Source organism: Aotus nancymaae, unplaced genomic scaffold (genome assembly GCF_030222135.1).
Source record: "Aotus nancymaae isolate 86718 unplaced genomic scaffold, 86718_ANA_hifiasm-v0.15.2.pri h1tg000079l, whole genome shotgun sequence".
In the NCBI taxonomy this organism is placed as follows: Eukaryota; Metazoa; Chordata; class Mammalia; order Primates; family Aotidae; genus Aotus; species Aotus nancymaae.
Window position 1 is genome coordinate 16339527 of NW_026988494.1, and position 288358 is coordinate 16627884.

The 288358-nt window shown below is 38.4% G+C and overlaps 2 protein-coding genes and 1 long non-coding RNA gene across 22 annotated transcripts; 1 reads left to right on the plus strand and 2 right to left on the minus strand.

Moving 5' to 3' along the window:
• The first annotated feature begins 702 nt into the window (after positions 1-702).
• PCM1 (pericentriolar material 1) lies at positions 703-113524 on the plus strand. 20 transcript variants are annotated; one of them, XM_064368613.1, is made up of 43 exons: positions 709-804; positions 2338-2405; positions 14445-14503; positions 17021-17198; positions 17464-17581; positions 19041-19286; positions 21257-21526; positions 22233-22403; positions 22589-22705; positions 29392-29569; positions 32483-32589; positions 35057-35273; positions 43249-43432; positions 44379-44552; positions 45036-45190; positions 45307-45545; positions 48153-48304; positions 48454-48583; positions 49533-49673; positions 50328-50518; positions 51911-52111; positions 53327-53546; positions 53653-53798; positions 54289-54479; positions 56745-56916; positions 59531-59889; positions 68024-68188; positions 70730-70786; positions 72722-72894; positions 73232-73360; positions 77151-77271; positions 78791-78949; positions 80691-80827; positions 92843-92989; positions 96287-96484; positions 97295-97354; positions 97688-97817; positions 98106-98266; positions 100310-100382; positions 100911-101167; positions 109958-110050; positions 110141-110255; positions 111589-113524. In XM_064368613.1, the coding sequence occupies exons 4-43, from the start codon at positions 17194-17196 to the stop codon at positions 111612-111614; spliced, it is 6285 nt and encodes a 2094-aa protein (XP_064224683.1). In that variant the 5' UTR covers positions 709-804; positions 2338-2405; positions 14445-14503; positions 17021-17193; the 3' UTR covers positions 111615-113524. The 20 variants fall into 20 exon arrangements, with proteins under 20 accessions (XP_064224695.1, XP_064224694.1, XP_064224701.1 ...); XM_064368615.1 differs by having other exon boundaries at positions 710-804; positions 92855-92989; XM_064368614.1 differs by having other exon boundaries at positions 710-804; positions 45310-45545.
• LOC105705358 (uncharacterized) lies at positions 81266-137433 on the minus strand. Its single transcript, XR_001104656.3, has 6 exons — positions 137349-137433; positions 103582-103699; positions 99929-100049; positions 86700-86828; positions 85899-86112; positions 81266-85785 (listed from the first exon to the last, which is right to left on the minus strand). It is a non-coding gene; the product is annotated as an uncharacterized LOC105705358 (long non-coding RNA).
• A 5394-nt stretch (positions 137434-142827) lies between these two features.
• On the minus strand, positions 142828-173139 carry ASAH1 (N-acylsphingosine amidohydrolase 1). The gene is made up of 14 exons (XM_021665116.2): positions 173010-173139; positions 163438-163484; positions 158690-158780; positions 157409-157495; positions 154743-154821; positions 151253-151327; positions 149756-149801; positions 149166-149310; positions 148574-148628; positions 148086-148167; positions 146281-146412; positions 146053-146176; positions 145555-145611; positions 142828-144308 (listed from the first exon to the last, which is right to left on the minus strand). The coding sequence occupies exons 1-14, from the start codon at positions 173085-173087 to the stop codon at positions 144219-144221; spliced, it is 1188 nt and encodes a 395-aa protein (XP_021520791.2). The 5' UTR covers positions 173088-173139; the 3' UTR covers positions 142828-144218.
• Positions 173140-288358: the final 115219 nt, after the last annotated feature.

Below are 288358 nucleotides of genomic sequence, written 5' to 3' on the forward strand. Positions count from 1 at the left end.
TGGCAAACTGTTTAATTTCCTTGGATAAACTCCCTCATACGTAAAATTAGGGAGTTGGACTAGATTATAATGGTCCTTTTGTTCCCATCTCTTCGTGACCGCGATGTGGGTGGGGAAGGAGCAGAGAGCGATCCTGGTCTTGGCTCCTTTTTCCGGCACGGGCCGGAGGTGACACCCCCACGGAAAATAGCATCCCGCCTCTGCTCTTTCTCCTCGGGCTGAGGGGGATCAATCCACTTCCACACAGGCCTAGAGCCCCACGTTCCGCGATCAGCGCTGGAAGCGCAAAAGCATGCTGGGATTTGTAGTCCATCCACCCGTGACGAGCAGGTGTTTAGAACGCGAGGTCGAGTGGGCATTCTGGGATATGTAGTCCCTGGGCGGGGGGATTCGTTCGTGTAGTCCGTTTTCGGTTTAAGGAGCCAGAAGCGAAAATCCGGACTTCGGCGGGTCACATGACTGCAGTCTAGCGCGTAGATCGCACTGCGACTCCCGCCCGGGCGAGTTCTCGCCCCCGCGCGGCCGTTGCCGAGGAGACGGCGCACGTCCCGCCGCGCGTCGCCCCCTCTGCAGTTCCTCCGCCCCTCTTCTCCCACCACAATGAGATTCTAAGATGGCGGTGGCGGCGGCGGCGGCGGTTGGCGCCGAGTAGCTCAGGTCGAAAAGGCGGCCATTGGACCCGAGGCAGCCAGGGAAAGTGTGGGCCTCCCTGCTGCGGTCCCCAAGGGCTGACCGCTGCCGGTGGCGGGTCGTGGGGGCTGACCGCCGCTCCGCCCTTGACGGGAGAGGCTGCTTCGTCTACAGGTAATGCCTGCGCGTCCCCAGCCCCTGGCAACCGAGGGCGGCGCGCCCCAGGGGCGGGAGAGTAACGGCTCTGGGACACTTGACCCTGTTGGGTCTGGCCGCGGGCCCACGCCTCCTCGTCAGGCTCCCAGGTCTTCCTGCCTCTGATTTCCAGTCCCCGAGGCGGACAGTCCACCCCCTCCCCTAGGACCGACCGCCGGGATCCCGGGTGAGCACCTCGGGACGCGTTGGCGACTGCAGGACCCCCTTCTCGCCTCCTCGTTCCTCCTGCTGGCCCTGCCGGGGAGGTCGCCCTGCGTCCCGGTAGCTCCGGGAATGCCCCTTGCGGGCGGAGTAAGCGGAGGGGGGCTCTGGTTTGGGTGCCAGGGTCACGGGGTCGAGTTCTCAGAGAAACAGGCCTTGGTGGCCATAGTCCTCATCCCCACGTTTCCTCACATTTTGTTCTGTGGGGTTCTTGGTGTCTAGAGTTTGGGGTGCAGAAGGGCTGATGAGCGACGCGATTCTGAAGAGTTGCTGTTGGGATTTGAGCTACAGGATTTCCGCCGTCTCTGGTGCTCTGGGAGCCGAAGGGCCGGGGAGGCGTTCCTGGGAATATTAATGGAGTAACTCCCTCACTCCTCTCCTTTCGCCCCTTCTTCCTCCCTTCCTGCAGATCTAGTTAGAATTGGGCCTAGAAGCGAGAAAGACTAAATGCCAAGTGGGGTTGGGGAGACGTTGCTTGCTTTGCAGAAACTGGCGTTTGGGGATTAGGCCCCGCCAGGGAAGCTGGGCGTACAACTTTGCATCCTGCCGCCCACCCCTCAGGAACTCGCCTGGTCTAATTTCTTTCTTTTTTTTTTTTTTTGGCCGGATTGAGGTCTGTATTGTGTGCCCTACGGGTGACGGTTCGTATTTGGGCGCTGGAAGAAGCGGGCTTTCTGGGCGCCCCTACTACCCCCGCCCCATAACCGCTTTCCAGACTCCGCCTGCTGGTGTTCTCTGGTTACCGGAGTGGGTGTTGCAGAGAGCCTCGGGTGCACCTGCTCCTTTCTTTCCCTAGCACCTTCCTGGTGAAGGCCACAGAACACCAGTATAATATAGTTTTTGAACTGAAGGTAAACCCAGTATTTATGTAGTGACGAGGTTATTTTATATTATGAAGTACAGTAGTTCGCTTTTAAATGAACAAACGTTTTTAAATCATCGGATATGCGAGGTTGTTAAATAGTTTGAGTAACAGGAAGCTCTATCAGTCAGAGTAGTAAACTTTGGCATAGACTGTTAAAGGATAATTGGACTAACCATCTTTGTTATACTCATACGAAGTAGATGTCACTTTGCTGTTTGGTAACATTTTAGAAGTTTGGAGGATTTAAGCATTTATGTATATCACATTTTCCATAAGAATTGAGGTAACTTGAATTTAAAATATTGATTATATTTTTTCCCTTCTGCTGATCTTTCTAAACACATTTTAGACCAAACGTAGTATTTTTCCGTATTTCATGGTGTAAGTAATTTACTTAAGTGACACATATTTTTAATCCTAAGCAGGAAACAGCTTTGAAGTGTGGAGCAGGAAAGGAGCAGTTTCTGAGCTGCAAAAACTAGTTTCTAAACAGGTAATTTGACATCATTATCTGTATTGTTACCTTGTGTATTCAGAGTTAAAAAAGACTTTATGGTGGAGACTGCTATCAAAATAACAGTGCATTGCTGAGGACCCTCTCTGCTGAGTAAACAAACATTGTGGGTTCACGACCCTGTTGGCTCTGCTTTTCGGCATGCCGCTTTGGCCTGCCCTTACACCTTTGTTAGGAAAGACCATCCCATTCCTAGTTATTAAATACTAGAATGGTTTATGCAGTACCGTTTGAAATTTGTCTTCACAGAATGGTTTTCAGCCCGTTTTAATTTGTCCTATAACTGGTTAGCATCTCTTTCCAAATCCATTTAATCTCAAGTTCCCTTCTACAGCATTCTTATTAATTGACTGTTCATGAACTCTACTTTTTGAAGTTGTTATATCTTGACCCAAGTTTAGTTGTCTAGAATTACTTTATTATTTTTTGTACTTCAGTCTCCCTTTCCTGGTATAAAGTTACTTTAAACATTAGTTTTAGCGCATAGTGTATTCTCATGTGCAAGTGATGTAAAGGTATTCTGTGTTTAGCAGCAGAATAAAGTCAGTGCTGTAGAATGTAAGTTCACTAGGGAAAGCTAAATAATTGTTTGAGAAGAACAGTTTGGAAAAATGACTAAAAAGTAACAATTAGAAGTTTGTTAAAAACTTTTTAGAAATAATTGCTCTTTAAAAAAACTCAGAAATAATCTGAATTTAATTCTCTTAATATTTTAAGAAAGTTCATTTTGAAAGTTTTGTAGTAATCAGTATGTATTCTTGTTTTCTTCAAAAGCAGACAGATCTTTATAGGTCTCCTCTGAGGATGTGAAATGAGAAAATACAAATAGGTAGTAGATGTATATCTTAATTATAATTCGCAGTGCGTTTCTTTCTTTTAACTGGTAGACTAACAAAACAGGACAAGAAAAATGGAACTCAGGGGAAAGGTCACATGTGAATGTATGTAGTAGGGTTGTTAATACTAGAGTGATTACTGTATGGGAGACGTCAGTAAAATAAAAAATAATTATAAAATTAGTTATAAAATAATTTTCTTTTTAGCACATTGGAGAAAGATGATGGATAAGAGAAATAAAAATATAGGGTAATTGAGTTAACTTACATTGGAAGACCTGGATTTTTCAATAGGAGATTTGACCATTTGTTTCTGAAGGAGGAAAGTGGATTTGAGACTTGGGGAAACTAGTAAGGCTGTAAGATTGACACCACAGAATCCACTAAGAAGCCAATGGGAGATACATAGCAATGCTTTCTTTTTTATGAATTTGGATGCCCTGCAACCTGTTATGCAATGACGAAAGTAGTAGAGATACAACAATGTGCTAAACAGACAAAGTGCCTTACGTCACGGAGTAAACTTATGTTTTTAAAGTATTTATGTGTACGTAGAGTGTAGTATACCTTAATAGTGACCACAGTCAATGCCATTTTTTAATTATTTCCCCACTTTTTGATAGTTTGACCACAGTAGCAGAGAAAAAAGGTTTATCCAGAATTGAGTTGACAGAATGGGCAAGTAGGTGAGGAAGTGAAGGATGCTAGCTAACAAGGCATTTTTGGAATGACTTACTTGGGTTTGGGTTTGAGTAAGGAATTGGGATTGATGGATTTAGGGAGAGAAGAATGATGAAGGGGCTGGTAGTATTCAGGAAGGCTAAGCAGGCTCAGCAGGAATAAAGTGAAAGAAGTAGAATGCAAAACTTAAGATCAGAAAGAAGAACTTTAAAAGTTCAGGATCTTGAACAAATTATCAGTTCAGTATTGGAAGAGAGATGAGACGGATATTGGAATTGAGGCCAGAGTGCTAGAGAAGTCATTGCAAGTGTTCAGGTCATGAAAGCAGAGAATGAAGTAGAGAGTGAAACCGTGTGCCAGTTACTGTCAGGAAAAGTACATGACTATCTTGGATATATATTTTCAGAGATGATTATGAGTAATGCCATTTGAGAAAAAATAAATTTTTTTCTTTACTGATTACTTTGGGGTTTTGGGTTTTTTTTTTTTTGAGACAGTCTCGCTCTGTCACCCAGTCAGGAGTGCAGTGGTACGATCTCGGCTCACTGCAACCCCCGCCTCTGGGGTTCAAGGGATTCTCCTGCCTTAGCCTTCTGAACAGCTGGAATTACAGGCGTGTCCCACCATGCGTGGCTAATATTTCCATTTTTAGTAGGGATGGAGTTTTGCCATGTTGGCCAGGCGAATCAAGTGATCTGCCCACCTTGGCCTCCCAAAGTACTGGGATCACAGGCATGAGCCACTGCACCTGTCCTGATTATTTGATTACTTTGAATTTTTTCTTTCTGTTATATTCTTATTTCAAGGGTAAGCTGTAGTCATAGGTATTTTCGTGGTAATTAATACTGTGATATTCTGTTTAGAGATATGTAATACTTCTCTATAATAAGAATTCTGCAGCAGGATTTTCTTTATTTTTGAGATGGAGTCTCTGTCGCCCACGCTGGAGTGCAGAGATATGATCTCTTGCAACCTCCGCCTCCTGGGTTCAAGGGTTTCTCCTGCCTCACCCTCCTGAATAATTGGGATTATAGGCGAACGCCACCACGCCTAGCCAATTTTTGTATTTTTAGTAGAGATGGGGTTTCATCATGTTGATCAGGCTGGTCTTGAACTCCTGGCCTCGTGATCCTCCCGCCTCAGCCTCCCAAAATGCTGGGATTATAGGCATGAGCCACAGCACCTGGCCTAACAGGATTTTCTTAAACAAATATATTAGTCATTGAAAGTAGCTTAAATTGCCCTAGTATATTTTCATTTTTGTGTCTTTGTAAGAAAGATAAGCCCACTACGGCTGTCAAAAACAGCTGAATGAAACTTGAAAATAATAGTTGCAACCTGGTTAGTAAGGCATAGTATGAGTAGAAGTGTGTGTTTAAAGTAGAAGGATTTTATTTTTATCCAATTCAGCTGCCCATACTGCTGTCAACAATCACTTCTACCAATGGTTTCCTAACAGCTTCAACTTTCTTGTCTTACTGTCTTTCTGTTAAACTTGCCTGGCGAAATTTCAACCTTGGATGGATTCAGTGGAGTGTTCATATTGAGGCTTATGAGCACTACTGGAAAAAAATTCCATTCCCTACTTTTCTGAGATCTCACAGACACTACCATCTCACTCTCACATTTAAAGTGCAGTCCTTCCAACTTCACAACACTTAGGAACGCCTTCGGTTTCCTACCACCACATCTGCTAACCAGCCTCCATCCAGCTCCATCCTTTCTTATTTTTTCAATAAAAGAGGTGTTCCTCTTACTGTCTAAAGCTAATCGTTTGTCTTTTGCTCTGAATCCCAATGGCCCCCACTTTCTCAGACCCACATGCTATTTGCTTATCTCTTTTCTCTTCTGCATTTTTAGTATCTCCCTCTTTACCAACAAATTTTAAACATACTCAAGATCCTTCCATTTTAGTAAAACTTTCTGTATGGCAGTCTCTGCTTGCTTCTCATCGTAGGCTGATTTCCTTAAAAGTTTAGCTAATGACTTCCTTTATTTCTCCCCCTTGCAATAATACATTCCATTCCTGAAATTGACCCTTACCACCTCTGCTGAAATTTCTCCCTAATGTCAACAGTAACTTTGTTGCTAAATCCAAGAGAATACTTCTCAGTACTTCTCTTATCTGGCAAGGTAACTGGTTTCTTATCACATTCTCCTTGATATACTTTCTCCTTTTGGCAGGCTCTCCTGGTTTCCCTCCTATGTTTCTGTACCTTATTAGTGTATTAGTGTGTCCATTTCCTCTGTTGATTTAATATCAGTGTATTTAAAATCTGGCTTTTTCTTACTCTTTATCTTCTCCCTGAGTCCTCTGTCCCACTTTTTGAATGGATGACTCTCCTGCCCAGATTTCTTTCCCTCCCTCCCTCCCTCCCTCCCTTCTCTCGAGATGACTATTTGTCAACTAGACAGTTTAATTGTGTGTTCTGTAGGCATTTCAAACTCAGCATTTCTAAAACTTGAACTCATCATCATCCTCTCTCAAAAATAAAACTTGTTTCTTTTCTAATCAGCTGTGTGTCACATACCCAGTTCCTAGCAACCTAGGGTTTATCTTTTAACTCCTTCACTTCCTTATTGCCCACATCATAATAGAGTAGTCCCCGCTTTTCTGTGTGGGATGCCTTCCAGAGACCCCCAGTGCATACTTGAAACTGTGGATAGTACCAAACTCTATGTGTATGTTTTTTTCCTGTATGTACATAACTGTGATAAAGTTTAATTCATAAATTAGGCACAGTAAGATTAACAGTAATAACTAATAAGTTAGAACAGTCATAACAATATACTGTATTACAAGTTACAAGAATGTGGTCTCTATCTCTCAAAATACCGTATTGTACTGTACTCACCTGTTTTCTGACCATGGTTGACTATAGGTAACCATATCTGTAACACAAAACTACAGATATGGGGAACTACTGTAGTTGCCAAGTTCTTTTGCTTCTGTCACAGAAGTCTTACTTGAATTGGTATTCTGTACATCCTTAGTCTTTTTGTTACTGGAAGTCTTTCTGTACTTCTAAATAATAGTTTATATTAGTGTGTTTACAGAATAAAATTTAGAAGGCTGAGATCCTGGTTTTTTTTTCCTTTGAGACAGAGTCACTCACGCTCTGTTGCCCAGGCTGGAGTGCAGTGGTGTGATACCGGCTCACTACAACCTCTGCTCCTGGGTTAAACCGACTTTCCTTTCTCAGCCTCCCGAGTAGGTGGGACTACAGTTGTGCACCACAATGCCTAGCTTATTTTTTTGTATTTTTAGTAGGGACAAGGTTTCACAATGTCGGCCAAGATGGTCTCGATTTCTTGACCTCGTGATCCACCTGCCTTGGCCTCTCAAAGTGCTGGGATTACAGATGTGCGCCACCATGCCCAGCCAAGATCCTGTATTTTTTTTTTTTTTTTTTGCATTTTAGGTTTTGGGGTACATGTGAAGAACATGCAAGATTGTTGCATAGGAGGTGCATACGTGGCAGTATGATTTGCTGCCTTCCTCCCCTTCACCTATATGTGGCGTTTCTCCCCATGCTATCTCTCCCCAACTCCCCACCCCCCACTGTCCCTCCCCTATTTCCCCCCAACAGACCCCAGTGTATAGTGCTCCCCTCCCTGTGTCCATGTGTTCTCATTGTTCAACACCTGCCTATGAGTGAGAACATGCAGTGTTTGATTTTCTGTTCTTGTGTCAGTTTGCTGAGAATGATGGTTTCCAGGTTCATCCATGTCCCTACAAAGGATGCGAACTCATCGTTTTTGATGGCTGCATAATATTCCATGGTGTATATGTGCCACATTTTCCCTGTCCAGTCTATCATCGATGGGCATTTGGGTTGGTTCCAGGTCTTTGCTATTGTAAACTGTGCTGCAGTGAACATTTGTGTGCATGTGTCCTTATAATAGAACAATTTATAATCCTTTGGGTATATACCCAGTAATGGGATTGCTGGGTCAAATGCTATTTCTATTTCTAGAATAGAAAAAGTTTTTTTGATCTTGCTCCTCTAACTCTTTCAATTTTGACAATAGAGTGTCAATTTTAGATCTCTCCTTTCTTTTCATGTGGGCACTTATTGCTATATATTTTCCTCTAGAGACTGCTTTAAATGTGTCCCAGAGATTCTGGTATGTTATGTGTTCGTTCTCTTTGGTTTCCAAGAACGTCTTTATTTCTGCCTTCATTTCATTGTTTATCCAGTCAACATTCAAGAGCCAGTTGTTCGGTTTCCATGAAGCTGTGCAGTTCTGGGTTGGTTTCTGAGTTCTGAGTTCTAACTTGATTGCACTGTGGTCTGAGAGACTGTTTGTTATGGTTTCTGTTCTTTTGCATTTGCTGAGGAGTGATTTACTTCCAATTATGTGGTCAATTTTAGAGTAGGTGTGATGTGGTGCTGAGAAGAATGTATATTCTGTGAATTTGGGGTGGAGAGTTCTGTAAACGTCTATTAGGTTTGCTCGGTCCAGGTCTGAGTTCAAGTCCTGGATATCCTTGTTAATTTTCTTTCTCATTGATCTGTCTAATATTGACAATGGGGTGTTAAAGTCTCCCACTATTATTGTGTGGAAGTCTAAGTCTCTTTGTAAGTCATTAAGAACTTGTCTTATGTATCTGGGTGCTCCTGTATTAGGTGCATATATATTTAGGATCGTTAGCTCTTCTTGTTGCATTGATCCTTTTACCATTATGTAATGTCCTTCTTTGTCTCTTTTGATCTTTGTTGCTTTAAAGTCTATTTTATCAGAGATGAGAATTGCAACTCCTGCTTTTTTTTTGCTCTCCATTTGCTTGGTAAATCTTCCTCCATCCCTTTATTTTGAGCCTTTGTGTATCCTTGCATGTGAGATGGGTTTCCTGCATACAGCACACTGATGGGTTTTGGCTTTTTATCCAATTTGCCAGTCTGTGTCTTTTGATTGGTGCATTTAGTTCATTTACGTTTAGGGTTAATATTGTTATGTGTGAATTTGATACTGCCATTTTGATGCTAGCCGGCTGTTTTGCCCATTAGTTAGTGTAAATTTTTCATTGTGTGAATGCTCTTTTCTTTTTGATATATTTTTGGAAAGGCTGATATTGGTTGTTCCTTTATATGTATAGTACTTCTTTCAGAAGCTCTTGTAAAGCAGGCCTGGTGGTGGTGAAGTCTCTAAGTACTTGTTTGTTCTCAAAAGATTTAATTTTTCCTTCGATTATAAAGCTTAGTTTGGCTGGATATGAAATTCTGGGTTGAAAGTTCTTTTCTTTAAGGATATTAAATATTGGTCCCCACTCTTTTCTGGCTTGTAGGGTTTCTGCTGAGAGATCTGCTGTAAGTCTGATAGGTTTCCCTTTATGGGTAACCTGACCTTTCTCTCTGGCTGCCCTTAGTATTTTCTCCTTCATTTCAACCCTAATAAATCTGGCAATTATGTGCCTTGGGGTTGGTCTTCTTGAAGAATATCTTTGTGGTGTTCTCTGTATTACCTGGAGTTGAATATTACCCTGCCTTGCCAGGTTGGGAAAGTTTTCCTGAATGATATCCTGAAGAGTATTTTCCAACTTGGATTCCTTCTCTTCGTCACATTCAGGTACACCTATCAAACGTAAATTAGGTCTTTTCACATAGTCCCATATTTCCTGGAGACGTTGCTCATTCCTTTTCATCCTTTTTTCTCCAATCTTGTCTTCTCGTTTCATTTCACTGAGCTGGTTCTCGACTTCTGATGTCCTTTCTTCTGCTTGATCAATTCGACTGTTTAAACTTGTGCATGCTTCGCGAAGTTCTCGTGTTGTGTTTTTCAGCTCCATCAATTCACTTATATTCTTCTCTAAATTGTCCATTCTCGTTGACATTTCGTCCAACCTTTTTTCAGCGTTCTTCGTTTCTTTGCATTGGGTTAGAACAAGTTCTTTTAATTCACAGAAGTTTCTTATCACCCACATTTTGAAACCTGCTTCTGTTATTGGAACACACTCGTAATCTATTAAGCCTTGTTCCGTTACTGATGAGGAATTGCGATTCCCTGTAGAGGGAGAAGCATTCTGATTTTGAGTATTCTCTGCCTTTTTACGCTGGTTTCTTCCCTTCATTATATATTTATCCGTCTGTCGTCCTCGTAATACCGACTTTCTAACTAGGTCTCTGAGCAGAAGTCCAACTTGTTGATTCCTAGCGCCGAAATCTGAGCAATCCACTGCGCCGGCCAAAACAGCGGTGTTAAGATTGATGGTGCTTTTCTGCCCGGGAATCTCTGGACTCTGCACCAAGAACTGGCGCACTAAGGCGCCAGCAAAACCGCCGCGCCGGCCACAAGAGTCGCCCTGGCGACCCGTGGGGCTCCTCTGCTGGGAATCTCCTGGTCCATGAGCAACAAATATTCGTCCGAAAGTGTGGCGTCCTCTCGTTCTCTGCGCTTTCACTGGGAACCATGAACCCGAGCTGCTAGTAATCAGCCATCTTGGATCTCTCCGGAAGTTTCTTATTACTCACCTTCTGAAGCCTGATTCTGTCATTTCATCACACTCATTCTCCAACAAGTCTTGTTCTCTTGCTGGTGAGGAGTTGTGATCCCTTGTAGGAGGAGAGATGTTCTGGTTTTGGGTGCTTTCATCCTTTTTGCGCTGGTTTCTTCCCATCTTTGTGGATTTATCCACCCGTCGTCTTTGTAGTTGCTGACTTTCTGATTGAGTCTCTGAGTGGACGTCCTGTTTGTTGGTGATGAAGTTATTTCTGTTTCTTAGTTTTCCTTCTAACAGTCTGGCCCCTCAGCTGTAGGACTGCTGAGGTCCACTCCAGGCCCTGCTTGCCTGGGGATCACTTGCAGCAGCTGCAGAACAGTAAAGGTTGCAACCAGTTTCTTCTTCTGCTTTGTCCCGAAGGATACCTGCCAAATGTCAGTCTGAGCTCTCCTTTATGAGGTGACTCTTTGGATATATGGTGGTCAGGGAGCTGCTTGAGGAGACAGTCTGTCCTTTATAGTAGCTCAAGTGCTGAGCTGTGAGCTCCATTGTTCATTCAGAGCTGCTGGGCAGGTATGTTTAAGTCTGCTGCAGCAGAACTCATAAACCCCTTTTTTTCCCAGGTGTTCTGTCCCGGGGAGTTAGGGCTTTATTTATGAGTTTCTGCTGTGCTGCTGCCTTTTTTTTTTCTTCAGGGCTGCCCTGCCCAGCAAGGAGGCAGCCTAGTTACTGTCTGCCTGCAGAGGCTTCGCTAAGCTGCTGTGGGCTCCGGCCAGCTGCCGTGTGAACTTCCCTGCAGTCCTGTTTATATGGGTGTAGTTAGAACTGCCTCGGCAATGGTGGCCTGCCTCTGTAATGATGGACTCTCTCTGTAATGGCAGGTTGCCTCGGCAACGGCAGGCTGCCTCAGTGGTGGTGGAGTGCCTCAGTAATGGCAGACGCCCCTCCCCCGCAGAGCTGGACTGTCCCGGGTTCAGCTGTGCTTGCTGTGAAACTCTCAACCCAGAGTGTTTCCAATTGCTGTTTTTTTTGTTTTTGCTTTTGTTTTTGTGGGGGTGGGACCAGCTGGGCCTGATCACCTGCCTCCCTACCTCAGAGCCTTTTGTTTTTTAGTTGAAAGTTTGGCTCTCTCCCAGGAGTTCTGGTCGCCTGTTGAAAAGGCGCCGGGATCTGTGTGGTTTCCCATGCGGCGACCCACTGTGCCGGCTGAAACAGCGGCTCTGAGATTCGTGGCGCTTTTTTGCCCGGGAATCTCCTGGCCTGGCTCCCTGTTTCAGTCCCCCCCCCTTTTTTTTTTTTTAAATCAGATAAATGAGTGACTCTGCCTTCCCGGAGATTTCCGGAGCTCCCCTTGCTGGCTAAGTGGGGACCCAGTCCCGTTTACTCTGCACTGGGAACCATTGCGCCGGGGTGCTGGCAAAACAGCCGCGCTGGCCAAAACAGCCGCCCTGGCGACCCGTGGGGCTCCTCCGCCTGGGAATCTCCTGGTCTGTGGGCAATAAAAATCCGTCTGGAAATGCGGCGTCCACTCACCCTCTGCGCTTTCATTGGGAGCTGCAATCCTGAGCTGCTCCTAACAGGCCATCTTGGATCTTCCTCCAAGATCCTGTATTTTTAATGGTGACATTGAGGTGGTTAAAGAGGTTGGCATGAAGAAGAGAGAAATAACATGCCATTACCTCTTACAAGGGAAATATTTGCTATTTTGGGGAAATGTTATGAATGTTAATATGTTAATAATTGATCCACATGCAATTATTTAGCTTCATACTAATAGTTTTACTTTTTAAAGACATACTAATATTGTGCCTTTTAAACACATTTGGTATCATTATTAAGTTATAAAGTATTGTACCCCTTATGGCAATCAAAGTGTGTAACTGGATGAAATTGTTTATTTTACCAACTTAATAGATGAGACTATTTAGTAAATTGTCTTTTTAAAAATATTGAAAAAATTATCTATTTTTCTCAAACTAATTAAAGTCTACAGTTTTTTTCTTTCTTTTTTCTTTTTTTTTTGCTGGAGTGCAGTGGCACGATCTTGGCTCACTGCAACCCCTGCCTCCCGGGTTCAAGCAATTCTTCTGCCTCAGCCTCCCAAGTAGCTGGAACTACAGGTGTGCGCCACCACGCCCAGCTAATTTTTGTATTTTTTTTTTTAGTAGAGACAGGGTTTCACCATGTTGGCCAGTATGGTCTCGATCTCTTGACCTCGTGATCTGCCCACCTTGACCTCCCAAAGTGTTGGGATTACGGGCGTGAGCCACTGTGCCTGGCCTAGTCTACAGTTTTTTTTTAGAAACTTTTTTTAGTAGTGTTCAAAGTCATTAGCCTATAAATAGGTCTTTGGAACAAGGTCTGCATTTTAGGGGGAATTTATTGTAATATGAAAATAGAATGTAAAACATTCTTTCTCCAGATACTTTCTTTTTTTTAATTTTTATTTTTGAGAAAGAATCTTGCCCTGTTGCCCAGACTGGAGTGCATTGGTGCAATCTTGGCTCCACAGCCTCCACCTCCCGGGTTCAAGTGATTTTCCTGCCTCGGCCTCCCATGTAGCTGGGACTACAGGCGCGTGCCATCATGCCCGGCTAATTTTTGTATTTTTAGTAGAGATGGGGTTTCACTATGTTGGCCAGGCTGGTCTCGAACTCCTGACCTCATGATCCGCCTGCCTTGGCCCGGATATATTCTTAATACATTTATCTTACTTTACTATTACTTTATTATTCTATTGATAGGAAGTATAGCTAACATTTGCTTTTAAGATAAAAATGATATTTAATAATTTTGACTTAAATATCTTAATTTATCCTTCCAATTTATGTTTCAAAACAGTTGCTTTTAGTACTTTTAACTATGGCATCACTTCTATTGCATGTCTGTATTATTCAATATTACAAATTATCTTGGTATATGTAGAAAACAGTAGTTGCAAAATGTTTAAATGAATCATTTCAGTTCACTGGACATACCTCTATGGGTATTAATTTTTTTTGTTTTGAGACTGTGTCTCTCTCTTGTTGCCCTGGCTGGAGCGCAATGGCATGATGTCTGCTTACTGCAACTTCTGTCTCCCGGGTTCAGGCGATTCCCCTGCGTCAGCCTTCCTAGTAGCTGCGATTACAGGCGCTCGCCACTACATCCAGTTAACTTTTTTGTATTTTTAGTAGAGACGAGGTTTCACCATGTTGGCCAGGCTGGTCTGGAACTCCAGACCTCTGGTGATCCGCCCACCTTGGCCTGCCAAAGTGCTGAGAATACAGGTGTGAGCCACCGCGCCTGGCCTAATTATTTTGTAAAGTTTTAAAATATATTTATAGTATAAAAAATTATGTAAACTATTCCTGAAAATATCTGAGGCAGAAAAAAGAAGAAAAATCACCAGTGCCTACCCTGCCTACCCTGCCTACCCTGTAACCAATAATTGCTTTTGTGAAAGCATTTTAATAAAGTTTCTTAGCTTTTGTTCTATATGTAATTTTTCATGCTGCTTTTTTCTTTTTTATATGACTTTTTTCATGATAAAGACCGGTTATATTGCCCAGTCTTCATAATTACATATTTTGAAGGGTACTTAGTATTCTACCCAGCAGGTGTAGGACAGTTTGCCTAATAGCATTGATTTTGTCATTTGACTTTCAGTATTATTTTTCAGTTTATCACAATTATAGCATAATACACAACTTCATTATAGTTCTTTCCATCATATTTAAGGTTGTTTTCTTAGATTACATATGGAAAGGTAGAATTACTGCATTAAAAACTCAGTTTTAGTTCTTGATACAGTATTGCCAAAATACTTTCCAGATATGTTATACTAGTTTACATTCTCAATATAGTGTCTGAGAATTTCATTTTCCCTGATTGGATAATATGTAATTTATATGAAAGTTAGCAAATTAATAGTTTCTTCTTTTAATTTGCAGCTGGACTTTATATATTCGTGTTGTTTTCTTTTGCAAACTACTTGTTTTGCTTATGTTTTCCAGTTTTGTTTTTTCAAACAAATTCTCTATATAATAAACGTATTAACTAACTTTATATTTCTTTCAGATTTTTTTTCTCCCAATTTCTCATTTACTATTCTGAGCACACTTAGGATTTACTTTTATGTGAGTAAAATTTGTTGAACTTTTATTTTTTATTTCTTTGTGTTCTAAATTTAGAAAGATCTCTATTTTAAAAAACCATTCTATTTTCTTATCTTTTTAAAATCTTGCTTGAGTTTTGAAATTCTGTTTTTAATCTATAACTGTTTTGATAGTATGATACAAAGCAGCCTTTCTCAGCTGGGAGAGAATTAAGCTTCGATGCCCTAAGGCATCTGTTGTTTACTGTGAATTAACTTTTTTTCTGTGTGTCTGGGTTTGATGGCACTGGATATGTACCATCCTTGGAAGAATTGAGAAAGTAGTGACTCAAACCATTTTTTCTTTCTTTTGTGATTGAGGTGAAGAATACCACTTAAGAAAGACTGTTAAAGCTCTAAAGGTATCTTTTTCAAATCTGTTAGCAAATTGTTCTGTCAGTTGTTCACTCCTACATCATAGAATTGTTGTGAGGGTTAAATGACATAATGGGCATAAAATATTTTAGCATGATGCTTTGCATATAGTAAGCAAAATAAATTGTGTTAGCTGTTACTAATTTTTCTTACTGCATTTTTCTGATTAGGTGTATTTGAGGATTTTTTTCCTGAGCTAGTACTAATTTAACTATATAGACAACATTGTTGAGACCATATAGACAGCTAACTTGGATTAGCTTTCTAACCTCCTGACCTCTATTGCCATTCTTGCTTTTATTTTACGGCTAGTAAATTTTTTTTCTGTCTTATTTATTCTACCAGATAAATTTTAGAATCATTTTGTCAAGTTCTAAAAAGAATCCCAGGGGGATTTTAATCGAAATTACATTAAGCCTATATACCTTTAGAAAACATGGTTGGTTGTAATATTTAGTTTCCCATCATGGAAGATAGTTTTTCTATTTCTTCAAATTTTTTTCTCCCATACTGTTTTATAGAGTTTAATAGTGCTTCTTGACATTGAGCCAAATTATTATTCCTAGATACTTTATATATTTGTCACTAACATAAGTGGCATCTTTTTTCCCCATTATGTTTTCTAAGTGGTATTGGTGATATTTGAAGTTCTGTAGATTTTTAAAAAAATACATATTCTTTAAGAATACCACCTTTCCTCTTTTCAATATTAATATTCTGTTTCATATATTTCTGTTTAATAGAATTTCTGAAAGAATGCTAAGTAACTGTTATGTGAATTCTTACTTTGGTCTTTATTAGGGATGTCCTTCATGTGTTATTTTAAGCTTAATGTTTACTATTGGTTTAACAAATACTTCTTTTCAACTCTAAAGAATTATGAAAGTAATATATGCTCATAAAAAACACAAGCAATAGAATATAACCGAGATAGGGTCAGCGTATTTGTGATTTTTAAGATTTTAAAAATATTTTGTTGAATTTTTTCATTTTTATTTTGAGATAAAATTTAACTTGCTATATAATTTGTAAATATGTTATCCTAACAGATAGTCTAGCATTAAAACATCTGTGGGATAAATCTTTTTCAGGGCTGATCATCCTTTTGATATTTTTGCTTAGTGAATGGGATGGGCTAGAATCTTAGAATTAAAGCCAAACTTGGATTTGTATCATTATTATTTATTTATGATTAATTTTTATTTTATATTGTTGAGATGGAGTTTCGTTCTTATCACCCAGGCTGGAGTGCAGTGGCGCAATCTCGGCTCATTGCAACCGCTTCCCTGGTTTAAGTGATTCTCCTACTTCAGCCTCTGGAGTAGCTGGGACTACAGGTGCCTGCCACCTCCGGAGTAGCTGGGAGTACAGGTGCCTGCCACCATACCCAGCTAATTTTGTATTTTTAGTTGAGATGGGGTTTTATCATGTTTGCCAGGCTGGCCTTGAACTCCTGACCTCAAGTGATTCCGCCACCCCCCCCCCCCCGCCACCGCCACCCGCCTCGGCCCCTCAAAGTGCCAGTGGTACAGGCATGAATCACTGTGCCCAGCCTATGATTTTTTTTTTGTTGCCGTTTTTAGCTGAATGACCTTGGCCAAACTGTCTCTTTTGAACGTCAGTGATTTGTTTGTAGTTTAATGGCTTTTCCTGCCCCTTGAATTTTAGATAAGATTATCTCAACCTCTCCTCTTTGAACTAGCACCTCTCCAACCTGTACAATCCCGCAGCTAGTGGAAATCCTAAGTCTTCCACAAGATTATGCAGAAATCTTGTTTTCTGATGGTTATCTTTGCTTTTGAACCTCTTTTTCCACCATTGCTGCTTCTGTTCTCATCTCTTTGACCCAGGTATGAAATTCATTCCCTTTCTTGATTTTCACGTGTGCAAGCAATAACACCATTTTTATAGGAGAGGATTTGAGTTTGGTAGTCTTTACCAAGATAGAGAAAGCACTAATAGAAATGAAAGTAGGGTAGTGAGCATCACCGTTCTTAAAATGTCTTCTGGCTCCTGTACTTTTGGATTTTTTGACCCTAGTCCTGCGTCTCTTTGCCTACCTTATCATCATCTTGTTACTGTACCCTCCTTCCTGTTAAAACCAAAACTTTCTTGTTTCTTGCAGAGCAATCCTCTCCTTTTTGAATCTTTGGCACACAACTAATACCCATGTTCAGAATATCACCTTCATTCCAAGTCCATTGTCAGAACAGAGATAGTTTCTTTCCTGAGAGAAGTTCTGGTTCTGTTTATGACATTTTTCCTACATTACTGTTCTACCTTTTGGGACTGTGTTGAATGAAGTAAGTAATCTTCAGGCATGCAGACTCGTGCTTATAGGGTATATTCAGAGGTTTTCCCCTTCTCTATCATTCCAGCTACCTAACTCATGTTAATCATAACACGCCTATTGCAGCTAAATCAGTATGTCTGTAATGTGGTTGACAGTGCCTCTTTTTCGTTCATAAAATCAGTGCTTCAAAACTGTATTGCTGAATTTCATGGCATGATTTTAAAATTTAGTTTGTTTTTATGTGTTAAAAAGCTCAGCTCTTACTTGTTTTGCAGAGAGTTAATTGTTAAAGCCAGTATGGCCACAGGAGGAGGTCCTTTTGAAGATGGCATGAACGACCAGGATTTGCCAAACTGGAGCAATGAGAGTGTTGATGACAGGCTCAACAATATGGTATAGTATCTTACTCTTCATGGTGTGTTGTTGGCTATTAATGTTAAATTTAATGCAGTTTTCCCCTGACCAAATTTCACTTACTGAAGCTCTTTGTAAACACTTGCTGGCCAAGATATTAAGGGACCCTGGGCTGTTTATTATATTAATTGAGGACGTTTTAGCTGCAGGAAACAGAAATAAAATTGAGTTAGCTTTTAAGCCAAAAAGCAGATTTACTATTATATAAAGATGTACAAGTGTTTTTTATGGAAACCACGTTAAAGGAATGCAGCTAGGTTTTAGAAAGGGATTATAAAAAGGAATTGGAAAGTTGTCAAGAATTACATTTTCACCACCCTTACTCTGCTTCTGAGTGCATCTGTCTAACACTACTTTCTTTTCACAGACCAATTTTCTCTCCTCTGGTCCCTGTGGTATACTGTGGCTGTCCCATCGTTCTAAAGTTTTTAGTTATGGGTGCAATTATGTACTGACTAGTTATCTCTTAGTTCCAATTTGAAATTTTAAAGCATGATTATCCTAATTTGGATTAGATATGTGTTTCTTTTTTTAGTCTTCCATGGCCAGGGTGGGGTGAGGTAAGTAGTATAACAGGTTGGCAGGACCGTCCACTCACACTCATAGATTGGGTGGAAGGACAGTTTTTAAAGAAGGGGCTTTTGTTAAAATCAGGAAAATATCCCAAGTGATTTACTATAGTAGTAACTAAAAGAGTCTTCCAGTTGGATAAAGTGGGAATTTATAGACCTTTTTGTTGAATGAATTAGGTTATGTGGGTATAACTAATAAAAAATGTTTTTCACTTTACAAGTACTTTTTATAATTCCATATTAGATATTATCATGTACATTTTTACCTATGAAAATAATAATAGCTGTATTTATTGCTTACTAAATGCTAGGTACTAATTATTTTTAATCCTATGTTGTAGGTGACACTATTTTAGAAATTAGGAAACTGAGACTATGGAAAGTGAAATAAATAGCCTAGGGTCACACAGTGGAGAGTTTTCTCAGAAAACAGTAATAATTTTTAGAACCCAGGTCGACTTGATTTCAGATCTTTTTATGATACATATTTACTTTATAGGAGGAGGTCAATAAAGGTATCTAATTTATTTCACTATTCTGTTTATAGATAGAAAATAATAATTTAAAAAAAATCCTCTTGGAAATATTCAGATTGATTTTGGGGTTAGCATTTGAGGATTTGTGTGTGTTAGTGATCTATGATAAGTAGTCTGTTTTCTGAAGGATGGCCTATAAAATTAGGGTAGATGTAATGAGGGAAAAAATGGGTTAATGGAAGTAAATAATTGTCTCTAGGAGTATAAGTCTATGTCAAAAATTTTTTTATCATTTTTCGTTTTAATACTGACCAAAACTTTTTAATTATGCCAAATTATTTTCCTGGTTTGATGGAGGCCAGGTTAACTTTTACTTTTACTTTTTTAAAGGATTGGGGTGGCCAACAGAAGAAGGCAAATAGATCATCAGAAAAGAACAAGAAAAAGTTTGGTGTAGAAAGTGATAAAAGAGTAACTAATGATATTTCTCCGGAGTCATCACCAGGAGTTGGAAGGCGAAGAACAAAGATGCCACATACGTTTCCACACAGTAGATACATGACTCAGATGTCTGTCCCAGAGCAGGCAGAATTAGAGAAACTGAAACAGCGGATAAACTTCAGTGATTTAGATCAGGTTTGTGAATTATTGTTAAAAATCAAGTTAATTACTGTGAGAAATACTTGAAATGGATTAAATAATTTGTCTTAGGAATAAAAAATTGAGCTGTTTATGTAATTTTTTTTTTTAAGTTTCTGTGCCTATGGACAGAATTTTAATCACAGGGGATAGTCCTGTGTTCTTTAGAGGGAAATGAAGTCTCATTTCTAAATTTGCTGAAGATAACTATTTCTGGACTTGATTACTATGTTATATGACTAAAGTGATTTTACTATGAAACTAAATTTAGCATTTTAGTAACTGAATAAAATTGGTATTAAGTAATGGAAAGTTCCAGTTTAGTATATTTATCATTGGCTAAGTGTGGGATATACTGGGTTACCTCAAGTTTAGAATGAAACTATTTTGTAATTGTAATCACCAAAATAAAGTTTGTATCTAAAAGCAAGTTGAAATAATAAACTCTTGACAAATATTTTACTTTCAGACCTGTATGTTATAGAAATATACACATTTCCAAAAATGTAGAAAGGTAGATCCAAGTCTGATACTATGTTGGTGATGATCATGGATCATTAATATCTATCTATTTTTTACTGAACACTTAACTGTATGTCAGGCACTGAGCTGGACAGTTCTTCATGTAGACACATCTTTAATAATTTACATTGATTCATTGGTTTCAAAGCCTATAAAAATGATATAAGCAAGTAGCAGAAAGCAATGTGAGTTAAAATGTGATTCATGGTTCTAGAACACGTTGAGCATTCTTGTTATGAAAATCTGAAATGCTCCAAAATCCAAAACTCTTTTAGTGCCAACATGAGTAGAAAATTTCACACCTGGTATCATGTGACGAACTATAGTGAAAACGCAGTTAAAACTTTGTTTGATGAACTTTTGTTCATCAATTATTATTATTTTTTTGAGACGGAGTCTTGCTCTCTTGCCCAGGCTAGAGTGCAGTGGGGCAGTCTCGGCTCACTGCAACTTCTGCCTCTCAGGTCCAAGCGATTCTCCTGTCTCAGCCTCCTGAGTAGCTGGGATCATAGGCGCCTGCTACCGCACCTGGCTAATTTTTGTATTTTTCGTAGAGATGAGGTTTCACCATCTTGGCCAGGCTCATCTTGAACTCCTGACCTTGTGATCCGCCCGCCTCAGCCTCCCAAAGTGCTGGGATTACAGGCGTGAGCCACCACGCAGCAAAATTATTAAAAATATTGTATAAAATTGGCCGGATGTGGTGGCTCACGCCTGTAATCCCAGCACTTTGGGAGGCCGAGGTCGGGGGATTCCGAGGTCGGAAGATTGAGACCATGCTGGCTAACATGGTGAAACCTTCTCTCTACTAAAAAAAATACCAAAAACATTAGCCAGGTGTGGTGGTATGTGCCTGTAGTCCCAGCCACTTGGGAGGCTGAGGCAGAAGAATCACTTGAACCTGGGAGGCGGAGGTAGCAGTGAGCCGAGATGGTGCCACTGGACTCCAGCCTGGGCAACAGAGAAAGACTCCGTCTCAGAAAGAAAGAAAAAAAAAAAAAACCTGTGTAAAATTACCTTCAGACTATGTGTATAAGGTACATATGAAATATAAATGAAGTTCATGTTTAAACTTGGGTCCCTTTCCCAGGACATATCTCATGTTTATACATGTGTTCTAAAATTTGAAAAAAAGTGAAATAACACTTCTTGTCCTAAGTATTTTGGATAAGGATACTCAAGCTGTACTTCATTTAGACTAATCTTGTTCATATTCATCAGTTGAATTGCCTCAACAAATTGAGGTCTAGAAAATGCTAATCAAATTTTCATATTTTAGTAACAGACTGTTATAGAGCCAGAGCTCTTTGAGATCTTACTACAAAGCTGTTTGTGCACATCTCCTGAAATCAGTATCTGATGGTGAAACTAAGAACATTGGGATTAAAACAAAATTTTGTCATAAGGTTAATGTTTGTGTCATTTAATTTCTTTTTCATATATAGAGAAGCATTGGAAGTGATTCTCAAGGTAGAGCAACAGCTGCTAACAACAAACGTCAGCTTAGTGAAAACCGAAAGCCCTTCAACTTTTTGCCTATGCAGATTAATACTAACAAGAGCAAAGATGCATCTACAAGTCCCCCAAAGAGAGAAATGATTGGATCAGCACAGTGTAAAGAGTTACTTGCTTCTGCTTTAAGTAATGATCTCTTGCAAAACTGTCAGGTCTCTGAAGAAGATGGGAGGGGAGAGCCTGCGATGGAGAGCAGTCAGGTAATATACATTTCTTTTTCTTGCTCATTTTTTTCATAAACCTCAAAATATGAACATTAAGATTTTAAAAATTATATTAAGTTATGCACACAGCAATTTTAGTTAGGTGGAATTAAAGTACCTCCTTGACCCCTTTTGTTAATCTACCAGATTTACTTAAAATAGAATAAATTTCCGTTTATCCAAAATAATTTTAGAAATGGCATATTCAGGTTAATTAAGACTTCTGCTTATTTGTGAAATACCATATTGCCAGTTTTTAGTAAAGGGGGATTGGAAGCAAAGTGATTAATTGATTTTTGTAAGAATTTTTAAAAATGACAGTATAGTTCTTTTGAAAAGTAGTTGCAAAAGTATTTGTTGTAATACATTTAATTAATTTATAACAGTATGTAAACATTAGGAAAACTTATATAAAAAGTAGTTTGGTGTGCAGTTCTAGAAGTAAAATTTTTCTGATACTGTAAATTAAGATTTTAAAGTTTATTTTTAAATTGACAATGATTGGAGTTGTTAGCATTACCAGTTGTATTTTGATGAAAATCTAAGTTGGATTTAGATTTTTTTGCAAGTATTAATTCTCACAATAATCCAATTATCTTTATTTATCTTCGATATAAAAATTTGTAAAACTGTTACTATTGAACTAATTATGCTCAGTTGTATATATTGTGTACTTTTTTTTTTTTTAATATTTCTCCTGCAGATTGTAAGCAGGCTTGTTCAAATTCGTGATTATATTACTAAAGCTAGTTCCATGCGGGAAGATCTTGTGGAGAAAAATGAGAGGTCTGCTAATGTTGAGCGCCTTACTCATCTAATAGATCACCTTAAAGAACAAGAGAAGTCATATATGAGATTTCTTAAAAAAATCCTTGTAAGTATTAGACTTTTAAAATAATATATGGAGTTATTTTTGTAGTATCTCAGTATATATATACTGATGACATTCTGATGCCACCCTAGAGGAGTTAACATATTTTCAAAAAATCGTGCCATCCATTATAACATTTTATTGCCCATTTTAATAGTTGTATGATTTATACCACTAAAATATTTCAGGCTAGAGAAAATGAGGAGGAGGATGTTCGGACTATAGATTCAGCTGTGGGATCTGGTTCTGTAGCTGAGAGCACATCGCTAAACATAGATGTGCAGTCTGAGGCTTCAGATACCACGGTAAGCGGCTTTTTGGTAATTAAAGGGCTGGAAATTAAGGTTTAAACTTTTTCCCCAGTTTTCAAGATGTTATTTTATAGGTGTTCCCTAATGAAAAGTGTATTCCAGGAAAGAAACCCTCAAATTGTTAATGCTGTGTGTATTATTCTGTGTTTAAACACAGAAGTTAAAAGTTTTATTTATTAATCCTAAAAATACTTTTAATGATTGATTTGAAAATCCGATAATTTTTGAAATTCAGTTTATAGAAACGTTTTTGTAGTTTGTTTTGTTCAGCAAAGCTTCACTAATTTTAAGAAGCATTAAGCAAGTTAAAATTGACTGTGGAATTAAGGCCTATAGGCAGCATTAGTGATTACTTAGCATATAGTCTTTTGGAAATTGCCAAGTTCATTTGCCACTGAGGACTCCTTACGGATATTAGAGTTTTCCATTTCTAGGGCTCTATCCTAGTACTGTAGCAAAACCAGATGACTGAAAAATTGAGATAAAGACTGGTAAGTGGGACAAGACAGCATTTATGTTGTGATTTATTCACAACGAGAAAAGTGCTATAATTTCTGGCTTGTCAAAATGAAATTTGTTAAAGTACTGTTTTTCTGAAAAATGATTAGGAATTTACAGAACTTTGAGGAAACATAAAACAAACTTAGTATGTTTCAATACTAGGGTGTTTTTAGGCATTTTAAACAGATGTGCCTATAATCATGCATTATTAAACTTTAGTATCTATTACAGACTAGTAAAGCTTTTGTTTTGAGAGGATAACTGTGTTTCTCTTCTGGTTTTAAGGTGTTCAAAATGCCATTCAGCATTAGGAGTTTGAAGGTTTATTTCCTATTAGTGTTGACCTGCATAGTTCTTATTTGTCTCCTTTTTCTTCCCTACCCTTCCTAATTTGAAGAGTCAATTTGAATTTCTTTTCTGTACATTATTTTCAACAGGAGATACTTAGAGAGCCTGATCCAAACAGTTGTTGAAGAATGGATTTTACTGTGGGAAAATTGTTTTTCTATTTACAGTGGTCCTAGGAATAATTTCTTTCTTACATTCCAGTAGAAATGGAAGGATTGGGACTATGTGGGCAAAGGAATTCTGTCATGGAGGTGTGGGAACTTGTATAGATTTATTGTAATTTATATAAAGTAGTCCTTGTGATGACAATTTCTTTCATAATATAAAATCATGACGTGAAAGTTAACTAATAACATGTAGCAGAATAAATGTTAAAAATGTGCTTTAATAGTTGTATAGTTTGGAAATTGCGTAGGATGTGATACTTGCTTGTTTATCGTAAGCAACAGTCCAGTCTACAGAAAACTTAAAAGACTAAGTTTACTGCCACTTGGAGGGGGATATGGATTAATTTTAGTTTTTTTAAAAAGGTGGACTGATACTTTTTAAATTGTTTTTACAAGGCTGGTTTATATGTTAAACAAGAGTTTGTGTTAAGACATTAATATGCTACACTATTTAATAAAGGAGGAGGCATCTTTTAGTCTGAGAATTCAGCTGTGCATTGAGGACAAACTAGGGAATTCAGCTTCACAAGAACAGGTTTCAGACATTGACGTTACTACAAGTCGAAAAGGGAAAGGTGACAGACCTCCTCAAAATGACAGGGAACTGAGGCCTAATAGGAAATATAGCCGAAAACATGGATTTCCTTCACAGGTATACTTTACAAGGAAGTCTCTAAATGAGTACTTCTTTTGTTCATATTTCCTCTTTTTTATTTGCTTTTCTGTTCTTGCTATTACTCTTACATATTAATTTTTAATATGGTTGTAATACTGTAATTTGCGTTAGTAAAATTCTAGCCCTTAGTGTTTTTCTTTCTACTTTCTTATATACCTCTCCATGGGTTATATCTGACAGCTGTTTTTAGTTTACGTTAACAAAGGTTTTAAAATGTAATTCCCTTTTTTTTAAATTCCGGGCACAATTAGTAACATGTTCTTAAACCTTAACTCTCAGTCAGTTGTCCTTTGTTTCTGATATTTGTTTTTATAAATTTAAATGGGGCCGGGTGCAGTGGCTCACACCTGTAATCCTAGCATTTTGGGAGGCGGAGGCAGGTGGATCACCTGAGGTCACAGGGCTTCGGAACCAGCCTGGCCAACATGGCAGAACCCCATCTCTACTAAAAATACAAAAATTAGCCGGCATGGTGGCGCACATCTGTAATCCCAGCTACTCAGGAGGCTGAGGCAGGAGAATTGCTTGAACCCAGGAGGAGGAGGTTGCAGTGAGCCAGGATCGTGCCACTGCACTCCAGCATGGGTGACAGAGTGTGATTACGTAAAAAAATAATAAAATAAATACATTTAGATGGTACTTTTTAATACTGGATTTTTTGGTTTATATTTTTGTTGTTTTTGGAAACTCCTTTCATTCGCTTTTTTTAAAAAAAATCCAGTTGACTTGATTGCTACTGTTTTTGCTGGGTTTTTCTGCAGTGTTTCTTTTAAATGGTTTTTAAATTTTCCGTGATTTGCATAATGGCATTCTAGGTAGATTTAAAGACAACTATTTGTAGTTCTACTTAAAAGAGTTTGAATAAAAGTATTTATAAAAGTGCTCGTATCTGTTGGCAAGAGCAAAGTACTATTTTAGTAATTGAGTATAGTTAAGACTAAGTTTGTATGTTTTATTACTGGTTTATTACCTAGGATTACACTTTCCCATTTTGTGGCATTTTATGAGGTTTTTTTTTTGTGGTGGGGGATGTCCGTGGCTGTTTATAAATGATAAAACTTAAGCTCTTCCAGCACTTTGGGAGGCCAAGGCGGGTGGAACACAAGGTCAAGAGATCGAGACCATCCTGGCCAACATGGTGAAACCCCATCTCTACTAAAAAATACAAAAATTAGCTGGGCATGGTGGCGCACACCTGTAGTCCAGCTACTCGGGAGGCTGAGGCAGGAGAATTGCTTGAACCCAGTAGGCAGAGATTGCAGTGAGCTGAGATGGCGTCACTGCACTCCAGCCTGGCGCCTCGCGACAGAGCAAGACTCTGTCTCAAAAAAACTTAACCTCTAGATATTTTGTCAGTTTTTTATTGTTTATTTTTTCTGGTTCCTACAAGAATTTGAGAACACAGTTTGAAATTAGTTACGAGAATCTTATTACATAAAATAGCAAGTAAAAGGTACCCCAGTTCAACAGAAGAGTAAATAAAGTAGCTGATTATTTTAAAAACCAGTAGCATTGGAGAAGAGCAATTAAATAATAGATAACCTTTGGAATTTTGTTATTCTGCTTTAATCCTTCTGAATCGTGTTGAGCAAAATTTAAGAGTTAACAGTTAATATGCTATCCGCCAATTCTTTTTTCCTAAGGCATTACATACAATTTAAAAACCACTTTTCTGTTTTTATGTTTCTTTGCATAATATCCTTATAAATAAATATTATTCTTTCTTGCATTCACTTTTTGGAATTTATTCCAGTTTGACTTTCTTTAATCTCAGTTCTTAAGGCTGTCTCATTATTGTTTTGTTGGTACTCCATTTGCAAAATCATTTTAATTTCTTCAGGAAAAAAATCTTAATTCCCACCACCTGTGTTTATTTTTTCTCTACTATGCAGGAACTGTCATTCTCACCACCCCACCCCCCTTTCCTCCATAGAATCTTTTCAAAATGTAGTATTCTATTAGGATAGTGGAAAACGCAGTTGAGGTCTTATATGAGATTTGGAGTTGAAAGCAACCTTGAGACTTACACATGATATGAAATTATTGATATTCTAGAGCTGCCTACCAAGGACACATTCAACTTTATGAAATATTTCAAGACATGACGATATCTTGCATAATTTTACAAAAGAAAGCCTCTATGAGTAGCCATGCCCTCATTGTTTTCCTATCTTCATGACCTCCTCATTTAATCTCACCTCTTGAAATTTATAAGCTTTCTTTGTACCATGTACCTTTGTTTTACCATTATTTTCATCATTACTGGTTACTTCATTTGAGCTTGCCCTGTCTTCCAAACCAGCTATGCTGCTTCAGACACGGTGTCTTTCACTTTTGTATTTAGAATCCAAGCAGGTAATTTGGAGCAGACAGTATGACGTGAAGAATGCTAGAGCCTAAGAACCTGATTTCTCCTGACTGTGACATTGGATAAGTCACAGCTTTATCGTCTCTGGGCATATAGTTCCTCACCAGTCACATGAAGGAAGTGAAGTACATAAGTATCTGAAGCTGTAAAAATACATTTGGATCCATGAATAATTACTAGGGGATCCTCAGTTGAGTAGAGGAAATGAAGATTGAGTGTTCTCTGAAGTGGGACTATTACATATATGCAACTCAAGATTTGATGCCTAAGTTATTTTTTTAATCTGTAAACTAAAATTCTAGTTGGTGAAAGTGACTCAAAAAAAGTTCAAATAAAAATTCGTGTTTAATTAAAAAAAAAACAAAAGTACGTGTTTGAAGAATGAATATACACCTAGCATCCTTTTTGGATTTCTATTCCAGGTGCCCTCTTCTTGTTATGTTTTTACTTCTACCTCGATATTTTTATTTTCTCATCTTCATTTTGTGTATATTTGATCATAGGCTCTACTCCCATCCATTGGCTCAGTTTTTCTGAGCATCAGTCTGAAATGTTATTTATATGAATGTGAAAGTTATTAAGTAGTAATAATACTTCACTAATTTTGAAAATCGTTGAGAATTCATTTTTGGATTAGTGAAAAATTTGAAGATAATTGTGTTTAATAGCTTAGAATTCTTTATAATAAGGTTATCACAGTTTTGTAACTAATAAGGATTAAGGAACTTAAAAGTATGGTTTTTTTTTATTTGCATGTTTTTTTCTCCTAATTATAATTTATAATATTTTAGAGGAGTATTTAATCAACCTGGAGAGATTTTCTTTAGTCATTCCATTGATATCTATACCTATTTGGTTTGGCTTTACATTTTACCATTGACTTTGATGAAATCATTGTAAAATTATTTTTGCTGCATTCTGAGAGGGCTACCTGTTGATAATTATCCCTACCCTTCAGAATTTTTTTTCCCTAAAAAAGGAAACTGTCTGGAAATAAGCCAGACTAGGATGAATTTCCACGGAAATAGATGTAAATATTTACAAGATAACTTCCCTTACAGGAGAGAATTGAATAAACAGTACTTAATTGTTAAAAGTTTCAGTTTATTAAGAGGTTCAAGACTACAGAAAAACCTCTAATAAATATTGACTTACCAAGATCCAAGTAGGCTATTTCTTTGCCACGCTCATGAAGTCGAGAGACAGTCTAGGATAAATATGGCACTGACCATGTATAGTTTACATGAAATAATCTAATTATATTTTACTTCCTATTTGATCATAACTTTCTTGAATATTTAACTCTCTGCCATGTACTTACTTGTTTACTTATTAATTTTATTGATTTCCAAGTCACAGTGTAAAATATTATCACAATTACTCATGCTTATTCACAATACTGATGAGTTCTATTTGGAGAGATAAAGATATTTTTATATAGTACTGGTAAAGGATGTCGTTCAGAAGGGAGTTTCTCTTGAGCCCATCTGTATGCTCCCTAATTTCTCTAGGAATCAAATGTGCCTAGGAAGGTGTAGACCAGTGCATTTACTATCAAAAGTAATCTTTGAACTTCTTTGCTCTCCTTAGTAATTTATTTAAAATTTACATAAAAGCAATGCAAATTTAAAATTGACCTAGTGAAACAAAGATGGAATATTTTATGTAAATATTAGGTAAAATCATTGAACTTTGAAAACATTTTTTAAACGGTAAATCAGTGATGAAAAATACAGTTAGGGTACACATTTCAATGTATAATTTAGCCTATAATATATTGTTTCCAGGTTGTATTTAAATTTGTCCCTGCTTTGCTTTTCCATTTTCTTATTGGGTTACATTTTGAATAGTTTGAAGATTAACACTTAAAACTTTATCATTTTTGTAAGTGGCACTTATTTAGTTCATCCCTCTACTTTTAGACTAGTTGATAACCTCCTAGCATTTTGGGGGAATTTGGAAGTATTTACTTTCATTTTATGTCATCAGACTCGGCTGAATGTACATAATTTAAGAGGAAAATAATGATGCCTTTGATACAGAATATAAAATTTTTTGTTTTTTTATATGCCTGATAATGTGATGCAGTTAAAATCTTTTTACATAATCAAATAAAAAATATTTTTTAAAATTTCAGTCCTTTGTTAGAAATAGTAGGCTTGCCTGTTTTCTAGGTTTTGTTGTTTATAAATATTACTTCAAGTCTTTTTTAAAAAAGACTTTCAGATCATTAATCCAGCATAATGTGCTCCACTTTAGGGATCTAGATTCTTTAGAGTGTGTGTGTGTGTGTGTGTGTGTGTGTGTGTGTGTGTGTCCATCCCTCTTGGCCTTTCTATTTTATGTTTTATATATCTTTTTCTTTTACTTTTGTTCATTCCTATTTCTGCTAAGACATTGCTTATAGCTTTTTACTATGAAATTGCCTAACTCTTAAGTGGCACGCTATATCTCTGTGTCATCATTCTATTCTTACCCTTTTTTCTTTGTCTACTAAAACTATATCTAGGGTTGTATATTTAATAATTTGTTACTGACGTATGTACTCTGCTATTGATAGTTGAAACAGCAACATGGATTTTAATACTCAGTTACAAGTATTTTTGGTCTAATTTTCCAGGCCAGAGATCCTCAACAGGAGCCTATGGAAGAGATAGAAAATTTGAAGAAACAACATGATTTATTAAAAAGAATGTTACAACAGCAAGAGCAACTGAGAGCTCTACAGGGACGGCAGGCTGCACTACTAGCTCTGCAACATAAAGCAGAGCAAGCTATTGCAGTGATGGATGATTCTGGTATGTCACAGTCTGAGAATATTCTTTTTATAAGGAAGACTCAGACATAATTGTATTGCAGGGTGGATGCTGATTATTATATCATCACATCTTGATTGTTGTCTAGTTTAGAAACCTATATATGAGGCTTATGCTTTCCTGTGCTTTTCTCTGGTTATGTAGAAAAGATTGCAGGGACAACTGCTGGCCATCATATTATATCGTACAGACAGCCAGATCGCTCTCCTTTTCATCAGAAAATACCCTTAAGAGGTAAAAGAGACAGCCTATAGTTCTGTTTTTGTACATCAGACTGATAAGGCTCGTAATGCATTTATTTCCCTTTTTTCGATTTCTTTCAACGAGGATTGTCATTTTTTGCTTGTGTCCCAAGAAAGAGTTAAAACCTTAAATGAGGCAGTGAATAAATTTATAAAGCATCTTTAGCATTAAAGTTAGTAGTAGGTGTTATTTTAATTAGGTATCCAGTTTTATATACTAGCTCCTTTGATCTATATTTATAGTGCATACATTCTTCCTAAGACTCAGAAATTTTCTTCCTCCCTCCTTCATAGCCATGTGTGATCTAGATGAAATTGTATTGAATTTATTAGTATTGAGTCTTTGTAAGTTTATCATCACTTTCAAACATAAGAGTTTTAGTTTCTCATTAAATAGAAAAAAAAAGATGATTACTTATTAACAACAAAACTAAGTTATATTTTCTAGTAGTCTATCCCCACCATCCCCTTCTAATAATAATTTTTCTTCTTTGAGCACTCTGTTTTGTGGGTGAGTTTAGGCTCTCACTGAAGCTACCCTGTTGTGAATCAGTTTATTTTGCTGTCCAAATCTAGCCCACTGGCTCAACTGTTTAATCCCTGTTATACCTAATTTAAGTTTTCGTTTTCATAAAGAATGTTGTCACTTTCAAATAACTTACTCTTTTGGAATAATCATATAGCTGTATATCGTACTGTATATAGTAATAATTACAAAGATTTTTGTTCCTATTTTTCCCTTGTAAAATTTAAAGTACCATTAGCTTTTATATTTATATATAGGAAATAGATAATTTAGGAAAAGATAATTAAAATGTTTTAACATAATGACCAAATACTAGTTTCACTAACCTTTTAAATATTTTCAAGTTTGGAATATCAGATTTAAAAGCTTGTAAGTAATGTAAACTCTGATAGTTATATTACTGTCTATATTTGCATAATCTTCTTTGATCATCAGAGATAGGTTAGTCAGAGCTTTAATTCTTATTTTTATAGAGAAAGAATTCTACAGAGTTTGTGACTTACCTAGATTTATATAGAATTTTAGCAGAATCACATTTCTTGAATTCTAGGTCAGGGATCTTATTTCTGTTTCTGAATATGAACTTTTTAAAGTAAGCAGATAATTTCCTTTTTAAAAATACACTGCATCAGAGAATAGGAGTATAATGCACATGAGTTTGAATTTATTTCGTACTGTTTCAAAAAGAATTTTAGCTTAGTAATTTTAAAACAAATATACTCTTGTGTTTATGAGATTTTGCAGGGAAGTACAATGAAAAGCCACAATTAAAGTATTTAATCTGGTATATGAGAAGATACTACCTTGGGATAATTATGTTACTTCAAAGAGTGTCCCTTTCACCATTTAACTAGCAAGTTATGTATGTTGTCAGTACTGTAATTACTTTCTTTTCAGCATAGAGTTTTGACTAGATACATACGATTCCATATAGCTTTGAAATTCTCAGTGGAAAAAAGCTAGTATTTTCCTTTAAAACAGAAGCAATTTATAACCAATTTCTTTTTTTTTCTTTTTCTTTTTTTTTTTTTTGAGACAGGGTCTTGCCCTGTCACCCAGGCTGGAATACAGTGGCATGATCTTGGCTCACTGCAGCCTCCACCTCTCTGGCTCAAGTACTCCCCTCACCTAAGCCTTCTGAATAGCTGGGACTACAGGTGTGCAGCACCACACCAGGCTAATTTTTGTAGTTTTGTAGAGACGGGGTCTGTGTTGCCCAGGCTGGTCTTGAACCCCTCCTCTCAAGTGATCTGCCTGCCTCACCCTCCCAAAGTGCTGGGATTACAGGTGTGAGACACTGCACCTGGCCCACCAATGTCTTTTTTTTTTTTTTTTAGAGTTGGAGAGTTAGAAGTGAAGGTACGGATGGGTTATTTGTTGGTAGAACAGTAACTCTTATGAAAATTGTCACAAAACTGCTTTACGAATATGGGGGCATGTTTTTTAGTTTAAGAAGATAAAAACCACAGTCTTTTAGTATGACTTGTATCACAAACAGCCACTTTGCTAAATTACCCATTTTACTGTAGGAGTCAGCAAACTGTGGTCAGCTGGCTTTAGTTCAGTGCCTGAAATAAAGTTTTAGGGAACACAGCCATGCCCATTTGTTTACATTGTCTACGGTTGCTTTTTACCCTATGACAGCAGAGTTGGGTGGTTGAAACAAAAACTGTATTTCCCACAGAGCCTAACATATTTACTATTTGAATCTTTAAGAAAAGTATGCCAGCCTCTCTACCAGAGCATTGATTCTATTCGAGCACGTAGAGATTGAAACCTGTCAGAATCAGCTGTGCTTTTTCACACTATCACTTTACCTTCCACTCCCCACTGACCTTAGACCTGCTCCTCTGAGTCACTTATTAATTGGGATGTAATAGTATCCCTCCTGTACGTTGAGACAGAAAAAGATGAGCCACTTTACTAGAGTTTTGTGACCATCCCTTTATTTTTAGGTTAGATGGAAACTTCTAATAAAATGATTATTGGCAGATAGATATGAGTGTTAACTAGTTTCAAGTTACTTAGGTAAGCGTTTTAAATTTTTAAAAATTTTTTAGCTTCTCAGAGATTAAAAAAGATGTTTGATTTATTTATATTAATTAATAGTTACTAATTTCTTTCCAGTTGCAGAAACTGCAGGCAGCTTATCTGGTGTCAGTATCACATCTGAACTAAATGAAGAATTGAATGATTTAATTCAGCGTTTTCACAATCAGCTTCGAGAGTCTCAGGTAACCTAGTTGTTTCAGTATAGTTGAGTTTAAAAATCACATTAAATAAAACAGTGGTTCTGAGACTTGAGTGAGCATATGTATCATCTGGCATGATTGTTGAGCAGTGTAGGTTTCCGGTTGGTGGGGTCCCCCCAACCTCCAAAATTATTCATGGATTTGGGGTGGGCTTCTCCACGTTTGAGTCCAGTGCTGGTGGTCTGGGGACTATACTTTGAGAATCACTAAGTTAGAGGAGAATTTACTTTGAAGTGATGAGTGAAGTTTTTCCTTTGTATGCCCCTGGATGGCATATTTTTTTTCCTCCAAAAGACTTAATGATCACAACCATTAAAAACTTTGATTTAAATCTGTGTCCTTTGACTAGATTTATGAAATTCTATGTAGCCATGGAATTCTCATTTGAAGGAATATTTTGCTAACAATTTTAAGAAAGTTCTTAATTTGTCAGTGAGTGTTGTAATTTGATGAACTTTGTAAGTAATACAAGAGCAAATTTTCAATATGTGGGCCTTTGGTAAGAAAGGATGAATGCCCGTCCACTGGAAGTGAGTGTGATTGAAGATGCAGTGTCTCTTGTCTTCTTGCTGACCAAGTGAAAATGATAGAATATGGCGCAACCACTTTGAAGAATTATATAGCAGTACCTAGTAAATTTTTTCTGGTAGACCCATGGCCTACTTTAGAGAAACTGTCACGTTTGCGAGAAGATGGATATAAGAATATTCATGGCAGCTCTGTGTTAATAGCAAAAAACCAGAAACAGCCCAAATGTCCGTGAACAGAAAAATGGGTTAATGAATTCTGATAGCGACATAGAGTGAAATTCTTTACAGGAGTTATAGTACATAAGCCATGGCTAATGAATGAAAACTTAAAGTTTCAGAAGGACACGACTCAACTTATTTTTTAAAAAGTCTGCGTTTTAAATTTATGTATACATAGTATTAGGAAATAAAAATGTGTGAGAATGGTAGATACCCGATTCCAGGTTGTGGTGACCTTTGAAATGGGTAATAACATTGGAAAGGGTACAAATAGTGCTTTAGTTAAATTTGTAATGTTATATTTGATGCAAATATGGGAAAATGTTGAAATTTGACTAAGCATAATGGGAGGTATTCATTATATGGTTTCCTAAGCCTTAGTGGATTCTTGCAATGTTTCAAATTAAAAAAAAAAAAGAGGGCCGGGAGCAGTGGTTTATGCCTGTAATCCCAGCATTTTGGGAGACCGAGGCAGGAGTTTGAGACCCATCTGGCCAACATGGTGAAACCCCATCTCTATTAAAAATGCAAAAATTAGCTGGGCGTTGTGTTGCACACCTGCAATCTCAGCTGCTCAGGAGTCTGAGGCAGGAGAATTGCTTGAATCCAGGAGGTGGAAGTTGCAGTGAGCTGAGATCGTGCCACTGCACTCCAGCCTGGACCACAGAGTAAGACTTTGTCTCAAAAAAAAGAAAAGGAACATGAGAGAGAAGTGATGGGAAAAATTGCTAGGTTAAGAAGTTAAAGTTTATGTTGGTAGTTCTAGAAAGAAGGCAAGAGAGAGAATGAGATTTTGAAGGTTTATTTTATGTAATGTGGCATTTTATTACTTTTGATTCAAGTGATGATGTTCAGTGAATCCAAGACCACTGTGTGGTTATGTGTTTGTAAAACCACATAGAGTCAGCTCTCAGTATCTGTGGGTTCCACATCTGTAGATTTAACCAACTGTGGATTGACAATATTTTGGGGGGAAAAATAACACTACAACAATTTTTAAATGCAAATTAAAAAATGTAACAACTATTTACATAACGTTACATTGTATTAGGTAGTATACGTAATCTAGAGATGATTTAACATATATGGGAGGATGTGTGTAGATTATATGCAAATACACCATTTTATATAAGAGATTTGGGTATTATCTGCCATTTGTTTTTGGTGTCCTGGGGATCCTTGAACCAATCTCTCAGGGATACTGAAGGATGACTTCATATATTGATAATGACGGCCAGGCATGGTGGCTCATGCCTGTAATCCCAGCACTTTCAGAGGCCAAGCCGGTGGATCACCTGAGGTCAGGAGTTCGAGACCAGCCTGACCAACTTAGTGAAACACCTCTCTACTAAAAATACAAAAATTAGCTGGGCATGGTGGCAGGCTCCTGTAATCTCAGCTACTTGGGAGGCTGAGGCAGGAGAATCGCTTGAACCCAGGAGACGGAGGTTGCATGAGCTGAAATCGCATCATTGCACTCCAGCCTGGGTGACAAGAGCAAGATTCCATCTTAAAAAAAAAAATAGTGGCATATCAGGAAACCATATTTAATTTGGGAATAGTAAGGGTATATGTTTACCTATCAGCACAACCTAGCAAATATTTGTCTCTCTTTATAAAGAATATTTATGCATTTAAGAAATGAGAATGCACTTAATTGCCTTAGTCTTAATTCTTCTCTTTTTTTGTTCTTTAATAAGCCTCCAGCTGTTCCAGACAATAGAAGACAGGCAGAAAGTCTTTCATTAACTAGGGAGGTTTCCCAGAGCAGAAATCCATCAGCTTCAGAACGTTTACCTGATGAGAAAGTTCAACTTTTTAGCAAAATGAGAGTGCTACAGGAAAAGAAACAAAAAATGGACAAATTGCTTGGAGAACTACATACACTTCGAGATCAGCATCTGAACAATTCATCCTGTGAGTAAATCTGGTTCAGCAGTATTAAGTGTAAGACACAGAAGTATATATACTGTCATATAATAGTTAAATTTAGTATTTGATGAGTGCACACATAGTTCCTCAAAAATATTTGTAGAGACTTAAGACTTGCATGTGAAAAATTTTAAGTCACAAGCCAATACATGAGAAAAGCCAAATAGATGATGAATAAGTTTTATAATTCAGAAAAGGGAACGAGTAATTAGACCTTCAAAAATTGGTAGGATTTTAATAAGGGAAAGGTAGGAGAGAGGGTAACTATTTGATACTCAGATATAATAATACTATGTTTTTAAACATATTCAAAATTTTCCCATAAAAAATTTTAATTAGTATTTTGATATAAAAACCCAAAACTATTGAAACAGTGTTTATTTAAAAAAAAAAATCTATGAAAAATTTGTATATATGGTTTAGTATAGAGAGTCCACAACTTCTAACTCCTTGTCTTGTATTCATTATTTTATTTTATTTTATTTTATTTACTTTAGGTTCTGGGGTACATGTGCAGGTCATGCAGGATTGTTGCATGGGTGCATACATAACCAGGTGGTTTGCTACCTCTATTTCCCCTTCATCTATATCTGGCATTTCTCCCCATGTTATCCCTCCCCACCTTCCCCACCCCTAGCTGTCCCTCCCCTACCCACTCCCACCCCACCCCCGGTATGTGATGCTCCTCTCCCAGAGTCCACATGTTCTCATTGTTCAACACTCAACTGTGAGTGAGAACATGTGGTGTTTGGTTTTCTGTTCTTGTGTCAGTTTGCTGAGAATGATGATTTCCAGATTGATCCAAGTCCCTACAAAGGACACGAACTCATCGTTTTTTATGGCTGCATAGTATTCCATGGTGTGTATGTGCCACGTTTTCTTTGTCCAGTCTATCATTGTTGGGCATTTGGGTTGGTTCCAGGTCTTTGCTGTTGTACACAGGGCTGCAATGAACATATGTGTGCATGTGTCTTTATAATAGAACAATTTATAGTCCTTTGGGTATATACCCAGTAATGGGATTGCTGGGCCAAATGGAATTGCTATTTGTAGATCCTTGAGAAATCACCACACTGTCTTCCACGGTGGTTGAATTAATTTACATTCCCACCAACGGTGTAAAAGTGTTCCTGTTTCTCCACATCCTCTCCAGTATCTGTTGGTTCCAGATTTTTTAATGATCACCATTCTAACTGGCGTGAGATGTGGTTTTGATTTGCATTTCTCTAATGACCAGTGATGAACATTTTTTCATATGTTTGTTGGCCTCATATATGTCTTATTTTGAGAAGTGTCTGTTCATATCCTTTGCCCACTTTTGAATAAGTTTGTTTGTTTTTTTCTTGTAAATCTGTTTTAGTTCTTTTTGGATTCTGGATATTAGCCCTTTGTCAGATGGGTAGATTGCAAAATTTTTTTCCCATTCTGTTGGTTGTCAGTTCGCTCTAACGATTGTTTCTTTCCTGTACAGAAGCTCTGAAGTTTAATTAGATCCCATTTGTCTATCTCGGCTTTTGTTGTCATTGCTTTTGTTGTTTTAGTCATGAAGTTGTTGCCCATGCCTATGTTCTGGAGTTTTGCATATGTTTTCTTCTAGAGTTTTTATGGTGTTAGGTTTTATGTTTAAATCTTTAATCCATCTGGAGTTAATTTTAATGTAAGGTGACAAGAAAGGGTCCAGTTTCTGCTTTCTGCACATTGCTAGCCAGTTTTCCCAACACTGTTTATTTAACATGGAATCCTTTCCCCATTGCTTGTTTTTGTCAGATTTGTCCAAGATCAGATGGTTTTAGATGTGTGGTGTTGCTTCCAAGGCCTCTGTTCTGTTCAATTGGTCTATGTCTGTGTTTTGGTACCAGTACCGTACTATTTTGATTACTGTTGGCTTGTAGTATAGTTTGAAGTCTGGCAGTGTAATACCTCTGGCTTTGTTTTTTTTTTTTTGCTTAGGATTGTGTTGGCTATGTGGGCTCTCTTGTGGTTCCATATGAAGTTTAAAGTGTTTTTTTCCAGTTCTGTGAAGAAGGTGATTGATAGCTTGTTGGGGATAGCATTGAATCTCTAAATTACTTTGGGCAGTATGGCCATTTTCACAATATTGATTCTTCCTAACCATGAACATGGAATGTTTCTCCATCTGTTTGTGTCCTCTCTTATTTCGTTGAGCAGTGGTTTGTAGTTCTTCTTGAAGAGGTCCTTTACATCCTTTGTTTGTTGTATTCCTAGGTATTTTATTCTCTTTGTAGTAATTGTGAATGGGAGTTCACTCTTGATTTGGCTCTCTTTAAGTCTGTTATTGGTATATAGGAATGCTTGTGATTTCTGCACATTGATTTTGTATCCCAAGACTTGGCTGAAGTTGCTTCTCAGTTTGAGAAGATTTTGGGCTGAGATGATGGGGTCTTCTAGACATACAGTCAGGTCGTCTGCAAATAGAGACAGTTTGACTTCCTCCTTTCCTAATTGAATATCCTTTATTTCTTTTTCTTGCCTGATTACCCTGGCTAGAACTTCCAGTACTATATTGAATAGGAGTGGTGAGAGAGGGCATCCTTATCTAGTGCCAGATTTCAAAGGGAATGCTTCCAGCTTTTGCCCATTCAGTATGATATTCGCTGTGGGTTTGTCATAAATAGCATTTATTATTTTATGATACGTTCTGTCGGATACCTAGTTTATTGAGTTTTTAGCATGAAGGGCTGTTGAATTTTGTCGAAGGCCTTCTCTGCATCAATTGAGATAATCGTGGTTTTCGTCTTTGGTTCTGTTTATGGACTTGTGTGTGTTGAACCAGCCTTGCATCCCTGGGATGACGCCAACTTGATCGTGATGAATAAGCTTTTTGATATGCTGTTGCAGTCGGTTTGCTAGTATTTTATTGAAGATTTTTGCGTCGATGTTTATCATGGATATTGGCCTGAAGTTTTCTTTTTTAGTTGAGTCTCTGCCTGGTTTTGGTATCAGGATGATGTTGGTCTCATAGAATGAGTTAGGGAGGATTCCCTCTTTTTGTATTGTTTGGTATAGTTTCAGAAGGAATGGAACCAGCTCCTCTTTATATGTCTGGTAGAATTCGGCTGTGAACCCATCTAGACCTGGACTTTTTTTGGTTGGTAGCCTGTTACTGCTTCAACTTCAGCCCTTGTTATTGGTCTTTTAGGGTTTCAACTTCTTCCTGGTTTAGTCTTGGTAGAGTGCAAATGTCCAGGAATTTATCCATTTCTTCCAGGTTTACTGGTTTAAGTGCATAGAGCTGTTTGTAGTAATCTTTGATGGTAGTTTGTATTTCTGTGGAATCTGTGGTGATATCCCCTTTATCGTTTTTTATTGCATCTATTTGATTCTTCTCTCTCTTCTTTTTTATTAATCTGACTAGTAGTCTATTTTGTTGATCTTTTTGAAAAACCACCTCCTGGATTTATTGATTTTTTTGAAGGGTTTTTTTTTTTTTTTGTATCTCTATCTCCTTCAGTTCTGCTCTGATCTTAGTTATTTCTTGTTTTCTGCTAGCTTCTGAGTTTTTAAATCTTGCTCTTCTAGCTCTTTCGATTTTGATGATAGGGTATTGATTTTAGATCATTCCTTGTTTCTCACGTGGTCATTTACTGCTATAAATTTCCCTCTCGACACTGCTTTAAAGGTGTCCCAGAGATACTGGTAAGTTGTGTCTTCATTCTGATTGGTTTCAAAGAGCATCTTTATTTCTGCCTTCATTTCATTGTTTATCCAGTCGACACTCAGAAGCAAGTTGTTCAGTTTCCAAGTTGTTGTGCAGATTTGAGTGAGTCTTTTAATCCTGAGTCCTATCTGATTGCACTGTGGTCTGATAGACTCTTTGTTACAATTTCCGTTCTTCTGCATTTGCTAAGGAGTGGTTTTCTTCCAATTATATGGTCAATTTTAGAGTAAGTGTGATGTGGTGCTGAGAAGAATGTATATTCTATGGATTTTTGGGTGGAGTGTTCTGTATATGTCTGTTAGGTCCCCTTGGTCCAGCTCTGCATTCAAGTCGTGGATGCCCTTGTTAATTTTCTGTCTCATTGATCTAATATTGACATTGTAGTGTTGAGGTCTCCCACTATTATTGTGTGGGAGTCTAAATCCCCTTTTAGGTCATTAAGAACTTGCTTTATGTATCTGGGTGCTCCTGCGTTGGGTGCATATATATTTAGGATAGTTAGCTCTTCTTGTTGGATTGATCCTTTTACTGTTATGTAATGCCCTTCTTTGTCTCTTTTGATCTTTGTTGGTTTGAAGTCTGTTTTATCAGACTAGGATTGAAAACCCTGCTTTTTTTGTTGTCCATTTGCTTGGTAAATCTTCTTCCATCCCTTTATTTTGAGTCTGTGTGTCTTTGTACGTGAGATGGGTTTCCTGAATACAACACACCGATGGGTCTTGACTTTTTATCCTATTTGCCAGTCTGTGTCTTTTGATTGGGGCATTTAGGTTGTTTACATTCAATTATAATACTGTTATGGTTGAATTTGATCCTGCCATTTTGTTACTGGCTGGTTTTCTTACCCGTTAGTTGACTCAGTTTCTTCATTGCATTTTTGGTCTTTGCCATTTGGTGTGCTTTTGCAGTGGCTGGTACTTGTTTCTTTCAATGTTTACTGTTTCATTCAGGAGCTCTTGTAAGGCAGGTCTAATGGCAATGAAAACTCTCAGTAATTGCTTGTCTGTAAAGGATTTTATTTCTCCTTCACTTACGAAGCTTAGTTTGGCTGGATATGAGATTCTGGGTTGAAAGTTCTTTTCTTTAAGGATGTTGAATATTAGTCCTCAATCTCTTCTGGCTTGTAGGGTTTCTGCCGAGAGATCCACTGTGAGTCTGATGGGCTTCTCTTTGTGGTTGACCTGACCTTTCTCTCTTGCTGCGCTTAGCATTTTTTCCTTCATTTCAACCCTGGTGAATCTGACGATTATGTGCCTTGGGGTTACTCTTCTTGAGGAATATTTTTGTGGAGTTCTCTGTATTTCTTGGATTTGAATGTTGGACTGCCTTGCTAGGCTGGGGAAGTTCTCCTGGATAATATCCTGGAGCGTGTTTTCCAGCTTGGATTCATTCTCCCTGTCACATTTAGCTACACTGATCAAGCATAGATTAGGTCTTTTCACATGATCCCATATTTCTTGGAGGTTTTTTTTCATTTGTTTTTACTCTTTTTTTCTCTTGTCTTGCCTTCTCTTTTTATTTCATTGAATTGATCTTTAATCTCTGATATCCTTTCTTCTGCTTGATCAATTTGGCCATTAAAACTTGTGTTTCCTTCACATGGTTCTCGTGCTGTGTTTTTCAACTCCATCAAGTTGTTTATGTTCTTCTCTAAGCTGGTTATTCTAGTTAGCATTTCATCTAACCTTTTTTCAAAGGTTTTCAGTTTCATTGCATTGGGTTAGACCATGTTCCTTTAGCTCAGAAACGTTTGTTATTACCCACCTTCTGAAGCCTGTTTCTGTCGGTTCATTGCACTCCTTCTCAGTCATGTTGTGTTCCCGTGTTGATGAGGAGTTGTGATCCCTTGAAGGAAAAGAGGCGTTCTGGTCTTTGATGGTTTCATCTTTTTTGCACTGGTTTTTCCCCATCTTCGTGGATTTACCTGGCTCTGATCTCAGGGAGCTGCTTGATGAGGTCACTTGTCTGCCTGTCGAGATGCTACAGGGTTTCCAGGAACTTCTTGAGGTTACTAGGTAGGCTTGCTTTGTGTTTTTTGTTTGCACTAGGAGGTTAGGCCCGCCTCTTCCGCTAACCTTGAGGCGCTGCTGGGTGATCAAGAACACTGTCCCATTGCCACGTAGCTTTCCTGTGTTTTTTGTTAAAACATGAAGCCTAGTCCCGCCTCATTAATGGTGGGTTGCACCTTTCCTCCACGGAGCTGGATCAGGCAGCGTTCAGCTGAGACTGAGGCACTGGCTGCGTAACCCACTAGAGTTAGTGCCTCAGCCCTCTGGGGTTTGTGGGAGAGGGTTGGGACCCACTTAGCCGTACCATCTGTCTCCCCACTTTCAGCTCCCTCTCTCTCCGGGCAGGGGGAGGGGGCAATAGTTCAGTCCACAGTCTCTCCCAGCCGGCTTATGGGCTTATGCGTTTGCTTAGTTCTGTGCGACAATCCAGGCCACCATCTTGTGTTATTATTCAGCTCTGTGCTTGTAATTCCAGGTGCTTGACTGGCAAAGATCCCCTGTTCTGTGTATTGCTGAGGCCTTGGGGGAAGCGCTGTATCTGGACCAGGGTGCTGGAGGGGGAGCCTCCAAGAGTCACTGGTCAGATGCACTTTCTGGGTGAAGCAGCACCCCACCCCGCCTCAGTCTGCTCTGCTTGGGCTTTGCTCACTGTCGAAACAGACCTGTTGAAATGCACCTGGTACCTGGTTGAAGCTAGGAGATCTCTCGATTTCTGCATCTCTCTTGCTGGGTGTTGTGCACCGGAGTTGTGTCTATTCAGCCACCTTGTTCCCTCCCCCACACCTCTACTTTTAAACCTTGTCTGTATTAATTTTTAAAAAATACATAAATAATCATCCCAGGTAGCTATAACTACAAAGCTAAATTTTCTGCTCCACAGATATTTCACCTTCTTTGTCTAAATCAGATCTAGTCTTCATTTCCTATCCTAATACCTTTTCAAACATACCTCTGTCTCTTATCCAAGTAGTAGTAGAAGGTCAAGCATTAGAAATTGAAATCAGTAGAGGCAACTTTCAACTGATCTTTACACATTCTAGCTGTTGTCTAATTAAAGAGAAGGGATTTAAAAACAACAAAAACCATTATCTCTGGAGCCTCTGGTCCTTATTCTCCACATATCGCCTTTTTCTTTGTCACCCACAAAAGAACCTTACTATTACTGTCCTAAAACATACTTCTTTCTTTTCCCTGACTTTTGCTAGTCTCTTCCTACTCTAGAGTATAATCCTAGTTCTTATCCTTTACAAACAGATGAACACAACTAAGAAAAAAGTTGAAAGTTGTGCTTACGTCGTTATGGTCAGTTTTGTATGCATACGGTAGCACTCTATATACTGATGACTCTTAAAGGCCATTTTTTCCTTACCGAGGAACAGTGTGAGAGCAGCAGCAAAAGGTGTAGAATGATCAGTGAATAGAATGAGGAGACTACTGGAAACCACCTGCAGGAATTGTACTAAAGTGAGCAACAAATAATGATGGTTCCTGTGAGAAAGATACTGGTAAACGATCGTAGCTTTGAAATGGTAGGAGGTAGAGAAGTACAAAGATTCTTAATCTTCATTAATTGCTCTTGAAAGCATAATTTATATTTGAGAGTAAAAGAAGTTAAATAGAAAGTAACTGAATTTAGTTCAGGGACCATAGAGGGTTAGCCATTATCTAATTAGCAGATTTTTATTGCTGTTTAATATTTCATGGTAGGGAGGTGCCACAGTCACTTTAACACTTTTGCTTTGTCTCCTGGAGCAAGAAAAGTTCCTTCTTGGTGTCCAGATTTAACTCTCTGGTCTGTGGGTATGAAAAACTGATGAAGACCTAATCAGCTAGGGCTATCCTATAAAGATTACAGATTGAGTACTGTGCATCATTCATAGTGGCCCTGTTTAATTTAACCTAGAACCAAGTTTATCAAGTTAGTTACCAAGTTTACTCATTAGTTAAAACTAACTAGAGTACTCCTCTAGTTATTTTTCCAAGGTAAAATATCGTTCTTGTCAATTTCCATCTTTTCTTTTTCTTTCCTTTCTGTTTTAACCCAGTGATTATAATGTAAAGATGATAGAATCTCTAGAAAGAAGAGGTAAACATGTCTTCTCTGTGCATTTTGGTGTGTTTAATTGTGGAGTAAGCTAATAAACAAGTTTCTAAAATTTAAATCTGTAGAAATTGTTAATGATTTTTACTTTCTATTTTTCGGTATCTTAGCCAACTGTCAATGTTTGTTTAACTGGTGATTTTTTTCAATTTTTTGTTGTGCCTTCTTCAGCCTCTCCACAAAGGAGTGTGGATCAAAGAAGTACTTCAGCTCCCTCTGCTCCTGTAGGCTTGGCACCAGTTGTCAACGGAGAATCCAATAGCCTCACATCATCTGTTCCTTATCCTGCTGCTTCTTTAGTCTCTCAGAATGAGAGTGAAAATGAAGGCCATCTCAATCCAACTGAAAAACTCCAGTAAAACATTTTTTACAATCATTGTTTTCGTAGATTAAAATGAAATAATAGGGACAAATTCTGTTTTTTTTCCTTTGTGTTGAAAATTCTGGCAAAACGAGATTTATTGAATACTGTAAACATTCTTAAGTGATAGGTAAAAGAGGTATGTGTGTGTTGTGTGTGCATTGAGTTGTCTAAGACGAGATGTTGTAATGCGGGTAATTTCTGTGAACTGCTGTTATCTTCTTGTTTTTCAAATCACAGATCAGAAATAAAACTACAGTTAAAATATTTCTGTATTCAGATGATTTAGAGACCAGCCTGTAGAATCAGCCCTGAAGTTTTATCACACAAGGCTGTGTCACCGTGTAAAAATAACTTAGCCTTACTAAGTCTGTATTTCCTCATCTGCAAAATAGGAATAATATATCTGTTCATAAATATGTTTTTGTTAAAAAATGTTGGTATTGCTCTTGGCACTTAGTATGAACTCAGCAAACTTAATTGTTATTTTTGCTGAACATAGTATACACTCTTTAGATCTCATGTGCACACAAATCAAGAACCTTCTATACGTGCTCAGTAATGTCTGTATACCTGATTTTCCTGAGATTTAGTATTTGAGTAGTACTTCATATTTTTGATACTAGAGAAACCTAGAAATATTTTTGACATCAAGTTTTCTGCTGTTAACATTTACGCCTGCTTAAAATGAACAATTAAATTGAAATTGGTTTTCTTATGCTTTTATCCCTGACACAGCATAAAAAAATAAGGTGGTGAGATTTCAAGTAAGCCGTACTTGGCTTTAAACTCATTATTTTATAGTCATACCCCCTGTATAGTTCACTAAATGGATATTTCAGTAGGTCTAAATTTTGTTTGTGTTAGCTGCTATTACATGAAAATGATGTCTGCATTATTTTGCTAAAACGGGTGTAAATCTTACACTTTTGTTTATCAGGAAGTTAAATGAAGTTCGAAAGAGATTAAATGAACTAAGAGAGTTAGTTCATTATTATGAACAAACATCAGACATGATGACAGATGCCGTGAATGAAAACAGGAAAGATGAGGAAACTGAAGAGTCAGAATATGATTCTGAGCATGAAAATTCCGAGCCTGTTACTAACATTCGGTAAGAACTTTTTTTTGGATGTTTTTCCAGCATATTCTAACGTGATACTTTTAATGTGGGCACAAAAATACTTCATTAGAGCGTTCATTGTTTGCCTGTTATATAAGCTTTTTTCTTGCAAATCTATTTTGGTCAGTGTAATCATCTTTGCCCTGTGAAGATAAATGATTAGGGAGGTATGGAGTACATTAGTTCAGTAAATTTGTGTTTGTTAGATCGAATTCAATTAAATCATGGGATGTATCTAACTTAGCATTTTCCTGTCTCTTAATTTTTAGGTGTAATTTTCATTTTTTCTAAGTTTCCAAGTAGCACATATGCAGAAGTTACTGAAAAGCAGGAGTCGATTATTCGATTTGAATTTAAATAGCATAGCCAACAATGTTCTTAGTTTGGAGTATTTTATTAGCAGTTCTAAAATTTTGAATCCTTTCTCTTTTTTTGTGTGCCTTAAATAACTTCAGGCTGTTTTCTTTCTTCTAGAAATCCACAAGTAGCTTCCACCTGGAATGAAGTAAATAGTAATAGTAACGCACAATGTGTTTCTAATAATAGAGATGGGAGAGCAGTTAATTCTAATTGTGAAATTAACAACAGATCTGCTGCTAACATAAGGGCTCTAAATGTGCCTCCTTTAGGTATGACTGCATTTAAAGATAATTTTACCATGTTATTCTTACAAAGTGGGTTTTCGTTCATGTGTGCTTTCAAGTTTATTTTAAAAATTACCGATTTTAATTATATGAGTTTTCAGCAGATTGTCGATATAATAGAGAAGGGGAACAGGAGATTCATGTTGCACAAGGTGAAGATGATGAGGAAGAGGAGGAAGAAGCAGAAGACGAGGGAGTCAGTGGAGCTTCATTATCCAGTCACAGGAGCAGTCTGGTTGATGAGCATCCAGAAGATGCCGAATTTGAACAGAAGATAAACAGACTTATGGCTGCAAAACAGAAAATTAGACAGTTACAAGATCTTGTTGCTATGGTACAGGTAAATATTGCTTGGTTTTTTAAAAACCTATTTGTCAAATAGTACAGTCTTAAATAAAATTTGTGTTTGATAATTACTTTGGTATAATTATACTAGTACACATTTATTTATTGTATGTGAGGTTTAAGTTTTTAGCACTTTACGTGCTGTATGTCAGGTCAGCAACCTTTTTAAATTACAAGTGAATTGGTTATATAGTTGAGGCTTTGTGTTCATACAGTCTCTGTCACAACTTCACAATGCAAAAGCAGCCATACTTAAATGAGAATGATTATTTACCAATAAGTTTTATTTTATTATAAGCAATATAGCTGTTTTTATTTACAAAAACAGAAGAGAACACGTTTTGTTGTTTTGCTGATAACTCTGGCCTTATGTAGAACTTGCAGCATCTCAATGAGGTAGATATTAAACAGATGGAAGGGGTCTTAATTGTCAAAGTTTATATGACTATCCAAGCCAGCATTCAGACTTCCTGATACCAGAGCCTGAGATCTTAACCCACTTTACGTAAAAGAAAAACCATATGTTATTGTATTCAGTAAGGTTAAAGGTTAATCATAAATTTTAAAATGCAATTTATATGTGTTAACAGTTACACAATTAACTGTAATTGCATAAATATACAATTGTATATTACAATTGTAAAAATATGTAAAAATATACAATTACAATTATGTAACTATTAACAAAATATAAACTTATAATTGTATAAATATACTGTAATATAGTTAACTATATAACTATTAACACATTTATAAAGGTGTGTATATATATAAATCATATAAAATGGTTTTTGTGAATGAAAGACTAAAGTTTTACTAACAGTTTCTTTTGAAATGCTGTGTACTTTGAATTACTCAAGTACAAGGTGAATGTGCTCTCTCAGTTCAAAAAAAGTACTTATTATTTATTTGTTTATTTATTTGGGACAGGATCTTGCTCTGTCACCCAGGCTGGAGTGCAGTGGCATGATTTTGGCTCACTGAAACCTCCATCTCCTGGGTTCAAGTGATTTTTCTGCCTCAGCCTCCCGAGTAGCTGGGATTACAAGCATACACCACCACACCCGGCTAATTTTTCTATTTTTTTTTTTTTTTTTTTTTTTTTTTTTTTTTTTTTTTTTTTTTTTTTTTTTTTTTTTTTTGGATAAGGCTGTGCTTTATTACATGCATAATTACAAATCTGTAATTTTTCTATTTTTAATACAGATGGGATTTCACCATGTTGGCCAGGCTGGTCTTGGACACCTGGCTTCAGGCAGTCCACCCGCCTTGGCTTCCCAAAGTGCTGAGGTTACAGGCAAACAGAGGATATATTACTAGTAAACTCCCTGTTTACCTCTACTAATAATCCCTTTCTTCTTTACCAAAGTCGCTAGACCTTTTCTGTACATTTATGTACAACACTATGCACTTATTTTTAAAAAACACATGAAGTTTTGTGGTATGTTTCTTTGTTTTTACAAACTGTATAATACAGTAAGTATTATTTTATAACTTTCCTTTTTTCCCCACTCCACAATGTCTCAGAACTTTTTCATGTCACTATATATGGTTCTATATAATTAGAAGTAATTATGAAACACATGGATAGGATAATTATAAAATATAAATAATACTGCACATATATATAAAACACATATAGTGATTTTTAGCTGCAGTATAGTTTTCTGTAGTGTCAGTGGACCTTAATTTAGTTAATGTATAATAGCATTTGGTTAATATATACTCGTTTTCAATCTTTCACTATTTAAGAGTGAATTGGTTATATAGTTTAGTCTTTCTGGTCATACAGTCTCTGTTACAACTTCACAGTGCAAAAGCAGCCATACATAATACATAAATAAGAATGATTGTTTGCCAGTATAGTTTTATTATAAGCTGTATAGCTGTTTTTATTTATGAAATGCACTAAAGAACATACTTGCAGAAACTTCTGTGCATTTATGTTTGTTAAGAAAGATATGGAGAAGAATATATCAGAATTTGTGTACATTTTAATTTTAAAGGACACAACTTAATTGGTCTCTAGAACAATTATTTTCTAGGGAGCAGTTTTCTACATATATTTTTTATATATAATTTGTATTTCTATATGTATTTTTGATATGTATTCATATTTTTCTGAATGTATTTATATTTTAAGCAGTGGTGTATTTTTATATTTTATATTTTTAATTTAAGCAGCATTTCCATCTTTTACTGGCCTGAAATTATATAATAAAACCTTGAAGCCACTTTAAGTTATCCAAGGAAAATAATGTATAGAGTTTAAAGAGTCACTGTATATTGATATACTGTAGCTCGTTTAACCATTATTGGAATTGGCCTTTTCCAAATTTTCCCAATTATAAGAAGAGTTGTTGAGGTGAGATAATTATAGTTAACTACATAACTATTAACACATTTATAAAGGTGTGTATCCAAATACAAGCATGTAAACAAATGTATGTTGAACACATGTAAACGTGCATACAAACATATGCTTTCTTTACTGCTTTAATCTTTTTATGTAAATTTTACAGACTAGTATTATTTACTAAGGTGTGAATTGGATAATGCCTTTAAGTATCAAGATTGTTTTAATGTAGTGATGCTATTTTAGGATGATGATGCAGCTCATGGAGTTATCTCTGCCAATATATCAAATTTGGATGATTTGTACCCAGCAGAAGAAGACACCAAGCAAAACTCAAATAACACTAGAGGAAATGCCAATAAAACACAGAAGGATACTGGAGTAAATGAAAAGGCAAGGTATGTTAAGCTTTTGGTCTTCATTTAATATAATAAAAATTTAGTGTCTGTTACAGAGTAGGTACTCAGTTAAGTACTGTGTTATGTTGTGCTTAATGCATCATCAGATTTTATTGGAGTCCATAACTATAATGTCAATTTAATTGTAGAGAGAAATTTTATGAGGCTAAACTACAGCAGCAACAGAGAGAGCTAAAACAATTGCAAGAAGAAAGAAAGAAACTGATTGACATTCAGGAGAAAATTCAAGCATTGCAAACGGCATGCCCTGACTTACAGGTAATTATGAAATTTATTTCTATTTGAAAAAAGATGTTTAGAAACTGATATCAACTGAAAGTACTCTTTTTCTAGTATTAAGGTGACAGAATCATATCTATTAATTTGGTGATTAATGGAGTGGATAAACTAATGAAGAGTTGGGGATATACATTTACAGTGTGAAAGAGAGCACATAGGAATTTGCTCTGATTATTTTTCTTCTTAGTGGGCTGGCTGGCCATAGAATCAGAACATGAATACGCATAACTATTTATTATATTAAAATACTCTGGTTTGACTTTTGCAATTATGGACCAGAATTTCCATCTTTTACTGGCCTGAAATTATATAATAAAACACTGAAGCCACCATAAGGTATCTAAGGAAAATAATTGTATGTAAAGAGTCACTGTACATACTTTTGCTTATTAGTTAGTACCCTATACATGGGTCTTGAGATTGAACACAAAATAAAACATCTTTGATGGTTTCAGTTAGTCAGATAATAATATGGGAAGGGGATAATTCCTTCTGATATTTTCCCAGAGTTTATTGGCTAGCTTTATCTTCAGTTAGGTTATGTTTTCAAAGAAAGGAAAACACATCAAATGCGTTTATCTTCTAGACCCTTGCCTTTCCTACTTTATCCTTTTTTTTTCCTTATGTCCAATCTAAATAATGTCTAGAGAAATACGTGGGAAAGTTGGGTTGAGTATTCAAAATTTTCCATTGTGTTTTATCCCTATTGTTTCTATTGTTCCTGAGGGCTACTGTTTGTCAACCTCAGCTTGTGTTTTCATCTTTGTCTTCTTATTTCAAGTTATCTTTGGATGATGGCAGTTGGGGTCTGCTTATAACACGTTAAATATGGCACTAGAGCCCTACAGAAGAAATAAAGTAACTGCTTTTATGAAAGTAATGTAATTGCTTTAATTCCTCATAGCTTTTTTTGTAAATTCCTTTTTAGCTGTCAGCTGCTAGTGTGGGTAATTGTCCCACAAAAAAATATATGCCAGCTGTTACTTCAACCCCAGCTATAAATGAACACGAGACCAGTACAATCAAATCTGTTTTTGAGCTCGAAGATTCTTCAATAGTAGATAATGAGGTATTGTAGATTGTACTCTTATTCCTGAGTTAGTCTTTTTTTTCTTTTTTTTTGTTCTTCAATAAGGCACATCTTAAGAAAGGAAATCGAATATCCTTGAAACGTGTTTGTAAATGGTAGTCTGTTTTGTGCCTTTTTAGTAGACACAAAAATCTAGTAAATAGAGATTATAATCTGTAGATAATTTAGTAGATTATAATGTAAAAAAGACAAAACATTTTAATTTTTAAATTTTAACTGAAAATTGTCAGATTTTTAATTTTTTTCTAAAAAGTATATTTTCAAAATATTTATGTTCTTAATATTTGGCAGAAATACATAAGGGGATAGTTGCAGCAAATAATAATCATTTCAGTTAGAAAGAACTATCCTTTGACATTTTATTTCTATGTACTTTGTAGAAAATATAATTTTTCTCAAATAATTTCTGAAGTATATTTGGGTTCTACTTGTTGCTATTAAGAATTAATGATTGCCTAATTTTTTCTTATTCATAACTAAATTATCATTTTAACCTTCATGGACATCTTAGTGTGAAAAGGAGAGAATGAAAATAGAAAGCTTTGTTGATAGTGCCAGTATTATTAGCCTGTTACTCTTTAAGGCTACAGCAAATCCAAATATTTACTCACTTCTGTTTTTTTTCTAAAATAGTTGTGGTCAGAAATGAGAAGACATCAAATGTTGAGGGAAGAGCTGCGACAGAGAAGAAAGCAGCTTGAAGCTCTGATGGCTGAACATCAGAGGAGGCAAGGTGTGGCTGAAACTGCATCTCCAGTGGCTGTGTCATTGAGAAGTGATGGATCTGAGAACCTGTGTACTCCTCAGCAAAGTAGAACGGATAAGTAAGAGAGCTGCATAAATCACCTTTCTAAAAACGTCACCTGCCAAAGACTGACCTTTAGGCTAGGCAGCCACATTTCTCCTCCAGACCACAGCACAAATCTGCTATTTCAGTGAGGCCACAATTAAACTACCACCTTTGTACCTCAGTTTAGCCACTTTCTGTTCTGACTTCTTGTAGCATCAGCTTTCTCTTTTGTCTTAAATTACTATGGCACTTGATCAAATGGTGATACAGATTTTCTTTTTTTTTTTTTGGAGACGGAGTTTCGCTCTTGTTACCCAGGCTGGAGTGCAATGGCACGATCTCGGCTCACTGCAACCTCCGCCTCCTGAGTTCAGGCAATTCTCCTGCCTCAGATACAGATTTTCTTATGTGTATAAGCCTTATTTTCTTATTTAAGTTTTAAGTTTATAAAAAGAAAATGCTTGCTATTTTGTAGGGTTTTCTGTCATGCTGGAAAGAAGCACTTTTTTATACTTAAATTGAGTATCTGCTGTTTGTAAGGTTCTTAAGGATCTTAAAACATTTTATTATAATAACAAATTTAATTTTTAGGATTTCAGTTTAAAATGTCCATATTTAGAATATTTCTAAAGTGTTGGTTGTCTATAAGATCAGTGAATTACTTAGCTATATAGTAATATCCAGATCTAAAATTTTGAAATCCAGATTTGTTTATAACCTTTCATTTTGATATCCTCAGATGGCATTTCTGGAATTTTGCACCAAGCCCTACTATCTTTCTTCTCAGATGAATTTCTATTCCTTGGAGTCTCAGTATGCATTTTATTGATCAGACTGTATCTACAATATTTTATTCTGTACTGGGTACTACACATTTGTTGTTTCATAGAGTTCTTCCGATAGTTTTGATGAGTATCTTGTTTCAGAGCCATTGGTCTTGAGTTTTATTCTCTAGTATGGCAGCCACTGGATATAGGTAGTTATTTAAACTTAAATGAAATAAAAAATTTATTTTTTTTAGTCTTACTAGCTACATTTTAAGTGCTCGGGAGCTGTGTGTACCTAGCATCTACTGTGTTGAGTAACACAGATGTAGATTATTACCATAATTATCGAAAGTTCTGTTGAACAGCACTGATCTTAAAAACTGTCACTCGAGGAAAAATTAAAAGTTAAGGGTAGGTTAGTTTTGGAAAATAGTCCCGGGGGTATGATGATTATTTAAATTTATTTGAAGAATTGTTTTGTGGAAGGCAAACTAAACATATTCTACATAACAGCAATAGGGAGAGTACTACCCATAGCATCATTACTGTGATTAAGTGAAATTTTATATACAGACAGATATATTTATGTTTGAAACGATGTCTGGCACATAGTATTTAGCTTATCTCCAGAATGACATGTGTTTTATGTCTCTTACTAGAACAATGGCAACTTGGGGAGGATCTACCCAATGTGCACTAGATGAAGAAGGAGATGAAGACGGTTACCTTTCTGAAGGAATTGTTCGGACAGATGAAGAGGAGGAAGAAGAGCAAGATGCCAGTTCCAATGATAACTTTTCTTTATATCCTTCTAACAGTGTGAATCATAACTCCTACAACGGAAAGGAAACTAAAAATAGGTTAGTTTCAGTATTTTAATTTTGTGCTTCATTTTAAGAGGTTTAGGTCTTTTTGACTGACAGCAAGCACTTCTGCAATTCTCCAAGTCAACTGAGTGTCCTATTGTTCAATTCAGTTTTTACACTCACTACTCAGAGTTAGTGCAGACCCCACAAGTTAAGGGGCTCAGTTTGGTAAGACTGCTCTTATTTCAGACTTCAATTTCAAGTGCTTAGTCCCCAGGTTACCCACACTTGTATCCAACATGGCTCGAAATTTAGGAGTTCCTACAACCCCCTTCAGGTTTATTTGCTAGAACAACTCACAAAATACAAGAAAACACTTACTTATGTTTACCCATTCCTTACAAAGGATTCTGAACAGCCAAATAGAAGAGGTGCGTTAAGTCAAGGTATGGGTTGGTGAGGTGTGCAGAGTTTCCATGCTTTTCTCTGTGTGCCCCACCCTCTCCAGCACTTGGGTGTGTTCATTGACCTAGAAGCTGCCTGAACCCTGTTTAGGAGTTTTTAGGAAATTTCATTGCTTAGGCATAATTGATGGAATTGCTGACTGTTGGTGACTGGTCCAGCCGGATCCAGGTCTGGTTGAAAGTGGCTTGTTATGCATAACAAAAGACTATCACTCGGAAGATCCCAAGGGTTTTAGGAACTCTGTGTTAGGAACCAGGGACAAAGAACAGATAGATAATTTATTATACTACAAGAATATTGTTGCAGTAGATCCATCTAAACTGGATCAATCTTCACTCCTGCTTTTGAGAATTAAGCAAAAATAACAAATTTTAGATAGTGAAAAAGGCCTGTTAATAAACATTTATTATTACACTGTTAGTAACAGTGAAAATTTTTTCAAATAAACAATGGTAAAGTAGATATAGTAGTTCCCCTTGATGAAATGCTATGTGGTTGAACTTAAAGCATGAAGAATGGAAAAGTACTTGTGACATAATAAATGTTTTTATTTTGCAGAATACTTAATTATATGGACACTTCTGTGTAAAAACTTAAATGAAAAAGTGGAAAGTAATGAAAAGTGATAATTGTACAAAACTAAAGATCTGGACTTTCTCCCCTCTCTATATTTTTTAATACTTTATGTGTTCTTTGAATTTAAAAGCGAACATTGACCCATAGCCAGAGTATCAGAGTTTATTGCTGTATTTTAAAAACCAAATTGTTATGTATGATGACTTAATGCTTTCAATCTTGTGTTAGGTGGAAGAACAATTGCCCTTTTTCAGCAGATGAAAATTATCGTTCTTTAGCCAAGACAAGGCAACAGAATATCAGCATGCAACGGCAAGAAAACCTTCGTTGGGTGTCAGAGCTCTCTTATGTAGAAGAGAAAGAACAATGGCAAGAACAAATCAATCAGCTAAAGAAACAGCTTGATTTTAGTGTCAATATTTGTCAGACTTTGATGCAAGACCAGCAGGTAAAATTTGCTATGAATTACATTTTGCTTCTATTTTTATAACTTTTGAAGCAGCACATATTTTTCTCAAGTCATCCGTAACTTAACAGAAACTTTCTTTCAATAGACTCTGTCTTGTCTGCTACAAACTCTTCTCACGGGTCCTTACAGTGTTATGCCCAGCAATGTTGCATCTCCTCAAGTACACTTGATAATGCACCAGTTGAACCAGTGCTATACTCAGCTAACATGGCAACAGAATAATGTTCAGAGGTAATCTGTTTCTTAGAAGTATTGAGACTGTAGAAGAGCTAACATTGAGCAAAGGTTTTACTATTAGCTTCTGGGAGAAAAGAGCAAGAATCAAATTGCATATTTGGATGTTATCTATCTCTTGAGAATTTTGTAAGTGGTGGTTTGCCTAATGTTCTTTATTAATACCTTGGATTTCTGTTTTTATAAATTTATGTTACTGAATTTTACGTTTACTTGGCAAATTTTATGGTGTGTAAATTGTACCACAGTGAAGCTATAAACAAAACAATGAGTTTCTTACAGTTACACTGACTGTTGGACAGAAGTACTAAGCTCAGTTCTTGTTCAAGAGGCAAAGTTATTGAATTAAGCCTATAGAGCAAGCAAATATTTGCTGTAGTATCAGAGCAGTTTGCATGCTTTTGAATCATTTTTTACATGTATTCTTTCTGAATGTACTTTATAGTGATGTAACTGATTTTTAGATTATTTACTTAAATTTTTGTAGGTTGAAACAAATGCTAAATGAACTTATGCACCAACAAAATCAGCATCCAGAAAAACCTGGAAGCAAGGAAAGAGGCAGTAGTGCATCGCACCCTCCTTCTTCTAGTTTATTTTGTCCTTTTAGCTTTCCAACACAGCCTGTAAATCTCTTCAGTATACCTGGATTTGCTAACTTTTCATCATTTGCACCAGGTAGGTGACTTATCCTAAAGAGAAAATAAATAAAAGCAAAGTGTTTGAGAACATAATTTGTCTATTACATAGATGTTTTAACATTTTCTTTTGGAATGGGGTAGGAAATTTTTGCAAAGAAAGTTACAAAGTCTTTTCTACATTGTTTCTTTTCTCTTTTTTTGTTTTTTTGAGATGGAGTTTCTTTCTTATAGCCCAGGCTGGAGTGCAATGGCACCATCTTGGCTCACCACAACCTCCGCTTCCTGGGTTCAAGTGATTCTCCTGTCTCAGCCTCCCTAGTAGCTGGAATTACAGGCATGCGCCACCATGCCTGGCTAATTTTGTATTTTTTTAGTAGAGACAGTTTTACTATGTTGGTCAGGCTGGTCTTGAACTCCTGACCTCAGGTGATCCGCCCACCTCGGGCTCCCAGAGTGGTGGTTACAGGCATGAGCCTCTGCGCCCAGCCTGCATTGTTTTTTTCTAAACCAAACTTTGGTAATATGGTTGCTAATGAAATTTAGTGAACTACTTAGGAATGATTGCTTCAATTTACTTATTTTTTAAGAGGAGAGAGAATTAACCTGTTCAAAATAGCTGCTGTATACCAGGTACTGTGTACACACTGGAAGAGTAAAGATGAATAAGACAGTGCTTTTCTGGAGGAGTACCATGTCTTCTTAGGGAGATACTGATAGACTAAAGGTGATCACATTTAGCTTAGGCTTTTCTTGGGATGTTTTTTCCTGCACTCATTATGTACCAGACACTATGTAAGTTGCTGGGATCCAAAGAAGAATAGCACTGAACCTTTTAAGGAATTCAGGGTGTAGTGAGGATGCTATTAATGAATGTGCCACGGGTGCCATAACAGGGGTGCAAATGCTGGAGAGTGTCAGCAAATCAGTCTCCCCTGCAAAAAAAAAAGGTGATATTTAAGCTAAAAAATGAATAGAATTTGTTTCCAGAGAGATTAGAAATGGAAGGGCTTTCTAATCAGTAGATCTACTTAGTATAAAGCAATGAAATAGTACATCACTCAGGGAATTTAGAGGTATTTAAGGGTGGCTAGTATATTTAGGGGAAGAGTAATTGATGTGACTGAAGAGTGGCGGAGGCATTTTGTGATGTGCAAAGAAGCTTAGATTTTATATTGGAGACAGGAAGGGGCCATTGAAGGACTTAGAGCAAGGGATAACATGAAATTTATATTTTAGAAAGATTACACTGGTTAAGGTATTCAGGAGAAGTTGGAGGAAAGGAGTGGAGGATCTAGCTGGTGAGTAGAAGGCTGCCATAGTAATATCATGAAAAGAATGATAGCCTGACCTTAGGCCTTATCCCAGTAGGGATCAAGAAAAAGAAGTTACTGAAAGACATTATGAATAGAATGAATAAGTTAAGTGACCTGTTATATGAGGTGAATTATAAAGAGGAGTTAAAGATGTTTGTAAGGAATATAAGAGGAGAAAAAAGGTTGAGAGGACTTTGTGAATATATATGTATTTATATACCACCGTGTTTTTTCTTAGTAGGATTTTCAATACAGGGTGGCATAAAAAATTTAACAGGCTTTTTAGTTCTTGAGCATCAGTTAATATTGGCAGCAAACGTTAGTAATAAGAAATTGCAAATGCTCTTCCTTTTTACTAAAATATACTTCATACCCATACCAACTCTATGTGAAGGCTCTTATATTCTTCATAAACAGTACAATTTTTGTGAAACCTTCCCAATCTCTTTCTCCCCATGTTGTTAGTAGCCTCTTGTAAATAACTCTGATACATAACACTATTTGATATTTAATTATATTCCCCTTTCCCAGTGAAAACAGTGGAAACAACATAAGCTTATGAGCCATACAGACCCGAGATCTAACCAGCTTTTTCATTTATTAGACATTTGATCTCTAACCCTATTTTCTCACTGGTAAAATGAATACAATATCTATTTTATAACATTTTAAGTATTAAACCAAATAACCTGTAAAGTGCCTTCAGTAGAGTGTGGCACCCAGTAACAATTTCATAAATGTCAGATACTATTATTTCTAACTTTTAGCTCTTAAGGGAGTGAGGATTATTAGTTGTCTTTGACCAGTGCCTAAAACATAGTGGGCTGAACTGTAAATAGTGATTGGATAAATGAGTATTAGCTTTTTTTTTTAAATCAGCAATTTTTTGTTTTGGTGGATTTGAATGGCACATTTAATTAAAACTGTTTTAATTTTATTTTAAGGCTAAAAACGTTTCTTTATTTTTCTCTTACTACCTTACTGATTAGGTATGAATTTCAGCCCTTTATTTCCTTCTAACTTTGGAGATTTTTCTCAGAATGTCTCTACACCTACTGAACATCAGCAACCCTTAGCCCAGAATTCTACAGGAAAAACAGAATATATGGCTTTTCCAAAACCTTTTGAAAGCAGTTCCTCTATTGGAGCAGAAAAACCAAGGTACCTGATTGTAAATATAATCTGTTATTGCTTAAACATTCACTTTTGTGATTACATCTAATTATATGTAATTTGAAAACACAACTAGGGAGTATGTTTGTGATTATTTGGCTTGATAATGTTGGAAATAGAAACTTTGACATATGACTAGATGAGATACTGGATTCTTGCTGGTAACCCTGGTATACAAAAAGTTCAGTTTGGAAGGATGTGGCATAACTCATAGAATCTCTTGTCTCTGATTTGATACCTGTCTTTAAGGTTAAACCAGTTTGCTGTTCACTGATTTAGGACTAGAAACTAACATTAACTGCTAGAAGATAGTTGTTAAATGATGGTCCCTTTTTTAGATTCCTAGCCCTTGATTAGAATCGCTTCCTAAAACCTATTCATATATAATGTTGCGTACTATTAGATTATAAAAACAACCTTTGCCTCATAAGTTTTGAGGATGCATGGTATTAATCATAGGATTTCTTTTTCCTCTTTGTTTCTTACAATTATTATTTTTTAATGCTATAATCTTCTGAAACACGATTTTTGACTCAATGTGAAAGATTGCCTCAGTTGAGCCTAATCTGTCAGGTGTGTCTCTCATTGTCTTTCCTACTCCTTAAAAATATCTATAATTCACATTATAGTTCTCTTAGCTATGTGATTAGGAATGTCTCAGGCTCTTATATTAGCATTTTCACACTGTTAAGTCATGAACTGGGATTTTTTTTTTACTTGATTAACCAATAACTCTTGAGAATTACAACTTTGTATTCATCACTAGAAATCCTATGATTAATATCCCTTACTTTGTTGACTCCTTTTTTTTAGTTCTGTTTTTTCCTGTTAAATCTCATGTTGCTTTATAAAAGTATTCTATTGTCATAAGCGTAACACAGTGTTAGTGCACAGGTGCCATTCAGAAATGATGGTTGGATGAATATCCATCACAAGCAGTAAGCATTTATTCAAAGCTTCAGTGAATAGCCCTTTCTACCACAATGAAGTAGGCCTTCCTACTTCATTATTTTCCATGTTTTATATATAATTGATAGTAAAAAATTACTCTGATTTTAAATTAGGTATTTGTGTGATTTTTAGGATGGATCTGAATGTCTAATATTATTTTAGATATTTGGCCTACTTCAGATTAGACCTCATTTCCCCAAATCTCAACTATTGTAATCTCATGGAATTAAATGACTAGAGATAAGAAGTCAGATAAAATCCTGTAGTCTTACTCAGGTGTCAGCAAACTTTTCCTATAAAAGTCTAGATAGTATTTTAGTCCTTGCTGGTGCATAGTGTTTATCATAGCCATTCATCTGTGACAGTTTACACAAAATCCTACCACAGACTACCGGTATGTCAACATGAGTATGGCCGTGTTCTCCAATAACACTTTATTTATGGTCATTGAAATTTTTTTCATATAATTTTCATTTGTCACAAACTTTAAAAATTTTTTTCTTCTAACTAAGAATATAAAAGCCATTCTTAGCTCTCAGGCCATACAAAAACAGGCAGCAGGCTAAATTTGGCTTGTAAGTTATAGGTTTCTAACTCTATAGGTCACTGTCTCCTAGACTATTCTTGGGAGCAGTCTTGTTCCTGCTAAGTTTTGTGATAAAGTTTTGGACTTCTTGCTCACTCTCAAGAGATTATAAAGCACATTGGCAAATTAAAAGTTCTGAGATATTTTACAGACCTGTTTAACTTTGTTTTATGTGTTTTCTTCCCACCCTAGATGACTGATAAGTACCTATTAATAGATGCTAGTGTTCAGCAGATAAATTTTGGGAAATGACAGTAGACTAATAGAACTGTGGACTTGAGTAGAGAAATAAATTGCTAGTTGAGTGACCAGTTGTTTTCACCAAATTCTCATTCTGCTTGAACTGCTTTAGGTGAACACAAATCCATGTATGTTCCCAAGCCTTCTCCTATAGCTCTTTCTGAGCTGTTCTTCCAACATGTGTTCTTCTATCTCCCATCCTCCCTTGATTTTTTTTTTTTGTTGTTTTTTCTAGAGACAGAGTCTCACTTTGTTACCCAAGCAGGAGTCCAGTTGGCACAATCATAGCTCGCTGCCTCCTTGCATTCCTGGGCTCAAGGGATCATCCTGCTTCAATCTCCTGGGTAGCTAGAACTGGAGGCATGTGCCACTGTGCCTGGCTTATTTTAAAAATTTTTTGTTGAGATGGGGTTTTGCCATGTTGCCCAGGCTGGTCTTGAACTCCTGGGCTCAAGCAGTCCTCTCGCCTCGGTCTTCCAAAGTGCCCGAGTTACAGGCATGAGCCACCGCACCTGGCTTGATTTTTGTTTTCCTGCTGTTTTCTATTGCGAATGCTAGATCTTTGATGTGGAACTTTTGCCGGTAAAAGTGGTTTAGTGATATGGGTCCAGAATTAAAACTAATTTAGTACCTTAGCTTATGTGACATTTGCATGTTTAATGTGTGTTTTTATGAAAACATTTTTATAGTCTTTAAATTTTTTATTTGGCAGTTTTATTCACCTAAATCTACTTAAGAGTAGACTATAAATTAAGTATATTTGGAGTTTTCGTAAATAAAGAAATCTGTAATTGTTACTTATAAAAACTTGTTTTCATTGGTAAGGAATAAAAAACTGCCTGAAGAGGAGGTGGATAGCAGTAGGACACCATGGTTATATGACCAAGAAGGTGAAGTACAGAAACCGTTTATCAAGACTGGATTTGCAGTGTCTGTAGATAAAGCTACCAATAGTAACCACAAAAATCAATCAGATACAAACGGGAGAAGATGCCAGTTTGATGAAGAATCATTGGAAAGCTTTAGCAGTATGCCTGATGCAGTAGATCCAACAACAGTGACTAAAACATTCAAGACAAGAAAAGCATCTGCACAGGCCAGCCTGGCATCTAAAGATAAAACTCCCAAGTCAAAAAGTAAGAAGAGGAATTCTTCTCAGCTGAAAAGCAGAGTTAAAAACATAAGTAAGTATTGAAATTTGTTAAATTTCAGCCTAATGTTCGTAATATTACTGATATGTTGACATATATATAGTTAAAATCAGGCTAGATGGGCAGGTGCTGTTTTAGACTTCATTGACAGTCATTTTTAGGTACCTTTATATATTATATATATATATTTACAAAATAATATTTGAAATAGGGTTTAATTTTCTGGATTAATGTTTTTGAATATCATAACTAAAACCAGTTTGTTTTTTTTTTGAGATGGAGTTTCGCTCTTGTTACCCAGGCAGTGCAATGGCGCGATCTCGGCTCACCGCAACCTCCACCTCCTGGGTTCAGGCAATTCTCCTGCCTCAGCCTCCTGAGTAGCTGGGATTACAGGCATGCACCACCATGCCCAGCTAATTTTTTGTATTTTTAGTAGAGACGGGGTTTCACCATGTTGACCAGGATGGTCTCGATCTCTTGACCTCGTGATCCACCCGCCTTAGCCTCCCAAAGTGCTGGGATTACAGGCGTGAGCCACCGCGCCCGGCTGATAAAACCAGTTTTAATGCAGGCTGGCTTTAGTCCTTCTGAAACTAAACTCATATTTTACTCAATCTTGACATTATCATATTAAAGTTCTTTTAAAAAAAATTTTAAGTTTTCTTTATGATGTTAGCTGCATACCTCTTAGAAAAATAGATTTTCTGTGATTTTTGAATTTTTACTGAAGTGTACTAGGTTAAAAAGTTTTATTAACTAAAATCTGCAGTGTTACAGCTGAAAGATACTCTTTTCATGTTTGCAAAGGATGGGCTGTGGCCTTGAAAGGTTGTTCTGAGTTTAAGGAGATAATATTTTGTGCTTAAGGCCAGGCGTGTTGGCTCATGCCTGTGATCCTAGCACATTGGGAGGCTGAGGTGGGTGGATCACCTGAGGTCAGGAGTTTGAGACCAGACTGGCCAACGTGGCGAAACCTCATCTCTACTAAAAATATAAAAATTAGCTCGGCGTGGTGGCATGCACCTGTAATTCCAGCTACTTGGGAAGCTGAGACACAAGAATCGCTTGAATCTGGGAGGCAGAGGTTGCAGTGAGCCAAGATCATGCCACTGTACTCCAGCCTGGGTGACAGAGTGAGACTCTGTCTCAAAAAAAAAAAAAGTGGTGTTTAAGAACAAAGTATTCTAGGCTTATAATCAGGAAAGTTTGAAATAGCATTGCACACTGCTAACTCCCTTTCTTGGAAGTTCACAACACATACAAGTATAGTAAAGGCCCTGAGAAATTCTGCAGTAAAAAATACACTTGTAAACTTTGGCAACATTCATCTTAATAATTTTTGGATAATGAAACCTTTGAAAACTCTAATGAAAACCACAGATACAAAAGAGAATGTTTGCACATTTTTTAAAATTTCAGTAATTTGTCTATCCTTGAAGTCCTTGGCTCCTACCTTGAATCCCATGTGAAGAATCTGACTGATGGTTTAAAAAGCAAATTTGTATAGGAGTGACAGGGGTGACATTTTTCTTAGCAGACACATTATCAGCCTTGAAGTAATATTCTGGTTATAAAGGTTTAGGAGGAACTGATTTATTTAGTAAATTAATTGGTAATTTGAAGTTGTTGAAAGTTACTATGCTTTTCCAAGATTACTCTTGGTGCTACCAGAGTACTCTTGGTGCTACCAGAGAACATTTAAGTAGATAATGGCCATTTTGAGACCGGCCCTTTAGACAACTCAGAACTTTCTATTTCCTAGTGCCTTGCACCGACAAAGATGCTCTTTGTCATATAAATAAATGAAGAAAAGCTAACCTTTTTAAATTTCAGCATTGTCTCATTCAAATAGTTAATTTAAATCTGCCAGGGCAATACTTCTTAAACTTGTAGGAATCCAGTGAAGTGCAGATTCTGATTCATTTGGCTTAGGAGGGACATGAGAGTCTGCCTTCCAATACCGTTAGGTATTGCCAGTATTGGTCTGTGGACTGCACTTCAAGTAGCAGATTTTAGAGGAATCTTATCTAATTTTTGGCTATGTCCACCTAACCATAGAAGTATTGGTATGTTTATAACCCCTTTAAGACAAAGATTGGCCTTCTGATCTTCGTGCTCTCTTCCTTCATATTGAAAGATAAAAATACCTGCTGGAAATGTACGTTCACATTTACTCAACAGGCATTCAAGACCATCTGTTAGTGAGAGCCCCACTTTAAGGCACATACACAAACATAAAAGGCTTGATAGCAGAATCAAACTATACATAGTAGAGCCAAAGTAATATGTGGTAAAATCAAACTAGCTAAATCATTGCTATTCAAAATCTGAACTGTGGACAGGCAGCATTACATCATCTGGGTGCTTATTAGAAATGCAAGCTTTTGGACCTCACCTTATGTCTACTAAATCAGTATGTATTTTTCTTCAGTATGCATTTTAACAAGATTTTTTATATGAAGGAAGTGTTTTGATATGAAGATATGCACATCAAAGTCTGAAAAGTACTGAGCTAGACCACTGGCTTATGTTGTTTTTATTCCTTTTGTGCTATAGGAATAGTCAAGATTTGTTAGAAAAAAGGATTTTTACTATCTTGTTCTTTTGTTGTTTTTGAGACAGAGTTTCGCTCTTGTTGCTCAGGCTGGAGTGCAATGACGCAATCTTGGCGCACTGCAACCTCCACCTCCCGGGTTCAAGCGATTCTCCTGCCTTAGCCTTCTGAGTAGCTGGGATTACAGGCATATGCCACAATGCCCAGCTAATTTTGTATTTTTAGTAGGGGTGAGGTTTCTCCATGTTGGTGAGGCCGATCTCAAACTCCTGACCTCAAGTGATCTCCCCATGTCAGCCTCCCAAAGTGCTGGGATTACAGGTGTGAGCCACCACACTCGGCTGATTTTTTTATTGTATCTTGAAGTGGTAAATAGAGCTGGGTGGGTAAAAGTTTGGAAAGCCTGTCTGATTGTTGTAACGATAAGAAAAGTGTAGTGTTGGGTACAAGCATGATGAGAGGAATTGGTAACAGATATGACAAATATTTCAGCTAGTGGGAATTATATTGCTGTCTTGAGAAATATAGTACAGCCAGTTACACTGTCCCAAACTTAATAGATTGATTTCTATATATGTGTGTGTTTTTTGTGCATGTTGGCAATCTTTCAGAAGTAGCTCGATAAATCTCATTTGTTTCGGTAATGTGTTTTAATCCTTAGAAGGTCTTTATATGAAAGACCTGAAAATACATGTTGCGTGTGAGGTAAGAATTTATAAATTATGTATTATCTTTTAAACTTGAGATCAGAGTTAGACTTTATGAGTTGAAGGTAATTTCCTACCTGAGTTTTTGTGTTATCAACATATAATTTTGTTAAACTATACTAGTTAAATATTATTAGAGAGTAGGAACCTAGATTTTTGTGTCTTTCCTTGGAGAATTGGATAGAACTGTTAAGGTGCTGACTTCTGGGTTCTTACCGTCCTTGCATCTTTTATTTCTTCCTTCCTCCCTTTCCTGTTGCTCACTAATGAACATGGACATGAAATGGATGTCAAACATTAGGCAAGGCAAGACCTGACAGAGTTGTCTGGTAAACAACCAATAAACTTTTTGGATTTAGAGAGTTATTAATTACTTAGGCAGAGAAAAGAAGAGTAGTCCAAGGTGCCATTTCTCTGTTTCCCTTGTCTCACACCTAAAAAGAGGGACACCAAAATAAAAGGGGCTGGCTAACAATTGTTCCTTGAATGGTGAGACACCCTGTTGCTGAAGAATCAATGCTATACTGCAGCTAAGCCTGTTCTTAGACTTCAGATGTACCTTAGAAGGGTGAGGAAGAAAGGTCTCATGTTTCATTAGAATCTGAGAGGAGATGGGAAACTCTCCTGACAGAATCATCCCGGGGTGAGGGGGAAGTGAGTGGAAAATGTCCATCCACATAGCAACTTCTCGCAAGCCTCTCTTGTCCATATTACAGGGTGATTCCATGGCCTTCTGCCAAGACAGCTTCCACTGTGATTTAGACCTTAACCTCTCTGTACTGTTGGGACATGGGCAAGGTCTCTAGGGTGCCAGGGCTGAACTGTTTCCCTTCAGTGGAGGCCCAAGTAGAAGTACTGTTTCTTCTATTCATGTCAGCCTCTCATGCTGAGAAAAACAATGAGAATAAGGGGAAGAGTGGTGAAGTGGCATGGGAGATAACACCCTTAATCTCTTACCACTGTTACCCTCAGTAATGAGCGTCATTGTTATTGTTACAGTTTCTGGCCTAGCCAGTGTTACTCAGAAGTATTCTTCACCTTCATTCATTCTAGTCTTCCTAAATGATTACTGTCAAGATGCTGAAGAGAGAAACAATTCAGTCATACGTTAGTATCTTAACTTTGGAAATCCAGCCTTTGATGCTTTTAATTTGGGACTCATTTGTAACACCATAGTTTTTTTCTCTTCATAGCCTTCTAATAATTATAGCATGCTTCTCTTCACAGTTTCAGCTGTTTTAGAGGGTGACTGTATGTATGCCTTTTTATAGTACCTATTGGGACTCCCCATTGAGAATTTTGTATATGCCATATTGCCAGTATTCTAATTTTGATTAAAATTTATTTAGCACCTTTCATCTGATATAGTAACAGCAGTTAAATGTTTAATTTCACTTATATAAATGTTCATGTTAGAATAACATACTGAAATTTTTTTTCTTTAGATCGTTGTATGTTATTAAATGAGCAACAGTACTACCAGTCATGTCATTTTACATACTACTTTGAGCACTCATACCCTTTATAGCTGGACAGGTTTTATATTGAGATCAGTAACAATCAAGAGGGCTCTTTTTCAGTAAATTTCATGCAGGCTGGGTGGCAGTGGCTAAACTTTAGTCTGAGAGACCAGTGAAAACACCTGGAACCTAAGTTTGAGATGATAAAGTCCTAACTTAGATGATGGCCTTGGAAACAGAGAGGGAGGGTTGACTCCAGATGGGATATCACAGATAATAAATTGATAACATTTTGGGAAATTGTTATTAGTAGAGCAGTTATGGTGATCTGGAAGATGCAAGCAAGCAAGGCTTTAGGAAAGTCTGCTGGCTTTTTCCTAGAGTGTCAGGAGCATGGTCAGAGCTCCGTGATTTTTGGAGAAAGCTATGTTGGAAGAGATCCATTCATTTCCTCTTATTGTTGACCTTGACCCTTCACCTTCACCCCAAGAGTAGCAGTCTTTTGCTACTTCAAGCTACTAGTTGGCAGAAGGGTTATTGAATAAGTAGGTGTCAGTCTTACCCCATATGTGGGAGAGCATTAGTCTTTGCAGCTGAGGAGACTAAGCAGAAGAGAAGCTTCTTCTTCTTGTCTTGATGAGGGACTGGCAATTTCCTAGCGAGAAGGTTGCTTAACCACAGGAATGAACTTCCATGCACTCTTATCTTGCCATCATTAAAGCTATTCAGCATTTGAGTCCAGCCTTAAGAGAAGGTGAGAGTCATGACTAGGCCAGTGAATATAACAGTGCATATAAAAGGGACCTAGTTACCAGACAGAAAACAGAAGCAGACTACTAGAACAGGCAAAACCTAGTGAAAATAGAATTATTGAACAAATACACTTGAAGAAAGAAGGGCACATAAGCAGATTGAATATAACAAAATCTTTAGAGCTAGAGAAAATTGACTTTCATTTTTAATATTTAGATTATTTGAAAAAGAGGACATGTGCTATTAAGTTCCAGATTACTGGCCTAGAACATCAAGGGGAATAATTATGTCATTAAATGGAATGAAAATACTAACAGATAAAATCAAGAGAAAATGATTAGAGGCTTACAAGAAGTTCTAAAGTAGGAAAAAAACAGGTGAATAAGCAATAATTAAATAATAGGTGGGATAAAGAGAGACTTGAGACTGCAGATCAAAACAGCTGACTGTTATCTAGCCAGGAGAGAAGTGAGGGAAACACAAACACCTATCCATAGTCTGGTAAAGTCCCTGAATTCTAAGGAAAAAGTAAAAATCTTCTAAGCTTCCACATGAAGGAACAATTTGTAGACAAAGAAAAAGAACCAAACTGACACAAGGTAATCTTCGCTATCATACAAATAGTAGTCGAAAAAAGTGGGATGATGCTCACACAGTTGACAAAGAACTGCAACTCAAGAATTTTGAACCCAGCCAAGGGATCCTCCACATGTCAGAATGAAAAGGAGATACTAGCTTATCCTATCTGAGGAAAACTAAAGAACAACCTATGACTCAGAATAGAGGCCTTTATACAGGGAAAGATACAGAGAAGAGAGAAGAGTTTAATAAAGAAAACAGTAGATCAGTCTCTCACTGATATAAATTCAAAAGTAAAAATATTAGCAAATTGAATCTGCCAGTGAATCAAAAGAATTTTTGACTATCATCACTAGAGTTTATTTCAGACATGTAATGATTTATTACCAGGAAATCTGTCAACAGAATTTATTCTATCAAAAGGACAAAAGTCACAATCATAGCAGTAGATTAGATAAAATTTGAAGCTATTTTCAAGAAAATTTGAAGTAAAATGGGTATAAGAAGGCAGTTATGCCTGTAATCCTGGCACTTTGGGAGGGCAAGGCAGGCGAATTGCTTGAGCCTAGTAGGCGGAGGTTGCAGTGAGCCAAGATTGTGTCACTGTACTTGAGCTTGGACAACAGAGTGAGACCTAGTCTCAAAAAAAAGAAAAAAAAGGGCAGTTATTTAAGTATAATAAAGACTGTTAGCCAATGTCAGTCACAAACACCTGAAAATACTCCAGAGATATTCCTGTCTAAATTAGGAACTAAACAGGAATTCCTTCTCTACCACCATCATTATTTACCATTATTTTGGAAGCATTATATCAAATAATTGGAATTATAATATTGGAAAAGGAAGGAAACAAATGTTATGTTTTGTCTAATGGCATTTTTGTATACTAAGAGCCCAAGAGACACTGGAAAGTAGCTACTAGAGTTACAAGGTAAACTATTAAAGTGGCTGGTTATGGAATAAGTGTGTCAATATTTTTCTCTATTGTAGTAATATCCAGTAACATGGAAGTGGAGAGGAATGCTCTTAAAGTATTAGTACCCAAAGTGTTTGAGTTGGCAGGGCGGTCAAATGTAAGGAATAAATTTAACAAGGAAAGTACTAGGTCTATAAAAAGCTATAAGGTATTTTTGAAGAACATCAAAAAAGATTGAACAAATATAAAAAGATAACCATGTTCTTAAGATGGAAAAGAAGGAAATGCATAAGATTAGTAAATACCAGTTCTCCTCAGATTAATACTTACTTTTAATTTGATTCCATTTTGAGTCCCCAGGGATTGTTTTTAAAATTGAAAAACAACAATAACAAAAAAACCTCAAAGCTTATATGGAAGGACAGATGCCCAAGAATAGTCAAGAAAAAGGTGAAGCTAGGCAGGACTTGACTTAGCGGATGTTTGATCATACTGTATAATTCTGTTTCTAAACGAATGAAAATGGCATTGGAATAGCTAAATTGAACAGATAAAGTGTCCAAAAATAAAACCCAAAATACTGGGATTTAATATATTGACTGCGTATATTTTAATTCAGTGGAAATAGCTTAGGTATAATCATCTATCCATATAGAAAAAAAAAATGGAATCCCTACCTTGTATCACATATATACCAAAATAAATATTTTTAGAACTTAGGAGGAAAATTTCATAGGATATATGTATAACCTATGGGTTGGTAAGACCTTTTAAACCAAGTCACGTCACATAAAAGATATAATAAGAAAGGCAAACATATTTGACTAATTTCTCTGTATTATGAATATTTGTATATATCAGATATGATTCTTATGTTTCCTAGTATTAAAAATTGCTAACTTGGAATTCTAGTAGAGATTTGAGATCATATCAGGTCCGCCATATAGTTTGAATTGGACTATACTCATTAAGATGAGTATCAAAGGAAGGTTAGAAGTTAATACTGTTACCCCATGCTTCCAAAGGGTATTGCAAAGAGATTTCCAAGACATACTTACTGTTTTGTGTGTAATTTATACTAGGCCTTCCTAGCATTCTAAATTGAGTTACCTGTACTGTTTCACTATGGAAACTGATTTCCCTTTAAGTTTGAGTTAGTTGCAACTAATAACAGTTGTTACTTTTTTTACTCAAGGGTATGAAAGTGCCAGTATGTCTAGCACATGTGAACCTTGCAAAAGTAGGAACAGACATTCAGCCCAGACTGAAGAGCCTGTTCAAGCAAAAGTATTCAGCAGAAAGAATCATGAACAACTGGAAAAAATAATAAAATGTAATAGGTCTACAGAAATATCTTCAGGTATGTTCTTTTTTGGTTTGCATTAATATAAGGAGGTCTTCAGCTTAGATTTGAAGAGCTATAATAAAACAGGTTTTAACATTGGTGTATCACACATTTCTATCACGTGGATGGTTTTATAGTGGAGATTATGGTGTGCATTCCTTGATATTGGGAAATACAAACTGAAAATATTTTTTGTTATACTATTTAATAGTTTTGAACACATTTTAATAAAATTCTTTCTAAACAAAGCATAGTTACAGTTGTGGAACTCCTCATTTCAAATTCTGAAAATCTTATCTGAATAAGTATTAGATATGAAATCATGTCATCCTCTGCTTCGATCCTTTGGCTCACTGTGCCTGCAGGATAAGATCTGAATGCCGTCATGGACTGTACATGGCTATCTGGGATTTGGTTCCTTCCTGCCTCTCCAAACATTTCTCACCACCTTCTGCCTTGAAATTTATTCTTTCTATGGCACTGAACTGAAGTTTTTGCATAGCTGTGACACTCTTTCTCACCTCAGTAGCTATATTTCTACCTCAAATCCTTACTGCCTTTTTTGTAAGCTCATTTCTCTGCTGGACTCTTAATAAAATTTTAATTCTGGAACTCTGAAACTCCATTCTAATCCAAGCTGGATAGTTTCCCCTTCCTACTTTTTGTTTTCCTTGTAGCTTATTTAAACCTATTTTGTAGCCTTAATCACATTAATATAGTATTTACTTGTTTAAGTATCACTTTTTTGAGTCCCTTGGCAGCAGATAATACTTTCTCGTATTTGTATGTTAAATGTCAGCATAATACCCAACACATGGTAGGCGCTCTGTTTATGGAATGAAAGTCATCTGTCTTTGCCACCATTCTAATTTAAATAAGCACCAGTAGTTTCCTGATTGTAAAGAATATCTCAAAGAAATATGGAGAGAGAGAGGCAGTAAATATAAGCTCATAATCTTAGTTGTCAAGGCCCTTGTTTAAAATAATAGAAGATATCATTTGTATCATGCTTCATGATTTTCAAATTTCCAGCAAATCTCATTTGAGCCTCATAATGCAGAGTTGGTTTTATTTCTGTTTTTCAGAGGAAACATGGTCAAAGAGGGTACTTTTTTTTTTTCCAGCACTCATAAAGGCTCAGTAATATAAACTGGTACAACTTTTCTGGAAAGCTTCAAAAGTCATGCCCTTAAGCCAGTAATTGTACTTATAGGAATCCATCTTAAGGAAACCAAAGGGAGAAAAAAAAAAATTAAGATTTAGCATTGTCTCAACAGTATGATTTCAACTATGTAGAAACAAAATTTTGAATGAAAAAAAGCCTGGAAGAAAATGCATCAAAATGTTAATAGTGGTTTTGTCATCTTTAAACTCATTTCTAATAGCATTTATCATTTTGTAATCAGAAAAGAAACCTCACATTTGTTTGCATTTTGAAATGGATTTCTCAAGCTCATATTGCTAGGAAATGGTAAAGCTGAGCTTAGAATCATGGGCTTCTGTTAAGTCTATTTTCCTTTCTGCAAAAACATCAATCCTGTTCTCAACCTAGAATTTTACTAAAATTTTATAATTTTCATCTCCTTTTACTGTCTTTACCAAATAGTGGTATCTTAAAAAAATAAACAGGCAGAGGTTGAAGAAGGACACTAAACTGAAAGTCTTAATACACTTGAGTATCAATTACTTAATAATTGAACATAGTATTTCAGGCCTTATTACTGTTACTTAGAAAAATATGATTGAATTTTGGTGAGTTAAAAATATTTGAATAGTATAAATATACACAGGTTTACATATTTACATTCTGAAAAAATTTTTTTTTATTTTGAGACGGAGTCTGGCTCTGTTGCCCAGGTTGGAATGCAGTGGCGCAATCTAGGTTCATTGCTACCTCCGACTCCCGAGTTCAAGCGATTCTCCTGCCTCAGCTTCCCGAGTAGCTAGGACTACAGGCACGTGCCATGACACCCAGCTAATTTTTTGTATTTTTAGTAGGGACGGGGTTTCACCGTGTTAGCTAGGATAGTCTTGATCTCCTGACCTCTTGATCCACCCGCCTTGGCCTCCTAAAGTGCTGGGATTACAGGTGTGAGCCACTATGCCCGACCCTGAAAATATTTATTTTTAGTTTTAATCATTACTCAAATTCTTTATAGCATGTAAAGCATATTTTTTAAAACTCTATTTATAATATATGATTCCAAGAGTATAGCATATATGACTGCTAGTATTAAATTACGCAGTCCTCTTCTCCCTTCTGTGTTGTGGGAGGTTCACCTTGATGTGATTGCTTCTAAAAATGAATGATAGAAGTTTATTATGATAGTCATCATCAGTTGCATTAATAATATGTTTATAGCAAACCTTTTGAGATTTTTTTTTTCTTGAGATTATTTTTAAGTAGAACATAAACCATACCTTGTGATAACAGTTCAGGCAAACAATTTTAAAGAAATTTGCTTATTTCTTTTTTTTCATTCATTTATTCATAGACCCTGTCTTTACTACTCATACACATTTTATGTTCATCCTTATGTCTGCCCTTTCCTACAGCACATGCTAGGAGAATACTACAGCAGTCTAACAGAAATGCATGCAATGAAGCGCCAGGTAACAATCTGCGTAGTTTTGGTGTCCACTTTCTGTTAATTTTTTTCCCATTGGTCCTAAAATTCTCAGTTTTATTGTTCTGATTTTTTTCTTTTTTATATTTAGCTTGTAGTATACATGTAATGTGACTATTGTTAAAGCTAATTTATATTAATAAAATATGAATATAAATATAAATGTATTCTGAAGCCTTTCATATATAATTCTTGGTAAAATTGGCTGCTTTTGTTTTCATTTTCTGTTAGTGTGTGTAACCTAACCAACACATTCATAAGAATAATAATAAACCTTTTTTATGATTTAATACTTGATTGGAGGTTATTTTTTGCTTCTTAAATGCTTAAAAGCATTAATATTTCTTAGAACTAGAAATATAGTTACTTTTATAGTTTATTTTTTTCCTTTTTAGTCAACATCTTAGAAAAGTCATCAAACAAAACAACTATTAAATGCAAAGACCATAGTAAATAAAGATCATGGAAATTACAAAGATTCCGGAATACTACTTTAGTCTCTAATATAAGTATTCTCATTAAACATGATTCTGTGTGACAGTATATAAGTTGAAAGTTTGCATATCAAATTTTTACCTGGATTTTTCCCATTAGTAGAGATTTCTTTGAGAGAGAGTTTTGCTTTCTGCTTATTATAGTAAGTGTCATTTTTGTAATAGTTCATATTTTAAAACTAAGAAGTTTAGTGTATCACTTCATTTTATACCTGTAACTGAGACACAATAGGGAAGTTGCATATTTATTGTTATATATAATTAATATATTTTTCTATTAATAATCTAATACTAGTAATGTTATTTTATGCTTGTAGAAATTGAGACCGGAAGATATTAAATTATTAGCTAATTAGTGGGAAGTTTTTCTATTACAGCACATTCTTTTTAAATTTTCTTATTCCCCCTCACAAAAATGAGTTAAATCCTTATGATCTTGTATACTTAATTGAAAGCACAATATATTAAAATACTCAACATTTTAAATTTCTTTCTTAGAAACTTATCACTGATTTTTGCAGGACTTGAATATTTTACAAGCCATTTGTGTTTCTACTATTGATCTAGAGTTTACAGAATTTGATAGCTAGAACTAATTGGAGATTTTTATTTCATAGAAAACTCAAAATAGGAACAGTTCCTAATTTGCCTGAATTAAGGGTTTCCTAATGTTCCTAAATTAAGGGTATGACTGTATACCTTTGAGTGTGATAATTTTATGTCATGAACAAGTAAATATAGAGAATTGTAGATAAATAATAGAGTGATGCCTAGATTCTATGAAACTGAACACTTCAGTTGGGTCACTTGCTTGCTCCAGTATACACTGAGTATGTAAATAAGACACTATGGTGAAAGTGACCTATTATTATGTTAGGTTACAAATTCGGTTACTCATCAGCACAGCACTTTACTGTGTGATATATGAGGTTTGAGAATTAGTAGACCAAAATGGATAGACCTTAATCTAGTAGCTGTCCCACTGGCAGCAGTTTATTCTTTTTAACATTAACAAAATATTAAACTTCCTTTTCTGTAATGAAGTTCGTATTTGCAAAAGCAAGCAAGAAAATTATTAACACTTAGCTTATTTCTAAGTGTTGAAAGATTTTCACTCTTTTTTTCCATAAAATGTTTAATATTTTCTGTGTATTTTATATGCTCAGAAATAAACATGGTTCTTTGTAATGCTTGGTAATGTTGCTCATGCATTAAAATTTTATTTTTAGTATAAAATGCATATCTTGATATCTTAAGATTTTCTCTTGGTAATTTTAAGCTTCTTTTCTACTTTAGAAGCCCTGAAATGAATTGTGTAAAATAGAATTTTTAAGTAATTTAAAGCTGAGAGTAATGATGCTAGCTAATAAAAGTTATCGTAAAGATATTTCATCAATATTAACTTTCTGGTCTTTTATGTATTCCAGAAACTGGGAGTGATTTTTCCATGTTTGAAGCTTTGCGCGATACTATTTATTCTGAAGTAGCCACATTAATTTCTCAAAATGAATCTCGTCCACATTTTCTTATTGAACTCTTCCATGAGCTTCAGCTACTTAATACAGACTACTTGAGACAAAGGGCTTTATATGCATTGCAGGTATCTGGTACCTAACATCGTTTTTCCTACCCTGTTATCACCTTCTTCATGATTATGTCTGGTTGCTTTCTTAGACTGATGCACATAGCATATGAATTTGATCTGTCCTCTGTGTGCTTTCTCGACATTTTATTTAAAATTTTTGTATAGCTTAAGTAGCATTAAAGTATTTTTTTGAGTACTTTTTCAGTGTTTTATCTACTTCTTCCTCACACTTAACTTGTGAGGGTAGAAATACTAAATTTGTCCTTCCATCTGATTTTACTTTTAAATTTGTAACATAAATGTATGATTAAGCATATATGTTTTATATAAATAATCTTATTTTCTTATTTAGGATATAGTATCCAGACATATTTCTGAGAGCCATGGAAAAGGAGACAATATAAAATCAGTAAACTCTGGTACTTGGATAGCATCAAACTCAGAACTTACTCCCAGTGAGAGCCTTGCTACTACTGATGATGTAAGCTGATAATGATTAGTGAAATATAGACATAATTTTAGTATGCATTAAATAAAAGTTAAATTGCTTATTGTTAAATTGTAGGTAGACCTAATAGATTTGATTTTTAAGCTTTTTGGAAAGCTAGGTAAAATGTGTTATTTTATTTTGAGGGCAAGATATAGTATGCAATCAAAATATGGTAGCAAGCACCAAAAATTACATATGTATGATAGATTATGAGTGCTAAAATAGCCATATTTATGTCATTATTACCCAGTATAGGGGCTGACTCTTAAAAGACATTTACAAATGTATTTTGTATTTATTTAAGATATTCAATAAACCAGACAGCAGTCAGATTATAGTAAAAGCCCTTGAATGAATAAATACAGGATAAATCAGGTCTTTGGATTAAAATAAAAAAGCATAGACAAAGTCTTCCAGGAAAAAAGAAATGTAATTTACTGTATTCTAATTGATGGAGAAAATTTTGAACAGAGTAAAAAGGACCTGGAAGTGGAGAAGAGTGCTGAGGAGAATGATATAAATTCAGTAAGCTGTGTCCTCCAAATAGCACTTAGCTAACTGTTGATTGAATAACAGTGACAAAACTGCTAGGATACTGAAGAGATAATGTGCTTGCAAGGTGTTTGGGAATCACCTATTTAAAGGTTCAGAACTTGATTTTATTGTAAAATATTATATGTCATCATGGGATATACCCCCAGGACCATGTATAGCAAATACATTCTTTTTTTATCACAACTCGAGCACCTGGAGATCCATAGGTAAGAGTTTCATAAATTAGCAAATATTAAATATTGGCTATAGGTAGAGAGTTGGAAGTTACGCTTTCTCCCTTTTGTTGAAGTGTTAATACCAAGTTTTTTCTGAAGGAAGTTTTCTCAAAGGATTGTCTTGCCTCTTCAGATACAGTAATGGTCTTACAACTACTGAGTTTTTCTGAGTTTCTGCTCTTTAACTTCTACTCATGTTTAAAACAATACTTCCCCAACTCATCTTTTCTGTTTAAAATGTTTTCCCAGTGGACTCTGACTGCTTTAGTACTATAACATAAATCTGTGTCTAAAAATTACATGGTTTAAATTCACTTTCTAATGTGAAATGTAAATTAGTATAACTGTTTGCTCTTTTGGATTGTTACAATTAATTAAAAATTGTGTACTTTTTTTATGGGAAATGAAATGCGATCTGCTTCAATACATAAAAAATAGACGATGTTAAATGATATTAAGGCTTATTGGGCATTGAAATAACTTGAGAAAGAATGAACAGTCGCCATTCCTAGACTTATTTTTCAGTAATTTTATATCCTTAATTCCAGTGCTTTCACTTTGATCCCAGTTTCATACAGGCAGCGTTACTTCCATTTATTTTAAGACATTTGAGCACATTGGTCTGTACCATCGATAGCACATTTTCAAAGTTGAGCTACAATTTAGGATAAAGTTAACCTGAGAAGGTTTTTAAGTTAAATGAAATTTAAAGATGCTGTACTACTTGATAAGTAAGGACTTGGGATAGTAATTGTATTTAATATTACTTTTAATTAAGTAACTGAATCAATTCTTTGATATTTCTTCCAAAACTTAAATTCAGCATTAAGGTCAGCATCTTCCCTTTACTAATGCAGCACCACAACATCCAGTGTTCATACTTACCGATCAGAAGCAGCACTGTCCAGTAGAACTTTCTACAATGATGGAATTGTTTTATGTCTGTATTGTCTAACACAGTCGCCATTAGCCACATGGGGCTAGCTAGTACTTGAAGTATATCTATTGTGACTGAGGAGCTAAGTTTTAAATTTTATTTAATTAGCCATGTGGTTAGTGGTTTTTATATTAGATGGATTTAGAGCCTCATTCTCTAGATGCTTCTAGGCCACGGTCCTTTGAACTCCATTTATGGAGCTTTTACAAATGTGTTTTAAGATATGGAAGAGATATGTCTCTTGCCCAGGGAAGGGAGAAATGAAAATGAAACGAGGCATCTGAGAATTATAAGTCAAAGAGGATGGAATGGAGACATTGAGGTTTAGGAAGAGGAAAAAACACTTTGTGTCTTCTGCTTCTGATAATAATAAAATGGTAAAAGCACATCTGTCTTCAGGTCTTACTTGAAGGAGCAAAAAATGGTTTCCCTATTTCTGAAATATGTTCCCTAATGCCCAGATTTCCTTTAACCAGGGACAACCTTTGATTTTATCACTGAAGATAGAAAACTTAAAAAAAGATCAATAGTTAAGGGAAAGAACACAACTGTAAAATGTCATAATCAAAATATAAGTGAGACGCTTTACCATCATCACACTATACACAAAATTAATTTGAAATAACTTGAAGTCCTGTAAAAGCCAAAACTATTTAAACTTTTAAAAGAAAATGGGAGAAAATTATGACCTTGACATAGGCCAGGTTTTGTTAAGACACACAAAGCACTAACATAAAAGAAAAAATTAATAAATTAGACTTCACAAAAATAGGGGTTTTCTGCTTTTTAAAAGATACTGTTAGGGGAAAATAATCCCAGTATATATATCTGACAGATGTCTAATATCTAGACTATAAAAACAAATCTTACAACTCAGTTGTAAGATAAACAACTCAGTAAAAAATGGGCAAGAGATTTGAACAGGCACTTAAAGAAGATATATGAATGGCTAGTATGCAAGTTAAAGCCACAGAAAATACCACCACGTCGCATCGAGAATGGCTAAAATGAAAAGATTGACAATGAGAAGTGTTGGTGAGAATGTGGAACAGTTGGAGCTCTCTCAGTCCTTATGGGAATGTAAAATTGTACAATCACTTTGGAAAGCAGTTTGGCAGTTTCTTATAAATGTAAACGTGGCATGTGACCCAGCAATTTCTCTTCTAGGTATTCATCCAAGAGAAATGAATGTACGCATCACAAAACACTTGTACTTTAATGTTCATAGCATCTTTAGTCATGGTAGTCCCAAACTGAAGCATCAACAGATAAATGGATAAACAAACTGTGTTATATCCATACAGTGGAATACTATGCAGCCATTGAAAATTAAGGAGCTTCTGAAACACACAACCTGGATTCATTTCAGAAACATGCTAAGTGAAAGAAGCCAGACGATGAAGAGTGTGTACTGGCTGATTCCATTTATATGAAGTTCTGCAACCAGCAGAACTGATCTACAGTGATGGAAATCATGAGTAGGGTGTGGTGGTGATTGACTGTAGAGGGGTGTGAAGAAACATCCTGGGCCAAAGGAAATGGTCTTTATCTTCAGAGAATATGGTTATGTGAGTGTATACATTTGTCAAAACTCAACTGTACATTTAAAATGAGTGTACTTTATATAAATTATATTTTAATAAAGTTTATTTTTTAAAAATGTGAATGATGTGATTTTTTTTCTGATGTAGACGACCATTAAGAGTAAAGTAAGGTACCAGACACTGTCAGTGTTTGGAGATAGGAAAACATCCCTGAGAGTATAGAAATAATTTAAAATGTTAACTTTGCTAAATTAGAATTTTGTCAGTAGCTGGCTCTGTGTATATTTATCTACATAATCACAGATATTCTGCAAGACTACTTATATTAGTGTTCTCTGTGACTCTGTATTCAACCTTTAATGACTTTCGTTATATTATCTTGTTTGCATGGAATACTGAGAAAACTTAGGACTTTCTTTTAGGTGTACAATTTTATGAAACTATTTAGTTATCTCTGTTAGATCCTTAATATGAAATTCTTAGAAGAAGTATTAGTGATTTTTGTGTTTGTTTGTTTTACTGTAACTTAGGAAACTTTTGAGAAGAACTTTGAAAGAGAAACACATAAAATAAGTGAGCATAATGATGCTGATAATGTTAGTGTCCTGTCTGTATCATCAAATTTTGAGCCTTTTGCAACAGATGATCTAGGTAAGCAGGATTTTTTATAATCTTAGAAATGACTTTAAGTTGATCTGGTCCAGTCTTCGACTTGTATTGATAAGGAAACAAACGTCTAGGAAGGCGAAGTGTGTGTGGTTGAAAGAATGTGGACTTAATTTATGAGTCAAAATTCAACAGTCTTCTGACTGTTAACCCTATGGGCAAATTATCTAACATTTTTGACTCTCTTCATATGCTAAAGAAATGGGAATCTTACCTATCTTGCTATGTTTTTGTGAAAATATAATGGAACTTACTTGCATGAGTTCAGAAAATGTTAATTTCCTTTTCCTTAGATGAAAGGTCATCCTTTAAAGTCATTTAGTTAATTAATGGAAACAATTGAGGCCTAATCATATTTTCAATAAAAATGTTAACTGTGTAATTTGAGGTAAGCAGTCAAATTTCTTCGGATAAATAATCTGTAGTGAAAACCTCAAGTAACTCTAAGGCATAGCACATTTTTTTTCCCCCTCCCATCAGCTATAAAAAGCGGTTTAGAGGGTTGCCTAACCCCAAAGGAGCAAAACTCTAGTCCTGGACTTGGAAAGGAAATTTAAGGAAAAGAAATATATATAGATACTTGATAGATTTTCTAGGCTGTGGCCAATCAAAAGATACCTGAGAATTCAGTCATTCTGCCATCCAGGGCAGTTAGTTGATAAAATAATGTAATTTCTGTTACTCTAGTGTTTGTTCACATGATGAGGAGAAGATTTAGATTATTTCAAAGGTTTTTTTTTTTCACTCTAAAGAAAAGGGCCTCGCCTTGCCCTATCATTACATTTCTACTGTTCACCAAAACAGAGTCTTCCTTTTGCTTATTTTAAATATTGAGGACTCTGAGCCTTAGCTGCCCTCTCTAAATGCTTATTTGGGTCTGCACTGAGTTCATCCTATTACAGAGAAAATCTGTGTGGCCAACCCTCTTCCCTTAGGTCGTCCCTCCGTTTCTGATTTGCCAGAGTACTTTGACTCCTATGTATTTTCTTTCATTTACTGATTTTTTTTTTTTCTTAGAACCTTGTACCACTACTGTGTCTGAAGTAGAACATAGAATTCGGAAATTTCATTGACAGGCCTTTTTCTTACCTTATTTGTGTTTGTTAGGTTGGATTGTTCTGATCAGAATTTGTATGACATTTTGAAATGTAGTTTCTCTGTATTATTTAAATGAAACAACATAATTTAGTGAAATAAATATGGGCTTCAGAATTTGAGACCAAAGTTTAAATCCCTGTTCCTCCATTTAACTGTGAAACCTTGAGCAAGTTTTATTTAAGTTTTCTGAAAATGAAAGTACTGTCATCTACTTTACAGGATTATTTTAAAGATTAAATAACTAAGTGTGATAATGTATATGAAATACCCAACTAGTATAGTGTCTAGAACTTGTTAAAGCTAATTCTCCTTCCTTTTGTTTGGACTTTTTTATTAATGAATTTTGAGGAATAAATGAAAAAGTTCACTTTTACATACTCTAAAAATATTTTTGTTCCAAATGTAGGTAACACCGTGATTCACTTAGATCAAGCATTAGCCAGAATGAGGGAATATGAGCGTATGAAGACTGAGGCTGAAAGTAACTCAAATATGAGATGCACTTGCAGGATTATTGAGGATGAAGATGGTGCTGGTGCAAGTACTACAGTTAATAATTTAGAAGGTATATATTTTTGTTTGTTTTCAGTAGGTTTTGGGTGAACAGGTGGTGTTTGCTTACATGAGTAAGTTCTTTAGTGGTGGTTTCTGAGATTTTGGTGGACCCGTCATCTGAGCAGTATACACTGTACCCAGTATGTAGTCTTTTATCCCTCACCCTTTTCCCACCCTTTCTCCTGAAACCCCAGAATCCATTGTATCCTGCTTACGCCTTTGCGTCCTCATAGCTTAGCTCTCACTTAGGAGTGAGAACATGCCATGTTTGGTTTTCCATTCCTGAGTTACTTCACTTAGATTACTGGTCTCCAATTCCATCCAGGTTGCTGTGAATGCTATTATTTTGTTCCTTTTTATGGCTAAGTATGCTATGGTATATAAATACACACACACACACACGCACTCTTTATCCACTTGTTGATTCATGGGCATTGGGGCTAGTTCCATATTTTGCAACTCAGGATTGTGTTGCTATAAAGATGCATGTGCAAGTGTCTTTTTCAGATAATAACTTCTTTTTTGGGCAGAAACCCAGTAGTGGGATTGCTGAATCAAATGGTAGATCTGCTTTTACTTGTTTAAGGAATCTTCGTACTGTTTTCAATAGTGGTTGTACTACCAGCAGTGTAAAAGTGTTCCTTTTTTACCTCATCCACACTAATATCTGATATTTTTTTATTTTTAAATTATGCCCATTCTAAGAGTAATATGGTATCATATTGTGGTTTGTGCTTTGATTTGCATTTCCCTGATACTTAGTGATGTTGAACATTTTTTCTTGGCCATTGGTGTATCTTCTTTTGAGGATTGTCTACTTATGTCCTTAGCCTACACCATCATCTTTTTTTTTTTTTTTTTTTTAATTTGAGGCATAGTCTTGCTCTGTTGCCCAGGCTGGAGTGCAGTGGCTCCATCTCAGCTCACTGCATCCTCTGCCTCCCAGACTCAAGTGATTCTCGTGCCTCAGCCTCCCAAGTAGCTAGGATTATAGGCATGTGCCACCATGCCTGGCTAATTTTTGTATTTTTTGTAAAGATGGGATTTCAGCATATTGGCCAGGCTGGTCTTGAACTCCTGGTCTCAAGTGATCCGCCCACATCGGCCTTTCAAAGTGCTGGGATTACAGGTGTGAGCCACCATGCCTGACCTTAGCCCACTTCTGATAGGATTATTTTTTTGCTGATTTGTTTGTGTTCCTTGTAGATTCTGGCTATTAGTCCTTTGTCAGATGCATAGTTTACAAAAATTTTCACACACTCTGTGGTTGTCGGTTTACTCTGATGATTATTTCTTTTGCTAACAGAAACTTCTTTAGTTTAAGTTCCATCTGTTTATCTTTGTTTTTGTTCCATTTTCTTTTGGGTTCTTGGTCATGAAGTCTTTGCCTAGGCCAGGATCTAGAAGAGTTTTTCCCAATGTTATCTTCTAGAATTTTTGTGGTTTCACGTCTTACATTTAGAAGGTATATTTTTCATTGATTAGAAGTAATAATCATAATTCTGTATAAATATTTAAAATATGTGATGTCTAATAATGGTTTTATTACTGCTTTCCTTTAATTGATAAGATGTTTCTATGTATTCTGTTAGCATAAAATCATCAGAATTTAATATTCTTTAAAATTCAACATAAAGGCATATATATATACACACACACACACACACACACACACACACACACACACACACACATATATATGAATGATAGGCTTTGTTATGCTAATGAATCATTTTCTTTTCAAAAATTAGACACTCCCATTATTGAAAATCATAGTTCACAACAACCTGTAAGTGAAGTTTCTACCATCCCATGTCCTAGAATTGATACTCAGCAGCTGGACCGGCAAATTAAAGCAATTATGAAAGAAGTCATTCCTTTTTTGAAGGTAAGCAATTATTTTTAAAAATAAACAAATAAAGCTTTGTTTTGTTTTTTAATTCATACAAAAGACCTATTGTAATAAAGTTCAACAGTATAGGTAAGTAAAAGAAAAAAATCTTAAATATCATTCCTAATTTTTTCACCCTACCAACATTCTGTGAACCTTTCTGTACTGTTTTATACACATGTGCATATTTTGCTTTTTTCATTTACTGTACCATAAACTTATTTCTAGATTATTATTTTTCTACTGCATTTCTTCATTATTACCTTTATTTTTATTATTTAATTTTTAATTTTTGTGAATATATTAGTAGGTGTATATGTTTATGGGGTACATGAAATACTTTGATATAGGCATGCAATATGTAATAATAACATGGTAAATGGGGTGTCCATCTCCTCAAGAATTTAACCTTTGTGTTACAATCCAATTATACTCTTTTACTTATTTTAAAATGTGTAATTATTATTGACTGTAGTCACCCTGTTGTGCTGTCAAATACCAGACCTTATTCATTCTTTTTTTTTTTTTTTTTTTTTTTTGAGATGGAGTATTGTTCTGTCACCACCCAGGTTGGAGTGCAATGGTGCCATCTCAGGTCACTGCAACCTCTGCCTCCCGGTTCAAGCGATTCTCTGGCCTCAGCCTCTCGAGTAGCTGAGATTACAGTCCCCTGCCACCACACCCAGCTAATTTTTGTATTTTTCTTTTTAGTAGAGATAGAGTTTCACCATGTTGGCCAAGCTGGTCTCGAACTCCTTATTTCAGGTGATTCACCCACTTCGGCCTCCCAAAGTACTGGGATTATAGGTGTGAGCCACTGCACCCAGCATTACTCATTCTTTCTAACTACTGTTTGTACCCATTAACCATGTCTACTACCCCCTACTACCCTTCACAGCCTCTGGTAACCATCCTTGTATACTTTATCTCCATGAGTTAAATTGTTTTAATTTTTATCTCTCACAAATATGTGAGAACATAGGAAGTTTGTCTTTCTGTGCCTGGCTAACTTAACATAATGACCTCCAGTTCCATCCATGTTTTTGTAGATGACAAGAGCTCATTCTTTTTTATGGCTAAATAGTACTCCATTGTGTATATGTACCACATTTTCTTCATCTGTTCATCTGTTGATGGGCATTTAGGTTGCTTCCAAATCTTGACTGTTGTGAACAGTACTGCAACAAACATGGCTGTGCAGATACCCCTTTCTTTCCTATATATACCCAGCAGTGGGATTGCTGGATCATGTGGTGGCTTTTGCTCTACTTTTTGATTTTTGAGGAACTTCCAAACTGTTCTCCATAGGGGTTGTACTAATTTACATTCCCACTAGCAGTGCATGAGAGTTCCCTTTCTCTACATCCTTGCCAGCATTTGTTACTGTCTGTGTTTTGGATAAGTGCCATTTTAACAGGGGTGAGATGATTTCTCATTGTAGTTTTGATTTGCATTTCTGTATCATGTCGAGCACCTTTTATATGCCTGTTTGCCATTTGTACGTCTTCTTTTGAGAAATGTATGTATAGATCTTTTGCACATTTTAAAATTGAATTATTAGATTTTTTTTCCTATAGAGTTGTTTGAACTCCTTATATATCCTGGTTATTAATCTCTTGTCAGATGGATGGTCTGCAGATATTTTCTCTCATTCTGTGGGTTGTCTCTTCATTTTGTATTAGTTTGTTTCTTTTGCTGTTCAGAAGCTTTTTAACTTGATGTGATCCCACTCATCTACTTTTGCTTTGGTTGCCAGTGGTTTCAGGGTATTACTCAATAATTATTTTTGCCCAGACCAGTGTCTTGGAGAGTTTTCCCAATGTTTTCATGTCATAGTTTCAGAGTTTGAGGTCTTAGATTTATGTCTTTAATCCATTTTGATTTTATTTTTGTATATGGTGACAGAGGTCTACATTTATTCTTCTGCATGCGGCTATCCAGTTATTCCAACACCATTTGTTGTGAAGAGACTGTCTTTTCACCAGTGTATGTTCATGGCACCTTTGTTGAAAATGAGTTCATTGTAAGTGCGTATATTTGTTTCTGGGTTCTCTAGTCTGTTCTTTGTATCTGCTGTTTTTATGCCAGTATCATGCTGTTTTGGTTACTTTAGCTGTGTAGTATAACTGAAGTCAGGTAACATGATCCTTCCAGTTTAGTTCATTTGGCTCATGATAGCCTTGGCTATTCTGAGCTTTTTTGTGGTTCCATATAAATTTTAGGATTTTTTTCTATTTTTCTATAGAATGTCATTGGTATTTTGATCACAGTTGCATTGAATCTAAGATTGCTTTGGAGAGTACAGACATTTTAACAATATTGAACATGTAATATCTTTCCATTTTATGTCTTTTTAGATTTCTTTCATCAGTGTTTCATAGTTTTCATTGTAGAGATCTTTCACTTATTTGGTTAATTCTTAGGTATTTAATTTTTATTTAATTTTATTTGTGTCTTGTAAATGAGATTACTATTGGCATGTAGAAATGCTACTGATTTTTGTGTGTTGACTTTGTATCCTGCAACTTTACTGAATTTGTTGATAAGTTTTTTTTTTTTTTTGAGGCATTGTCTTGCTCTGTCACCCGGGCTGGAGTGCAGTAGCGTGATCTTGGCTCACTGCAACCTCTGCCTCCTGGGTTCAAGTGATTCTTCTGCTTCAGCCTCCCTAAGTAGCTGGAACTACAGGCATGCGCCACCACACCTGGCTAATTTTTAACATTTTTAGTAGAGATGGGGTTTCATCGTGTTAGCGAGGATGGTCTCTGTATCTTGACCTTGTGATCCGCCCGCCTCAGCCTCCCAAAGTGCTGAGATTACAGGTGTTGAGCCACCCCACCCAGCCTGTTGATCAGTTCTAATAGTATTTTTGTGGAGTCTTTAGGCTTTTCCAAGTATAAGATTATATCATATGCAAACAAGGATAATTTGATTCTGTTTCCAATATGGATGCCGTTTATTTCTTTCTCTTGTCTGATTACTCTGGATAGGACTTTCAGTACTATGTTGAATAACAGTGGTGAAAGTGGGCATCCTTGTTGTGTTCCAGACTGTAGAAGCATAGCTTTCAGTTTTTCCCCATTTAGTATGACACTAGCTGTGAGTCTGTTGTATATGGCGTCTAGTATGTTGAGGTATGTTTCTTCTATACCCAGTTTTTTGAGGGCTTTTATCATGAAAGGATGTTGAATATTATCAAATGGTTTTTCAGCATTAATTAAAAAGATCATACGGATTTTGTCCTTCATTCTATTGATATGATGTGTTACATTGATTTATTTACCTATGGTTGAACCATTCTTGCATACCTGGGATAAATCCCACTTGGTCATGATGAATCATCTCTTTAATGTATTGTTGAATTCCGAGGTATCAGTTGTAATGTCTCCTTTTTCAGCTATTATTTGGGTCTTTTCTCTTTCTTTCTTAGTCTGGCTAATGGTTTGCCAATTTTATGTATCTTTTAAAATACCAATTTTTGTTTCATTGATCTTTTGTATTTTCTTCATTTTAGTTTCATTTATTTCTGCTTTGATCTTTATTATTTTATGTTTGTTTTGCTTGTGCTTTTCTAATTTTTTAACATGCATTATTTTCGTATCTGATATACATACATATATTTGGATTTGAGGTTACGATGAGGATTGCGATACTGTCTTATAACCCAGTATTTTAAACTGATAACATTGATTGCATAAGCAAAAAAACAGGCAAACAAAAATGAAAACTCATGTAAATATTAACTTTGTTCCCCTGCTTTTTAACTTTTTGTTGTTTTTCTTTATATCTTATTATATTATGTCTTGAAAAGTTGTAGTTACTATTTTTTATTGGTTCATCATTTAATCTTTCTACTTAAGAGTAGTTTACACACCACAATTACAGTGTTACAACATTCTGTGTACTTACTATTACCAGTGAGTTTTGTACCTTCAGATGATTTCTTACTGTTCACTAATGTCTTTTTCTTTTAGATGGAAAGAAAGTATTTAGTATTTCTTGTCATACAGGTCTGGTGTTGATGAATTCACTCAGCTTTTGTCTGGGAAAGTATTTCTCTTTCATGTTTGAAGGATATTTTTGCCGGATATACTATTCTAGGGTAAAAGTTTTCTTCCTTCAGCACTTGAAATTTGTCATGACACTCTCTCCTGACCTGTAGGTATTCTGGTGACAAGTCTACTGCCAGATATATTAGAACTCCATTATATGTTATTTGTTTCTTTTCTCTTGGCTGCTTTTAGGGTTCTTCTTTATCTTTGATCTTTGGGAGTTTGATTACTAAATGCCTTGATTACATTTAGTTGATTACTAAATGCCTTGAGATAGTCTACTTTGTATTAAATTATCTTGGTTTTCTGTAACCTTCTTGTACTTGAATGGTGTTAAGCTTTCTACCCCTATCTTTCTCTCTATCTCATCTTTAAGACCAGTAACTTAGATTTGCCCTGCTGAAGTTATTTTCCAGATCCTGTATGTGTGCTTTGTTGTTTTTTATTGTGTTTCCAAAGAGCCTGTCTTCAACCTTACTAATTCTTCTGCTTGATCAATTCTCCTATTAAGAGATTGATGAATTCTTTAGTATGTCAGTTGCATTTTTCAGCCCTAGAAATTCTGCTTCTTTTAAATTATTTCAATCTGTTTATTAAATTTATCTGAATATAGAATTCTGAATTCCCAGCTGGGCACAGTGGCTAACACCTGTAATCCCAGCACGTTGGGAGGCCAAGGCAGGTAGATAATTGAGGTCAGTATTTCGAGAGCAGCCTGGCCAACATGGTGAAACCCTGTCTCTACTAAAAAATGCATAAGAAAATTAGCTAGACATGGTGGCGTGCTCCTATAATGACAGCCACTTGGGAGGCTGAGGCAGGAGAATCACTTCAACCCGGAGTTGGAGGTTGCATTGAGCTGAGATTGTGCCAGTGTGCTCCAGTCTGGGTGACAGAACAAGACTGCAAAAAAAAAAAAAAAAAAAAATTCTGAATTCCCTTCTTCTGTTATCTTGCATTTCTTTGAGTTTCCTCAAAACAGCTATTTTGAAATCTCTGTCTGAAAGGTCACATACCTGTTTCTCCAGAAATGGTCCCTGGTGCCTCATTTGGTCCCTTTGTTGAGGTGGTGATTTCCTGTATGGTCTTGATGCTTGTGGATGTTTGTTGGTGTCTGGGCTTGTTTGTGCCCATTCTTGGGAAAGCTTTCCAGGTATTCAAACGGACTTGGGCCCCAAGCCGAAAAATGCTGTGGTTTTTGCAGACTCATAGAGGTACCTCCTTGGTGATCTTAGATAAGATCCAGAAAAATTCTCTGGATTACCAGACAGACTCTTGTTCTCTTTCTTTACCTTCTCCCAAATAAATGAATCTCTGTGCTGAAATGCTGGGGGATGGGGTGATGGAAGCACCCCTGTGGTGGCCACCACTGGGGCTATGCTGAGTCAGACCTAAAGCCAGCACAGCACTGGCACTTACCCAAGACATGCTGTAATTACTACCTGGCTACCATCTAAATTCACTCAAGGCCCTAGGGCTCCTACCATTAGCAGATGGGAAGCTAGCCATGTTTATCTTTCCCTTCAGGGCAGTGAGTTCCTTTAGGCTCTTAATGGGTCCACAGATAAGTTCTTGAGCTAGGGATGGGAAACACAAACCTTAGAAATCTACCTAGTGTTCTGTCCTACTGTGGCTAAGCTGGCCTTTAAACCTCAAGACAAAGTCCTTCTCACTGTTCCCTCCACTTTCCACAGGCAGAGGAGCCTGTCTCCGTGGCCACCACCACCAACACTGGCCCCTGAGTCTACTAACATTCTCTTAAAGCCCAAGGGCTTTTTAATCAGCTTGTGGTGAATGCTGTCAGGCCTGGTACTTACCCCCTTCAGGGCAGTGGGCTTTCCTCTGGCCCAGGGAAGATCCAGAAATGCTGTCCAGGAGCCAGGTTCTCGAATTGCAGATCTCAAGAGCCTGTTTGGTGCTCTATCCCACTGTGACTGCATTGATACCTAAGGTGCAAGACAAAGTCCCCTTTTTTCTCTCCTTTTCTCAAGCAGAAGGAATCTTTCACCATAGCCACCACAGCTCAATATATGTTGGGTCTCACCTGAAGCCAGGACATCTCAGAGTCTCACCCAAGGCCCATGGCATACCACATGGTTATCACTGTTGGTTCTGTTGGTTATTCAGGGCCCAAGGGCTCTTTTATCAGCAGATGAGTAATCCTTCCAAGACTGGGTCCTTCCCTTTAAGGCAGTGGGGTTCCTTCTGGCCCAGAGTGTGTCTAAAAATGTCATTTTGGAGCTAGGGCCTGGAATGGGGACCTCACAACTCTGTCTGTTGCCCTATCCTGTTGTGGCTGTGGCTAAGCTCATATCCAGGATGCAACACAAAGTCCTTTTTACTGTTTGCTCTCCTCAAGCAGAAGGAAGGAGTCACTTTAATTGCTGCAGTCTGTAGGCTGCCTGGGGTTGGGGGAGGGGTGGCATCAGCAATTCAAGATGGTCTTTCCTACCCTCTTCAGTGCCCCTTTCAGGAATACGAAGTTAAAAGTAGGTATGTGATTGCTCACCTGGTTTTTATTCTTATAATGATGCTTTTTTGTCTGTAATTAGTTGGTAAAATTTGGTGTTCCAGGAAGGGAAGACAATTGGTGGAGGTTTGTGTTCTGCCATCTTGCTCCACCCCTGCCTTTTTTTTTAATGGTTACACAATATTCATTCAAACATATTTATAAATATAAGACATATAAGTACATGTATATCAGGTAATGATGCAGGCCATGCACAGCATTGAAATTTGGTGATATATGATGGTGTCTGTTTTAGACTGGATGGTCAGGGAAGGCGTCTAATGAGGGAACATTTAAGCAGAGATGTGACTAAGGAGCCAGCGTAAACCAAGATCATTTCAGACAGAGTGCAGTGGCCTTAAGGTAGGAATTAGCTTTGCATGTTGAAGGAATAGAGGGAAGGCCTATGTGGTGGTTGGAGGATATTTGTATGAGATGGAGTTGAAAGGGAGGCAAGGGCTAATTGTATAAAATATTACAGGCCATAATTAGAAGTTTGGACTTTGCTCAAAGCTTGAAGGGAAACTCCTAGAAGATTTTAAGCAAGAGAGAAACAAAGTCTGGTTTGTTTTTGGAAAATTGATTATAAGGGTGTTAGGAGTGCAATGAGACCAGATGAGAAATGATGGTGGCTTAGGTAAGGGTGGTGATAAGGAAATACATGATGGGCATATAGTTAGGAAATCAGTAGGTCCTACTAATGGTTAGAGTGTCAGGAGCTAGAGAATACTGGCTGGAAGGAAATAGGATTTACTGAAATGAAGAAGGCTTGGGAGAAGGGAGAAATCAAGAGTTCTGTTTTTTGGTGTTTTTTGTTGTTGTTGTTGTTGTTCTGAGGCAGAGTCTCACTCTATCACCCAGGCTGGAATGCAGTGGCAGGATGTCAGCTCACTGCAACCTCCGCCTCCCAGATTCAAGTGATTCTCCCACCTCAGCCTTCCTAGTAGCAGGGACTACAGGTGTATGCCACCATGCCCAGTTAATTTTTGTATTTTTAGTAGAGATGGGGTTTTGCCATGTTGACCATGTTGGTCTTGAACTTCTGACCTCAAGTGAACCACCCCCTTGGGCCTCCCAGAGTGCTGGGATTATAGGCTTGTGCCACCACGCCAGCCAAGAGTTCTCTTCCGGACTTTAAATTTGAACTGTCTTGACAACTGTGGAGTGATCAAGTAGTCATTTGGTTACTCAGCTAATTCCAGGCACAGCTGGAGATAGATATAAAGTAGTTTACAGCATGTAACCGCTGCCTAAAGCCAGGGCATTTGATATGACTTCTAGAAAGGGGCCTTCAGCAGGGATGTGGGACGAGGTGATACAGCATTGAAGTACAAAGGAAGAGCTAGAGTTGACCAAGAAGGGCTGCAAGGAGTTAGTTATGTTGATGGCTACTATGAGGTCAAGTAGTCATAGAATGCAGTTTTCTATTAATTATTTTTTCATTCCCTATTGTTAAATGTTTGTGTTTATTCGGTTTCAAAATATTATAAACACTTCTTCAATGATTTAACCTAATCTGTTCACTTGTTTCTTTAGAAACAATTTTTAGACATAAAGTTTTTAGTTCAAAGGTCATGAACATTTTTAAAGCTTTTGAGACATGCTAACATGTCCTTAAGAGAAACTAACCAATTTATATTCCCATCAGCATTGAAAGTATCAGAATGGTAAGCAGTACTATTAATTTTATTTAATAAACTTGATCAGGGTAGATGGAGACATATGCAAGAAATGGAGTAAGAAGACAGGACTTCTGACATGGCATTCTTTACATTCTAATTTAAAATGGAAATTGTAACAATTTGAAGTGAAAAGTAATTGTTTTCTTTTCATCCAGATATGGTAAAATACAAAATGCATTGTCACTGGGTTAATTTCTTAAAATCTACTTGTACTTTAATTTCTTTGTAAGACACATACCACAGAGAATTGCTTCCATGCGTTTGTATTTCTTCCCTCGGCAGAAGTAATTGCTTTTTTTGGAATGTTTTGACAGAAGAGAGATCTTTGAGAAAGCACCTATAGAAACGTCTTTCTCTGAAGATATAGCAGAGTGTCTGACTTTACAGCTGAGAGGAGAGTCATCTGTCCAGATTATTCCATGTAAAAGCAGAAACACTTAGCCTTGTTCTAGACCATTGCAACAGTTCTTAAATGGTCTTACTGTTGTATTGCTGCTTCTTCTAACCTTTCAACTCTCCTACTAGAGTTGTTAGCACTTTTAAGGCCTTGGCATTTGCTAATACCTCTGCCTGGAATGCTCTTCCTTCAGATACCTACCTGCATGGCTTGTTCTCTTGAACCCCTCAAGTGTTTGGTCAAATGTTAACTTTTGGTGAGTAAACCCCTTCCTTATCCTTTACTTGCTTTCCTTTATCTCCATAGTGCTTGCACAGCACCTTTAACCTATTTAATATTTGCCTCTCCATGCTAAAATATAAGATCCATGACATCTGAGATATTTTCTTTTGATCACTGTCCAAAAATAGTACCTGCATATTGTAGGCACTCAGTAAACATTAATTAATTAATAAATGACTGGACTCTTCAACCTCAGCTGTGGTTGAGCTCTTTAGACTCTGTAAATGTGACAACAGCTGGCCCATAGGATAAAGACCAGGTTCAGTATCACTCACAAAAACTTTTACAGCTTGGTCTGGCCTCTTAAACTTTGTATCCTACTTGACATTGTTGAAAAAGGCACATCACCCACATCGTGTCCTTTGTCTAGAATGACCTTCTCCCCTTTCCTGTCAGTTTCTCCTGTTTTTCAGGAGCCAGCCTAAATGTTATTGCATGTATTTACAGGCAGAATTCCTTCCTCTTTTCACTGTTACTGAGATACTAGGTTCATGCCTTTATTATAGCACTTAGGACAAAGGATCATAATTATTTGTATCTCCCCCTAGAAAATAATATTTTATAGTACTTACAGCCAAGAAGTACTTAAGATACTGGGTAAAACAAATTTGAGGGATAAGGCATAAATATATCAGTTTTACCAATTGTTCTATGAACTTATTTCCTGTTAATTATATATATATATATATATATATTTACCTTCCAAACAGTATACTTATAGATTTTAAGAATATAGATTTTTTTTTTATAGGTACTTATTTCAGTTTGAAACAATTGCCTCAAGTGAATTGATTTAAATTTTCTAAGTTATTGCTTGTTTTCATGCTAGGCCTAAAGTGTTGGCCTTTTTTCTTTTATACTTTTATAGTGAATTGTACAATAAATACTTGTAAACATGTCTTTTAAAAATTAAATTAGATATATTTGTAGTAATATTTATTTGGTATGTACAGTTACTCTATAAGGATTTTAAAAAACCTAAATGGTTTATGCTTAGGGAGTACAGCCTTCAATTAGGAAATTGACTGTTGTTACTATTTTGTGTCTGAATTGATGAAAAAATTACTAAGTTACATACTGTCTGCTCAGAAACCATTATACAATAAAATATTTAATACTTGAATGAAATGAAAATCACCTTTAGTTTGTAAAATGTTTAAAAAGTCATGAATTTAAAAGAACTATTTTTTTAAAAGTGATCTTTCTTAAATGTCTAAGATATTAGGAAATATTAATGATATTTTAGCTGGCTAAAGTGGCTAGTCGCATATTTAATAGGTTTTCCACTTGACCTTTGAAGAGGTACTAGCATTCCTAGAGTTACCTAAAACACAAGACTTAGCTAGTCTCCTTCCTTAAAATCTAAATTTAAGTGAATTCATTTCATGAGGAAATGAAATAATAAATAATTTAGCATTTCAAAAGGTTTCAGAGACCAGCAGACTGAGTAGAATTAATAATCTGATTTTAACTAATTATGATGTGTCATTTCACTTCAAATCTTGACTTTTTTTGTAGGACTGTAGAACATTTTTGGTAATTATACCCAGTCAGCAATACCCAGTCACCTAAGTTAGACTTCTTGACTTTCTTGTTGCCATCACTAGTGAGTCAAAAATTGATTCTTCTACTTAGAGCCATCAGTTTTTCTTTCTTCTTTCCAGTAGCATATTTCTTAATTCATATCCTTACCTCTTGCCTAGACGGCCTGTCGTACTGGGCATGAAGTGCATTTTTATTAAGCAGTATCCTACCCGAACTCCTTAGTCTTCAAGAGGCTTCACCACTGGATCTGGTGTGCTTTCCCACTCTTGCCACTCTCCATCCGGGTACACGCACTTCAAATTATTCAACATTTCCTATATCTACTGTTACTTTTTCACATATTAGCCCTTTGTACAAGTTGTCTTATCTAGCCAAAATATTAAATACTTTCACTCTTTTCTGTCTGGCTGAAATACTACTTCAGAAATATTTGTTGTTGCCTCTAATGTGTTCCCACAGCTCCTTAGAGCACCTAGTATGTGCTTTTTAAAAGTATTTATTCAGCAAGTAATGTCTCCTGTGAGCTAGCCACTGTATTTGGTGATAAATAAGAATCTCTGCAGTTAAAAAAGTATTATCTACTAGACACCACAGAGCTTATAGTGATTATTTATGTACATATCTGATTCCTGCACTAGTATTTGACTCTCTGAAGACAGGGACAGTTTTGTTTTAATCACCTGTCTTGATACATACATTATTTTAAATGAGCTTAGGTCTGAAAAGGGACCTTGAACATCATCTAGTTTGGTTATCTCATTTTATAGATTTGTATAGTGGGGAAAAAAAACTGAACTGAGAAAAGGTTATAGGATTTGCTTAAATAAATTTAGTAGAAGAAGGAGGATTAGCACCTTGAGATTCCTTGATACCCATAATTTATGAACACAACCTCAGAAAGTTAACCATGATTCAGATTATTTTGTAGCTCACACATACTTCTTAAGGAAGTTTAGGAAGAGACACTTGGCCTGAAGTGATTTGTTAAGAAAGTTAGGGGGTGATGTTGACCCTGAACACATGTCAGAATGTCTAAAGATATTTGTAGTTGTTGAAGTGGTATAGGGAGGAGGTGTTACTGGCATCTGGTGGGTAGAGGCCAGGATGTTACTAAATATCCTACAAGGTACAGGATATCAATAATGCCAAGGTTGAGAAACCCTGAGTTAGAAAATAATAGGGAATTGTGCAGAAGGTGAGTATGCTTGTTAAGAGTATTTGAACTTAACTGAAAACAGAAAGAGTGGCAAAATGGAAACTGTAGGAAGGATAGTTCTCCTTAAGGTACAGAAAGGAAGTGGTGAAACGTACCGGATCAGCCAGTTTTTTTACTGGCCATCATCTGCTTTGATGAGTCAAAATTGCCAAACCTCTCAATGTGTATGAATCAAGTGAGAGTTTGGCTTTTCTTATGAATGGGTATTTCTAAACAGATAGCTGAAAATTGAGGAACATTTATGTAAGACAAATAAAAATTAACATTTTATATTATATGGATTGATTTCTTTTTTAAACAATAGGTAAGTTTATATTCTAACCAACTAGGATTTTTCTCAGGAGCACATGGATGAAGTATGCTCCTCACAGCTTCTAACTTCAGTAAGGCGCATGGTTTTGACCCTTACCCAGCAAAATGATGAGAGCAAAGAGTTTGTAAAGTTCTTTCATAAACAACTTGGAAGTATATTACAGGTAAGAGTTTATACTTATATGATTTACCAATATGTACTATGCAGTAAGGTTTTTTTGTGGGGGGCACATTTTCTTGCATTATACAGTTTATTCAGGTGGACATCCAATTAGCATCCACTTGGGATGATGTAATACTTCTCTAGGTTGTCACTTGGTTAAAAAAATATTGTATCATTAGGTCCTGTTTGTATCTTCATTTAATTTGGTCATCTCTAAGGCATGTCTCTTATAAGCTTTTACTGGTTTGGTTTTTCTTCTCCTTAGTGAAAACATTTTTAGTTTGAAATGTTTAGAAAGTATTCTGCGACTTTTTCTAAAATAATTGACTAAAGTAATTTGACTCGTGTGGGAAATTTCAGAAGCCAAAAACTAGCTGATTGTAGAGACTTTTTAGGCTATATCAGTACCCTAAAATTATAGTAAGTCAGTGGTTCTCAACTAGGGTAGAATTTGCCTTCTAGGAGACATTTAGCAATGTCTGCAGATACTTTGTTTATCACAGCCGGTAGTGTAGAGAAGGTAGGGAGGGCTGAGAGGACAGGTACTGACAACTAATGGGTAGAGACCAGGAATCTTGACAAACATTTGACAATACACAGGACAGTAACCCACAGCAAATAATTATCTGGCCTTAAATGTCAGTAGTGCCAAGGTTGAGAAATCCCATGTTAAGTGTTAATAAAATTACCTTGTTTCCTCCATATAACATCTTTACCTTTATATTTAACTGAATATTTCCACATTGAGATAGTTCATTAATGTGTAATTTTACTCCAGATTAAGTCATACATTTTTTATCTTTATTACAGAATTTTCTTATGAAATGTTAATTTTTTTTAAACCTTGGGCTTGATGCAAATTTGTATCACTATAATTTTCCATTTTGTTAGTATTAAAACTAAAGTATAAATTGTCCTGGCCCTGTTAGTACTAATTACTAATTAGTACTAATACATAATTTATAAGGACTATAAGACATTGATGGTGTTGTGCATTGTAGAAATCCAGCTGCATTTTAGAATAAGGCTAAAAGAAATTATAATTTTATCAAGATCCATGTAGCCCTTTTCTCAGTTTTGCCTACTATGATGATTATGGGCAGATCCCAAAACATTAATCTGGAAATAAGATTTTTTTCTCAGTCTCAGGTATGACTGGTTTTCTTTCATCCCATTCTTGATTTTTTCACAAGAGGACATACATGAAGAATAAAAGTTAATTTAGATTAAATATTGCCCAGTCTTGAAATTTTTTTTTTTATGAGCTAGAGCTTAAATTACCATCTTCTACATTTTTCCTTCTGAAACCTGTACAATAATTTTTTTTCACAAAGCACCCAGCATATCTTGTATGTTTTACCATAATTGTGCTAGATAAGGTAGCGTTTTGGTGGGGGAAAGAGGCAGGCGTTCAACATCATAGTAGTTTGCCTGTTCTCTAAATAGCATAGTCCATATTTTTAGAAAGAAAAAGGAGTGTAGCATACGAAAAATGTGTAGCATATACTTACTTATTTGATGATTTTCAACCCCAAATAATCAAAAGGATCAGAATCTAGTTTAAAGAGAGTTTATTCAAGCAACCAGTTTGAGGACAGCTGCCTGTGAAGCACAGATTCCAAAGAATAGACATCAGAAGTTTGGGATCATCGGTATCAGGGATCCCCAACCCCCAGGCTGGTGAGTGGCAGGCGAGTCAGCAAAGCTCTCCCATCGCTCTCATTACCGACTGAGCACCACCTTCTATGAGATCAGCAGCAGCATTAGATTCTCATAGGAGTTTGAACCCTACTGTAAATTGTACATGTAAGGGACCTAGGTTATGTGCTCCTTATGACAATCTAATTCCTGACCTCTCACTGTGTCCCATCACCCCCAGATGAGACCATCTAGTTGCAGGAAAATAAGCTCAGGGTTCCCACTGATTCTATGTTATGGTGAGTTGTATAATTATTTCGCTATATGTTACAATGAAATAAAGGGCACAATGAATGTAATGTGCTTGAGTCATCTCAAAACCTTCCCCCAACCTCTGGTTGGTGGAAAAATGGTCTTCTGTGAAACCAGGCCCTGGTACCAGAAAGGTTAGGGACTGCTGGTTTAACTGCTGGTTTATGTGGACACAGTTCAGGGAAGCTCAACAGAATTTTAGCAGCATCTTTCTATATAAGTCTTAATGCATTGTTACAACAGTCTAGTTGAGGTGATGTTTTCCTTTCAGGAAAGGTAAAAGATGTAACAGTCCTTGAGTCTTTTCTGCCACCTGATCTGACAGGACAATAAAGGAGGCAGTTAATCTGTATCAAAGATCAGTAATTAGAAGGGAGGAGGACAGGTCCCTGATCTCTCCCCTAGTCATTTACAGAACAAGAACAATGAGGAAGAGAGTGACTGTTTTGTCTAAGAAGCAGAAATCACCAGCATTCAGCTTGCCAGGGTTTAACTTCCTTCTTAACATAATGAAGGTAGAAGGTCTTGAAATTTTTTTTTTTTTTGGACGGAGTTTCACTCATTACCCAGGCTGAAGTGGAATGGCACGATCTTGGCTCACTGCAACCTTCTGCCTCCCGAATTCAAGGGATTCTCCTGCCTCAGCCTCCCGAGTAGCTGGGATTACAGGCACCTGCCACCATGCCTGGCTAATTTTTTGATAATCTGATTTTTTTTAGTAGAGATGGGGTTTCACTATGTTGGCCAGGCTGGTCTCAAACTCCAGACCTCAGGTGATCCACCCACCTCAGCCTCCCAAAGTGCTAGGATTACAGGCGTGAGCCACCGCGCCCAGCCGAAATCCTATTTTCTTTTACATGATCCTATGTATCAACTTGAATAGAATTGAAGTTTACTTTTGAAGAAAAATTTAAATTAGAATGGTTGGCTCAAGTAAAGGAGGAAGCTTTAAAATTAGTATTTTAATGGTACCATTTAGAGGTAGAAGACTTTGTATTTTCCTCTCATAGCACTTATAATTTATTACTGTAGTATATATGTATCTCCTATACTGTCAAGGAGCTTTTTGGAATTAGGAATTCCTGTCTGAATTCATTTGTGCCCAGCAATTATATTAAATAGCTACTAAATATGGATGACCATATATATTCTTTTCCTCCCCTTGTATATATTCTTTAAGCAGGAATAGCAGTATTCCTACTTAGTAATACAGCAGTATTCTTTAGTACTATTAACCTATCTTAGTAATCATAACCGTTAGTTCTAAGTTTTTCAGTACTTAAAAGTATATTGTTCTACAATTGAAGTTTACTATCATCTTTAACTTATTTGCTTTATCTTTGAATAGGATTCACTGGCAAAATTTGCTGGCAGAAAACTGAAAGACTGTGGAGAAGATCTTCTTGTAGAGATATCTGAAGTGTTATTCAATGAATTGGCTTTCTTTAAGCTTATGCAAGATTTGGATAATAATAGTATAACTGTTAAACAGAGATGCAAAAGGAAAATAGAAGCAGCTGGAGTGATACAGTCTTATGCCAAAGAGGTAAATAACATTTATTGTGATTTTAGGATAAATGGCTCGTAAATACAGTTCTTAATCATTACTAAGAACTAAAATCATATTTTACCTCAGCAAAAGTAGTTTTTAGTAATGTCAGTTAATCACATTATAAGCCATTATATATGCTAACCCCATGTGGAATCTGAGGAGTAACAGCACTTGCTAAAGATCAGGAATACAGACAGGAATTGATGTTAAATATACATTCAGATAACCAGTTCACATTATCATCCTGTATTCAGGTCTCCAAAGAAGGAAGACTGGAATCTGGTCCTGGGCCAGCTGCCTGCCATGGCTGTCATCAGTCCCTATAGATTCTCTGAGAATATGCATTACCCAGAGGTCACTCCCAGTCAACACAAATGCTTATTAGTCAGGGCTTTGGTTTTACATCCCTGTAGTTTGTTCTACCTTGTCAAATTAGTTTTGATCACATTTGAGATTGGATGACTGTTCTGCCTCGAATTGAGGCATACCAGGAAGCTTTTTCCCTAGATGTATACCCATTTCCTGACCCTCTTTTATGAGAAGGAAACAACCCAAACAGAAAGATATGGACTTTGTTTCTTAGAATCTAAAGTAGACAAAGTCAGGCTATCTTTTTCATGATGTTTATTTTCTATATATAAATAAATTTCGGACATTTCAGCCATTGCTAAGAGCTTGAAGAAAATAAAACAGCATGATACCATAATAAATGATTGGAAAGTAATATAGGCCAGTCTTAGGTCTAGAGAATTGTTGAATATCTAAGCATATTGCTAAATTCTGTGTAATTGATTTGTTTTAAAGGCAAAAAGGATTCTTGAAGATCATGGCTCACCTACTGGAGAGATTGATGATGAAGACAAAGTATGTGCTAATTAATTTTTGCCTAAAATGGCCGGGTGTGTGGATCACAAGGTCATGAGTTCAAGACCAGCCTGGGCGACAGAGCAAGACTGTCTCAAAAAAAGATTTGCCTAAAAATAATGCTTTTGAAACAATATTATTTTAACAGTGCTTAATGTTTGAGAGCAGAGTAAATCATCAAATGGCCTTTCTTCTGACAGACTTTTTTCTTTTAAAAACAAGACTATCAAAAATGGTTCTTTGTATTTTTTTGTTAGATAATGATCATTATTAATTATGTACCTTTTTCACTTGTACTTTAAGAATTAATTACTCAAATATATTTGTGTCTAGGACAAGGATGAGACTGAAACAGTTAAACAGACTCAAACATCTGAGGTGTATGATGGTCCCCAAAATATAAGATCTGATATTTCTGATCAAGAGGAAGATGAAGAAAGTGAAGGATGTCCAGTGTCTATTAGTAAGTTTAAAGGCTCTGTTCTATCTGTATACATTAGTTTTTTTGTAGACCATTTATTGGAGTGTAATAAGTATAGAATTAAGTGTCAAAGAACCCTGATTTCGAATTTCACTGTGACCCTGACTAAATTATCTGGCCTTTCTGCATCATATGTTTTCTAATACGTACTGTTTGAAGATTTCAGTACTTTATATAAAGCATCTATGCCATGCAGGAATGCAATGAACAGTGGCTACTGTTAAGATTATGTGCTGAAATTTACCAAAAATTGTGTATTAATCAATTTAGATTTGTCTAAAGCTGAAACTCAGGCTTTAACTAATTACGGAAGTGGAGAAGACGAGAATGAGGATGAAGAAATAGAAGAATTTGAAGAAGGCCCTGTAGATGTCCAGACTTCCCTGCAGGCTAACACCGAAGCTACCGAAGAAAATGAACATGATGATCAGGTATTCCTGTATTTGACTGACACACTTCCATCAGCCTTATTTTAACTACTGAAAGCAGATCTTTCTAAAAAATGTCAAAATTTTCAGCTTAGATGAATGCAAGCCTCATTAATATGCTTATTAAAATCTGAAATAGCTTATTTTTTATAATTGCTTTTTAGAGACAAGGTTTTGCTCGATCTTCTGGGCTGGAGTGCAGTGGTATAATTGTAGCTCACTGCTCATAGCCTCAAACTCCTGAGCTCAAGCGATCCTCCCACCTCAGCCTTCCAAAGCTCTGGGATTACAGACATGAGCCACCACCCCCTAACAATTTATAAGTTTTAAATTGCACACAGTTTTTAGTGGCATGATTAAATCTCACACTGGCCCACTTCTTCCTATTTGGGTTGTGAATCATTCCATTGTTCAGCATGTCTACACTGTTTATACTATCTGCTTATTAATCACTTAATAGCCATCTAGGTTAGCAGATAAGACTTGCAGTATCACAGTGTTTGTTCAACCGTTATTTGACTTAATGGCCCCAAAGCACAAGAGAATTGTTCTGTTTTATTGTTATTGTTAATCTCTCACTGTGCTTAACTTACAAATTAAACTTTATCATAGATAAGTTTGTATGGGGACAACCAGTATAAACGGGGTTTGGTAATATCCAGTTTTGGAAAATACATTCTGTGGATAAGGGGGTACTTTGAGATATGTTATTTTGCTCCCTTGTCTCGATTTTATGCTCAGGAGTTTGACATTTTACAGTGATGTGCCATCTGTTGGGAGTCTTTTTTCATTCAATGGGTACTCAGTGATAGTTTTCAATTTGTATCATGTCCTGCTGTTTTGTAAATTTTTAAATTTTTCTTTATTTCTGCCACACATTTTTCTTCCTTCTGTAATTAATATTTTCAGATATTATTAGTACTCATGGATTAATCTTCTAATTTTCTCTTTTCCTTATCTATCACTTGTATGAAATTATTTTTATTTCAGCTGTTGTGTTTTTAACTTTTAAACACTTTTTTTCCTGATTTTTATAGTGCCCTGTTATTTCACAGAAGCAGTATCTCCTATTTTTAAATGTCTGCTGAACCTTGATTGGTTTTATTAAACAATGATATACCAAAAAGGAGGTTAAAGTTCTTTTGGGGTTCCCTGTAGGGCATCTGGGGAGACAGCGAGCATTTTCATAGAAACTCCTAAATGTCAGTATCTTTTGGTATATCTTTTTCTTTGAAATGGTTTAGATTCTCCAAATTAGGATCCTTTGCTGTCCTGCTGTTGGCATTCTGAAGCTAGATGTGGGAATGGAGGTGAGGTCCTACATTTATACAGGCATGCACTAGATTCTTCTGTTTTCAGTACTCTATTTAGGTTGGTGCAAAAGTAATTATGGTTTTGGTCATTCCTTTCAATAGCAAAACCCACAATTACTTTTATATCAACCTAATACTTTTACTGTGTCCCTATTTGTGCCTCTGTACCCCACCTCTGCTCCCACTGGCCCCAGGTCTGGGGTCACTCGTTTAACTTTTCTAAAATATAAGTTGGAGGAGAGAACCAAGGTGGCCACATTTTCCTTAAACATTTTTAACTACCACCCCCACCTTTTCATCACCAGCTCCTACCCCAACATCATATGCCTTTCTTTCTAGATCTGTTACTTACAATTATGAAGTGAATCTCAGTTTTTGTTTCTTCTCCCTGCTGAAAGCATTTAGCTTTGTTCATCTTCCTCTTTCACTTTCATTCACTTAATGTCTGCATATATATAGGTATCTTTCAGAGTCTGAAAAAAATTTTTTTAAAAATACAGTCTTTATCCCAGTTGTTTTTTTTTTAAAAAAAAAAGAAAAAAGGAAACTCTTTTACTTAGCCATCTTGAAATCACAACCAAAGCCTCCTTCTTGAAACAGTTTTAGAAGATACTTCTTTTATATTTCTTTGTATGAAGGTCTTGGGTTGGACAAAAACCACACATTTGTAACCATCTCTTTTATAGTGACTATATGGTGCAGTCCCTTCTATTAAAACATTTTTCTCTTCTAGGTTCTACAGTGTGACTTTGAAAAGACAGCAGAAAGCAAAAATGTCCCATTTGAACAAGAAGCCACCAGTAAAGGTAAGAAATCTAAGTCTTTGATTTTAAGATAATTTCCATTATTTGCTTAAAAGCTAAAAAAAAAAAACCCCACAAAATGTTAAATTCTTAGTTTGAAAATACTTTGGACCTGATGTGTATTTTTCTTCTGCCTATAAAACATAAGAGAAATTTGTTTCTGTAAACAATTATTTAAGAAAAGGTGACAAATATTTAGCACAGAGACAAAAATTCTGTAAAGAGCATCTTTAGATACAAATATGGGAGATTTTTAAAAAATATCCATTTGTAGGTTTTATTCCTGAAAGTCCTAATTCATTAGAAATCAGGTGGATTTGAGGTATCTGATTTTTAAAATGCTCCCAGATCATTTTGAACAACTAAATTTGGGAACTATTGATAACGAAAATTTGTAGTTGCCTTTTCTTTTTGGTCTTAAATGTCTTGGTGACTCTTGTTCATGCATATTGTCTTTATTAGTGTAATAGAGAGTAAAATTTAACATTTATTGCATTACACTAATATTGAGACTTTTTCTTTTGATGACAGATGACCAAGATAGCTTTCCTGTGAAACCCTGTTACCTCAATATCTTGGAAAATGAGCAACCTTTAAATAGTGCTGCCCATAAGGACTCACCTGCTACTGTTGATTCACCTAAACAACCTAACCCTTTGCCGTTACCTGTACCTGAAATCGAAACCTTAGTGCCTAGAGTCAAAGAAGTTAAATCTGGTCAGGAAACTCCTGAAAGCTCTCTGGCTGGAAGTCCTGATACTGAATCTCCAGTGTTAGTGAATGATTATGTATGTATCATTTACATTTCCAAATATTTGTACTTTTCATTTCTGTGCATATTTCTTCATTTTCAGGTTAGCATTTTCAGCATGTGAACCAAACTCCATTTTGTGTTTAGGTTTAGAACCTGTTGGAACATTTTTCTTAGTCACACTTAAACTCTAGCAGAAGGGTAATAGTAAATTAGGATGACCATCTTAAAACCCACAAGCTGTTGTATGTTTTGTAATTTTGAGAACCAAAGAGATGAAAAGAGTTAATTTTAAGTTTGGTTCTGAACTGATAATGATACATGAATCATCATTTATCTTTTATACTACTACCCATTCTTGACTTCTCAAGTGTTTAGAATATTTTGCAAATTTTAAGTAAACCCAAAGGTTTACACTTAGGATGGGAAATAAAAGTTTGACAACAGAATTTTTATACAGTGAATGACCGACAAAAAAATATATACTAAGAAATCTGCATGATAGTATTAAATAAAAATTAAAGTGGAGCCCAGATCTGAAAAATACCTAGCAAAGAAAAGCAAAAACCCTAAAAATAGTTAATCTTGCCTAAACTGCAAAACCTAAATGAAACTTCACTTGGGTCATGTTAGAACCAAAGCTTAACCCCAGCCAGTCATAAGTAGCCAGCCTACATACGGTTATGTGACTAGGGACTTTCTAACAAGGTACCTGATAAATTATTTGCTTGGTTTGCAATTACAAAATTGTTTTTTATTTTACTTCCACATTTTCCAAATAAATAAATACTTCCCTTTGATATTTTCTCAGTGAAAGACTAAATTGCTTTTGGTCTGGCGTTCCCAGTTCCTAAATTGCTTTTTACTCAAATAAACTCTAAAATTTAATGGTGCCTCAGATTTTTCTTTTACAGTTTGGTGTCAGAGTGGGATTTGAAAGAGACTCCCCCATGGCCTCTGGAAGCATCGAGGAACCTGGCGAAAGGTGCCCATTTCTCGCTGCATCTGGAGGTCCTGGGTAAGTCCCTCTTGGATTTCAGGCCCCACAGTTTGTGTCCTGAGCTCTCTGAGTTTATTTGAGTAATTTCATTTTTTATTGGATCCAGAAGTCAAACTAGGTGTTTGACAGTATCTACAGTTTTGGAACATACACTCTATCTTAAAGTACCCCCTTATCCATAATGTTATTTTCTGCCAACTATGCCCAGTTGGCAGCCTCAGGTAGGTGAATTTTAGAAAGACAGGGTATTCCAGGTTCATTAACACCTAAGGAGTCTGGGAACCCTCTTTTTAGAACTCTAGCAAATTTTATGTATAGAAATTATGGACCCAAAACTCTGCCTTTCTACAGAAATGGTTGCACTTTACCAGAGAAGAATTAAAGTTACAGTGGAGAAGTTTTAATCTAGGTAAATTTATTTATGGGGACATTAGAAAAGAAGGGATCCCAAATGCCTCAGAAACAATGGGAAGCAGTTTTTGATTGGTATGCAGAGGCTTCTAAAAGATGTAATTCCAAACTTGCCTCTCTAAAAGATTCCTTACAAAACGCAAGTAAGACAGGTGAAAAGCTTAAGCAATGAATTGATGACAAAAATAAATTATATGTAAGGAGTGACTTCACTCTAACCTGTTACTCTACTTATCCTCCTCTATCTAATTATTCTGAATCCACTAACCCATTTTGTTCAGTCATATTAATCCTTTTGCTCAATTACCCTTTCACTCTGAGGATGATGACAGAAAAGAAGTTAGGCTAATGCTTTACTAAGTTAGACTCTCAGGACACCCAGGTCTGGCTCCTGTAACTACTTTTACTTCTGGATCAAAAGCTGAACTCAGAGCCATAGCAAAAGATTATCCAAATCTCAAGGAAAATCCAAAACAGTTTGCTGAGGAGTTTAGAATTAGAATGACCCTGGGCTTTCTGATTTCTGTCAGTTTATGTGCATGATATTAGGAGCTGGGGAAGCATGTTAATGGGTGACTACAGCAGGATGGCATAAGTCTGAGAAGAGTATAGCCAATCCTTCAAGAGCTACTTCTGTGGACAGCCCAAAAGATACTGGAAAACATTTAGAAGGTATCCCATGGTCTTTCCACAAATGATTGACTAGTCCATTATTCAGTCATATAAACATAGAAGAAGATGAATCTATTTCTGATTACAGAGCTAGATTGGAAATTTGTTAAACATCCTGTCTTAAAATACAGCAGGGATTATTTCCTACGGGAACTGAAATGGTTTTATTCATCAGTAGTTTCTGACTAGAGTCTGGTGACTTGATTAAAAAACACGAGATTGGATGACAGGTCGCTGATATGGCTACATCAGTCACCATAGCTGAACATTTTGAGAGAATGTTAGAATGAGAAAAAAAAATCAATGTCTGTAAACAGACCACTGAAGAAAAGACTGTCCACTATCAATCAGTTCTCTAATGGACCTACCTCTACCCATTTTGGGCCAGACTGTTTCTTCATTAAGAAGTTCCCAAGGGTTCAGCTCTGAAGACAGTCAACACCGATGGGACAAGGGATTCTCTGGTACATTATTCTTCATATAGCCCTTAAACAAACATGGGAAAATTAAGGTCAGCGTCAGTGGGAGTCATGTACAGTGTTGGTGGATACCAGAGCCACCATCTCCACTTTCAACCCCAACCTGCAGCAAATTTCTTGGAGGAAAGAAAATGTTTCAGGTTTCAAATCAAGTTCAGAGAATACCATGTGAACTAGTCCAAATGACACTTAGACCAGTTTCAGAAAAGCATGCCTTCATACGAAGTGACGCTGTTTGTTTGAGTAAACACACTGGGACAAGATTTGCTGTCTAAATTGAGAGAGCACATAAAGTTCTCTTGGGAAGGAAAGTTAATTTTAGAGCTTCCTAACCCTTCTACACTTGAACTATTCTGTTCCCTACAAGCAGGAATTGAATTGATAATATTGAAACTCACTCTTAAACCAACCCAGACCTTTCTGAAGCACCGAGATGTTTGTGTGTTGTTTTTCAACTAACAAAGGGAAGATTAAAAGTGGTAAACCTATAAAAATCCAAATACATTATTCCAAGCCATTGCCTAAATTGCTCTAATGCCCCCTAAAGTCAGAGGCAATCCGAGGACTTTAACCAATTATAGAAGATTTAATAAAACAAGGTCTTATAATTCCTTGTACTTTTCTTTATAATGCTCCTATCCTACAGTTAAAAAATCTAATGGACAAAGTTGGAGATTTGTTCGAGACTTAACATGCAGTAAATAAAATTGTGAATCCAAGATTTCCTGCTATTCCAAATCCTAACACTTTGTTATCTAATGTGCCTCCAGATTCTAAATGGTTAACAGTGTGATAGATGTTTGCTCTGCTTTTCTTAGTGTTCCATTTGATAAGGAGAGCCAGTAGTTGTCTGCTTTAACGTGGAAAACCAGCAATATACTTGGACTGCATTGCCACAGGGGTTCACTGAAGCCCTATCTTGTTTTTCTCAGACATTATACCAAGACCTGTCAACTTTACAATTGTATTCTGTCTGTATGTAGATATTCTGCTTTTATACTTTTAGTTTACTATGGACATAAGATATCACTGGCAAAACTTCAGTTCTCTAGAGCAGTAGTCCCCAGCCTTTTTGGCACCAGGGACTGGTTTCATGGAAGAAAATTATTCCTTGGGCCTGGGGTAAGGGGGATGGTTTCAGGATGATTCAAACACATGTCATTAATTGTGCACCTTATTTCTATTATTATTACATTATATAATGAAATTGTTATATGACTCATCATAATGAAGAATCAGTGGGAGCCCTGAGCTTGTTTTCCTGAAACTAGATGGTCCCATCTGGGGATGATCGGAGGCAGTGACACATCAGATAGAGTCTCTTTAGGAGTGTGCAACCTAGATCGCACACATGCGCAGTTCACAATAGGGTTCGAGCTCCTAGGAGAATCTATTGCCGTTAGTAATCTGACAGGAGGCGGAGCTCAGGTGGGAATGTGAGTGATGGGAGTGGCTTTAAATAAAGGAGAGACTTGGCTCACTGGCCCGCCCTCCTGTCCGCTGCTCACCTCTTACCATGTTGCCTGGTTCCTAACAGGCCTTGGACCAGTACTGGGTGTTGGGGACCCCTGCTCTAGAGTAAAGGTCCATTACTTAGGACATAATCTGACTGCATAGGGAATTTTCCTCTTACCTCATATAATAGAAACAATCCAAGGGTTCCCTAGACCCACAACTGAGGCAGTTAAGGGAGTTCATTGGTCTTATGGGATACTGTAGATCTTGAATCCCGTATTTCTCTCCTGTCATAGTAGTGCCTTTGGAGTGAGTGATGATTTTGAAATGTGGAAACAGAGGGTTCTCACTTGTAGTGGACCCCCCATCAATACTGGACCTCTGGTAGATGAACTTTGAGCTATTCTGCTGCCCTCAAAAGTAGCTGTTAATAAAAATGATGCTCATGCTCATAGGACTGAACCTGAATATCAAGGAAATGCATGTGTGGACTTTATGGCCAAGTCTGAAATTGACAAAATAATTCATTTTGAATGAACTCCACAGATTGTTGACCAAGATCAAATCACTTAGGATAATTTGTTCAGTAAACAATGCTCTGCACCTGAGTTGAAACAACAAAAATGGAATCTTAAAGGATGCAAATTTAATGCTTAACAAGGACCGACTGAAGGCCCAGACAGACAACCAGCTGGTCCTTAGGCCTTGTGCTCTACAAACCATCATGGTAAAGAAAAATGATTCAAATTATAAAAAAGTACTGATGGGTTGATTGTTATAAAGCAGCAGAAATGGCTTACCACAGTGTGGCTTGTCAAACTCAAAGCTGGAAAGACCCTTGACATTTCTACTGCCTGCTAGACCAGTTGTATGTCTGCAGATGGATTTCATTCAGCTGCCACCCTCAATGAGGTATCAGTTATTCTTGTACTAGTGCCCCTGTTACAGGATAGATTGGGACTTACCCTTATTGAAAAGCTGATGCCATAGCAGTAGCAAAAAATTTTTAGAAAATGTGTTTCCTTTATGGAACATTTCTGGAGAGATCTCCAGTGATAAAGGAACTCATTTTCCTGAACAGGTTATCAAATAAACAAGATTTGCAAATTTGGTTACACTACCATTGTTGAATGGACAAATGGTATCTTGAAACTAAAATTGGCTACATTAGCAGTCAACTGGATTACCTTGGCCAAAAATGTTACCACTGACCCTACTGGCAGTTAGATCAACCCCTACAGAAAAATACAAGTTTGATCCCTTATGAAATAATAACTGGAAGACCTATGCCTTTAATAGTATAACCCCATGTATCACCTGTATTTGTTAGTGCTGAAATGACTCAATACTGCAAGGCCTTAATGGATTATGCAAAAGTATATTTCTACCAAGTGAAGGAGGTTTTTTATGAATTGCCTACCAGTGATGATCCATGACTGCCTTCCATGACTTAGAACCTGGAGATTGGATCTTTTAGAAACAATAGCAGAGAAAAATTTCCTTTGAGCCTTATTGGAAAAGACTGTACCAGATGCTTCCTACTACTCAAAACTTCAGGGTTTTGAGCCTTGGGTCCATGTTTCGCAAGTAGAGAGAGCTTTCTTAGACTTTTGGAATTGGCAACCTATAGATGACTTAAAATTAAAGGTACCTAAGGGAAAGCCTTCCCTACGAGCAGGTGGCATCGTGAAGTAAACAACTTCCCCACAACAACGGAACAAAACTCCATTTAACTTTTTTCATTAAGATTTGTTTTTGTTTTGCATAAACACAAAATGTTAAAAATTTGTTAGGAACTTTTACTACTCGAACCAAACATCCTCTAAGGTCTGATGTTCAAATCATAGCCAGTCTCACTCACCAAAGCAATTGCGGGCCATGTAGTCATCCAGATTAATGGAATCACAACTAATACTGTAATCTGCTCCTATACACACTTGGGTGAGCAATTCAGGAAACTGGTTTTATGAAAAGGTTTGGTATCCTTCCCTTAGCAAGTTGGTTGATATTTGTGATTGACTGACTTGGCACTGGGAAGAAGTTACAGAAGCAAAGGTATGTCCTGTAACTACTGTTGATTTTATTGCTGGTCATGTATCACTATGCACAGAAAACCTTAATGGAACTGGGCCTAGACAGTGTTCCAGTCTCCCTATGTGTAGTCAGACTTTTTGGTTTGACACAAATTTGGAGACTGGTCTCCTATATAACAACACATATTTAAAATCAGAACTACATCATAATACCCTTGACTATTTTAGTAGAGAACTGACTGAAAGTAGACACTGGTTCAAAGGAAACTCTAGAGGCAAATAGAATACCTCTATAGTTTCACTATATACAGCAAAATAGGTTTTTTTTTAAGATCAGTTTTCAGGGCATATTTGAAAAGGAAACCAGACATCCTTATTTGGCGATGGTACCCAAAAATAATACATAGAAATGTATTTTATTCCTCTTCCTATTTAAATCATAACCATTTTACCTGGCAACGTGCAGATAGCAGATATGACAAAGAATAACCATGACAGTCACATCATTCCCAACTGGTGGGTAATAGGATCTCCTTTGCCCCTTCAGTAATACTGGGTTATTCATCTTGTATAGCAACAAAATATATAAATGTTTTCATCTTTATGGTCTGGACACTGTGGTTTGGGCTATTTCCTACCTAAAATGACCAGGTATGACTCTTTAAATGGTAGTGAAATTCTTAACTTGAGGTTGTTTGTACATAAAGTGATCCCTTATAAAACAACTCCCTGTGATCTCCCAAACTCAAATATATGAAGAGGTTCTAGATTTTGTTCTTTCTTAGGATCCCTTTTTCTTTAGCTGACAGTCTCTGATTGGGAAAATCACCTATGAATATTTCAGCAACCCTTGAACAAAAGGTTTTAATGATACTTTAGATACTCTTCAAGCAATACAATCTGAGATGAGTAATTTGGCCTCAGTGGAACTCCAGTAGAAAGCTGCTCACAGGAAGGAGCTTCTGCCCTAATTGGTGAAAAGTATTGTTTTTATGTTGACAATCAGGTATTGTTGCCCAAAATTTAAAAGATCTTAACAAATCCAATTTTTTCATCAGATAAGCAAGGCCTCCTCCATTGAGTTAGTCAGTTGGTTAAATTTTGGCTCCTGGGAATCTTTGCTTAGAGGGATCTTTCAGTTCTTGCTACAGTTTTTGTGTTTTCTTCCCTTGTGTTTTCTTCCCAAGGGGTTTAAATGCTTTCCAGCAGCCACTCATTCATCAGATGATTGCCATCAGGGAAACACACCGACTACGTAATTGTCGATGGAAGCTGCATGACTGAATCCCAACATACCTTTCAATGATAACTTTACCTGACTTTTCATCCCAATATCTATGTCAGTAGTGGTAACAGAGTAATGCTGTGCCACTTGGCCACCTCCAAGCTGAGAGGGCAGCCAAAAGGAGGGAATTGTTAAAGCAAAAATAAAATGGAGACCAGGCCTGAAAAATACCTGAGCAGAAAAACCCCACATAAAACAAGGGCCTTTAAAATAGCCTTGATCTTCCTTAAATTGCAAACATAAGTATAACTTAACCAGAATCATTTCCAGTCAGTGCTTTTGTTGGATAGAACTAAAAGGCGTTTGAGACCAGCCTGGGCAACATAGTGAGATATTCTGTCTCTATAAAAAAATTAAAAATTAGCCAGGTGTGATTGTGCATGCCTGCAGTCCTAGCTACTCAGGAGGCTGAGGCAGGAGGATCACTTGAGCCCAGGAGTTCTAGGCTGTGGTAAACTGTGATTGCCCCCACTGCATTCCAGTCTGGGCAACAGAGTGAAGCCATGTGTCTTACCAAAAAAAAAAAAATTCTTTTGTTCTTAAATATGTATTTATAGTTATGATTTTATAATTTCTCAGAAAGGGGACTTAAAATCTTTCAAAAACATTAGTAGAAAGAGTAACTCTTTTAACTGTTTTGTTTGCCTCACTACCAGTAAAATTACACATTTAAAACTCTGAAAATTGCCTGTTAGGTTTATTCTTATTATCATCTGACCGTTGTGTAGAGTTGCCATAAAAGACATTTCATTGAAATTAAGTCAAAGGTAGATTATAAAAGCTCTTGAATTTAAATTTTAGTCCGGGATCCTACTGTTTTTGTGTAAGGAAGTGAAATGGTCAAAGTTATGGGCTGTGAAGATTAATCTGATGACTGTAGGATATATTGTCAAGATATGAGGCTCCTACTATTTATATAAGTATGAAATATGAGCTGAACAAGAGTAGGGTGAGTGAGAAATACTGCAAGAAGGAAAACCTAAGACTTCTACTTGGATAATCAGTAGGGGGAAAAAGTTCAGGAAAAACACAGTTTGAGGTGATCACAAAAGAGTATTACTAAATTCATATGTCAGCTTTCTAACTGAGCCTCAACAGAGTGGATAAATAGAAAAAATTGTAAATGGTTGCTTACATTCTGCTGGATACAGCTCTCGTGTGTTCAGTAAACATAAGAAACAAGAGTTGTCTTCCTAACGTTTTTAGTCTTGGTGCTATAACTACTATTTCTTCAGCATGTATAAACTAATGTATAAACTGGCCCGCTTTTTTTTTTACTGACCAAATGGTAACAGAAAGCTTGACAGTATGTACATAGATGTGATGTGTAGCTTTTCCTGTGAACTCCATATTTCTGAATTATTCATAGAGCTGAATATAGAAGAAAACTAAATATAGAATTACTGATAAAAGAATTCACTTTTTTTCTTCACATGGATGACTTGGGTTTAGATCTAGAGTATATATTTTTTTCTTTAAATTTATCTTACAGGAAGCAGAATCTGGTAATATAAGTCAAAAGTCTGATGAAGAAGATTTTGTGAAAGTTGAAGATTTACCACTGAAACTGACAATATATTCAGAGGTATTTGGCTGTCTTTAATTAAACTTGTCTTTATATAACAAATATTGTCAACATAAAGAATGATTGGTATTTTCAATTTTCATTCCAAAGGCAGATCTCAGGAAGAAAATGGTAGAAGAAGAACAGAAAAACCACTTATCTGGTGAAATATGTGAAATGCATACTGAAGAGTTAGCTGGAAATTCTCAGACGCTAAAAGAACCCGGTAAGAGTTACCAATTTAAATCTTACTATATTGAAAATCATTGTCTTTATACTGCTGTTGTGTTTTACTTTTTAAATATGCCACTATTTCCTGGGAGATTTAAGCCAAATACTGCAAAGATAGCATAATTCTGTGAACATTTTAGTTCAGCTGTTTAATTTATGAAACAGTATTGTTGGATTTTTTTTCTATTCTTAAAATCTTTTGTTTTAACATATATACATGCACATGGTTTGAGAAAGGTACAAAAATATTATAAATAGCAAAAACCCACTTTTTATTACTGATTTTTAGTTCTTAGGAGACTGTAACTCTAAATATTTTTTGATTCTTATGTTTAAGATACAGATAATACCTCTTGTCTACCTGATGGCAAGTGTGTATCTACACCTACCTCTCCTCCTCCTCTCAGTGTTCATATCATTTTTGGTTATTCTACTTTTTACTTTCTATTTTGGTTAAGTATATGTGCATTCTCTTGTTCCATCAAGTTTGGTCATTATTCCTCTGCTGCTGCTGCTCTGCTTTCTTCTAGGTTCTCTGTTCAGTTTTGCCCATATTCTTACATTACTAAAGTTATTAAAGTAAATACACTTATATAATTAAATGTTCTACACTTTCTCTGAGGATGCTTCTTTGTAAATATCATTCATTGTAGAGCCAAGCGATAGTCTCAGATTTCTTTCTGTAAGAATCTAATAGCACAGCTCTTGAGCCACTCAGTGTTTCTTGCATCAGGGTCAGTTTCTTTTTGTTATTCTCCGTCAGTTCATCAGTTGATGAAAATCATATATTTTATTGTTTTTGTTTTTCCTGGAAATGGAGTGAGGATAAGGACGGAGCATTCACATAACAAACATTCAGTTAATTTCTCAGTTTTCAGCCCATTTCTACCTGTTAGACTATGGTACCCATCTCAGCTGCAGCCTCTTGTAAGTATTTGAGCTGCAGCTTCGTCCACTCTCTTTGGGTATGCTTCCATCTGCTTTAAGCATTCTGGTCATTTGTTGATAGTCTCTATTCTGTTTTCTCACAACCAGTCTTCTTTTGTTGGTCCAGATTTATTCTATTCTATAGTTCTTTTCTTTTTTTTTTTCTTCCCTAGTGGGGTGTTTTTAGAGAGATAGGAAGTATCTGCTCAGTCTGCCATATTGAATCAGTTTTATTCTTTTTCACTGTGTGCTCTTAGGGGATTGTATTAGCAAGCTAAATTAGAATTTCCTTCATAATAACCTTATATTAAAAGTAAAAGCTTTAATGGCAGAGAACAATGTTAAATTCTAGTAATTCAATAAGCAATTTATAAAGCATTAATTATTATTCTGTTTTTCAGAAACGGTGGGAGCCCAGAGTATATGAGATGTCTTCAGAGGCTCATCTCTCTCTTTACATAGTCAATGCATATATGAAAACAGTACTAAATAAACATCTGTTTTGATTTGTATAAAAATGTAAATTAGTTTGACACTGCATTTTTGATAGGTGTGGTAATTTTTGCCCATGGTTGTTAAAAACATCAGAAACTCAATTCTGGACAAATTTAAGCCTTGATATGCTGTGGGGTTCTTTGTTGGGGAGGGGAGTCTTTTCTTCCCCATTGTGATATTTGGTAACAAATTTAAAATGCAGTTTTAAATAAAGTTTGGACTTATCTATAAAGTATCTTTTTTGGAAATTACGTTGAATTCTATACAGCAAGTCAATGTTTTATAAAACTTTAGGCTGCTCAGAGAAGAGCAATGGTTAAGAGTTAGAGAAATATATTATTTATTATAAAGCCCATCCATTAGGCCAGTCTTCCAAACAATGCCTGTGTTGCTGCTGTTGGGTCTGATGTTCTTTTAGATAACTGCAAGTCCTATTCCTGTGCAAGAATAGGGCAGATTATAAAGGTGTCCAGGATACTATTATAGAATATATATTAATCCATTGAAATTGGATAATAAGTTTAGAACATAGGTTCTCAGTATCTAAAACTTATTACATCATTATCTGTTAGATAAATATTTTCCAGAATTTCAAATCCTATCTACATTGCCTCTGTCTGAAAGTAAAAAAATAAGCTTTATGTAATTAGAGAGATTTCTGCACAGAGAAGTAACATTGTGATTTTTAAATGAAAAACTTACTTAACTTTTTTAAGTGGTGATAAATAGAACAAAATTTATATAATAAAATAGTAAGAATCTATATGCCTTCAGATAAACTTGACTTTTGAGATGGTAATTTAAGACCAAAGCATAGTAGTTGCTTTTTTGTGTAGTGAGGGAGAAGCAGATTTCCACATAAAGTACTGAAAATTTATGTGACTTTAAGTAAATCAGCTTTTGAAAGATGATTTACTTTTTATCCCAAATTGTCCATATACTTAGTAAGGCTTCAAAAAGCCAGTTAACAATGAGTAAGTCAGCCTTACAGATTCTTCCTTAAATATGATGAGTTTGTTCCAATAAGTATTTTAACTTTGTTAACAACTGAAATACCCCATAAAAAAAAGAACTTGTTGAGTATTCCTTTAAATACCTCAGTATAATGTCCAATCAAGGAGTATTAAATGAGGATTTCCCTACAAGGATATTTACTGTACTGCTACTTATATTATGGAAGACAATATATCAACTTTAATAAAACCTATTCAGAAAATTACCAATTCAGAATTAGGAATTCTTACCAAGTGGTCTAACTTCAGGGAAATTGGAATAGTAAGTTATGTTACATGCACACTCAAATTCTGTATTTTCTAGACTTTAAGCAGAAAGGGTGAAAACTTTGTTTTGGTACTCAAGCCAAGCCTTACATATTGCGGCTGTCTCTCTCTCTCTCTGCATGCATATTAAAGGTAAACTAGAAATTGTATTTATATCTTAGTTATTACTATAGTACTTAAAAACCTTACCAAAATTGCTTATTTGACCTGTGTTATAGCTGCTATTATCTAAGTCTACTGTTTTTTCTATTTTAGTAGATAATTTAGTTTTAAAATACCTAGGGTTTGAGAGCAGATATATTTATTTAATCTGTTTTCTCTAGTAACTATTGCTGAAGGATTAGGCATTAAATATTCCTATTTGTTCTAATTTTGAAGTTAAAAATTTTGGTTAGAGATAGAGGGAGAAAAGGTCAAAATGAGTGAGAGAAAATGTTAGACAGATTAAGATAATGCCTAAACTAATGATCTGGCCAGACTGTGGATGTACTCTTTGTATTTTGTAACATTCACTTTGGGTAAATGCTTTTTCACTGTTAATAAATATATATCCTGTATACAACCCTGAATTGTATTTTCTTTTAAATTCACATACTCATTTATGTTTTAGAATTTATTCCACAATTGTGGCTTGACAGTTTTAAATGTAAAACAAAAGAAAAAAGACAGAACATGAAAAATGATGTATCAGCCGGAAAGCTGATTGAACTTGTTGTTTTTACAATGAACGGTTGCTCTGTTCTTAATTATGGATATTTTATATACTGTTCTAAGAATGTTTATGTTGAATAATGGTATGATAGAAGTCACTGGCCAAAGGAAGAATAAACTTGAAAGAAATATGTTTATTATACTTAACAGGCTTCAGAGAGTGGGTTACCGCCAGTGCGGTGGCTCACGCCTGTAGTCCCAGCACTTTGGGAGGCCGAGGCAGGTGGATCACCTGAGGTCAGGAGTTAAAGATCAGCCTGGCCAACATGGCAAAACCTCGTCTCTAATAAAAAATACAAAAATTAGCTGGGTGTGGTGGAACACGCCTGTAATCCCAGCTACTCAGGAGGCTGAGGCAGGAGAATCACTTGAACCCAGGAGGCAGAGGTTGCAGTGAGTCAAGATTGCACCACTGCACTCCAGCCTGAGTGATAGAGCGAGACTGTCTCAAAGAAAAAAGAGTGAAGAAAAAAGACCACATGTTACATACAGTCATGGGGAAAGCACCAAATTGTAGTCAGGTGGCATATGACACGGGCAAGGGGCAAGACTAGTTAGATCCTTCATTGAGGTTTCTGCAGGAAAGGCCAGGCGGGGTAAATGGTTTAAGATTGGCTGGTTTGAATAATACTGGTGGGCATTTGGCTATATGGATGGTATGTGATTTTCTGGTACCTGGTCCTAGGATGATTTACGGCAGAGAAACAGTGGCTTCGTGTGCAAGAATTAGAAAAGGAGGGTGGTTGGGGCTATAGACTTGGGATTGGTTGGTATATATATGAAAGAGCTAGCCCTGAATAGGGTGGTTCCTCTGATTAGCAAGCATTTTAAGATGTCAAAGCATCATAAAACATAGCAAATAAAAAGCATGAATAACATGTATGCTAGAGACAGAATATTATTAAATTTACTCAAAAATAGACTGATTTGTTTCTTGTCCAACTTATTTTAATCAGCTCATCTTTCAAAAGGAGATTGACTCTAGATTTCACTTATTTTACTATACAAATAAATGTTCCAGGCAGCCTTGACTGGAAGAGCTAGCATTTCCTGTTGTTCTTGTGTAACTCTAATTGTTACTCTTAACAGTCTCTGTCTTTACATGTCTGCTTTCTTCCTCAGATTCACTGGTATCATTGGCTGGCTCATTTTCTGATAATTAAGGAAGAGAAGGGAGCTCTGTGCCTGCAAATGACTTTGATGCACATATGCACGTGCCCACGTGTACACACACAGATTCAGTATCCATAGTTGGAAATGCTCCAAAATCCAAAACTTTTAAGTGCTAACATGACCCTCAAAGGAAATAGTCATTGAGGCGTTTGGGATTTTGGATTTTCACATTTGGGTTGTTCAACCAGTAAATATAAATATACAAAAATTCAAAAAATCCAAAAGATTTAAAATTCAAAAGAGTTCTATTTCCAAGCATTTTGGATGAGCAACATTCAACCTATATATGTGTAAGTGTGTGTGTATATGTATGCTTCTAATTATTTTATCATTTCATTTCCTGTTTTCAGACTTAGAAATAGCCATAACAAAATAAATGTTGGGCCAGCAATTTAGAGAGCTCCTGATTTGCTTGTTTTAAAAACTAATCACAGTATGAAGTTTCTATGCAACTGAGTTCTGATATATCTCTTTTACATACTAAATGTAGTTTTTGCCTTAAGACTTTTCCGAAGCATAGTTAGTTGTCTATCCCCCATATGTAGGTGTAACAAATCACGTGTGATTAATTTCCCCAGCCCCAGACAGAGTCTTGCTGTGTCGCCCAGGCTGGAGTGCAATGGCGTGATCTCAGCTCACTGCAACTTCCACCTCCTGGGTTCAAGCAGTTCTTCCTGCCTCAGCCTCCTGAGTAGCTGGGATTACAAGCGCTTGCCACCACGCCTGGCTAATTTTTGCATTTTTTAGTAGAGACGGGGTTTCGCCATGTTGGCCAGGCTGGTCTTGAACTCTGGAGATCAAGTGATCCACCCGCCTTGGACTCCCAAAGTGCTGGGATTACAGGCATGACCCACTGCACCCGGCCCACATGTGATTAATTTTAAAACAAATCATATAGTTGGAAATAATTGTTTTGCTAGGAATCCTCACCTTTAATAAACTGCATCTCCAGGGTATAGCTTCCTGCCTATGGCTTTTCTACAGATCAGATCACAAAAAAAAGCTCTGAAAGATACAAAGAGCTACGTCATCTCACACAAGTAGTTTTCAACATTTGTGTTAAGCATCACTTTTAGTGAGGCTATGGATACAAATTTAGAGTTACCCATCTCCACTGGTGTTTACAAAAATTTCACCCACTGGTGTGACTATCAGCTATTGTCTCACAGTTACATTCAGAATTTCTGTAGGCTTGTAATAGGTATAGGTTATTCTATCTAATGAAATAATGCTCATAAAAACGTTACAAGTGCTATACAAATTGTCTGTGTTGGAGAAAAAAGCAGACAACTGAGTATAAGTTCTGGATTTGGGATTTTTTTCTTTCAGATTTTGCAATATTTACAATATACTGGTTGAGCATCATTTTGAACTAGAGTTCAGAATGCTCCAGTGAGCATTTCCTTCAAGTGTCATGTCAGCACTCAAAAGGTTTTGGATTTTGGAGCATTTCTGGGATGCTCAACCTACAGTGAGGTTTTACTTTCTTTTCAGTGTTCTAACCAACATATTATGAAATCAGTTTCCAGGGCAGAGTTTTAAACACTGATTGTCCACCAGAACCCACAGTTGCTTTCACATGAACATGTTCTGGCTACTTTTTGTGAAGATTTTCGTTTTACGAGGCAGAGACTAAGGGGCCTTCATTATAATGGATCTTAAACATGCAGTTTCTCCCCAGTGTCAGTTTTGCCATCTCCCGTCTTTCTTCTCCCTCACTCTTAGTAACCCCTACACCCTCCAAAATATTTAAGACATAGATAATGAATTTTAAGTTACAAAATTAGTATTTTGAGTAGCTTTTTGGCTTACAATTTTCAAATTTATCTTAGATTATATAAGAATACCTCTTTTTTTTCCCCTCCCTACCTTTCTCTATATTCCATCACCACCAGTTGTCAAATATATATTGCACTTATTCATTCAGTAAAATAACCCATTTTTGTGGTCTATTGAATTCCACTGAATTTGCATACATAATAGCTTTAAAAAATAAGGCATATTTCAGGTGGTGAAGGTTTTCTAGCCAAATATATATATATATGAAATACAGAATACCTATGTATACATACGTATATATGTATACACATATGTATTACATACGTATATACATGTGTATATACATATGTGTATATATGTATACACATGTATTACATATGTATATGTGTATATACATATGTGTGTATATGTGTATATACATATGTATTCTGTATTTCATATAATTCTGAAGCATAGCTGGTAGTTTCAGTGGTCTAGATTTTTTATGTAGAAAAGTTCCATACTCTTCCAGGGCTTATCAGGATTCAAAAGTTCAATTTATGTAACATTATATAGTTCAATTTTTTTCTTCTATCCATATTAGCAGTCATATATACATTAGATATATATTAGAATACTTTTGGTTTTAACATAAACTTCCTTACCAGGCAATATAATAAAGCAACAAAGAGATAGGATTTCTATGACATTTGGAAATGTACAGTGCAAAAACACCACCAAAAGATACTGCTAATGTTGTTTAACCCTCTCTGATCTTCATTTTTCCTATCTGAAATGAAGAATTATCCTAGATCCAAGGATGCTTTTAGTATTGTCAAAGGAAGACATACGAAAAGAACTAAAAATGGAAATTAGTGAATGAGCAGTTATACAAATAATTATCAATGTTTATTGAAGTCCCAGTGAATAAGAAAGTGAAAAAACGTATCTATTTTGTAAAGAATTGGTATTAAATTACAAGGATTCAGGTGACCCCAAATTTGGTCAATTTTCTGTGACTTGGGAGACTTCTGGACTTCCCATAGTGGCACAGCCTAAAAAAAAACAAACAGGGACTTCTTACTGTTCCTTAAGTCTTCTTGGGGCATGTTACTTAATCAACAATACAGAAGAAGGGTACTACTATAAACTGTTTTTCTTCCCACTCGTAGGCTTTGAAAAACTAAAGTCAGTTACTGTAGTCCATTCTCCAACCTTAAATGTAAACAACTAAATGATATTTTACGTTAGTCTTCCACTCTTGGCATTAGAGTATTTCTGTATGGTAAGATTCAAAAAATTCATATGGAAGTATGTTAAGGTTTATGTTAAGGTTTACATAGACACTGGGTATGTGAAGTGTGCTTAAAACTGAGCTGTTGGTTGCCCGACATCTGATTGTTCTAGTCTTCTCATCTTAATAAGTGGCAATTCCATCCTTCTACTTTCTTAGGACAAGTCCTTTGACACTGTCTGTGGCTCAGCTCTTTCTCCCAAGCCCTTCATCCAACCCTTCAGTAGAAATGGGCAGCTCTACCTTTAAATTGTAAGTAGAATTTAGCTAGTTTTCACTACTTCTTCCACTACCTGCAGTCTTTATTCAAGCCATTCTTATCTCTGGCTTTGATTCCTGCCTCCTAATGGCCAGACCCCTCACTTCCTTGACTTTCTATAATCTAGTCTTAGCACAGCAACCAGAGTGATACTATTCAGATGATACTAGTAGCTTCCTATTTTGTTGAAAATAAAAGCAAAAAATGCCTTCAGAAGGCCCTACAGGACAATGCTCTACCTCTTTCTCTTTTTCCCTCAGCTTGAGTCACACTGACCTCTTTGCTGTTCAACATGCCAGGCATCATTGCATGCAGGGCTCTTTGCATTTACTGTCACCTCTACCTAGAATGTTCTTTCCTCAGATATTTTTATGGCGCATGTTTAGTGACATCTCTATGTATCCAACCTAAAACTGCATCTCCCCACAATTGATTTTTATCTCTTGCCCTTGGCTTATCTTTCTCCATATGAATTATCAACAGTTAACAATATATATTTTACGTCTTTCTCCACCCCTCAGAATGTAAGCTCTTTAAGGGTAGGAATTTTTCTCTGCTTTGTTCACTGCAATATTTCTCATCTTTAAGCAGTTCCTGGAATGTAGGTGGTTTTCAATATCTGTTGAATAATTGAAATTATTAACAAAACATACTGAAGACCTTGAATTTCTCTTCGAAATACTCAAGTAAATATGAGTATTTTGAAGAGAAATTCAAGGTCTTCAGTATGTTTTATTTAGAAGGATTGGACATCTTATTCAACTATGGCAAATGGATTCTTCTCCACTTCAATTTTAACAAGAACAGTGGAATATTCCTGTAATAGTACTTTTCAGATAAAAAAAAGTTTCAGCTGAGGGAAATGCAAATATATACTTATCTATTCAAGTCTGCTAATAGGTAAGTCATATTAGTTGATTGATGTTATCTGAAATTAACATGGAATTTAAATTTAAAATGCAGTGAATTCAATGATAGATACAAGAATAGATTTTAAAGTAATCATTGGAAACCCTTCCAAAAAGACTGGGCTTTTAGTCCAATTTAAGAATATCTCGGCCGGGCGCGGTGGCTCAAGCCTGTAATCCCAGCACTTTGGGAGGCCGAGGCGGGTGGATCACGAGGTCAAGAGATCGAGACCATCCTGGTCAACATGGTGAAACCCCGTCTCTACTAATACAAAAAAAAATTAGCTGGGCACGGTGGCGCGTGCCTGTAATCCCAGCTACTCAGGAGGCTGAGGCAGGAGAATTGCCTGAACCCAGGAGGCGGAGATTGCGGTGAGCCGAGATCGCGCCATTGCGCTCCAGCCTGGGTATCAAGAGTGAAACTCCGTCTCAAAAAAAAAAAAAAAAAAAAAAAGAATATCTCTTAAGGGTTTCTGGAAAGAGACCCTTGACAAATTTCCCACTAAAAGGTCCATAAAAATTGATGCCACCTGTAGTTTAGCACTATGCACTAAAAAGTTCAAGATACAGTCTTTGGCATAGCAATTTAATTTCTAGAAATCCTAACTATCTTAAGTTCTAAGAATTCTTTATATATATAAAATACATGGATAATACTTTGCCCTACATATTTAAGGTCTATCATGTATTTAATGCAGTTGTTTTTTGTTTGTTTGTTTTTGCATGGTGTGAGGTAAGGATCAGGTTTTATTTTTCTCCTATATGGAAAGTGCGTACCCTCATTTGTTGAAAGGACTTTTCCTATTGTCCTGTCACCTTTGTGGAAATCAATTGACCATACATGTGTGGCTCTATGTCTGGAGTTTCTATTATGCTCTGTTGATTTATATGTCTATTTTTACGTTAGTATTACACTATCTTGACAATAATAGCTTTATAGTAAGTCTTGAATTAAGAAACCTGAGTCCTTGGCTTGATGACTTGGGATATAGAAAAAAAGTCTCCTCTGAGCTGTTCTAAGTTTCTCTTCATCTTGCTTACCAAAAACAAAGAAAAGAAACATAAGTCCTCTAACTCTGTTCTTTCACAGACTTTTTGGCTATGTTTTGCATTTTCAATTTCAGTTTTCACAAACCAAAAACCTGCTGGGGGTTTTGGAATTGCATTGAACTTACAGATTTGGAGGAAATGGAAATGTAAACAATATTTTTTCCAATCCATGTACATTATATAGTTTTCCCTTCATCTAGGTCTTCTTTTGATTCAATATAGAAATTTAGTTGAACATTTTTTTTTCTGTTAACACGTTAACAATGTCGTAGTTTTCTGGCTTATATAGTTCTTTGGAAAGAAGTCTGCTGTCATTTTTCTTTTCTGTGTAATGTGTATTTTTCAGCAATTTGAGTGTGATATGCCTGTTTATGCCTGGATGTATGAATTATGCTTGGGATTCCTTGAGCCTATGTGAGTTTGTAGTTTCCATCTAATTTGCCTCACATGCTTGAGTTATTCTCTATCACATCATTTTCTTTCTTTTTTTTCTTCCTATACTTGTCACCATCTGAAACTATCATTAGTATATTCACATCTGTCTCTCCTTGTTAAGGAGTCAAACTTGTTCAACAATGTTTCCCCAGCAACTGAACAGGGCCTGGCACAAGGTTGGTGCTCAGTATTTGTTAGCTTTGTGTATTACTGCCTACAACATTTACTACTAGGATAATAACTCAGTTGTCCTAGTATTTTCTGTACATTAGTTATCCACAGTATTCTAGCATTGCTGATTTGAGTGTCGGATACTGATATGTTAAAACGGAAAGGAATAGGTAGATTTTTCCAAATATGCTGTTGTTCTAGAAAGGGGGTAATTATTACTAAATCACCATTGTTACTACTGCCTGATGATTAAATGAATGGCTAGCTTAAGGGAAACCAAAACAGCTTGATGTCAGTTCTTCAAAGCAAATGGATTCTACTCTGTCTACCTCTCCAAATAGGAAGCCACATATCCCAAGGGCTCACAAACTATTGTTACTGAGAATCCTACATGTGGGAGGAGTATAGGGCAGGGCCAACCTTATCAACACTTTGGCCTCAAAGGTAAGTGGAACCTTCCCCTCAGTATTTCCCTACAACTGCAGATTTTGGTTAAGTAGAGCAGAGGAGAAAGAACAGCATTAGTGTCTGTCGTTTTTGTCTAGAGAATATGCTGATCAAATGAGAGCTCAGGTAATAGCCTGCAATAGTATCAAAGTGTTAAGCCACCATCGTCTACGTACATTTTCCGTCTAAGACAGTGCTATTTCCTATGTGCTATTTTTTAGAAGGTTAGTTTCTTCATACATCTATCTATATAAATGTATATTTTTTTGGCTGGGGTGGGGGTAGAGGGCATATACATTTGTGTCAACTTTCCAGTGACACTATTTCCAACAAGATTTAAGTAGGACATCAGTGATTGGTCAAGCCCTTTGAAGGCTGTCTCTATGCCAAAAAAGATTTTTTTTTTTTTAATGTGGAATGCACTATGTAATCAGCAAAGCAGCAGACTTATCAAGGAGAAAGTATGCAAAGAAGTTTGGGTAGAGGAAAAGGTTAATTTGAAATATTTCTTATCTTACATTATAATTACATTAGGTCTTTAATATAATAGCTGGCAATACCTCTGACAGTGGCTTTTCAATGGAATTTTTAAAATTCTACATTCTACTTTCACTGAAAAATGTCATATCAAGTTTCATTGTAAAATAAGGGTAAGCTCAAAAGAGTGACAACAGAGAAAAAAATAATCAGGCCACTATTTAGAAGAAATGCAACAAAAGTTGTCAATAGTATATTGGCTCACACGCTGTTCTTCCCCACCCTTACCATCATTCTTCCCTGGCACTGAAATTGAAAGAGAAAGGATAAAGGAAAGAAAGCACATATGTGGAACTCTATTCTGTGGGTAGACTCTATACCTTTCCTTGATTTGAGAACTTCTTTAACTCCAGCTTTAACAATTAGACGCAATCTCTTTTAAAACCATGAAAAAGAAATGAATGCCCCTAATTGTAACTTAAATTCCACATTGTACTATAGATTTTACCCAGTATTGTAAGGCAAGAAAATAAAATGTGTAAGAATTTGGAAAGAAAGAAAACATGGGCATTATTCACAGATGATTTGTTGTCAACAAAGAAAATCCAAATCTACAGAGCAATCATATGAAAAAGTGTGTTTAGCAAAATGGCATTATATAAGGTGATAATTTAAAAATTACTTTTATATATCAGCAGTTAATAAGGAATGTTTTTAAAGTTATTTAGAATTGTTTGAAACTTACAAGATAAAATCACAAAAGATAGAAAAATTATAAACTTTTGAGTCATTAAAAAAGATCTCAATAAATGAAGAGATGTACAATATTTTTTGAGAATACAACTCAATAATGTGTAGATTTCAGTTTTTCCCAAATTGATCTAAAGATTTAATACAATCAAAATCAAAATTCCATGTAAATTAGTTCAGCTACAGTGGAGAGCAGTTTGGATATTTCTCAAAGAACTAAGAGTTGAACTGCTATTCAACCCAGCAATCCCATTACTGGATACGTACCCAAAGGAAAATAAATTATTCTACCAAAAATGCCTGTGCACCTGTATGTTCACTGCAGCACGATTCACAATAGCAAAGACATGAAATCAGTCCATATACCCATTAACAGTGGTATGGACAAAGAAAATGTATACATACACCATGAAATACTATGCAGCCATAAAAAGAGAACAATAATCATGTCCTTTGCAGCAACATGGATGCAGCTGGAGACTATTACCCTAAGTGAACTAATGCAGAAACAAAGTCAAATACTTTACGTTCTCACTTGTAAGTGGGAGGTAAACACTGGGTACCCATGGACATAAAGATGCGAACAAAAGACATTGGGGACTACTAGAGGATATAGAGCAGGAGGAGGGGACGGGCTAAAAATCTACCAATGTGGGTGATGGATTCCTTCATACCCCAAACCTTAGCACCACACAGTATACCTTTGTAACAAATCTGCACATGTACCCTCCAATTCTAAAATAAAGCTTGGGGAAAAAACAACAAAATTCCAACACAGTTCTTCAAGGAATTGACAAACTAATTTTAAAAGTAAGAGAGAATATCAAATGCTCCCAAATAGCCAAGATATTTTGGAAGCAAAAGAACTCAATGTAGGGGCAGTGGTTTATATATAAAATCTTACAAAGCTATAGTGGTTAAAATAGTGTACCTAGGCTCAGGGATGGGCAAACTGAATAATGGAAGAAATTCAACCATATATAAAATATTTGACAGAGAACGTTATAGAGCAGTAGTGAAAGGAGGAACTAATCACTACATGCCATTCAGAGATGATCCACGTAGAAAAAAATTAGATTATCTCCCTTGTCTCTCATCATATGTAAAACCCAACTCCATGTGAATTGAAGACAAATTGTGAAAGAGAAAACTCGATTAAGGAAATACAGGAGAATATTTTTTACTTTGAGGTAAGGAAAGATTTCTCAGACACAAAAACAACCCATAAAAGAAACGATTGGTAAATTCTGCTATAGTAACAATACAGACAGATCTTAGAAACATTGTTGGATAAAGGAGCAGTCGCAGAAGATTATATGTGCACGATTCTATTTTCATATTGCTCAAAAAGACTAATACATGGCTAAGGAATAGATACATAGGCACTGATTTCTTTTTAAGCATGAAGGGCAAAATATAAATTTTAGGATAATGATTCCCTCTGAGAATAATGAGAAAGGCACGAGAAGAAACACGGTAATTCCAGTGGGAGTTGACAGTGGGTTTGATACTGTTGTGTCATTATTGTGCTTCACGGTTTATCTATACCTTACTTATATGCTTTTGTATGTATCAGATACTACACAAAACTTTTAAGTAAAGGAGTGAATATTCACACAGTTCCCCAACTCTTCCAACTGAGTCAGTGATAGGGATATTACTGTCCCTTTTCTTGACATAGACAGAATGGGTTAGCAGAGTATTATTTCACCAGGGGAGAGTGTCAAAGAAGAATAATGGGTCAAGCGAAGGAATGATTTTCCCTGGAGGTCCTAAGCAACACACAGGGGTGAATCAGGATCAGTAAGATGATCCTACTGATGTGGGAAGGAGAGGATGGATTGCAGGACAACATGAGTTGAAAGCGTTACCTGAGAAGCTAGTGAAGAAGGGCTGATAAGGCCACTTAGAGTTCTTCGGTGGATTGGGCACATGGATGTTTCAGTCTTGCATGTAAGTTGGTTGAGTTCTCACTTGACTATTTCAGTTGAGAATTGGTAATTGATGTCGTAAGAGACGCTGTGGGCCTTTCCATTGCCGTGTGTGGCTTGAGGACTCGCCACCCTTAGACTGATCATTATGGACTAGAATGGTCTGCACTGTTCTTTAAGCAAGAGGAAGATACATGGCTCTCTTTGAAAGCAGGAATAGCTAGGAACCTGCCCGCCACCAGCAAGCTGATCATCTGAGGTTAGGTGATCATCAAGACCAGCTTGCCCAACATGGTGAAACCCTACCTCTACTAAAAATATAAAAAAATTAGCCGGGTGTGGTGGCAGGTGCCTGTAATCCCAGCTACTCAGGAGGCTGAGGCAGGAGGATCACTTGAATCCGAGAGGCAGAGGCTGCAGTGAGCCTCTGCACTCCAGCCTGGATGAGCCACTGCACTCAAGCCTGGACAACAAGAGTGAAATTTTGTCTCAAAAAAATAAAAACAAAAACAAGGTTGCTGGGTTTCTTATTTTTGTGTTGTGAGTTTTATATGCATTATAGATACAAGTGCTTTATCTGATAAAGTGTTTTGCAGACATTTTCTCTGAGGCTTTTTTTTTTCCATTTTCTTTTTGGTGCCTACTGAAGAGCTTAAGTTCCTGATTTTGATGAAGTCCAGTGTATTAATTTTTTTCTGTTATGCATCGTGCTTTTAGCATTATATCTAAGAAAATTTTCCCTAACCCAGGCTCACAAAGATGTTTTCCTGTTTTCTTCTAGAGGCTTTACAGTTCACTGATCAATTAAAAAATTTTTTTTTTTAATTTTTGTGGCAGGGTCTTGCTCCATCACCCAGGCTGGAGTGCAGTGCCACGATCATGGCTCACTGCAGCCTCTACCTCTGTATTAGTTCGTTTTTACACTGCTGATAAAGACATACCTGAGACTGGGAAGGAAAAGAGGTTTAATTGGACTTACAGTTGCACATGGCTGGGGAGGCCTCAGAATCATGATGGGAAGCAAAAGGCACTTCTTACATGGCAGAGGCAAGAGAAAATGAGGAAGATGCAAAATCGGAAACCCCTGATAAACCCATCAAATCTTGTGAGACTTATTCACTACCATGAGAACAGTATGGGAGAAACAGCTCCCACTGGGCCCCTCCCACAACACATGGGAGTTACGGGAGTACAATTCAAGGTGAAATTTGAGTGAGGACACAGAACCAAAACCCTATCGACCTCCCTGGACTCCAGTGATCCTCCCGCCTCAGCTTCCCAAGTAGTTGGGACCATACGCACACAACACCATGCCTGGCTCAATTTTTGTAGAGACGAGGTCTTGCCATCTTGCACAGGCTGGTCTGGAACTCCTGGGCTCGAGCAATCTGCCTGCCTCGGCTTCCCAAAGTGCTGGGATTACAAGTGTGAGCCACCATGCCCAGCCTGATCAATTTTGAATTAGTTTTTGCGTATGTGTGAAGTATTCATTAATGTTCATTGATTTGCATTTAAATATCCAGTTGTCCCAGCATCATTGTTGAAAACGCTTATCCTTTTAGACTCCCACAGAATAACAGTGGGAGACTTTAACACTCCACTGTCAATATATGATCAATGAGACAGAAAATTAACAAGGATATCCAGGACTTGAACTCAGATGTGGACCTAGCAGATCTAATAGACATCTACAGAACTCTCCACCCTAAATCCACAGAATATACATTCTTCTCAGCGCCACATCACACTTATTCTAAAATTGACCACATAAATGGAAGTAAAACACTCCTCAGCAAATGCAAAAGAACAGAAATAGTAACAGTCTCTCAGACCACAGTGCAATCAAATTAGAACTCAGGATTAAGAAACTCACTCAAAACTGCACACTACATGGAAACTAAACAACCTGATCCTAAATGACTACTGGATAATGAAATGAAGGCAGAAATAAAGGTGTTCCTTGAAACCAAAAAGAACAAACACAGCGTACCAGAATCTCTGGTACACATTTAAAGCAGTGTCTGGAAGGAAATGTATAGCAATAAATGCTCACAAAAGAAATGAGGAAAGATCTAAAATGGACACCCCAACGTCATGATTAAAAGAACTAGAGGAAGGCAGGGCGTGGTGGCTCATGCCTGTCATTCTAGCACTTCGGGAGGCCAAGGCGGGCAAATCACAAGGTCAGGAGTTTGAGACCAGCCTGGCCAACACGGTGAAACCTAGTCTCTACTAAAACTACAAAAAATTAGCTGCATGGGGTGGCAGGCCCTGTAATTCCAGCTACTTAGAAGCCTGTGGCACGAGAATCATTTGAAACCAGGAGGCAGAGGTTGCAGTGAGCTAAGACCGCACCATTGCACTCCAGCCTGGGTGACTGAACGAGACTCTGTCTCAAAAAATAAAAAATAAAAAATAAAACACTAGAGGAGCAAGAGCAAACAAATTCAAAAGCTAGCAGAAGACAAGAAATACCTAAGATCAGAGCAGAACTGAAGGGGATAGAGATATAAAATACCCTTCAAAAAAATCAATAAATCCAGAAGCTGGGTTTTTGAAAAGATCAACAAAATAGACCACTAGCCAGACTAATAAAAAAGAAAAGAGAGAAGAATCAAAGAGATGCAATAAAAAATGATAAAAGGGATATTACAACTGATCCCACAGAAATACAAACTATCATCAGAGATTACTACAAACACCTCTATCCAAATGAACCAGTATATCTGGAAGAAATGGATAAATTCCTGGACACTTACACCCTCCCAAGACTAAACCAGGAAGAAGTAAAATCCCTGAATAGACCAATAACAAGGTCTGAAATTGAGGCAGCCATTAATAGCCTACCAACCCAAAAAAGGAGCTGGTACCATTCCTTCTGAAATTATTCCAAACAATACAAAAAGAGGGAATCTTCCCTAACTCATTTTTCAAGACCAACATCATCCTGATACAAAAACATGGCAGACAAAACTAAAAAAGAAAATTTCAGGCCAATATCCATGATGAACATTGATGCAAAAATCCTCAATAAATACTGCCAAACCGAATCCAACAGCACATCAAAAAGCTTATCCATCACAATCAAGTAGGCTTCATCCCGGGGATGCAAGACTGGTTCAACATACACAAATCCATAAACATAATCCATCACATAAACAGAACCAAAGACAAAAACCACATGATTATCTCAATAGATGCAGAGAAGGCCTTCGACAAACTTCAACAGCCCTTTATGCTACAAACTCTCAATAAACTAGGTATTGATGGAACATATCTCAAAATAAGAGCTATTTATGATGAACCAGCCAATACCATATTGAATGGGCAAAAACTGGAAGCATTCCCCTTGAAAACTGGTACGAGACAAGGATGTCCTCTCTCACTACTCATATTCAACAGAGTATTGGAAGTTCTGGCCAGGGCAATCAGGCAAGAAAAAGAAATAAAGGGTATTCAATTAGGAAAAGAGGAAGTAAAATTGTCTCTATTTGCAGATGACATGATTGTATATTTAGAAGACCCTGTCATCTCAGCCCAAAATCTCTTTAAGCTGATAAGCAACTTCAGCAAAGCCTCAAGATACAAAATCAATGTGCAAAAATCACAAGCATTCTTATACACCAGTAACAGACAGACAGACAGCCAAATCATGAGTGAACTCCATTCACAATTGCTACAAAGAGAATAAAACACCTAGGAATACAACTAACAACGGATGTGAAGGACCTCTGCAAGGAGAGCTACAAACCACTGCTCAAGGAAATAAGAGGACACAAACAGATGGAAAAACATTCCATGTTCATGGTTAGGAAGAATCAATATCGGGAAAATGGCCATATTGCTCAAAGTAATTTATAGGTTCAATGCCATCCCTATCAAACTATCACTGACTTTCTTCACAGAATTGGAAAAAAAACCACCTTAAACTTCATATGGAACCAAAAAAGAGCCTGCATAGCCAAGACAATCCTAAGCAAAAAAAAAAAAAAAAAAAAAAAAAGGAAAAGAAAAAGAAACAAGAAACACTAAGCTGGAGGCATCATGCTCCCTGACTTCAAACTACAACACAAGGCTACAGTGAAACAGCACAGTACTGGTACCAAAACAGAGATATAGACCAATGGGACAGAACAGAGGCCTCAGAAATAACACCACACATCTACAATCTGACAAAAACAAGCAATGGGGAAAGGATTCTCTTTTAAATAAATGGTGTTGGGAAAACTGATTAGCCATCTGCAGAAAGCTGAAACTGGATCCCTTCCTTACACCTTATACAAAAATTAACTCCAGATGGATTAAAGATTTAAACATAAGACCTAACACCATAAAAACCCTAGAAGAAAGCCTAGGCAACAGCATTTAGGACACAGGCATAGGCAAGGACCTCATGACCAAAACACCAAAAGCATTGGCAACAAATGCCAAAATAGACAAATAGGATCTAATTAAAGAGCTTCTGCACAGCAAAAGAAACAATCATTAGAGTGAACTAGCAACCAACAGAATAAGAAAAAATTTTTGCAATCTACCCATATGACAAAGGGCTAATATCCAGAATCTACAAAGAACTTAAATTTACAGAAACAAACAACTCCATCAAAAAGTGGGTGAAGGATATGAACAGACACTTCTCAAAAGAAGACATTATGCAGCCAACAAACATGAAAAAAAGCTCATCATCATTGGTCATTAGAGAAACACAAATCAAAACCACATTGAGATACACCTCATGCCAGTTAGAAGGGCAATCAATCATTAAAAAATCTGGAAACAATAGATGCTGGAGAGGATGTGGAGAAATAGGAACATTTTACACTGTTGGTGGGAGTGTAAATTAGTTCAACCATTGTGAAAGACAGTGTGGCGATTCCTCAAGGATCTAGAAATAGAAATACCATTTGACCCAGCAATTCCATTACTGGATATACATCCAAAGGATTATAAATCACTCTATTATAAAGACACATGCACACATATGTTTATTGTGGCACTGTTCACAATAGCAGAGACTTGGAACCAACACAAACACCCATCAATGACAGACTGGATAAAGAAAATGTGGCACATATACACCATGGAATACTATGCAGCCATAAAAAAGGATGAGCTCATGTCCTTTGAAGGGACATGGATAAAGCTAGAAACCATCATTCTCAGCAAACTGACACAAGAACAGAAAACCAAACACTGCATATTCTCACTCATAAGTGGGTGTTGAACAATCAGAACACATGGACACAGGGAGGGAAACATCACACACTGGGGCCTATTGGAGGCTGTAGAGCTAGGGGAGGGATAGCAGGGGGTGGGGCATTGGGGAGGGATAGCATTAGGAGAAACAACTAATGTAGATGACAGGGTGATGGATGCAGCAAACCACCATGGCACATGTATACCTATGTAACAAAACTGCACATTCTGCACATGGACCCCAGAACTTAAAGTCTAATAAATAAAAAAGAAAATGCTTATTCTTTCTCTACTGAACTGCATTTGTACCTTTGTTGAAAATCAATTGACTGTATTATGTGTGTGGACCTACTTTTGGACTCTTTTCAATTCTACTATTTGTCTGTCTTTATACCATGAGCACACTGTTTTCCTCACTATGACTTTATTATAATAAATCAGTAGTATAAGTCCTCCAACTTTTCAATTTTCAAAATTTCTTCAACCATTCTAGGTCTTTTGCATTTCTATATGAACCTTAGAATCAGCAATTTCTACTAAAAAATATCTGCTAAAATTTTGTTTGGGATTGGTTTGAGTATCTTTAGATCAATTTGAGAATTTTTATCTTAACCACATCAAGACTTCCATGAACATGGTATCTCTGTCTATTTTAGTTTTGTCTAATTCCTCCCAGCTATGTTTTACAGTGTTCAGTGTGTAGGATTTACAGGTACTTTGCAGATTTATCCTAAGTGGATTGCTATTGCTCCCATAAAAAGTCATCACGTTTAGTGGTTTAAAACAACAAATCTATTATCTTACAGTTCTTTATAGATAAGAATTACAGCATGGATCACATGGGCTAACAGCAAGGTGTCACCTTCCCTTTTAGGGACCCACAGAGATAACTCATTTCCTTGCACATTCCAGCTTCTAGAGGCCACACACTCCTGGGTTCATGGCTTCCTTTTTCCATCTTCAAAGTCAAGAGAATTGCATCTCACTCCAACCCTTTTTCAGTAGTCACACCTCTGACTGAGTAGAAAAAAGTTATTTGCTTTCTGTGATTAGATTAGGTCCAGTTGGATAAACCTCCTTCATTGCAGATCATTAATCACACCTGCAAAGTTCCATCTGCCATGTAGGATAACATGTGCTCTGGTTCTAGGGATTGGGACATGGACATATTTGGGGGCCATTATTCTGACTATTGCAAACTTTCAGAGTTTCCTCCTCGCTGATGGTATTGAATTTTAGTTTCTGGTTATTCATTGCTAGGAGATCATAATATAATTGATATATAGTGATCTTGCATCCTGCAACCCTGTTAAACTCAATGATCCCAGTAGTTTTGAATTTTTTCTTTGTAGATTACAAAGGTTTCCTACATAGATGATCATGCTATCTTCAAATAAAAACAATTTTATATTTTCCTTTTCAATCTGGATGCTTTTTACTTCTTTTTCTTGCCTGGTTGCACTGGCTGAAACAACCAATACAATGCTGATAGACGTGGTAAGAGTGGGCAGCAATCCCTTGTTCTCAATCTTAAGAGAAACGCATTTCACCATTAAGTATGACATTAGCTGTATGGCTTTCATATCTGCCCCTTATCAGGTTGGAGTATTTTCTGTATCTGCCATGTTTCAATTACTTCATCTTTCCTCTAGCTTCTTGAGCACTGGGGTACAGATACAGTAACTACTGTAGCACCCTTGTCTGTCTGCTAATTCTATCATCTGTGTTAGTTCTGTCTGATTTTGATTAATTGATTTTTTTTTTCCCTCATTAGGAACCATCTTTTCCTGCTTCTTTGTATGTCTGGCAACTTTTGATTGGATGCCAGATAATGTGTATTTTACATTATTGAGTATGGATATTTTTGTATTTCTATAGCTATTCTCCACACCCGGCCCTTGCCCTGTCATCTTTAGTTGCCTTTGCTACTCACACCCAGCTTCCATCTCACTTCAGAGACACCCCAGGCTCTGCCGTTGCTCCCTCCTTCGGCTCCATGGCATGCCAACTCTCCAGGCAGTAGGCTGGGGTAAGCCGGGCTCTCCTTATTTCCCACCCTTCAGATATCTCACATCCAATGTCTTAAAAATCTTCATTTCATATGTATTTTGTCTGTTTTTTCTGTGATACCAGGTAGAAGGTGAATCTGACCGCATCACTTCATCCTGCCTGGAAGCATAAGTTGTGATGACATTTTTCTGCCTGTGTGTTTTGTTGAATGAATAGGAGTTGCAGGGTTTGCTTCTTCACTGAGTTGCAGGTGGTAGAAACGTGATGGTCTATTTGTACTCAGGATAAGACTGCAATCATGATAAAAGCAGTCCCTTCCATACGCTGTTAAAAGAGCATTCAAAGAAGAGCGTCACATGGAGAACTGTGCACAGAGCGGCATCTTGCCCTTATGAGGAAGACCACTGGGTCGCTTCGGCGTGGTCTGTCTCTAACCAGTAACTTCGAGGACAGCGTAGAATCTTTTTCCTGTTCCTCCGCTAGAATGAGTCGTTGTCCCCAGAGGCTTCTGGAATTCAGTGACCCAACAACCAACATGGTGTGAATGTTAAGTAAATTTTTTTTCCAAAATGATTTGATTTACAAAGTGGCAATTACAGATCCGTGGACACATCTGTTGCCCTCTCCGTTCATGTGTTGCTGCAAGCACTTTACAACTTGTAGTTCTTCAAAATGGTCATACTGTTTCATGCTTCCATGCTTCACACACACTCTTTTTCTCTGTCAGTCAAGCCACGTGTTTCCTTCTTTATCCATCAAACTCCTGCTCATTCTTTTTTTTTTTTTTTTGAGACAGAGTTTCGCTCTTGTTACCCAGGCTGGAGTGCAATGGCGCAATCTCAGCTCACCACAAACTCCACCTCCTGGGTTCAGGCAATTCTCCTGCCTCAGCCTCCTGAGTAGCTGGGATTACAGGCACACGCCACCATGCCCAGCTAATTTTTTGTATTTTTAGTAGAGACGGGGTTTCACCATGTTGACCAGGATGGTCTTGATCTCTTGACCTCGTGATCCACCCGCCTTGGCCTCCCAAAGTGCTGGGATTACAGGCATGAGCCACGCGCCCGGCCTCCTGCTCATTCTTTAAGGCTTTGTTCTTCTCCAACCCTCCCTTTGGACTATAGTTTCTCATTTCTGGGTTTACCCTGTGCTAACTTCCATCATGGCGAATCCCACTGAGTGATTTACTCTCCTAACTCCCATCTTGGGCTATATGATCCTTAGGGGAAGGGGCTATTTCTTAGCCAGCCTAGTACAGTGCCTGCCATGGTTTTCACTCAGTGTTGAGCTGGTTGATGTCAACATGAGGTGTATGGGTTACAGGCTATTGATTTTGATCTTGGACAACAATAATGGCTTGGAACATGGGCCAACTGCCAAGAATCTTTTCTGTTTAACATGGGAGTCACAATCCCATTCTTTTTTGCTACCCTTTCAGATCAGATTTCCCAAGTTAAAGGGTTCTCTGTTCTGATGTTCCTTCTCCTCTGACTTCCTCTGACACAGGCACTGCACATCAGTAGCCACAATGGACCCTTTGCCAGATGCAGCTCTGTCGACTCCATCTCCCCAGGAATGTGTTTGCAGGGTGCCCTAGGGAATCTGAGAATGAACCTGGTGATGGGAACAGAGTAATTCCGCCACTCTTCCAAGTGTGTTCACTGATGTCATAGATTCATCAGCTATGATAATTACTGTTTCCCAGTGTTTGGGAAAAAAGGCATTCTCCCCACAGCTGGGAGTGCACGTGATTCAGACATTTTCGAAACTGTTTCAGTAATATCTTACAAAATAAATATGCACCTAACCACATCTATTGTTTATTGTGTATCTGTTATCTATTCTATCAACTGTTAGATATGTACACATAGAATGTGCACTGCAGCATTAATTACACCTGCAAAGCTCTGAAAACAAATTAATGTCCATCAATATACTTTGGAATCCTTCAAAGCATTTTAAAAAGATGATGATCATCTATAAACAGTCACACGGAATGAGGTTCATACTGTTGAATAAAACAAAGGCCACGTGTGGTGGCACATGCCTGTAACCCCAACACTTTGGTAAGCTGAGGTGGGAGGATCGCTTGAGCCTAGGAGTTCAAGACGAGCCTGGGAAACATAGTGAGACCTCATCTCTACAAAAAATTTAAAAAAGCTGGGCATGGTGGTGTATTTCTGTAGCCCCGGCATCTTGGAAGGCTGAGGTGAGAGGACTGCTTGCACCCAGGAGGTTGAGGCTGCAGTGAGCTGTGATTGCGCCGCTGCAGTGAGCTGTGATTGTGAGTGACAGAGTGAGGCCCTTTCTCAAAACAAACAGTCTGGGCACGGTGGTTCACATCTGTAATCCTAGCACTTTGGGAGGCTGAGGCAGGTGGATCACCTGAGGTCAGGAATTAAGGACCGACCTGGCCAACATTGTGAAACCTCATCTCTACTGAAAACACAAAAACTAGTTGGGGTGGTGGTGGGTGCCTGTAATCCCAGCTACTTGGGAGGCTGAAGTTGGAGAATTGCTTGAATCCTGGAGGCAGAGGTTGCAGTGAGCCAAGATCTTGCCACTGCACTCCAGGCTCCAGGCTGGGCAACAGAGCGAGATTCCAGCTCAAAAACAAACATGAGCACAGAGCCAAACAGAGTATATGGGTAAGAGGTTACCTCTGGGGAGAGAAGGGGAATTTGCAAGAGTGAAGAAAAGAGGAGACTTCTGTTTATTTTCTTAAATGTTTTATCAAAAAATATGAATATATTATTTGCATATGTTAAATACAATTTAAGATAACGTAGCTCAGTGGTTTTTAAATGATTGTACCCGGTGAAATAGAGAAAGTGTCAAGTAGCTCAGACATATGACCTGATAAAAACAGATCTGATGCAAGCTTAAGGTGCTATCTCGGCAAACAAGTCTAATAAATGAAATCTTTTATTTTGCTGTACATGATTCACTTACCTTTACTAGTCAAAATTTAAAATTACTATTGAAGTTGATAGCAATATCTAAAGCAAAGCATGCAAAGATAAGAAAATATTTCTTCTAAATAAATTTGTCATAGACATGTAGACCAATGAAATAGAATAGAGAACCCAGAGATAAACCCAAATACTCAGCCAACTGATTTTCGACAAAGCAAACAAAAACATAGTGGGGAAAGGACATGCTTTTCAACAAATGGTGCTGGGATAATTGGCTAGTCACGTGTAGGAGAATGAAACTAGATCCTCATCTCTCACCTTATACAAAAATCAATTCGAGCTGGATGAAGGACTTAAACTTAAAACCTGAAACTATAAAAATTCTAGAAGGTAACACTGGAAAAACCCTTCTTGACTCTGACTTAGGCAAAGATTTCATGACCAAAAACCCAAAAGCAATTGCAATAAAAACAAAGATAAATAACTGGGACCTAATTAAACTAAAGAGCTTTTGCACAGCAAAAGGAATGGTCAGCAGAGAAAACAGACAACCCACAGAGGGGGAGAAAATCCTCACAATCTATACATCTGACAAAGGACTCATATTCAGAATCTACAATGAACTCAAACAAATCAGTAAGAAAAAAACAAGCCCGTCAAAAAGTGTGCTAAGGACATGAACAGACAATTCTCAAAAGAAGATACACAAATGGCCAAGAAGCATATGGAAAAACTACTCAACATCACTAATGATTAGGGAAATGCAAATCAAAACCGCAACGCAGTACCACCTTACTCCTGCAAGAATGCCCATAATCAAAGAATCAAAAAACAGACGTTGGTGTGGATGCAGCGATCAGGGAACACTGCTACACCGCTGCTGGGAATGTGAACTAGTACAGCTGTTACGGAAAACGGTGAAGATTTCTTAAAAAACTAAAAGTAGAACTGCCATTTGATCCAGCAATCCCACTACTGGGTATCTGCCCAGAGGAAAAGAAATCATTATTTGAAAAAGATACTTGCACACACATGTTTATAGCAGCACAATTCACAATTGCAAAATCATGGAACCAACCCAAATGCCCATCAATCAATGGTGTATATATATACATGATGGAATACTACTCAGCCATAAAAATGAATGAATTAACAGCATTTGCAGTGTGACCTGGATGAGATTGGCAACTATTATTCTAAGTGAAATAACTCAGGTATGGAAAACCAAACATCGTATGTTCTCAGTGGCATGTGGGAGGTAAGCTATGAGGATGCAAAGGCATAAGAATGACACAACCGACTGGGGAGTTGAGGGGCAAGAACTGAGGGAGGGGCTGAGGGAAAAAAAGACAACAAATACGGTGCAGTGTATACTGCTCGGGCAATGGGTGCACCAGAATTTCACAAATCACTAAAGAACTTGCTCATGGAACCCAATGCCACTGTACCCAATAATTTATGGAAAAATAAAATAAAAAATTTTTAAACAGAGAAACTTACATTTTTTTTAAAAAAAATGTTTTTAAAAAGAAAAACTTATCAACATTGGCATATCTACAAATAGTTATTTTAAAATTTTATTTTAAAGTATTTTATACAAAATGATACACCAAATAGCAATTGCTTTGGTCATGATTCTAAAAAACCACCTAACTTTTTTTATTACCTCTTGTATATTTTATTTTTCTGAGACAGGGTCTCACTCTGTCACCCAGGCTGGAGTGCAGTGCACAGTCTCAGCTCACTGCAACCTCTGCCTCCCGGGTTCAAGCAATTCTGTTGCCTCAGCCTCCCCAGTAGCTGCAGCTACAGGCACTTGCCACCATGCCAGGCTAATATTTTCTATTTTAGTAAAGATGGCGTTTCACCATGTTGCCCAGGCTGGTCTTGAACTCCTGAGCTCAGGCGATCCACATACCTTGGCCTCCCAAAGTTAGGATTACAGGCATGAGCCACGGCACCTGACCACTCTTGGGTATTTTTAATGCTAGATTTGTCACTGTTTTTAAGTAGCTAAGTTGAAAATAGAAGTGCAAGTTAACTAAGCATCTGTACTTAGCCCTTGAAATCTTGGTTCTAGCAGAATAGTCTATAAATTATATGATAAAAATATTAAGAACTACAGTATCTTTTCCTAAACAACCACTTAAGTTTTTAAAAAATCCATCATATTAGCTCTTAGTTTATTGAGAACTAAAGGAGATGACAGAGAACTATTTTTAATATTATTAGATTATTTTGGCCATGGCAGATTTTCCACATGGAGAATGATTTGAAAAATATTAATTTTCATCTGGTCTATAAGATAACAGTATTATTCAGTACATATTACTATGTCACAGATTTCTGTATTATTTTGGTTAAATAGAAAACCAGCCAAACAACAAAGGGCTGTCAACTTTTTACAGTCCCTTGTCTTTGACAGCTAAAAATTTTGTAGATATCAAAGATCTTTCATAGTGCCTCAGTTTCTTCACATTTTAAATATAGGAAAACTGAGTGGTAGAGACAACACAAGAACAAGCCTCTTAATTCATCTTCCCCTCTACACACCGTCATTCACTGGCAATGAATGTTCTAACTTAAAAACTACTGTGTCTGTGTCTTTGAGAGACAGATACACACACATACATGAGTGTGTGTGTATATATATATATATACACACACACACAATATGAAGTTGATACCCTTGAAGGCAAACAAGTGAAAATTTTACATGTTCTTCTCATGCAGCAACTGTAACAATCAGAAACAAAAATCTAATGAAACTCAACTACTGAAACTTGGATTTTCTACACTAAGACAGTAAACTTACTTCTCTAATGACAGAGCCAATCACAGGGTGTTTGATCTACAAAGGAATACTTTTTCTTAGTAACTAAGATGAAAAGTCTTACTTACTCCATTTGGTAATATGTACGGTCCATTGTACCTTGCGTGTGAAAAACAAGAGCTAGTATATACATCAAGTTATTTTCCTTTGGTTATTTCTCCTTGGCATAAGGAGATTTCACTCACCCACACACAGCCTTGGGCATGTGCGACCTTGCAGTTGACTTGTTAGAACTCCTATCTGTTGTCATAATATTTTGAAATAATGCTATCAACACCGCCTTATTATTTCTTATCCACAATGTGGGAAGAGCTGAATTTGTGTTGACCACTGGACTATCATAAAGTAAATTATGTCTTTTTTTAAAAAAAATTGAGACAGAGTCTCGCTCTGTCACCCAGGCTGGAGTGCAGTGGCACCAGCGTAACTCACTGCAGCTTCCATCTCCCAGGCTCAAGTTTTCCTCCCGCCTCAGCCTCCTGAGAAGCTGGGACTATAGATGCATGCCACAATGCCCAGCTAATTATTTTTTGATTTTTAGTAGACGTGAAGTCTCACTATGTTGCCCAGGCTGGTCTCAAACTTCTGGCCTCATGTGATGCTCCTTCCTTGGCCTCTGAAAGTGCTGGGATTACAGGTGTGAGCCACCATGCCCAGCCTTATTATGTTTTTCTGACATTTGAAGAGGGTTGGCATTGAATTCAGGTACTATGGTTTCAAATTTAAACATATTTACTGTCAATCTGTGTGTGTACAAATTATACATAGTGTATAAATTTTATATACATATATATATATAAAATAAACATCATCTCTTATATATGTTATACATGCATAAAATGTCATTTGCAGCTCCCAGGCCATTTCGGTGGCATCTTGGGTACTTGCCCATGACTGCCCAAACTGCATGTGCTTTCTGCCAAGTACAGCATCATTTTGAAATTCTTAATATAAAAGTCTTGATTGGATTTCACCCATGCATGTATATGAGTAACAAAGACAACAACGGTTCTCACGAGTCCAACCACATCTGGGTACTGGCTGCGATTGGATTCTCTGTTGAATTGAGATACAACTTAAATCTAGATTTATAAAGCTAGAGAAATCCTTAGAGAAAATTGGATCTAAACCCTCATTTTACAAAGGCAGATATGGAGACGCAAGGAGTTAAGTCATGTGTCCCTGGCCACCCAGCTGATGATGAAGCAATCAGAGCTTTGTTACCTTTCGGCCTGTTTGCATGTCACAGCACATACCAATAAGGACAGTGTTTGTAAATGACAGGGGATATAGGGACTTGGTGAAACATTCATTACATTTTCTATTCATTATGAAATGCCTAAGTAATGAGCAGAGGATAAAGTATCAGGGGAGACATTACACATCAAATACGCAAAACTATAGATTTGTTTTCTTCTTTTTCTTTTTGATACAGAGTCTTGCTCTGTCACCCAGGCTGGAGTACAGTGGGGGAATCTTGGCTCACTGCAACCTCTGTCTTCTGGGTTCAAGCAATTCTCCCACCTCAACCTCCTGAGTAGCTGGGATTACAGACGCCCACCACCTCGCCTGGCTAATATTTTGCATTTTAGTAGAGAAGGGGTTTTACCACGTTGCCTAGGCTGGTCTTGAACTCTTGAGCTCAGGCAATCTGCCTGTCTTGGCCTCCCAAAGTCCTAGGTACAGGCGTGAGCCACTGAGCCTGGCCTAGAGCTTTCTTAATGTGTTTTTATAACCTATTTTTCTATTTGAAATTGCTATGCACAATTCTTGGTCAAGACTTTATGATCTCCTCAAATTTTTGAAAATTCATTAAGAATTGTATTGTATCAATCAATTGTATGCCTAATTGAGTGATAAATTAAAGCAGTGTTGTACGAGCATTCAAGGATTTACAGAAATTGGAATTATATTTGAAAATTAATTTTTTTTTTTTTTTACTTTCATTGATACATGTACTACTAAAATATCTTGGGAAAAGAATTTTAAATTCAATAAAAATTTCTATACTGGCCAGGCACGGTGGCTCATGCCTGTAATTCCAGCACTTTGGGAAGCTGAGGCCGGCAGATCACTTGAGGTCAGGAGTTCCAGACCAGCCTGGCCAACATGGTGAAACCTCCAAATCTACTAAAAATACAAAATTTAGCTTGGCGTGGTGGTTGGCATCTGTAATCCCAGCTACTCTGGAGGCTGAGTCAGGAGAATCGCTTGATCTTGGGAGGTGGAAGTTGCAGGAAGCCGAGATGGCGCCACTGCACTCCAGCCTGGGCAACAGAGCAAGACTCTGTCTCAAAAAAAAAAAAAAAAAAAAAGAAAAATTCCAATCAAGTATTTTAAAATAACAATGCCCTATTGCAGAAAGCACTTGAATTGTTACAACAGTCAAAGGCAGCCAGCTCAGATGCCTCCAAATTGGCCCATCAGCTACAAATGGACACAGGAATCAGATACACGTAAAGTGAACATTGGGGCTACCGCCTGGAGCTGAATCCACCAGGAGCCCACACTGCCTCTGCGCCTCCCTCCCGTCTCTGCAGTGGGGCTGTGTGCTGGGCTCCGTGCACATGGAAAATAAACTCTAGCTGTGCCACAGGCCCCTTGTCTATGACACCTGCAGGACAGGTGCTATTGCTCAACCTTCCTACGGGAGCAACAAGTTCCAGGTGTTATTGCTACCACTGAGGACCAGGACGACCAAGCCAAGTTTGGGTCTTGGTGAAAAACAATTGGGAGGGCCCCCAGTGAGGACTGAGTGGCTAGATACCTTTATGTGGATTTTATATTTGAGGCAGGCACAACCTAGTCGGCCCGGGTCTCCTGTGGTCCACAGGGCCAGTGATTTTTACTTTCTCCATGCCTTGCATGCCCCCCACCTCCTTTTCCAGCCCGTGAGACCACAGCGGGGTACAGTCTTTCCCACTCTGTATGAGTCTGTTTCCGCACTGCTAAGTTATAAACAAGAGAGGTTTAATTGACTCACAGTTCTGCATGGCTGGGGAGGCCTCAGGAAACTTCTAATAGACGCAGAAGGCAAGGGGGAAGCAGACGACTCCTTCACCAGGCAGCAGGAGAAGAGTCCGAGAATGAGGAAGTGCCACACTTTAAAACCACCCGCTCTCGTGAGAACTCACTATCACGAGAATAGCATGGGGAAACCACCGCCATGCTCCAAGCAGCTCCACCTGGGCCCTCCCTTGACACGTGGGGATTATAAATCGAGATGAGATTTGAGTGAGTTCACAGGGCCAAACCATACCACTTTCCAAGCCTGCCCTCCAAGGAGCCCAGAGGAAGCCGGGGCTGTGGGTGGCAGCCCGGGGGCTTGCATGCCTAGACCCTGCCCTGCTGCCCCAAGGGTTGAGGGATCCGTATCTCAAGGCATACCTGGAACCCGGGTGCAGCGTACTGCCAGATACTGTGAAGGGTCTGAGATTTTACCCTGCTTGCAAGCTAATGACCTAGCCTGCCACAGCGTCATGGATGCTGGCAGACTGACTCCTGGGTCAAAGGAAAGGGACTGTATTACTCTGCAAGTTCCATTTGTCCCCCCAAGTACCCCAAGGAGGTGATGAGTGGCAACCCAAGTTATGATGTATGGTCTGTATCATAGCCGAGGAACTCCAAGCTTAGGAAACCCCTTGAGTTATAACATGGACTGCTGGACCAACCAACTCATCCAGCCTTTGTCCTGCAGGTAGACAATGATCTTTATTATCATAGTCAGGAAAGAAATTTGTCCTCTGCTTAGACAAGCATCCTTGAACGTGTTCAGCTACTGTAAAATTTCCATAGAGAATTGCCCAGCTCATACCAGTCTAGTATCCCCTGTGGCACCTGGCTGGGAAACCCATTTTATCAACATCAGAGCGAGTGAGTGCCCTAGGGAAAAAGAGAGGACTGATTTTCACGTGAGCTGACTGACCTCCACAAGTTGTGAAGGTTGAGGAGCCCAGCCACACTTCCCCAGGCTTGTAGACAGGGCCAGCACGCAGCTCGGTGTGGTCTGGAGCCTGCTGGCCACATGTGTCACATGCGATGCTAAGCAGGCAAATATTTTATAAATTGTCAGCAATAAACAAAAACTATTCCTCATACTTTGTGAGACTAACTTCAATAATGACTGTGTGAGCTTTTATAGTTAGTGACTTTTTTAAAATTTCAGAATTATTCATATTTTAATGTAGTCCTGGGTCATAGCCACAGAAAGACTGAGGTGCTCTAATGCATTCCCCACAAGCGGGGCATGATTTTCACTCAAGAGTAGTGAAAAATAAGTGACCTGTCAGCTCCTAACACGGAAGGGTGTCTACTCCCTATGGAAACATTAATAATTGACACAGCAAGTAGAAGGCAGTGACACAGTGGTGTCCAGGCTTGGCACGGTGGCCTGGTCCACACCAGCAGAAGTGTGGGTCTCAGAGGACAGAGCTGTTTCTCAATCCTACTTGGAAAGTTAAGAATTCCGGTGTCGTGATAAGAGCACAGGAGCTGGACAGATCTGGCTGAAATCCTGGGTCTAAGCCCTTCTGATAATGCAACTTTCAACAAGTTACCCTTTCCTCCATTGTTGGCCAAGTGTGATTACACGTGAAACAGGGGTTGGCTGAGGAGGTAATCTAGGTCAAGCGTGTTAACTACTATGAGGCCAGGTACATACATTGATAAGTAGTAGCTATAATTAAGATGAGTGATTGTGGAGCTAGATGTGTGAAGGAATACAGATATGATCCAGACTTCCATTTTAAATCAAACTCCCTAAAACTAGGGAGCGAAATCAGATACAGCCCATGATTTGGATCCAACCTGGACCTTATTTTTTTATAGTATTTCTAAAAACAGGGTCTCTTTAATGTCCAAAGGGTACTAAGTTTTGTCCTCTCGAAATTAAAATGGCCTTGCCATTATCCAGCAGGAACTAGAGTCAGCATTTTGGTTCATATTCTCCCAATCATCATATTCTAGATATATATCTAGTTATGCATAAGTACATGTATAAAGTGTAATATAAATAGGCTTATCATGTACATCCTATTTTAAAACTGCTTTACCACTAAACAATTACTTCCTAAAATCTTAATACCTGTTATTTCTTTTAAACTTTGATTTACTCCTGAGATCTCAGTCTGAAACAATTAGCATCTCACCTCCCTATTATCAGGCATATCAAAGGTTACAACATCAACAAAAAATACATCAAGTTTACCTCTCTTTTTTATAAGAGGTACAAAATCTGAGTAAAGTTTCTTTTTGCATTAATGGAATCCTATTTTAATGTAAATGCTCTTGCTTCACTAAAGTAATCTTGGGATCACTAAAGTTTTGTGGAAGCACCTCCTATCTGGTGGAAAAACTGCCTTTGAACACCTGAAAATTGGGTTGATACTACCTGGTTAAGAGGTGGTATTAGTCATGTAAGATTGTGACCACTTAGTCATATTTAATAACCCACTTACATAACCCTTATTTAATTCAGATACGACGTTCAGCTTGTATTTCTCGATAATGATCCCCCACCTTCAAACCAACACAGATGTACACACCCGATCAGCGTGCATGACTGCTGACTGGCACTCTTTCCAGTGACTGTTTATTGCGTGTCATGAACACAAATGTGATTATACAAAATGAAGTGGACACAGTCTTGTACAAATACCAATGGCGTACATTTCACAGTTAATCGTGAAGGTTAGACAGGTTAACAAGTTCTATTAGTACTTTTCATAAGTAGTTTGATTTCTGAAAAACATTTTTAGTAACTACTAAAAGTTCTTTAAAAATACAAGTTGATTTGAAGAACTAAAAACCTGTTTATTACATGAATGCTGCTTATGAGAATTTAAAATAATGGATTCACTTCCTATTTTCCACAAGTCTTTGACTTGTTTATTTACTAAATTCACAGAACTTGGGATGCGGTTTTTTTAAGTTAGCAACTTCCTTAGGGTTACTGGGAGGTAGACTAATTATGAAAAAGGGAACACTTCAATTATTGTATAAAAGATTTCCTTGCGTACTGATTACTTCTTGAACCCCAAAAAGTGCTAGAGTCAAAGACCCATTTTTTGCCCTTTAAAGAAATACAAGGTGAATGAATGTCTGCTTCATTTCCCTAATCACATGTAATAAAATGATATTGCTGTCACTAACAGCAAAGACAATGGTATATTAATTTTTTTTAGAGACAGAGTCTCACTCTTTCGCCCAGGCTGGAGTGCAGTGGTGTGATCTCGGTTCACTGTAACCTCTGCTGCCCGGGTTCAAGCAATTCTCCGGCCTCAGCCTCCCAAGTAATTGGGATTATAGGCACCTGCCAGCGTACTCCGCCACTTTTTATAGATTTTAGTAGAGACAGGGTTTCACTCTCTTAGCCAGGCTGGTCTTTAACTACTGACCCTGTGATCCACCCACCTTGGCCTCCCAAAGTGCTGGGATTATAGGCGTCAGCCACCGCACCTGGCCGGTATATTAATTTTAATAATAGAACCAGAAGGAAAAGGCTGCTATATAGAAAAACATACAAATATGTAGATAAAAGTGAAAAACTGAAGAATGTGGACTGTTTACTGTTACGTTATTCACACAGATGTGCTGGATTAAACACTCACGCTGACTCTCCATTTATTCCAGGGAGGTGGAGCCCACCATGGTTCCACTGCCCACCTGATCCCCAAATGTCAAAGTGAAACAAAACTCAGTGAATTCTAGATGATTGTTTTACTTCACCTAAAGAATTATCTGCAAATAAGAAAAATCAACTGATAGGGCAAAAAGAATAGTCTGTGAATTGTAAACATATGGGGGAAGACGAGCTCCTGACTCAAAGACAACCTGCCCCAAGTCTTAGTCTGCGGAAGGTCAGAAGGCTGCTGTATTCGGCCACATGGAGATGGTGTCTTCATGTCTCAGAGGGTGCATTCCGTAGGCCAGACGTGTGCTCACCAACCTATGCAAGGGTCAGGGCAGTCCCGCAGGTACGTTTCATACTGACCTTTGGTAATATCTATCAACGTTGTGAATACGGTTAGCTGAAAGAAAAGTTGTTTTTACTTTAAGGATGTTTTCAATTCAGAGATGTTCTGATATATATGAGCATTTCTATACCTGTAGAACTTGCTTTATCAAGTTATTTAATATTAAATAATAAATATAATTATGTTAACATATAGAAAGCATGTTATAGAATGTATATATTTAATATAGTATAATCATTTTATATAGTATTAGCTAATCATTATATAGTATCATCAAGTAACTAAAGCAACCAACTTCAATAGGACCATGTCTCAGGTCATGAATATAAACAGGCTCAGCAAAGAATCTCCAGCTCTTTACAAGAGCTTATTCCCGACAGCACATTGCTTCACCACCAATGCTTTAAGACTGCCTTAACCCTCCTCGACGCACAACTGACGGTCCTGCAAGGCCTCACGGTGTACTATGGAGGAAGAAACGTGGAACTTTGGCTATCCCTATCCTTAAAGCATTTCTAATACAGTGGGGGAAACTGCAGGCACCCAGCTCACAAGGTGCACACCCAAACTCATGGATCACACACACTACAGTCATGCGATTGTGACTTGCTCATAGATGGTGTAGGCAAAATGAAAGTATGGCAGGGTCCAGGAACTGAAGGAAGCCTTCCTGTGAGAGCCAGGATGACCTGAATGCTAAAGGCTAGGAGAGATTTGTCCTGGCAGGGGTAAAGGAGGCATGTTTACTTTAGGGAGAGTTGGGAAAAGGACCAGGAAGAGAAGGAACAAGTGGGATAGTTAGAGCAGCATATTCAGAATGTTCAAGCAATGACTGGTAGCAAATGGTGGGATAATTAGGAAACTTTCTGCATTTTTTAAATCTATAGTGCGGGGGAAAAGATAAAAAGATCTAGTAAAGTTTAAGGGAAACCCTAACCTACTAAGACACAGAGCTGTGTCTGAAAATGGACTTCAGACTTTGTTCTGTTGACTTTTAGGTGTTAGTTGTGTAGTGTGAGATTTTTAATAGACACGGATAAAAGTAAAGTGCTAGACTTAATTCAAATGCCATGTAAATAAAGCTATAAACAATACTCTGACCTATCAAGACTCAATGATCAATTTCTTTGTTGTATTCCAAAAGTTACAGTTTTAGCCACACAAAAACATTTTTTAAAAAATCAGCCCTAAGGTGAACATAACTTCTGTGCTCAAACTGATCAAAGATAACAGAGAAAGATAAAACATAGGGCCAGATTCTTTCCCTAAAAGGCAAGTATACATATCATATTTAAAATACCTTGTTGAGGACAGGTTTTGTTGACAGGATATCATACATGCTTTCCAGCGAGATACTCTAAAACACACAAAAATAGTTTTGTTCAGTAAGTTAAATACAGAAGCCAACAGCTTATCTACACAAATAGGTCCTTAGAAATCAAGATATTCTTTAATCAACCTGCCCCCAGTCCTCCTGCGGATGTTCCATGGGAGTCACTGTTAGAAACACAGGTAACAGTTTGCATGGATTACTCTCCTCTCTCTCCTTGCCCCTTTTAAATTCTTGCCTGTTTGTTATTCAACTTCAGAGTGGTATCCAGCATTAGAACAAGAAAGGGAAAGTACAGCACAATTTTGCCTTTAAGTTAAAAAACAAACCAAAAACTCAATGGAGACTGGCTAGAGATACTGAATAATAGGAGGTTTATAAACTATTTGAAGGCTGAAGAAAAATGGCAGAACTAAGAGAATCTTTCATGGCAACAGTTTCTTTCTAAATAAGACACCGCAAAGGTACCTCTTGGGTGGTGCGGTTCAGACACATCTTTGCAGGCGTTCTGCGATCATCAAGGAAGAAGGGATTTTTCCAACGGTCATAATTTGTTTGTACCACATACCATCTACCCTGCTGAGGATCGAGTCTAGATACAAAAAGAGAGATTCCCTCTTAGGCTACATGCCGTAAAACTCAAAGTATGTCAGTGTATGCATCTGTTTCTACTTCTGCTTGAACAAACATACTTACTCATATACATCCAACGATTCCCTTCTGTCTCGTGTGATCACACAGCCCTCCCCAGACTGGTTGCCTCCCAGGATAAAGTACGCTGGGGCCAGTATCTTGGTCTTGATCAGTCTATTCTTGGCTTCTTCATAACTACATAGAAACATTTAAAAAGAAAAGGAAAACTTTTTTATTTCATTTTAGTAAATAATTTTACTTATTTTAAAATTTTACTTTAAGTTTTGGAATACAAGTGCTGAACGTGCAGGTCTGTTACATAGGTATACATATGCCATGGTGGTTAGCTGCACCCATTAACCTGTCATCTAGATTTTAAGCCCCACATGCACTAGGTATTACCCTAATGTCCTCCCCCTCCCCTTTCCCCCAACCCCTCAACAGGCCCTGCATGATGTTCACCTCCCTGTGTCCATGTGTTCTCACTGTTCAACTTCCACTTATGATTGAAAACATGCAGTGTTTGGTTTTCTGTTCCTGTATTAGTTTGCTGAGGATGGTGGTGGGAAACATTTTTAGTTGACTTAGAATGGAAATGTTTAGCTCCGTGGAAACTAAAGGAAAACAAGTATCTGAGGACTGTGTTATTTATTTATTTTTATTTTCAGAGATGGGGTCTCACTATGTTTCCGAGGCTGGTCTCGAACTCCTGGGTGTGAGCGATATGCCTGCCTTGGCCTTCCCAAAGGGCTGGGATTATAGGCATGAGCCACCATGCCCAGACACAATGTGAGTTTTAAAAAGGGATGGTGAGCAATGACTCTGGGAGAAGCAATCCCTGCCTCTGCGTGGTGAACACTGAGACGGGAAGCAGGAATTTTAGGAGGTCCCTGTTATCTGAAGGAGAAACAAAATGGCCTCAAGTGATCATCTTCCAGCCTTATTGTCCATGCCTTTCACTGAGCAAGTGAACAATGGGAAATAATATTCACTACAGCATATAGGACTTAGGGAATACAAAGTAAACCGTCTTGAAAATTAGGACTATTAAAAATTGAAGTGGGTTATCAAAGAACACTACTAACATGAACTCTTATTGCCTGGGAAGTATTAAAAATAGGATTGATACCCATTTATTTTGGCGCAGTGGAGACTGAATGAAGGAAAGGTAGTTTTGCTATTGTAAGATTTCTACACCAAAGCAGAATATAACTTACAGGTTAATATGTGCTACATTTTATATTTATTTATTTTGTTTTTTTGAGACAGAGTCTCACTCTGTCACCTAGGGTGAAGTGCAGTGGATAGATCCCAGCTTATGGCAGCCTCGACCTCCTTGGGCTCAGATGATCCTCCCACCTCAGACTTCTGAGTAGCTAGGACTACAGGCACGTGCCACCATGCCTGGCTAATTTTTGTATTTTCTGAAGAGACAGGGTTTCACCATGTTGCTCAGACTGGTCTCAAACCCCTGGGTTCAGGTGATCTGTCCGCCTCAGCCTCCCAAAGTGTTAGGATTATAGGCATGAGCCACTGTGCCTGGTCTGTACTACCACTTAAATGAAGATTTTACTGTAAAATTGTTCTTTTGTATGTGGGTAATTTTTTTTTGTATACCAAAAATATTCGTAGGTGCCTTTCAGAATGTCAGTATCCCTAGTGCTTTTTAAGTAATTCATTTCTTTGCTATAAAACACACAATATGCACAAAGAAAACATGAATAATTCCACATGAATGTCAGAGGTTCACCTAAGAAATTCTGCAACAGTTCCTCAAAGGATTAAGCTGGAGCTTGAGAAATATTTTTATATTTTAATATGAGTAATTTAAAATAAATATTTGATAATACAGCAACAAAACACTTTACCTTGTGCTATTTTCCAGAACTGTTCTAGTGATAAACCCTATCCACATGGCATCTTTCTTTCCCAAAATCCATTCTAGAACACCTGGAAGAGATTGAACAAACTGTCAGGAACGGGAAGAGGTTAGGTGATGTAACCAGAAGGCACAGTTCAGTCTTCCTCATGAAAAAGCTCTGAGGCTGGGTGCGGTGGCTCATGTCTGTAATCCCAGCACTTTGGGAGGATCACAAGGTCAGGAGATTGAGACCATCCTGGCCAACATGGTAAAATCCCATCTCTACTAAAATACAAAAAATTAGGCGGGCATGGAGGCACACGCCTGTAATCCCAGCAGGATGAGTCAGGGGAATTGCTTGAGCCCCAGAGGCAGAGGTTGCAGTGAGCCGAGATTGCACCACTGCACTCCAGCCTGGTGACAGAGCAAGACTCCATCTGAAAAAAAAAAAAAAAGCTCTGCAATTCCCATTTCACTTGAGAACGTGCTACTTACCCAGATAACCACCATTTATACTGAAACGTTCATTTAGTGTAAGACTAAACAGTCCCTGAGAAAAAGACAAAGCAACAAAGTCAGACACATCAATCATGCTCTTTAAGGCCCTGTCACTCACTGTACTTTAGGGTGGGATATAAATGCCTAGGTTGGGTAATGGAGAAGGCAAAAATAAATCAAAACCATGCAAGGCTTTTAAAAAAGTTCAAAGCATTTTTGAATCTAGCATGTGAGGTAAGTAAGTGGGATATTACTGGCTATGCTTTTTGAACAGGAAACTGAAAGCAGAGAATGAATGCCTGACCTGCCTAAGTGAATGGCAGACCCAGGAGCAGATGCCAGATGTGGACTCTCAGCCCTTGACACCTGGCCACATGCTCTTTATCCCAGAACAGGCTCAGAAACCTCCATTTCCTTTCTACTCTTCTCTACCACGGGATCCCATACCTATGAAGTGACAAGAAGTACAAGGGGATGAAATGGGGCTTCATATTCTTTTTAGGTCACCATATTCTTAGATTTCACCCTTTACACAACAGTAAAAGGACAAAAAGCTACCTGTAAAATCATGTAACAACAGACTCCTTACTGGTTTGAATCCTGTTAACATGCCCACATAGCCAGCAAAGCTTGAAGCCTTGAAGACAGTTTTGTTGTTTCTTCGGAAGTCCAAATTCACCGTTAAAGGTTTTAGTTCCTCGGTTATGACCCAGGTATTATTTTCTATGTTCCACCTACAGAAGACAAGTTTCAGTGACATTTAAGAAGCACAGTGAAATAATGGTGAATATGATGATGAGATCCAGGCATTACACTAGGAGCTTCCTCTAGCTATCGCTAGGATCAAGCCTAACAAGACCTTTACAATATGGTATCTTTATTCTGTTTTCCAAATAATAAAACTGAGGTTCAGAGAAGTCGAGTAACTCCCGATATTATACAGCGTATGAAAAAATGAGCCTCAGAGTCAAACTTAGGATGCTAATTACAACATTCTTATTTTTTCAGAAAGGTCAAGATGGACACATAAAATAGCAGTGTGCCCATCCTGTCTCAACACTCAGGAATCCATTTATCTTCACTTATGATCCTATTTTGGCCGTGACTTGGGACTTACTTTTCCTCACTGTAATACACCCTACTCTTCTTATAGAAAACAGATCTGTGTTCTTTACTTACCCAAGAAATACTCCAAAATCCATATTTCTCCCATGTACTAGATGACCTATTTGAAGGTACACAGAAGAGACATGTAATAGCAGTTAAGATTCTAAATCAAAGCTGGACAATTACTTTTGATTAATTAATTGATTTTTGAGACAGAGTCTCGTTCTGTTGCCCAGACTGGAGTGCAGTGGTGCGATCTTAGCTCACTGCAACCTCTGCCTCCCAGGTTCAAGCAATTCTCACCTCTCAGCCTTTCACATAGCTGGGGTTACAGGCATGTCCACCACACCTGGCTAGTTTCTTTTTTTTTTTTTTTTTTTTGTATTTTTTTTTAGTAGAGATGGGATTTCACCATGTTAGCAAGGCTGGTCTCAAACTCCTGACCTCAGCTGATCCACCCACCTCAGCCTCCCAAAGTGCTGGGATTACAGGTGTGAGCCACTGCACCAGGCATCTAACTCTGATTAATTTATATTCACAATTGTTTCTTCAAACAATAAGAAAGAAGAAACATCCTAATATCCTAAGCCTTCACCAGATGGGACTGTTGTCACTGTCAATCTGCCAGATAACCCCACAAAATCTGAGAGCACAGGTTTCCAGGTTAAGATCAGAATATGGGAAAAGGAATCAATGGTCATTTTTTGGCACTGTTACATGGTTCTATCCGGACACAGAAATCTGAGCCTCAACTAATGTGATTCATCAAATGTTTCCCTTCAGGCATCGTCCCCTAGAGCAGGACACGTCAAGGGTAAGTTACAGGCAGATTTATATGCAGAGTATATAGGCTGAAGATCAGGGTGAATAAGCAAAGTCGTTCTGTGCTTTGTACTCTGGGAACCAGTCAGAAAATATGGGAAAGTGAGGCTGGTATTCACAGGGCCGCCTAGCGGGGAAAGGATGGGAGAATGTTCTGGGTCTTAAGAAAAGGACAGATATCATGATATACATGGAGATAAGGAAGTACCTCCTGCGAGTGCTTCCATCAAATCATGTGGATGGGTATAAGTAGACTACGAGGAAGAGAAGAACGTTTCTACTTCTGAAACTTTTCTTCTGGGCTTTTTTGCATGTTTGAATTAAACTGTAATAGGCAGTACAGTAGTCTTAAAATAAGGAGAGTTTTCAGTGCACTCATAAAAATTTATCAAGATATAAAAAGCTCTATGCAACATACACAGAATTTACATAGCAAGCCTGGATTTTAAAAGTTCTAATTCCAGACCAGCCTGGCCAAGATGGGGAAACCCTGTCTCTACTAAAAATACAAAAATTAGCTGGGCATGGTGGAGGGCAACTGTAATCCCAGCTACTCGGAAGGCTGAGGCAGAGAACTGCTTGAACCTGGGAGGCAGAAGTTGCAGTGAGCCAAGATTGCGACACTGCACTCCAGACTGGGTGACAGAGTGACACTCCATTAAAAATAAAAGTTCTAATGCCTTTATTTAGAAGGTTTTTCTTTATGTCGCACTTCATACCACCCACCCTCCCTCAATGCACATTTACCTTCTTTGTTTTCTGCTACTATTGAAGTACACATGGTAAAAAATTCATAAAAAATATTGAAGGAAATGATCTCTCCTATAAGAAAAGAAAGGAAAATTTTGTGTTACTATACAGAACTATGACAATGGGAGAAAAATTTGTTTTAAGAAGATGTTTAAGTGTTTTCATTGTGTGAGGGTGTGCTTTGGCCAGTGGGGCTGTGCCGGAACGGCTGGCTGGATGGTGGTTTCTTCCCCAGCGTGGACTCCATAGACTCAAGATGAAACAAGTCACCAAGGAAGCCGCCTTTGGGCAGCTGAACCTCTGGGCAAGTTGCAATTGTTCTGCAACATCACGTCCAAAATGTTTCTCAACATGCTTCACTTTACATTTTCTTTTGGGAGTGTAAATATGATCATTTAATACATCTGGCTCTTGGCCGTTTGCTGGAAATGTATTTTGCCCAGATTTTTAAAGTTTGACTAAAATTTCTAAAGTGTAAAAGAAGCTTCAATAACTATTAATAAAATTAGTATAGAGCTGCCAAGAAACTCCATTCTACGGCATTTTAGTTTTTGAATATTTTCCCAAAATGTGTAATACTGCTATTTAGTATTTAATTCAAAGGTAGGCAGTATACTTTATTTCTGTTCCATTTAACATTAACATGTTAAGCTCAACAAGTTTTTTTCACCCCAATCCAATGTTTATTTTATTTCCATTAAATTTCTAATTTGGTGAACTTCTACTCTTATTTTATTATAAATTTTTAATAATTTAGAATAATTATATAAATTTACACTACTTATACATCATGTTATTTTTCTTAATAAGATATTTATATTTGGTATTGATTTGCTAGAGTTATTATATAATAAAGGAATTAGACTTGCTTTTCATAAAGGCAGAGAGTATATATGTCCAATATGTTGACTATCTTTTAAATCTTTTTTTTAAAGCAGCAGCACACAAAACTAGCCACTTTTGTTGATATATACTACTGATGTTCACAAATTCTCAAACATCTCTCTTAGAAAACGAAGGTACTATTGGCTATTTAAAATAATGACACTACTGCTTTGGTAGCCAAAAGATAAAACTTTTGGGGTCATGGGGAAGATCTTTTTCATTAAATGCTATAAAGCTTAAATTGAAATGTTAAAAATAGCTTTTCAAAACATCAATATCTAAGAATAATTTTAATGAATGATATGTAAGTCCTTCTCCCTGAAAAGAAAAGATACAGCTCAGAGAAATCAATAACCTAAATAAATGCTGAGATGTGTATTAATGGATTGGAAAACTCAGTATTACAATCCCTTCAAAATACCATTATGCTGTTTTTTCAAAGTTGACAGGCTGATTCTAAGATTTATATGAGAATGCAGATGGCCTTAAATAGTCAAAAGATTTCTGAAGAAAAACAAAGATGGAAGAATTATACTATCTAATTTTTAAGACTTACTATAAAGCTTTAGTAACTGAAGTAGAATGGTATTGATACAAAGAAAAATAGGTACATGAAACTTAACAGAAATTCTCCAAACAAAACCACAAATACATAATCACCTGATTTTGTGTATGTGTGTATACACACACACACACACACACACACACACACACATTGTATATAGAGAGAGTATATATGTACTGTATATTTATATCAAAGATACCACCGCAATTTGCTGAGGAAAGGATAGCCTTTTGAATAAATGATTTTTAACTAACTGGATATACCATATGAGAAAAACCTGAACCTTGACCCATAACTCATAGCATATACAAAAATAATTCAAAATAGATCACAGGCCTAAATGTAAAAAGTAAACATTAACATCTAGAAGAAAATATATAAGCATAGCCGAGTGTGGTGGCTCAGCCTGTAATCTCAGCACTTTGGGAGGCTGAGGTGGGCGGATCATGATGTCAGGAATTCAAGACCAATCTGGCCAACATGGTGAGACCTTGTCTCTACTAAAAATACAAAAATTAGCTGGGCGTGGTGGTTTGTGCCTGTTGTCCCAGCTACTCAGGAGGCTGAGGCAGGAGAATCGCTTGAACTCGGGAGGTGGAGGTTGCAGTGAGCCGAGATCACAGCACTGCACTCTAGCCTGGGTGCCAGAGTGAGAGTCCATCTCAAAAGAAAAGAAAAAGAAAAGAAATATATAAGCACATATATGACTTTGGGGTAGGCCAAGATTTTTTAAATGGATACAAAATGCACTACTCAAAGAGAAGACTGAGATATTAGACTTCACTAAAATTAAAAATTTCTGTTCATCCAAAGACACCAGCAAGAAAATAAAAATGAAAGTCATAGACTGGGAGCAGATATTCAGAATCCATGTATCTGACAAAGGACTTATATTCAAAGTATGCAAAGAATTCCTTCAATCCAATTTTAAAAAGGGCAAAAGACCTTGACAAGCCCTTCTCCAAAACAAACCAAAAAAAGATCAATCAACTGTTCAATCTCATTAGTCATCAAGGAAATGCAAATTAGGACTAAAATAGGATACTCTGACACTCAATACAAAGGCTCAAATAAAGACTGACACTACAGAAAACAAAAAAAGAAAAAAGAAAAGAAAACACTGAACTATCAAGTACAGAATTATTAAGTAGAGAAAACCAAAACTCTCATACTATGCTGACTGTCTACTGCTGTAATCACTTTGAAAAACTGTTGGCCAGGCACGGTGGCTCACGCCTGTAATCCTAGCACTTTGGGAGGCCGAGGCAGGCGGATCACCTAGACCAGCCTGACAAACATGGAGAAACCCCATCTCTACTAACAATACAAAAAATTAGCTGGGCATGGTTGTCCATGCCTATAATCCCAGCTACTTCAGATGCTGAGGCAGGAGAATTGCATAAACCGGGGAGGTGGAGGTTGCAGTGAGCTGAGATTGCACCATTGCACTCTAGCTTGAGCAACTAGAGTGCGACTCCATCTCCAAAAAAAAAAAAAAAGAAAAAAACTGTTTGGCAGAATCTACAAGGCTAAACACACAATCACTCTAAAACCCAATCGTTCATTTCCTAGGTATATATCCAGAAAAATGAGTACATAGGCCCCCTTCAATGTACTAGAATATTTATAACTCCTTTATTCTTAATATCCCAAATCTGAAAACAACCCAAATACCCTGTTCAAACAATAGCACACTACCTATAATTAAAGTACAAGAAATCACACACAACAGTTCATATTGTTCAGTTCTATTTACAGAAAGTTAAGGAAGAGGCAAAACTAATCTATAGTGACATCAAAATAGTGGTAACTTGAGGAGGCAGTATTTTCTGCAAAGGGGCATGATGGAGCATTCTGGAGAGCCGGACTCCTCTGTATCTTGATCTGAGTCATGGCTATATGCAGGTATGCATTTCAGAAGCTTCACTGAGCTGTATACCTAAGACCTGTGCACTTTGCTGTATGTATATCACACCTCAATGGAAATACGTAAAAGTGCTTCGTTACATTTTTTAAAAGCCTCCAAGTGAACTTTACCTAAAGGTATATCAGTAACAGCGGCGATACCCTTCATTTCCTCTTCAAAAGGGCCAGGAAAGTTGCCTAGTAGGCCAGGCTGGAAAACAAATAAATTAATAAGCATTTAACCTGAAAAGCAAGTTTTGAAATCTAGTTCTTTGACATATAATTTGCTCTAGATGTTGCTATCACAGTAAGTGACAGGAGTTATTTTTTAAAGCATTTTTACATCATGTATTTATAAAAAGTTTCTATGAAATACTCAAACCTGGGCCCCTATGTGGAGACCTGATTCTCAGATTGTTTTTCCTGCTTTATTTTTCCACCATTTTCAAGAGAAGGCAGGAACTAGAGTAATTTCACCTGGATGACCTAACATGACCCACAACACAAATATATCATAACAAGCACTCCTTATCTCTGTGCGAATCCACCCTCTAGCCATCGGCATATACCCTTGTTACCATTTTCCTCCCACACTCACAGAGATAAACCTGAACTATTCACAACCTTGTGTCATGGTTGATGGCCGATCTTGGGCTAAGATGAATTAACTGCATTCTGTTAGCAAACCACAGACACTGAGCAAATTCAATGGTGGACATATATTTATTCTCAATGGCAACTACTAACGTCTAGATACAACTTATTTACGTTCATGGCCTTTTGCTGAGATAATGTGCTTAAAATTCATGAGTCTCATTTTTTTAACCAATTATTATTTTTTTCCCCTAGAAACTCAAAGCATTGCTCAAGTGGAATGTTCCACCCATTTAACAAACAAATGTGACTTAATGGGTGTTTATTAAACACTCATTACATTCAGGCACTATGCTTAATACACGGTGTGTCATCTAATCTTTACAACCACCATATGAAATATATATTAGTATTATTCTCCCTGATGAGAAAACTGAGGTTTCATAGGTTAAGAAACTTGTCCCAAGACACACAGCTAGTATATGACTGATCCAGCCTTAAAACCCAATATTGTCCGATTCCAAGGTGTGGCACAAAACCCCTTTGCAATGCTGCCCTCCCTGATAACATCCAGAGTAGAGGGGAGACTAGGGCATGTGGGGTACATGGAGACCTCAACCTCTTTTGCTCCTGCCAGTATTTTTTGTTTTGAGGAAGTCTGGTAAGTATGAACATAAAGGACAGCCTTAAACAAAAGCTCCAAGAGCATGAACATGATGGAAAATGGGTTTGGTTCCTGGCAGGTACAAGTGCCATACGGAGGATGTCCCCAGAGCACTCAGCTGCTAGGGCAATGATTCTCTACCAGGGGCAGTTTTGCCCCTCAGGGGAGATCTGGCAATGTCTAAGGACATTTTTGGTTGTCACAACTGAGGGAGTGTTACCAGCATCCAGTGGGTAGGGGCCAGGGATGCTGCTAAACATCCTGCTATGTAAAATACAGCCCCGAGACAAAGAGATACCCACCCCAGGCTGGGCATCCTACAATGTACAGGACAGCTCCAAGACAAAGAGATACCCACCCCAGGCCAGCCATCCTACAATGTACAGGACAGCCCCGAGACAAAGAGATACCCACCCCAGGCCAGCCATCCTGCAATGTACAGGACAGCCCCGAGACAAAGAGATATCCAACCCAGGCCGGGCATCCTACAATGTACAGGACAGCCCTGAGACAAAGAGATACCCACCCCAGGCCAGCCATCCTGCAATGTAAAGGACAGCCCCGAGACAAAGAGATACTCACCCCAAGTCAGGCCGGGCATCCTACAATGTACAGGACAGCCCTGAGACAAAGAAATATCCACCCCAGGCCAGCCATCCTATAATATACAGGACAGTCCCAAGACAAAGAAATACCTACCCCAGGCTGGGCATGGTGGTTCACACCTATGATTCCAAAACTTTGGGAGGTAGAGTAGGAGGATCGCTTGAGCCCAGGAGTTGGGAGACCAGCCTGGGTGACATAGTAAGCCTCCATCCCTACTAAAAATTCAAAAAATTAGCTGGGAGCGGTGGCACGTGCCTGTAGTCCCAGCTCTACTCAGCCTGGCCTATAGAGTGAGACAATGTCTCAAAAAAAAAAAAAAAAGCAGCCCAACCCCAAATGTCATTAGTGCCCAAAATCTGCCATAAACAATGATGAGGATCCCTTTAGCAGTTCTAGGGGCCAGGCCCTAGGTGTTTCATTGATTCTGCATAAACAAAAACGGGCTGAGAAATGGAGTCTTCCTACATGGCCAGGATGAAAATGAAATGGTTTGGTGACTGCACAGAAACACTCAACCCAAATGAGTTTCGGGGTCAGAGCTACTGGGCAACTCTATAGAATATGGGGCCAGGGTGAGTATGTCATGATAAAATACGTCCCTGAGATAATTAAGGAAAAAACGAAGTCTTCAATAGTGAACTCACTACTTAAAGGGAAGGAAATACCATACTCCTAGATGAAATGTGTTTATTTGCCTGTCATAATGTAGTCCATCCTTTAACAAAACCATAATTTATTATGCTGTTATCCTAATATTACTGATCCCCAAATTTAAGTCCCTCTGAAGTTCTGACAGTGAGCCAGATTAATGCAAATTTGTCCAAGTCCCTGAGAAGAGGCTGTTGAATTATGCCTTAAATACCAGATCATTTTCTGATTTTCATGTGTAATGTGTATGTGCTTAAAATTTATTGTGAGAAATAATATTTCTTACCAATTTTTCATCCACCATCTGCATAAGTTTTCCACTTGGCACAAATGTATTTACCATATTTTTCAGAGAACCCACTATAACCTTTAGCTGAAAAATAAATAAATAAAACGTTTACTAAAAGATGTAACGAAATGCTGACATTTAAGATTACCTTTTGGCTTACCCATATGTAGCTAAAAGAGATTGCTATTTGACAATAATATGTATATATATGTATATTTGACAATATTTCAAATATATTATGTGTATATATGTGTATGTGTATATATACATATATATATATATATATATATATATATTTTTTTTTTTTTTTTTGAGGCAGAGTCTCGCTCTGTCACCCAGGCTGGAGTAGGGTGCTGCAATCTTGGCTCCCTGCAACCTCCACCTCCCAGGTTCAAGTGATTCTCCTGCTTTAGCCTCCCAAGTAGCTGGGATTACAAGCATACACCACCATGTCCAGCTAATTTTGTATTTTTAATAGAGACGGAGTTTTACCATATTGGTCAGGCTGGTTTCGAACTCCTGACCTCAGGTGATCTGTGTGCCTCAGCCTCCCAAAGTGCTGGGATTACAGGAATAAGCTATCATGCTTGGCCTCAATTAATATATTAACACAGTAAATCTAATTTTATCTTTAAAGTGAAACTGATTCTTAATTATTTACATGAAGGAAAATGACACAAAGGGAAAGAAACTAAGGCAAAGTTTACAAAAAAGAACAAAGGTTACAGAGGAATGACCTCTTTTCCTCTATTATCATTTATTATATATGGCAGAAAGGTATCAAAAGCACAGTTTTAAACTATTTTGTGGGTAATTTCATGAAGTGTTCATTTAAAAATACAGTAACATTCAATAAAGTTAGAAATAAAAGATTTAATATGGAGTCTTCATGGTCCTTGAGGGGGAAATAAATAAATAAATAAATAAATAAATATGGCTGGGCACGGTGGCTCATGCCTGTAATCCCAGCACTTTGAGAGGCTGAGGCAGGCGGATCACTTGAGGTCAGGAGTTCTAGATCAGCCTGGACAACAGGGCAAAACCTCGTCTCTACTGAACATATAAAAATTAGCCAGTGTGGTCGCAGGTGCCCATAATCTCAGCTACTTGGGAGGCTGAAGCAAGGGAATTGCTTGAACCCAGGAGGCGGAGGTTGCAGTGAGCTGAGATCGTGCCACTGCACTCCAGTCTGGGTGATAGAGTAAAACTCTGCCTCAAAATAAATAAATAAATACAATAAAAAATAAAGAAATAAAAGATTTAACCTTCACAGCATACCATTGGTGCCTTGTCAACCATCAATTCATGCCATCTTTTGTAGGGTGGTAAATCAAGATTTATGGTGTACCATGGAACTGGACCTCTGTACCTGTAATGAGAGGGGTATCATCTTGAAATGTCAAAAGGGTTTTTTGTGAGGGTTAATTAGATATATCTATAAGGATATATGAGAGGCATATTCTTAACAGTGCAGAATCTGGTTACCCAAAACAAAATTTGCAAAGAAAGTTCATTCTCTACCTACTACTTCTAGGTTGAGAATACAATCATCAGTGGTCACAGAATCTTGGCATAGAATGACATAGTAGGGAAGGTTCATGTGAATAGGTTTTATGTGAAAAAAATCAGTTACGGCTTAAGAGCTCTAACCTGAATATCAATGATAGGAAATATCTGCCATTTTTCCCCCTTAAATGTCTGCAAAAATTTAGTCGAGGCTCTAGATACTTCTTCAATTGGTTTCCAGTTTCAGAATTCTCTCTCAGAGAGTCTAACACTATTGCCAAATCATTGTCTCTAGTGTTGGCTTCAGGAAGTTCAGGAAAAACCTTTTTTTTGAGACAGAGTTTCACTCTTGTTGCCCAGGCTGGAGTGCAATGGCACGATCTCGGCTCACAGTAACCTCTGCCTCCTGGGTTCAAGTAAGTCTCCTGCCTCAGCCTTCCGAGTAGCTAGGATTACAGGCAGGTGCCACCAAGCCTGGCTAATTATGTATTTTTAGTAGAGATGGGGTTTCTCCATGTTGGTCAGGTTGGTCTCGAACTCCCAACCTCAGGTGATCCACTCACCTCAGCCTCCCAAAGGGCTGGAATTACAGGCGTGAGCCACTGAGCTCGGCTAGGAAGATCACCTTTTAAGCCCCAGAGTGGCAACATTTATTAGCTTCCCATGATCAGCTTCAAGATCCTGCATGATTCTTTCTGTCAGCCATCCTAATCTTCCCTCCTAAACACCTCCTCTCTTCTCATTTTTCTGTACAAAGTCAAAGCCCAAGCCCTATTCTGTCATATCCATCCTCCAACTGCCTACTCTTTAACTTACATGCAGCAGTTTCTGAGGACACAGCAACATTCACTCACTTATCAATGGAGCTGGGCCATATTTCTGGTGGATGAATTCTACAACTACCTTTGTTGCTATAGGAACATTATTTTCTGGCTCTTGTTACTAAACTGAAGTAGCTTTTAAGGGTGTGCCATTTAGTGGTTTAACAGTATAAACAAACCTATGCCTAAAAATAACCATCATCTGTTCCACTGATCTGCTCCTGAGACTGGTAGGGTGACTCTGGTGTGTGCCACAATGGGACCAGTCTCCTAAATTGAAATGTTACCTAGACTTACGTCTATAGCTGGGGATGGGTTATTACCTGAAGTCATGAACTGTAGTTCTATTTATACTTCCACTGCCATAAATAATTACTTGTCTCTCTAAATAATGCTACAGAACTTGGGGCCCTGGTATATGTATGAAGTTTTATGAAACTGTTAACTAGCAGCCATTCAGGTTGTGATTTAGACAGAAAAGAAAAGCATACTCAATTTTGGAAACGTGCATTTAAGAAAAATCACAGTGAATGAATTTTGTTCTTTTCAAGTTCCCCATTTTCTTAGGAGCTGATATCGACATGAAATACTATAATACTTATATTCTAGAAAAAAGCTTTTAATCACAACAAATTAATTCCATTTCTGATGGACCACAATTTCACATGTAAAATTTTGTCTCACAAGTCAATGAGCAATTATCGTTCCCCATGTTACGGGCAGGTGTAATAGCCTCTCCTCTCCCTTCAAGGGTGCATTTAGATTTCTATGTCTAGCAGCAAAGATAACTCAGTGGCCTGCTGGAGCTACGCGTGTCGTGCCCATGAACTCCTATCAGCTGCTCCTCACCTCATAACAGCCAACCAATCCCAAATCATGCCCCTATATCTGCCATAAATTCCCGATTCTTTTTCTAGAGTCTTGGGTAGGCTCATGGATCTCAGAGAGGTGACGGAGAGGGGATGAATTCAACACCATCAACAGATAGCGAAGGGATTACAGTGAAGTGGGCATGATGAGAACCGAGAAACGTCTCAACCATCAAATCTGCACTAATTAGAATTTGAGAGAACTGGTTAATCTAATAAACAAAAATATTTTAATAACCAAAGCTTAGCCATAGTAACACATTTTACGTCTCATTAAACAGTTTTGTTTTGTTTTGAGATGGAGTCTCACTCTGTGCCAGGCTGGAGTGCAGTGGCACAGTCTTGGCTCACTGCAACTTCCACCTCCCGGGTTCAGGAGATTCTCCTGCCTCAGCCTCCCAAGTAGCTGGGATTACAGGCACATGCAACCATGCCCAGCTAATTTTCTGTATTTTAGTAGAGACAGGGTTTCACCATTTTGGCCAGGATGGTCTCGATCTCCTAACCTCGTGATCCACCTGCTTCGGCCTCCCAAAGTGCTGGGATTACAGGCGTGAGCCATCGTGCCTGGCCTTAAAGAGTTTTCTAAAACATTTCAATATTTAACTTCTGCACCTCAATTTACCATAAAAGAGTATCTATCTATCTTATAAGAACAGTGAAGACACTACATGAAAATGCAAAGATTAAAAAAACACTTAGCAACACTGGTATTCAATCAATGGTAGTCATCACAGTATATTTTCCTACTTTACTGCACATAAAAAAAAAATCTTTTAATCCTTTTTGAGATTTAATGTTTGCTATGTCCATGCTATTTATAGTATCAGTCACATAGGCTGAACCCACGTGGCTACCCAGGTGGCATGAAAACGAGGCCAAGTGAAAGAACACATACACAAGTAAGAGCGCAGGTGCAAGGCACCCAGGGAGCAGTGGGAAAGAAATGCTGAATGGACTCAGATGGATTCAGGGTGATTAAGCTCTCAGTTCCTTTAACTCCAGCACTGATTCGACTAGTCATGCTAGCTAAACAGGTAATCTCTTTTTTCCTCACATTTGCCTATGCATGCTGCCCAAGTGTATGCACTTAATTGAAAGGCATGATCTCACAGGTCCAGGATGACTGTTTGTCATTCAAAGGTACATAAATATCCACACTTACCTCCCAGATCTCAAGATCCATCGTTAGAGGTCAGAGAGGAGAAAGATGAGAGCAAAGCTGAGGCTTTTTGCGTAGAAAGCAGGGAAGTGAGGTAAAAAGAAACTTAGCAGCAAAATGAAGGCTAGGAAAGAAACGTACACGTCGTGTCTACGTAAAAATGTGTATGTGTTTAGGGGCATATATGTATATGTATGTATACATGCATGTACATAATATGTAGACATACACTCATGTGCACATGGCAATAAGGAATCAGTAAAATGCCCAATCAGGAAAGGTTTATTGTTTGCAGGGCATTCAATTTATAGACATGTGTAAAGTGCACTTAAAAGGGAGTAGGAAAGGCCTTAAACTTGGAAGGCACCTCATGAAACATTCAGAGAACTGGGGCAGTAAGACCAGCTGAGAGACACAATCAGTAAGGCAGACATGTCACCGAAGGCCAGGAGGATGGCAGTGATGACAGAAAGGAAGACTTGCAGAGGGCAGGCCATTGAAGAACGAGCTGGAATGAACACTGGATCCGAACAGCATCAAAACTGGTTTACAGACGCCCGCCACCACACCTGGCTAATTTTTCTATTTTTAGTAGAGATGGGGTTTCCTCGGGAGGCTGAGGCAGGAGAATCACTTGAACCTGGGAGGCGAAGGTTGTTGCAGTGAGCAGAGAGTCGCGCTATTGCACTCCAGCCTGGGCAACAAGAGTGAAACTCCATCTCAAACAACAACAACAAAACAAAAAACAACAAAAAAACCTGGTTACCTCGAAATTACTTCCTGCCAAATACTGGCCTCTTTCTACATAAAGGTGAGTAAGTCACAAGAATTTAGTTTATTACAGTTTCATGCAATCTGGGACAGAGGCTATTTAGAATACATAGTTTAGACAACAGCAGTACAATGTACATAATTTGGAATGTTGCAGAAACTGAAAATGTCATCTTGATACCACTTGATAGAGTTGTACTGTTTTCGCCTACAACCAGCAGGCTGCTTTCAGAGAGGGGGCAGAGTAGGAGAAAAAGATCACTGTCCCCTATACCCGGTCCTTCTTTCTTCTGTTCTGTACCCTGAGTCTGTGAGCTATTATTGTGTCTTTCTCACAGGCCCATTTAAACACTAAGGATTTGGAAGGACCAAAATCTAGACTAAAAATATTAATGCTAAACACACTGAAACATGATTCTGGTCCTCCTCTTAGGTGTTGCAATCCTGTTTTGTTCTTGATAGCTTTGTCATGCCAAGGTTTATTCTGAGAACGTTTCACACATGAGGTTCTATGCTTTTTGTTCCAATGTGATTTGGTGGTTTAGATCCAGGCACCACAGAGAATCACAGCCCATTTCAAACACAGCCCTTACATTTGTCAAAGATGAGAAAAACACTTAGTGGTAGATAGAAGAATTCAGTGGAGAATGAAAAGCCTTTTCTTTCCTATGATTTTGATAGGCTAGCATTGGGCATCTGAATTGAAAGATATTTTCATATTTGTCTAAGATCTCAGCCAAATGTATAATACACAAATCTCAGAAACAAACCTCTGTCACAGGATAGAAAACATGACTTAAGTTTTTATTCACTATCATTAGTTTATGAGAGATTATTACATAGAGGAAAAGACTCTGCAAATGTCAAAGGGAGTTTGGATATCTGATGTTTACTCACGTTGGTCCTGAAGGAGGATAGGTAGATTTTCTGCAGTCTTCTGTCCACTAAAAAGCAAAGAAAATTAAATTTCAGAAAATAACAAATGCTTGCTAATGGAATAAGCAATTTGCAAAAGTAGTTAACAATCTGTGAAGATAAAATCAAATCTGATTTTGCTCTTTTACACCATTTCAATGCCTCTTAAATTAAGTATTTTCCTCCAGAGAAAACTTCTAAAATCCTAAATCATTAAATGGATTTTCAGTTTCAATTCAATTTGCAAAGGTGCTAGGTGTTATAATTGGGTTCTCATATTGTAAATATATTGAGTAACAAACAAATGTAAGAAAGCAGATGGAAAATGTTTATGTTAGAGAGGCTGACTTAGCACTAAAAGTAAATAACCTGATAGGATGTATTATCTGAACTTATCAGCCATGTGTATTGCAACCTGTCCCAGGCTTTGCCTCCCAAACCAGATTTTCAGGGCACACAGCACAGGGCCCTTCATCATGTTTCCGTAACTTACCATCCCAGCCTCATCTCCTGACACTCCTCTTATAGCCACACGCAAGCACTACCTATGATCTCTCACCCTTGCATGCCTGCGCATGCAGTATTCTCTCTTGCTAGAATGCCTTTTCCCTACCTGGTGAACTTCTGGTTCTAACTTCTAAGATTCAGTTCAAATATTTTCTTTCTCACGAAGTCTTCATCTATCTTCCATATGAAAACAGTCAGTCATACCCTCATCTATACTCCCACAGCATTTGTACGCATGCTTGTCACCATGTTTATGACATTGCATTATATTCATTTGTTTGTGTCCCTTGTCAATACCAGACTCTGTACTCCCTGAGATGAGGACAGCCCCCAACACCGAGGTCACTCCCTGAGACAATGAAGGAATGAGATAGTTTTAGGGAGAGTTGTCCAAGCTTAGTAGCAAAAGGAGAATCTTCTCCTAAACTTATCAAAAGAAGTCCATACAGATTTATGATTCTTTTGTTACTCGTTCAACATAGCAAGTGTATATATCTCCTTTCCTCTAGAGAACCAATACAGTGAAAGTAAAATAATTATTTTTAAAAAGTATAAATCCACAATAAGAGGAAGTGGAGTAGGGAAGGAAACTCAGAACTATAGCTTGAACTCAGAAAATGTATCTGTTGCAAAGATGTGTAAGAATGGAGGTCTCACATCTTGTTTTAATTTTTGACAACATAGGGAATATATAAAGTAGGTTGACATTACCTGTGATTCAAACATTAGTTGTCAAATTTGCCTTACTGCAGTGTAAGTTTCTCATATATGTGTGGCTTTGTCTCGTAATTTTGGGTTGAATTCATTAAGAAACAATATCAAGGCCGAGCACAGTGGCTCGCACTTGTAATTCCAGCATTTTGGGAGGCCAAGGTGGGCGGATCACAAGGTCAAGAGATCAAGACCATCCTGGCTAACATGGTGAAACCCCATGCCTACTAAAAATACAAAAAAAAAAATAGCCAGGTGTAATGGCTTACTCCTGTAGTCACAGCTACTCAGGAGACTGAGGCAGGAGAATCCCTGGAACTTGGGAGGAGGAGGTTGCAGTGAGCCAAAATCGAGCCACTGCACTCCAGGCTGGGTGACAGAGCGAGACTCCATCTCAAAAAAACAAAAACAACAAAAAAAATTAAGACTGTAGCAAAAGCTGATTTCCAAAGTAATTCATGTTCAATAATAGTGGATGGGGGCAGTTCTTGTTTAGAAAAATTTCACTGTCAACTGTGAACTCAAAGACTGCAAAACTATACAGCTACTAAGTTATCTAATGGCTCTATCACAAGAGACATCAGGATATCCAGCCTCTATTTCTGACAAAAATGATGATGGTTACATCCACAAGAACAAATGAAGCTCATGGTTTACATTGTTGGTGCGATAACACCCGTGAGAGTCCAATATTTTCCACAAAGTATCTAAAAAGGAATACTATAATAAATAACCACAAGCCTTCAACACTTTGGATGTTCATAAGTTTTGTGAATTTGCTCAACTCAGTCTTTTTCTTCTCACAAATATTTTTACCACTGTCAGTTTTTATGCATCTTAGCAGATTCCATTTCAGGTTATACTGAATCATTATTTTCTCAACTTCTTTGAAAACATCCTCACCTACAGTTGTTTTACACAGATGATTTATAGAGGCTAGTCCTTCAGTCACTTCAAACTTGGCATTGATCATCTAATAAATATCAACAGCTGATCTGTATTGGTAATGTTGCGAATCAAGAAAAATCACTCAAAATCACATGCTTTGTTCTTTGATAGTGATGTTGCTCCCCAAATCCAGGATGACGGTTCTCATTTAAAGACATGGAAAAGAATTTCATTTGCCCACAATACTTCTGCTGCTGCAATCGAGTACAACGTAGTTAACCCGCCACTGGTAAATGGCTCTCCTTATTTTGCTAATAAATGAGCTACTTAGAGACTTATTTTGGTTGCAGCTTCATTTTATTTTTGAAAATTTGTAAATAAATTCTGCTGTGATGAGATACTCTGCTTTATATTTTCTTATTTATCTGACCATTATTTTCTTGCGAGTTGGGAATACTGTGATGAGTACGTAACCTGAGTGCTTAATTTTATGATCATGTTGTGGACCTAGGATCCTGCTCCATTAGTGACTTGCAGAAAGTTACACAGCTGGTGACAAAATCAGAGTCTATGGCTTTCCCTGCTCTATCAAACAGCTTCCCACAGAGATAATAAAACCAATGCCTCGATTTAATTCCAAACAGAATAATCTGCACTTAGTTCGGGACTTCTGATGATCACTAGAATCAACTCGGCAAATCAGTCGAAATGTAATGACTCCTATCCCTTTCAAATAATTATATTTGCATGCCCTGGGTTCCAAAGCCAAAATAAACATCAAATTACAGGCACATTTCTTACTAAACAACTGTGAGGAAAGTTGAAAATGCTCTGTCTAGTATTAGGAGTGAATTTGACCTGCCCCAGAGGTAAGAGGTAAAGGGTAAGCTGTCAACAATACATGTGGGAGTCTGAGGTCGATAACCACTCCCGGTTGCAATAAACAAACACGAAGTCGGCATACGATCTGGCGCAAGAAAACAGAATAAATGTGAGAGAAAATAAGAAAGGTAGCAGCTATGAGGCCACAGTACTTAGGGGCTCACATGGCATTAACGCCTGAGTCATTTACGCAAAAAGGTTTATTTGGGGGATAGGGTGGAAAAAGAACTACTTCGTCACCCCCAAAAAAGAATTCTACAGCGAGACACAGCTTCAAAACCCATAAATAGCCATAAAACAGAATTATAATCAATTTATTCAATGCTACTTAGTTTCTTACTATCCCCCAAGTTTAACTATACATAGCTGTTTTTTTTTTTTTTGAGACCGAGTCTTGCTCTGTCACCCAGGCTGGAGTGCAGTGGTATGATTTTGGCTCACTGAAACCTCTGCCTCCCGGGTTCAAGTGAGTCTCCTGCTTCAACCTCCCGAGGAGCTGGGATTACAGGCGCATGCCACCACGCTCGGCTACTTTTTGTATTTTTAGTAGAGATGGGGTTTCACCATGTCGGCCAGGATGGTCTCAATCTCTTGACCTTGTGATCTGCCTGCCTCGGCATCCCAAAGTGCTGGGATTACAGGTGTGAGCCACCACACCCGGTCAAGTATACATAGTTTTAATAACAGACAATTCTATTGAGGTAAGTAAAAATTTAAACAGATGACAGGTAAAGACTAGAAACAGATGACAGGAAGAGATATTATGTAGTCTGGATGGTATACGGTGTTACACCCTCCCACAGGAAACAAAATTCAACTTAGAATCAACTCTCTTTAACCCTTTCCCCCCAGTACCTCTCTTTCTCTTTCCCTCTCTCTCGCTCCCCTTCTCTACCTTTCTCACTGTCCCCCAGTTGTCTCCTAAGAGTGCAGAGAAGTGCTAAAAATCTGATGTTTCTCAATGCATTTGAAACTCTCTGGGGTGGATACAGTGGCTCATGCCTGTAATTCCAGTATTTTGGGAGGCCAAGGTGGGTGGATCATCTGAGGTCAGGAGTTCAAGACCAGACTGGCCAAGAAGGTAAAACCCCATCACTACTAAAAATACAAAAATTAGCTGAGTGTGGTAGCGCATGTCTGTAATCCTAGCTACTTGGGAGGCTGAGATAGGAGAATCGCTTGAACCCGGGAGGTGGAGGTTGCAGTGAGCCGAGATCGCTCCACTGCACTCCAGCCTAGGGATTGCTCCACTGCACTCCAGCCTAGGGATTGCACCACTGCACTCCAGCCTGGGACACAAAGCGAGGCTCCATCTCAAAAAAACAAAAAACAAAAAACAAAGGCTGTGCCCGGTGGCTCACGCCTGTAATCCCAGCACTCTGGGAGGCCAAGGTGGGTGGATAACCTGAGGCTGGGAGTTCGAGATCAGTGTGACCAACATGGAGAAACCCTATCTCTACTAAAAAATACAAAATTTGCTGGGCATGGTGGCACATGCCTGTAATCCCAGCTACTCGGGAGGCTGACACAGAATTGCGTGAACCTGGGATGCGGAGGTTGCGGTGAGCCACGGTTGTGCCACTGCACTCCAGCCTAGGCCACAAATGTGGAAACTCCATCTCAAAAAAGAAAAGAAAAAAAATACCAAAAACCTCTCTGGAAAATGTTTTTAAAAGAATGCCTGGGTCAGCAAGTTCTCTAATTTTTCTGGTTGACAGAAACTTAAGCCTCTTTGTCCTCCCCACTCATTAAAAGAAACTAATTACAGAGCTACTGAACATAACATTCTAAATAAATCAAAAATATAAAGAGAAAATTATTTCATTAAGGTCTCAATGATGCTCCATACCCCTAAAAAATGACATAATTTGTATAGCTCATTAAAATATTTGAGCCTTGCAGAATTAGGAGACCCTCAATGAAATGTATGCTTCTAATAATGTATTATAAAAGTCCAGAAAGCCATTGTGTGCTTGTCGCATTCAAATACTCAGAGACAATGAAAGATAATCTAAAGTATACAGCTCACATCAGTTTTCATACCTATTAGAAGCTGAACAACTCTAGCAAGACATTCAATTCAATTTTTGAATTCATCAACAACTATTTTCCAGATAAGATGTCACCTATAATGTCCTTGTATTTGTAACTCAGCAGAAACACTGAATATGAAGAGGCATGCTTCTTATGTGTGTAACAATTCACGTGAGCATGTGAATGTCTTCACTTGTCTTCTGGGCTCTGATGGGATGGCCTCCTATTACACTACTGATACTTAGGTCAGAGGAATGTGAATAAACCCTCCATGAGAGGAAGGACCTCATCTATCTCATTGGCTGATGCATTCCCAGGCTTTAGAAGAGTCCGGCATATAGCAAGCATGCAGTATTTGTTGAATAAGTAAACGGATTACACCGGTGTGTTCCTTCTTTGGAAGTAGGAGGGAAAAGCAGATGCAGTGCAATAAATTCCTAGGCCAGATAGGGACTAAGAGATTTCTGGCAACTGTGTGAAAATCATTGCTAAAGCTGATTCAATAGCTAATGTCAACAATGTTATAACTCATATGAGAAGCTGATGCATAAAAACAACTTCACTTTGGCAAGTAATTACTATGCCATTATATTTCATCTTCACACATTTTGTGAAGTGGCTCAGATCTGTTACTCAGAGCAGCCATCTCTCTTTTGTAGTTCCTTTCTTGCCGATCACCCTCAGCCTACTGCAAGCTATTTTTTGCCCCCAACACTGCTCTGGCCGAGGTAACCAATGTCCTCCAGGTACCCAACATCATAACACTATTGACATCTCAGTAATATTCAACATAGTTAATCTGTTCCAGTCTCTTCCCTGAGCTTCCTGTCACACACTCTCCTGGTTTTTTGTTTTCTTTCTTTCTTTTTTTTTTTTGAGACAAAGTTTCACTCGTTGCCCAGGCTGCAGTAAAGTGGCACAATCTCGGCTCACTGCAACCTCTGTCTCCCAGGTTCAAGCGATGCTCCGGTCTCAACCTCCCGAGTAGCTGGGACTACAGGCATGCACCACTATGTCCAGCTAATTTTTGTATTTTTGGTAGAGACGGGGTTCTCCCATATTGGCCAGGCTAGTCTCAAACTCCTGACCTCAGGTGATCTTCCCATCTCGGCCTCCCAAAGTGCTGGGATTACAGGCGTGAGTCACCATGGCCGGCCTCTCCTGTTTTAACTTTCGCAGTTTCTCCTCTTCCTGATACATACATGTGCAAGTTACTTAGCCTTTGTGTAGTTCTCTTTTCTTCTCTTTCTCTATCCTCTTTCTAGGTGATTTCGTCTGCTCCAAGGGTTTCAAATAATATCATAATGCCAATGACTCTCAATGTCTCTCTTCTGAGTGACAGTCCGAGTGGTCTGCTGGATGTCTCTCTGCCATGTGAAATTTAACACATACCCCAAATGAAAACGATCCTCATTCTTTAGCCCCCAAGCTTTCCCCTCCCCATGTTCCCTGACAGTGATGCTACTATTCGCCCAGTGAAGCAGTTCGGAAATGTGCAGGACACACATACCTCACTCCCTCATCCACACCCAATCCTTCCTTCTGCTCATTCACCCTCTGGACTTTTTTCTAGAACATCTACTTCTCTCCCTCATCCCTGTGCCACCATCCTTCAATGCACCCTGTTTTCTTTTGTGGACTAGTCTCCTCAGATCTACCCTTGCTGCCCTTCAATCCAGACTCATCTTTTTAAAGTGAAAATGTTATCCTGTCTAAAATCATCTAACGGCCTCCCAGCAATGGTTACAGATCCTCCCATCTTAATAAGAATTCAGAGATTTTTACATTAAATCTCTGAATCCTTATAAGAGTCTATGGAACCCTTGATGATGTCATCTGGAGCTCTCTCTCCAGACGTTTCTTGTGCCACTGCCTCATCATCTCCTTTTTTTTGAGAGGGAGTCTTGTTCTGTCGCCAGGCTGGAGTGCAGTGATGCGATTTTGGCTTTGTGCAACCTCCGCCTCCCAGGTTCAAGTGATTCTCCTGCCTTAGCCTCCTGAGTAGCTGGGATTACAGATGCGAGCCAACACGCCTGGCTAATTTTTGTATTTTTAGTAGGGACAGGGTTTCACCATGTCTGCTCTCGAACTCCTGACCTCATGATCCACCTGTCTTGGCCTCCTAAAGTGTTAGGATTACAGGCATGAGCCACTGCACCTGACCACCATCATCTCTTAAGAGGTTCCTAAAAAATTCAATAATGAAGAATAACTCAGGAGGACCTTAACATATTAATATTGTGAAAAACCTCAAAAACAAACAAAAAAATCCTTATAGATATTCCAAATCAAATGACCTTCGTTTGCAATTTAAGCCAGTTCTCATTATTCATATTTATCAAAAGTAGTTTTGAAATATCTTTTGTTACCATGAGGGTATAGTTTATTATATAATGACTCCAATTGAAAAACTGCTTATTCTTCTCAGACAATTAAGTCATTGAAATTTTGTAAGGTTCTAAAGGTCCTTCAGCCCATGGATCCCAGGATTTTCCAGGCCAGTAAAAAAAATTAATGAGGTTTTGTCACAGGAGGGTCCAAACTTTTATTCGACCAAATGAAGATGTTAAAATAAAACAAATCCCATACGCATAACACATCCACTTCTGCCATTAGTTTATTTTTAAGAACATGTTAGCAACAATGAAAACTGGAAGTCCATACAATCAGAATAAAGATTAATATTCTAAATTAATAATTTTAGTTTTACATCCTTATTTTTCTCAGTTCATTGAAAATTTGTGAAAACAGCTTCCCAAACTGACACCAGTGACCACACTAGACTTCGATAACTGCTGTTCTAGACAAGTACTGTTATATCCATTGAAAAGTTATTGATTCTTCTGAAAATAGCTATTAAAATACTTTAGCTAGAATAAATAAAGCTATTGAGAAAGAAGAAAAAACAGCCTCCAACAACCAAAACTGCTCTCACTTCCACAGCTACACCTCAATGTTATTACAAGCTGATCTGACACTCACGGCCAGGTAAGCTCTGTTTTCCTCCTGGACATTAACAATCTCACTGATACCTAACTCAGATAAGATTATTCTGAGATGTGACGCAATGAGACAAATTAATGTCACTTGAGGATTTTGTCCAAGCACAGACAAAAACAAGGACACTGCAACTCACAAAGCATCAAACATCCCCTTCTCTTGCTAAAAAGAATGATTGTTATTTCTTTACTTAATCATAGAATTCCCCCCACTTTCTAAAATCATTCTATCTACAGCAAAGCCTGGTTCCTTAGTCTTACCCCAAATCATGAAACCGAAGTTCAAATTCTGTAATGGGTTTTTTTTCCTACAACCTATGGTCGCTCATGGTGTGTGTTTTCCTTTGCCTCAAAGAATACTACACACAATTTGTTCAACTCATGGTGTGTTCCTGGCGGTCTTTGAATAAAAGGCCCTGATAGTATCAAAATATCAAATTCTTTCAAAATTCCCATAATACCAATTACCCTGAAGCAAATTAATTCCCTACCCACAGTAAAGCAATTTTATTTGATGGCCTTTCAATCATGCCCACATGTATGTACTGTGTATTTTCCTGTTACAGGAAAAACTGTATATACTATTCTGGATTCTACTTTTATTTACCGAACACTTTATCAGTTTTAATGGCTGAGTCATATCCCACCATGATTTGAAAGAATTTCTCCTTACAGGTATAAAAGAAGAGAATGCACATCTTGCTTCCACTTTCTACATCCTACCTAAGCTATTCAAGACCATCTTCATCTAGCCTCAGGCCAGATGCGCTGGGTTCCTACTTATCCGATCTATTGGCAAAGACAAACGCAGTCTGATTGCTTTATAAAGAAATGAATTATGAAAGAGCGCTTGGGCATGCTTCAGTAAACAACAATGTGACCTCTGGCTAAAGATTTTCTCACTCTAGGTCTACTTCCTCTTCTATAAAACGAAAGAGTCACGCTCTTCCCTCACTGTCTCTTACAGTTAGGAAGTCCGTGGCCCTGTCCGCCATGGGACAGGCGATCCCATGACTTGGGGGCAAGAGGCCACCGGGGGGGGCCTGAGGGGCCTGCTCTCGGCCGGTTGCACCGCCCCGACTTGGGACCAATCAGCTTCTCCCAGGGCCTTGAAGGATCCTGTGCTGAGCTACTGAACTCCTTCGGGAGAAAGCACCTGGCCATCAAGCAGTCTGTCGCTGGACTGAGTAATGCACACAGGTCGACTGAAACATTTTATTTAAATAGTTCAAAATGCAAGGGCCTGGAACTGGTTGTTCAAGTACACTCACTCAAATTTGAGGATGTGTGAATCACACCCAGGTATCCTGCAGAGATTAGGATTTCTTTTAAAGGTGTTCTAGTTCCAGGTAGCACGGAATCAACCGACGACGGGGTTCACCGGCCCGCTTTGTACCCACACCCCTGTGCACAAACCAGAGACCCACGTACAGACGCTGCCCGGGACCAGGCGTTCCGCGTCCCCGCCCGCCCCGCCACACCTGCGCCCGCACCTGCACGCCCGTCTCCGTGCCCCGGCTCAAGCTCACTCACCGGCGGCGCGTGCTGCGCCACGGCACAGCTGACTGCGGCAGCCAGAAGGACGAAGGTGACGACACTCCGGCCCAGCATCGCTCCAGCAGCCAACGCCGCCCTCCGGATACCCGCACAGGCAACAAGAAGAGTCGCCTGGGCCTGGCGCAGGCCACACCCACCCCGCCGCGTGACCCGCGACCGCACCATTCCAGGCGGTGGCGTGGGGGGACGCCCGAAGGAGGCGGGACTGGGAGGAAGGACGGGGCTTTTCAATGCAGAGAAAAGGGCGGCGGAGAGAGAGTGAGCATTCCAGGCTGGTGAGGGACCCGCAGAAAGAGAGTTGCGCTCGCCTCTGGCGCGCTGCGTGATCTATCCTCTTCCCCTCGACCAGTGCGGGCAACGGTCGGACCCAGCTGGAGCCCCGCCCCGTGGGTGGGGCCGGGAGCTTCACCCGGACACCGTCGCGGGGGGCGCTTCCTGCAGGCGGGTGCCGCCCATCTCGGGTCCCCAAGCACCCTCAGTACCCACGAAACGGACCCAAAGAGTCTCAACACCAATGTAACATCCCACCCTCACCCATCTTTGCCCTCTGAGGAAAGCAAGCCCGAAATGAGTTGAGTTATTCATCCCCACCGCGGGGTCAGGGACGAGGAGCAGTGGAGTGGCGGGAGAGGGAGAGAGAATCGAATCCAGTCAGGTCCTCCAGGTTGTGGGTTACCCACTTGGGCTTTCACAGCAGAGCTCCCAAGTCCCAGAATTGGGGCATCGGTGACGCGCATAGACTCGGGTGGGAAGGCTGGTGGGACCCGCGAGCCCTCTCTCCGTGCCAGACGCTGCCATTCATTCAGTGGCTGTGTTTCCTCCTAACTGGCGGAGGACTTGGGTTAGCGGAGCTGAGCTCAGCCTGGGAGGAGGCGGACGCGACTAGCTCGGGAGGGGGACTCACTTGGCTTTCGTGCCATCCGTGGGCGCAATCGCGCGGGTAGGTGACCGGGGTGGATTTCAGAGTCCACCAGGAAATCCTGCCCTCTGGGTTGCACTTCCTCGTTGAGCCTCTGACATCCCAGCAATGTTTTAATGCTTCGATGAAGCTCAGCACGCTGCTGAAATCTCCATGTATTTTTTTCTTTTTCTTTTTTTGAATGTGAGAGAAAGGACAACACATTGCAGTTTTATCTATTTATATTATTTCTTTAGAAAACTCAACAATCTTTGTTGGAGGTGGGGAAATGAGAAGGTAATATGTTTTGTGTTTTTTTTTCCTATTTTTTTTTTTTTAAGAGGGAGATGACAGTGTTCTCCTTAAGGAGGAAGTTTCACTTTTGAAACATACCACATGCTTAAAGCGCATGCGAGTTACTGCATGAACAGTAAGCCTTTGGATGGTAGAAATATTCGTTATTAATATAAAAATATTTACTGCGGACCTACAATGTGCCAAGCACATCTCCCGACACTGGGGACAAGCAGTGAACAACAAGACAAAGTCCTTCCACCAGGAGGCTTATGTTCTAGGTGAGAAATGGGCAATAAACATAATACATAAGAAAATTACATGGGATGTTAGTGATAAATGCTATGGAGAAAAAACGGGTCCAGGGGCATCAAGTGTGGAGCTCAGAAGTGGGAGAGTCACAATTTTAAATAAGAGGGATAGATAGACATGATTAAGGAGGTGAAGTTTGAGCAGACATTTGAGGGAAGCCAGGAGGCTAGTTTGTGGGTGCCCAAGAAAGAGTATTCTAGGTAGAGACAGCAGCTGTTAAAAGGCTTAAAAGGGAGAATGTGCCTGGCATGTTCAGCTACAGCAGAAGTCTGACACAGAAGGAACAAGGGGAAAGGAAGAAGGAAGTATTAATAGATTAGGAGAGTTAAGGAGAGCAGGGCAAATTCTGTAAGGCATTCAGAGTCATTTCACTCCGGAAAAAGAATGTGTAATGTTGATACACGTGTTAAATGTTGAATATATTGAAGCGCCTTGGAGCTTAAAATCAGTGTGCCAGGAAGACGAGGATTCCCATCTTTTAGTTGTTATTACTAAATCATATAGCTATTTGATTTGAAGATCATTCATCTTCAATACTCTTGAGAGCAATTTAAACATGTCACCAAGCATATTTTTTCCCCTACGAAAGGATGTTAATTGGTGATTAGGTAGCCTAGCAAAATCAGATTCTTTATGGAAAAAAGTTGTCAATTGACATACTATTCTTAGGCACCGTCAGAGAATTAGGCATCTAATTTCCAAAGGCCTATTATATATTGTTGATTATCTTTTCAGATAAAATGTAAATCTATTTCCTTAAAATTGAACCATTTTATGTATGTCTTTTTTTTTTTCTTACATATACATCTTTTTCTTCTCCTTCTCTTTCTTCTTTTTTGCCTAAGCCTATACTAGAAATGTACAGAAAGTCAAGGCAAGGTGTGTGCAGGAGACTTGGCAGTGGTTTTTGGCATACTGACCTATTCATAGAAAATGGAATTTAAATGTACAAATGCATGATTATGACCATGGAAAGGGTGGTTCAATACTGTACAGAAGCATCAAGTTTAAGACTCGGATAACCTGTTTAGTGTGCAAGAATCAGCATATGTAATCAGATTGTTTATGGAATAGCTGAAGTTCTTGGCAAGCTGTGGACTTCCTAATCTCCTACCCAACATTCCTAGGTTTCTGAGGTGGAGTCTTGATTTAAAAGCATTGCAACCTAGCCACCCCACCCTAAATGAAATCTATCACCTATAACACCACATTACCTGGAACAGGTTTGACTCGATTTAGTAAAAATGAATATGCAAAAATGTGTACTAAAAGATCAAGATAATGTTTCAGTTTGAGAAATAAACAGAAGTATTAACCAATGGGTTACTTAATTTTTTTCAAGGCTTAGTGTATTTAAAATGCATTCTGAGTTTCAAACAGGTTTTTGTTCAGCTCTTCAGGAAAGGATCTAGATAAGAAAAGATGTTTAAAAATGGAAAATCAGAGATCATACAAAATTATTTTCTCTAGTAGCTTTATCACACTAAAAATGATTACTTTATGTTTTATTTTTATTTCTTTTTTATTTTCTTGAGAGAGCGTCTCTCTCACTCAGTCACCCAGGCTAGAGTGCAGTGGTGCAGGAGGATAGTTTGAGCCTCAACCTTCTGGGGTCAAGCTATCCTCCCGCCTCAGCTTCCTGAGTAGCTGAGATTACAGGCACATGCCACTGTGCCCAGGTAATTTTTTTTTATTTGCAGAGACAGGGTCTCCCTATGGTGCCCAGGCTGGTCTCAAACTCCTGGGCTCCAGTGATCCTCCCACCTTGGCCTCCCAAAGTGCTGGGATTACAGGCTTGAGTCACTGTGCCCAGCTTGTTTTATTTTTAGATTAAAAAAATGTTAAATCATCACCTTCAGCTTGAGGTGTATTGGTACTGTACTTTATTCCATTACAGAACTACAAATTTACTGCTCATGTTTAATGTAATTGTCACTCTATATAATATCAAAATAAAATAGTTATATTATTTTTTAAAATGTTTAAGTTCTGGGATACATGTGCAGAACATGCAGGTTTGTTACATAGGTATACATGTGCCATGGTGGTTTGCTAAACCTATTAATCCATCATCTAAGTTTTAAGCCCCACAAACATTAGGTATTTGTCCTAATGCTCTTCCTCCCTTTGTTCCCCCCATATCAATTATTCTCTACTTTGCACTTACCTTTCTGTTTCTATTGAAACATTTTTGATGTCTCATTGAATCCCTGACACCCCAAACATGTTGGAATTTGAGGAGCCAATTAAAAAAAAGTCCTTTGTTCTATTTTTACTTTTCTTGATGAGACCCACAGTTCTGATCCCAAAATTATTTTCAATTTAACTCAAATGTGATTATCTCTCAACGTTTTTGCCATTCTGACTTCACATTTCTGCATAGTTCCATTTTTCGTAGTGCCATTTTACATAAGTAATTATAGTTACCTATTTAATCTCCAAGGAGTTATTTCTAATTAGTTTGTGCTAAATTCATTTATTCTCTCATACATATTGAGCACTTAATGTAGATGCTGGGTAAATAGTGAACACATGATTCCTGCCCTCATGGGCTTTCAGTCTAGTGGCAGAGAAAAATAAAGATGGAGGAGAACATGTAAATCCAACAAATATCTTGGAACTTTAATACATTTCAGTCATTATTCCAGACTCTACCATCTGGTTTAATATTGTACATTGGGAATGTTTCACCAGCCTCAATTCCACTTCTTCATTATGTGGCAGCTATGTGATTTAGATGAGACACATTCTTTACCCTTATCTTTGGGGGCGAACCCCAATTGGCTTATGATATTTAAAGTCTTCCTGTTCCTCTTGCCACAGTGCTTGGCTCATGCCTTAGTCACTCAGATGCTTAAACCAAACAGGTCATGGTTTGAAGCTCAGGACCTTTGCTCTATAATTGAAGCAAGTATCCTTTTTCTTCTTCTTTTTTTTTTTGAGATGGAGTTTCACTCTTGTTGCCCAGGCTGGAGTGCAATGGCACGATCTCAGCTCACTGCAACCTCCGCCTCCCAGGTTCAAGCGATTCTCCTGCCTCAGCCTCTTGAGTAGCTTTGGTTACAGGTGGCTGCCACCACTCCAGCTAATTTGTTGTGTTTTTAGTAGAGACAGGGTTTCACCATGTTGGCCAGGATGGTCTCAAACGCCTGACCTCAGGTGATCAACCTGCCTTGGCCTCCCAAAGTGATGGGATTACAGGTGTGAGCCACCACGCTGGGCCTTGTTCTCTCTCTTCTAATAGGAAAGAGGAAGCTAGGAATCCCCATTGCTGCTGGCATGCATGCTATAAACCTGAAGGGAGCCGCCTAAGATGAAATTGATACTGTGGACAGCACAGTGGAAAGATGGAAAGAAACTGGGTCATGGATGACATTGTCAAGATGCTAGCTCAACCAACTGCAGAGCCTGTCCAACAACTGAACTCTTCATTTACATCACCCACTACTCTGTTACTGAAGCTAGGTCAAGTTGGTTTGCTTGCAAGTTAAATTACTGTATCTGAGAGCCTGCTAACTGATATGCACATAAAAATAAACATTATTCCCTTTTTAAGAGGAGAGGAGGATGTACAGGAAATCTATGAAGCTGAAGTTTTATTACCTTCACTTGCTCATGCCCCTTCCCAGCCTTTTACCAAATTTTATACTTGTAATTTTGTATTCTTCTCCTTAAAGAGGACCACTCAAATTGCATAAGATTCAGGTATCACAAAACCTGGATCTAGCATCAGAAGTTTCTGGGAGAAAATTCTACCTTTCTCTGCAATTCCCTCTATTCAAGTCTCCCTAGGGAAGAAGAGATGTATCTAATTGGTAAATAGGTGAAAAGGTCACAGAACATGAATGACCTGGCCTCTTTTCTGGCGCTCTCATTCAGATCTGCCTACCCATAGTGGTAATCCCACTGCAGCAAGCGTTGGATGACAGGAGCGGACATGAAAGTAGCTGCTACCTTTGACCACATTTTCTCAAAGTGGCACATCACCAACAAACTTTAAAATCACGATGTTGTAACATGATAGTTGTGAAGATTCTGAAGAAAGCACTCTCAAAGGAGACCTCTGGGAGATGTGGAGAGAAGGTAGTCAAGGAATGGGGACCATAAGCACCTCCTGCCACCAGGGCGCACATCCTGTCTCTACGCCTCCATCCTCACCCTGCCCTCAGCTCACTCCCCTCATGTTAGAAATTGGCTGTGCCCCTGAAAAGTCATTTGCATTTGTCAAATGACTGAGTACTCAAGTTCATTCCAAAGTAGAAGGTGTTGGAATTCCATTTTGGCCTCAGGTCAAAAATGTTTTCTCTGTTTCAACCTAACGAGCAAGAAAGCAGAATCTAATCTGTGTATATTTCTAATGCCTGTGTATATTTCTCAACTGTTTCGCAGCTCAGAAAGGTGAGGAGTATGACAATCACCCTGAAATGACCACAGAAGCCAACAATAACAATTACAATAATGATGTGTGTATAAAAAGTACTAAATGACCATTAAATGAAGAGCAGATAACTAGGTGCTATGGAACATACACATGCAGTGAAATACAAATTCCAGATCTCAGGGATTTTACAACTGAAAAAGAATATAATACTAATATATATACAAGGGGACTTCAAAAAGTTCATCAAAAATGAAATTAAAGATAAAAACTATAAACTTTACTTCTTAACATAAGCACCATCAAACTCAAGACACTTTTCTAAGTGATAATACCAGTCATTTAGTCCATCCTTAAAAAAAAATGAGGTTCCTAGGAATTAACCAAGTCAATGCAGTCTTTATTAACTGAAGAAAAATGGATGCCCTTTACAGATTTTTTAGGATTAGGAAACAAAAGTCAGAAAGATTTCCCATGGAATCTCTTGCAAAATTGCCCTTGTTGGATGAGAGGAATGGGGAGGAGCATTGTCTTGGTGAAGGACTCTCTGGTGAATCTCCTGAGCATTTTCTGCTAAAGATTTTTGGCTTTCTCAAAAGACTCTAATAATCAGGAGATGTCGTTTTTTGGCCTTCCAGAAAATCAACAAGCAAAATGCCTTGAGCATCCCAAGGAACTGTTGCTATGATTTTTGCTCGTGACTGCTTTGTTTTATTTGTTTTTAGAGACAGTCTTGCTCTGTGTCCCAGGCTGGAGTGCAGTGGCGCAATCTTGGCTCACTGCATCCTTTGCCTCCTAGGTTCAAGCAATTCTTCTTCCTCAGCCTCTTGAGTAGCTGGGATTCCAGACATGCACCACCACTCCTGACGAATTTTGTATTTGTATTTTTATATTATTATTATTTGGAGATGGAGTCTTGCTCTGTCACTCAGGCTGAAGTGCAGTGGTGTTATATCAGCTCGCTGCAAACTTTGTCTCCCAGGCTCAAGCAATTCTCATGCCTCAGCCTTTGGAGTAGCTGGGATTATAGGCACATGCCACCATGCCCAGCTAATTTTTGTATTTTTAGTAGAGACAGGCTGTCACTGTGTTGACCAGGAGGGTCTCAAATTTCTGACCTCAAATGATCCACCCGCCTCAGCCTCCCAAAGTGCTGAGATTACAGGCGTGTGAGGCACTGTGCCTGGCCTAGTTTTTATATTTTTAGTAGAGATGAGGCTTCGCCATACTGGCCAGGCTGGTCTTGAACTCCTGGCCTGAAGTCATCCACCTGACTTGGCCTCCCAAAGTGTTGGGATTACAGGTGTAAGCCACCATGCCTGGCCCAGTCTGCTTTTGCTTTGACTGGACCATTTCCAACTCTTGGTAGCCGTTGCTTTGATTGTGCTTTGTCTTCAGAATCCTACTGATAAAGTCATCCTGTTACAGTTCTTCAAATAAATGCTTCAGCATCTTGATCTAACTTGTTTAAAATTTCCATTTAAAAGCTCTCCTCTTGACTGCAGCTACTCTGAGTGGTTTTGGCATCCATTGAGTGGAAGGGTTGCTCAACTTTTTCATTTGTAATTGTGTAAGCTGAACCAGGTGAGATGTCTATGCTGTTGGCTGTTATTTGTGCGGTTAATTGTTAGTCCTCTTCAATTAGGGCATGAAGATGATGCATTTTTTTCTCACAAATTGACGTAATGATCTGGCACTGTGGGTTTCATCGCCAACAATGTCTCATCCCTTTTTAAATTGAGTTGTTTGTAAACTGCTGATTTCTTTGGGGCATTGTCCCCATAAATTTTTTGTAAAGCATCAGTGATTTCACTGTTCTTCCACCCAAGCTTTACCATAAATTTAATATTCTTGCATCAATTTTGCAGACTTTGTATTGCTCAGATAGGGACTTTTTTCTATCTGATGACTTATCATTCTTAGTATCTCCAGCTTTGAGACATGTTACAGTAAGATAGTATGAGTTTATTTTGGTGCAAACACATTTTGAAATCATACATAGTTTTTTTACAGCATGTATTTTCCATGGACTTTTGAAGTCCTCTTATACATATGGACTTATAAAGGCAGCTTCAACTGAAACATATTTTACACACATTCTGTTATATTTGGTTGAATATATGAAATTACCATTTTTATAGATAAAATGTGTTTGAATATTAACACTTTTATACAGCCAACCTAATTGTTACCAACATCCAAACCATTCACAATTACTCAACTTGAAAACTTCAACATTCCAGAACATTCACAATTACTTGACTTGGAAATTTCAACATTCACAATTATTCGACTTGGAAACTTCAACATTCCAGAACATTCACAATTACTTGACTTGTCATCACACTGTAGTTATCTGTAGACCTCTGGGGGAGCCCCTGCTTCTCCTCACTCCCTGGAGGTTTTGACACCTAACTCACTGTCACTCTTTTAAATATGACTCTTGGCAACATTCTTGGTGGTTTCAATATCCACAGAGATAATCTTTCCAGTATTCTGGTTTCTTGACTTCTGAAAATGTTCTTGGATGCCATTTTACCTCAAATACCCAGTTCCATGGTCATATCTTAGACATTGGAATATTTACATCATTTTGCTTCTTGGGTAGCACTCTCCTGATTCTTTCCCTACTCATTGGTCACATGTTGAATAGCCCCTGTTGGTTTCTCCTCATCAACTGATCTCTGTATGTGGGAGTGGCCTAGGGCCTGGTCATCAGACATCGTTTCTTTGTCTGTGCTTGCCACTTAATGTGACCTCTTTTACTCTCATGACTTTAATCCCATCTGAATATTGATGACAACTATGGTTTAAAATGTCCCCTCTGAAATTTAAATGTTGCCAGTGTGCTGGTAGTAAGAGTTGGCTTCTTTAAGAGGTGATTAAGTAATGAGGGTTCCTCCCTTGTGAATGAAATTAAGGCCTTTATTAAAAAGGCTTCACAGTCATCATTCTCAGCAAACTAATGCAGGAACAGAAAACCAAACACTGTATATTCTCACTCATGAGTGGGAGCCAACAATGAGAACACAGGGACCCAGGGAGGGGAACAACACACACTGGCACCTGTCAGGGTGGGGCGAGAGGAGGGAGGGCATCAGGACAAATAGATAATGCATGTGGGGCTTAATACCTAGGTGATTGGTTGATGGCTGCAGCAAATCACTATGGCACATGTTTACCTATGTAACCTGCTCATTCTGCACATGTATCCTGGAACATAAAGTAAAATAAAAAGAGAGAAAACATAAATGGTTAATTAACAAATAAAATTGTGTTTCACCCCCCAAAAGAAAAAGTAAAAGTAAAAAGGCTTCACCAAGCATTTGGCATCTTTTGCTCTTCTTCCTTTGACCAGATGAAAACACAGTAAAGAAGGTTGCACCAGAGGCTGTTGTCTTGGTCTTGGACTTAGCCTCCAAAATTGAGAAAATAAATATCTGTTCTTTATAAATTACCCAATCTCAGGCACTCTGTTATAGCAGCACAAATGGACTAAGACGGTGATTCCCAAATTTACGTCACTAGCTCAGACGTGTCCCCTGAACTCAGATTCTTATATATAGCTGCTTCTTAGCCTCATCTGCCTTGGATATCTAATAGGCATCTTAAATGTGTCATGTCTAAAAAGGAACTTATTTTCTCTCTGTCCCAATATACACTGTCCCTTCACCAAATCTTTCCCATCTCAGTAAATGGCAATGCCATCTTTCTGGTTTGCTTAGGCCAAAAAAATCTTACAGTCACTTTGATTTTTCTCTTTCTTACCATATACTCAATGCACCAGCAAATCCTATTAGCTTCAGCTTCAAAATGTATGATACCCAGAATCCGACCACTTCTCACCATTTTCCACTTCTGCTTTCTTCCAGGCTACTCTCATCTGGTTATTGTAGCCACCTTGTCACTGGTATTCCAGCTTTCTCCCACCCCTCATCTAATCTCAACAAAAATCAAAGCATGCCACTCCTGGCCCCAAAATCCCCCAATGACTCCACCCCACCCCACTCAGAATTAAAGTCAATTATTATTTTTTTTAAAGATGGAGTCTTGCTCTGTTGCTGAGGGTTGAGTGCCTCACTGAAACCTCTGCCTCCCAGATTCAAGCAATTCTCCTGCCTTAGTCTCCTGAGTACCTGGGATTACAGGTGTGCACCACGCCAGACTAATTTTTGTATTTCTGGTAGAGATGGGGTTTCACCATGTTGGCCAGGCTGGTCTCGAACTCCTGACCTCAGGTGATCTGCCCTCCTCTGCCTCCCAAAGTGCTGGGATTACAGGCATGAGCCCCCATGCCTGGCCTAAAGTCAATGATCTTACCATGGCCCACAAGGCTACTTTGATCCAACCAGCCCATCTTATATTCTACCACTTTCCCCTTTTCTCACAGTGCTCCAATCATGTTGGCCTTCTTTCTGGACTTCAAACATGCCAAATATATTCTACTTGAGGGACACAGCACCTACTGCTGCCTTTGGAATGTTCTTTCCCAGATACCCATGCGGCACAGCCAAATGCTCAGATGGCCCCTTATTAGTGATGCCTTCCTATAGCATTATATGTAAGTATAAGGTAGGACTCAGTGCATACTCCCTATCCTCCTTACTCTCCTTCACCTGACTCCAAACATTATCAACACCTGACATAGTACACATTTTATTTTTCATTTGTTTAGCACCTGTCTCCCTCTGACCAGAATGCAAGCTCCATGAGGACAGAGATTTCTGTTTTGTTTACTGCCATACTGTCAGCAGCTACAGCAATGTCTGGCATGTAGTAGCACTCAATGAATATTCATTGAATAATGAACTAACTAAAATAACTACATTGACATCATAACCCAAGGAGTGTCTAAAATAAGAAATTACCAGAATGCAAATGAATTATTTTCCAGATGTTTTTAAGTTGGGTGTTGGAAAGTCAATATGTCTTTTTATAAAGTAAGTGCTGTTATTATCCCCATCTTATGGATGAGAAATCTGAGACTTAGCTTATGCAACCTTGCCTATGTTTTTTGATTTTGAGGCATGTATGCCTCATCACTTATACTAAATTTCCAGGTCAGATAATAAAACCTTACGTAAGCCATAAAATTCAGATATAAAGTAGTCTATGTAAAGGAAGGACTAGAATGGAAGATACCCACTTTACACACAAACAGCTGTATCTAGAGTATAGAATTCTTAGATTTCTAGATGTTTCACCCAATTATATCTGTTCTTTGACAGAGTTACAGTGATAGAGGCAGAAGGTAGAGAAAGTCTAGGCAGACGATGGGCAGATCTCTGGCAAGAGGGTCCACCTGCAAGCTGAAAAGCTTGAAACCACTGCCTAAAGTGAGAACTTATATCCCTGTTTTCCTGCTCAAATGTTGTCTTTTCCTAAAGTACCCGTGGCCTGCCCCACGCTATCCTGTGCTTATAAAGACCCCAGACTCAGCCAGCAGAGGAGAGAAATAGCTGGACATTGGAGAGAAGCAGCTTGACTTCAGAGGGACAGCTTGATGACATAACTTTGGAGAAGAATCCAGCCAGAGATGGGTAGACTCCAGGGAAAGATTACCTACCTCCCCATCCTCTTTTTAGCTCCCCTTCCTGCTGAGAGCCACTTTTATCGGCAATAAAATCCACTGCCTTTACCGTCCTTCAATTTGTTTGTGTGACCTCGTTTCTCCTGGATGCCAGACAAGAGCTCGGGAACCATCAGTGCAGATACAAAAGGCTGTCACACTGGCCCTTTGCCTTCACTGGAGGAGGGCAGCCACCTCATGTGAAAGGGCAGAGGGCCCACTGAGCTTTTAACACTCAAGTTGTCCACGGATGGCAGAGCTAAATGAGCACTCTAATGCATCCTCTGGGGCTTTGGGAGTTGCAGGCACCCTGCCTGGACATTGCCGTGAGGTCTGCACAGAGTTTGCTCCTGCTGGTGCCTGAAAGCACTTGCTCCAGCTCCTGTACCTACTCATCTGTGTGCTCCTTCCTGTGAGGGGTAGAACACAGTGGGTCTGAGTGAGTGGAGTTTGATCCCACTGGTGCCAAAGTGGCTAGCCAGTTCCAGTGCTTGTCCACTCCAGTTCCCGCCTTGTTTGCTTGTGCACTCCCTCCCGTGAGGGGTTGAGAATGGCAAGCAGAGTAAATGAGGCACCCCTGTCATGAGTCCTGTAAAGGGGTCAGGGAAATATTCTCCTCCAGTAGGTTTTTCTGTTTTCATCAACCTATCTGCTTTCTTCCTGGCCTCAGCTTTGGGTTCCATGGGCCACTGTTTTAACCAGTCACTTGCTGATACATTAATACATTAAACTTTCTCCCTTTTATCCTTTCATTGCTCATTCTGTAAAACCTCAACCCTGGGTGAATACAACTATCTATGTCTTCTATATACCTGCACCTGGACTATTGACTTCTACTCAGCAGATTAGGTGTCATTATAAATTTAAGGCAGACAATCTACTGGGCCCTCAATACTATGCAGCAAATCTGTGTTTCTCAGGCATGTTATCTCCCTTAACTCTTTGAAAGCTTCTCAAAACTTTGTCTATTATTTCTCCTATTGCTCTAAGATTACCATGTCTTCTTCTTTATAGAGAAAATATAAATTTCAGAAGAGAATTACCTCAATTTTCTGCCATACATCATAGATGTGTTGTCTACATCTATCTCTATCCCTTTCTACTTCTCTCCTTCTACAATGGAGAGGTTGCCTCTTCTATTTAAGCCCGATCTCTCCTTCTTTTTCTGGAATACCATACCATAAATGATGACTTCTCTGTCTTGTATATTCAACCTCTTATTTTCTACTGACTTCTAGATATTGACATTTACATATACTCAAGTCTCTCCTATGTTAAGAAAAATGTCTCCCTTGGATCCTGTTACTAACCTCACTCTCCCTCGTTCATAGTCAAAGTCTTCAAAAGAAAACTACACTGGAAATTCCCAAATACTGATTCATGAACTATAAGACCACCAGGAGATTTTTTTTTAGGTGTCTGTGGCAAAATAAGAAAAAAATAAGATAGTGTTGTCCATATTTACCTGTATAGCAAGTTACAGATATGAGTCAGATTAAGGTTACTGTTTTCTTCTGAAGACTGTTCATTATTCCTTTATATCCTTCCTATTTTCTGAAATTTAATGCTTCTTAATAAAATAATGGCACTAGTACATAGAATTAAAAAAAATTTCTGCTTGGCAAAACAAAAACTTACTGTGTCTACATAATACAAAAATATTTTGCATTTATTACTGTTGCCTTAAGTTTAAAAGTGTTGAACTGACTTTACTATATTCATTTCCTCACCTCTCGCTCATCCACCAATACTTCTCTATCTGGATTTGCACCAACCACTCTGCCACAAATGCTCTTACTGAGGTACCCAGTGAGTTCTTCAAGGCAAAAGATAATTTTCATTTTATTGGATCTTTCAGTACATTAGATAAAATTGACCACTTCCCTTTCCTTAAAAAGCCTCCCTTTTATGGCTTCCATTATACTCCACCTGCTGGTTTTCTGCAGCCTTTCTTAACTTCATTTCCACAGTCTTTCACGACCTCCTCCTCCACTAAATCACGCTACTGTTGGAAATCCTTGGTCTCTGTCCTGTCTAACTTGTATTAGTCTACGATGTTTTCCAGGGTGATTTCATTTCCTCCCAAGGCTTCTGTGTCCAGATTCTGTGTCTGATATCTTCATGTGGCATTTGATAGGTGCCTTAAGACAAGTCAGAAACTGAGTTCATCAGTTTTCCCTCCTCCTTTCAAATCTGTTCATCCTCCATCTCAGTAGATAGCATTACCATCTACTTTCATGCTCAAGCCAGAAATTTAGAAGTTGCCCTGACTTCTCTCTTTTCCTTATCACCTATATTTAATTCTAATCATTAAGACAGTTAATTGTTTTAAACAATCTCAAATCTGACATCTTCTTTCCACCCTCCCTGCCAACATCCTAGTCTAGGCTACCATCATATCTTTCTTCTACCACTGCAGTGAATTCCTACATAGACTCTCTCACTCTTCAAAACATCCTGTAAACGGCAACCAGAATGATCTTCTAGAAAGGCAGATCTGATAATATCGCTTCCCTGCTTAATGCCTTTTAATGATTTCCCATTGCTCTGATGGCCATGCTCAGAATTCTCAATATTGCTCCCAAGGCTCTGCTCAAAAGATTGGGTCCAACTTCCTCTCTGGCTTTTTCATCACTCTTCATCATTCATTCCCTTCCAGCCAAAAACCAGTTCCCCCAAGACACCCTGCTGTCTCCTATCTCAGTGTTCCTGCACACAGGATTCCAATGCATGGAATATTTTCTCCCATGCAAGTCTTAACACTTATAACACCTACTCACCCATCAGAGTCCAGCTTAACTCCTGTCCTCCTTAGCGAAGACTTCCCTGACCTACATTTCTCCAAACTAAGTTTGTTCACCCTATTAATCAATTCTCAAATATCCTGTAATTTTCCTTGTCAGTACTTGGCACACTTATAATTATTTGATTGATCATTTACGAATTATTTGTTTCACGTCTGACTTCCTTAGTAATCTGTAAACTTTATCAAGACAGAGATCATGTCTACGTCATTGATCACCATATTTGCAATGTCTAGCACAATGCCTGACATAGTTTAGGTGCATAATAAATACATTGATAATTGATTTTTTGACTATTTCTAGAGCTGAGGAACTAACCTCTCTAAATAGCAATGTTTTGTGGGAAAATGCATTCATGTTCTAATACAACTTTTCTTTTTTTTCCTCAACTACACTTCTTTCTTTTTTTTCTTTCACTCTCTCGCTCTCTTCTTAAGCATAGAAATGGTACTCACACTCTCCAGCCTATATGTAAAAAGTCTCTAATGTGATGGGCATTGGAAAAAGTGTGAGTTCTGGAAGAAGGATTGGGTCAAAGACCTAAGGGTGTGATACATTGGGGATTAGGTTTTTATCCCAGACTATGTCTGAGATAGGTTTTCTTTCTATTCTTCAGGCTCTAAAGTTTCTGGATTTCTGTTTTTGTTCTAGTAAAAATACAGGAAGCACAGCTAAGCCAACCACAACCCTTTACTTTCTTTTATCAGGATCATGTAGGAAAGATAACATCTACTCTTGGATGTCAACATTGAGTCCATAACTTAAATGCAAAGATTCAAAAAAGTGGAATCTATGAGTTGTGGAATATGCAGATAATCAACCAAAGTGATGAATCCCACTTACTACCACAAACAATGGATGAGAGTTCCCATTGCTTCCTATTCTTGCCAACTTTGGTATTAACTGACTTTTAAATTTTGCAGTTTGATGACTGCAAATGCTATCTAATTGTAGTTTTATTTTGCAGTTCCCTAGTTATTAAAGCATTGAGTGTTGAAGTTGGCTCTTAACACTGGAAACTTGAATAGTCTATGACATTTACAACATAGAAATAAGCAAATACTACAAGTCAGGGCTTTCCTGACACTGAAGGACGAGCTGTTAAATATTACCACAGTTGTTGATAAGGCTGAATATTTACTCACAACTTTATGGACTTTCACATTTTCTCTTGTTGAAATACCTGTTTGTTTTGGCCTATTTTTAAAAATTAAGCTATTTTTTTCTTTATAACTCATGCCCAGTTGCTCTTTATTTATCATAAATACTAACCCTTTACTAGTTAAATGTATTGTCAATATCTTCTCCCAGAATGCAACTTGTATTTTCATTCCCTCCTTATGTTGTTCAAAAAATAATCCTTAAAAATTATTTTGAACATGTGAAAATCTTTACATTATTAATATATATAACTTGGTGAGTTCAGAGATTAGCATATATCCATGGCACAATCACTATAATCTATGCCATAAGCCTATCCGTCACCTCCAAAAGCTTCCTCCTGACCTCTTATTTAGTATTATTTCTGTGATAAGATTTGATATAAGAGCTACCATTTAAGCAAAATTTTAAGCATACAATATAGTATTGTTTCTATAGGCACTATGCTGTACAGTAGATCTCCAGGACTTATTTATCTTGTATGGACAACACTTGGTACCTGTATTAGTCTGTTTTCATGCTGCTAATAGAGACACATACCTTTATTATCTCCTAATAAAAAAAAGAGTTTTATTTGTCTTACAGTTCCACATGGCTGGGGAGGCCTCACAATCATGGTGGAAGGCAAAGAGGAACAAGTCACATCCTATGTGATGGCAGGTAAGAGTGTGTGCAGGGGAACTCCTCTTTATAAAACCATCAGATCTCATGAAACTTATTCAATATCATGAGAAGAGCATGGAAAAGACCTGTACCCATGACTCAGTTACCTCCCTCTGGGCCCTCCCATGACACGTGGGAAATTTGAGAGCTACCATTCAAGATGAGATTTGTGTGGGGACAAAGCCAAGCCATAACGGTACCCTTGGACTGACACTTTTCCATTTCTCCTTCTCCCAGCCTTTGGCAACCACCATTCTACTCAGCTTCTATAAATTTGATTATTTTAGATTCATCATATAAACCTGATATGATTTGGATGTCCTGCCCGAATCTCATGTTGAATTGTAATCCCCAGTGCTGGAGGTGAGACCAGTGGGAAGTGTTTAGATCATAAGGGCAGATCCCTGATGGCATGGTGCTGTTTTTGTGATAGTGAGTTCTCATGAGATCTGGTCAAGTCAAACTGTGTTGCACACCCACTCCCACTTCCTTTCTCTCTTGCTATTGCTTTTGCCATATGAGATCCCTACTCCCCTTTTGCTTTCTGCCATGACTATAAGCTTCCTGAGGCCTCCCTGGAAGCTGCTGCAGGTGATATGCTTCCTCTACAGCCTGCAGAACCATGAGCCAACTAAACCTCTTTTCTTATAAATTACTTGGTCTCAGGTATTTCTTTATAGCAATGCAGAAATGGCCTAATACATAAAATTGGTATCAAGGCATGAGGCATTGCTATAAAGATATCTGAAAGTATGGAAGTGACTTTGGAATTGGGTAACAAGCAGAGGTTGGAAGAGTTTGGGGGGTTCAGAAAAAGGAAAATGAGAGAAAGTGTGGAACTTCTTACAACTGGTTAAATGGTTGTGACCAAAATGCTGATAGTCATAGGGATAGTCCAGTCCATACTGATAAGGTCTCAGATAGAAATAAGGAATTTATTGGGAAGCGGAGCAAAGATAATGCACGTTGTGCCTTAGCAAAGAACCTGGCTATATTCTATTCATGCCCTAGGGATCTGTGGAAGTTTGAACTAAAGCATGATGATTTAGTGTATCTGGTGGAAGAAATTTCTAAGCAGCAGTGTATTCAAAATGTGGTCTGGCTGCTTCTTACAGCCTATTCTCAGATGCAGGAGCATAGAAATGATTTAAAGTTGGAATTTATATTTAAAAGGAAAGCACAGTGTGAAAGTTTGGAAAATCTGCAGCCCGGATATGTGGCACAGAAATAAAAAGCTTTTTCTCAGGAAAGAAATTCAAGCAGGCTGTGGAGTAACCACTTGCTAGAGAAATTTGCTAAGAGAAAGGGAGCCAAGTGCTAATGACCAAGATAATGAATAAAAGGCCTTGAAGGGATTTCAGAGACTTTCACGACAGTTCTTCCTGCTACTGACCTAGAAGCCTAGGAGCAAGGAATGGTTTCACAGGCTAGGCCCAGGACCCCACTACACTGGTCAGTCTCAAGACACTGTTCTCTACATTCCCACTGTTCTGGTTCCAGCTTTGGCTCAAAGGAGCACAAATATAGCTCAGGCCATAGCTCCAGGGAGTGCAAGTGTTAAGCCTTGGCAGCTTCCATATACTGCTAAGCTTGTAGGTGCACAGAATGCAAGAGTAAAGGAGATATGGCCGCCTCTGCCTAGATTTCAGAAGATGTATGCAAAAGCCAGGGTGCCCAGGCAGCAGCCTGCTGCAGGGACAGAGCCCTCACAGAGAACTTCCTACTAGGGCAGTGCCAAGGGTAAAACAGGCTAAAGCCCTCAGAGTCCCCAGTGGGGCACTTCCTAGTGGGCCTGTTAGAAAGGAGTTATTTTCTTCCAGACCTCAGAGCTGTGGAGCCACTGGAAATTTATACCCTCTACCTGGAAAAGCCACGAGCACTCAACAAACCATGAGAGCAGCTGTGGAGAGTGAAAACCACAAGCACAGAGCTTCCCAAGGCCTTAGGAGCCACCCCTTTCATCAGCATGCCCTGGATGTAGGATATGGAGTCAAAATAGAAAACTGTGGAGCTTTAAGATTTAGTGACTGTCCTGCTGGGTTTAGAACTTGCAAGGGGGTGTACTCCCTTTCTTTTGACCAGTTTCTCCCTTTTGGAATGGGAATGTTGAACCCATGCTTATATTCCCATTGTATCTTGGAAGTAAATAACTTGTCTTTGATTTTACAGGCTCATAGGTGGAATGGACTTGCTTTGTCTCAGATAAGACTGGACTTTTGAGTTAATGCTGAAATGAGTTAAGACTTTGGGGGACTGATGGCATGATTGTATTTTGCAATGAATGTAAGAAGGACATTTGGGAGGGGCCAGGGAAGAAATAATATAGTTTGGATGCTCTGCCCACATCTCACGTTGAATTGTAATCTCCAATGCTGGAGGTGGGACCTGGTGGGAGGTGCTTAGGTCACAAGGTTGGATCCCTCATGGCTTGATGCTGTCTTCACAATAGTGTGTTCTTGTGAGATATGGTCATTTAACCATGTGTGGTACTTCCCTCAAGTTCTTTCTCTCCTTTTTGCTGCTGCTTTCACCATAAGAGATGCCTGTTCCCCCTTTGCCTTCTGCCGTGATTGTCAGCTTCCTGAGGCCTCCCTAGAAGCCAAGCAGATGCCAGCACCATGCTTCCTGTATAGCCTGTGGAACTGTGAGTCAATTAAACTTCTTTTTTTATGCATTACCCAATCTCAGATATTTATTTATAGCAATGCAAAAACAGTCTAATACAAATGGCATCATGTAGCATTTGTCCCTCTGCATCTGGCTTATTTCACTTAGCATAATGTCTTCCAGGTTCATCCATAGTGTAGAAAATATGTAGGATTTCATCATTTTTTAAGGCTGAGTAATATTCCATTGTATTAAATTTATTCATTTGTCATTCATTTGAACATTTAGGTCATTATCATCTCTTGGCTATTGTGAAAAATGCTGCAATGAACATGGGAATGGGGATAACTCTTTGAGATCCTGATTTCAATTCCTTTAGGTATATAACCAGAAATGGGATTGCTGAATCATATGTAATTCCATTTTTGTTTTTTTAAAGAATTTCTTCACTATTTTTCATAGCAGTTGAATCAATAATATATTTCCACCAGCAGTGTACTAGGATTCCCTTTTCTCTACAATCTCATCACTTATCTTTTTTTCAAAATTTTAATGTATTTTTTGAGACAGGATCTTGCTCTGTCATCCAGGCTGGAGTGCAGTGGCGTGATCATGGCTCGCTGTAGCCTCAACCTCCTGGGCTCAAGCAATCCTTCTGCCTCAGCCTCCCAAGTAGTTGGGAGTACAGGTGCATGCCATCACATCCACCTGATTTTTGTATTTTTTTGTAGAGATGGGGTTTGGCCATGTTGCCCAGGCTGGTCTCAAATTCCTGGGCTCAAGCAGTCCACCTGCCTCAGCTTCCCAAAGTGCTGGGATTATAGACATGAGCCACTGCACCCAGCCATCTTTTCATTTTTGGATAAAAGCCATCCTAACAGGTTCAAGGTGATATCTCATTGTGATTTTATTTTATTTTATTATTTCTTGAGATGGAGTCTTGCTGTGTCATCCAGGCTGGAGTGCATGGTGCGATCTTGGGTCACTGCAGCCTCTGCGTCTGGGTTTAAGCGATTCTCATCTTCAGCTTCCTGAGTAGTTGGGATTATAAGCACCCACCACCATGCCTGGCTAATTGTTTTTGTATTTTTAGTAGAGACGGGGTTTCACCATTTTTGCCAGGCTGGTCTCTAACTCCTGAACTCAGGTGATCTACCTGCCTCGAACTCCCAAAATGCTGATTACAGGCATAAGCCACTGTGCCCGGCTCATTGTGATTTTAATTTGCATTTTTTGATTACTGATATTAAGCACCTTTTCATATACCTGTTGGCCATTTGTATGACTTCTTTAAATAACTGTCTAGTCAGTACTTTTGGCCATTTTTAATTCGATTATTTGGGTTTTTTTTTTTTTTTGCAATTGAGTTGTAGAATTTTCTAATATATTTTAGATATTAACCGTTTATCCAACATATGGTTTACAAAAACGTTCTCCCATTGTGTACGCTGCCTCTTTTTGTTTTGATGTTTCCTTTGCTGTGCAGAGGCTTTTTAAATTTTGATATCCCAGCTTCTTTAAAGGAACATGTGCTTTTTTCTCTCAGTGAATGAAACTGTTTTTTAGAGAGAGAAAACTGTAATCAGGTGTTTAGAACATGCTTTTGAAGGCTGTTTCTTACTTTTGTTTTTAAGACCTCATTTTGATGGGTTTCCATATATACATTTAAAAGCTACATCTAAAAATGCTTCTTTGGAGATGCATTATGTACTGTTTTCTTTCAATGAATAGAACTATCTCCCAAGGATAACTCTCTAAGCAAGTGTTTAAAATATGCATTTGAGGAATGTTTCTTACCATTGCTCTGTCATCCAGGCTGGAGTCCAATGGCATGGTCATGGCTCACTGTAGCCTCAGTCTAGGGCTCAAGTGATCCTCCTACCTCAGTTTTGTAGGTCTCAGTCTTAACTTTCAGTTTACTGGAATCTTTGTTGTGTCTCCTGGTGGCTGCATTCCTCCCTCTGGCACTAAGACTTCTAGGCCAGCAGCATGTAATATGGTAGGAACAGGAAGCAAAAATTTTGCTAGTGGATCACTAGGGGTGATGGTGAGTGGTGCTAATTTCATTTCCACTCCTTGATTCTTGCACCTATGAATCTTGGCTATGGAAGAAACAGTATCATATATTGGATGCTGAGTCAGAGCACACATGGCCTTTAGGAGAACTTTGCCCCAGCCCTGCAAAGTATTGTCACCTAGTTGGTATAGTAATTGTGACTTCAAAAGGCCATTCCACTGTTCTATCAACCTGTTGTAATTGTGACTTCAAAAGGCCATTCAAAAAGCCATTCTATCCTATCTGCTACAGGATAATGGGAAACATAGTAAGACCAGTGAATTTTATAAGCATGAGCCCAGTGCCACAATTCTTTAGCCATAAAGTGAGTGCCTTGGTCAGGGGCAATGCTGTGTGGAGTACCATGACAGTGGACAAGGCATTCCATGAGTCCACAGATGGCAATCTTAAGGATAAGCAAACCCATATCCAAAGTAAGTGTCTAGTCCAGTGCAGACAAACCTCTGCCCTTTCCATGATGGAAGAGGGTCAATATAATCAACGTGCCACCAGGTAGCTCGCTGATTATCCTGAGGAATGGTGCCCTATCTAGGGCTCAGTGTTGGTTTCTGCTGCTGGCACACAGCAGTGGCTGTAGCTAGGTCATCCTTGGTGAGTGGAAGTCCATGTTGCTGAACCCATTCATAACCTCCATCCCTGCAACTGTGGCCACTTTGTTCATGGGCCTATTGGATGATCACAGGGGTGGCTGGGAAAGAGACTGAGTGGTGTCCACAAAACAGGTCATCCTATCCACTTGATTATTAAAATTCTCCTCTGCTGAGGTCACCCATTGGTAAGCACCCACATGGGATACAAATATCTTCACAGTTTTTGACCACTCAGAGAGGTCCATTCACATACCTCTTCCCCAAACTTCTTTGTAACCAATTTTCCAATCATGCTTCTTCCAAGTCCCTGACCATCCATCCAAGCCATTGGCTACAGCCCAGGAATCGGTATGTAATCGCACATTTGGCCATTGCTCCTTCCATGCAAAGTGCACAACCAGGTGCACTGCTCAAAATTTAGCCCACTGGGAAGATTTCCTTTCACTGCCATCCTTCAGGGATATCCTAGAAAGTGGCTGTTAGTGCTACAGCTGTCCACTCTCTAGTGGTGCCTGCATATTGTGCAGAACCATCTGTGAACCAGGCCCCAGTCTTCTCTTCCTCTGTGAGCTGATCACAGGGAACTCCTCATGAGGCCATAGGTGCAGGCTAGGGGAGAGAAGGCAGGGTGGCAGGAGTGGAGACCATAGACATTTGAGCCACTTCCTCATGGAATTTACTTATGCCTTCAGGACGTGCTTGAGTACGATCATGTATATGCCACTTCCATTTGATGATGGAATGCTGCTGTGCATGACCCACTTTATGGCTAGATGGGTCAGAAAGTACCCACTTTGTGATAGGCAGTTCAGGTTGCATGGTGACTTGATGACTCATAGTATAGTCAAACGTTCAGTTTCCACCAAAGCCCAGTAACGGGCCACGAGCCATCTCTCAAAAGGAGATTAGTTATCTGCAGAAGACGGCAGGGCCTTGCTTCTAAATCCGAGAGGCCACTGCTGTGATTCATGTGTGTAGGCCTGCCAAAGGCTCCAAACAGCATCCCTATCTGCCACTTACACCTCAAACACCATTGGATCTGCTGAATCATATGGACCAAGTGACAGTGCAGCTTGCACAGCAGCCTAGACCTGTTGCAGAGCCTTCTCCTGTTCTGGACCCCACTCAAAACTGGCACCCTTTCGGGTCACTCAATAAATGGGCAAGAGTAACACACCCAAATGAGGATTGTGTTGCCTCCAACCCACTAGGCATTGTGCCTCTTTCTTGGTTGTAGGAGGGGCCAAATGCAGCAACTTATCCTTCACCTTTAGAAGAAATATCTCAACGGGCCCCACACAACTGGACCCCTAGAAATTTTACTGAGGTAGAAGGTTCCTGAATTTTAGTTTGATCTATTTCCCATCCTCTGGCACACAAATATCTCACCAATAAGTCCAGTATGTTTGCTGCTTCTTGATCACTGGATCCAATCAGCATAATGTCATCAATGTAATGGACCTGTGTAATATCTTGTGGAAGCAAAAAGTGATCAAGTTCTCTCTGAATAAGATTATGACACAAAGCCAGAAAGTTGATATACTCCTGAGGTAGGACAGTAAAGGTATATTGCTGGCTTTGCCAGCTGAAGGTAAATTGTATAAGTGGATTGCATACCACAATTACAGTGTTACAGTATTCTCAGTTTGTGTACTTAACATTTTTCTTTCTTTTTAAAATATTTAAAAATGTTAAATGTTTTAAAATATTGACATACAATTGTTCATATTTATGAGGTACAAAGTGGTGTTGTAATACATGTAATGTATAATGATCAGATTAAGGTAATTAGAATATTCATCATCTCACATATGTATCACTTCGTGTTTGGAAATTCAATATCCTCTTTCCAGCTATTTGAAATGATATATTATTGTTAACTACAGTCACCCTACAGTGTCATAGAACATTAGAACTTATTCCTCCTATCTAGCTGTAATTTGTGTCCTTTAAGAAATCTCTCCATATCACCCTCTTCCCTCTACCCTTCTCTGCCTCTAGTATCCTGTTCTACTTTTTACTTCTATGAGATCTTTTTTTTTAGTTTCTACATGAGTAAGAACATTCGGTGTTTAACTTTCTGTTTCTAGTTTATCTCACTTCACAAAATACCCTCCAGTTTCATCCATGTTGCCATGAATGTCAGAATTTTATTATTTTTTGTGGCTGAATGGTATTCCATTGTGTATATATAACAAATTTTCTTTATCCATTCATCCGCTGGACACCTAGGTTGGTTCCATATCTTGGCTATTGTGAATAGTTCTGCAAAAAACATGGGGTGCAGGTATGTTTTTTCATATACTGATTTCCTTCTTCTTGGATAAATGCCCAGTAAAGAGCTGAATAATATAGAATTCAATTTGTATTTTTTTTTTTCTTTTTGAGACGGTGTCTTGCTCTGTATCCAGGCTGGAGTGTGGTGGTGTGATCTTGGCTTACTGCAACTTCCACCTCCCAGATTCAAGTGATTCTTGAACTCAGCCTCCCAAGTAGTTGGGATTCCAGGCACTCACCACCATGCCTGGCTAATTTTTTGTATTTTTGGTAGAGATAGGGTTTCTCTATGTTGGCCAGGCTGGTCTCAAACTCTTGACCTCAAGTGATCCACCTACCTCGGTCTCCAAAAGTGCTGGGATTACAGGAGTGAGCCACCATGCCTGGCCCCTGCTTGTAGCTTTTTAAGGAACTTTTGTACTGTTTTCCATAGTGGCTGTACTAATTTACATCTCTACCAACAGTGTAAAAGAATTCACTTTTCTCTACACCTTTGCCAGCATTTGTTATTTTTTGTATTTTTGATAATAGCCATCCTAACCAGGGTGAGATGATAGCTGACTGTGGTTTTGATTTGCATTTCCTTGATGATTAGTGATGATGCTGAGTATTTTAAAAATATATTTCTTGGCCGTATATAGGTCTTATTTTGGGAAATGTCTGTTCAGATCATTTGATGATTTTAAAATCAGATTATTTACTTGCTGTTAAAACACTCGAGTTCCTTGTATATTCTGGATATTAATCTCCTGTCAGACGAGTAATTTGCAAATATTTTCTCCCATCCTGTGTGTTGTCTTTTCACTTTGTTGACTATTTCCTTTGCTGTGCAGAGAGGCTTTTTAGTTTGCTATGATCCCTGTGTTTATTTTTCTTTGTTCCCTGTGCTTTTGAGATCTTATAAAATCTTGTTTCCAGACCAATGTCCTGAAGCATTTCTCCTGTTTTCTTCTGGTAGTTTTATCATTTTGAGTCTTATATTTACACATACGTATGTATATACATCAATCAGACAAGAGAAAGAAATAAAGTCTGCTGATGGCATGACTGTATATCTAGAAAACCCTAAATATATGTACATACAATAGCATATTATTATATCTTCTTGGCTCCTTTGTTGAAAATCACTTGGCTGTAAATGTACAGATATATTTCTGAGCTCTCTAATCTGTTCCATTGGTGTATGCGTCTGTTTTTAAGCCAGGACCATGATTTTCGGTTACTATGGCCCCATAGCATATTACTTTGAAGTCAGGCAGAAGAATGATGGTGGTATTTTGATGCGAATTGCATTGAATTTATAAATTGCTTTTGTCGGTATCGTCATTTTCACAATATTGATTCTACCCATCTATGAGCATCGGATGTGTTTCCATTTCTTTGCCTCGTGTGATTTCTTGCAGTAGTGTTTTGTAGGTTTCCTTGTAGATATCTTTCACCTCCTTGGCTAAGTATGTTCCTAAGTATATTATTTTATATTTGCAGGTATTGTAAAAGCAGCTAAGTTCTTAATTTGATTCTCAGCTTGGTCACTGCTAGTGTATAGCAGAGCTACTGATTTATGTACATTAATTTTGTATCCTGAAACTTCACTGAATTCATTTACCAGTTCTAGGAGCTTTCTGGATTAGTTTTTAGGGTTTACCCATTAACCATCACTACCTTCCCTCTCACCTTTCCCAGCCACTGGTAACCATTCTTCTATTCTCTATCTCTGTGAGTTAAATTATTTTAATTTTTAGGTCTCACAAATTGATGAGAACATGCAATGTTTGTCTTTCTATTTAACAGAATTTTAAAAAAATATCATCTTTTGTTCTTTGAGACGGGGCAGTCTTGCTCTGCTGCCCAGGCTGGAGTGCAGTGGTATGATCATAGCTGACTGCAGCCTCCACTTCCTGGGCTCAAGTAATTCTCCCACCTCAGCCTCTCAGGTGGCTGAGACTACAGGCGTGTGCCACCACGCCTGGCTAATTTTTGTAGAGATGTGGTTTTGCTATGTTGCCCAAGGTGGATATTTCATCTTTAACTCATGAGGCTTTTGTTATTTTAAAAGCAGATCAAATATTTATTTGATGAGTCCTCCTACATGCACATTGAGTTGCCTAAAGTTTGGGCTGGGTCGCCCATGAGAAGATCTCAGTCACATTCTTCATTAGTGATTGTTTTTTGGCCTCTAACAGAGAAATGTGGGAGGAATGAGTTCCTAAATTGAGTGTCAAAGGTCTTAGGTACCCCCTATATGCCCAACTCCCCAAAACGGGAGAAATATGGGAGGAATGAGTTCCTAAACTGAATGTCAAAGGTCTTAGGTATCCCCTATATGCCCAACTCCCAAAAATGGGAGAAATGTGGGAGGAATGAGTTCCTAAATTGAATGTCAAAGGTCTTAGGTACCCCCTATACACCTAACTCCCAAAAATGGTCTCTTGACAGCTGATGCATCAGAAGAGTCACAGTATTTATTTTGTTTTCTTTCTTCCTTGTTTTCCCTTGAATGTAGATGCCTAATGGTTCAGATGATACTTGGTCCCCCAAATTGTACAACACACATGAATCTAGTTCATGTTGTTTCATTAAAACACATGCTCAAAACTCTTTGCTGTATATTACACACTCACTAAAGAGACATGTAAAAGATGTTTCTTATAGTGGCAGTTGCAAATAGTAATCATGGTAGTGTTATTTCGATGGAATGCTATGTTCACCTTTCTGTTCTGTATGTTCAACTTTCTTAAGGCAAATGTATAAAATATGTTTCTAAGCATGTTACTTGTGGGTATGAATGAAGATAGTGTTTTTTCAATAAAATACTGTATCACCACTCTGTTGCCTGTTATGCACTGTCTAAATACATATGTATAAAAGATATTTCTTTTTTTTTCTTTTTTTTTTTTTTTTTTTTTTTTTTTGAGATGGAGTTTTGCTCTTGTTACCCAGGCTGGAGTGCAATGGCGCGATCTCAGCTCACCGCAACCTCCGCCTCCTGGGTTCAGGCAATTCTCCGGCCTCAGCCTCCTGAGTAGCTGGGATTACAGGCACGCGCCACCATGCCCAGCTAATTTTTTTGTATTAGTAGAGACGGGGTTTCACCATGTTGACCAGGATGGTCTCGATCTCTTGACCTCGTGATCCACCCGCCTCGGCCTCCCAAAGTGCTGGGATTACAGGCGTGAGCCACCGCGCCTGGCTAAAAGATATTTCTAAGAATGCTAAATAGAGGAATAAATTATTTAGACATGAATATTTTATACAGCCCTTTTCATTGATTTTTGTACCCTCCCACCAAGCCATCCATCCCAACCACAACCTTGCTCCTGACAGTGGCAAAAGAAGACAGCACCTGATGGGGAGGTTCTGGTAGACAGGATATCTCCTCTATCAAAAGGGTGGTCATGGTAGGTTTGGCAGGAGAAGAAGGAACTGCCATGGTTTGGCAGTCACCTGAAAAAGGGGTCCTAAGAACTGCAAAAGTATCTTCTTGAGGCATTATCTGCCACTATCCCTGGCTGGCCCATCAGGAGGACCCATTGACCCCTGGCACTTGTGTGTTGCATCCATATGCATTTTTTCTTTCTTTCTTTTTTTGTGATGAACTCTTACTCTGTTGCCCAGGCTGGAGTGCAGTGGTGTGATCTCGGCTCACTGCAACCTCCATCTTCCAGGTTCAAACGATTCCCCTGCCTCAGCCTCCCGAGTAGCTGGGATTACAGGCATGTGCCACTACGCCCAACTAATTTTTGTATTTTTTAGGAGAGACGTGATTTTGCCACGTTGGCCAGGCTGGTCTCAAACTGACCTCATGTGATCCACCTGCCTCGGCCTCCCAAAGTGCTGGGATTACAGGCGCAAGCCACCAGGCCCAGTCTGCATTTTTGTTTTACCTTTTTGTAAGTGGTGAAACTGTACTTTGTGCAGGTGCTGTAGGTCTCCGCCTGAGCCTAGCAATGCAGAGGCCTTCACTGATCACCGGGCCAATGCTGGCCATGGCCCTGGGCCCTAGGTTTTCTGAGCATCACTGCCAGTCTGCAGGAGATTCATGCATGTTCAGTTCACTTCTGCCAGACACATCTGCACCTGCACCTAAGGTGTTCCATCAGCTTAGCCAGATCCCAGATACCCAGCTCATCAAATTATCCACCCCTTCCCTAAAGATATTTGTATCAAGATATTCCTAACAGTGCCTGGTGTGAAAAGATCAGGTTTTGGCTGTTCCTTTGTAACACTGTTTTCATAGATCTGCGCTTCGTTGTATCTGCTCTGGCAACATAGATGTATAAAAGAAGAGTCTTAAAAAAAAAAAAAAAGAAGAGTCTTAGAATGTGATTTGCAAGAATGAATCAAGATCAGGTTATTTCTGGGAAAACTGTATTTGGCACTCTGTGCTGCATGCTCTACATGCTAATATGCTATGTGTGAAAGTTGTTAATTCTAATACTTGATGTGAATATAAATCAGGAGGCTCTGAAACACTGTGCCTCAGGTTCTAGACACTCAAATGACATAACATGTAGAAACACATCTCTAAGAGCGCTCTAAGTGAGTTTTCTAAATGTACTTATGTGACCGAATGAGGATAGTAGTGTTTTTTGTTTGTTTGTTTGTTTTGTTTGTTTTTTGAGATGGAGTCTCACTCTGTCCCCCAACCTGGAGTGCAGTGGCACGACCTTGGCTCACTGCAACCTCCATCTCCCAGGTTCAAGCAATTCTCCTGCCTCAGCCTCCCGAGTAGCTGGGATTATAGGCATGCACCATCATGCCTGGCTATTTTTTTTTTTTCTACTTTTAGTAGAGATGAGGTTTCACTATGTTGGCCAGGCTGGTTTTGAACTCCTGACCTCAAGTGATCTGCCTACCTTGGCCTCCCAAAATGCTGGGATAATAGGTGTGAGCCACTGCACCTGGCCTGTTAGCGTTATTTTGTGAAACACTATGTTTATCACACTGTGTTGCATGTTATATATTTTCTAAAAGAGACATCTGTCAAATATGTGTCGAATATGCTAGTTGTGTGTAACATATTAGACACATCTATTTTTGTGAAACCCTACATTCATCAATATAAAGATGTTTCTAATATGCTAATTAATTGCATATGTTTTGTCTGAAATATTTGTATCCACCAATCTGTAATGGAGGTACACACGCTCCATAGAAGTGTGAGAGATGATTCTAAGGTTTCCCTTTTAGAGACGGGGTCTTGCTCTGTCACCTAGGCTGGAGTGCAGTGGCGCAATCTTGGCTCACTGCAACTTCTGCCTCCCTGGTTCAAGCAATTCACCCTGCCTTAGCCTCCCAAGTAGCTGGAATTACAGGCATCCACCAAAATTCCCACCACTATGCCCAGCTAATTTTTTGTATTTTTAGTAAAAATGTTTTGCCATGTTGGCCAGGCTGCTCTTGAACTCCTGATCTCAGGTGATCCACCCGCCTTGGCCTCCCAAAGTGCTGGGATTACAGGTGTGAGCCACTGCACCCAGCCGTAAGGTTTCCTTTTCCACAAACGAATCAAGACACCATTCTTTCTGTGTAACACTGGGTTCATCACTCTGCTGCATGATATACACTCTCTAAAGAGACACGAGCAAAAGATTTTTATAAGAATGTTCTCTCCAGACTGAGTCAAGGTAGTGCCACTTGTGTGGATTACTCTCTTTAGCATTCTGAGGTGTACGTTATACGTTCTGTAAACAGATGTGTTTAAAAGATGTTTCCAACAGCATTTAGTAACACTATTCTAAAAATCAGGATAGTGTTATTTCTGTTACTCGTATAAATGAATCAGATAAATCAAGATAGTGTTATTTGTGTGAAACACATTTACCACCTGTGATGCATGTTTTACATGCACACATTAAAAATACATGTTTTTCTGTAAATAAACATGTATAACATATGTTTCTAAAAATTCTTTTCCTTAATGAATCAGGATACTGTTCTGTGTAATACTGAGAACAATCTTCACTTTGAGATATATATATAAAATTTGTTTCTAAGATGGCTAGTTATGTGAACGCATCAGGATAGTGCTATTTTCATGAAACCCTACATTCACCAATTTGTATTTGACATGTAAAAGATGACTGTAAGAAGGCTACTGGCCTGAATGAATCAGATTAGTGTCATCTCCTAGAATTGCTGAGTTCAGCACCCTGAGTTGCATGTTATTCTCTAAAAAGAGAAGTATAAAAGATATTTATAAGAATGCTTGCTCTGTGGATGAATGAGGATAGGGATATTTCTGTGAAAATCTGTGTTCAACAATCAGTGTTGCATGTTACTCTCTAAAGACAATGTATAAAGATGCCTCTGAGGGCTTCTGCATGAAAAAGTCGTGTTATTTCTGTGCAATACTTTTAAGCATTAAGTCCATTCTTGCACTGCTATAAAGAAATACCTGAGACTGGGTAATTTAAAAGAAAAGAGGTTTAATTCACTCATGGTTCTGCAGGCTGTACAGGAAGCATCATGGCTTCTGTTTCTGGGGAGGCCTCAGGAAACTTACAATCATGGCAGAAGTCAAAAAGGGAGCTGGCATCTTACATGGCAGGAACAGGACTGAGAGAGAATGAAAAGCGCTACACACTTTTAAATGACCAGATCTCACAATAACTCACTGACTCAACATCAGGAGAACAGCACCAAGGGGATGGTGCTAGCCCATTCATGAGAACTTTACCCCATGATCCAGTCACCTTCCCCCAGACCCCGCCTCCAACACTGGGGATTATAATTTGACATGAGATTTGGTGGAGATATGGTCTAGCTCTGTGTCCCCACCCAAATCTCATCTCAAATTATAATCCCCATATGTCAAGGGAGGAACCTGGTCAGAGGTGATTCAATCATGAAGGCTGTTTCCACCATGCTGTTCTTATGATAGAGTTCTCATGAGAGAGGGTTGTTTGAAACTGGCACTTCCCCCTTCTCACTCTCTCTCCTGCCACCACGTAAGACGTGCCTTGCTTTCCCTTCACCTTCAACCATGGTTGTAAGTTTCCTGAGACCTCTCCAGCCACAGAAAACTGTGAATCCATTAAACCTCCTTTCTTTATAAATTACTCAGTCTCAGGTAGTATCTTTACAGCAGTGTGAGAACGGACTAATACATAGATCCAAAGCAAATCAAGCACTCTGTGCTGTATAAGCTCTAAAAGTCATGTATAAAAGCTATTTCTAAGAGTGCTAGTGGCATGAATGAATCAAGATAGTGTTACTGCAGTATTTCTGTGAAACACATTGTTCACCACTCTGCCCTACATGTTATAGTCTCTCTATATAGATAGTGTGAATATGATTTTAAAAGCTCTTCTTACCTGGGTAAATTAGGGTGTTTTTTTCTATCCTTGGGTTCACCAGTCTATGAAGCATATTACATGCTTTCCAAAAAGACACATACCTACAAAATGTAAGAATACTTGTGTGAATGAATCACAATCGTGTTTTTAGTGAAATGCTTTGTTCAGCAGTCTGTACCATAGATTATCCAATATCTATCAAGACATTTAAAAGATTTCAAAGTGTTCTATTTGCATTAATGAATCAGGATAATCTGTGAAGCACTTTGTTCAGCACTGTGTGCTGCACATTATATTCTCTCAATAGACATAAGTGTCAATGACAATTCTAAGAGCTCCTTTTCTCTGAGTGAGTCAGAATCCTGTTTTTTTTCCTGCCTAACACTGGGTTTCCTAGTCTTTGCTGCATTTATACATTCTTGTAAGAAAAGGTTTCTGAAGGTGCTGATTGCATGAAAGAATCAAGACAGTTATATATGTGAAACACTGTGTTCAGCACCCTGCCACATGTCACACACACTTTAAAGACATACGTATAAGCATGTTTCTAAAAATGATGTTTGCTTAAACTAATGAAGATAATATTATTTCTGCAAAACACCATGGATTAGTTTTCCAGGGCTGACAGAATAAAATATAATTTACTGGGAGACTTACACAAGAGAAATCAACATCCTCACAGGTCAGGAGGCTGGAGGTTCAAGTGTTGGCAGGTCTGATTTCTCCTGAGTCTTCTCTTATGGGGTTGCAGATGGCTGTCTTTTCACTGTGTCCTCATGTGGCCCTTCCTCTATGCAGGTGCCACCAAGGTATCTCTTCTTCTGTAAAGACACCAATTGGATTAGGCTTCCACTGTATGGCATCATTTTAACTTACTCACCTCTTTAAAGACCTTATCTTCAAATTCAGTTACACCCTGAGGTACTGGGGTTTGGGATCTCAGCATACACATTTTATGGGGACACATTTCATTCCATAACATTCTACCCACTGGGTCCCCAAATTTATGGCCTTATCACATGCAAAGTAAATTTACCTCATTTCAAAACCCAAAGTATCAGCCCATTTCAGTATCAACTCTAAGTCCGAAATCTTTTCAGAATATCTAAATCTAGTATGGGCGAGACTCATTCAGAATATCTAAATCTAGTGTGGATGATGTCTCCTGAGGAGAAATTCTCCTCCAGGTTTAAACCTGTGCCATCAAGCAAGTTATCTGCTTCCAAAATACAGTGCTGGGACAGGCATAAGATAGACATTCCCATTACAAAAGGCAGAAATTGGAAGGAAGAGAGAGGTCATGAGCCTCAAGCAACTCCAACACATATCAGAAAAATGTCATTAGCTTTTAAGACTCAAGAATAATTATCTTCGGTTTGCTCTCGTGTCTTCTTCTGAGCACACCGTGGTTGCAGTATCACCTTTCTAGCCCAATGGGGAAAAAGCTTTGCCTCTGTGACACTGGGCAGCAACCCTGCTCCCATTGCCCTTTGATGAGCCCACCACCTCCAGAGGCCTTGACAAAACGACGGATGAATAAATGCACTCTCACATCATTACAGTGATTCAAGTGGGCTAGGGATGGTCATTGACTGCTTTCAGATGGTGACTGCAGCCTATTAACTGAGACTCCCTAAACATCCACACATTTATTCATAACAGAAGTTTTAAATCAACAGGTTTGTGGATAATTAACATGGTTAAAAGAGTGGTTTTATGAATAATAAAAGTTTTAGGTTGCAGTCCAGAGTAAACACTATTAATGGGTAATTCCCCTTTGATCTCCCCCTGAGAGGGCCATCCAGCACAAAGTTTACATGAGTAAACAGAGTAGAGACAAAGGAACGTGGGGTAAACAGACTTAAACTGGGAAAGCCTTTTATCGTCCCTATCTCTTCCCTAATATAAAGGACCAACTACTCTCAACCTGTCCCAATAAAACCTTTTGGTCTTCCAAAAATTTTGAGACTAGAATCTATAGCTTTCCCTAATAGTTTCCATAATATTTTGCCAGCCACTCCGAGTGAATCTCAACAGCTCTGGGTGGCAACCCTCCCAAGAGAGCCCAAGGCAACACTCCCAATCCCAAAGCTTGAGTGACAGCCCTGCCCTAAGGACCTAGATGGTGGTGACCTGGGCTGCTAAACTCAAGGAGGTGACTGTGCTCTTTTTGCTTGTGGTGGTAGTTGAAGCCCTGCCAATCTCTGAGTCACTTTCAGAGTAATTCCTTTCTTTACTTGAAGGATGACACATATTCACAATTCTAGTGTTCCCTCCTGTACAATCCCAGAAGTCTGACATTCTTCTTTCATTATGTACCATCTCTATCCTCTTTGGTCCAAGCTGTCAGTGTATTTGCTGGTATAGCCCCATCCCCCTTCCTGGCTTCTGCTGAGATGCCTAAGTAGATCTATGAGTCACACTCATAATCTCATTATTGGGTGATTTTCCAGCCACATTCTTGGTGTTTTTTCCAGAAATCACTTTATTTTTTTAAAAATATGAGTAGTCTGATAATATTCCAAGTCTTCAAGTTCTAGTTCCTTTTTGTTTAACAATATCTTCAATTAATCTATTTTTTCACATTTTATTATAAGCCAATAAGGAGAAACCAAGCCACACTTTTAATACTTTGCTCAGAAATATCCTAAGTCAGCTAAATATCCAACTTTATCACAAATTCTACTTTCCACAAAATGCTAGAACACAATTCAACCAAGCCTTCACCACTTGATGTAACAAGGATGGCCTTTATTCTCCAGCAAGATACCAATGTTTTCTGCTTGAGATCTCATCAGAATGGCTTTTACCATCCGTATTTCTACCAACAATCTCTTCAAGGTAATCTATGTTTTGTACCTCAAAACTCTTCTAACCCCCACCCATCACCCAGTTTCAAATCTACTTCCACATTTTTAGAACCTTGTTACAGACACACTCTGCCTCCCAGTAATGAAATCAGCACTAGTTTGCTGGGGTCACTTTAACGAAACACCATACACTGGGAGACTTAAACAGCTAAAGTTCATTTTTCACAGTTCTGGAGCCTGGAAGTCTAAGATCAAGGTGTTGACATATTCGGTTTCTCCCAAGTCCTCTTTTCCTTGCTTGCAGATGGCCACTTTATCAATCTGTCCCTGCGTGACTCCTTTTCTGTACATGTTCACTCCTGGGGTCCTTGTTTTTTGAGATGGAGTTCCACTCTTGTCGCCCAGGCTGGAGCGCAATGGTGCGATCTCTGTTCATTGCAACCTCTGCCTCCTGGGTTCAAATGATTCTCCTGTCTCAGCCTCCCAAGTAGCTGGAATTACAGGCATATACCATCACGCCCAGCTAATTTTTGTATTTTTAGTAGAGATGGGGTTTTACCATGTAGACCAGGCTGGTCTCAAATTCCTGACCTCCCACCTCAGCCTCCCAAAGTGCTGGAATTACAGGCGTGAACCAGTGTGCCCAGCCTCTTTCTGTTCTTATAAGGACATCTGTCCTATTGGATTAGCGCTCTATCCTAATTGCCTCCTTTTTTTTTTTTTTTTTTTTTTTTTAACAAGGTCCTGCTCTGCCGCCCAAGATAGAGTGCACTGGTGAGATCATGGCTCACAGCACCTCAACCCATGTGCTCCAGCAATCTTCCTACCTCAATGGCCCAAGTAGCTGGGACCACAAGCATGTGCCAACAGGCCTGGCTGCCTCGTTTTCACTTAATCATCTCTTTACAAACTTATTTCTAAATATGGTTATATCATTTTCTTTTTCTTTTTTGTTTTTTCTTTGAGACAGAGTCTTACTCTGTTGCCTAGGCTGGAATGCAGTGGCACCATCTTTGCTCACTGCAACCTCCGCCTCCCGGGTTCATGCAATTCTCCTGCCTCAGCCTCTTGATTAGCTGGGATTACAGGTGTGTGTCACTCCGTCTCTACTAAAAATATAAAAATCAGCTAATTTTTGTATTTTCAGTAGAGACAGGGTTTCACCACATTGGCCAGGCTAGTCTTGCACTCCTGACCTCAGGTGATCCTTCTTCCTTGGCCTCCCAAAGTGCTGGGATTACAGGCATGAGCCACAAAGCCTGGCCGTATGGTTATATCTAAATATGGTTACGTCCTGACCCTCTGGGGCTTGGGACTTCATATGAATTTTGTGGGGGTGCACAACTGAGCCCATAACACCCTGTATTTCCATCTGTTGTGCCTGTTACGCACTCTAAAGAGACACGCGTAAGTCATGTTTATAAGAATGCTTGCTGTCTGGACGAAACATGAATCAAGTGTTCTGCTGTGACACACTCTGTTCTGCAGTCTGGGCTAAATAGTGTGTAAAGACACATGTTCACACCTGTAATCCCAGCACTTTTGGAGGCCAAGGTGGGTGGATTGCTTGAGTCCAGGAGTTTGAGACCAGCCTGGCAACATGATGAAACTGTCTCTACAAAAAGATACAAAACTTAGCCAGATGTGGTGGCGCACACCTACAGTCCCAGCAACTTAGGAGGCTGAGGTGGGAGGATGGCCTGAGCCCGGGAGGTGGGGGCTGCAGTGAGCTGAGATCATACCACTGCACTCCAGCCTGGGTGACAGAGCAAGGCCTGTTTTTAAAAAAACAAAAGACACATGTATGATGGTATTTCTAAGAGTGCTAGTTGTATGAATGTGTCATTATCATGAAATGTCTGGGAAACTCTGTGCTACATGTTATACATTCTCTAAACAAACGTGTTTAAAAGATGTTTCTAAGAATGAGTCAGATACTATAATTTGTTTGAACTACTGTGTTTACTATTCTGCTGCCTGCTATACATTCTTTAAAGAATCATGTGTTAAGTATTTTCTAAAGTAGTCATTTTAAGTGAATTGGGACCATTTTATATCTGAAATACTGTGTTTAATAATCTGTGCTTCAGCCAGGTGTGGTGGCTCACATTTGTAATCCCAGCACTTTGGGAGGCTGAGGCGGGTGGATCACGAGGTCAGGAGTTCAAGACCAGCCTGGCCAAGATGGTGAAACTTTGTCTCTACTAAAAATACAAAAATTAGGCAAGCCCAGGAGTGGGCACCTGTAATTCCAGCTACTCGGGGGCTGAGGCAGAGAACCGCTTGAACTCGGGAGGCGGAGGTTGCAGTGAGCCAAGACCATCCCACTGCACTCCAGCCTGGGTGACAGAGTGAGACTGTCTCAAAAAAAAAAAAAAAATCTGTGCTTCATGTTATATATTCTAGGGCACATGTATGAAAGATACTTAGAGTGGCAGTGGTAGGAATGACTTAGTATAGTGGTATTACTGTGAAGTATTGCATTCAGTACTCTATGCCGCATGCTATACATTCTCAACAGATACATGTGTAAAAATGTTTTGAAGAGTACTATGCCAGGCCATTTTGGCAATACTATAAAGAAATAACTGAGGTGGGGTAATTCATACAGCAAAGAGGGTTTGTTGTTGTTTTTGAGATGGAGTCTTGTTCTGTCGCCCAGGCTGGAGTTCAGTGGCTCTGCTCACTGCAAACTCTGCCTCCTGAGTTCCAGCGATTCTCCTGCCTCAGCCTCCCAAGCAACTGGGATTATAGGCATGTGCCACCATGCCCAGCCAATTTTTGTATTTTTAGTAGAGATAGGGTTTCATCATGTTGGCCAAGCAAAGAGATTTAATTGGGTTGTGGTTCTGCAGGCTGTACAAGCACGGCGTCTGTAGATTCAGCTTCTGGTGAGGGGCCTCAGGAAGCTTACAGTCATCACCAGAGGTGAAGGGGTAGCAGCACAATGAGGGCGTGAGCAGGAGGGAGAGGGAAAAGGGGCCAGGCACCTTTAAACAACCAGATCTCATGTGAACTCAACACAAGAACTCACTCATTTATCATGAGGATAGCACCAACACATTCATAAGGGATTTACCCACATGACCCAGACACCCACCATCAGGCCCCACCTCCAACACTGGGGGTCACATTTCAACATGAGACTTGGAGGGGACAAATATCCAAACCATATGAAATACAGTTATGTAACTGAATCAGTAGAATTTTATTTCATTGACTCTTTCATTCAGCACTCTTCTGCCCATTACACACCTTTTTTCTTTTTTGAGATTGAGTCCAGCTCTGTGGCCCAGGCTGGAGTGCAGTGGTGAGATTTTGGCTCACTGCAACCTCTGCCTCCTGGATTCAAGTGATTTTCCTGTCTCAGTCTCCTGAGTAGCTGGGATTATAGGCACCCGCCCCCATGCCTGGCTAATATGTTTATTTATTTTTATTGTTTTAGTAGAGACAGAGTTTCACCATGTTGGCCAGGCTGGTCTTGAACTCCTGACTTCAGGTGATCAACCTGCCTTGGCCTTCCAAAGTGCTAGGATTACAGGTATGAGCCACCATGCCTGGCTTCATCATACACTTTTTAAGGAGATGCGTAAATGTGTTTCTAAGAGTGCCAGTTGAATAAATAAATCAGTCCCATATTATTTAACAAAGCACTTTGTTCTGCTCCCTGTGCTGGATGTTTTACACTCTCCAAAGACACATGTGTAAAGGAATTTCTAAGAGGTCAACTTGTGTGGATAAATCAGTTTTATTTCTATGAAGCACTGAGTTCAGCTCTCGATGCTGCATGGTATGCATTCTTTAAGATACACAGGTAAAAGATGTTTTACGAGGACTGCTATTTGTATGCATTAACGAGCGTAATGTCTTTTCTGTAAAACTCATTGTACTGGTGAATCTTATACACTTCATAAAATTTTATGGGTAAAAGATGTTTCTAAGAGTGCTAGCTGTGTGAATGAATCAATATACTGTCACATCTATGAAACAATTTTTGCAGCATTCTGAACAGTATTGTGTAATCTCTGTAAAGAGACACATGTAAATTGTGTTTTATTAAGAGATAATTGTATAATGAATCAATGTTATTTTCATGAAACCATCTGTAATGCTCTCTCTGCGCCATATTATACACGGGAAATACTAACACATAAATGACATTTGTAACATTTTTATGTGGCTGAATAAACCAGTATAGTGTAATTTCTACAGTCTACATTGTATGTAAATGTGTGTAGTAGTGCTGGTTGGGTGAATGAATAATAGTGTTATTTCGATGAAACACTGTTCAGCACTTTACTGTTTATTGTACACTCTAAACACAAATGTATAAAAGATATTGAATGTGGGCTTAAACTGCACGAGCACACTTACACGTGGATGTTCTTCTGCCTCTGCCACCTCTAGACAGCAAGACCCATCTCTGTTCTTTCTCTTCCTCCCCAGCCTACTCCCCTTGCCTTGTGAAGATGGCAAGGATGAAGACCTTTATGACGGTCCACTTCACTTAATGAATAGTTGATATACTTTCTCTTCTTCATGGTGTTTGAAATAATATTTTCTTTTCTCTAGCTTATTTTATTGTAAAAATACAGTATACAATACATATGCAAAATATATGTTAGTCAACTGTTTATGTTATTGGTAAGGCTTATGATTAACAGTAAGCTATTAATAGCTACACTGTTGTGGAGTCAAAAGTTACACCCAGAGTCTCGATTGCTTGGGGGTTTGGTGCCCCTAATCTCTGCATTGTGCAAGAGACAACCACAGTGTTACTTCTGTTAGACATGTGTCAGCATCCTCTGCTGTTACTGTGACTTACTATTTTTTTTATCTCCCTTATAACTGTAGGTTAACGCTCTGCATAACTCTAAATATAGTGACTCCCCATTAAGTGCAAATTAAAATGGTGATCTGTATCTTTAAAGAAAATTAAATCTTTATACATGCATATGACATCTTGTGTTTTTCATAAACCATTATGTATGTCAGAAGGTTAGGTACATACTTGATGGTTTATGTATTAAATCTCTCAATTAGTAACCAGCAGAACGGGTCCTAGTCCTCGCTCTGCCACCAACTAGCTATTTCACCATGAGTGAGTCACTCTGCTTGTTTGGATCTTAGTTTATAAAGTTGGGGGTGTGAGGCAATAGAGTACTGCCATGCCTTTCAGTCCCAACTTTCTCCAACTCATTATGCATACAATACATGAGCATGTAGATTTTATTTGTGTTCTGGAAACTACAGCCTCTCTCTCTGTATTTACACGAACTGCTTAGGTTACAAATTAATCAGAGCCACCACTGAATGAATGTGGTCTATATATTTGCCTAGTAGACAGTTTATGCTTTTATTTACTTTTTGCCTGGAGTCCAGCTCATATTTGACTGCATGAAAAATTATGGCTGTGAAATGGAGGCTTCTCCATGAGGACTAAAGAAATGCAAAGGAAGAGATGAGACCAGAAAGCAACTCATGGGATTCACAAGGCATTTTATGTTGTGCATCAGGACAGAGGCTTGCCAATAGACATTGGCCAAGTTAAAAAAAAAACCCTAAAATTATGCGTGTTTTCCTGTGTGGGGAGGTGTTTATGCATGCATATATAAGCAGGCACTTTCAAGAGCATATGTGCATGTGTAATTATTCAAAGATATTTGTAATCCAGAAAACGTCCAGAGCCATTGACATAATGGAATATACCATTGTTTTTCTCTCAGTCAATGAGTTAACAGTCACAAATATGCTCTTCAGAGAGAGGTAGAGCAAAATGGTCTAATGGAACCCTTGAGCAATTACCCTCCTTACCCCCACTCCCACAGGAACATCAAATTAAACAACTACCCATATAATAACATGCCTTCATAAGAACTAAAAAACTGGGTGGGTGGGAGATCACATAGTACCTGGTTTTTGCATCATAGTAAGAAAAGAAACATTAAAGAGTGTAGAAAGGACAGTTTCATATTGCCTACATTACCCTCCTCCTCAACCAGGCAATGCAGCCTGGAGAGGGATCTGTATGTTTGGCGGGGGGCGGGGGGGGGGGGCGGGGGGAGAGAGAGAGAGAGAGAGAGAGAGAGAGAGAGAGAGAGAGAGAGAGAGAGAAAGAGAGCACATAAGCGCATGCTATAGAGTGCCACCCCATCACAGTGGAAAACAGAATTGGGTAGAATTTTACCAGTGCCCACAAAGTAAGAAATTAGACCAGTCCTGGGCCAAACAGTAATCCTTTGCTCCAACAGAAGGTATCCAAGCTCCAACTTCCTTTACCACCAGCTAGCTGAAGTGGCCTCAAGGCCTGAATAAATATCAGTGGCAGCAAGGCCATAGCACTGTGGTCCTTGGGCAAACTCTGATACCGGTCTCAAAGGCTGTAGGCTTGGGGTGTGACCCAGCATCACACTGGGTATGGGAGCCATGGGATTGCCTGTGCCACCCTTCTCCTGACTCTAGGCAGAGCAGCTTGGAAAGAGATTCCTTCTACTTGGGAAATGAGAGAAAAGAGTACAAGGAATATTGTCTTGCAATTGGGTACTAGTTCAGCCATAGTAAAACAAAGCACTGGGCAGAATCCCACAGCTCCTGATTCCAGGCCATTGCTTGTAGATGCTGCTTCCAGACCCAGAAGGGAATCTGCTGTCTTAGTGTTCCAAAACCAAGTCCTGGAAAGTATCTCCACCTTCTGAGTAAAGTGACCTTGGGCGTTGAATAAACATCAGTGGGAGTCAGGCAGTAGCAGCTGTAGACCTTGGGTATGCCCAGGTACCGCACTGGTCTGGGAGGCTGTGCACTTCAAGTCTGACCCAGCGCATTGTCAGCTATGGTAGCCATGAGAGTGTTTGCATCACCCCTTCCCCAACTCCAAATAGTCCAACCCCCTTCCATGTGGAAAATAAAAGGGAAGAGAGTGAGAATATTTACTTGGGAACACAGGGAATTCTCTTTTTTTTGAGATTAAGTCTCACTCTGTTGCCCAGGCTGGAGTACAGTGGCACGATCTTGGCTCACCACAACCTCCATCTCCCAGGTTCAAGGTATTCTCCTGCTTCAGCCTCTGGAGTGGCTGGGACTACAGGCATGTGCCACCAAACATATGAAAAAATGCTTGCCATCACTGGTCATTAGATAAATGCAAATCCAAACCACATTGAGATACCATCTCATGCCAGTTAGAATGGTGATCATTAAAAAATCTGGAGACAACAGATGCTGGAGAGGATGTGGAGAAATAGGGACACTTTTATACTGTTGGTGGGAGTGTAAATTAGTTCAGCCATTGTGGAAGACAGTGTGGCGATTCCTCAAGGACCTAGAAATAGACATTCCATTTGACCCAGCAATCCCATTACTGGGTATATACCCAAAGGATTATAAACCATGCTATTACAAAGACACATGCACACGTATATTCATTGCGGCACTGTTCACAATAGCAAAGACATGGAACCAACCCAAATGCCCATTGATGATAGACTGGACAAGGAAAATGTGGCACATATACACCATGGAATACTATGCAGCCATAAAAAATGATGAGTTCATGTCCTTTGTAGGGACATGGATGAATCTGGAAACCATCATTCTCAGCAAACTGACCCAAGAACAGAAAATCAAACACCGCATGTTCTCACTCATAGATGGGTGTTGAACAATGAGAACACATGGACACAGGGAGGGGAGCATCACACACACTTGGGTCTGCTGGGGGGGACTAGAGGAGGGACAGTGGCGGGTAGGGAGTTGGCGAGGGATAACATGGGGAGAAATGCCAGATATACGTGATGGAGATGGAGGCAGCAAACCACATTGCCATGTGTGTACCTATGCAACAATCCTGCATGTTCTGCACATGTACCCCAAAACCTAAAGTGCAATAAAATGCATTTAAAAAAAAAAAGCAGCAAGAGAAACAGCACTCCAACTCATCTGGAAACAGACTTTTCAACAGGAACCACAGAGGTCAGGAAGGAGTGAGATAATATATTCAAAATGATGAAGGGAGTGGCAGAGTATCTGTCAACTGAGATACCATTTAAATATCAAGGAGAGATAAGTCTTGCACTGATAAACCAAAGCTAAGGAATTCATCACCACCAGACATGTTTTACAAGAAATACTGAAGGGAGTTTGTCAATGTGAAAGAAAAAGAATACCACTAATGTGCAATAAGAAAACAATTGAAGGTATAAAATGCATTGTTAAGAGTAAGTACACAGACAAAGTTGGAATACTCTAATACTGTAATTGTGGCATATAATTCAAGAATTACTGTATTCTAATGACTAAAAGACAAATCTATCAAAAACTAAATAGCTACAGTGACCTATTACAAGATAGTCAACATAAAAATACGTATATTGAGACAAAAAAGGCAAAATGTGTGTGTGGGTTAAGTCAGAGTTCTTTTTTTTAGTTTTTCTTTTGTTTCTATTCATTGCTTTATGATAACTTGTCATCCGTTTAAAATAACTTATTGGCTGGGCATGGTAGTTTATACCTGTAATCCCAGCACTTTGGGAGGCTGAGGTGTGTGGATCACCTGAGGTCAGGAGTTCCAGACCAGCCTGGCCAACATGGTGAACCCTTCTCTCTACTAAAAATACAAAAGTTAGCCATGTGAGGTGACAGGTGCCTATAACCCCAGCTACTTAGGATGGTGAGGCAGGAGAATCACCTGAATCCCAGGTGGCAGAGGTTGCAGTGACCTGAGATTGTGCCACTGTACTCCAGCCTCAGTGACAGAGTAAGACTCCATCTCAAAAAGCTGCAAAACCCCAAAAACTTGTTATAGCTCATGGTAACCACAAAGTAAGAACATATAATAGATACACTAAAAATAAAAAGCAAAGAATTGAAGCATATCACCATAGAATATCACTTAACCACAAGGAAGAAAGGAAGAATAGAAGAGAGGAATTTTAAAACAACCAGAAAACAAATAACAAAATGTCAGCAGTAAGTTCTTACCCATCAATAATAATAAAAGGTAATTAAACTGAAAAGCTTCTACACAGCAAAAGGAATAATCAGCAGAGTTAACAGACAACCCACAGAATGGGAGAAAATCTTCACAATCTATGCATCTGAAAAAGAACTAATATCCAGAATCAACAAGAACTCAGACAAATCAGCAAGAAAATAACAAAAAGTGGGCTAAGGACATGAATAGACAACTCTCACAAGAAATTATACAAATGACCAACAAAAGCATATGAAAAAATGTTCAGCATCACTAATGATCAGAAAAATGCAAATCAAAACCACAATCCAATACCACCTCACTATTGCAAGAATGGCCATAATAAGAAAATTAAAAAAATAATAGATCTTGGCATGGATGTAGTGAAAAGGGAACACTTTTACACTGTTGGTGGGAATGCAAAGTAGTACAACCACTATGGAAAACAGTGTGGAGATTTCTTAAAGAACTAGAAGTAGATTTACCATTTGATCCAGCAATCCAACTGCTAGGAATCTACCCAGAGGAAAAGAAATCATTATATGAGAACAGTATGTGCACACACATGGTTCTAGCAACACAATTTGCAATTGCAAACATATGGAAACAGCCCAAGTGTCCACCAATGAACAAGTGAATTAAAAAAATATGGTTTATATATACCATGGAATACTACTATGCCATAAAAAGGAACAAAATAATGGCATTCGCAGTAGACTATTATTTTAAATGAAGAAACTCAGGAATGGAAAACCATCATATGTTCTCATTCATATGTGGGAGCTAAGCTACGAGGACACAAAGGCATAAGAATGATATATTGGACTTCGGGATCTCAGAGGGAAAGGGTGTGGGGTAGTGAGGGATAAAAGACTACACGTTGGGTACAGTGTACACTGCTTGGATAACAGATGCACCAAAATATCAGAAGTCACCACTAGAGAACATATTCATGTAACCAAATACCATCTGTTGCCCAAAAACCTATCGAAATGTAAAATAAACATAGAATGGCTGAGTGGATGAAGAAACATGACCCAACTATGTCCTGCCTAAAGGAAAACCACTTCACCTATGACATAAACAGACTGAAAGGGAAAATTGGAAAAATATATTCCATGCAAAGAGAAACCAAATAAAAAACAGGAGTAGCTAAAGTTATATCAAATAAAACACTGCAAGTCACAGACTGTGAAAAAACACAAAACCACAAAGAAGGTCACTATCTAATGTTAAACAGGTCAATTCAGCAAGAGGACACAACAATTCTAAATCCCTATACACTCAACGCTGGAATACCAATGCTCCTCTCATCAGCACGTGGAACATTCTTCAGAATAGACCACATTTAGGGCCACAAAACAAGTCTCAACACATTTTAAAAAATCGAATAAAACCAGAAATCAATAAAAAGAAGAATCTTGGAAACTACACAAACACATGGAAATTAAACATCTCCTGAATGATGAATGAATCAATGAGGAAATTAAGAAGAAAATGGAAAATTTCTATATACAAATAAAAATGGAAGCACTACATACCGAAATTTATGGGCTATTGCAAAAACAGTGCTAAGAGAGGCGTTTATAGCAATAAACTCCTACACTGAAAAGTAGAAAGACTTCAGATAAACAACTGAACAATGCTACCTAAAGTAGCTAGAAATGCAAGCTAAAACCAAACCCAAAATTAGTGGAAAGAAACAATAAAGATCAGAGCAGAAACAACTGAAACTGAGACAAAAAAATTTAAAAATCTGAAAAAAAGAAAACTGAAAAGTTGGCTTTTTAAAAAGATAAATAAAATGAGTGAATCTTGAGCTAGACTAAGAAAAAAAGAGAAGGACTCAGATAAGTCAAATCATAAACAAATAAGGAGAACAACTGAGACCACAGAAATACAAAGGTTCATTAGAGACTATCACGCTTCTCTTCTCTCTGCTGGCTGAGCCTGGGTTTTTATGGGCACAGGATTGGGGGTGGGACAGGCTGTGTGTGGTGTGGAAAAGGTACCATTCAAGCAGGAAACTGGGGATATAAATTCTTACTTTGTGCTTCAGTTTCAGGCTTGAGGGTGAGGCTCTCACCCTGGACCCGCCCTCCCAGAATTTCTTTCCTCCTGTCCCTATCATTTAGAGAACTCCTAAAAGCAACAATACAAAATAACCTAATTCAAAAATAAGCAATGGATTTCAACAGTTATTTCTGCAGATGATATACAAATTGTCAAAAAAACACATGAAAAGATGCTAAGCATCATTAATCATCAGGGAAATGCAAATCAAAACCACAAAAAGATAAAACCTCACACTCATTAGGATGGCTACTATACTATCAAAAACAGAAAATAGGCCAGGCATGGTAGCTCATGCCTGTAATCCCAGCACTTTGGGAGGTTGAGGTAGGCGGATCACCTGAGGTCAGGAGTTTGAGACCAGCCTGGCCAACACAGTGAAACCCTGTCTCTACTAAAAATACAAAAATTATCCAGGTATGGTGGCAGGAGTGCCTGTAATCCCAGCTTCTTGGGAGGCTGAGGCAGGAGACTCGCTTGAACCCAGGAGATGGAGGTTGCAGTGAGCCAAGATAGTGCCATTGCATTCCCACCTGGGCCACAGAGCAAGACTCCATCTCAAAAAACAAAACAAAGCAAAACAAACCCCAGAAAATAACAGATGTTCACGTGGACACAGAGAAAGTGGAACCCTGTGCAGTATTGGTGGGGATAGAAAATGGTGAAATCACTGTGGAAAACAGTATTGCAGTTCCTGAAACATAGATATCTTTATATAATTACCATATGATTCAGCAATTCCACTTCCGTGTATAAATAAAAAAGACTTGAAAGCAGAATTTTTGAAGTGATACTGTCACACCTATGTTTATAACGGCACTATTCACAATAACCAAGAGGTGGAAAAACCAGTGTCCACAGATGAGTGAATGGAGAAACAAAATATGGTACACAGATAAAATGAAAGGAAATTCTGACATGTATAAACTTTGAAACTCTGACATGGATAAGGCAAGCAGTGACTCCTGGCAGGCTTTAAGATCTGGCGCATAATGAAGACAGTATGCTAAGTGGAATAAGCCAAGCACAAAAGAAAGAATATTTTATGATTCCACTTGTATAAGATACCTAGAGTAGCCAAGTTTATAGAGGCAGACAATAGAATAGTAGTCGCCAGGGGCTGGGGGCTGGGAATAATGGGAGGAGCTGTTATTCGATGGGTACAGAGTTTCATTTTGGGAAGATGAGAAAGTTCTGGAGATGGAAAGTGTTGATGGTTGCATAACAATGCGAATGTTCTTAGTGTCACTGAACTGTAGACCTAAAAATGGTTAAAATGGCAAATTTTATGTCATGTATAATTTACCACACTAAAAAAGTGTATATGAGATACCATTAAGGGAATCTAGTTTTCTTCAGGGGAAAAAGGAGGTGTAGAGAGGTGGAGGGGTGTGCATGTGACTGTTGAAACATTAAAAGTACTCTTTAAGAGAGAGAGGAAACCAGCTGTGCCAGTTATCAGTTATCTGACTTTTTGCAAGTAGGTAAACTTCTCCATGTTTTAGTTTCTTAAACAATACAAATAAAAAGGGTCATTTTTTTCTATCATTGTTACCCTCTTTTTTTTTCTTATTCCCTCAACTAATTGCACAGTTAGTGGTTTAGGGGGATGGTGATATGGTGCGACTGTGTCTCTACCCAAATCTCATCTTGAAATTTAGTTCGCATAATCCCCAAGTGTTGTGGGAGGAACCCAGTGGGAGGCAATTTAATCATGGGCAAGTTACCCTGATGCTGTTCTCATGATAGTGAGTGAGTTCTCATGAGATCTGAAGGTTTTCTAAGGGGCTTTCCCCATTGTGTCTGGCACTGCTTCTTGCTGCCGCCAGGTGAAGAAGGAGATGTTTGCTTCCCCTTTTGCCATGAGTATAAGTTTTCTCAGGCCACCCTAGTCATGCTCATCTTTGAGTCAATTAAACTTCTTTCCTTTATAAATTACTGAGCCTTGGGCATGTCTTTATTAGCAGGATGAGAATGGACTAATACAGATGGTTAACACTACTCTTCTCTAAAGCAGGAATCCTCCTGCTATACCTGCCTATTTCCATCCATTCCACAATAGAATGAAGAAACAAATAAATTCATCCTGTAGACTGTTGTGTTTCTATCTCATGCTCTCCATCTACCCAATCCATGTGCACACAGAAACACACACACACACACACACACACACACACACAGAAACACACAACATGCAAATTTTGTAAATCTGCTTTCCTCCTACTCTAAGAATCACCAGATTTATTTTATTGACTCTCTTTTATGGCCAATTTTCTTCCTAGCATTTATATCTTTTTTGGCAGTTCCCTGAAGGAGAAGGAAGTATGCATTTTGTTGCCAGGCAACGAGTGTCTCCAGAATGCACATTACTTTTTTTAGATGGAAAAGGGAGTGTTTAATTTTTCTAACTGGGGTTTAATTTCAGTTCTTGAAAGGTCACTCGAATAAGTCAGAGTTATGAAGAGTTGCTCAGCACGAATTGTAAGCCTAGTCCTTCCCTTAGTCCCCAGAGGTAGGACCAGGAACTCTCAGCCAAGTTGTCCCTGGTCAAGGCCTCCCACCCTACCGTGAGATATTTCTGTCTACAAATGCCAACAGGCCCAACAGGTCTTTACAAAATGGCAGACTTTACCTAGCATGAGAGACAGGAGTACATAGTTAAAAAGAGGTAATTTAGGTAGATATACATAAGAGAAAATTCATGGTAATAAAAACAATATAAATATGCATCTTTTATGGGGAGAGGGAGTTTTGGGGTGACTGTAAGTGGGAGAACATTGTTTCAAGATAAGAATGGAGCAGTGAGGTCTGGGAGTGGTGGCTTATGCCTGTAATCTCAGCACTTTGAAAGGCCGAGGTGGGTGGATCACCTGAGGTCAGGGGTTCAAGACCAGCCTGGCCAACATGGTGAAACCCCATCTCTACTAAAAATACAAAAATGAGCCGGGCGTGGTGGCAGGCCCCTGTAATCCTAGCTACTCCGGAGGCTGAGGCAGGAGAATTGCTTGAACCTGGGAGGCAGAGGTTACAGTGAGCCAAGATCGCGCCATTGCACTCCAGCCTGGGCAACAAGAGTGAAACTCTGTCTCAAAAAAATAAAAAAACCCAAATCCCCCCTCAAAAAAAAAAAAAAAAGAAATGGGGCAATGATGTCAGATGCCATCTAGAGCACCATATTTCATTTAATTATAATTCACATAAGCCCACATGCAAACAACCAAAGCACCATTTTGATTTTTCATTTTTAAAAAATATTTTAATTTAATTAAAATGATTGATAAAATATAAGGTTTGAAGTCCTTAAAAATGACATATCTGTTTCCCTCCCTTAAGATCTATGATCCAGTGAGAACAAAGAGTATTTTCAACCTTCTATCTTATCTTTTTAGAAATTTATTTGTAATTTCCCTTATCTGTATGCCCTATGTGCTCCGTTGTCCAGTCACATCTTAGGATGCCACTGCCACTATTTATATCATTTTTTTTTTTTGAGATGGAGTTTCACTCTTGTTGCCCAGGCTAGAGTTTGGTGGCACAATCTTGGCTCACTGCAACCTCTGCCTCCTGAATTCAAGCGATTCTCCTGCCTCAGCCTCCTGAGTAGCTGGGATTATAGGCATGTGCCACCATGCTGAGCTAATTTTTGTATTTTTAGTAAAGACAGGGTCTCACCACTTTTGCCAGGCTGGTCTTGATCTCCTGACTTCAGGTGATCTACCTGCCTCAGCCTCCCAAAGTGCTGGGATTATAGGCATGAGCCACCCTTACATCATTCTTAAACAGACATGATCTTACATGCCATCCTCCAAGATGCTCTCCAGTTCCCAATTATTATTTTTTCCCCCTGTAGTCTATGTGTCTTGTTCCTTTATGTTTGACTCACTATAACTGACAGAAAAGTGAGTTAGTTAAAAGGTGAGACTGCCCAAAAAGTTTATAAATAACTATGTAACAAGGTTTGATTCATTTCTATTTGCTCCTCATGTTTAACATATAAATGCATACTCACTGCTTACATAAATAAGCCATAACATAGGAAGTATATCAGTAGAGACTCACAGTATTCTTAAAGTATAGCACAGTCTCTTTCTCTCATGTGAAAGTTCAGAGTCATCATTCAAAAACATATGACAAGATCTCCAAGATCTCCTAAAAGAGAAAACATATCCAACAGTTTTATTGATTCATGAATCTCCTAATCCTTTGAAAATGAGTAACCTCTATAGAGTTAAAAAAGTAAATAACCAGTCAATAAAAATGTTAAAATAACCAGAGCATCTGAAAATAAAGCTGTACCGAGCCGTAGATGAAAGGAAAAGGAATAGTAGATACATTATAATAACACCGACAAGCAGCTTCACTTTTGTCCTTGCCCATCAAGTGCTAGGTGCTATAATGCCTTCCTCAGATAGGCCAAAAATCCACTTTCTAAAATAGAAACTATTCACTCTGGTTCTTTAAATAGTAAAGAGTAGCTGCCATCTAGTGACTTGTGGCTCAGTAATACTGCTGTATACCTTCTCTCCTCTCTGAGCCAGCGAACGCTTCCCATCCTCTGCTGGGATTGAAATCTTTTCATTTTTCTAGAAAACCATTTCCCTGGCCTTCTGTTTTTAAAGCTGTTACCAGATCAAGTGGAGTGATTAATGAATTCTGAGTTTTCAAGCCCAGGCAGATGAAAGGGCAAAGAGAGCTCATAGCTATAGAGAGGCTTCCATGTATAAAGCAGAAACCACCTAGTGGCACGGAGGAGGGGAGAGAAACTTTTTTTTTTTCAAAGCAAGCAGTGACTCCTGGCAGCCTTCAAAATCTGGTACAAAAGACAAGGAAAAACAAAAATATTCAGGAAGACAGTAGTGTAGTGTCAGCCTTTTTTTGTTTCGTTTATTTGTTTTCTTTATTTTCTTTTTAGTTGAAGTAAAATTACTACATAGAGCTCATAAAAGGTAGTAGAAAAGTTTGTGAGGGATAATTGACCAAAGTTCTTTCTTGATAACCTTTAAAAGCTTGCAAATGGGTAGTACTAGAGGCTTTCAAATGAAAGCCAGGAACAAGCTAAATACATCCACTACGCGACTGTAGAAAGACTCAGCAAGTCACGGGAAATCAATTACTCTGTGCAGGAAGCCCTCGGCGCTATTGCAGATTTGGTTCTGGAACACTGCAGTAAAGTGAATGAATATTGCAATAAAGCAAATCAGACAATTTTTTTTTTGTTTTCTCAGTGCGTATAAATTTATGTTTACAGTATATGGTAGTCTATTAAGTGTACACTAGCACTATGTCTAAAAAAATACATACCTTAATTTAAAAATATCTTATTGCTAAAAAATACTGAAACAGAGACATGAAGTGAGCACATACCATTGGAAACATGGTGCCGACAGACTTGCTCATCATAGGGTTGCCACAAACCTTCAATTTGTAAAAAATGCAGTATCTGTGAAGTGCAATAAAGTGCAGTAAAACAAGGTATGCCTGTACTCACAGAGAAAGGTATCATAAAGAACTGCAAGCCACCTGAGGATGTGAAAACCCAGGAGCATGAAATATTACATAGGTTTCAGCATGTCACAACTTGCCCATTCCAATGTCCTCCTATGTCTTATATTCAGAAGTAAGAAAGGTGGTGTTGCCACTCTTGTATTCTCGGGTGGTGAAGGACGCAGTGTGGTGCCGCAGAGACGGATGTGAGCCGGGGTCTTGCTTCCGGTCTGAGCTGGGATAAGACACTTATATTTTCAAGGTCTGGGTTTTCTCATCAGTCAGACGAATTGATCCAAAAATTCCTTTTTTTCTGGCTTAAATTTCTTATTCTGAGATTGGTCTTATCAGCTATGAATTCTGAGAAAGCCATACCTTTTTTATTCTCTGCCTCGACCAGTGCAAGAAGGACCAGGGTATAAACACAAATAAAATCCTGTGTTGCCCCAGCTGTCTGAACAGACCCCTTCTTGGCCAAGGGAACCCCAGAGAAACCCCCCAAAATGGTATTCCTAGCCATGATGGGAAGGGAGGTCAGATATGCCTTGTCATACCCCCTCCTCTTTGGAGTTGAGGCATGAATGACCAGCATTAAAGTTAAAATAAGATCATAACGTCACTGGAAAGGGCTCCCAATCCCATGCCCAAGAGAGGGTTCCTGGATCTCGCAGAAGAAAGAATTTGAGGTGAATCCACACAGTAAAGTGAAAGCAAGATTGTTAGGAAAGTAAAGGAACAAAAGACTGGCTACTCCAGAGACAGAGCAGCCCTGGGGGCTGCTGGTTGTCCATTTTTATGGTTATTTCTCAATGATATGCTAAACAAGGGGTGGATTATTCATGCCTCCCCTTCTAGACCGTATAGGGTAATTTCCCAGTGTTGCCATGGCATTCGTAAACTGTCATGGTGCTCGTGGGAGTGTAGCAGTAGGGGCCACCAGAGGTGACTCTCATCACCATCTTGGTTTTTGTGGGTTTTGGCCAGCTTCTTTCCTGCATCCTGTTTTGTCAGCAAGGTCCTTATGACTGGTATCATGTGCTGACCTCCTATCTTATCCTGTGACTTAGAATGCTTTAACTTTCTGGGAATGCAACCCAGTAGGTTTCAGCCTCATTTTACCCAGCTCCTATTCAAGATGGAGTTGCTCTGGTTTAAATGCCTCTAACAATAAGATTGACAAAACAGACTGTGTATGGCAATAAGATACCAAATTAAAAACAAGAACCAAGGCCATGCAAAGCCAAAGTCAAGTTATGCCCTATTGGCCATAAAATTTTGTTAAATGGGTTTTCATTAACCTGATATAATATGGCTTACTTTCCAAACTGACTCTAGTATAACATCACATGACAGATAGCAAACTCTGAAGGAAATCAAAATGTTTTATCCTAAAATATATTTCTTTGACATATTTTGAAATGACACTGCAAAGTTGTCTTCTACGGGGGAAATTTGCATCTATAGAGAACTGCCATTAATGCAACCAGGCCTTTCCTTTCTAGATCTTTCCATGATCTAGGATCTAGGAGAGATTAGCTTAGAACCTGACACCTTTAAAGGTTTGAAAAGAGATGTTTACAGTCTATACTCTCTGACAACTACCACCTAAGAGGCTTACATAACAAGGGCCTTGCCCCACATAACTACCTCATCTTAACCCAATCATTCCTTTCTACTAATTTCAAGTCTTTAGACAACTTTCTCAACAGGTTGTCAATTAAGAATTCCTAAAATCCACCGATGACTCTTAAGCCCCAAGTTTGAGATGTCCTGCTGCTTCAGGCTGAACCAATGTATCCCTTCTATGTACCGATTTATGTCTTTGCCTGGAACTCCTGTCTCCCAAAATGTATAGAAGCAAAATGTAACCCTACCAGTTCAGGACCACTTACACAAGGATTCTTGGGTTTGTGTTTTCCCTGGGCTGCAGTCACGCATTGGCTTAGAATAAACCTCTTTAAAATATTTTTATAGAGTTTGATTTTTCCACTAATGAGGGCAACTGGACACCATGAATCTAAATTCTATTTTTTTTTTTTGAGACGGAGTTTCACTCTTGTTGCCCAGGCTGGAGTGCAATGGCACAATCTTGGCTCACCGCAACCTCCACCTCCTGGTTCAAGTGATTCTCCTGCCTCAGCCTCCAGAGTAGCTGGGATTATAGGCATGCGCCACCATGCCTGTGTAATTTTGTATTTTTAGTAGAGACAGGGTTTCTCCATGTTGGTCAGGCTGGTCTCAAATTTCCAACCTCAGCTGATCCACCCGCCTCGGCCTCCCAAAGTGCTGGGATTACAGGCATGAGCCACTGCACCCAGCCCTAAATTCTTTCTAGTTCTATGTTTCAGTGATTTCTTGTTCTTTTGCCAAGGAGATAATTGAATCAAATATGAGTTTGAATGAATAAGGCCACATAAATCAGAAGGAGGCTGTGGGAAAAAGGATAACATTTGCTACCTGAGATCATCAACACTGGAAAACTAAGTATGAAGTATATTCAGAAGGGAATTCTTCATCAGCAAAACAAATCAAGGCACAGTATCACCCCTTTCTCGAAATCCTTCTGTCAGATGTTATTTACAAAACAGAGAACGGCAAACAGAACAATGATACCTCTCACCCAGTGTGGACAAGTGTGTAGAAAACTGGTTAACGAAAAGCTGACACTCCCAATGTCATTTCATGGATGAGTGTTTAATACCCAGCTCTCCAATGCAGATTTCCTAGATATGTCCCTGCAACCAACTAAGCATAACACTAGATGTCAGCAGATATAGTTAAAAAAGAAGTGAAGTCTCCTCCAGCAGTTTGAAAATCAGGGGAAATAATTTCCATTTACAGAATAGTTTATTCCTACAAACTTGTTGGACCAATTTTTCTGTTTCCCAGCAGCAACATATCTTTTTTAACTCATGTGTTATATGACCTTGGAAATCATGGCTTCCAAACGATGTTTCAATTATGCCTTATGAAATCATCTTGATGGTTTCCAGATGATAATAAGTTTACAAAGTATTTTAGTACTGAGTTGATGGGTCCTTGAAGATGCCTGTCTCACATTTTCTTGTGAATGTTGTCTTGCTTATCTTTCTCCTTCAAATATTTGTATTTATCCATTTACACGTACATAGGTATTTGTGTAAACATCTAAGTAAATATATATAAACAATACAATGGTCCTGGCTGCTTGATATAGTGGGTAGAGCACTGGACGAAGAGTCAAGAGACTAATTGGAAATATTCAACATTGTTCACATAATGTTACTCCTTCATTTGGGTTCTTGGTTTTTAGAAATGTTAAATCGGGGAGTGAGATTATAGGACCCTTAACTAAAGTCTCTTTTAACTCTAACTAATTTCCTAATTTTATATTTCTTCTAAGAACAATTTTAAACCACTTTAGACAAAGAAGACAATACCTCAGTGCTACAGAGATCAGAAATATTTTACCTGAGTTATCTATCTTTTCTTCTGATAACCTCTTGGAGAGGGATAGAAGTTAAAACTAAATTGACAGGGGATAGCATCAGATCCTTATTAGCAGTTCTAATTTTGTTATCAGAAAGGGATCCCAATCCAGATCCCCCAAAGAGGGTTCTTAGATCTTGTGCCAGAAAGAATTCAGATGAGTCCATAGGGTAAAGTGAAAGCAAGTTTATTAAGAAAGTCAAGGAACAGAAGAATGGTCACTCCATAGGCAGGCCAGCAGCTTAGGCTGCCAGACTAAGGATACTTATTTATTGATTATATGCTAAACAGGGGGTGGATTATTCATGAGTTTTCCAGGAAAGGCATGGGCAATTCCCAGAACTGAGGGTTCCTCGCTCTTTTACACCATATAGAATAACTTCCTGACTTTGCCACGGCATCTGCAAACTGGCATGGCGCTGGAGGGAGAGTCTTCTAGCATGCTAATACATTATAATTAGTGTAAAATGAGCAGTGAGGACCATGAGAGGTCACCTTCTTCACCATCTTGGTTTTGGTGGGATTTGGCTGACTTCTTTATTGTAGGCTGTTTTATCAGCAAGGTCTTTGTGACGTGTGTATCTCATACCAACCTCCTGTCTCATCCGGTGACTCAGAATGCCTTAACTGACTGGCAATGCAGCCCAGTAGGTCTCACCCTTGTTTTACCCAGATACTATTCAAAATGGAGTTGCTCTGGTGCAAACACCTCTGAACATTTTGTGACCATGACCCTTGCCAGAACTAAACTCAACAATTAGACAAACTACCCTCATGTAACACCTGTGGGAATATGTTCATGTGGTGTCTGTGGCCATGCCGTCAGTGCCATTTACCAAGGAGTCATTTGGAGAGCCAGACAGCGATGAGGAACCACATGTAAAGGTTCTTCAATACTGTAACCAGCAGCTTAGCAGCTAAGTCTCAAACTGCATTTTAAACTATTTTTTTCTCTCTCTTTTCTCCTCTTCCTCTTCCCTGTCTCAAGATACAACTTTGAGATAAAATGAATGTATGTTACCGCTCATCCTAAAGCACAGCCTTGGAATGGGCTGTGAACCTCCATGCTCTTTCCTTTCCCAGTCTATACTCTCATGCCTTATGCACATTTATTCACCTATGTGCTTGTTAAGCACATACCACGCTTTCTTTTTTTTTTTTTTTTTTGAGACCGAGTTTCGCTCTTGTTACCCAGGCTGGAGTGCAATGGCGCGATCTCGGCTCACTGCAACCTCCGCCTCCTGGGTTCAGGCAATTCTCCTGCCTCAGCCTCCTGAGTAGCTGGGATTACAGGCATGCGCCACTATGCCCAGCTAATTTTTTGTATTTTTAGTAAAGACGGGGTTTCACCATGTTGACCAGGATGGTCTCGATCTCTTGACCTCGTGATCCACCCGCCTCGGCCTCCCAAAGTGCTGGGATTACAGGCGTGAGCCACCGCGCCCGGCCTCTTGTTTTTTTTTTTTTTTTTTTTTTTTGTTTTTTGAGATGGAGTCTCGCTCTGTCACCCAGGGTGGAGTACATTGGCACGATCTTGGCCCACTGCAACCTCCACCTCCTAGGTTCAAGTGATTCTCCTGCCTCAGTCTCCTGAGTAGCTGGGATTACAGGCATGTGACACCACACCCAGCTAATTTTTTATATTTTTAGTAGAGATGGGGTTTCATTATGTTGACTATGCTGGTCTCAAACTCTTGACCTTAAGTGATCCGCCCACCTCAGCCTTTCAAAGTGCTGGGATTACAGGTGTGAGCCACCTCACCTGGCCCATGCTCTCTTATCTGGTCACATATTTCTTTAGATGCTCAGCAGTCGGATTCTGATCGGGACCAGGTACTTCTGGAATTCTTCTTCAACAAAAGATTACTTTGAGGATGGAACTTACACCTGGCTGAAGAGTGACTAATTTATAACCTAGCAGGATCCATGATGGTGCCAGCCCCTTCACCAACTGGGACAATAAGAGGACCACAGAGCAAGTCACGCCACCTGGCACCTTCTACCCACTTTGCTTCTTATGCATTCCAAACCCTTTCTTTAAAAACTCATGTTCCCATGTTCTCTCCACAAATTAAAAGGCGGCACTTTTTTTCTGCTTTTCCTTGCTATCACGAATAATAAAATCTACCTTCTTCTTATCACAATTCATTATTATTTTTAACTTCTTTCTGCAAGAGGTGGGCAGGCAGACCCTTCTGCCAGTTACAATATTACCTCCACAAAAAAAGAGTAACAGTTTAAAGTAATAGTCCTTTATCTCATCGGAGGGCAAACAAAACACTTGAGAGTAACGAATGCTTTTTCTGGTAAAAGTACCTAATGGTAGGTTGTTTGAATTTTTGGAAAGAAGAAAGAGAAGAGCACTGAGATAAACGGCACTTTAATTCTTTTGTTTAGCTATCAGGAAGTAATTATCCTTCAGTTTCCAGACACCTGCTAGAAAAATTTATTGTAATGTTTAAATTATCCACAGAAACAGACCCAAGGGGAACCGAGACCATGCAAATGAATACGGATGGACAGGCCCAAAAGGCGTAAAGAAAGCCTCCATGCTCACTCACTGCATGGACATCATTCTATCATCATCATACTGCTCTCTTATTCAAAATGTGAATACCCCCTAGAAAGGGTCACAGGGAAACTGGTATCTATTTGTCCCTTAGGGTGCATATTTCTGTGGTGTCATTTTCTCTTTAGCATCTAGCAGACTGAAGACCTTGAAAAATGGAAATTGTGAGCAATGCCAGAGTATATGGGATCAGTTGTGGGCTGTAGCCTCATAGACAGAAATCTCTTCTGCAATATTTCTAGTTACTTCAGTCCATCTGGGTCTGCAGACCCTCCAAAAATTCCCAACATCTTCCCATGGTGATCATGTTTGCCAATGTACCTCTTAAGACATGTTTCAAAGAACTAAGTGTGAGTCAGTTGCTTGTCTGAATAGCTAGGATGCCAGGCTGCTGTGTGCAGGCATCAGGTCGCTGAAAGAGGAAGACGAGCTGAGAGGTGGATTTTACCTTGGGCTTAGTTTTTCTGCACCTGCCAGGCTTCTTAGCTGCAACCACCTCTATTAACTCTGCTTATCTAAACAGATAAGTAATTTATTATAAGGAGATCCAAAAACGTTAAAACTGATAAGGAGGTTTGTCAACAAGGCAACCATACAAAGAGACAAGATTTACTAAAGTTCATACCACAGAAAGCGTGTTCAGGTCACTGGACATCCACAACTGGTGGACATCCACTGCTGCTGGACCGTGCCCCTCCCCAGACTCACTGCCACATTGTAGGACCCTAGACCCACCACAGTCACCACAAAGAGACACCCTTATTTTGGGCGTTACTCTTCAGGATTCAAAGTCCCTAATGTAGCATCAGATTGGCTGAGTCTAGGTCTCATGTCCACCTTCCTAGCTGCCACATGATCGTCAAGACAGAGTATCTGCCTGGCCTTCAGGTTCTAATACAGAATGTTGGACCAGCTTCTCCTTTTTGAAATTCATTCCAGATAGGAAAGACTGGATGCTGAGAAGTCCAAAGCAATTGTCCAATGTTTTAGCTACAACCGAACAAAGAGATTGCAGATGAAAATATGTGTAAGATAGGTCATTCTTTTGTTTTGTCTAATTTCATCACATCAGACACTAAACATAGTTCTGTATTATCTCTATCCACTACAAATGAAGAGCACAAATTTTTAAAAAATTTTCTGCAAACACAAAGACTTGGAATTACCTGGGGAAGACTTGTTGGACTTTAACAGGATTTCATCTTTATCCTTACTTGTCTCCTAAAGTTTAGGATCAATATTCTAACAACCTTATCCAAGGTTTCTTTATTCTTTTCACTTTGAAGAAACCAATTTTAACTAAGCCCACAGATTATGAAGAGGAAAGGTGAGCAGCCAGAGGCAGCTTGTCATTCTGGGCTTAAATAAGGAAGAAACTTGAACCCAATCACCTTGAATCTGAATGATGAACAAACTGACTAATTTTCTGGGTCGATTGAAACTCAAAGCTGAATACTCCCACTATCTAACCTGGAATTTTGCCTTCATATATGCATACTGGGAATTCTGACAGGAGTAAGTGACAGCCTTAATCCCTGTCTCTGTATTTCAGTGACCTTTTGGAGGAGGCAAACTCAACTGTGCTTGAGTTTGCAACCCTGTGCAGCTTGAAGAGAGCTAAAGGTAATGTGGGAATTAAGAACATAAAATGAAAAAAAATGACTTCACCTCAACAGACATGTTCTCTAATTATGGTAGAGTAATAAATTTTGAAATGCATCCAATTTCTTCCCCTTTTGAGTCCTTTAGAGATTCTCTACCCCCTCAATCCCCAGCAATCCTTAAACCATTGAAACTAGAACATGAGATTGAGGCTTTTACCCCTGGAAAATGGCAAGAAAAAATATTTTCTAAGAAGGGGGAAACTGTAATGATAAAACAGAATCACCTAAATGTATTTGGTTGAGAGGGGATTTTAGAACAACAAAGATGGTGCTCCATTTCTCCGGAGTGTGTCATGATGACCCAGCATGGTACTAGATAAGCCAGAGGTGGCTGATGGAGGTCCCCATTTGTGTGGACATTAGGGTGGCATCTCAAGTCTCAAGTGGAGTCAGATAAACAGTTGAGAGTTAAACTAATTGTGAGATGGAACTAGAAGTGCTGAAAAACGTAGTCAACTGGGAGATATACCTGGGGTCAGAATGTCAAGGCTACAAGGTGCAGGAACCTCAGAACTGGAGATAACGGCAAAGCACGTGGTCATCATTAGCAGACACCAGCATTATGCCTAAAAGATCAGGAAGGACCACTCATATTTTAAGAGATGCTAGCACAGGATTCCAAAGACCAGTGGCTGCTGAATTAAAGAGGCTGTGCTCAAAGATCAAACAAAGTTATACAGACCAGGGGTCAACAGCAGTATATATACAGACCAGACACCTTCCTTGATCACCTATGATGTTAAATGTAAGTTTTCTGCTGCTTCCAAATGCTATCTTATGGAAAAAGAGGAAAAGAGAAAGAGAATGATAGACCAAATAAAGACTTAATACTTCGAATGGATGGATTGAGTCAATCTGTTGAGAATCTGGCTAAATATTGACACAAATGATACAAATTTTAAGGCAAAGATGAATACAACAACTTGAAGGAGAAAAATAAGTACCATTGGAAATAACAGTTGCAGAAAAAATTGAGTTCAGAAATAGGCAGCTTTTTAGAAAGGTATTTCTCTGTGCCTCAGTTGAAGTGTTAAATTTTATCAACTACAAATGAAGCACAGTTTGGAATAGTTGGCAACCAGAAAACATATGTGACTTTCTGTAATTTTCTTAACTTTCTGTTGGTACCATTTGGAGGCACCAAGAATAATTTCTCTTTCCCCACCTGAATCCCTCAGAATTCTGGCCCCTGATCTTTACTTTGGGACTTTCTCCCATGGAGATCATATTATGGCGCAAGACACATAAAACTAGCCATTTAAAGTGCACGACTTGTTTTGCTATAGATCAAGGGGTTGTGGAATTAAAAAGTAGAACTATAAGGCTGGAAGGTCCCTGAGGGATCAATTAGTTTATCTTTGCCATCTTACACAGAAGGTGAGACTCAAAGAGGCAATACCACTTGGCCCAGATCCCACAGGTAGCTATTGACAAAACTTGACATAAAACCATGTCTAATAGTGGAAAAACTTGTAAATGGTTGTACCAAAGTGTGGTTGCTTCTATAGTAAAAATGTATACAAAGACTCTCGGAGTAAGAAAAGAAAGCAACTTTATTATGAGAGTCATAGAAACAACATACAAACTGGATCTTAAGTGAGAAGACTTATAAGACTTGTAAAAGAGGAAATGGAGAAAAGATATTTTTAGCAGAAGAAAGATGCACAAAGGTGTGTGGTGGACGTATGAGCATGACATATAGATGTGTGAGGAGTGATAGAATTTGAGATAGAAAAGGGATCTAATGACAGCTAATCTCATGTTCCTTCTCCAGCTCAAAGGCTCTTCTATAGACCTTTATTTCTTCCTATACTGTCCAGGAACATGGTTCTCTTATGTTCCTTGTCCAGTGAACATGTTTTTAGACTGAGTTCTCATCTACTCAGGCTATCTGTGAATAAGGATATCTATCTCTCTTCTTGTGGCACACATTTCAGCTTTGTGAGAATACCACAATCCAGTGCAGAAGTTGCAGCAACCTAAAAAAGCACAGAACAAAGAATGGCCACATTGAAATAGGTAGGAAAGAGCAGTTTCAGTTTGCCCACATTCTCCCTCCTTCAAGTTGGCATAGCTCACCACTGAGAGAGATCCACTTGGCCCACAATTTCTTCTAAGGAGAAAGGAGAGAAAGGGGTACACCCAACATCCCCACCTTGTAGGGCACTGTCCAAGAGAACTGGTCCTGTCTTGGCTCATTCAAAGGACTGAAGGATTTAGCATAGTTGGAATACCTATGCATAGCTAATAACAGACTTGGGATGGGTAGCTGTCAGCATTTGGCATGGCCTCCAACAGCCAGTGTGGGCTCCAGCAGCCATATGGCCTCCAACAGACCTACATACCTAAGAGCAGCCATCATGACCCCAGCCCACAACTCCCAGTCCTTGGTGGGTCTCCCTGCCACTGATGAGACTTTCAGAAGCCTGCAAGCTCCGACAGTCATGCAGCCCTTGATATCCAGCATGGGTTGCAGCTGCCAGCACTTATTGCACTAATTGTACTTGTAGGTGCTGGTCACAGTTCCCAGCACAGACTGCAGCTGCCAGTGTCATCCCTCCTGGCTGGCACAACCCCCAGCAACAAGCATGGCCCCTAGCAGTGGCAAGGATCTTAGTGATGTCACAGTTCTTAGCAGATGCTATACATTTCTGTAGATGGCACAGATCTGCAGATAACATGTGTCTCAGCAGCTAGCTTATTTCTGAAGGATTGGGAGAAGTCACACAATCCTGATATTACTTCTAAAGGAGGAATAGAGAGGAGTGGAGCTTGCACTCAACATCCTGGCATCTCAGTGCACTGCCCTAGGGAAAAGGAGAGGATGACTTTCAGTACCTGGCATGGCTTAATGCAATTAGGGAAACGCACATAATCCTGAATTTTCTTTTCAGAAGAGTGGAAGGGAAATTGAGCTTGTACCTCATGCCCCAGCATATCAATGCACTGTATTAGAGAAAAGGATAAGGCAGCATTTAGCCCCCAGCAAAACTCTGCAGGATTGGGAGAAGTAGCACAATCCTGAGACTTCTCCCCAAGACAAAAGAGATAGTAGCAGAATGTGCACATCCATAAAAAATTTTTGGGAGATTAATAAAATATCTAGCCAGGCTGATTGCTAAAGGTCTTTCACTGCTAAATCCAATCTGTAAATACTAGAAAAAGTGGCTGCTTATTTAAATGTACAGACACCAATGCAAAGCTACAAGGAACATGAAGTATCAGAGAAATATGACACAAGCAAAGAAACAAAATAAATCTTCTGTAACCAATCTTATAGACATAAAGATCTATAAATTGCATGATAAATAATTTAAAATAATCATCTTAAGAAGCTCAGTGAGCTATAAGAGGACATAGATAACTAAACAAAATCAGAGAAAAATGACACATGAACAATATGAGAAAATGAACAAAGAGATAAAAAATGTAAGTAATAACCAAACAGAAATTCTAGAGCTGAAGAATATAATAACTAAACTGAAAATTTAATAAAGAGCTTCAACAGCAGAATTCATCAAGCACAAGAAAAAAGTCAATGAACTTGAAGATGGGTCATTTGAAATCATCTAATCAGAAGAAAAAAATTAAAAAAAAAAAAACAGTTAAGAAAGCCTAAGAGACTTGTGAAATACTGCCAAGCAAACCAGTATATATATTATGGGAACTTAAGGAGGAAAAAGAGAGAGAGGTGGCCAGGCACAGTGGCTGATGCCTGTAATCCCAGCACCTTGGGATGCCAAGGCAGGCGAATCACAAGGTCAAGAGACTGAGACCATCCTGGTCAACATGGTGAAACCCCATCTCTACTAAAAATACAAAAAATTAGCCGAGTGTGGTGGCACATGCCTGTAGTCCCAGTTACTCTGGAGGCTGAGGCAGGATAATTGCTTGAACCCAGGAGGTGGAGGTTGCAGTGAGCCCAGAATGTGCCACTGCACTGCAGCCTGGTGACACAGTGAGACTCTGTCAGAGAGATAGAGAGAGAGAGAGAGAGAGAGAGAGGCACAAAGCTTATTTTAAAAAATAATTACAAGAAAATTTCAAAATTTGAGGATGGAAATGGATATCCAGACTCATAAAACTTAACGGACACTAAATAGAACCCAAATAGACACCAAATAGAACCCAAAGAAGTCTGTTTGAAGGCATGTTATGATTGAATTGTCACAATACAGTTAGATAGAAGAAATAAGTTCTAGTGTTTGATAGCACAGTAAGGTGACTATAATTAGAATAATTTATTGTATATTTCAAAATAGGTATAAGAGAAGATGTGGAATATTTCAAGCACAAAGGTATGATAAGTATTTGAGGTTATAGATATCCCAATAACCCTTATGTGATAATTGAACATTGTATACATATCAGATATACCCTTTAAATGTTTATAATTGTATCAATAAAATTAATTAATTAATCTTTAAAAGTCAAAGACAGAGAGAAAATTTTGAAAGCAGTAAGAGAAAGCACACTTTAGATGAAATGACCCATTACATAAAAGGGACCTCTAGTTGCAATGAGCTGAGATTGTGCCAGTGCACTCCAGCTTGAGCAACAGAGCAAGACTCCATCTCAAAATAAATAAATAAATAAATAAATAAAAGGGATCTCTAATAAGACTATCAGTGGATATCTCAGCAGAAACCTTACAGGCCAGAAGTGAGAAGGATGATATATTTAGAGGGCTAAGAGGGGGAAAAATTGCCAACCAAGAATTCTATACCCAGCAAACTTTTTAAAATGAAGGAGAAAATAAAGACGCTCCCAGATAATTCTGGGCGTGGTGGCTTATGCTTGTAATCTCAGTACTTGGGAGGCTGAGGCTGGTGGATCACTTGAGCTCAAGAGTTTGAGACCAGCCTCAGCGACATGATGAAACCTCATCTCTTCAAAAATTAACTAGACATTGTGATGTGCACCTGTAGTCTCAGCTACTTGGGAGATGTAAGTGGATAATTTGAGCCCGGTAGGTTGAGGCTGCAGTGAGCCGAAATCATGACACTGCACTCTGACCTGGGTGACAGGGAAGTCTTGTCTCAAAATAAAATAAAATAAAGATGCTCCCAGGTAAATAAAACCTGAGGGAATTCATCACCATCACATCTGCCTCAAAAGAAATGCTAAAGAGAGATTCTCATGTTGAAACAAAAGAATGCTAAATGACAACATAAAAGTATATGACAATTGAAACAAAAGGATGCTAAATGATAAAAGAATATGAAGTATAAACTCACTTTATAAACGTAAATGTAAAAACAAATACTTGACACTGCATTACTGTACTGGTACTGTTAAAATCATTTTTTTTTTTTTTTGAGACAGGGTCTCACTCTATCACCTAGGCTGCAGTGCAGTGGTGTGACCACAGTTCATTTCAGCCTTGAATTCCTGGGCTTGGGCCATTCTCTCACCTCAGTCTCCCAAGTAGCTGGTACTACAGGTGTGTGCCAATATGCCTAGCTAATGTTTGTATTCTTTGTAGAGACAAAATTTTGCCATGTTGTCCAGGCTGGTCTCAAATTCCTGAGTTCAAGTGATCCACCAGCCTCAGCCTCCCCAAGTGCTGAGATTACAGGTGTGAGCCATAGTGCCTGGCCAAAATCATTCTTAATTTTATTTTAAACTATGGAAAATAGTATGAAGCTTCCTAAAAGAAAAAGCAATTACTATATGATCCAGCAATCCTACTCCAGGGTATATATTCCAAAAAATTGAAATCTGGATCTCAAACAGATGTATGCACTCCTATGTTTATTGCAGCATTATACACAATAGCTATTGTGATAGTTAATACTGACTGTCAACTTGATTGGATTGAAGGATGCAAAGTATTGATCCTGAGTATGTCTGAGGGTGTTGCCAAAGGAGATTAATATTTGAGTCAATGGCCTGGGAAAGGCAGACCCACCCCTTAATCTGGGTGAGTAGCATCTAATCAGCTGCCAGCAAAAAAAGCAGGCAGGAAAATGTGAAAAGGCCAGATTGGCTTAGACTCCCAGCTTACATCTTTCTCCCATGCTGAATGCTTCCTGCCTGCAAACATCGGACTCCAAGTTCTTTAGCTCTGGGACCTGGACTGGCTTCCTTGCTCCTCAGCTTGCAGGCAGCCTATTGTGGGACCTCGTGATCATGTGAGTTAATACTACTTAATAAACTCCCATATATATCTCTTATTAGTTTGGTCCCTCTAAAGAACCCTGACTAATACACCCATAATATGGTAACAACCTAAATAACCATCAAGAGATGGATGGATAAGAGATTGTGGTGTATACACACAATGGACTGGTATCTAGCCTGAAATAAGGATAGTCTATTATTTGCAAAAACACGGATAGACAGAAGTGAAATAAGTCAGTTACAGAAGGACAACACTGCACAATTTTACTTATATGAGGTATCTGAAATAGTCAAACTTATAGAAGCAGAAAATAAGTTGTACCAGGAAAACTAGATATCCACATGCAGAAGAATAAAACTAGACCTGCATCTTTCATCGTATACAAAAATCAATTCAAAATTCAGTAAAGACTTAAATGTAAGTCCTGAAGCTGTAAAACTACAAGGCAAAAACATAGGAAAAAGCATCAGGACATTGATCTACCTAAAGATTTTATAACTAAGACTTCAAAAGCACAGTCAATAAAATAAAACATAAAAAAGGATTATATCAAACTAAAAATCTTCTCCACAGCAAAGGAAACAATCAGAGTGAAGAGAAAATCTGTAGAATGGGAGAAAATATTTGTAAACTATTCATGTAACCAGGGCAAATTTGCAAAATATATAAGGAACTCAAACAACTTGAGAGCAACAGCCAAATGATTTGCTTTAAAAGTGGGCAAAGGATCTGAATAGACATTTTTCAAAAAATGCAAATAAAAATAAAAGACATACAAATCACCAAAAATATATGAAAAAAATGTTCAACATAAAAAGTCATCAGGGAAATGCAAATCAAAACCATAAGATATTATCTCACTCCAGTTAAAATGTCTATTCTAAAAAAGACAAAAATAACAGATGCTGGTATGGATGTGGATAAGGTGGAACACTTGTACATTCTTGATGGGAATGTAAAGTTGTACAGATCTTATGCAATACAGACAGGAGGTGTTTTAAAAATCTAAGAGTAGAACAACTATATGATCCAGCAATCCCACCACTGGAAATCTATTCAAAGGAAAGAAAATCAGAATAGCAAAGGACTATCTGCACCCTCCACACACCCCAGCTCCGTGTTTACTGAAGCACTAGTCACAGTAGCTAAAATAAGGAATCTACTTAAATAACCATCAACAGATGGACAAAAAAATATGGTATATAATATATATCTAATGGAATGCTATTCAACCACAGAAGAATGAAATTTTGTCATTCACAGCAAGATGGATGAGCCTGAACTAAGTCAAATGAGTCAGGCACAGAACGATAGATACCACATTATCTCACATGTAGAGTTAAAATTTAAACTAATGGAAGTAGAGAGTAGAACTGTGGCTATTAGAGACTAGGAAGTGTCAGGGGAGGGATGGATGGCAAGAGGTTCGTTAAGAGATACAAAATTATATCTAGATAGGAGGAAGGAGTTATGTTGCTATATACTATTACAGGGTAAATATGGTTAACTATAATTAATTGTATGTTATTTAAAAAGGCTACAAGAGAATTCTGAATGTTGAAAACACAAAGAGATGATAAATATTTGAGGTGATGGATATGATATGCTAATTTTCCTGATTTGATCATTACACTTTGCATACACATATCCAAATAACACTCTGTATCTTATAAATATGTACAATTATTATATGAAAACTAAAAATAAAAGGATAAAAATCTCAGGCTCTGATGGTGGCACTAATGAATTCTACTAAATATGTAAAGAAGAACTGATACCAGTCTTTCTCAAACTCTTTCAAATATCTAATATGAAGAAATACTTTCACACTTATTTTATGAGGTCTGCATTACCCTGATATAAAAGCCAGACAAGAAAATAAAATTACAGGCATATGTCCCTGATGAACACAGAAGTAAAATTCCATAATGAAATACTAAGAATCCCAAATCAATAGCACATTAAAAGGATCATTTGCTATCATCAAATGTGATTTGTTTCTGGGATACAGGATGGTTAAACATAGGCAAATCAATAAATGTGATATACCACATTAACGTAATAGATGAAAAACATATCATCTTAACTGATACAAATAGAGCATTTGACAAAAATCAGCATCCCTTCATGTTAAAAACTCTCAAATTAGGTATAGAAGGACTGTACCTCAACACAATAAAGGTCATACACAAAAAGCTCAGAACTAACATCATACGAAACAATGAAAAACTGAAAGCTTTTTTAAGATCAAATATAAGTCAGGTAGCATGATGCCTCCAGATTTGTTCTTTTTGCTTAGGATTATATTGGGATTATGGGCTCTTTTTTGGTTCCGTATGAAATTTAAAGTACTTTTTCCTAACTCTGTGAAGAAAGTCAATGGTAGTTTGATGAAGATAGCATTGAATCCATAAATTACTTTGGGCAGTATGACCATTTTCATGATATTGATTCATCCTATCCATGAGCACAAATGTTTTTCCATTTGTTTGTGTCCTCTCTTATTTCCTTGAGCAGTGGTTTGTAGTTCTCCTTAAAGAGGTCCTTCATAGCCCTTGTAAGCTGTATTCCTAGGTAGTTTATTCTTTTTGTAGCAAGCCTACAGTAATCAAAACAGCAAGGTACTGGTACCAAAACAGATATATAGAACAATGAAACAGAACAGAGGCCTCAGAAACACCACCACACATATACAACCATCTGATCTTTGACAAACCTGACAAAAACAAGAAATAGGGAAAGGATTCCCTATTTAATAAATGGTATTGAGACAACTGACTAGCCATATGCAGAACACTAAAACTGGACCCCTTCCTTACACCTTATACAAAAATTAACTCAAAATGTGGCTAATTCATTAAAAGCTTTTGGAATGTCATTAGCTGGGAGGAATGCCAACTCAGGCAAATGATGCATTTTTAAACTGAAGTTTACATTGTTGCCCTATTACATGGCCAATTCACTTACCTGAAATTTTCACCAAGTGCATTGTGCTGAATTGAAAAACAAACTTTATTGATAACACATTGAAATTCACTTTTAGAAGTTTTGGTTGCACCTAATTTCAAATCTGTTATTATGGTTTGGGAATTTAATTGAAACCTATTTTTTCTTCAAAAGGACAATAGCAAAGTAATATTTCTGCCTAACAACTATCCTGTGGTTGTGATTTTCAGGATTTTAGACGTTAATAATTTTAGACTTAAGAGATTTTGATCTTTAAGGATTTCAGCATTAGAGATTATAATGTTTGGATTGTGTCTATTGGGATTATGACCCAAATGCATGTAAAAGACATCTAAATCAGGAAGGGAGAAGTTAAATTGTCTCTGTTTGCAGATGCCAATGTCTCTTATGGACAAACACTTTAGACTTCACCATAAAACTGTTAAAACTAAAGATAAATTCGGTAAAGTTTTAGAAAAATAAACAAACATACAAAAATTAGTAGTGTTTCCATACACTAACAACAAAAAAAATTTAAATCTCATTTATAATTTGCACAAAAATAAAATACTTAGAAATAAATTTAAGCAAGTAGGTGAAAGATTTGTACATTGAATTCTATAAAACACTGATAAAAAATGAAGACAAATTAATGGGAAGAATTCTCATGTTTATGGATTGGAAGAAAGGATATTACACAATATTCTATTCTATTCAAAGCAATCTACAAATTCAATGCTGTCCCTACCAAAATTCCAATCAAAAATAGAAGAGACAATTCTAAAATTTGCATAGAAGCACAAAAGTTTCTGGATTGACAAAGCAGTGTTGAACAGAAAGAACAAAGCTAGAGAAATCACTCTACTTGATTTCAAAATCTACTACAAAGCTTTAGTAATCAAAATAATATCATGTTGGGTGCAGTGGCTCATGCCTGTAATTCCAGCACTTTCAGAGGCCAAGGCAGGAAGATCACCAGAGGTCAGCAGTTTGAGACCACCCTGGCTAACATGGTGAAACCCCATCTCTACTAAAAATACAAAAACTAGCTGGGCATGATGGTGTGCAACTGTAGTCCCAGCTACTTGGGAGACTAAGGCAGGAGGATCACTTGAACCCAAAAGGTGGAGGCTGTGGTGTGCTGAGATCGCACCACTGTACTCCAGCCTGGGCAACAGAGCAATACTCCATCTCAAGAAACAAAACACAAAGCAAAACATCAAAAGAAGATAAAAATGGACACAGCGGGCAATGGAACATATTAAGGAGCCCATAAACAAATCCACACATTTATAGCCAACATGACTTTTGACAAAGATGCCAAGAATACGATGAGGGAAAGAACTACCTCTTTAATAAATGGTGTGGAGAAAAGTGGATCTCCACATGTCGAACAGTGAATTAGACCTTCATCTTACATCATATACCAAAAGAAACTCAAAATGAATCAGAGCCTTAAATATAAGACCTGAAACTGTACAACTTCTAGATGAAAACAGAGAGGAAATACTTTATGATATTGATGTGGACAATGAATTGCATATATAATTTTGACTAAATGAAAATGAAACCCCAATTTATCATCAAAATTTGTAGGATGCGGTGAAAGTAGTGCTTAGAGGGAAATTTATAGAATCAAATGCCTATATTAAAAAAGAAGAAAGATGTAAAATCAATCTGCTAAGTTTTCATCTTAGGAAATGAGATGAAGAGCAAATTAATCCAAAGGAAGCAGAAGAAAATAAATAACTATGAGCAGAAATACATGAGATTGAAAATAGGAATTCAGTGAAGAAAATCAGTGAAAACGAAAGCTGGTTATTTGAAAAGAAAAATAAAATTGACAAGGCTCTAGCCAAGGTAACCTGAAAAAAAAGAGAAAAGACACAAATGAATAATATTGGCAATGAAGAAGGGGACATCACTACAAATCTTATGGACAGGAAAATAATAAGAAAGGAATACCATGAATAAATCTATGCCCACTAACTTCATGACCTAGATGAAATGTACCAATTCCTTGAAAGGTGCAATCTGCCAAAACTCACACAAAAAGAAATATACATTCTAAAGAAACCTAAATATATATATTAAAAGAACTGAATCAGTAATTACTTTCCAAAGCTGAAGGTGTCAGGCATAGATACGTTCACTTTTAAATTCTATCAAACATTTAAGAAAGAAATTATGCCAATTCTCTACAGTCTCTCTCAGAAGATAGAAGCAGAGGTAATACTTATTGCCCATTATTAACCTAATACCAAAATCAGACAAAGATACTAAAAGCAAAGAAAACTGCAAGCCAACATGTTCTATGAATATAGATGCAAAAATCCGCAACAAAACGTTAGCAAATAGAATCCAACAATGCAAAAAGAATTATACACCATGACCAAGAAAGATTTATCCCTGTTGTGCAAGACTGGTTTAATATTAGAAAATCAATTACTGTAATCCATCACATCAATAAGATAGAGAAGAAAAATCAAGAGTTTATCAATAGAGGCACAAAAAGTATTTGTAAAAATCCAACACTCAGGCATAATAAAAACTCTCAGTAAACTAGGAATAGTAGAGAACATCCTCAACTTGGTAAAGAATACCTACAAAAGTCCTACAGTTTACATTATGCTTAATGGTGAGAAACTGAAAGCTTTCCCACTAAGATCAAGAAAAAGGCATGAATACTCCCTTTCACCATTTATTATACTGGAAGTCCTAGCTAATGCAATGAGAAAATGAATGAAAAGAAAAGGTATACAGATTAAGAAAAAAATAAAACGATCTGCAGATGACATGTTTATGTGGAAAGTCCAAAATAATTGATCCAAAAACCTCCTGGAACTAATAAGTAATTATAGCAGGATGCAAAGTTCAAGGTTGATACAAAAAGGCTATGACCTTTCTATATACCAGCAATGAACAACTGAATCTATAATTAAAAAATCACACTACTTATGTTAGCATACAAAAATAAAATACTTGGGTACAAATTTAGCAAAATATGTACAAGATCTATATGAGGAAAATGATGGACTCTGATAAACAATATCAAGGAAGAACTAAACAAATAGATATTTCATGTTCCTGGAGAGTAAGACTCATGATTTTAGTGCTTCCCAACTTGATCTATATATTTATTACATTCTCCACCAAAATATCAGCTAGTTATTTCATAGATAACAACAAACAACAATTTTAATTTCTATGAAGAAATTAAAAACTGATGCTGTGCTACTTTAAGACACCAGAAAGCTACAGTGTTCAAGAAAATGTGGTATTGGCAAAAGTATTGGAAAGTAGATCAGTTGAAGAGAAGAGAGTGTCCAGAAATAGATCCACATTAATATAAGTCAACTGATCTTTGACAAGGGAGTAAAGGGAATTCACCTGAGAAATGATAACATCGTCAACAAATGGTGCTCAATCAGACATCCACATTAAAAAATATGAATCTAGACACAGAACTTACACTCTTTGCAAAAACTGACTCAAAATACATCACAGATATAAATGTAAAATAAAAAACTATAAAACTCCTAGAAGGTAACATTGAAGAAAATCTAGATGGCGTTGGGTTTGGTGATGATTTCTTAGATGTGACACCAGAGGCATGATGCATGGAGGAGAGAACTGATAAGCTGAACTTCATTAAAATAAAAACTTCTGCTCTGCAAAAGACATTGCCAAGAGAACAAAAGGACAAGCTACAGATTGGGAGAAAATATTTGCAAAAGATCTGTCAGACCAAAAATTGTTATTCAAAACACACAAAGAACTCATAAACCCAAAAATAAGAACGCGAACAATCTGATTTTTAATATGGGCCAAAGGCTTTAATATACATCTCACCAAAGAAGGTATACAGATGACAAATAAGTATATGAATAACAGTCAGGAAAGCGTGAATTAAAGCCACAGGGTGATACCACAGCACACCCACTGGAATGGCCAAAATCCAGAACACTGACAACAACATATGTTGGCAGAAACGTGGAGCAAAAGAAACTCTCACTCAGTGCTGATAGAAATGCAAAATGCCATATCCACTTTTGAAGACAGTTTGGTGGTTTCTTACAAAATTAAACATGGTCTTACCTTATGAACTAGCAATTGTGCTCACTGGTATTTAACCAAAGAAGCTGAAAACTTATGTCCACATAAAAACATACAAACAAATATTTATAGTAACTTTATTGATAACTACCAAAACATTATGCAACTGAGATGACTTTCAGTAGGTGAATGGATAAATTGTGGTACAGACAGATAATGGAATATCATTCAGCACTATAAAGAAAATGGAAGATGGGTAAATAGAACCCTCCAGCGAGTCCCCCCACCAACCCTGAGAAGGAAGATCAAATTGAGCAACTATCTACACAAGAAAGTACCTTCACAAACCAAAAAATCAGATGAGAAATTATAGTACTTGGTTTTTGCATAACGAGAAAAGATATATTGAAGAAGATATGAAGGATAGTCTTACATTGCCTATACCACTCTATCCCAGCCCCAGGCAGTGCATTGCAGTAACAGAATCTATGTACTTAAGGAAAACAGAAGGAAGTGAGTGGGAGACTGCATTGGAACTCAATGTCTTTCTCACCATAGTGGTACACAGCACTCAGCAGAATTCCCCTGCTACTGGCCAGGCACAGTGCCTCACACCTATAATCCCAGCACTTTAGGAGGTCAAGGCAGGTGAATCCCCTGAGGTCAGGAGTTTGAGACCAGCCTAGCTAACATGGCAAAACCCCGTGTCTGCCATAAATTAGCTGGATGTGGTGGCAGCTGCCTGTAATCCCAGCTACTCAGGAAGCTAAGGCAGAAGAATCGCTGGAACCCGAGAGGTGGAGGTTGCAGTGAGCCGAGATCGCACCACTACACTCCAGCCTGGGTGACAAAGCAAGCCTCCATTTCAAAAAAAAAAAAAAGAATTCCACTGCTACTGATTCTAGGTCAGTGCCCACCGGAGGAAGAATTCAGACCTGCTCCAGTTCAGATGAAAATCTGCTACCCCATCAGGAGTACTAGCCCCCTTTAACAACAGCTGACTGAAGTGGCGTTGGGCCCTGAATAAATTTCAGTGGTAGCCAGGCTATAGTAATCATGGTCCTTGGGTAAACCCCAGTGATGCACTGTTCTGGGAGGCTGTAGGCTCGTGCTATGACCCAGAGTGATACCAGCTGTGGTGGTCGTGGGAGTGTTCTTATCGCCCCTCCCCCAACTCCAGGCAGTGCAGCATGGAGACAGAATCCTTCTGCTTTGAATAAGGAGAGGAAGAATTAGAACGGACTTTTCCTTGGAAAGTAGGACCAGCCCTGCCATAGCACAATGCAGCAGTAGGCAGAACCTCAAAATTCCTGAATTCATGCCATTGCTCCAATATGGTGCTTCTAGATTCGCCCTCGGCCAGAAGGGAATTTGCCACTCAAGAAGGACAGACCCAAATCTTGGCAGGCTTCACCACCAGCTGACTAAAGTGGCCTTGGGCCTTGAATAAACATCAGTGGCAGTCAGGCAATAGTGACTGCAGGCCTTTGGTCACTGCAGTACTGGCTGGAAGGCCATGGGCTTCAGGTGCAACCTAGGTTTGGACCAGCTCTAGTCCAACCTTGAACTTCTGGACTTGAGTGATCGATCCTCCTGCCTCCTGTCCCAGACTCCTGAGTAGCTGGGACTACAGGCATGGACCACCATGTCTGGCTAATTTTTTGTTGCTGTTGTTTGTAGTGATAGGGTTTTATTTTGTTGCTGGGCTGGTCTTGAACTCCTGGCATCAAGCAATTCTCCTGTCTTGGCCTCCCAAAGTGCTGGGGTTACAGGTGTGAGTCAACGTGCTGGGTTTAACTGTTCTCAAATATATATGGAACCACAAAAAGTCTTCAATAGCCAAGGCAGACATGAGCAAAAGAAACAAAGTTGGAGGTATCACACGACCTGAGTTAAAACCATTCTACAAAACAATGGTAATTAAAACAGCATGGCACTGGCATAAAAATAGACTTATTGAATTGAATAGAAGGAAAAACCCAAAAGTGAACCCTCAAATATACTGTTAACTGATTTTCAACAAATGTGCCAAGAATATACAATGTGTTGGCTGGGTGTGGTGGCTCATGCCTTTAATTCCAGTGCTTTGGGAGGCTGAGGTGAGCAGATTGCTTAAGCTCAGGAGTTTGAGTCCAGCCTAGGTAACATGGTAAAACTCTGTCTCTACTAAAAATAAAAAATTTATCCAGGCACGGTGGTATATGCCTGTAATACCAGCTACTTGGGTGGCTGAGGCAAGAGAATCACTTGAATCTGGAAGGCAGAGGCTGCAGTGAGCCAAGACTGTACCACTGCACTCCAGCTTGGGCAACAGAGTGAGATCTTGTCTCTCTCTCTCTCTCTCTCTCTCTCTCTCTGTCTCTCTACACACACACACACACACACACACACACACACACACTCTCACACAGTGGGTAAAGGACAATCTCTTTAATCAACAGTGTTGGGAAAACTGGATATGCATATACAGAAGAATGAAATTGGGCCCTTATCTCATGCCATATATAAAAATAAACTCAAAATAGATTCAACACAGAAACATAAGACTAACTCTATAAAACCTCCAGAAGAAAACATAGGGGGGAAATTACATGACATTGGTCCAAGCAATGATTTTCTAGTTTTGACCATAAAAGTACAGGTACAACAAAGGAAGCACAAGGTGAAGCAACAAGCTATAAATTGGTAGAAAATATTTGTAAGCCCAACATCTGATAAGAAGTTAATAACCAAATATATATGGAACTAAAGCAACTCAACAGAAATAAAACAAATAATCCATTTAAAAATGAGCAAAAGACATGAATAGATGTTTCTCAAAAGAAGATATAAAATGGCCAACAAATATACAAAATAATGCTCAACATCACTGATTATTAAGACACTGCAAATTAAAACCACAATGAGATAGCACCTCACACCTGTCAGAATCGCTATTATAAAAAAGAGGAAAGCTAAGTGTTGGTGAGGAAGTGGAGAGAAGGGAACCTTTTTATACTGTTGGGGGAAATGTAAATTAGTACAGCCATTATGGAAAATTATATGGAGTTTCCTCAAAAAAAAAAAAAAAACCCACACAACTAAAAATAGAACTAGTATCTGATCCACTAATCCCACAGCAGGGTATTTATCCAAAAGATTAAAATCAGTTTATTAAAGAGATATCTACCACTGCCAAGTTCATTGGAGCACTATTCACATTCACCAAGTCATGTCATCAACCTAAATGTCCATCAGCAGAAAAAAGTGGTTAAAGAAAATGTGGTATGGGGAAGCTGCCAAGATGGCTGAATAGGAACAGCTCTGGTCTGCAGTTGCCAGCAAGAGGGAGCCAGAAGGCAAGCGATCTCCACATTTCCAACTGAGGTACCAGGTTCATCTCATTGGGACTGGTTAGACAGTGAGTATAGCCTAAGGAGAGCTAACCAAAGCAGGGTGGGGCATCACCCCAACCAGGAAGTGCAAGGGGCCAGAGAACTCCCTCTCCTAGCCAAGGGAAGCCATTATGGACTTTTCAGGACACTCTGGCACTCTGGCTCAGATACTGTGCTTTTCCCACGTTCTTCACAACCTGCACACCAGGAGATTCCCTCCAGTGCCTATATCACCGGCGTCCCAGGTTTCCAGCACAAAACTGGGTGGCCATTTTAGCTGAAGCAGTTTTTTTTTTCTCTCATACCCCTGTGGCACCTGGAACACCAGTGAGACAGAACTGCTTATTCCCCTGAAAAAAAGGAGCCTGAAGCCAGGGACCCAAGTGATCTGGCTGGGTGGGTCCCACCCTGGGTCCCACCCCCATGAAGACCAGCAAGCTAAGATCCCCTGGCTTGAAATTCTTCCAGCCAGCACAGCAGTCTGAGCTCAACCTGGGACATTCCAGCTTGGTGGGGGGAGGGGTGTCACCATTGCTGAGGCTTGGGTAGGTGGTTCTAACCTTACCTGTGTAAACAAAGATGCTGGGAAGTTTACACAGCAACTGAGTGGAGCCCATGGAAGCTCAGCAAGGCCTCTGCAGGGAGCCTGTGACTAGACTCCCTTCTTGCTGGGCAGGGCATCTCTGAAAAAAGGCAGCAGCCCATCAGGGACTTATAAATAAAGCCCCCATCTTCCTGGGACAGAACATCTGGGAAAAGGGGCAGTTGTAGGTTCCATTTCAGCAGACTTAAATGTCCCTGCCCAGCAGCTCTGAAGGGAGCAAGAGATCTCCCAGAACAACACCTGAGCTCTGAAAAGGGACAGACTGCCTCCTCAAGTGACTCCCTGACAACAGTTTATCATGATTAAGAGACATCTCATACAGGAGAGCTCTGGCTGACATCTAGCAGGCACCCTTCTGGTACAAAGCTACCAGAGGAAGAAACAGGCAACAATCTTTGCTGTTCTGCAGCCCCTGCTGGAGATTCCTAGGCAAGCAGGATCTGGAGTGGATGTCCAGCAAAATCCAGCAGACCTGCAGCAGAGAGGCCTGACTGTTAGAAGGAAAACTAAAAAACAGAAAGAAATAGTATCAACATCAATAGAAAGGATGCCCACTCAGAGACCCCATCCAAAAGTCACCAACTTCAAAGCCAAAAGGTAGATAAATCCATGAAGATGGGGAGAAACCAGTGCAAAAAGGCTGAAATTGCCAAAACCCAGAACACCTCTTCTCCAAGGGATCACAACTCCTTACCAGCAAGGGAACAAAACTGGATGGAGAATGAGTTTGATGAATTGACAGAAGGAGGCTTCAGAAGGTGGGTAATAACAAACTTCTCTGAGCTAAAGGAGCATGTTCTAACCCAATGCAAGGAAACTAAGAACATTGAAAAATGGTTAGATAAATGCTAACTAGAATAACCATGTGTAGAGAAAAACATAAACAACTTGATGGAGCTGAAAAATGCAACACGAGAACTTCATGAAGCATACACAAGTTTCAATAGCTAATTCTGTCAAGCTGAAGAAAGGATATCAGAGATTAAGATCAACTCCATGAAATAAAGTGAGAAGGCAAGATTAGAGAAAAAAGAGTGAAAAGAAATGAACAAAGCCTCCAAGAAATATGGGATTATGTAAAAAGACCAAATCTACGTTTGACTGGTGTACCTGAATGTGACAGGGAGAATGAAACCAAGTTGGAAAACACTCTTCAGGATATTATCCAGGAGAACTTCCTCAACCTAGCAAGGCAGGCCAACATTCAAATTCACAAAATACAGAGAACACCACAAAGATACTGCTCAAGAAGAGCAAGCCCAAGGCACATAATCATCAGATTCACCAGGGTTGAAATAAAGGAAAAAATGCTAAAAGCAGCCATAGAGAAAGGTCGGGTAATCCACAAAGGGAAGCCCATCAGACTCATGGCAGATATCTCAGCAGAAACCATACAAGCCAGAAGAAATTGGGGCCAGTATTCAACATCCTTAAAGAAAAGAACCTTCAACCCAGAATTTCATATCCAGTCAAACTAAACTTCACAGGAGAAATAAAATCCTTTACAGACAAGAAACTGCTGAGAGATTTTGTCACCACCAGGCCAGCCTTACAAGAGTTCTTGAAGGAAGCACTAAACATGGAAAGGAACAACAGGTACTAGCTACTGCAAAAAACATACCAAATTGTAAAGATCATTGACACTATGAAGAAACTGCATCAACTATGGGGCAAAATGACCAGCTAGCATCAAAATGGCAGGATCAAATTTACACATAACAATATTAACCTTAAATGTAAATGAGCTAAATGCCCCAATCAAAAGACACAGACTAGCAAATTGGATAAAGAGTCAAGACCCATTGGTGTGCTGTATTCAGGAGACCCATCTCACATGCAAAAACACACACAGGATTAAAACAAAGGGATGGAGGCAGATTTACCAAGCAAATGGAGAGGAAAAAAAAAAGCAGGGGTTACAATCCTACTCTCTGATAAAACAGACTTTAAACCAACAAAGATCAAAAGAGACAAGGATATTACATAAGGGTACAGGGATCAATGCAACGAGAAGAGCTAACTATCCTAAATATATATGCACCCAATACAGAAGCATCCAGATACATAAAGCAAGTTCTTAATGACCTACAAAGAGACTTAGACTCCCAGACAATAATAGTGGGAGACTTTAACACTTCACAGTCAATATTAGACAGATCAGAGAATAGAAAATTAATAAGGATATCCAGGACTTGAACTCAGATCTGGACCAAGTGGACTTAATAGACATCTACAGAACTCTCTATCTCAAATCCACAGAATATATATTCTTCGCAGCACCACATAGAACTTATTCTAAAATTGACCATATAAATGCAAGTAAATCACTCCTCAGCAAATGCAGAAGAAAAGAAATCATAACAAACAGTCTCTCAGACCACAGTGCAATCAAATTAGAACTAGGACTAAGAAACTCACTCAAAACCGCACAACTACATGGAAACTGAACAAGGTGCTCCTGAATGACTACTGGATAAACAATAAAATGAAGGCAGAAATAACGATGTTCTTTGAAACCAATGAGAATGAAGACATAACGTACCAGAATCTCTGGGACACATTTAAAGCAGTGTCTAGAGGGAAATTTATAGCACTAAGTGCCCAGATGAGAAGCAAGGAAAGATCTGAATCAATATCCTAACGTCACAATTAAAAGAACTAGAGAAGCAAGATCAAGCAAATTCGAAAGCTAGCAGAAGACAAGAAATAACTAAGATCAGAGCAGAACTGAGGGAGATAGAGACATAAAAAAAACCTTCAAAAAATCAATACATCTAGGAGCTGGTTTTTTGAGAAGATCAACACGATAGACTGCTAGCCAAACTAACAAAAAAGAAAAGAGAGAAGAATCAAATAGATGCAATAAAAAATGATAAAGGGGATGTCTCCATTGATCCCAGAGAAATACAAACTACCATCAGAGATTACTATAAACACCTCTATGCACATAAACCAGTAAATCTAGAAGAAATAGTTAAGTTCCTGGACACTTACACCCTCCCAAGACTACAACAGGAAGAAACTGAATCCCTGAATAGACCAATAACAAGGTCTGAAATTGAGGCAGCAATTAATAGCCTAACAACCGAAAAAAGTCCAGGACCAGATGGGTTCACAGCCAAATTCTATGAGAATTTCTACCTCTACCAGAGGTACAAAGAGGACCTGGTACCATCCCTTCTGAAACTATCCCAAACAACAGAAATATGGGGAATCCTCCCTGACCCATTTTATGAAATCAACATCATCTTGATACCAAAACCTGGCAGAGACACAACCAAAAAAAAAAAAAATTCAGACCAATATCCATGATGAACATTAATGCAAAAATCATCAATAAAATAGAGGCAAACCAAATCCAACAGCATATCAAAAAACTTATCCATCACAATCAACTCGGCTTTATCCCTGGGATGCAGGGCTGGTTCAACATACACAAATCTGTAAATGTAATCCATCACATAAACAGTGCCAAAGACAAAAACTACATGATTATCTCAATAGATACAGAGAAGGCCTTCAACAAAATTAAACAGCCCTTTATGCTAAAAACTTTCAATAAATTAGCTACTGATGGAACATATCTCAAAATAATAAGAGCTATTTATAGAAACCCACAGCCAATATCATAGTGAGTGGGCAAAAACTGGAAGCATTCCCTTTGAAAACTGGCACTAGACAAGGATGCCCTCTCTCATCACTTCTATTCAACATAGTATTGGAAGTTCTAACCAGAGCAATCAGGCAAGAAAAAGAGATCAAGCATATTTAATTAGGAAAAGAGAAAGTCAAATTGTCTCTATTTGCAGATGACATGATTGTATATTTAGAAGACTCCCTCATCTCAGCCCCAAATCTCCTTAAGCTGATAAGCAACTTCGGCAAAATCTCAGGATACAAAATCAATATGAAAAAAATCACAAGCATTCCTATACACCAATAACAGACAGAGAACCAAATCATGAGTGAACTCCCATTCACAATTGCTACAAAGAGGATAAAATACCTAGAAATACAAATATCAAGGGATGTGAAGGAACTCTTAAAGAAGAACTAGAAACCACTGCTCAAGGAAATAAGATACAAACAGATGGAAAAATATTCCATGCTCATGCTTAAGAAGAATCAATATTGTGAAAATGGCCATACTGTCCAAAGTAATTTATAGATTCAATGCTATCCCCATCAAGCTACCATTGACTTTCCTTACAGAATTTGAAAAAAACCACCTTAAACTTCATATGGAACCAGAAAGGGCCCATATAGCCAAGACAATCCTAAGCAAAAAGAAAACAACAACAACAACAACAACAAAAACAAAGCTGGAGGCATCACGCTGCCTGACTTCAAACTATACTGCAAGGCTACAGTAATCAAAACAGACATATAGACCAAGACAGACATATAGACCAATGGAACGGAACAGAGGCCTCAGAAGTAATGCCACATATCTACAACCATCTGATCTTTGAGAAACCTGACAAAAACAAGAAATGGGGAAAGGATTTCCTATTTAATAAGTGGTGTTGGAAAAACTGGCTAGCCATATGCAGAAAGCTGAAACTGGATCCCTTCCTTACACTTTATACAAAAATCAACTCCAGATGGATTAAAGATTTAAACATAAGACCTAACACCATAAAAACAGTAGAAGAAAACCTAAGCAATACCATTCAGGACATAGGCATAGGCAAGGACTTCATGACTAAAACACCAAAAGCAATGGCAACAAAAGCCAAAATAGACAAATAGAATCTAATCAAGCATAAGAGCTTCTGCGCAGTAAAAGAAACTATCATTAGAGTGAACCGGCAACCAAGAGAATGGGAAAATTTTTTTGCAATCTACCCATCTGACAAAGGGCTAATATCCAGAATCTACAACAACTTAAACAAATTCACAAGAAAAAACCAAACAACCCTATCAAAAAGTGGGTGAAGGATATGAACAGACACTTCTCAAAAGAACACATTTATATAGCCAACAAACATATGAAAAAATCAAATCATCACTGGTCATTAGAGAAATGCAAATGAAAACCACATTGAGATACCATCTCATGCCAGTTAGAATGGCTATCATTAAAAAATCAGAAGACAACAGATGCTGGAGAGGATGTGGAGAAATAGGAATGGCTTTACACTGTTGGTGGGAGCGTAAATTAGTTCAACCACTGTGGAAGACAGTGTGGCAATTCCTCAAGGATCTAGAACTAGAAATACCATTTGTCCCAGGAATCCCATTACTGGGTGTATACTCAAAGGATTATATATCATTCTACTATAAAGACACATGCACACATATGTTTATTGTGGCACTGTTCACAATAGCAAAGACATTGAACCAACCCAAATGCCTATCAATGATAGACTGGATAAAGAAAATATGGCACATATATACCATGGAATACTATGCAGCCATAAAAAAGAATGAGTTCATGTCCTTTGCAGGGATATGGATGAATCTGGAAACCATCATTCTCAGCAAACTGATACCAGAACAGAAAACCAAACACTGCATGCTCTCACTCATAAGTGGGTGTTGAACAATGAGAACACATGGACACAGGGAGGGGACCATCACACACAGGGGCCTGTTTGGGGTTGGGAGGCTAGGGGAAGGATAGCAGGGAGTGGGTGGATTGGGGAGGGATAACATTAGGAGAAATAGCTAATGTAGATGATGGGGGGATGGATGCAGCAAACCACCATGGCACATGTATATCTACGTAACAAACCTGCACATTCTGCACATGTACCCCAGAACTTAAAGTCTAATAAGAAAAAGAAAATATGGTATGTAGACATAGTGGAATATTATTGAGCCTTAATAAAGAAAGGCCACGACAACACAGATGGAAGTGGAGAACAATAAATGAAATAAGCCAGAAACAGAAAGACAAATAGAAAATTCTCACTTATTTGCAGAATTTAAAACAATCAACATCAAAGAAACAGAATTAAATATTGATCAAAAGAGGCTGGTGGGGGGACTCAGGGGAATGGGAAGATGGAGGTCCAAGGGTGCAAAGTCTCAATTAGACAGGAGGAATACATTTAAAAAATTTTTCAGTTTTTAGAGACAGTGTCTTGTTCTGTTGCCTAGGCTGGAGTACAGTGGTGCAATCATAGCTAAGTGACTCAGGCTGGAACTCCTGGGCTCAAGCGATTCTCCAGCCTCAGCCTCCTGAGCAGCTGGGACTATGGGTGCACACTACCACATCGGCTAAAAGACTGGGGTTTTTTCCTTGGTGATGTATTCAGTGTGTTAAATACAGGTTAGATTAAGTTTGGCTCAAAGTGTCCTTTGTACTTGGGTAATAAGGTTTGTCCCAATTGGTCTCCTTAGTGAACTGTACCATAGTTGATGTGTAAACAAGTTGTAACCTAACCTAAAAGTTTACCCATGTAACCAAGTGACCGAGTCTCAGGGAAGCACAGCATTGAAACCCTGTCAATTATAGGCTGAAAACTAACAAACTATGCTCAAATGAAGCCTTGGTCAAACTGCACTAATTAGGTAGTCTCTTTGACATTTCTTGTTTTCTGGTTATAAATGTAGCTAACCTCATGGGGGGTGGGGGCATTCTGAATCACCTTTGTTCAGTCTAGAGGGTTGGTTGGATCTAGAACCCTTTTCTTGCTCAAAAAAAGTTTGTTAAATTTAACTTATTTTGGGTTCTTCTTTAACAGATTGACCCAGTCCACAGGACCTGAACTTCCAGTGACTGCCCCAGGAATAGAGAGCAACCGTGCAAGTGCCCTCCAGGGTCCATTGAGCCCAGGGATCTATTTTCTTGGCCTGAATTCCTGAATGAGCCTCTCTCTGGGATTCTGAGTTCCACTTATTTTGTGTTCTGAGCTCTCCAAGTTTATCTAAGCAACCTTTGTTCCTTTTACTATCTCTTTTTTTTTGAGACAGAGTTTCGCTCTTGTTACCCAGGCTGGAGTGCAATGGCGCGATCTCGGCTCACCGCAACCTCCGCCTCCTGGGTTCAGGCAATTCTCCTGCCTCAGCCTCCTGAGTAACTGGGATTACAGGCACGCACCACCATGCCCAGCTAATTTTTTGTATTAGTAGAGACGCGGTTTCACCATGTTGACCAGGATGGTCTCGATCTCTTGACCTCGTGATCCACCCGCCTCGGCCTCCCAAAGTGCTGGGATTACAGGCTTGAGCCACTGCGCTCGGCCTATCTCTTTTTTTTTAAATTTGAGATGGGGTTGCTCTGTTGCCCAGGCTGAAGTGCAATGGCGCAATCTCAGCTCACTGCAATCTCTGACTCCCGGATCCAAGCGATTATCCTGCCTCAGCCTCCTGAGTAGCTGGGATTACAGGTATATGCCACCACACCAGGCTAATTTTTGTATTTTTAGTAGAGACGAGGTTTCACCATGTTGGTTAGGCTGGTCTTGAACTCCTGACCTCAAGTGATCCACCTGCCTTGGCCTCCAAAAGTGCTGGGATTACAGCTGTGAGCTACCAAGCTCAGTCCCCTCACCCCCCCGATTTTTTTTCTTCTTCCCCTGTTTCACTGAATTTGATTCAGTTAAGAGGCCAGGCATCTGATTAAGTTAGAGTCTGAACACGGTTCAGAATAAGATTAAAGAATTAACTAGATTGGATCCAGTTAAGGGCCTTGGGGTAGGTAATTTTGATCCTTTTGGCTTTTGAATACAGGGTTTTGTGCTTGAGAGAGCATTTGAAAGTCATGACAGAAACAGGACCCAATCTTACAGGGAGGCCTCAGTCTGACTAGGTCAGACAGAACTGGAGTGGGCTCCGCCTTTCTAAAGGTAACCTCGAATTAAAGTGGCCACAGTGGTGACATTTAATTTGGATAGAATTGTTTATTTGCAAGACATGTTAAAAAAAAAAAAGAGAGAGAGAGAGAGATCAGAATCCTCCCCTGAAAAAATAATGGGATGTATCTTTTTAATTGGTACCTGGAAGCATGTAAAAGGGATCTCTTTTTGGGGCCTGAATTCCTCAGTGAGCCTCTCTGGGATTCTGAGTTTCACTTATTTTGTGTTCTGAGCTCTAAATTAATCCAAATTGCCTCCTTAAAAGATTCTTTGCAAAAAGCAAACAAAAGGTTAAGCAACAGACTAAGGACATGAAGAAAGAGGGGTGGAGTTGGACGAATTAACCTGTTTTTCTTCCTACATGCCTTTACCTCAAGTTTCTGAATCTGTTAGCCTTTTTCCTCAATTACCTTTTTGCCAGAAAGAGCTAGGAGAAATTGTTGAAAATCTCTTACATTTAATTCCTAATAGCTAAGGTATTTCTGCACAAACAAAACAAAAATAACTTCCAAAAAAAAATAATAACAGACCTGATTGGTCTGTTACACAATTCTGTAGACAAAAGGACAAACCCGCTTCGGATTACAGAGTTTTTTTAGAAATATTGTGGAACATTCTGAGCTATAAATGCAAAAAGTCCCTATTTCCTTTAGGGACTGAAATAGTATTGACTTATAGCCTACAATTAGACCCTGTAACTAAGCCATAACCTAATTATTTAAAAGTAGTAGCAGTGGCTGCCAAATTGGAGGCGATCTTCTCTGAGGTAGTTTTGGGAAAAGAACTTTTCTTGCATGTTTCACATGCTGTGGAAAGTCTATTGAATTACAGTCAAACTCATCATCTTTCAGTGAACAGATTAACATCTTACGAAATTCTTTTGTATTTAATCATCATTTAAAACACTGCAACTTACTTAATCCTGCTGCTCTACTACCGCTAATGACAACAGTGAAAACTGCAACTATGTGAGTGTAGAGTCAGAATTAGCAACCCCTTATATTCATTTATAAGATGCTTCATTAGCTAATCAGGAGTTAATGCTCTAGGTTAATGGCTCTTATGCCAAACACTAGAAAAAGAAAATAGCAGGCAGAATATGCTGTTACGATAGAAACTTTTAACCTCCATGTCTTATAAGACTGGTTGACATTTAACTGCTCTGCCCATGTGCTGCTTTCCTCAACTATAGTTTTTCAAACTGACTTTTGATCACACTGCTTCATCAAAATGCCTTCTGGGAAAGTCACCGGTGACCTTCTGATCACCACCTGGAAAGATTCTTTCTCCATCCCTGTCCACCATATATCCCAATTTGTCCTTGCAGCCAGGCTTGTCATTTATTCTCCCTCATGCAATCCATGTACCAGTCAAATTTAAAACATGCTATTTCCCCTAGCCTGTGCCCATGCTGTTTCTCTATGCAGTAAACACCCTTTACTCTGGTGGTTAAAATTCTACCAATACGTTGACTTAGCTCAGTGGTAAACAAGGACTCTTAAGACTTAGCCTTTTATTATCATTATTCAGATAAATATCTTAATTATGTTATAAAATTAACTCCTCGAAAGATTATAACTTATTAATCTCTGTATCTTTCATGGTTTGTATTTAATACACTACTGTGCACATAATTATTACTTAATAAATATTTGAGAAATTGAATTCAATTTAATTGAATTTCTAGATGGAGCAAATTATACCCCCAAAGAACTTGAGTGGATGCTTCAAGGTCACCTGCCAGGGAGACATTCCAAAATGAGCTGTTGTATCTGCAAAGTGCCTGTGAGCGGTGCCCCTGTGGAGGAAGGAGAGCATGTGAGGCTAGATGCACACATTTTATCATCCTCAGTCGGTTCTCAGGGGGAGGCCAGGACCTCTCTTCAGCGGCAAGTCTTGCATGGTGTTTTATTGTCAAGCAAAGAACAGTGCTACTGAGGCTGTAGATTTCTCTGACTGGGCTCTCCTGGCTGTGCCCTGTTAGAGCACACCTGCACACAGAGATGCACACACACACAGACACACACACTCATGTGCATAAGCACAGTATATGAGCAAGAAATACATCACATTTATTTCATCCTTATTGCAGTCAAGACACGTGGGTGCAGCAGCCACTTGAACTTTAGGATCAGGGTGTCTGGTTCCTCAAATGAGTTCATTCTATCTGGCATTTTCATTCTTGCCATCTGTCTTCTACAATAGGTCCCTCTTGTGTTCCACCTCATGGAAGGAATGTTCTTTTATTGTCCTGGTTATGAAAAACCTCCAATATATCACTGCACAGAGGAAAAGCAAGGCTGTTGTGGATACATATGAGCTTATTCTGTGCACCCACATTCAGCCCCAGAGATACACAAAGGGCTAATAACTTGGAGGGCAACTGCAAAATGGCCTGCATAACAACACTGAGGCACAGAAAATAGTCTCACCTCTTCCCAGTGCCTAGGAGCCCAGTGTGGGTAGTGGAGGGTGCACATTCCACATCTCAGTTCTGACACTTTCTTGTTGTATAGTCTTGTTTCTTCACCAATAGAATGGGTATAAAGTTATGTGCCTCATAGATTTGTTGTGATTATCAAAAAACATAGCATCCTAACCCAATTTCTGGTCCCTAATGGGTGGTTCCTCTTAATAAGCAAATATTCTCGGCCGCCCCATAACATCAGAGAATAGCCTTGAAACAACATTATCGTCATTTTAAAAATCAAACCGTATGTACCCCATATTATAGTTATAGTTTCATTGCAGTTATATAAAGAAGTGAATAGACAGACTGACCTTTCATCCACTTTAAATTCAACTAAGTATTTAGAAATGAGGTAAATCTCAAGGCAGTCTATTGAGATGGATAAGTAAGAAACAGAGACAGAGCTTGTTGATGTGTGTGTGAGTCATTCTCCTTGTGTGGTTCTGTGTGTGATTAATGGCTTGCTAGCATCCTGGGGTCACTAAGAAGAGGGAAAAAGATGGTTAGAAGAAATTGAACATTTTGCAATAAAATAAATTGCTGTCGATATCTGAGCAAGTGTATAACTAGATAAGTCATATGAATGTCTGTTTCCCAGGGTGAGGGAAACAGCTGTGAGGTAAGACTGTTTAGTGACTGGACTTACATCCACCATGATTGATTAGAACACTCCCAGTAAACCATATTTCCTTTAGACACATTCAGTCCCTGCCCTTGTTAATGAAGATTACACACATCATTATTTTAGCTTTGCCACGCATTCATTGATATCCCTTCCAGAAGTCACCTCATCCCTTGGTTTCCTCCTCTGTAAAGTAAAGCTCCCACTGTTTTCTAGCTACCTTCATAAAGATATTCAAGGATGGCTGGAAAATTCTTAAGTTCTCAGAGGAGGGTGCCACAGGTCAAATCCCATTAAAAACACATACAGAAAAGTATTACATTTTCTCCATCATAATGGACCTTCATCTTAACAAATAATTCAAAATCCAGAGGAGTCCTTATGCCCAGGAGAACTTAGCTTTAGAAGGCGGTTCTTGTGATTTTTCCCTATAATAACATTTGATTTATTTGTGTACCAGAGGTAGCAAGCATAAGAATAGCAAGCATCAGATTAGGAGTCGGGAGACCCAGCGTTTTTCCTAGCTCTGTAACTCTGGGCAAACCTCAGCACACAGGCCTAAGCCCCATCTTTTACAGAAAAGTGTTATCTCTATAGCCCTTTTACCTCCCAAATGCTAACTCTCATGCTTATATAGCACTGAGAAGAATGGGAGAAAACATACACAGTCCTCAAGGGGTTTACAATCTCCTCACACCTCTGGGCAACAGAATCTCAGAACAAGTATGTACAGAGCTATGATGATCTTCTTATATTCCTGCTGCCTGGTTTTATTAAGTTCAGTAGTTTTGCACCATATTTATGATTGCTTCATTTTTGTACAGATTAAGTTTTAGTTCTCTTCAGTATTTACTTATAATTGACAGATAATAATAGTGCACATTTATGGGGTACAGTGTGATGTTTTGATCTATGTATACCTTGTAGAAAGAAAAAAGATAATTAACGAATCCATCACCTTACCAATTAATTTTGTGTGTGTGTGTGTGATGAGGATGTTAAAAATCCATTCTTTTTAGCAATTGTGAAATACACATTATTATTAATTATGGTCACAATGTAGTACAATCAATCACTAAATCTTATTCCTCTAGTCTAACAGAGACTTTGTACCCTTTGATCAGCATTCTTCCCTTTCCCCATCCTTCCTCCTCTCCCCTAGCTGCTGGTAATCACCTCTATACTTTTTGTTTCTATGAGATCATTTTTCTTTTAGATTCCACAAACAAGTAAGATTATACAGTATTTGTGTTTCTATGCCTGGCTTATTTCACTAAGCACAATGTCCTCTAGCTTCATCTAATTTCCTTCTTTTTCAAGACTGTATAGTATTCCATTGTGTACCTATAGTAGGTTTTCTTTATCCATTCTACCATTGATGGACACTTATGTTGCCTGCATATCTTGGCTATTGTGAATAATGCTGAAATGAACATGGGAATACAGACATCTCTTCAACATACCAACTTCAATTCCTTTAAATACATACCCAGAGTGGAATTGCTGTGTCATATGGTAATTCTTTTTTTAGTTTTTTTGAGGAAACTACATACTTTTTTTCCAAAATGACTGTAGTAATTTATGTTCCCAGCAGCATACTAGAGTTTCCTATTCTCCAGATCCTTGCTAACACTTATCATTCCTCTTCTGGATTATAGACATTTTAACAGGTGTGAGGCAATATCTTATTGTGGTTTAAATTTTCATTTCCCTGATGATTAAAGACGCTGAGCATTTTTTCATGTATCAGTTAGCTGTTCCTTTCTATTCTTTTGAGAAATATCTGTTCAGAACCTTTGCCCATTTTAAATCTTCTGCTTTTTTTCTTGCTCTTGAGTTGTTTGAGTTCCTTATATATGTTGAATATTAGTTGCTTATCAGATTATGGTTTGTGAATATTTTCTCCTCATTTGTGTCTTGTCTGTTACTTCTGTTGACTGTTTCCTTTGCTATGCAGAAGCTTTTGAGTTGAATATAATCCCAATTTGTCCACTTTTGCTCTTGTGGCCTGTGCTTTTTATAGTCCTTTCTAAGAAATCATTGCCCACACCAATGTCATGGAGAGTATCCCCAGTTTTCTTCTAGTAGCTTCACAGTTTCAGGTCTTATGTCTAAGTGTTTTATTCATTTTCAGTTGACGTTTGCATTTGAGTGTGAAGTAAGTATACCCATGTGCTGAAGAATGCCATTTATTCAAGTGACTGCTCTTTCCCAATTTTGTGTTCTTGGCACATCTGTCAAATATCAACTGACCACAAATACTTGGGGTTATTTCTGGGCATTCTATTGTGTTTCATTGGTTGAGGTGCCTGTTTTTTTCTTTTTTGTTTGTTTGTTTTTACAATAGAATCATAATATTTTTGAAATCAGGAAGTATGATGCCTTCTACTTTGTTCTTTTTGCTCAATATTGTTTTGGCTATTCAGGGTCTTTTGTGGTTCCACATAAATGTTAGGATTTCTTCTTCTATTTTTACAAAGAAATTGGAACTTTAAAAGGAGTTGTATTGAATCTGTAAATCATTGCTTTGGGTATTATGGACATTTTGACAATTCTAATTTTTTCAGTCTACAGACACAGAATATCTTTCCATTTATTGTCATCTTTAATTTCTTTTATCAATGTTTTATAGCTTTTAGTGTAGAGATCTTTCATCCCCTTGGGTAAATTTAATCTTAAGTATTTTTTCTGATGCTATTGTAAATGAGATTATTTAAAAAATTTCTTTTCCAGATAGTTTGCTGTTAGTGTATACAAATGCTACTGACTTTTGTATGTTGATTTTATAACCTACGACCTTATTGAATTTATCACTTTTAACAGTTTTTTGGTGAAACCTTTAGGGTTTTCTATATGTAAGATTATATCAACAGACAGTCTCATTTATTCCTTCCTCATCTGTCTCTTTCCAGTGAATGAGAATTAATACTCAGAATTACAGTATTTTTTCTTGTTCCCTCTTTTACCTAACCCACTGTATTCCAAGAAGAGCAAATATTAAAAGACATTGAATAGGTTTTAGAATATACAATGAATTAACTTAGATTTGATCTTTGATATTAACCCAAAAGCTTTGTTTATATAGTTATATGAGCATTAGTCAGACTTATCTTCTAAATCCCAAAATTTTGTGTTTAAAAATTGTACAAATTGCAAACGATTGTCTCTGACACAAAAATAGTGGGAAAATTGCTTTATTTTTTTAAGTCCTGAATTCCCAGCTTATATTTACTTGGCGTAATTATCATTACCCATAAATATTATTAAGTATTACATGAAATTCCTGGATATAGTAATGGGTTAGTGTTTTTACCTCATTTGAGAAATGAAGATATATTTGTTAATAATAAATGCAGTGGGAGGAAAAACATTTGTATCCCACTGTCCTAAAGCCAAACAGTAATGTTTATTATCTTTCAGATTTGCTCATCATTTTCCTTAGCTGGAATCAGATGAACACAAGCCTTAGTTTTCAGTTTCAGATTACTCAGGTTGCAACTTTATTAACATCTGTATCCCTGTCCAGGAGAGTCAAAGGCAGCTTAAAAGATGGATGTTTCTAATTAGCTGAGTGGCTTTGGGCACCTTTTTTTTTAATATAGGCTTAAGCACCCTTCCAGTTTTGAAGTTATCCTAGCCTTTAATTTTCACTGCATTGAACACATGGGATTAAGATTCAGTGAGAAATACCTGAGTCAACTATTAACTTTCTCTCTTGTTACATCCTCCTTGGATTTTCTAACAAATGGTGCAATTAATCTAATGTAGCTAAGAGGCATTATTAGGTCACAGGAGTGGAGTCATGGGACAGGGGAGGGAGATGGGAAATGGCAGATACTAGTTGACACTGCAGGGAAGAATTAAAACCACTAGAGGCAAACTTAACAGCAGGAGATGCAAGAACTCACACTGTATGTTTCTGGGAACCTCTGCTTAACACCTGTTTCATATTCTCCCGGATTCGTAGCAACTTGATAGAAAATGATCAGGGGTGACATCTAGGACAGCACTCCGTCTGGTAAACCTGGTCTTTGGAGTATTAAGCCACTGAACATAGGTCAAAAGAGAATAAAAGTTTAGTGTGGATTTTCTTGTATATCAAAATGTGTGGCTTTGATATACATTTTATTTCTGGGCTAAGTTAGCATCAACTTGGTAACAAAAGAGACAATATCTCTTTACTCACTGAACCTGGATTGAGATTCTATTTCTGGATTTTCACTCAGAGTTTTGCTACTTTGGTCAGGATGTGTAGACAGCAGAGAATTACAGTGCTCAGTGAGACATGAGCTATAGCTGAAGAGTTCATGAATCAAGTTTTCCTGGTGAAAATTATCACCGTTCTGTCAATTTAAGTGACAGATGAATAGAATCGTAAGGCTTTCAGCAAATCCATAACAAATAGCTGACAACTGAGTCATATATTTGAGAGAGGAAGGAGTAAATAAAATATCAGGACTGTGACCAGTTTCCCTAACAGCTGAGTGAGTTAGGAGAAGGAATGCTGGGTTTTGAAAAAAGACTTCTGTGGGCTTCAGTCAGAGTTTCCTCTCTGTTCAAATTCTAGAGTTTAGTTTACAAGCTTTAGAAAAGCTTGTAAGATTAGAAGTCTATCACCATGTACTTCTCTAGACTTGTCTTTTCACCTTACACTTCAACCCCACTAAACATCTCAATGTTAACTCCAAACACTACAAATCCTTCCCTGTAAAATACCTTCTCTCTCATCCTCTTCCTCACTCTCTCCTGGCCAATTTGTTTTTATGGCTCTCCATCTATTGCACAGTATTTGCCTTATATTTGCTGTCTGTTCCTTGCCTAAAAGATTTGGGACCATCTCCATGGAACTGTGTCTTAGTCGTTTAGCCCACCTAGTCCCAGGACACTCTTCATATCCTCAACGTGGTAATACTACATAATCATCCATTTGATAGTAGTAGGAGACGAGGTGAAAAGGTAGATAGGGAAGAGAGAGAATGAAATACCTGATTTTAGGGAACTGGTCTAAGGTAAAATTGAAATTTTAGAGCATTTTCTGGGGCTACGCAAATTAATGGCATCCTCTTGAGAAGCTTGGTTTAGACGCACCAGCCTGGAAGTGGCACACCTCACTTTCACTTTTTTGCAATTGACTCAGTGTCAGTGATATGCTACAGCAAAAGGCAAAGAAATGGGCATATTGAAGTATGCACAGAAATAAGGACAGAACTGGTTTTGGTGCATGACTAGCAGTCCCTGGGGGAGTCTGCAGATCCCAGAAGAATTGTGCATGCATTCTGAAATTTCTGTAAGGTCTCAAGTTTCAGAAGCATGGCAGAGAGAATTAGAGCATGAAGCATACTTCTTCAATCATATTGCTAGGGCCCTAGGGATAAATTTACACATGTGCTATCACAAACCAAATCAAAGCAAATATTTATTTTGCACTCATATGCACAGCATTGTGTTTAGCCTCATGAAAGATACACAGAAATACAAGGAAGGCACTGTTCCTGCCTGCCTCTAATGATTTGCAGTGTGGAAAGATTAAATCTTAAGCAACTTTACAAGATATGTAAAGAATCATTGAGGAGATGTCATACGGCAACAATAAATAATGACTCAAATTACGAGGGTGGACATAGTAAGAAGTCGGAGGAGGGAGTGTGCTATGCAGTAGGGGTCAGGAAAGATTTAAAGAAAAGTACTGAGGCATGAAGGACATGGTGTATAGATAAGCAAAGAAGAACAATTGGGGGAGTCAGAGGGAACTCATTGGAACCCAAAAAAATCATTGAGGATCACCAGTTGCAAGGCTCTGGACCAAGCCTGGGTGGGCTTGATGAGTGGACTTGATTCTGACATCAGGGGGGTGGTGAGTCAGGAAAATTAGTTCTAGAGTTGGATTTCACACTTAGATAAAGGGAAAATCAATTTTGGCAAGGGGGATGCTATCTGAGTAGGGTCTGAGGGGTTGAGAAATGGTTTTTGCAGTCCAAAAGTACAAACTGAGCAAAGGCAAGCAGGCATGAAGCCTACAATGGACTTGGGAAGGAGAAACAAAGATCTATCGAGCACCTGCTCTGCTCCAGTATTTTGTTGAGGATATTTGAATCTATGGTCATTTGGAATGTTTGTCTGTAATTTTCTTTTCTTACAGTGTCCTTATTTGGCTTTGATATTAGAATAATGCTGGCCTCATAAAATGAGTTTAAACGTTCTCTTGCACAATATAGTGACAACTTACATTAAGATATGGTATAGTACAAAATAGCTAGAAGAGAGGCTTTTGAATGTTCTCACCATAAAGAAAGAATAAATGTGTGAGGTAATGGTCACACTAAATACCCTTATTTGATCATTATACAACACATATAGGTATTGAAACATCAAATTATACCTCATAAATACATATAATTATAATGTAACACTTTTTAAAAATGAGGTGGCTGGGAGTAATGGATTTATTTCTGGGTTCTTTATTCTGCTTTATTCGTTTATGTGTCTGTTTTTATGCCAGTACCATACTGCTTTGGTTTCTATAGCTTTGTAGTATAATTTGAGACAGAAAATGTGAGGTTTCTAGTTTTATTCTTTTTGTCCTAGATTACTTTAGCTATTCAGGGTCTTTTGTAGTTCCATACAAATGTTAGAATTTTTTCTATTTCTGTGAATAACGTCATTGGTATTTTGATAAGAATTGCACTGACTCTGTACTAACTTTGAATAGCATGGCCATTTTAACAATATTAATTTTTCTAATCCATGAGCATGTGATTTCTTTCCATTTTTTGTGTCCTCTTCAGCTTCCTTCATCAGTGTTTTATATTTTCCTTGCAGATTTTTCATTTCTTTGGTTAAACTTATGCCTAAAAATTTAAAAAGTAGCTATTCAGTAGGATTTAATGGGATTGCTTTTTTGCTTTATTTTTAAGATTCTTTGCAATTGGCTATTGGCTAAGTACAGATTCAATACAATCCCTATCAAAATACCAACAACATTCTTCACAGAAATAGAAAAAATAGAAATGCTATGGATTTTTAAATGTTGATTTTGCATCTTGCAACTTGAGTGAATTTATCAATTTGAACAGTTTTTTTGTGGAGTCCTTATATTTTTCTAAATATAACACCATGTCATCTGCAAACAAGGAAAGTCTGACTTCTTTCTTTCCAGTTGAGATGCCCTTTATTTCTTTCTCTTGTCTGACTACTCTGGCTACAACTTCTAGTACTATTAATATGTATAAAAGTGGTAAAAGTGGTGAAAGTGGGCATATTTGTCTTGTTCCAGATCTTAGGGGATAGGCTTGTAATTTTTCTCCATTTGGTATGATGTTAGCTGTGGGTTGTCATATATAGCCTTTATTGTCGTGAGGTACTTTCCTTCCATATCCAGTTTGCTGAGAGATTTTTACCATGAAGGGATACTGTATTTTATGAAATGTTTCTGCTTCAGTCAGCCAGTGGTGAAGCAGGCCAGGACTGGATTTCCTCCCACTGTGGCAGCGAATTCTCTTCTATCCCAGGGAAGGTCTAAATGTGCCCTCCCCAGGTTTGGAATCAGGCACCGTGGGGGCTCTGCCTGTGCTGTGCTGCACTGTGGCAGGCCTGACTCTAAGTTCTAATGCAAATTCCAATACTCACTTCCCATTCCCTTCCCCAAGCATTGTCTCTCTCCTCTCTATGGTGCCTGTGATTGAGGAGAGGTGGTTTAGGCAATGAAAGATTATCCTTTCTACTTTGTTCACTGTGCATCTTATCTTGTTATTATGCTAAAACCAGATACTGTGATACATCACTTGATTTCTTTAGCTCTTTTGAGGGTGCCTTCTTGCAAGGATAGTTGTTCCATTTGATATTCCTGTGAGGAGATGATTGCTGAAGGGCCTGTTCAGCTATTTTGCTCCCTGTATTCGTAAGCCAGCATTTCTTTATTATTATATTTCAATGGATTCATCTTTTTCTTTATAATTAGTGCCTTTTATGTCTTATGTATATTATTAGTGCATTTTGTGTACAAATTTTCTTATAGCCCAATGTCATGAAGATTTTCTGCACTGCTGTTTATTGGAAACTTTATTGTTTTGCCTTTTACTTTTAGGTCTACAATCCACCTACGATTGATTTTTGCTTATGGTGTGAGCTATAGATTGTTTCATTTTTTAAAAGAAACTCTTTTCACTGCTTTGCAGTATCATATTTGTCATGAATTTGGTGGCATGTGAGTGGGTCATTTCTGAGCTCTCTATTATTTCCTTAGACTATTTTTCAATCTTGATTTCTAGAGCTAAATAAGTCATGTTATCTAGCAGAGCAATTCTCCCCACATTGTTCTCCTCTAAGACTGTCTTACTATTCTTGACTATTTGCATTTTAATATGCATGTTAAAATTAACTCATCAATTTTCATTCAAAAACTGTTGGGATTTAGATGGTGATTTCATTGAACATATTGATAAATTTAGGAATAAATGACATGTTTTCATTAATTTATATCTAATCTTAATTTACTTAGGATTTTAAAAATATCTCTAAATAACGTCTAATCATTTTCTGCATAAAGGTCTTATGCATCTATCATTAGAATTATTACTATTTATTTGGTGTGTTGTTTATGCTGTTATAAGTAGTCTGTTTTAAATTAATTTTTGTCTTAGTCTATTTTATGCTGCTATAACAGAATAACACAGATGGGGTAATTCATAAACAGAAATATATTGGCTCACAGTTCTGAGGACTGGGAAGTCTAAAGTCAATGCACCAGCACATTTGGTATCTGGTGAGGCCATTCTCTTCTTTCAAGATGCACCTTGCATGCTACATCTCCCAGAGGGGAGAACACCGAATCCTCCTGTGGTGGAAGGTGAAAGGACTGAGAGAGAGAGCCCACTCCTGGAAGTCCTTTTTACAACCGCATTAATCCATTCATGAGGGCTCTGCCGTCATTATGTAAACACCTCCCATCAAGCCCCATCTCTCAATACTGTTACACTGCAAGTTTCTGCATCAGTTGGGGAGGGGACAAACATTCAAACCACAGCATTCTGCATGTAGTACCCCAAAACTCATGTCCTTCTCACATACAAAATATGTTAATTCTATCTCAATAGCCCTAGTAAGTCCGAAGTCCAGAGTTCCATCTAAATGGAAGATAATTTGCAGAATTAAGAATTTATAGGCAGACATTCAGAAGAAGCTGGCAAAAGAAGTTTCTTATCCACCTAGGGTCTTAAAGGCCGTTAGAGATAAACAACCCTTAGGAGTAAGAAGAAACATCCTAGCTTAATGGTTCATCATTTGCTGTGTTCCCTTAAAGAATGGAAGAAGTGGGTGACACTGAAGCATGATGCATCCTGAGGCAAATTCTCTCCCATAATAAACCTGTGAAATTGAACAATTTATTTATATGTTTCCAGAATACAGTGGTGGGACAGGTGCAGGATAGACATTCCCATTCTAAAAGGGAGGAATAGGCAAGAAGGAAGGGGTAACAGGTTCCAAGTCCCCAAACCAACAGGGCCTTACATCTTAAAGCCTGGAAAAAGTCTTTGACTCTAAGGCCTGCCTTTCAGACACACTTGGGTTGGGCTCCCAAGGCCTCAGACAACCCTGCCCCTGTGACTTTGCTGGGCTGAGCCCACACAGCATCTCTCATGAGTTGGAGTCTCATGCCTGTGCTCGCCCAGGCTGGCATTGTATATTGGTGGCTCCACACTTTCAGAGTCCCAGGGGGTCCCTGTTCCCACTGCTTCACTAGGCATTACATTGGTGAAAACTCTCTGTGGTGGCTCCACCCCTGTGACAAGTCTTTGTCTGGGCCCCATCACTTGCCATAACACCCTTTGAAGTCTAATTGAAGAAAGTCATGCCTCCTCAGCTCTGGCACTATGTGAGCCTGCAGAATTAGAACCACATAGCCACCATGAAGGTTTACAATCTGCCTTCTGGAACAGTGGGTGTCGTCAAGGAGAGCTGCATTAGAATGCATGGATCAGGGTCCTGAGACAGTCCTGATAGAGAGCCCATGGAGGGAACCCTGGTCCCATCATCCAAAACCATTCTGCCCACAAGGCTCTAAAGCTCTGGGCCTATGATTAGAGGGGCAGCCAAGAAGATCTTCAAAATGCCTTTGGAGTCATTCTCTGATTTTCTTGATGAATAATACTTGGCTTTCTTTTATTCATATAATCTACAAATTACTGGAATTCACCAATGTAATTAGCAAGGTTGTTGAATATGAGGTCAATATATAATAATCAAGAATAGTTTTATATTTTAACAGCATTTTTAATCATGCTATTATTTGAACGTTTGTCCCTTCCCAAATTCATGTTGAAACAATATCCCATGCGACAGTAGTGGGAGGTAGGGCCTAAAAAGTGGTGTTTAGGTCACGAGGGCTCTCTACGCTATGAATGGATTAATGCTGTTGCAAAAAGAGCTTTCAAGAGCGGGCTTTCTCTCTCAGCCCTTCCGCTTTCTGCCATATGAGGATCCTGCCTTCTACTTCCCTCTAGAACATTTCATCAGTTTTTGCATGCGCTCATTTTTCTATGCATGCTTATGCAAAATTCTATGACATTTTATCATTTGTACAGTGATATTTGAATAGCAAGCTTACCTCCAATTCCTGGAACAAATCCAACTTGGTTGTGGGCTACTATCTTTTTTAGATGTTACTGGCAAATCTAAACATTGTTTAAACAAATGTTTAAATGTTATTTTTTCAGGTTTCAGGAGTGCTTGTTTCAATTTCAGGAGTGATTGTTCTGTAATTTTTCTTTCTGGAATGTCCTTATCAAGTTTGTATACCAACATTAGGTTAATTTCATAAAAGAGGTTAGGAGAAGAGTACTTACTTTTTCTAGTCTCTTGAAAAGTTTATAGAAGTTTTGTAAATATTTAGTAGAATTCACCAGCAAAGGAATCTAGGCTGGATGTTCTCTTTGTATGAATTTTTTAAATTATAGATTCCATTTCTTTAATAGTTTCAGGATTATTTAGAATTTCTATTTTTCTTATGACCGTTTTGTGCATTGCACTTTTTCAGAAATTTATCAACATTTTCAAATTTATTGCTATAATATTGGTCATAATATGGTATAATTTTCCTTTTTACTGTTTCTGAGTCCATGACAATATTCCCCTTTTCAATCCTATATTGTTGGTCTTTGTGTCTTTTGGTCAGTCTCACCAGGGTTTATCCATATTGGTAGTCTTTAAGAAAACAAATTTTAATGTTGTTGTTTGTTTTCTTTTTCATAATTTCTGCTATATATATATATGTTTTTGAGACAGAGTTTCACTCTGTTGCCCAGGCTGGAGTGCAGTGGTGCAATCTAGGCTCACTGCAACCTTGCCCTCCTGGGTTCAAGCAATTCTCCTGCCTCAGCCTCCTGAGTAGCTGGGACTACAGTTGCCAGCCACAAAGCCTGGCTAATTTTTCATATTTTTAGTAGAGATGGGGTTTCACCAGGTTACCCAGGATGATCTCAATCTCCTGACCTTGTGATCCGCCTGCCTCGGCCTCCCAAAGTGCTGGAATTACAAGCATGAGCCACTGTGCCCAGCCTCTTTATTCTTTTCATTCATTCTTCTTTTAAAACTCTTGGGCTTAATTTACAACTTTCTAATTAATTTCTTGAGCTAGATATTTTTAGATGGTTATTTTCCCCCCTTTCTACTTTTCTTATGTATGCTTAAAATTCATATAAATGAATATAAATTATTCCTCTAAGTATTGCTTGGGCTATATCCCAAAAATTTGATATGTTACATTTTGTTATACTTTCAAAATATTTTCTATTTTTATCATGGTTTCTTCTTTGATCCTTGGCTTAGTTATACATGTCTTTCTAAAATTACAAATATTTAGAAAGTTTTAGTCCTCTTTTTGTTATTGGTTTCTAGTTTAATTACATTGTAGGCAAAGCACACAGTATGTATGATTTCAACCCTTTGGAATTGGTTAACACTTGCATTACGTGTTTGGGAACATTGTGTATTTTAAAGTTTTTGGGTGAAGTTTTCTACATATGTTCATGAGAGTCAAGTTTGTTAGCCATGTTGCATAAAAAGTCTATTCATGCTGATTTTTTGTGCATTGGTTTTATTAACCAGTTTAAGACAGGCATTGAAATTTCCCATGATGATTACAGGTTTCACTATTGCTTCTTGTAGTTCGTCTTTATTTATATTGATTTTATTTTATTGTATGATTGTAAATGTAGAATTTTATAATTCCAGATGAATTAATCCTTTATTATGATTGTACATTCAGAATTTTATAATTTCAAATGAACCACTGTCATTATGAAGTGCTCTTTTTAATTCTCATGTGTCTTAGTGACTAGCTTGTATGACACTGGTATAGTTACACCATCTTTCTTTTTTGTCTTTGTTGTTGGTGTTTTCACTCTTTTCTTTTCAAGCCTTCTGTTTTCTTGTTTAATATTGCTACACATACGTAAATAGCATATAGTTGTTTTTGAAAAATCCAATTTGATAATACATATTTTGTAAATGCTTTAACATAATTGCTGATATTTTAGGCTTGTATCTATTGTCTTATTGTATTTGTTTTTCCCAAATGTACTTGATTCATTTTTTGCTATTTTTTTAGAATAGTTGAATTTTTTTTTATTATTCTTTTTCTTTTCTCCATTGTTTGGAAATTTTTCCTATTTTATCATCTTTGCAGTGATTGCTTTAGAGATTACAACATGCCCCTTGACTTAACAAAGCTTAATATTAATTGCTAAAATTCGACAAATGGGAACTAATTAAACTAAAGAGCTTCTGTACAGCAAAAGAAACTGTCAATCAACAGACAGCGTACTGAATGAGAGAAAATATTTGCAAGCTATGCTTCTGACAAACCTCCAATATCCAGAATCTATAAAGAACTTACATTTACAAGCAAAAACTGAAAAACCCCATTAAAAAGTGGGCAAAGGACATAAGCATACACTTTTCAAAAGAAGAAATAAATGCAGTCAACAGGTATATTAAAAAAAGTTCAACATCACTGATCATTAGAGAACTGCAAATCAAAACCACAGTGATGGGTGGAAGGGGTGTCAGGTGCCATGTCCGGCCACAGAGGTGGCAAGAAGAAACTTCTGAAAGAGCCCAAGAAGCAGGCCAAGGAGATGGACGAGGAAGATAAGGTTTTCAAGCAGAAACAAAAAGACGAGCAGAAGAAACTGGAGGAGCTAGAAGGGAAGGCCACAGGGAAGGGGCCCCTGGCCAGAGGTGGAATTAAGAAACTGGCAAAAAATAAGCTATTCCTTGTGCCTGAAGAGATGATGACCCTTGATTTCATTTGTATTTAAACACCTGTGTTCCCTGCCGTAACATCTTTTGCCACCTATAGCTGGAATGAAGTGTTGTCTCGGAACTGTTGTACATTTAAGAATAAACTTTTGTGGAAAAAACCCCACAATTATATACTATCTGACACCAGTCAGAATGGTTATTATTAAAAAATTAAATAACCATGCTGGTGAGCCTGTGGAGAAAAGGAAATACTTGCACACTGCTGGTAGGTGTGTAAATTAGTTCAGCCACTGTGGAAAACAGTGTGGTGCTTCCTCAAAGACCTAAAAACAGCATTTCCACTGACCCAGCAATCCCATTATTGGGTATATACCCAAAGGAATATAAATTGTTCTACCATAAAAATACATGCATGTGTATGTTCATTGCAGCACTATTCAAAATAGCAAAGACATGAAATTAACCTAAACGCCCATCAATGGTAGACCAGCTTTTAAAAACGTATAGCTGGTACATATACACCCCGGATTACTATGTAGCCACAAAAAGAACTAGATCAGATCCTCTGCAGCAACGTGGATGGAACTAGAGACTGTTCTCCTTAGCAAACTAACGCAGGAACAGAAAACCACATACCGTATGTTCTCACTTATAAGTGGGAACTAAATGATGAGAACACATGGACACATAGAGGGGAACAACACACACTGGGGTCTACCTGAGGGTGGGGGTGGGAGAAAAAGAGGGGATCCAGAAAAATACCTATAGGGTACTATGTTTATTACCTGGGTGATGAAATAATCTATACACCAAACCCCTGTGACATGAGTTTACCTATCTAACAAACCTGCACATACATCACTGTGAACCTAAGACTTTTAAAGATCCTGAAAAAAATTGCTACTTTTAATCCATTTATTCCCCCCGATTTGTATGCCATTGTCTTGTATTTTACACACACACACACACACACACACACACATGCACTTTTAGGCCACACGAGACAGCATTATTATTTTGTGGTTGCAGCTTTTTCTATGTTGTCTTCTAAAAAAGTTAAAATTCTTCTTAAAATAATACATACTAGTTCTCAAAATACATATACTTTTACTCTTTGTACTTGAACAAAACAGAATGCTATAAACAGAGGATTTGAAACAGTGTATTAATAAAAGTCTATATGTATGTGATTTCACAAGTAAACAATCAGACATGTCCCTGAAAACATAACTGTGAGATAGCAACGTTTTTTCTTCTGATGTCTGCCCAAGCCCACCTTCTGGAGTCCATTCACTGAACAGCTTTATGTCGACTTTGACTTCCTCCAGTTATCTCTGATACTAATAACAAAATTTTTCTTTCACTTTTATCAAGGTAAAATTCGTTTTAATGTATGAAATAACCATTCACTTGTTTAAGATATTTCAGTGTGGGTGAGGAGGGCAAAGTATAGACTTTGTAGATGAATAAGTCTTGGGTATAGCTTTATCAACTTTTGACTCAAGTTTAAGCAAAAAAAAGTAGATTTTATCAACTTTTGTTAAAATTGGGAAATGGGCACATGGCACTTGATTATACATATCTTTATTTTTGTATATTTTTCAACTTTAATATAAAGAATCGTGTATTTTTTCAGTGTTTTAGCTTTTTTAAATGAAATTTAATTTTTTAATTGATATATAACAGATAAACCTACTTAAAAAAAAAAAATCAGGCCGGGCACAGTGGCTCACACTTGTAATCCCAGCACTTTGAGAGGCCGAGGCAGGTAGGTCACCTGAGGTCAGGAGTTTGAGACCAGCCTGGTCAATATGGTGAAACCCTGTCTCTACCAAAAATACAAAAATTAGCTGGGCATGGTGCACACCTGTAATCTCAGCTACTCAGGAGGCTGAGGCAGGAGAATTCCTTGAACCCAGGAGGCGGAGGTCGCAGTGAGCCCAGATTGCACCACTGCACTCCCTGAACTCCAGCTTGGGTGACTGCATCAAGATGGAGACTCCATCTCCAAAAAAAAAAAAGAAAAAAAACCCATACATGTTTGTCTATCACATCTGCAGAGAAGTTGTTTCTTATTTAGAGATCTCAGTAAGAAATATTTACAACAACAAATAAAATGCATTATTCACTCATCAAAATTGTCAGAGAATTTGCTGCAGTTTTTTCCTTCGGTAGAATTAGGGGTTCCTTGAGGATTTCAAGTTTGAAAACAAATGCTTTATGGCAGCAATTGTATTCACTTTATTATTTTTTCCAACTTTTCCCTCCCCTCCTCTCATAATAACATTTATTGATCAGGCACTGTGCTAGCTACTTTATGTTTGCAATCTGCTTTAATCATTCCTGCAAGGTAGCTGGTATCAGCAACACTCTCTCCGGGGGAAGCTTATCAGATAACAGTGTAGTTTGAAAAAGCATGTGTAATGACATAATAAAATGAGCAAAACTCAGTAATGCAATAAAACAAGCAACATAGAGTTGACCAAATCTTCATTGCCAGCAGGAATATACTAAAGACGTGTTTTTCTGCCCCAGACATTAGCATCTCAAGGAAAGGCGGAAGTGATTATTTGAAAAGTGGATCGGTTTTTATAGGTAGAAGGCTTTTGTTGATTTGCTTTTCCATGTGGTTGTTTCTTGCCTTTTCTCTCTGAATTCCCTTGCAGTACAGGCTGGTTACACTGTGTGCCAGCCACACGATGACTGTGAGGCTTGGAAACAACTTCATGGAGTTCTTTGGTTGTTGTTTAGGAGCACTTTCCATTTATATAGTTATTGAAATTTTATTATTATTACTGTTATTATTATTTTGTGACAAGAGTCTCACTCTGTTGCCCAGGCTGGAGTGTAATGTCATGATCTTGGCTCACTACAACCTCCACCTCCCAGGTTCAAGCTATTCTCCTGCCTCAGCCTCCAGAGTAGCTGGGATTACAGGCATGTGTGACCATACCTGGCTAATTTTGTATTTTTAGTAGAGAGAGGTTTTCACCATGTTGGCCAGGTTGGTCTTGATCTTCTGACCTCAAGTGATCCTCCTGCCTTGGCCTCCCAAAGTGCTGGGATTATAGGTGTGAGCCACCATGCCCAGCCTGCTATTGACATTTTATATTCTAATATATGTATTTTAATTTAATTCAGCTCCTATAAAAACCTGATGAGTGAGATGATCTTAATCCCTTAATACATATAAAGAAATGGAGATGTAAGAGGTAATTTGCCCATAATTATTATCCAGGCTATTGTTGTAAGTTTAATTAAGTGCCTCAGAACTTTTTCTGTTCGCTCCTACGTAAAAGTGTGTGTCCTTGGGCTGTATGTATCATGCAGAGCCTAATTTCAGAGGAGGAGGTGTTCACTGATGAGGTCCTGGGCATCTTTGGACACACCCTAGCATATTTAAAGTGTGGCCCCACACAGTGTGACATCATTCTAGTGATCATCTTTGAACTGGATAAGAAGAACATTTCCTTTTTACCCTACATGCATTTATTTTCACATTTGTTGGCCCAGGCCAACTTTACTGAGGACTGACTCTGACAACTGATTTAATAATTCTCTTAGCTGCTTTCCTGTTTCAGCTGTAGACTCAGAAGCCATGAGCAGCTGCTCTCCAGGATCTGGTGGTGATACACACTACCAAAATGGTGTATGGAGCACTGATGCAGGAGGCCAGGTTTATGCTTTCTGTCTTGGACAAAGAAAGCAAGCTGCCCTTACATTCAGTTGTCATACTTTAAGAATCAAAAACAAGTAAGTAAATATATAGACATGTAATAAATAGGGCTGGGCACGGTGTCTCATGTCTGTAATCCCAACACTTTGGGAGGCCGAGGTGGGCAGATCACCTGAGATCAAGAGTTTGAGACCAGCCTGGTCAACACAGTGAAACCCCATCTCTATTAAAAATACAAAAATTAGCTGGGTGTGGTGCTGCATGCCTGTAATCCCAGCTACTTGGTAGGCTGAGGCAGGAGAATCTCTTGAATTGGGAGCCAGAGTTTGTGGTGAGCCAAGACCACACCACTGCATTCCAGCTAGGTGACAGAGCAAGACTGTCTCAAAAAAAAAAAAAAAAAAAAAAAAAAGAGATAGGCAATAAATAGATAATAAATATACTGATACCCTGTATAATAATACATAATTTTAAACTATGGATCAAATATTAAAGGCTTCCACATTCATACAATATCCTGAATTAAGATCAGGCTCAAGTGAGCATTGCTGACTGAATTGAATATGTCTACAGTATGAGAAGAACACAACAAAATACTAGGTTTTGTTGACTGCCTTTGATTTTCAATTAGTGGTGTTTTAGTTTAACAAAATCTCAGAATTTTTAAATAAAAACTTTTATATATAAAAGCATGTTTCTAGCTGGGTGCAGTGGCTCACGCCTGTAATCCCAGCACTTTGGGAGGCCGAGGTGGGTGGATCATGAGGTCAGGAGATCGAGACCATCACGGGTAACACAGTGAGGTAATCTTCCTGCCTCATTGGGAAGATGAGGCAGGAAGATTGCTTGAGTCTTGGAGGCAGAGGTTGCAGAGCTCTACTAAAAATAATAAAAAAAGAAAAAATTAGCCGAGCATGGTGGCATGCCTGTAATCCCAGGTACTCAGGAGGCTGAGGAAGGAGAATGGCTTGAACCCGGGAGGCGGAGGTTGCAGTGAGCCGAGATCGCACCTCTGCACTCCAGTCTGGGTGACAGAGCAAGACTCCATCTCAAAAAAAAAAAAAAAAAGCATGTTTCTTTTTTTTTTAGATTTTTCATTTCACAAGAGAAAATTTCATTCTTAAGATTTTCCAGATGTTAAGATCGAATGAATTAGAAACACCTTTTTTGTTGTTGCTGTTGAGACAGGGTCTCAGTCTGTCACCCAGGTTGGAGTACAGTCCTGTGATCACAACTTACTGCAGCCTTGACCTCCCAGGCTCAAGCAGTTCTCTACCTCATCCTCTCAAGTAGCTGGCACCACAGGTCTGTGCTACCACACATGGCTAATTAAAACAATTTCTTTTTGTAGAGATGGGATCTCCCTATGTTGCCCAGGCTGGTCTCAAACTCCTCGGCTCAAGTCATTCTCACACCTTGAACTCCTAAAGTGCTGGAATTATAGGCATGAGCTATCACATCCGGCTTGAATTAGAAACTCTTATATAAGTTAACAAGAAGCCCTGGAAATTACAGATTAGACAGAAAAATTCTAGTCTGGGTGAATTATCTTTCTTTACCTGAAGATATTATTTAGACAGTTGGTTATTAGTCCCAGTGATTCCACAGATCCTGTTTTTCAGGAAATTAGAAATTTTAGCAACCAAGTGGCCTGAGCCTAGATTTGAGGTAGAAAACTCACTACTTGACTTTGTAATTATCTGATGCTATTTCTCCCCAAGACAATGCAGAGTGCAAATACATCTATATTCTCAAAAGTAATAATAAAAATGGTTCGAGCAGCTCAGTGAAAGAGTTGTAAATTCTAAGTTGTTAACAATAAGGATAAGGAAATAAATTACCGTGATTCGGGAGTAACATTTGAAGAATAATAGATTTTTGTTCTGGGCAGGGCAGATACATTCTCCATTTGCATTGGTCTCACAAGCAGGAGGCCCAGCTCAGAGGTAATTATCAGAAGATGAGATAAGATTTTCTCATATATCTCTTTGGGCAGGATCTGAGAAGCCTGGAATCTGATTACGGTTTGATTTTGCTTGACAAAGCAGTCTTATATATACAATTATAGGAGGATTAATAAAAGAATATAATGGCTGGGTGCAGTGGCTCACGCCTACAATCCCAGCACTTTGGGACGCTAAGGCAGACGAATCACTTGAGGTAGGAGATCAAGACCAGCTTGGCCAACATGGTGAAATCCCGTCTCTACTTAAAATACAAAAATTAGCCAGGCATGGTGGTGCTCTCCTGTGGTCTCAACTACTTGGGTGACCAGGCATGAAGACTGCTTGAGCCTGGGAGGCAGAGGTTGCAGTGAGCAGAGATCATGCCACTGGACTCCAACCTGGGTGACAGAGTGAGATTCTGTCTAAAATATACATATCAGATACCTTTCAGAAACATAGAGAACCAGGTCCTTAAAGAGAAGGTCCTATCATGTAACTCCTGTGTATAACTGGATACTATAAAAATGCTACCTGTAAACCTGCTTTTTTTTTTTTTTTTTTTTTCCTGAGATGGAGTTTCACTCTCAGGGTCACCAAGGCTGGAGTGCAATGGCATGATCTCAGCTCACTACAACCTCCACCTCCCAGGTTCAAGCAATTCTCCTGCCTCAGCCTCCCGAGTAGCTGGGATACAGGCGCCTGTCACCACGCCCAGCCAATTTTTGTATTTTCAGTAGAGACCAGGTTTCATCATGTTGGCCAGGCTGATCTCGAATGCCTGACCTTAGGTCATCCACCTGCCTCGGCCTTCCAAAGTGCTGGGATTACAGGCGTGAGCCACCACACCTGGCCTAAACCAGCTGTTTTTAAAAACAAAAACATACACGGTTATATGCATCTCCATAATATCCTCTTTCAAACCTGTGGATCCTGTGACTTAAGTAGACATCCTAACTGTTACTGGCTTGATGTATAGCTCCCTGGAGCCAGATCCTGACTAGGGTTGGAGCAGGGATATGATTAGGGCTGGATGGAATCTGGACAACTAGCCTGCCAGCCCTGCTTTGTGTTCGCTGGAGGTGGGGGAGTGCTGACCTACTGGCATGGCACAGCAGAGCAATGCTGACTTTCCATAAAACATGGTTATTAACCAGTAGTGCATGGAGCCGCACTGGGCATTTTCTTTGAAGAGTGACTACATTAGTGATATGTCTATAGGGGAGAGGGTGAGGTGGCGTAGTCTCAATGATTCAAATCTTTTTAGTCTTATATAATCTCTGTCTATGATGCCAAATAGTATTTCTCAGATTTTCTTCTCACCCTGATGTTCAGCACCAGGACAAAGTCATATCTGTTGAATCCACAGTGAGGGTGGAGGTCTGTTATCTCCAGAAAGAGAGTTTAATAGGCCTATATACACAATATAGAGCATGGCCCTTGCACAGGGGACAGAAGACTTGGCCAGGTGTGGTGGCTTACCTGTAATCCCAGCACTTTGGGAGGCTGAGGCAGGTGATCATATGAGGTCAGGCGTTCGAGAGCAGCCTGAACAACATGGTGAAAGTCTGTCTCAACTAAAAATACAAAAATTAGCCAGGCATGGTGGCAGATACCAGTAATCCCAGCTACTCAGGAGGCTGAGGCAGGAGAATCACTTGAACCCGGGGGCTGGAAGTTGAAGTAAGCCGAGACATACCAGCAGCCTGGGCAACAGAGTGAGACTCTGTCTCAAAAAAAAAAAGAAAAAGAAGATTAAGGCAGAGGCAACAGGAATGTCTACATTTCTCTGTGTGATTCCTTGCTTTCTCTCCTAGCTAAAGAACTGCATGGGAGTAATTGGGCTGGTTTCTAGTAGATGGATACCTGTGTGTTCTCAGATGGAGCAGAGATGAGACCCTCTTCTCACTAATACATCATCCAAATTGCCAGCAGTTTCAGCAGTGGGCCAGAAAATGGTCAAATCTCTGTTTGATGAGCAAGGTCAAGGAGTTTCCCCTTGGAGTCACAGGGGACTATCTCAAGACCAGGAGCCTCTGCACAGGAACACAAGCACTCTGTGGACGCTGAAGACAACACATGGCTTCAAATCATGCTTGGCCATGTATGCAGAATCCCTCTAAGATTTCTGTTTCAAATTAGCAGGTCACTACACTAGTCCTTAAGGGCATAGGTACTCCTGGTTAGTGAGAGTGAAGGAGGTAGAGTTCAAAAGCATAGACTGCTTCCAGAATCGCAGTCCCTGAACAGAACATTCAAATAGCATTAAGGAGCCTCGTTCTAAAGTCAGAAAGTGACTCTGTAATTTACCTGAATTACATATGTAATTAGATATGCTCAGAAGTAACTTCTGACTTGACCCATCAATTTCTAGGCTTCCGTAACACCCGTAATAGCTGGACAAAGGAAGAAAGTTACGCTGCCCTTGGAAGTTTGGACCCATCTCCAGGGAACTGTGTATACTTCCTGCTTCCAAATAATATGTGTAATCACATGGGGGCTGACTGGTAGACTTACTTTTGTTTCTGATTCAAAATGCCATTCCTGTATATTAATACAAACTTGGAAAATATATAAAGAAATCAAGAAATTTTAAAGCTCCACACAATCCCACTACTAAGAGTTAAGGTCTAAATTATTGTGGTCTGTCCACAGGGTTTTTCTAGGCATAAGTGAACGAGTTTTTTTCTAGGCATAAATGTACTAGGATCAGCTGCACTCAGAGCCCATAAACCCAGGTTCACTTTCAAAGTAGTGCTCAGGAACTCCTGCTTGCATTCTGCCTGATAGGGACCGGAGCTTTTCAACCCACCAGTTACACACACACACACATAAGTACACGCACTCAGAAGTTCTTGGTGTTAATTAAAAAAAAAGACCCTGAAAACTTGCAGAATTAACATACTACAAAAATGTACAACGTACGTCTATGGGGTACACAGAGGTGAAGGCTGTCTTATAAGTAGATGGTGGATCTAATGATTAATTTACAGGAAAAAAAAGCTTTGAAAACTTTTAATAAATATATAGCAATTTTAAAACATCATATTTAATACAGCTTTTATTTGTTTTTAATAGAGACAAGGTCTCACTATGTTGTCCAGGCTGGTCTCGAATTCCTGAGCTCAAGTGATCCTCCTGCCTCAGACCCCTAAAGTGCTAGGATTGCAGGCGTGAGCTACCACACCCAGCCGACTTTATACAACTTTTAAAGAAAGAAATTATGAAATTTAATTAAAGTTCTGAATAAATGCCCTAAGAATAATGAGATCTTGAAGTCTCTTTCATCTGAGCCTTCAAAGGCATGAAGCACAATGACTAAAGTAGGGATGAACACATGAGGAAAAAAAGAAAAAAATAATAACTAAGTTGTGCCTCTATAAATGCCACCCACCAAACACAGGACAAACACGACAATAGATGACGAGAGACCAACAATTCAGTACCAAGAGATGCTTTATAGGATCTTAAACCATCTCCACTCAGTATTTTTCATTAGAATGCTTTACTCATCACCGACACATCCGACTTTGTCACCTCTTTGCATTGCTGCTGCATTTCAATCTGAGAAAGTGATTAATTCTTGAAGCTCTTAGTATTTTTTCTATCTCTTCTGGGAAGGTTAGAAAGATGGCAATGATAAATGCATAAATAACCAGCAGGAAGAGAAAGATGCATCACTACATTTAGAAATATCTGACTGTCCTAACTTTTTATTATTTTAAGAAAGACCAAGGTTATTAAAGGAAATTTTAGAACTACAGAAAAATCAATAAAAACTAATATCTGTATATCATGTTAGAGTTTACAACCACTATCATAAATTTCCATTTAATTCTTGTATTAGTCTGTTCTCACACTGCTATAAAGAATACTATCTGAGACTGGGAAATTGTAAAGGAAAGAGGTTTCACTGACTTAAAGCTCCACAGGCTTAATAGGAAGTATGGTGAGGAGGTCTCAGGAAACTTACAATCATGGCAGAAGGCAAAGGGGAAGCAGGCACCTTCCACCTGATGGTTTTAAAGCCATCAACTCTCATGAGAACTCGCTCATTATTATGAGAACAGCACAGGGGAAACCATCCCCACAATCCATGAACCATCCCCATGATCCAGTCGCCTCCTACCTGGTCCCTCCCCTGACATGTGGAGATTACAATTTGAGATGAGTTGGCCTGGGGACACACAACCAAACTATATCAATTCTTAAGCAATTTTGTGACACAGATAGTTTTTATTATCCCCACTTTATAATTTACTAAATGCACTGAAGTACATAAAGACACCATACAGCCACTGGGGGGTAACTCAGTAGGCTTCTTAGTCTAGTTCTGTGATCCTCAACCAGGAGCCATCTCTCCACCTCTAGCAGACACTGGCAATGTCTGGAGACATTTTTGTTTGTTACCACTAGGTAGTGCTATTGGCATCCCGTGGGTGAGACCAGAGATGCTGCTAAACAATGCACACGACAGCCCCTCACAACAAAGGCGCATCCAGCCCATGTCAGTAGTGCTGAGATGGAGAAACATTGGTGTGTTCCACACTTGCATTAGGGTCCTGATGAAAATCTTAAAACTCGGCGCAGCGATTTGTCTAAACAGCATTCTTTCTCTCATTGTCTTGCTATCAGAATCTCATTTTATTCAGAAAAGGGCACCCTATTGTCAGTTTAGGAGTAAATACTGATTAGATTAATCATGGTAATTCCATTTCCTGTCAACAGCTGATTTTCAGGGATGGACATGTGACTTTATTCTGACCAGTAAGACATGAAGGGAGATCTACTAGAGGGAAGGCTTCTGGGAAGTATATATACATATACTTAAAAAAATATATATATATATATATATATATATATATATATACACACACACATACATACAGAGAGAGAGAGAGAGAGAGAGAGAGAGAGAGAGAGAGAGAGAGAGATGGAATATTGCTCTGTTGCCCAGGCTGGAGTGCAGTGGAGCGATCTCGGCTGACTGCAACCTCTGCTTCCCAGGTTCAAATGATTCTCCTGCCTCAGCCTCCCAAGTAGCTGGAATTACAGGCATGCATCAGCACACCCAGCTAATTTTTATATTTTTAGTAGAGACAGGGTTTCACCATGTTGGCCAGGCCGATCTTCCATTCCTGACCTCAAGTGATCTACCCACCTCGGCCTCTGAAAATGCGGGGATTACAGCTATGAGACACTGCACCTGGCCCATACTCTCAAAAATAGACCATACGAGAGAAAACCGATCTCCTCCCTCGGGATATTTTCAAGTTGTATGGGACCCTGCTTCAGCTACCTGTGGCCCAGGGAATCCATCCTGTCTCAGAACTTGTGGAAAAACAGAGCAGTAAATACCCTTATTGTTGGGACATTTTGATTTGGGTTTTTTGTTACTAAAGCCAAAAGCAGCCCAAGGGATTCAACCCTAGCACTCTACATTGCCATTGCTCTAGTTCTAAATCTCTCAACCTTTCACCTTCTGTATCCTCGATCAGTCTTCGCTACATTGCCTTCTTCCCGATGGAAGAAAGCTCTGTCACTGTTTGCAAAAACTCCAAGTTAAATCCTTAAACTATAAAATTTCTTTCTCTTCTAGACTTTCCATTTCTGTTCCTATTAATGTACAAATCTCATAACTGCAGAAGACTCTTCTAAGCAGCTGCTCTGAAATGTGAATGTAACTCTGGCTCAGGCTGCTACAATATGAGAGGGTCCATAAGTTAAACGGGGACAAGTTTACCATCCAGGCTCTACCTGAATTGCTTTCTTCCATGTTTGATTCCCACTGCAAAAGTACCCTACTGCAAAAAGAATCTCAGCCTTGGGGATTAAACTAAGCCCTCCTACCTTTGTCGGTGCCTGTTTTATGTCCTCAGCTGAAGGGTACAATACCGTAGAAGTGTCAGCCTAGATAATGATGCTAATATACTTTCACTTTGGTTTAAGTAAATTTCCTCAGCTCTCCTCAAAGGTATTCTTCTAAAGCGTGGTAGGGAAGAATCCGTGATTTCTCTCCTTTTTATGCTAACATTCCAACGTCCAGCAGTCTTCAGAACATTTTCCTTTTCATCATCATTTGTCTTCCACAAGTCCAAGGGAAGACCAGTAATTAATATCCATATGATACTAGAACACATGGCAGGCTGGGTGTGGTAGCTCACGCCTGTAATCCCAGCGCTTTTGGAGCCGAGGCAGGTGGATAACTTGAGGTCAGGAGGTCGAGAGCAGCCTGGCCAACTTGGTGAAACCCCATCTTTCCTACAAATACAAAAATTAGTGAGGCATAGCGGCAGGCACCTATAATTCCAGCTACTCAGAAGGCTGAGGCAGGAGAATTGCTCAAACCCAGGAGGCAGAGGTTGGAGTGAGCTGAGATCACCCCGCTGTACTTCAGCCCAGGCAATAGAGCAAGACTCCACCTCGGAAAAAAAAAAAAAAAAAAAAAAGAACACATAGCAATTACATCCCAGGGAGTTCACTCCAACTTAAAAATGCAAATAGTAGCTTCGTAAGAGAAAACAGATTAAAGAATGTCATAATGTCAGAAGGAAAAGATTCAAATGATGTCGAAATTATTTTTAGGAAAGCTAAGAACTAAAATCATTTATATATGTATGATGAGACAACGAGGGAAATTAAAATAATTTAGAAAAAATTTAGTCACTAAAATTGCTAGCAAAAGCAAAATAAATAAGTAAACTCAAAACAAATTTTAGAGATGCCATGCCTCATAGAACTTCTAGAATTGATAGATTTTAAATCTATGAACCATTTCCTTGAATTGAAATTAATAGCAGAGACTTTCCAATCTAGGCAAAGAAATCTACTTTTCTTCCTCCATAATCAGAGAAATCAATGAACTGAAACATGAAAGATTCATGTGAGGTGCCCTCTACTGAGAGCATAAATTTTGACACAATCAGAGAAAAAGATTATGAGAGAGGATGATCATTAAGTTAATATCTTCCGTTACCTACACTTGTCCCTCAGGGTAAGTCACTGAGTTATGAATGGGGTTTGTTCAACTACAATAGTCCTTCCCACCCACCTAAGATTCTTAAATCCTCTTCTATCAGAGAATTACTCTTGTAGTAAATTAGGATTACTAAAGGGAGTATCAAGAGCTCTCAGTAGTATTGAGGTTAAATCACTTTCTCCAGCAATAAACGTTATTTCTGAGAAATAAAACCGAAATCGAACTTGCGTCAGTTAAATGTCATTGTCAAGTTTTAAACTGTGCTCAATGTTTAAATGTTTTATTTTTCCCCAGTAGTATTGAGGTATAATTGACAAAAATTGTATATATTTAAGGTGTACCATGTAGTGTTTTGACACATATATACATTTTGAAATGATGATCATAATAAAGCTAAGTAGAAGATCTATCACCTCACATGGTTGCCATTTCTTTTTGTAGTGAGAACACCACCCTGTGAAATGGTCACATCTGCCTGTTTGGTGATGGAAGCCCAGCTATCAGCAGACGTGACAGTAAAACAACTTGAGTAGGACTTACAATTAGAGGAAAAAAGCTTTTTTGAGCTCTATGGTCAGAAGTCAGCTTAATTAAAAGTTGATATTCAGGATATAGAGTTTTTTTTTTTTTTTTTTTTTTTTTGAAAAAAAAAGGCCTTCTGCTTTTAGTCAACTGAAACTTCCTTTAAGACATTCTTTTGGCCTGCTGAGGTTGCTCACACCTGTAATTCTGGCACTCTGGCAGGCTGAGGCGGGAAGATTACTTGAGATCAGGAGTTAAGACCAGCCTGGCTAACATAGTGAAACCCAGTCTCTACTAAGAATACAAAAATTAGCTGGGTGTAGTGGCACACATCTGTAGTCTTAGCTACTTGGGAGGCTGAGACAGGAGAATTATTTGAACCTGGGAGGCGGAGGTTGCAGTGAGCCAAGATATTAAGATGGCACTCCAGCCTCGGTGACAGAACAAGATTCCATCTTAATTTTTTTTTTTTTTATGTTTGCTCCCTCTGTTTGGTGCCTTTCTTGTTGGCATGACTTTTTTCCTCTGTAACTTGTTCTTCCATTTCCTTTCATACCTATTCTTCCTTCCTTTTGCCATCTTTGATATCACATGAAAAAAATCTAGAGGAGACTCTCTGGAGACCCTGAGACCCCTTAAGGAACACAGAAAAGTGTGCCATCCATCCCCTTTAAAAGGTCTTCTGCCTTCCTTGTGGAGTCCCAAGAGTCATAGGAAGGTTTCTCTTAGGTCTAAAGGTCTGCTCTCTCTTGAATCGAATTCCCTCAACTCTTTGGCTTTTGAGAATAGTAGCAGGGATTACTTTAGACTCTGAGAGAACATGACCCTTGAGTGTGTGATGACTGATAAGTCACTGGTGAGGGCTGCAGTTTTAAAAGTGGCTCACGGCATGTACAATGAGTGGTTACTATGGCCGGGGCTACTCATTTCTTTATGCATTTAGATAAGAAAAGCATGATCTGCAAGCAAAACACAAACAGCCACCTTAAAAAGTGGGAAAAAGATATGAACAGACACTATTCAAAAGAAGAAATACACGTGACCAGTAAGTATATAAAAAAATGTTCAACATCACCAATCAGAGAAGTACAAATTAAAACCACAATGAGATACCATCCCCAACAGTCAGAATGACTGTTATTAAAATGACAAAAAATAACAGATGCTGATGCGGTTGTGGAGAAAGGTAACACTTATTTACTGCTGGTGGGAATGTAAATTAGTTCAGCCACTGTAGAAAGTACCCTGGTGATTTCTCAAAGAATTTAAAACAAAATGACCATTTGACCCAGCAATCCTATTATTGGGTGTATCCCTAAAGAAATGTAAATTATTCTACCATAAAGACACATGCACGCACATGTTCATTGCTGCACTTTTCACAATAGCAAAGACATGGAATCAAACTAGGTGCCTATTAATGATAGACTGGATTAAAATAATGTGGTTTATATATACAATGGAATACTATGCAGCCATAAAAAAGAACAAGATCATGTCCTTTGCAGCAACATGGCTAGAACTGGAGGCCATTATCCTAAGCAAACTAACACAGGAACAGAAAACAAAATACCACATGTTCTCACTTATAAGTTGGTGCTAAACACTGAGTACACATGGACACATAGAAGGCAGCAACAGACACTGGGGTCTACTTGAGGGTTGGGGGTGGGAGGATGGTAATGACTGAAAAACTCCCTGTCAGTTACTATGCTTATTACCTGGATGATAAACTAATCTGTACACCAAACTCCTGTGACATGTAGTTTACCTATATAACAAACCAGCACATACACCTGAAACGTAAAAGTTTTTAAAAAAATTAAAAAATTAAACCATTGTATAGGATGGATTAATTAATTAATCTGTAGGTATTAGGCATATGTAACAGATCCTTTCAATTGTTTATAGTGGAGGAAGGATGGGGTCCAGCCCCATTCACAGAGGAGAACAGCAGAGGTAGCAACACTCAGGACCTTGACATTGGCTCTCCTGAATGTCTGTTTGCAGTGAGGGTCTTCCCTTCAGGGGAAGTATACTTTTTAGCACTGAAGAAGGTTTACATTTTATATGTACTCTAGGCCATAGGTGTTGGAGACCGTAACTAATAAGGCTAAGCCTACAGTGGCTTCGCAGGCTGCAAAGGATAATGGGTAATATGGATGCTAAAATGAAATGCAAATTCAAGGTTACGAGGGAGCTCATGATGAATATTGACAGCATTATGCCTTCTAGACATAGAATTGAAGACATTAGAGGAGACTGGTAAATTATTATTCCTGCTAGAGATGAAATGAAGGCCAAGGTGATATTAATATAGATAGAAGGCATTTAGTAATTATGAGTAATCATAATTTAATGAGTCAAAATCATTTGTTTTGGTTTAAACTCATTACCAGTTCAACTTATTCTTGTCCTTTTTGGATTCGTTCATAGGCTACTCCTAGGGCTAAGGTAGTAATTAAAATGAGTACTATGGTAAGTATTAATTTTAGGCTGTTTATTTGGAAGGGAAGGGAAGACCCTCGCTGCAATCAGACATCCAGGAGAGTGATCATATGGTCCCTGTTAGGCCTCCAACTCCAAGTCTGGCCATTTTAGCATTGGTGACCCACACGTATACCTCTGTGTGGTCTCCAGAAACCAGAAAGTCTGAAGCAACCACAAGTAACCAGGGGGCCACAGAAAAAAGTAAAACAACGTGTTCCCGCCTCAACTAATTGCTCTGCAACCTGCGTCCATTATTCCTGTTCAGCCTTGCAAAAATTTCTCCCTGGACATTCGGTTTCTCAAGACGCCCACCCCTGTAACTATGTAATCTACCGCACCCTCCCCTGACTTACAACCGATACTCCCCACTCTCATGATCATGCCTGTTTATAATAAATGACCTCTACTTTGTGATCATGCATCCTGTGACACCTTTTCCCTCCCCAAGATAGATTGCCAACCCTTACCCTTGTAGTCATGCATCCTGTGA

Coding starts and splice junctions, on each gene's coding strand:
- PCM1 (XM_064368613.1), top strand. Junction 43,433..44,378: donor AATCCAACTGAAAAACTCCA/GTAAAACATTTT, acceptor TTTGTTTATCAG/GAAGTTAAATGAAGTTCGAA. Junction 73,361..77,150: donor GCCTTGCTACTACTGATGAT/GTAAGCTGATAA, acceptor ACTGTAACTTAG/GAAACTTTTGAGAAGAACTT.
- ASAH1 (XM_021665116.2), bottom strand. CDS start 173,087: ATGCTGGGCCGGAGTGTCGTCACCTTCGTCCTTCTGGCTGCCGCAGTC. Junction 151,328..154,742: donor TGTTACTGATATACCTTTAG/GTAAAGTTCACT, acceptor CTTTTCTTATAG/GAGAGATCATTTCCTTCAAT. Junction 149,802..151,252: donor AGTAGCAGAAAACAAAGAAG/GTAAATGTGCAT, acceptor ACCTTCAAATAG/GTCATCTAGTACATGGGAGA.